We start from the raw sequence: 255,770 nt of genomic DNA on the forward strand, positions 1-255,770 counted from the left end.
AGTTTGGGCAAATCTCAATAAGTAGGGAATTAGGAATAACACTCCTTAATCGACCAATCAATCAATCAATCAATTAATCAAGCAAGCAAGCAAGCAAGCAAGCAAGCAATGAATCAACCAATCGACGAATTAATATAAATAATTAAATAAATCAATAAATGGATACGAAAACATTTGCGTTTGCAGGAAGTTCCTTGAAAAAACAAAGGGGATGAAAAAACGGAAGTGGTAAACATTTTAACTACCCTTGTATTGAAACACTTTGTTCATGTTTTTTTGAAAAGGTATACAGATGGGGTGTTGGAAAAGTTGCTATGTTGTGTGATTTGACGTTGCCACCGACATACCCATGCCATGAGTGGGTTACGTGTAGTTATGAACTGACATTTGAAAAGCAATCAATTACTTCATTTGTGCATCAGTTATACTATTTTTATATACAAAGTTCCATGCATTAGAGACACAAATGGGTTTTTCAGTATTCAAGATTATGGAGATTGTCAACTGCCTGAATATCGATCCGGAACTAAATAGAAAACCAATGCTACTGTTACAGTAAGCAATACTATGGGTGGCCAAATCCGCCAAAATGGTTTCAAATGCTAAAAAAGGTCTCAACATCCCTAAAAGGGTCTCAAATGTTGAATAAATCTTCATAAACACTTCAAATCCTCATAAATGTTTCAAAACTTTATAAAAGTTTTCAATTCGTTTCATCTTCTTCTTGGAAATAATAATAAATAAATAAATAAATAAATAAATAAATAAATAAATAAATAAATAAATAAATAAATAAATAAATAAATAAAATAAAATAAATAAATAAATAACGGATATCAACCATTAATTTTTTTGTTATTATTATCACATACAAACTGAAAATCATTTCATATTACATTACAATAGCTTTTTTTATTCATATGGCTAAACAAAAAACCACCCGAGGTATAAACTCTGCATTTATTTAAACCAATTAAAAACACAGTCCAGTTTGTTCATTTCAAAGGTCTTTGCACAAATGAAGGAAAATGCACTTAACAAAAATAGGACGTCCGGTTATTTAGACTCGCTAAGATTTGAGAGTAATTGAAGTGATAAAATATGATATCTTTAAAATGCCATATCTGACATGTCAATCAACTTATCTACTAAATAGCTTGTTGCATCCAATATCATATTTCGATTAAACGCTTGTATATCTCTACATGATGCACTTATCATGTAGTTTTAATGAATTATCGGAGTAAGCTGGAGTTGATGTATCTTCCCATTTATTAATTGGAAGGGTTACTGATTCGAATTTTGAATAATGTACTTCGTAAATATTAAAATTCCAAAGTACTTTACTATACAAGCGCGCATATAACGTGTACTGCAAAAGCTAGCAAACGAACAGAGAATATGGAATTTATTAAATCAGACACAAAAGGCAAGATTTATTAAATAGGGTACTAGGAGTAACAAAACAATAATATGAAGGAAAACTTGGTGAGTTCGAAGCGTATTAACGCCGATCAAATAATCTAAAATCAATGTAAACTGTCTTATTCCCAGCAAACAGAAAACGTTTTACAGAAAACGTTTTAATATCGGGTTATATAAAAGGTATAGAATTGTTTTGATAACATTCAGAAAATGTTTTTGAAAATGTGACGAAAACTGTTAACAACAAATTTTTACAATAATATTTTAAAAACGTTTCCATGACCTTTATATAAACCTGCATTTAAATATTATTAAACGTATTTTTAAAATAAACGTTTCAAGAACATTTTTGTGTTTGCTGGGTTACCACGGATTCTTTCCGCTGAGATTAAGTTGCTGATATTAGAATATGTGGATAAGGATACTTGGTTAACGATGTTGTGTCATCGTTGCTCGGGGCATCGTTGCATTGACATGTTTTACGCTTATTACCCACAACTTAACGCAACACCAGTCAGATAAATAACGTCATCAGACAGTGTTTCCTATTTAGGGTTCTAACTTCTATAGTGTTATCCTTAAATACTTTTTATGCTTCTTGTAATTATTCAAACACAAAACCCGCTATCTAGTACAGAATTATACCTGTTGCAAAATATGTGGCTATTATACTAACATTTGACTACCATATAAACTAGTCAAATTGTCTCCATTTATCAGGGCATTTTATACGATAATTACTTCCAGGATTCTAATTTCTCTCTGTACAAATATACCTTAGGGTCTCGTGAGAATTTCCGTGCGTAAATGTGAAATTTCAGAGCATAGCGTCATTTGTTATAAACAGGACGTTAGTATGGTCGAATGGACATGCGTGAGGTTTTAGAGAAAAATTGTTAGCTATTTCTAGCTTGATTTTGATATACTATCAAACAGTATCACTGTGTCTATACGTAAGTTATAATGGGTAACACAATTTAATTATAGTTAATGTTAATGTGTGAATCACGCTGGAATACTTTTAAAAATTTAAAATTTTCGTTTGGCCATTCAATGTGTGTAACCAGATCGACAGCATCATCCCCATTTATTCTCATCAGAATAGAGATGTTGTCATCAATAGAAAGCTGAAATTGTACTCTTATACAAGAAGGTTTTCTACCGTGACGGGCACGTTATCGGTTATCACAGGACCGGTATAGCCGGTCCCTGTGTGTGATGTAGAGCTGGTCAGATGCTTCATCATTGAACGCCCGGGACACGTTTCATTTAGATGGGGTACACATTTTTGCTTTTATATCAAAACTGCTGGAGCAATAACACTTTTTAAACAGATTGTTTAAATTTAGACTTTTAATAATGTAAGACAGGAAACAAAATATGAAAAATTCCGACCACTACGTTCATATTCTTTATTATTACTCGTGAGTAACCTAGGTTCAATACCAGTAATTTCCTAGTACATTTCAGATGGAATTTTCTCATAAATCAGAACTCTCACGCCACCAAATAGCAGATAAAACCAGATGAATCAGATGCCAAATAATCAAAAACTTAACAAAGGTTGACCTGAGACTTTTCTTGTTTTAACGCACTGAACCTGTAACTACCTTTAAATGTCAGTGCGCCTTCGAAGTTACAATTAGGTAGGGTAAATATTCAATAGAAACCGATGCCGTGCGGATGAATTTTGGTAATATTTCAACAAAAATGTCACTTATGAGAGAAAATATATGATTTCGAATCATCAAAAGAATTTATTTTGTAAATATATTGCTTGGTAAATTTCAGTGGCTTTAAAATACCCTTTTCAGATGGGCCACAAACAAATAGTTCTTCGTCGTATTTCCATGCATCGCCCATGACTATAACCTCTAGACACTAACCCAGTGTGCTTAAACCTACTCTTTCGCAGGTTGAGGAGCATAACAATTTGGTCATACTTCAAGCAAATCTAGTTATTTCGGTCATTTAAAGTTATTTGTGACAGATCTTTTAGACGATTCAAACCACTTCAATTCCCTTTGGTTTTTTAAAGCTTTCATAAGGATATTTCATGTACACAAGTATTAAAAAAAGTTTGGAGTGTATAGCCATGATAACGAGGCCTGTCTTGTGTGGGGGTGTGTGGATAGGGGGGTGTTGTTTCGTTTGTGCGTGTGTGTATTAATGACTTGCTTTATTAAAAACATTCCAATAATATACACTGACAATGAATCTACGAATTAGATCACGTTCTAGGCATATTATATTTCTACGGTTTCAACAATTCCCTAATTAGATAAAGTAATGAGTGTACATATCCATGATGTCGAGGCCTCTCTTGTGTGGGGTGTGTGGACGGGGTGGTATTGTTTCGTTTGTTGCATGTGTGTATTAACGACTTGGTTTATAAAACGTTACTATGATATCACTGACAATGAATCTACGTATTAGGTCACGTTCTGAGGCCTACTATATTTCTACGGTTTCAATTACCGTACTCCTAAAACCAATGGACCAAACGCGTATGGTGTAACAACGGGGGAGGGAATACTCAACTATAGAATTGACAGTCATTTGTCTACCGGCTTCTTGAAGTAGGGACATATCGCTGTATGTTGTTTAAAAGGAGTCCATTGCGTATAAACAAATGAAAAACGGGAGTCATTTGGAATACATTTAGGAAAAAGCGGTCATTTGATATAAATATCAATAAAATGAGTCATCGGTTAGAAAAGTTACAATGGAAGTTTACTGAATAAAAGACAATTCAGATGCAACACGGGATATACGCCATTTTTAAACATTTAGAGGATAATGATCAGCATCAGTTGTTTTGAGGTATTGTGAAATATATAAACATTGTGCTTAGGAATCAAGGGATATTCCGAGGTCCAAAACATACTGTTAGATATTTCACAATGCACTCAAAACAACCGATGCGCAGTCATTAACCTCATTGATAACCGTCACTTTTCACTTTTTTGTTTTAATTTACGTCACACTTTCTTCTTTTAATTTGAAAACAAAACACATATTTTAATTGTGTCTTTCGCTTTTTCTGTAAACAATCAAATACCCGATTATACCGCTAGCGACCAATCACAATAGCGCGCAATCATGCGATGACAATCTGAACATTTCTTATGTTTTGACCGCTGCGAAGCATCAACATCCACATTTGACCTTTCTGTTTGTAACTAAACAACCATGCACCACAATAGGTCAATTTGAACACTGTTTTCTGACATTTTGACATTTGACTCCTATATACTTCAAAAGTACAGTGCCCATCATGTAATTTGGATTCGGTAATCATTGGGTATAATATCTTTGTTTGACCAATGACCGCGCCACGTGACGTGTTATGCATTCGAACACTTTGAGGGGACACTGGCTTTCGTATTGAGTTGAAAAAGATCAGCTATATTAAGCAACTAAACTAGAGTGGCAAGTTTTCCGTGATTTAAAACACCGAATTCCGCGATTTTCCGTGCGTGGTTTTAAATACTATATTCCATGATTTTCCGTGATGTAATTTCAAATACCGTGTTCACATTCGGGGTAAAAAGAAGTTACTTGTATTATCTTTTTAGTTGTTTTCGGGGTTGCTTTAAGCCGGATATCTTTGAAGACGGACTTCATTTTCATTATTTTAACCTCACATCTCATTATTTTCTTCATTTTTATTTTTCCGCGAATTTTTCCGTGTTTTCAGGTTTTTTTCTTAAATTCCGTGAATTTGTCCGTTTTTCCGTGACACGGAAAACTTGCCACTCTAAATTAAACAAAGTATATAGGAGCCAAATGTCGCAAAACAGTTATCAGATTGACCTATCTGTGATGCATGGTTGTTGAGTTTCAAACAGAAAGTCAAATGTCCACGTTGATGCTTCGCAGCGGTCAAAACGTAAGAAATGCTGAGATTTTCATCGCATGATTGCGCGCTAGTGTCATTGGCTGCTGGCGGTATAATCGGCTATTCGATTGTTTACAAGGGAAACGAAATATACAAATAATGTGTTTTGTTTTCAAATTTGATATTTGTTACTGCATGTAGAGAACTCAATAAGAACAACCTGGGAAAAGTGGGCATTTAGATGACATTTTGAGTAGTTTGTTTGGACCCTTCAGGTAGTCATAAGTCTGAAACATGGCCATAATTAATGTTCGCTACAGACAGGTATATATGTAGGTAAACATCTATGGTATTCGAGTTGCTAAAGTAAAGGATAGGAGTAGTATTATGGAGTATTTTACCAAATGGTCTATGATTTTACCCAGTTTTACTCAGTCAATTGCCGTAGTATTGGTATTTTTAGATAGATATTAACTGCAGAAGTACATAAATACAATGCTACGAGTATGTGATTTTAGAGCAGCTTCTTGCCATGGGGTTAAATGCTCACGTGAGAACTGGTTTGCAGTATTCATTAATTTAGAATTGGATTGTGTACTCATTTTCTCCCATTTCATATGATAGCCTTGATAAAGCTATTGCAGTCATGGTTGTTTGATGTATATAGAATTGGCTTTATTATTAAGTAAATGCAAACTTTAGGTGGCGCTATTTATCATAAATCATATTTCTTAATTTGCAAGGGGTAGGTAGCCAATACTGTCATAATGATAGGTGGAATAGGTGAAACAAGCAATAAAGAAATGTTATAAACATAGTTCATCAAAAAATAAAAGGAATTATTTGAATTAAAAGCCCGAAAGAGTAATTTCTAGTATCTAAATAGCGCCACCAATCTTGTCATAAATAGATACATTTTATATCCGAAAAAAGCTTTAAAGATTGCTGTGAAAGTGAATAATGTTGTAACTAAGGAAATTAAAATTGATCATGGCTTAAAAGCATCCGTATACAGTATCATAATACCACTGCTACCTGTTAAATTATAAAATTGGGTTGTACATGATGTTTTGTTTGAAAAATAATAATGATCACATCAAACAACCGTGGAGGACGTCCCTGGTTTGTTAAAGTTACTGTATTTGCTACTAATATGTTTTATCTTCTGGTAATATTTATATCAGGGTCTATAAAATTCGTATGAGGTTTTTCTAAGGTTCCCAATATCAACTTGCTTTCTCAAAAATATCTTACATTGTTACTGAATACAATAAGCCAAATTGGCATTGGAAGTTTGCAATGCATTGTGCGACCATTTTTGCAGTTTTGGGACACTTTGCTCTCTGACCTATTGGAAAAATTCAGTAAAATAGGTTTTTGTGCGTATAAAAGAATGAAAACAAACCTCAAAAAACATTATTTTTGAATAAGTTATTTATTCAAATATATTTAATGATAACATTATGACAAAAATAAATAAATTAATATTAATTACAGTAATTCCCCGGATATGTCAGAGGTCAAAGTGTCCCAAACTGCTCTCAAAAACCGGAAGTAACAATGGCTTATTCGTATGACTCGTATGTCTGGCAGTCCATTGCTCTTATATTTTAATGGATTTGTTAAATTCAATAAGCACTACGTCCCATTGAAATAAACGTCCTTCACCATTAGAACACGATGAACATAAATGGTATTATATTGTGTATAATAAAATGCTTAAAATCCGCGATTGCTGCAATTTTTACATTACCAAGGGATTAAACTTCTATTTAATTTTTATCTATTTTCAGCTTAAGTCTATATGCTTTATCCCAAGAGTATACTAAATAAGCCATGGGCTGGGTCAAATGCATTCATGATAAATCTGTAGCTGAATGTAGCAACAACAGTGGTAATAACTAGCCAGGTCACACTTAACGATATAAATACCTTCTGTAAAATAGATTAGTATTTATTTTCCAGCTTTTACTGTTAGATATGTCCCCTTCTGATTTTAAGTCGAACAAGTGAGGTAAAGCAAAGAAAATTTACTACTAGCGCCAATTCAGTGTTACTCAGCGGTTGTAATACTTTGACCCATTGGTGTGTGTGTGTGTGTGGGGTGTGCATGTGTCTAGACTATGCCATAGTCGAATTTTAATTAAAAAAAATATGTTATTAATATTCATGATGAACGCATTGCGTTGAACTCAAAAGTATACTGATGTTTATTAGAATTAAATTGTTCAATAGTAAAATGGTCATAGAGAGTTTATATAATTAGATGATAAGTGACAATAAAGTTATATTGAATGCAATATATCTTGCATAGTTATAATTGCTCACTTAATATTGAACAATTCTGATTTTGTAATTTTCCAGCTTATTGATCGCGAAAGCCCGAGTAAAAAATCCGACTATGTACTTTGACTTTTAAGCAGAAATTTACCCCGGGACTTTGATCTCTAAAACACACTGTCAATCATACTTGTTTATCAATCCTATTTAACCGCAAGTACCAAGCATGGTAGTGAGACGCGCTTAATGTACGTCCATACACACCACTGAGAGTTTAACTGTCGCGCCAGATCAGACGTGCCGCAAATTCCATAAATTACTGTGTACGATATGTAGTTAATGGTAATGGCACGTGCCGGAGGATTTAAACTTATAGCGAGATCTGGGCGACCAATTACAAGCAAGATCTTTTTAAAGATGCATTACATCATGGCAAATTTTAGCTAGGCCAGAAATTGGCCTAACTCTCCATAGAGTCCCGTGTTAAAAATATTAACCGCAAGTCAAAGTAAGTAGTCCACTTGGGAAACTAACAAACAGAGGGAGTACGGTGACTGAAAATATTAGATGTGAAAATCTATCAATTGTACACAAATTAATACAAATCAGCGTTTTATGCTTTTAAGCATAAATGTAATAGCCAGAGTATGTAAAATAGGCAATTGGACTACGGAGAAGTCTAGCATGTGTCCCGCCCGCACGCCGTATATACGTACTGTGTAAATGTGTTACGTGGTGTTTTTTTCAGAGTATCTTTGTTTACTAAAGTACATTACAATCGTGTAAAAACCGGAATTTAAAACTAGTTGGGGGCGTTCTCCTCAGCAAATGTTTTATGGCTTTAATTAAACCTGGTTAAAAATTATATTAAAACCTAACTAATTTTAACAATTCCCAAAAAAATTAATTAATATTTCTCGTTTTAATTTGACCTGAATAAGTGAGCTATAACAAAGAAAATTAGAATTTACTACCAGCGCCGATGCCGCTAATGCGTGTCACCCGTGATGTGTTCATGCCTTTTATTCAAAATCTCGAATTTTGACAAAACAACAACACTACAGTTTTGTTTCTTGCTGGGTATATTAGTTTAATATAAAGTACAATACATCCGTGTAAATAACATAATGTTGATAAATATTGCAATGCGTCCTTCAAAGCAAATGTTACAATACGGCTTTAATTGAACTTCCTCAAAAATGCATGTTTACCAGGAGTAACATTTAAACAGTATACAAAGATAATTACAATTACAATTGAATGACGCTTTTTTAAATTAAAATTATTTCAGTTTCCATATTTTCAACATGAATTATATTCCTACACTCAAGCGCAAGTATTGCAAAACACATCATATTAAACACAACAAATGTTCTTCAATCTAAGCGTTGTCTTTTCAAAGACACTTCTGGTTTAAGACTACACGGAAGGGCGATTGCTTGCAGGGATGAATTGAGCAAAAGAAATACTGAAGATCATATAAATTGCTTCCCAATAATTTTATTGTCCCTGGTTTTGTAGCAGCAGGTCACAAGTTTGCTTCCTATAATCACACGTATATAATATTAACCGTTTCTTACCATTAATAATAAAAAACATTTGTGTTGCTAATACTAGCATTGATTAATCCTCCATTGGCAATGCAATGTTTTACGTACATAGAAAAGGCTCAACATATTTTACAGCATATTCTGGGATGTGCATGTGACTTTATTTTAAATTTCGACTACAAAGCGAACCTTCCAGGTAAACATGCATTTTCTTCTGAAGTACAACAAAAGCCATAGTATAAAATTTGCTGAGAAGGAGGCCTCAATATTTGACAAAATTCTGCTTTTACGCGGATGTAATGTACTTTTATTAAACTAACATTGTTTGTAGTGGCATTCCCCCGCATTATGGTAGTTGGAAAGTACATTTTGTTTCATCCGATTCGGTTATTTAACCCTTGGGGTCTGAAGATCCAAGTTTTCTGCATGCTTCGGCATATGACTATGTATTATTTTCATTATTTTTATTTTGTTATTTTTGTAACATCACTTATCATTAAAGGCTGTAAAGAGAGCGAACCGTGGTTTCAGATCGCGCGCCAAATCAACTTCTAAAGCAGTATTTTTCCAAACTTAAAAAGTAAGCAGAGCTGGGAATCGAAGAGGGAACCTGACATGAATCAGAAAAGAATAGTTTTGCTTATGTATTGTATTCATTTACTGTCTGAGATAGAGGCAAAGAAGGTCAAAGACCATTGGGTTAGATAAGAGGGCAAGTTCTAAACCATTTATTGATTATTATGTCAAGACGAGCAATTTGACACCACTTTTCCTAAAATCTGAGTGAGTTGAAAATTTTACCTTGTGCAACCAAAATGTGACCCTATTTTAAACCTAAAACAGGTTTTCGTAGGATAACTCCATAACGATAGGTTGTAGATAGTAAACTATACATTTTTGTAATCATTGTGATATATTTGGTATATCTGTCAACAAGATCGGAGCATTGTTAATTTTTACCACTGCATGCCCTTTTGTGACCTCTAGTTGTCACTAGAAGTCAAATCCAAAAAACTACACTGAACTAACACTTCATTCGTGTAATATGTCATGCTTCTACTAAAGAGTGCACAATGCTTTCCTTAGCAGTTGTCTATCAAGATGTGTCTAGTTTCAGAGAAAAAAAACCGATAAGGTTGTTTATTCTGCTTGGAGAATTAAGTCAGATATGAATTGTGGTGGACATATGTTTTGTTTATGGATGGAATTTGCTGTTGTGAAGGAAATTTGACAAATGACTCCATTGCAGTCCAAATTGACATTACCTGCCACATTCAAATTGGTTACATTTGGACGAAAATAAGAAAATTATTTTGCGTTCACATGGCTAAAATGTCTTGCAATCAACAAAATAGCAATGAAATGACGACTTCGAGAGGTCAAAGTTCTTACGTGCATACATGTCAAAGATTTACATGCAGGTGAAGGATACCGGTGCTGGAGAGCGGCACAGCATGAGTGATAATTGGTTTTGAGTATATGTAAATTGAGGACGACTTGTAATAAGGATTTCATGTTTTACGTCTTATAAAACATTGATTCATGTTATAGCATGAACGTTGATAATGGAATAATGAATCATGAATGTACTTCAGCGGCCTATAGAGTAAAACACAACAGGACAAAGATCTGACCAGTTCCTAGTATCAAGAGTGTATTTTCAAAGTAATTGTATTACATAACAATGTGGACTCAGAAGTCCTATACGACTTTCTAAAGTTTGCTCACTTATATTGCAAAATAACGGAAACATTCAAATTGAAAATAATTCCATTACATTACAACACTTTTTTTTATACACATGACAACACAAACCTCTCGAGGAATAAAACCGCTATGCAAGTCTGTACATTTATTTAAACCAATTAAAACGGCAGTCCTATTTGTTTATTTCAAAGGCCTCTGCACAAATTAAGGAAAATGCACTTAACAAAATTAGGACGTCCGGTTATTTAGACTTGCTAAGATTTGAGAGTAATTCAAGTGATAAATTATGATATTTTTAAAATGCTATATCTGACATGCCAATCAACTTATCTACTATAATCACTTAATAGCTTGTTGCATCCAATATCGTATTTCGATTAAACGCTCGTATATCTCTACATAATGCACTCATCATGGAGATTTATAGAATTAATCGGAGTATGCTAGAGTTGACATGTCTCTTTTTTTATTATTTGGAGGGTCATTGCGTCTAATTCTGAAAAATGTACATCGTGAACATTGAAATATAAATTCCAACTACATCACTATAAGCGAGCGCAATAAAAACTACTAAACGAAAAGAGCGTAACTGGTTTGCTGTTTATTTTAAATAAACTCTAACATGAGTAAGATAGAACTGAAATCAAAGCAAAAAAGGGCAAGTTTTATTAAAAGGGTAGTTGAATAACAAAGTACATGGAATATCACGGAAACCTCAGCTATATATAGCTTGCTTTGCCTGTGAAACCCGCCTCGTTAATTCGAAGCCTGTAAACTGAAAGTTGAGTAGCTTTACTAAGTATTCCCTCCTCTGATATTAATGATATTAATTATATTTGAGTTCTGGGTCATTTTGGTGCTCCAGAATTAGCTACTCTTGACTTAAAGGGTCTTTTATGGTTTCCCTAACCTTTGCATATTTAACTGCAATTCCATCAACCAAAACATCAATCAAGTAATTTTTTATTACTTATTTTCTGTTGGATTGCTTTACATATATTTCGTTAATTCGTTTGCATTATTAAAAAGAAGAAAAGAACCAGCATGGGCAGCGTTTCTGGAAACGTTTCTGGAACGCCTCTGGAGAATCGAAACAAAAACCAAGCTGTTTGAGACAACTTGTGTTACTGTCTTTCTGTACGGGTGCAAGTCATGGGTAATCACCAAGGATATGGAAAACGAGATCAAAGCCTTTGAAACATCTTGCTACAGAATCATGTTAAACATCAAGCGGTGGATCGGATTCCTTAATGAAACCATCTACAATCTGACCAACACCACTCCAATGGTTGCCAGAGTCAAGCTTCATCAACTCAAATTTCTCGGCCATATACTGGGTCTTGTGACTATCACTCAATTGTAGACCGCTCTCTTCCGAAGGGCATTAAAGCTAAACCACTTGACGGATATTTTTGTACTTGCTGTCAATCAAGAATAATGTATACATTACATGTAGGCTAAAACTGAGTAGGTGGGGCATCTGTAAATGTTCGTACATCCCTGATATGTAAACGACAGATAACAGCAAAATCAGCTCCCCATAACGTTGGTCAATGCAGCGATTGATTGGCAAGTACCATATTTGGGCATAAGTACAGTCCACCATTCAATGTAGAGGGTTGACTAGACTTTATCGATTGATTTTGCTGGAGTAATTTCCTGTTAACCAGGCTTAAGTACTGCAAAGGTCGAATCATGTTTGCTGTGCAACATAACTGCACTATGTCCAATGATATGGACTATTATTATACACGCTTTTGTTTTTCATAGTAAAACCGCTGGAGTTATACAACTCCAAATTTTGAAACAGATTTTTTAATGGTAGGCATCAATGTAAGATAGAAAAACTAATGTGAAACATTCTGACATTTTAAACATTTTATCAGTTCTTTATTATTACTTGTGATTAGTCTAGAGACTAATCCAAGCTATTTTAACTTACCCTTTTATAAATCAAGGAGCATGCATATTTTGCAATACTTCTAGCCAATCTAACTATTTCTACCATTTAAAGTTATTCGTGGAGGATTGTTTTAACAACTTAGAACATCTTTAAATTGACATTAATTATTTTTTATCTACCACATGGTCTTTACTAGCTGTACACAGATCGTCATTGCAACCATATAGCTTCGAAAAAGAACACTAATACTTTAATATAGAAACGTCTGCTTGTAAGTGGAATTTTATTGGACTAGTCGATACTATTCTCATTCAATTTTGAAACAAGATAATCTGTGGAATAATGTGTGGAATTACCAATATTTGCTAGGGTAAGGATTTATTTCTTGTTCACCCTGCATATTAACATAATATAATCAACTTAGAAGGGCATTGAAAAATTGAGACGCGGCGAAAGCAATTGTAATCACCGGTGACAGCAACACGTGGAACGTCACATCTTCAACGCGCTCATCTACTAGTAATTGGCATTTTTGCCAATAAAATACCTTTCCAAGTTACGCACAATGAACAAAATCGGAAATAGATTTACAAAAGAGACAGTTTGGAGTACAATCTTTTCAACTGGAAGAAAGTCACCCAGGACAAAAATAGACGATGTCTGCCTACACTATTCTACGGATAGGGCCTACTTTATTTTAAAATAAAGGATGTGGTTGCAGAATACGTCGCAAACATAATAGATGATGCATCTTGATATGAATTAACACGCCGTTGTTGGTCCAAAAGCATTAATATGTTAAAGATACGTTGAATATTCACATTTGCGGATTATCAATCACAACTTCTTTGCGTCATTGTGCGAATAGGGCATACATGTATAGAGATGAACCAATAAAGGCCCACGCCCAACTCACATTTCATGTGATCCTTTTCGTAGAGTTGGATGGTATTGATAAAACTATAAATAATACCCCTGATTTCTTCAAGGGTAAACGAGGTATTGTTGGTCGAAGCTGCCAAAAATATTATCTGAATCAATATAATTATTGAAAAATAACACTTTGGTGTTTTGCAAAAGTTCATTCTACAAATCATATACTTTGAAAACTTGCTTAATTTAATGTTGTTAATGAGTTATTTACGTTTTACAAAAGTGTTGTTGTTTCGGCCCTCTTTACAACATTACTTAAGAACCACAGGACCTACAAAAGTATATTTGTGATATTTGAATTCTTCTACTCGCTCGCTATGATTTTTTCTCTGCTTCGACCAACAATACATCGCATACCCTTAAATTACTGTATGAGCTACTAATGTCATGTTTGAGCATGTATGTTCTGGTATCATTTCTATAAAGGGACCATAGTCTTGTTTAAGATCGCTTTGAGTTTGTTCTCCGGCTCCCAGTATCAAGTTGCTTTCTCAAAAATGATCAATCCGTATACATGGTATATATTATTTTGTTTCACAATAAACTTTATGTTAACTACAAATCTTGCAGTTCATTGCTCTTACTTTTGAAGGATGTGTTAAATTCAATACGTCTGAAGTGTCAATTGAAATAAACCTCTTTTTTCCACAATTAAGATACATGGTCAGCAGCATACATTGGCATGATAAAATGCTTCAAATCCCCGATTGTTAAAACTTTTGCATTTGTACTAAACTAATCCTGTTCCATTTTTATCTGTTTGCAGCTGATGTCTATATTATGTGTTATTCAAGAGTATAAAACCAAGCTATGAGCAATACATTGCCGCTGATTCTGGAACATTAATCCGGCACTTAGGCATTAGAAATACCTACTCATTGGCTTAGGACGATTTTTTGTTCTGTTCAAGTTCTGTTATTGGATATCGTATATACTGGCAACATTCATAGCTTGGTGTCATATCATATAACTGTTTTACTCCTAGTACTGTTTTTAAAAGTGGGGAGGGGTACTAGAATACAACAGTATAAAGGTAAACACACATTGAAGTATAAAACATTTCAGCTTCACATTTTCATTCATTCATTAATTATAATTATTACAAAGAATCCATTGCAGTTAATAGAAACCTCTAAAATTAGCCTTTCTGGACGTTTCAGACCTTATGGGGTCCTATAAGCTTTTTTTTTTTCTATGTGGTATCCATGATTTATAACCCATAAAGACGTCGTACCCACAAGCTATTGCTGCAACTTACACATGAGCAGTACCCCATAATAATGTTGGCACAAGTGAACCCCTTCACACAAATGTCCACACCCCACACCCCCACACACACACCATGCACCCCACATCCACATTATAAACTATCATTCCCACAAGATCACCCCACTGACCTTACCTCACAAAAACTCCACAGCCCAACACACCCCCACACACACACACCCACCACACATCTCGCCCAATCTCTTTCACTACCCACACACCAGTGACCACATTCCAGGCAAATACACCTCTACTTTCTCATACATTTAGATCATATTCAATTAGACACACAGAGTATATGTTACATTTAATGTTTATACAATTTGGGGGAATAAATATTATTGTTACTGTTTTCGTAGCAGCGGGTTACAATTTGGATTATTTAGTTACATGCTAATAATATTAATCTTACCATTAATAATAATAATAATAATAATGACTAACATTATGTTGCTGATACTAGCATAAATCCTCAGCTCAGTGGGTAATATACGGTGTACGGATATAGAAAAGGATGATAGTGTTATAAAAAGTTTTAGCGAACATTCTGAGATGCACATGTGTTTAAATTCCGCCTACGACGCCAACCTAGAGAGTAAATTCTGTCGGCTAATATAAATAGCGTCAAATTTATCCACTGATGCGGATAAGTTTCGTGTCAAGCGTCCTTAGAATGTACAGCACCTGTAGCGTGGTGAGATCATCTATCAAGTGAAGAGAGCCGTTGTGTAACTCCCACATTGGAAGGATGCTGTTCAGAAATGAAGTTGCCTATGTCCTTATACATTGTAGTAATGCAAACAGGCTCATAGAACAACGCACCCACCCCACATAACTACACCCACATACCTAATACCACACCGGTTTATGCCGATATAATACAAATGGCATCCATGGTAATCTCAAAAACAGATATAATGTTAACAATTATGTTCAATTGCCCAATATCACTATTACATGCAATAAAAATAAAAATAGTAAAATGTCTGCATATGTATTTATGGAAATTGGGTCCTTGATTAGATTTTGCCCTAGAACTACTGAGCATATTTTGTAATACAAACTACGAAGGGTGACGGGTGTTGCAACCCCCTAATTTACCTAAAGTGCCAACATTCGCCACATAATGTCGCTATGACGTCAAATTCTGGCTATATATACAAAAGTATAGGCAAAATCGACTTTTGGCTATAAATTCTTTAAAAAATGCGATCTTCACCGAATGTTTTACTAAATATTAAAGGAAATGACTAAAAAGTAAAAAGTCAGGAGCTCTTGGAATAATTTGACTAGAGCGAAGTGAAACCAAGGCTGGGCCTCACCCCTGGTCAACTTTGATGGCCGGTCCTACACCCTGGTAAGGTGCTAATGTAACAAAAAATATCATTAAAATGAGCGTAAAGGGTGGATTTTTTACGATTAGCTAAGGTTGTTTGGGCGTATACGCGTGCTCTTTTGTTTATGGCGCACCCCTTGGTAGTTCTAGGGTTAATAACATGTGGACGTGGAACTGTTTCTAACGTAACATCGAGACGAAATGCTCAATAATAACTTGCGTTTTGATCGAGATGTAAGCCCTATGTACATGTATGTTTGTAGGGCTTGTATTTATGTATGTGGGAGCATAACCTCTAATAATTTCATGTGTTCTATTTTAGCACCAAACATCACCAACCTGCATTCAATCTAATCATCAACATATTTAGTGATTTTAAAAGTAAACAAAAGATAATTCTAACAAGTGCCCATCCATTTCTTACTGTCTGTTCTTCTAAGTAACACTCGTGTTATTAATGTTACCGGTAGCGAGCACGGTGGCCGAGCGGAACGGGCTCTGATTCATAATCGGAAGGTTGCGAGTTCGAGTCCCGGCGGCGCCATCGTGTTGTGCCCTTGAGTAAGGCACTTTATCTCGATTACTCCTCTCCATCCAGGTGTATAAATTGGTACCGACATTCTTAAATGCTGGAAAGGTAACAGACTCGCTGTAGCGGAGATGTAGCGATCCCCCATAGACCTTTTTCCTCTATCCCACAATGCACTATTTCAGGGGTATGACGTAGTTCATCAACCTCATAGATCGTGTGCATCCGATGGTCTTTGCCAGGCCTTTGCAATTATTTTGTCTTAATATGGGCATACTGATTCCATATATGCGGATTATCGTAAAGGCCATCGATGTTACTAATTATGCAATTATTGAATACACGAGTGATGCAGTTACGGAGCGATGCAGAACATCTGTGTAAGAGATTTTGTTTTCGTTTTATTTTCAACTCCGAAAAAAGTGAAACGGACGCCGGTAAAATATCACTGCGTGTCCCGTCATCAGTTTTGCACCATTAGGTCTATAAAATGTATACAAAGTTAGGTTTCAATAACAGGAAACTTTTTTTGGCGACGAGACCATGTCCATAAGGCATAGAAATGTTGTTTTTGCCCCGAAAGGTATTAGGATCGTGGCGCCATTATCATCATTATCGGGGATTCCTTTTTGTGATGAAGGCACCAGTCGAAATGTTCGTATTCCAGAATGTAATGAACATAACTCTGTACTCCCCCGGGGAGATGATGTATTTTGCGACACGCATACCCCCCCTGGAATAGTGCATGATGGGAAAGAGGGAAAAGGTCTATAGCAACATTATAATGGAGGAGTCTGGCCAATGAAAGGGAGATGGGCACTCCGATCACTGTTTATCACGATCGTCTCCTTTACCTTTACCTTCACTTACTAATAAGTCTTCTTTATGGTTTTCCCCTATTTAGCTGGAAAAAGATCTAATGATGACTTGAAAAACTTTATGGGATTCCTCTCGGACACGACGGAAGACAAACAAGTAAGCATACCGTATATCATTTTGTTATTATAACATTAAACATCATCCTCATATATCGCATGGGTTGAATATTTAACTTACTTTGGATTATATTTAGTATTTCTTTAACTCTTCAAAATGATTAAGTTTTGATAAAGGAGGTGAATTTATGTTATTATTTGCTATATTTACCATCTTGATTCAAATTGATATGATATAAGACGAATTAGGTTAAGCAACGTCCATTTTCCGCTAATGCAAGTATATTATATGAAAGCCGCTATCGCTAATAAGCTAAACAACATCAAGAATCCCTATATACATCCCAGCAAAAACGTTTTAAATAAGTTATATCTTGGCTTTTGGTTTAGGTAAAAACGTTTTAATAACATTAAAATGTCAGGTTATATAAAGGTCATGAAAACGTTTTGTATAAAAACGCACTACAACAACATTTCTAAAATGTGTTCAACATGTTATTGTAAAGTATTTTTGCAAACATTTTGCCAAATATTTTGTCAACACTTAAATAACATTATGTTAAAATGTTTACCCAGCAAACACAGAAATATTTTGAAAACGTTTTTACAAAACGTTTTAATAACATTTAAATGTCGGGTTATATAAAGGTCATGAAAACCTTTTTAAAACGTTATTGCAAATATTTTGGGCAAACATTTTTAGCAAAAATATTTTTCAACCCCAAAATAACATTATGTTTGTATCAAGTTTTCAAAGTGTTTTTGGAATGTTATTAAAACGTTGTTATACCCTTTATATAACCCGACATTTAAACGTTTTCTGTAAAATATTTTATGTGTCCTGGGCAGTAGATTATTAGATTTTTTTTAATGTTATGAAAACGTTTTATACTCTTAATATATCCTTCATATAACCCGACATTTAAACGTTTTCTGACAACCTTTTTATAACCTTTTGCGAATGATGTCGAAAACGTTTTGTGTTTGCTGGGATAATATAACAAGGATTTTATTAAATGTGGAATACTATGTTGATAGGACATATATCCATACGTATCAATGCATTTGACTCTAACTTGTATGCCATTTACTATGAAGGGTGAAATAATATAGCAATGATAATTACTAGAGCTAATAGAGGTATATCTTTCTACTGTTGTTGTGCATCACTTTTTATTAAACAGAAGAAGGTTAAGTTAAATTTTACAGTTCGATAACTACCGCAACTAACGTTATTCTACGTTGGTGCAGTGATTTAATATGATATAAGAGCAACATTAATGCTATTTAACTGCGTTATGAACTCAAAGGAAGCCTTTAAGAACTACCGACGACTGTCTAATTGAATTTCCTCTTCTGCAATAAATATCTAAATTATATTACCAAATCGACCCACAACCCTAAAATTTCAACGGAATTTTAGATACTGTGAAGATTTGCTCCGTGTTGAGTGATTTTACTTTTTTCACATTATTACTTCGAGTTTTAATGGATGAAAAAGGTAAATAGCTACATCTTAAGTCGTGTGGACAAGTAAGGTTTATTTGATGCTCAGCACTACCCCTTTGTTAATGTGTATAACGAAGCCGTACTGTCACATATATCAGCACTAGCCCTGTATCATCACCAGCATTCTAATTGTGAGACATACATTGCATTCAAAGTGATGATTGATTTTCCATTTTTATTTATTCAAAACCGTCGTCTGGTATGCAAAGAAAATTGTGTGCGTGAAAATACTATTAAAATAATATCATTAAGTGACACTTATTTCAATCATTTAAAGAATATAAAACCTTTATTGTATGGTTATAGATGTCTTAAAAATTAAAATATACTCTACCAAAATATCAATTAAACACAATTATCCTTCTAAGGTCTGAAAAGGTGTCTAATGTTATGAATAAAAAGTTCCGATGTTTGAAGTCAGTTTCATACACTCTTAGAAAGACAAATTTTCTAAGAGCTGTATTATAAATAACAGCAAAGGCTTCTAGGACATTGAAAGAACACCAACATGATTTTTCCTTGCATTTACTGAACCTTTTTCATGTCTAAAATTGCAAAACCTGTTTCACATACACAGGGCAGCTTAGCTTACGAACGTTTTTAGGTTCTATATAAGTTTTAACTTAAGATACTTTATATCAAGTGTAATTGAAGACCTGAGCACAAGAAGACCGTAAGTCCACTTGCACCCTCAACATGTATACACTAAAGTTACGTATAGTTTCTTAGAGTTTTATAATGTTAAATGCATGTTCCAGGGTGAAAATATCATTAAAGGTTGTGACAGATCTGTGTTGGCCCTGAACATGTATAAAACATTACCAAACTATACGAAACTATACGTAACTTGAGTGTATACATGTTGAAGGGTCAAATGGACTTACGTCTTCTTGCGCTCAGGTCTTCAATTATAACAGTAGCTTAGGAGCCCATTGTTTATAACAATAAAAATAAATAAAATGAAAGAACAATAAAAACGGCAAACAAACAGGTGAGAAGAAGTTAAAAGAACATTTTATTTCAAGCGTGGAAACTGTAACTGCTAACCATTTTTTTCTTCTGTCGTCTTTATTTCCTCTCTATATAAAAGGACACAAGACCAGCAGATTATCAAAATCAAAAAGATTTCCTACAAACAGACAAAACATGTTGGCTCGATACAGCTTACTCAAGACTTTCACCAGAGTGGCAAGAGGTTGTATACAAGGTAAGGATATATTACGTTGAGGAGTTAATTGTTTGAAACATAAACAAAAGAGACAGGGCTAGCACCTGTCATGCAAGTGCTTTGTATGCTTTGAATTCACGCATATTCATTATTTTTCACTAAAAAATGGCGTATATAAAATTAAAATAAATGCTGCTTAACAATCCAGAGCAAATAACGGTTAAAAAGTACCGCTTTCACCACCAGACCTAGGTATCTATAACAATATCCAAAGAGATGTGTACACAATTAGCGTTAAAAGTATACCAACTTCCCTTAACTGTAGCTTAGGCTTATATATACAATCAATACCAGACACAAATAGATGAAAATGGATTTTTGAAATCAATAAAAATTACTAAAATATAGCATAATGTGGTATTGCTTACCAAATAAACAACCCATTGTTGTGCGAACTGGAGAGAAACTAAGATTACGCACGTACTGAATAAAAAGAGGGTACGTTTAAGGGATCTAGAATGAGCGTTTATTGCGTTTCGACAGTATTTTTTTAGGGACATGAGAGCACCTCAGACCTATCGAATTGCATTCTGAATACGAAGCATGTCTTTCTGATATCAAATAATTTTCATTTTTGAAAATCACAATATAATACAAATTTTATGACAAATTATAAAAATTTAATATTTTTCAAATTTTTGATATATAACAGTCCTCGAAGTAAACTATATAAATCTAATGATATATTCTTAAAGTGTATGTAGCTGGGAGGAAAAGCCGACGGTCAATTGAAAATTTTGACCTTTCATATTGAAGATATGGATTTTTTTCCCCAAAAGACCTTTTTTTTTGTGGTGTTTGGGGAAAAAATCCATATCTCCAATACGAAAGGTCAAAATGTTCAATTGATCGTCGGCTTTTCATCCCATCTACATACACTTTAGGTATAAATCATCAGATTTGTAAAGTTTACTTCGAGTACTGTTAAATATCAAAAATATCAATTTCTAATGATTTGCCATAAAATGTGTATTAAATTGCGAATTTCAAAAAATCAAAATTATTGGATATCAGAAGGACATTCTTTGTATTCAGAATGCAATTCGATATGTCTGATGTGCTCTAATGTCCCAAAATAAATACTGTCCAAACGTTCATACCCCATCCCTTAACGGTTAAATAACCCATGGATGTTTTGTTCCGACATAAACTAGTTGTAGATACATTTTTGTGCTTACTTTTGGAATAGCCATTCTAACACATCCACTTACCCAGGGATAACCGTCAAAAGATCGGGATGAGTGGGATGATATTTTGAGTAAAATCCATAATTCTAATTTAAAGTCAAAGATTGAGTGACGATTCCAGGTTTAAACAGCAACAGTTAAAGAGTACGTTGCCATTGAGGTAGTTCAATTGTATCTGTTCACTTTCTAATAATGGCGAAGGGTAGTAATTTGTTTACGCCAGGTGACTAAGAGTATGATTATAAATTGAGATTGGAGTGTACTGTGGCTAAAACAGTGCTTATCTGATTTAAACAGTCAAACATAAATACATATAACATAGCTAGTTTTCTTGCACTCTCATTTTGCGATAACACAAACATGCACAAGATATTAAAAGATAGTAATGTTATTATACGTGTCCTTGTTAGTGTCCGTGGTCAGCTTGTAAACACACAATATTTTGTAGAAACCATTGTCACATGAATCTTACTGCCGAAACGTGGCCTGAATTCAAAGAAGCCGGAAGCTCAACTCCTTTACTTTTCACAACTTGATAGCCAATCTTAAGTTAAAAGGACGTATTTAATGAAACAAAAAGAGACCTATATTCTTGCAGACAGATTCCAAAAGAAGCCTGTTATCGAAGGTGTCGCAAGAGACTTAGATCTGTGCGTGTCACAAAGTTGTGCTATTTGTCAACCGTTAAGCATAATCATGCCAATGGTCATGATGGTACAAGCATAGTTTTTATGTTCAAACTGCTCTAATACCATAACAAGCAACACACACAGTTCAATTTCGATCATATCCCAATGTTTATTTATTAACAGCAACATCAGCAACAAAGAAAAAAAAAAAGACTGTGAAACATAAGCCTCGCGTGTGGGAGAAATACATTTCGTGTTGAATGTCAGATTTTGCTCGTTTTCCAAAATTTAGACTACATTGGGTGAACAAATCGCGACCATTTAACATAAGAAAAGTTAAATACTATTATTAGCTGATTAAAGGTCAAAACCTTTGATTCAAGCACAAGAAAATTATTCCTAAGCTGAACATTTCTAGCTGGTTTTTAGCATTTTGGTTTATTCCGGGGTAGGAATAATTTTCTTGTCTTTTTGAAGTTTTAAAATGTATTCATTTAATCAATATACCCAAACAGATGAATAAAATCAATATTAGCGACAAATGACTCCTTTAAGGGATCTAAAATGAGCGTTTATTGCGTTTCGACAGTATTTATTGTGGCACATGAGAGCATCTCAGACCTATCGAATTGTATTCTGAATACGAAGCATGTCTTTCTGATATCAAATAATTTTCATTTTTTAAAATCACAATATAATACAAATTTTATGACAAATTATAAAAATTTGATATTTTCAAATTTTGATATATAACAGTCCTCGAAGTAAATTATATAAATCTAATGATATATTCTTAAAGTGTATGTAGCAGGGAGGAAAAGCCGACGGTCAATTGAAAATTTTGACCTTTCATATTGAAGATATGGATTTTTCCCAAAAAGACCTATTTTTTTTTTTTTTGGTGTTTTGGGGAAAAAATCCATATCTTCAATACGAAAGGTCAAAATTTTCAATTGATCGTCGGCTTTTCATCCCACCTACATACACTTTAAGTATAAATCATCAGATTTATAAAGTTTACTTCAAGTACTGTTAAATATCAAAAATATCAATTTTAATGATTTGCCATAAAATGTGTATTAAATTGCGAATTTCAAAAAATCAAAATGATTTGATATCAGAATGACATTCTTCGTATTCAGAATGCAATTCGATATGTCTGATGTGCTCTAATGTCCCAAAATAAATACTGTCCAAACGTTCATACCCCAGCCCTTAACTTGACCACATTAAAAGCGTACTTGTAAAGAAAACACGTGAAATCCAATGTCACATAATTATGATATGCACGGTTCCACACCGAATGTATGCGCGGTACAATGATGTGTGAACGCGAAGTCATCTATGTAGCTGATTTGTCGGAAATCAAATAACTGAAGTCAATTATTTAAACGGTAATGGTTGAAAGCAAAATAAAACGGAAAGAAAACATACAAAATATTTACGTCAGACCGATGCGCAATAATTATAGTCATATGCGTCATTTTTGGTGAATTCTGTGGTTTGTTTTATATATTTTTTAAAACCTTGACAAACAGGTAAATACATAGATTTTAAGCTAACTGATCTGAACAATTAATTAGCTAAAATAATAATTAAGATGTTGAACCTCTATTGAATTTTTACGGTTAATACAAGAAATTGATATCAACCAAAGTGTGCTGTCCCAAAGGTAGATGCAACTTTCGTTTATTTTAGATTAATTTTATTCTCCACGAAAAAAAAACCATCCGACCGACCAACCCTACTTGAAAGGTCCGTACGCCAGTAGAACAGTGTTTTTGTCGATTAAGCATCAAATACCAAAATATGGCCATTTCAAAGACACATCCAGATACATTTTTTGTTCAGTTTTAAAGTCATATCAACAACATTTATTGATGGTAAAAACATGTGTTTACACTCGTCGTACAAATAAAATGTTTAACATTAAAAGGTTAAGGATTATCTAACAATCTTGAGTAAAGATAAGTGTTCAAATACACAAATGCATCATGATAAAATAAGGACTATATATAAACGTGCAGCCATAAATTTGAATAACTTTTAACCGAAACAGGAAAAAATTGTATAGATTTTCGCGATTGTTAGCTGTTACTATTCTTTTTATATGAAATTGTCACGTTCACAGGATATTGCCATTTATGTGCCCACCAACCCATCCTCAATTTAAGCTCATTCACTTAAGATTCACTCAATTGAAATAATTACAAATTACATATCATCCTTTTAGTATTATTATAATTATAATTATTATTATTATTATCATTATTTATTATTATTATTATTATTATTATTATTATTATTATTATTATTATTATTATTATTATTATTACTACTACTACTACTACTACTACTACTACTACTACTACTACTACTACTACTACTACTACTACTACTACTACTACTACTACTACTACTACTACTACTACTACTACTACTACTACTACTACTACTACTACTACTACTTATTACTTGCGCTAATATTTCACTCAATCTCATATAAACTGATTTCACTTAAGATTTCAATATGTTTTTTCTTACCATTCTATTAATAGTATCAATGTTTCTATTATTTTCCTTTTATAGATTCTAACAATGGCGGAAAGCAAGCGGAGTTAGTTTTGCCATTAGGTTGATTCTTCATGTTGTCTACGGATGACTAACCACACTGTTTATTACTGTTTTTGTTTCAAACCAAATAAAGTACACTAATTACGTCACATTACGTCATCATTCACGAACCAAACACTTCTTCATGTTGGGAATCCATTTTGTACATTGGCGGTGTTTGTAAAGACATTGATATACGTTAATATAAAATATAAGTGTGCATTATTATTAATGAGAAATGTAATTAATTAAACAATACAAATGTTTCATTAAACAAAGATTAAAGATTAAACAATCCTTTCAAGATTTTAACATGCCAGTGTCTTTAAATAATCAAACTTACTTAGTTGAAATGTTTTGTGTCGAAAACAATTTTGTTTAAAAATGACATAACCTTAATAAGTAACATGAATGAATAGCATTAGAAGAAATATATATTTATATATATACACTGCAAAATAGTGTCAAAAAAGGTCCTTAGGTGGCTACTTAAAGGTGTCAAATTTATTCTATTATGGGTGTAAGATGATGACATATTTGGGTGTTATGTTCATTTTGACGCCTAGGTGGCCACATTGGGACACGTTTTCAAAGAAGACCATTACGCCCAAAGTACCAAACTGCTACATTTCCAGACATTTTTCATAATAATCATGATAACATTCCTTTCGTTTGGCGCAATATTTAATCAAAGTTTACACTACGCTACTGCTATCATGATTATTATTAAAATATTTGGAAATGTAGCAGTTTGGTACTTACTGGGCTCGATACCATGGACAAAATGGCGACGAGAATGTAGAGAAACTCTTGCGTGTACCACGGCGCATGCCTAGTATCTTGTCAGACGCTCGGTATTAGTTAATTAGATCAATAGATACAAACAAAATAAAAAGGTATTACTAATTGAATTCTATTCATTAGAAATTTATTGGCACAATTTCCTAATAATGCTTTAAATGGAGAAAATGCTCGCAACCTTGAATTTAATTTGCTATCTCAAATCATTTCATTAGAGATCCAAGCAGATATTTGTGCTATAATTGTGTTACATAAAATATCATTACATATTGATATTTATTGTTGTTTATTTTACATAAGGATTATTAAGGAAAATATCTTTTTTGGTTTCAAATAGTTTATAATAATAAGTTTCCGCAACGGTAAATGTCCAGCTGTATGTATACGGATTTTAAGGTTTTAGTTATTAAGAGAGATTTTCTGAGAAATACTGATGCTATGGGAAAAAGGTGGAAGATGGGGGTCAGCAAATTTCAACCATATTTTGGCAATTTAATAAGTTTGGATAAGTGTTCAGAATAATCAGTATAAAAAAATCTGCTATGCCCCCTCCTGGGAAATATGGGCCCCTAAAATATGCCCCTAACACGTATTTCCCTGACTTGTAAAATGCCGTTTTATGCCATTTTTGAACAAATTTTGGCACCTAAGACAAGCATCTATGAAAGTAAATTTTTCTACACATCTTCTTTCATCCTTTGTCTTTATCAAAAAATATAAAACAACAAATGTTCATATTGGGATGTTCCATTTATGAACAGGGGTGGGGGCCCATATTTCACATTTACAACTTTTGAAAAAAGTGAAATCTCCCTCTACTTTGTGACGTCATTGTAGGAGTTCCTCAATCTTTCTCAAATTGTTCATTACAGGAGAGAACCTCTGTACATAGGTCATTTATATAATGCAATAAAAATCATGGAGACTTTTTTACTTTTCATAGAACACAAACATGGATTTTCCCAATATGTGACATTGGTATAATGATGCTCTATATAACGCCAAATCAAATATAAGATTTTTTCACTGTAGCAGTTCCTTTTCTTGAGCCAATAGTCAGTTATTCCATTGAGGAGTTAAGAACCACAATTAAGAATGCAAATCAAGTGCAGGGGTAGGTGTTTCTCTTTTACAGCATATTGGTAAAATCGCCAGTAGATAATGCTCCTTGAATATGAGCCCCTCTCATGTCACAAGCTCGTATTCATACATGTTAGTGGTATTATGATTATTATGAAAATCACAAGCTCCTATTCTGATTCTTAATCATTTCACATGCATCAGTAGGCCTACTTAAGCTATAGGAACTAGGCCTAGTAGGGCCCCATACCCCAAAGTACTAAATCCTAATAACCTGGGGGTGGAACTTAATGCTAGGAGTGGGCTATAAATGGGACTTGTTTTGTTTTGCTTCAGGATAAGGTTTTTGTATGTTCTATTTAACCTAGGCCTATCTCAACATGAAATTACAAAATGTTAAGCCTGGGTTTCAAAAAAGAATGTGCACAGCAAAAATCCAAAATGGCCACATTTTCCCCTGAAAATCAAATTTTTAGCCATAACTTTGTCATTTTTGGGTCTTTTTACCAGGTTCTGGTGTCTTGTCTATGTTTTTTGGTCAATCAATCTATTTATGCAGTTAGAAGTAGTCTCAAATCTTCATGTGTTGAGTTACGACCATTTCTGACCCAATGCACCTTTTTTACCCAAATTTTGAACCAGGCCCATAGACCTCATATTTAAATTACAGAAAAAGCTAGACAACCGGTAAAAATTTACATAACACTATAAATTGGAAAAACGAAATAGACACACAACATACGTTACATCAAGTAAAAAATGTAGATTTTTGCACTGCAGACTTTTATACAATTTTGATAGTTTAATGGATTTTATTGTATTTACATTTTTAGCAATTTCTTGCATTACAAAAGTTTGTATTACACTTTATATTACTGATTATATGAGGCTTCTTTAAATGTGAGCTAGGATAATTCAAAGAGAAGGCAGTTTCCATGGCAACGGCCATATATTCTAATTTTAAAGCAAATTTCCCCAGTAACATTTGACAAATTCCCTCATCATGTGAACATGACCTAAACATTTTACCCGGAATAGCCAGTATCAGGGATAATAAATTCTCTTTTCCTGATCTCTTTTTTGTACACTGTCAGTATGGGAGAGCTCCAACTAAGCCATGTGTATTGACCCTTGACCTTCTACGGTGACAGTGGTATGTTAAAATAAGATGAGGGAAAGAAAATTTGTTATCCCCAATACTGGCTATTTGGGATTAAAATTTTTAAGGACATCTCCACAATATGAGGTAAAATTTACAAAAAAAACATAATATAAATGGCTACTTGTTATGTTGCTACGGAAACTGATAAGTGTCACAGGCACAATCTCAAACTGCTGCATGATAGTGTCCTAGATATCATCATCAGTGTCATGTGGTCGCTGCTAACTTTCATCTCCGGTATCAGTACCAACGCGCATCAGGTGATCCACTCGAAGGTTTTGTCCCCGCGTTTCATCCCCATTATCATCAAGGTAAAACCAATATACCAACTTTTGTTGCCTCCCTCATCCCAGATGACAGCAACAACATTTTTCTGTGACCGATGACCTTTGAATTTTGGGCAGTTTGACCCCAAATTTTGAGCAATATATAAAAAAAAAAAAGTTTGTATTACACTTAATGAGTATATTATTGATATATGGATTCTTTAATTTTAAGTTACATGTATTAGGAGATTTCAAAGGAAGGCAATTGCCATGGCAATGGCCATTTATACTAATATTTAAGCGAATTTCCCCAGTAATCTATGATCTTTGAATTTTGGGCAGTTTGACCCCAAATTGACCCATTTTCTTCATTTTGAGGAATTTGTTGCATTAAAAAAGTTTGTATTACACTTTAAATAAGTATACTATTGATATACATGGATTCTTTAATTTTAAGGTACATGTATTGGAGATTTCAAAGAGAAGGCAGTTTTCATGGCAATGGCCATTTATACTAATATTTAAGCGAATTTCCCCAGTAACATTAAGCAAATTCGATTTCACAAGAAAAGTATAGGCCCTCTCCGAATAACTGCTAACAGAGCCCGTTTTAGTACTAATTTCGATGTTGGAATAGCAGCATCACTTTCTAACATTTGTTAATAAAAACTGAACCTTACCTGTAAAGATAGACAAAATTGGAGTTTAAGTGAAAATTTAGGCTTTATTTAATACAGCTAAAAATAAAGAAAACTATTGTCATGCGTGGTAGAATTGCCGCTTAAAAATGTTGATTTTTACATGCTTTTCACTATGATGGAGAGGTTATTTGGTGGTCTGCGCCCCCTTAATAAACAGACGTCACTTAGATGAAAGAGAGCAGTTTACTAGTATATTGACCATCAAAGGATCCTCAATACAAACCCCAAAATCCATATAATGTGTCAGCATTTTTAGAATTTAAAAAAATCGAGAATCATAGATACATAAGCGTTTTTATGTTTAACACAATAACACCCCTACTTGATCAATGTAGTGTTCCAATATATTATTGTCTTTGTTGTTAACTACATAGTGATAGAAAATAATTATTGTAGGCCCTACCTGCGTTCCTTGGAAGAAAAGGTAATATTCATTTGAGGGTGCATAAAGCATGATGCAAAAAGGTTATTTTTAAATCAGCACAGACAGAATTTTAGTACTGACCCGGGGTACTGAACCCCTTTATAGAATAGTCCTGTTCTATAAGCATTTATCCAACACAATTTAGGCCCCAATTTATTATGTAATAGTTTTGTTGATGTTGTTTACTTCTGATAGGCTCCGTTTTCATCAAATTTCATTTTAAACTTAGAAAAATCACCGTACCTGAGTTTAGCATGAAAATATCGCAATTTTGCACTTTTCTGAAAAAGAGCATAAAGTAAGATGTGCTCATTTTAAAACGGAAAAAGTCTCCACGATTTTTATTTGCTCAATTGTTCAACCTATATCTACTTTATCCAACAAGTAAATAACTTTGACAAAAATATTGAGGAACTCTCACAATCATCTTGCAAACTTTGCTTCAAAATTAGTATTTTGCACTTTTCTGAAAAAGAGCATAAAGTAAGATGTGCTCATTTTAAAACGGAAAAAGTCTCCACGATTTTTATTTGCTCAATTGATCAACCTATATCTACTTTATCCAACAAGTAAATAACAAAAAAAAAAATTTTGAGGAACTCTCACAATCATCTTGCAAACTTTGCTTCAAAATTAGGATTTTTCACATTTACACAATTGCTGAAAAGGCCATTACACCCCTCTCTGAAAATGGAACAACCCAAATGTTGTACAAATAATTTTAATTGTAATTGTTATGTCGAGACAAAATGTGTATTATTACTGTGAAGTATAAATAAAATGTCTGCAGATGCGCGTTATTACGTGGCTCTAATCAAAAGTTAGTGCACATTTAAAAGTTGTTGTGTCTGAGAAGACAATCATGGGGGTCAATTTGAGGGGGGTCCAGTATCTCCCAGTGGGGGGTCCTCAAATTTTTTTAATACCTCCACTGTAAATACTCATGGACACATGTTTGATTGACAAAATATGAACAAAATTTGCTGACCCCCATCTTCCACCTACCATCAGAGTCTATCGGATAAACCCTCTTAAGTGTAAAATCATTTAACAGTGAAAAGATATATTTTTATTTTTATCAATTTGTTCTTACTGGATCATGTATGCGTGTTTATTATTAACGTTATTAATATATATGTAAGTGACTGGGTGTTACAATTGTAATTTGATGCGACTGTGTTATCATTTCTTATAACAGCATTAACCGGGGGATTCCAAGTGCTTAACTCTTGTAACAGAAAGATGTAAATAATGACACATTTGTCGCTATTGATTTATTTTAAAAAGAGCTTCAAGGTTTCCATGGAGCAAAATTAAATTGTGTAATGTTGTAGACTAACTGTCCACAATTTCTACTACTCTCAATAGAAACTATAATCGTAGTTTTTATGAAAAATAAAATAGCTGAATGTGAAGATTGCCTTTTCTGCATATAAAATATGCATTTACGTAGGCAATAAACTTACCGCTTTATGCGGTTGAACAGAAATAGTTGCCCATTTAGTTTTATTGAGAATTGCAAACATCATTTTACATCGTTAGACTTAGAACCGGAAGTTATGCTTTTAAATCATCTTAGTAATGGTTTAATAGTTTTAATGAAATAGCCATTTTCATATCACGGAACCCCTGGCACGCAATCATGCTGATGATAATAGAATTAAAGTAATGATTGTTCACTGTAGGATTATAGAAGACCATTGACAGACTGTGGGAGGTGCATTTTAGCAACCACGCGTCCCGTATCTTCAAAGGTTCGTGATCAAGTATCGAAATACTCACAGGCTGCGCAAGTTGCAAAGCCTAAAGTCTAAATTAAAAAAATATTTCTAATTTAGAATTAACTTTTTAACTATGACGAGCCACGTGAAGACATCGCTGTAATTATGAGCCTTTGGAAATGTGCATTTTTGGAATTACAGCACAGAACCTATTGTTGATACTGATATCGGTTAAATTTAGGTAAATGAAATGATATGCGTGGAGTGTGTGCCTAAACTCATCCAATTCTAAGTTTACGTTTAATTTTGAATATTCACAATACTCGAATGTTTGTTTTAAGATTAGTGTGTTTAGTGTTGCTATTGTAAATAGAGCGATTGTAATGCTTAAACTTCTTAAAAGTCATGCTGATGATAATAATAATAATAATAATAATAATAATAATAATAATAATAATAATAATAATAATAATAATAATAATAATAATAATAATAATAATAATAATAATAATAATCATAATAATATAATAAATAATAATAATAGTATAATAATAATAATATTAATAATAATAATAATAATAATAATAATAATAATAATTATAATAATAATAATAATAATAATAATAATAATAATAATAATTGAGATAATTAAGTATTGTTATAATCAACCATTCGGTATTACCTAAAATTCTTAGATTGCTCTCTGTAAAATAACCTTTGAAAGTACTCTGGATCACATTAAATCGTTTAGGTTCTGGTTGCATGTAAATCTCACTTCTTTATAGTACATTTTTTTCATTAGATATCATAAGTTTGGCAACCATTTGGGTACTCGTTTTTGACATCTTGTAGATCTGCGGCAACAAGTTTCAAAAGTAATTTAAATAGCCCTCTCGTAAATATCATAAATAAAAGCACTAATTTTATGGGGGAAAAGTGTCAATGTTATATGTATCATGTATACGAATGATGTCCCACTTTACACCTGTCACAAAATAACTCTTCAGTTCTATAATTTGGCTCATCATTTGCAACAATTTATCGCGAAGCAAACGATATTTAGGACCAGAAAGTCTGTAAACGTCCAAATCCAAAGTTGCATTTACTTGTAACAAGGTTGTCAATAGAATAAACGGCACATGGAAGAACGCGCACTTTCTTGGCTGTATTATAACCGTTAACCCATCACTACAAGTTCAATTTTTGATTTGGAAGAAAACGGACTTCGTAACCTTAAATACCCCGTCGTTTCTCGTTCAATTTGCACAAAAGGTACAAAAGGTGTCATTAAAGAGGACATCATTTTGTCACAGCATGTATATTACTGATTTTTGTTTTATTGAATGACTTATCAAACTGAGTATACCGTTTTCCACTCAGATCTGGCAGTGACGTGAGTGCGCATTTGCTTGGTCGCAGCTTCAAATTGCAGGCGTTCGATCAAATACAAACTGCCACATGGTCAGGGTTTTATCTATCCTTGATGTGATGAATTACTAATTATTATCAAGCCATAGCTATTCAAAAACATGTTTCTTTCCGTTTCTTTCCACGAATAAGTTAACGTATCTTGTCAATTGAAGACTTTTAACTGTTACTTGATCTTGAACAAGTAAACAGCCACACCTTCACGTAGCAATTAATTACCCACGTCCATGTCTCACATAAACCACTCAGATGTTTCAAAATGGTTTCAATATAATTACTTTCCATTGTGACTTATTTGTAAATATGTACATTAATAAGAGAGACTGCTTTAAGGTGTTTGTGCGATCTACAGTTTATAATGTTTCAAAATATGAATGTGTGATTAAGATAAAGAAAAATAATGTGAACAGATGTAAAGATATTTTTTTTTCATATCTTTTTATTTGATGGTAATTTAATTTCCAGTTTATAAGTGAGTATTTTGACCTTCTATTTAAACTACATGCATTAGTGTATTGAATAAAATTCATAAGTACTAAAAGATGCTGTCAAGTAGTAAACATTATTATTATTACATGTTCTTTAAATTTAAACTGAATGAAGTAGTGTGAGTAGTAATGTCAGCGATGGTTGGGTTTTGTTTTATAACTGTATTGGTATACACGTGCATGTTTTCAAACCAAACAGGCGTGCCATCATAGATTATATAATTGTCGAGACTATACTCGCCATAGTGCCTAATATTAAATGCAACTTGCAGTTCTGGATTAAGTAACGAGCAAACCCGTTTGTGTTCAAATCAGTTAACTCGGCAGTCCTTTGTAACATTGCATCATTCGTCAGGCGGTATAGGATCTCATACGCAATTGAAGCTGGTTTTGAATTACTTCTGACAATGAGAAAAGCGCTTCAATTGTAATCAGCCCACACCGCCATCGACACTACTGCTTGATTTGTTCATTTATGCTCTTTAGTTTCTTTAAAACAATCATGTTATTAACATACCCAATGTATGTGTTTTGGAGAGCGATGTGATATATACAAACAATACCCTGTTGTATCCAACGTATTATAATCTACGCTTTCTTTAAGGTTGGTACATGTATGAAGCCCGGAATTAAGGAAACGTTTGGGCCTCATTACTACTAAATAGTTAGTCTAAAGTATATAAATGTATACATATTTAGAATAAAAGAATGTTAAGGAATGCAACTGTGAAGTCAGATTGTCAAAATATTCAGTTTTTGACAAAAACAAACATAATAAAGCAAAGCATTTGGGACAAAATAAATGTGTGATTTTTATGATTTTCACCAAAATGAGCATTTTAAAACAATGGTAACCATTCAAAAAGCTGGTCAAAGCTAAAAAAAAAACACTGAGCATATTTACATAAATCTGACGTTACAGTTGGATTCGTCAATGTTTCTTCAATTATAAAATATGTATACTTTTAGTCGACTAATTTAGCCGTAATGTAACCCTAAAGTCTCCATAAATTCAGGTTTATACTAACAAATTATTTTACCAACCCTGTAACAATGCCGACGATAACTTGCTGATTAACATTAATGTTACTTTTTCATTATAATATATGGTCTTATAACGTTATCATCAAAGCAAGGGATTTAAAGTAATTTACCATTTCTTTATTATACATAGTGACATAGTGAAGTGTGTGGGATAAATAAAAAGCAAAGAAAAATAAATTAAAAGCAAAACGAAGAACTTTGTGGTGTACTCGTATGTATTGTTTTAAATTATTGATCTATTATAATGAAATACAGAGATACAAAGACTATCGTGTCTGACATCAGGACAAGGGCGCGCCGTGACTGGTTGCCGATCTGCGCAGTACGGCATTTTCTGTCTAGTTGTCAGAATTTCCGACGCGAACTAATGTTTTTTATCTCTGTCTTTCATTATAGTGCTTGATTCAGTGTTTTTTATCTCTGTCTTTCATTATAGTTCTTGAAATTAGTGTTTTTATCTCTGTCTTTCATTACAGTGCTTGATTCAAAGTGATCTGTACCAATTACCAAACCTTTTAAAAATACTTAACAATACTTAAATCTATGAATAATTCAGACTGGGATGTCGATATGTCGTCTATTGTAGACTATGTGGAAGTTTTATAACTGTTAGATAAACAAACACCAAAACCATGCTGCACACTGATGTTAAATTTAATCTCACTGTCTTTCCACGACCTCTCTTGATCAAGAACCGTTTATTAAAGAGAAATTAATCTATTTCTTTTGGAACTAGTTTTGTTGTGTTATATCATAAATAATAATAACTTTTCAAAATTGTTATACAGTTTCAAGGTTTAAAAAAACCAAAAAAACAACATGCATATACATTTTTTTAATAAACACACGGAAATGTTAGGTGAAACCTCATCAAACGCCCATCATACTTTTAGGCCTAGACCAAAAGAACAAAATAAATGTAAGAAGCCGCAAATGCGCAAAATGGCAAAAGCAAGCATGATGTTGACGTGTACAGCTAAATAATAATTACAATTTATTTATCCATTTGACGGGTAGTTATATTGGTCTAGATACACACCCCCAACAGAGTTCGGATTTCCGGACTTTTTGTCCAGTGGTGACTGTTGGAAATCCATTCTTTTAAATTGTCCAAAGACGAAAAAAATCCAGCAGAGAAATAGTTCTTAATCAGAAACCTTCAGTTTGAGAGCTCATTTTGGACATTTCCGTAATTTTTCCTTCGTTGAATTGCATTTCCAAGCTTTTTCAAGAGGCATTGGCAACTGGAACTCCATTCGTTTTCAGAAAGCAGACTTGGGGATCCAGAGATTTCTTTTATTGAAAAGTTACCCCTCTATGGGGTGTGCCCTTATTTGTCTGAATAGCCCATTACAAGTTACTATATTTTGATTGAAGACACCAATCATATGCACAGTGTAATTTTTATTAAGATTTTTTTCCAGAAAAGATTTTAATGTTAACTTCGGATCATTATGGCTCGAACAGTATGTTAAGTATTGTCCCTCACCCTATAATGACGGCGCTGAGTCAAGACAAAAACGACAAGCTCTTTTTTACCAAAGTAAGGTCTAGTTAATATTCATTCCAGTACCTCGCTAGAAATAGAATAAAAAACAAGGGCTTAATAAGGCAAAGAGAAGTGTTTGTTTGCCCAGACACGACCAACCCAATGATATAAAAATAAAGAAAATGGTGTTTCATACTGCAGTTATTGTCCGTTTTCCTATACACAATACACAGTGCTCTCACCATTGACGCGTGACCTCTACAAATGATGTATGTTGGAAGAATGGACATTTGCCTAGTTAACATCACTGTGTGAAAAATAACCAGCCAATATTTAATTTATTCTCCAAACTTCTAGCAAATATGTTTCTCTAACATGACCTAAAATTACAGCTAGGTTAGATGTTCAGAGATGGTCGCACTTTTGTAAAATATGAGTGAGGGCAAAGCATAGCTAGCTCATAGCTAGCTATCTTGAGCTATATTGGTAACGGACCGCTCCGTTCTGAAGGATGCCACAAAGAAACGGCACAAGCTACATTTAAACTATTCTAAATAGGTTCTAGAAAATATAGTTTTGTAACATGTCCTAAATTTTTAGCTCATTTAGATGTTTGGAGAGGGTCGCACTTTTGTGTTTTAGGAAGGACATGTAAACGACAGATAACACCAAAAATATGAAGAAATTATTTCCAAACCGTGTTAAGTCAACAATCATTATGTTGCTCATTTTGAAGAATGCTGATTTAATCAGTTGAGCTGTTTCAATGAGTATTATCTTGGTTGAATAGCTTTTAATGGGGTTTAAGTCCTGCAACGGTCGAGATGAATTCTACTGTAGACATGACTGCATCATGTTTCCCCATAAAAATGCCAAATGACACTTGAAAGTTAATATTCCTGGCAATCACAGCTTTCATTTTTCCCATTTAGCCCTCCACAACCATGTCAACAATGTTTTACCATAAATCAACATCAATATAGAGAACCAAGCATGACAAGTATGGTCTGGGATTTTGTACTCCAGCCCCATTTTGTTACCAAAGAGGTTAAACTTCATATGGTAAAGTTGAATTTCATACACTCCTTTATCAAAGCAGCCAATCAGAAAAGCGGTTAGAACAGTATGCGGAGTGCTTTGATTGTGTAATACAATGTGCAATCTGCGTACTACGTGCAGTGCTTTCGCACGTTAAAGCATAGCATAGGATTTTTTTTCTTTCGGGCGGGTTGATACATTTATATTTGGTCCTATTTTGCAACAATTTTCGTGATAGTTTTGTTTTTCTCCCCAACAAGTTAATACATGTTAATTAACCTATAATTAAAGTTTGACACAAGTAAAAAATGTAAGTCTGAATGTCGTATATTTTCTCTTACCCCACTTGCTGCAATATGTGTACAGATGTAGGAAAAAAAAGAAAAGAAACAAAAGAGGAAATCGATCTACCGACCCACTCCTTTCTACACCATATCTGGGCAAACAAACACTTTTTTTGGCCTAAACATTATTATCCTTTTACCTTTACACTCATTTTATTTTGTGTACAGAAATGTATAATTCTAATTCTAATTGTGAATGTAAAAGTCAATTCAAATTTTGATTATCTCGAAATAATCAAAATGTTATTGTCATTTGTCAGGGAAGGGCAATTCGCCGTCGAAGTGACGTAATAATCAAATTAACTACCATAGAAACAATTTTTGAATAAATCACCCTGCACTACAACGTTCACGCGGTACCATATATGTCAAAAAACATCGATAAAGACCTGGATTGTAATTCTATAGAATATGCATATTATGCTGGTCACTCGCACCTTACGGTGCAGGGCGGTCTATTCAACATGTTCAACAATTGTATTAATCTATTGCTATGGTAGTCAATCCGATTATTAGGTCACTTCGACGGCGAATAGTACCATACGAGACTTCACACTAAAATGTTAGTCAATAGCCCTTTGTTGGACCTCTTTAGTTCCACCGATGTCAGGGAAGGGCAATAGTACCATACAACACTGTACACTAAAGTGTTTTAGTTAAAAGTCCTTCGTTGGACCTCTTTAGTTTCAACTGATTTCCTTTTGAAACATACATTTGTCTTTATATCTACAAGTATATAGATATTTAAAAGCCTTGAACTTTAAAAAAGTCATCAGAGACCATAATGCAATTAAAGGGACTTAAAACATCCGTCGAGGCCCAACACATCTGAAAATGTATCCATAGTTCAAGTGCGGGTGATAAATCGGGGCAATATCTACTTAAGGGCTCAGGTAGCGATGTTTTCAGGTATATTTTGTGTGACCTGAGAGCACATACGACATATCGAATTGCATTTTGAGTTCGGGGAATGCCCTTCTGATAATAATAGATTTCTTTCTTTATTTTTTTTAATTCGAGACATATTACTCATTTTATGGCAAATGATTAAACATTGGTATTTTTGAAATTTAACAGTCCTTATTTTATAAATCTAATGATATGTACTTAAAGTGTATGTAGATGGGATGATAAATTACATCATATGAAAATGTTGACCTTTCGTATTGAAGATGTTGATTTTTTCTCCAAAACACTAAAAAATAGGTATTTGGGGGGAAAATGTATATCATTGGATTTATAACGCTAACTTCAAGGACTGTTAAATATCAAAAATAAAAATAAAAATAATTTGCTACAAAATTTGTAATATATCGCGAATTTCCAAAAATCAAAATTAGTTGATATCAGAAGGCCATTGCTTGTATTCAAAATGCAATTCGATATGTTTGGTATGCTCTCAGGTTCCACAAAAATACTGTGCAAACCTTTGCTATCCGATTCCTTAATATAAATATCAACAAAATATAAAGCAAAGTGAACGGTTACGTTCGTCTTTGAGATCACTTCACCCAAACTCGATTTATAGTGAGCGATTTTCCACTCGCCATAGGCACTAAATATCACTCGCTACGAAACTCCCTAAATCAGTCATCGAACCAGCCAATTCAGCATTTAATTGATTCTGTGCCCCCTCCAAGCGGAGAAAGTCACAATTTTGCGCGCGAGCATAAATACTATTTAAAGGCCGGAACTCTACTTGACTATATCCAAATAAGTAGTATTTGTGAAAATTAGACCACTCGCCTAGCATCATGCTAGCGAGTGATTAACCACTCGCCTTTAAAATCTTGACGGCAAGGCCTGACCTCCCTGACCGGCAGGGGATTTCTTATGTCATGGTAGAATTCCTTATGCCCAGGTATAAAGAATTAAGATGTATATCTTTTGATATGTAAATGCTGGCGTCTAGTTTATTCATGGTAGTGGTTAGTTACTATAGACGAATTCAACAAGCCAAGTGATGGTAAGAATTTAGTCGGCCATCTGCACCAAACTGGTGTTGTTACTGCCCAATTGGGTGGATTACATCCGCTTTGAAATCAATGTTGAATTGTATTGTGTTGTAAACTGTCTTCAATAATTTGTCTACGTGTAACACGGGTGATGGAATGCAGTTTAATATCCCCGCCAAGGCCACATAATTTCACATTTTAGGTGGGATAGACCTAAGGGGGGGGGCAGCTATGGCTGTCATTGATGTGTAGGAATGCGTGAACTATAATCAAATTAAGTATTTCTTGTCCAAACTGGAACATGCGCGTTGCGTCCAAAGCGTGTACGCAGTGTAAGGCGCGTGTATAGTTTCTTCTGTACCGTGCTATATTCGCGTGTGTTTATCGCGGAGCCACTAGCGTCCACGGTGTTCCAGTTTGGCCAATAAATACTAAATTTGATAATAGCTACGAGTATGTATTGAGTTAAAATTGCGTAATACACCACGCAATACAAGCAACTGAATTTTAATTATGTTTCGTTCGTTTTAGAATAAGGAGAGTTTTAATGACGGTAACTTAGTTTTACTAAATAAAACGAGATCAAAATATGTGTAACATATAACTGAATAAGAATGAGAAAAACGATATTAACATTTTTATACTATTTCGTGTAAAATACAGATACAATATTTTATCGTGGTTCAAATTCTAAAAGTTAACATTATAAATGTGCAAGCAAATTACGTCATACGTAACCCCGAATGTCTCTTTAAAGTGTAGTCTAGCATGACTATGTTTACATAATATATCTTGGCATACGTAATAAGAAACCTAGAAGGAACATCATGGAACAGGGAGCAGAATGATTCATAAAGGTAACATCTGTTCTACCTGATTTATCCATGACTAAAAGAAAAGAAAAGTAACAAACACCAAAACAAACAAACAAATTCACACCTGTTGGATTTAAAACTATTCTACCAACCACGCAAAAAAAGGTAAAAACACGTTTATTGATGCAAAATGTTTATCAAAGCAATGTTTTTATATACGAGTGGATATTCATACGTAGTGATAGATAAAATGAATTTTAACTTCAACACTACACTATTTTTCGCTCACCTGGGATTGACAGAATGACGTCATAGGATGTTACGATGTTTAAAGAGTGATACCAGCTGGAAGAAAGGTGAGGCTGAAAATCTTGAGCCTGAGCAAGCGCTTGACTGTCTGAGCTTTTGTCTTGACACCTCGTATTGCTTGTTTCGTGAGACTTTTTATCTTCAGCGCTATGGATGTGCCATGGGAAGTTCTTGCAGTCCGCTTTCCGCTGACGCCTATATGTAATATTTTGAAAGCTAGGCACTAACATCGGCCGCGTGTTTGGAAGAGATATGTGGATGGTACCTTTGTGGTCATAAAAACTGTGCATATCGAGGAATTTACCGATCATATCAATAAAATTGATCCTAACATAAAATTTACGCGGGAGGAAGAGGAAGACGGTAAATTTCCTTTCCTTGACACTTTGGTTTGTCGCCAGCCGGACGGAACTCTTAAAGTAAAGGTTTATAGAAAACCTACTCACACAGAGCAATATTTGAACTTTTCCTCTCATCATCCACTGGAGCACAAGCTCATTGTTGTTAGAACGCTACTCCACCCTGCGGAAACCGTCGTCAAAGACCCGGTAGATAAAGCAGAGGAGATTGCTCATGTGAAGAACGCGCTAAAGAACTGCGGTTACCAAGACTGGACTTTCTTTCGTGGTCAGCCCAAAGAAAAAGAACCATGACACAGAAACAGCTAACAAAGGTTTTGTCACATTACCTTACATAGAAGGTCTTTCTGAGAAGCTACGCAGAGCGTTCAGGACTGCGGGAGTTTCAACCACCTTCAAACCTCAAAATACACTGAGGAGTGCACTTGTAGCCCCTAAAGACAAGACAGAACCTGTAAAACAATCTGGGATTTTGTATCAAATTGACTGTGCTGATTGTGATGCGAGTTATATCGGCGAGTCTGCCAGGAAACTTGAGAAAAGGCTTAGTGAACACAAGTCTACTGCCGGCAGCTCTAGATCAGCGGTCAGAGAACATGTTGTGAGATCCAAAGGATTGATTGGAAAAACGTTAAGGTGCTCGAACGGCAGCAAAAAAAGTTTTCCCGAAGAATTCTTGAAGCCATCCAAATAAGGACTCAAAAACCGAGACTAAATCGTGACCAAGGACTAGAAATAGATCCTATTTGGGATAACTTGCTGATGCCCGGGGGGCGGCGCTACATCGTAACATCCTATGACGTCATTCTGTCAATCATATGACGTCATCAGTGAGAGATATCCCGATTGTAGACAAGATATCAACACAGCATCACCATCTGCTGAAGACGCTAGTCGGACTAGTGAAGACGTTCCAGGTGAGCGAAAAATAGTGTAGTGTTGAAGCTAAAACTTTAATTCAATGTTTTTATGCATTCATTTATCTTAACCCTGAATTGCACATGATATTTCAACATATGTCTAATTGTATTCCTAACTAACTAGGATGGAAACGTTGTGAGAAATATTCCTTTTTCGCTTTTATGGATTGTAAGACATGTTGTTCCCTTTTCATAAAAAGTATGTTGAAAGATTAAATTCGACGTTTTCTCTAGCATCTTACATTCGGTAGATTAATACCTTTTTAATGCTATATCAAACCCTGCCAACGGTGCTCAAGAATAAGTTCAACCAAGAACTGATATTGCCATGGGCTAAACTTCTTATTCAACATCATCTCCCGAACTTTACACAGAAACGTATTGCAAATTGGATCAGGATTTTGGTTTTTAAACATAAACGTAATTTATTGTATAGGTGACGTCAAATGTAGCCAGGTATATTTGGGGTTACACTGCTACTTTCTTTGCATAATGCGAAGTGATAAAATCCACGTTTTAATTTTCTTTTCCTTTTAGTCCAAAACCTTCTTCACGAAAATAAAAAGCAAGAAAAACAAAAACAAAACAACAACAAAAAATAATGATAAATAATTGCTTACCTATTATAGATGCTGTATTTATTGAGTTATCATTGAAATCTGTGTGTACTTTCCATATAACAAATGGCATTGCAATTTCACATGTTGGACATCTACGTCGTATAAACGCACGGGTTACGTGGAAATATGCTGAGTTTACGACATGTCAAAGTTCATGCAACACGCCTAATTTTCAGCACTAAAAGGCTCATTTTGAAAGTAAAGTCATGATAAATGGATGTAGTGGTCCTCAATCTACTCAAATATACACATGTATGTTTTGGGGCAAATTTGGGCATTATAATATTTGGGGAGCACAACAAATAAAATTAAGCTTATGCAGCATGTTAACATTGGTTTTCAGTCAAAATCAAAAACATGCTGCATTGAAATAGGCAGAGACTCGGTAACCATTAAATTTTCAATCACATTGCACTCTATCGACCAGATCAGATAAGCTCAGATATTAGCCTTTGTTCCAGCAACCTTGTTCTCCTTCGTGACGAATGAGCACAATCAAGTTTGAAATCGATTCGAGCAATTTTTAAGCCTATTTAACACCGTTTTCAACGTCGTTTTAACGCACCCGCCAACGCACGTGCTACGAGCCACGTATATAACATCGCAAAAAATCTCTAATCACCTGGACTACACACACCTCTTGTTACATGTCGTACTTGACTGAAGGCCAAAATCAACTTTTACCCGAACTCACACGAATGCACAACACAAAATACACTGTTTTATTAAGCTAACAAAATCTAAGTCTTAAATTGAACGCAAAATATGATTGGTGCAATATATGACAACAAATGCATATACAAAAAACAATCACACAATCACAATAATTATTTTAACCATTCAGTACTTAGTCAGTATTCTTCTTCTTGAAGACAATAATATAGTTCTTGCAATGTTCTGGACGGCTGATGTAAATATCCTTAATCACTTGTCCTACGAAAATCAGTGAATTCCTTTGTACACTTGCACTTATAAATACCCTTGCGTATAAAAGGCCCACACAAAAATGGTGCTGCTTACTCCAAACAATGATCTCCATTCGCGGCTTTCTCCAAACGCTTATCTCCTTGCGCTGCTTTCTCCAAACATTTATCACCTTGCGCTGGTGTTTCTTTCACCATTCACTCTTTCTCCAGGGAACAGGCTTCTTTCGACACTGTTCCACTGTATTTGACAGATGTGTTGTTTTAAAATACCAAACTTCTTTAGCAAGTCGACAGAAGAACTACTCATAAATCCGCTTCGTTGCTGTATTAAAAATAGCTCAATTATTGGCTATGTAAACTGGTTAAAATGTACTTCTTTTTTGAAGCACGAAGACCAACACACACATGGGGAGTTTACAATCTCCCATGACATTCTGTCATAATAAAGGCTATTGCAGCCTGTCAGATCTGTATCCAGATGATAATAATTGTAACATTTTCCATAAAGTCCTTCACAATCCGCAGTGGACCGTATGTCTCACTTTGGTCCATTTTCGTAGCTTTGAAATAACCATACTTCCAGCTTGTCGGTTAAGACGAAATAATAACCCTGTGGGCTCACAACGGTATCCGCACTTGACGAGATCCAACGTAATATATCTTCATCGCTCAGAGGTTGTTTTAAATAGCACTGTAGGAAACTCATGATCTCCATGGCCACACTCAGTAATACTCTTTGAGTATCCTGATTTTAACTGGTTAACATTATTTACTCTCTTTTGAGAGCTATAGCTACATCCATTCACATTAAAATCACATATCGATACAGGTCTGCCAAGAATTGCTATACCAACATGATGTTTTGTAGCAAATATGGGATTTACCCCCAATGTGCTAATAATAGACATTAACATTTCACATTACATCACTTCCTGTGGATTTTCCCATCATGTCATATTCTCTTTACAGTCTCATGGATTTCCCCTTGATATAATAGTCTTGAAAATGATGTGTTATTTCAATCATAGGGGTTTTCCAGAAAAGGCATACTAAACAAACTATTGCATGATTAGAAAGGTAACTTCCCCTATTTATACAGGGTACATCACACCCTCCCCTTAAAAGAAGAAAGTTTGAATGTAACTACTTTGTAAAAGTAGGGTCCAATGCTGTTTAGGCCATTTTGTAGCTACCTTTTCAAAATGTTTGAAATACTCGTCAACGTCTTTTTCTTTGAATTTAGGCACACGCTTTACATACTTTGTTACATCAAACCCTGACTTTGACTTTGAGGAGAAACTTGATGAGTATTTGTCACCTAGCTTTGCCAACTTTTCTTGTTCAAACTTGTACTTTTCCTCAATTTCCTCAATTTCTTTCAAATGTGCTTCTCTTTGCAGCTTTGTTTGTTTTTCTTTTTCTCCCATTTCCAACTTTTGTTTTTCAAGTTTCAATTTAGCCACTTTTCCTTTTCTTCCGATTCTAATTTTTGTTGCTCAAGCGCCATCTTTTCTTGACGCAATTTTTCTTCAAGTGCCATTATTTTCTTGGCGAGCGTGTTCTTCCATATCCATTTTCTGTTTTCCAATATCTAGTCTTTCTTGTTTTTCTTTATTTTAATTCTCTAACTTGATCATTTACAGTTTTTCTTTTTGGTCCATTTCTATTTTCTTTTGGTCCATTTCTATTTTCTTTTGGTCCATTTCCATTTTTCTCAGTTCTAATTGAATTTCCAACTCTTTAAATGCTGTGTCCCCACCGATTTCAGTTTCTACCTCAAGTTTCTCTTGCCAACAAGGATTCATCAAAAATGTCCTCCCCGACCAAAACATCAATCAAGGCATTTTTGATTGCCTGTTTTTTTTTGTAGCTTGCTTTATTTAGTCATAATATTTGGCAAATGATAATAAATGAGGCTTCTTCAACTCATCAAACTTTTTCCAATCTATTTTCAAGAAACTCTTCTTCATTGAACTCTGCCATACCTTTTCGTATTCGATTTAACAGGTAGTAACCCAGCAAACACAAAAACGTTTTAAAAACGTTTTAAATAAGTCATATTTTGGCTTTTGGTTTAGGTAAAAACGTTTTAATAACATTAAAATGTCGGGTTATATAAAGGTCATGATAACGTTTTAAAACGTTTTGTATGAAAACACACTACAACAATATTTTTAAATGTTTTCAAAAAATGTTATTGTAAACTATTTTTGCAAACATTTTTGCCAAATATTGTGTCAATACTTAAATAACATTATGTTAAAATATTTGAACCCATGAAACACAGAAATATTCTTAAATTGTTTTTTTTTTTTTTTTTTAATAACATTTAAATGTCGGGTTATATAAAGGTCATGAAAACGTTTTTAAAACGTTACTTAAAATATTTTGGGCAAAATATTTTTCGAAGAATATTTTTTCAGCACCAAAATAACATTGTCGTTAGATTGTTGAGTATCAAGTTTTCAAGAATGTTTTTGGAATGTTATTAAAACGTTTTATACCCTTTATATAACCCGACATTTAAACATTTTCTGTAAAACATTTTTGTTTGCTGAGCAGTAGATTATCAAATAATGTTTTTTAAGGTTATGAAAACGTTTTATACTCTTAATATACCCTTTATATAACCCGACATTTAAACGTTTTCTGACAACCTTTTATAACCTTTTGCGAATGATGTCGAAAACGTTTTGTGTTTGCTGGGAAGTAGCAGGTGTGACCAATCTTTGTATCCTACCCTTTTGCCACTTAATAAGTTGAAGCGAGTGAATATGTTAATTTCTGACATGAATATTTGCAATGAGAGGGTTGGTTCTAGTTTACGGTTTTAAATTCACGATAAGTTGTACCGGTACGGCTTCAATTGACTTGCGTTTGGTGTATAGATACTTACGCCCGAGTGGCTCGTAAAATAAGTTTAACATCAACATAATATACTAACCATGTTGTCTAGTACTAAGCAAAATTAATATCCTTCCGATCGGCGATTAAACGAGACACTGCCTCATTTCAAATATGAGTTTTAGTTTTGGTCACGTGATTTCCTATTATCCCGCCTAACCTCTTGACTCACAAGATATTGATATCTTTGTTTCTAGCTTTTGTTAAAAACTTAGAATTTGTATCAAGAACATTCGGTTTTCATATCAGTTTCTTAAATAATGGTATGAAGAAGAAATCATTTGGTTTGAAGTTACCTGGTCTAAGTATACAAAAGAAATGCTTACATTTCGCAGTGCATTATTTACGAGGAGAGAAATCGAGCACGTCGATTTACATTTAAAAAGGTGGTTTAGAAAACCTAAAAGCTATGGTTATTTTAGCTATGAAAAAATATAGACCATCGAAATATTTGCATTCGACATTACAAAAGGGACGACTCAGGTGTTATAAACAAAATCGATTCATGTCCTTCGTCCCATGTACCAGAATCGATTGAAGGCCATTATATGACTTCCAATATAAGCTAATGACTTTTACTGAAGCAATATTTACTGGGAAAACAAGATATTCCTGAAAAAAATTGGTGTCAGTTCCAATTTACAATGTAATTATTATTTGAAAGTAATGTTAAAGAGAAGTTTTGCGCTGCAGCACTGACAAGAATATTTAGTGGTAGTTCATTTATCATTAAATAGGCCTAATTATACACTTACATATGCCTACGCCTACGTATTTTGGCGCAACGTCAGCCTTCTATTCTTCTTTTTTTTCACAAGGACGAAGATGGCGAATTCTATAATTCGATATTTTCAAGACAGAGATAGCGTTTGTTTGTTTACAGTGTCGTGATGATGACTTGCTGAACGCGGCTAGTACAAAATAACTTCATTTATATAGGTTGTCCTCATTCACAAACTGGTACTATCTGTCCAACGTATAAGGCTAAGACCGTACTGCAGAGTGTCACTTCGCCGGCAGTTTGAGTGACAGTTACTATGCCGGTTGCTATGCATTTCAGTGCGAAGCCTAAATCTTAAGTACTTGTGAACGGCTATGATGCGAGTTACTGCTTTATAGGTCAAAGGGACTTATCCTGTATTTGATTGGCAGTTGCTAGGGCATTTCAGTGCGCAAATTAGTCTTCTAGCTCCAGACCGGCAAATACAGGTACGATTGTAACGCAATTTGAATGTATGTTTATTTGTTTAAAAAAAAGAAATACCCTTTTCATCAAATTTATTGTTAGGAGAGAGAACATTAGGTCCATATTTTACTTGTTTTATTGAATTTCGAGAATTTGAAATGAGGCACTGAAATGGCCAAATATCCAATGAGCGTACAGGTGGCGATTTAGTAATCCCGTTATATTGATATACAATAGTTCAATACACAAGAATAATTGCAGTCGAGCGAAGGTAATTTATTTCATTCATTCTTCACAATAGCAATAATGCTAATTTGATAATAGGTTGGGCCTATATGCGAGACCCGAGTTTATTTTAAATGTTTATTTTTGTGGAGCCGATTTTAGTCAGTCATTAATCATACTGATAAATTTCGCACAGAGGGGAGGGGTGAGGGATAAAGAGAGGAGAGGGGAGACTGGTTCGGAGGGGGGGAGGGGAGGAAGTGAAATAGGGAGATATACATTGACACAAGGGAGGGAGACGTGATTGGTACTTCAAACGAATTCATGTTACAGAACAACTCGCCCAATCCCTTGCGTTTTCGTTTCTGAACAACAGACTTACGAAAACAGAAAAGATAGAAAGACCCTATGTAAACATTAAAATCAAAAAGGATGAAGTGATAAAAAAGAAAGAAAGAAGAGATATATAAAGAAATGTGGATAAATAGAGAAAACAAACGTCGCTTAGCATTCGACTTCATAGGCGGCACATTTAGGCTTACAATTGTGCGGCTTATACACCAGCATAAAAAGGAGAGATAAAAAAAGGCCAGCAAAATTGCTTATGGCAGCCGTATCACACTCACCCCCCCCACCATACACACACACACGCCCCCCCCCACACACACACAGTGGCGTATCGTGGCCGCTCTTACCCTGGGGGCTAAATAAAATGTAAATTTTGTCGCCCCTTGAAGCAAAAGCCTACTGGTCTATCTCGATACGCTTCGAGATAAACCAGTATGTGATGCGTCTAAAGTCACGTCACCGCTCGCGAACTCGAGATAGCCCACAAGATAGACCAGTACGTGCTGCACTTTAAATACGATATAGGGAAATTAACTATTTCACATACAAAAATTGCATACGTAAATATAATTCAAGATTCCACTTAAATAAATCTTTTAAGTATATGATTTAATTTAAAACCACTTTCATGAAAATCCATAGTCTTATTAAATAATAGAAAAGTAAACTTAATACGAAGATTTTCAATTGCGATTTTCTCGAAATGCGTGTTTTCGAGATAGACCAGTATGTGATGCGTCCGACGACATGTACCATGCTAACACTTCAAAATAACAATGAGATCTGTAACCGAAAATGAAAACAGGAACGGAAACCAAAAAGATGAAAAGATTATGTACTTTCTGTAAATCCATTGGTTCCATGTGTTTTGAACTTTGCGGTGCCATCCTCTTTGATCTTTACAAGTTTTTTAAACATTTATTGTCTTTTTCTACCCAGGACTGCCTAGTTGGAACCGGGATTTAGTACTGGGCATGCTAAACATACTCTAAGAACGCCACTGAAATAAGTCTATTGACACTTTGGCCTGTGGTCATTTAACCTTATGCGTATTTACCAGGACAAAAGCGTTAACACTTTGCATCTTGTGTTTTCCTTAATACAAACATTCATTATAGTATTGTTGGTATCCTCGTGACCTAGCATGGGTATCTATTTGTAAACAACAAAAGAAAAATATTTATCATTGGACGTCCAACTAAGGAAGGAATCTGTGTCATGTAATATTTTTTCGGCTGATTCGAACCATGCAGCATAAATTTGAAGAGTGCGATTTCTTGAAAATAAATATGTTTCGTGTCGACATTGTGAACCATAGCCAATCAATAATCGTGGCAATAAGTTTGCTTCCAAATTATACTTGTCGTGGACAGGTCACAAAAAGCCCACTTTTTCGCCATGCTTATGTCGTCCAATGAGCACAGATATTTTGATTACGTGCCGAAATCGTGTTCTGATTTTAATAATCATTCAAGCATTCTTTTGCATGACTTATTTGATAACTTTTCCAGTTACATGGTACATGGCACACAATTTTGTAAACATCTACGGGGCCATTCAAACATCAGAACATTAATAAATAAAGTGGTTGGCGGTTTAAACGGATTACTCACGTCACCACGTCATAAAATGTAGCTTGGCTGCTATTATTTACCCTTAATTAATTGTGAAATCACCATCAACGTTGCCCACACTGATATATTAATAAAAATAAATATATAGAATTATCTCGTAGCACATTGTTCGTAACACTATTCATTGGTACCATTGTTTGTTTCTAACCCGACATTTAAACGTTTTCTGGCAACCTTTTCTAACCTTTGGCGAATGATGTTGAAAACTAATTATACACTTACATATGCCTACGCCTACGTATTTTGGCGCAACGTCAGCCTTCTATTCTTCTTTTTTTTCACAAGGACGAAGATGGCGAATTCTATAATTCGATATTTTCAAGACAGAGATAGCGTTTGTTTGTTTACAGTGTCGTGATGATGACTTGCTGAACGCGGCTAGTACAAATAACTTCATTTATATAGGTTGTCCTCATTCACAAACTGGTACTATCTGTCCAACGTATAAGGCTAAGACCGTACTGCAGAGTGTCACTTCGCCGGCAGTTTGAGTGACAGTTACTATGCCGGTTGCTATGCATTTCAGTGCGAAGCCTAAATCTTAAGTACTTGTGAACGGCTATGATGCGAGTTACTGCTTTATAGGTCAAAGGGACTTATCCTGTATTTGATTGGCAGTTGCTAGGGCATTTCAGTGCGCAAATTAGTCTTCTAGCTCCAGACCGGCAAATACAGGTACGATTGTAACGCAATTTGAATGTATGTTTATTTGTTTAAAAAAAAGAAATACCCTTTTCATCAAATTTATTGTTAGGAGAGAGAACATTAGGTCCATATTTTACTTGTTTTATTGAATTTCGAGAATTTGAAATGAGGCACTGAAATGGCCAAATATCCAATGAGCGTACAGGTGGCGATTTAGTAATCCCGTTATATTGATATACAATAGTTCAATACACAACAATAATTGCAGTCGAGCGAAGGTAATTTATTTCATTCATTCTTCACAATAGCAATAATGCTAATTTGATAATAGGTTGGGCCTATATGCGAGACCCGAGTTTATTTTAAATGTTTATTTTTGTGGAGCCGATTTTAGTCAGTCATTAATCATACTGATAAATTTCACAGAGAGGGAGGGTGAGGGATAAAGAGAGGAGAGGGAGACTGGTTCGGAGGGGTGGAGGGGAGGAAGTGAAATAGGGAGATATACATTGACACAAGGGAGGGAGACGTGATTGGTACTTCAAACGAATTCATGTTACAGAACAACTCGCTCAATCCCTTGCGTTTTCGTTTCTGAACAACAGACTTACGAAAACAGAAAAGATAGAAAGACCCTATGTAAACATTAAAATCAAAAGGATGAAGTGATAAAAAGAAAGAAAGAAGAGATATATAAAGAAATGTGGATAAATATAGAAAACAAACGTCGCTTAGCATTCGACTTCATAGGCGGCACATTTAGGCTTACAATTGTGCGGCTTATACACCAGCATAAAAGGAGAGAGAAAAAAGGCCAGCAAAATTGCTTATGGCAGCCGTATCACACTCACCCCCCCCATACACACACACACACACGCCCCCCCCCACACACACACAGTGGCGTATCGTGGCCGCTCTTACCCTGGGGGCTAAATAAAATGTAAATTTTGTCGCCCCTTGAAGCAAAAGCCTACTGGTCTATCTCGATACGCTTCGAGATAAACCAGTATGTGATGCGTCTAAAGTCACGTCACCGCTCGCGAACTCGAGATAGCCCACAAGATAGACCAGTACGTGCTGCACTTTAAATACGATATAGGAAATTAACTATTTCACATACAAAAATTGCATACGTAAATATAATTCAAGATTCCACTTAAATAAATCTTTTAAGTATATGATTTAATTTAAAACCACTTTCATGAAAATCCATAGTCTTATTAAATAATAGAAAAGTAAACTTAATACGAAGATTTTCAATTGCGATTTTCTCGAAATGCGTGTTTTTCGAGATAGACCAGTATGTGATGCGTCCGACGACATGTACCATGCTAACACTTCAAAATAACAATGAGATCTGTAACCGAAAATGAAAACAGGAACGGAAACCAAAAGATGAAAAGATTATGTACTTTCTGTAAATCCATTGGTTCCATGTGTTTTGAACTTTGCGGTGCCATCCTCTTTTGATCTTTACAAGTTTTTTTAAACATTTATTGTCTTTTTCTACCCAGGACTGCCTAGTTGGAACCGGGATTTAGTACTGGGCATGCTAAACATACTCTAAGAACGCCACTGAAATAAGTCTATTGACACTTTGGCCTGTGATCATTTAACCTTATGCGTATTTACCAGGACAAAAGCGTTAACACTTTGCATCTTGTGTGTTCCTTAATACAAACATTCATTATAGTATTGTTGGTATCCTCGTGACCTAGCATGGGTATCTATTTGTAAACAACAAAAGAAAAATATTTATCATTGGACGTCCAACTAAGGAAGGAATCTGTGTCATGTAATATTTTTTCGGCTGATTCGAACCATGCAGCATAAATTTGAAGAGTGCGATTTCTTGAAAATAAATATGTTTCGTGTCGACATTGTGAACCATAGCCAATCAATAATCGTGGCAATAAGTTTGCTTCCAAATTATACTTGTCGTGGACAGGTCACAAAAAGCCCACTTTTTCGCCATGCTTATGTCGTCCAATGAGCACAGATATTTTGATTACGTGCCGAAATCGTGTTCTGATTTTAATAATCATTCAAGCATTCTTTTGCATGACTTATTTGATAACTTTTCCAGTTACATGGTACATGGCACACAATTTTGTAAACATCTACGGGGCCATTCTAACATCAGAACATTAATAAATAAAGTGGTTGGCGGTTTAAACGGATTACTCACGTCACCACGTCATAAAATGTAGCTTGGCTGCTATTATTTACCCTTAATTAATTGTGAAATCACCATCAACGTTGCCCACACTGATATATTAATAAAAATAAATATATAGAATTATCTCGTAGCACATTGTTCGTAACACTATTCATTGGTACCATTGTTTGTTTCTAACCCGACATTTAAACGTTTTCTGGCAACCTTTTCTAACCTTTGGCGAATGATGTTGAAAACTAATTATACACTTACATATGCCTACGCCTACGTATTTTGGCGCAACGTCAGCCTTCTATTCTTCTTTTTTTTCACAAGGACGAAGATGGCGAATTCTATAATTCGATATTTTCAAGACAGAGATAGCGTTTGTTTGTTTACAGTGTCGTGATGATGACTTGCTGAACGCGGCTAGTACAAATAACTTCATTTATATAGGTTGTCCTCATTCACAAACTGGTACTATCTGTCCAACGTATAAGGCTAAGACCGTACTGCAGAGTGTCACTTCGCCGGCAGTTTGAGTGACAGTTACTATGCCGGTTGCTATGCATTTCAGTGCGAAGCCTAAATCTTAAGTACTTGTGAACGGCTATGATGCGAGTTACTGCTTTATAGGTAAAAAGAGACTTATCCTGTATTTGATTGGCAGTTGCTAGGGCATTTCAGTGCGCAAATTAGTCTTCTAGCTCCAGACCGGCAAATACAGGTACGATTGTAACGCAATTTGAATGTATGTTTATTTGTTTAAAAAAAAGAAATACCCTTTTCATCAAATTTATTGTTAGGAGAGAGAACATTAGGTCCATATTTTACTTGTTTTATTGAATTTCGAGAATTTGAAATGAGGCACTGAAATGGCCAAATATCCAATGAGCGTACAGGTGGCGATTTAGTAATCCCGTTATATTGATATACAATAGTTCAATACACAAGAATAATTGCAGTCGAGCGAAGGTAATTTATTTCATTCATTCTTCACAATAGCAATAATGCTAATTTGATAATAGGTTGGGCCTATATGCGAGACCCGAGTTTATTTTAAATGTTTATTTTTGTGGAGCCGATTTTAGTCAGTCATTAATCATACTGATAAATTTCGCACAGAGGGGAGGGAGAGGGATAAAGAGAGGAGAGGGGAGACTGGTTCGGAGGGGGGGAGGGGAGGAAGTGAAATAGGGAGATATACATTGACACAAGGGAGGGAGACGTGATTGGTACTTCAAACGAATTCATGTTACAGAACAACTCGCTCAATCCCTTGCGTTTTCGTTTCTGAACAACAGACTTACGAAAACAGAAAAGATAGAAAGACCCTATGTAAACATTAAAATCAAAAAGGATGAAGTGATAAAAAGAAAGAAAGAAGAGATATATAAAGAAATGTGGATAAATAGAGAAAACAAACGTCGCTTAGCATTCGACTTCATAGGCGGCACATTTAGGCTTACAATTGTGCGGCTTATACACCAGCATAAAAAGGAGAGATAAAAAAAGGCCAGCAAAATTGCTTATGGCAGCCGTATCACACTCACCCCCTCCCCCACACACACACACACACACACGCCCCCCCCACACACACAGTGGCGTATCGTGGCCGCTCTTACCATGGGGGCTAAATAAAATGTAAATTTTGTCGCCCCTTGAAGCAAAAGCCTACTGGTCTATCTCGATACGCTTCGAGATAAACCAGTATGTGATGCGTCTAAAGTCACGTCACCGCTCGCGAACTCGAGATAGCCCACAAGATAGACCAGTACGTGCTGCACTTTAAATACGATATAGGGAAACTAACTATTTCACATACAAAAATTGCATACGTAAATATAATTCAAGATTCCACTTAAATAAATCTTTTAAGTATATGATTTAATTTAAAACCACTTTCATGAAAATCCATAGTCTTATTAAATAATAGAAAAGTAAACTTAATACGAAGATTTTCAATTGCGATTTTCTCGAAATGCGTGTTTTTCGAGATAGACCAGTATGTGATGCGTCCGACGACATGTACCATGCTAACACTTCAAAATAACAATGAGATCTGTAACCGAAAATGAAAACAGGAACGGAAACCAAAAAGATGAAAAGATTATGTACTTTCTGTAAATCCATTGGTTCCATGTGTTTTGAACTTTGCGGTGCCATCCTCTTTTGATCTTTACAAGTTTTTTTAAACATTTATTGTCTTTTTCTACCCAGGACTGCCTAGTTGGAACCGGGATTTAGTACTGGGCATGCTAAACATACTCTAAGAACGCCACTGAAATAAGTCTATTGACACTTTGGCCTGTGATCATTTAACCTTATGCGTATTTACCAGGACAAAAGCGTTAACACTTTGCATCTTGTGTTTTCCTTAATACAAACATTCATTATAGTATTGTTGGTATCCTCGTGACCTAGCATGGGTATCTATTTGTAAACAACAAAAGAAAAATATTTATCATTGGACGTCCAACTAAGGAAGGAATCTGTGTCATGTAATATTTTTTCGGCTGATTCGAACCATGCAGCATAAATTTGAAGAGTGCGATTTCTTGAAAATAAATATGTTTCGTGTCGACATTGTGAACCATAGCCAATCAATAATCGTGGCAATAAGTTTGCTTCCAAATTATACTTGTCGTGGACAGGTCACAAAAAGCCCACTTTTTTCGCCATGCTTATGTCGTCCAATGAGCACAGATATTTTGATTACGTGCCGAAATCGTGTTCTGATTTTAATAATCATTCAAGCATTCTTTTGCATGACTTATTTGATAACTTTTCCAGTTACATGGTACATGGCACACAATTTTGTAAACATCTACGGGGCCATTCTAACATCAGAACATTAATAAATAAAGTGGTTGGCGGTTTAAACGGATTACTCACGTCACCACGTCATAAAATGTAGCTTGGCTGCTATTATTTACCCTTAATTAATTGTGAAATCACCATCAACGTTGCCCACACTGATATATTAATAAAATAAATATATAGAATTATCTCGTAGCACATTGTTCGTAACACTATTCATTGGTACCATTGTTTGTTTCTAACCCGACATTTAAACGTTTTCTGGCAACCTTTTCTAACCTTTGGCGAATGATGTTGAAAACTAATTATACACTTACATATGCCTACGCCTACGTATTTTGGCGCAACGTCAGCCTTCTATTCTTCTTTTTTTCTTTTGGACGAAGATGGCGAATTCTATAATTCGATATTTTCAAGACAGAGATAGCGTTTGTTTGTTTACAGTGTCGTGATGATGACTTGCTGAACGCGGCTAGTACAAATAACTTCATTTATATAGGTTGTCCTCATTCACAAACTGGTACTATCTGTCCAACGTATAAGGCTAAGACCGTACTGCAGAGTGTCACTTCGCCGGCAGTTTGAGTGACAGTTACTATGCCGGTTGCTATGCATTTCAGTGCGAAGCCTAAATCTTAAGTACTTGTGAACGGCTATGATGCGAGTTACTGCTTTATAGGTCAAAGGGACTTATCCTGTATTTGATTGGCAGTTGCTAGGGCATTTCAGTGCGCAAATTAGTCTTCTAGCTCCAGACCGGCAAATACAGGTACGATTGTAACGCAATTTGAATGTATGTTTATTTGTTTAAAAAAAAGAAATACCCTTTTCATCAAATTTATTGTTAGGAGAGAGAACATTAGGTCCATATTTTACTTGTTTTATTGAATTTCGAGAATTTGAAATGAGGCACTGAAATGGCCAAATATCCAATGAGCGTACAGGTGGCGATTTAGTAATCCCGTTATATTGATATACAATAGTTCAATACACAAGAATAATTGCAGTCGAGCGAAGGTAATTTATTTCATTCATTCTTCACAATAGCAATAATGCTAATTTGATAATAGGTTGGGCCTATATACGAGACCCGAGTTTATTTTAAATGTTTATTTTTGTGGAGCCGATTTTAGTCAGTCATTAATCATACTGATAAATTTCGCACAGAGGGGAGGGGTGAGGGATAAAGAGAGGAGAGGGGAGACTGGTTCGGAGGGGGGGAGGGGAGGAAGTGAAATAGGGAGATATACATTGACACAAGGGAGGGAGACGTGATTGGTACTTCAAACGAATTCATGTTACAGAACAACTCGCTCAATCCCTTGCGTTTTCGTTTCTGAACAACAGACTTACGAAAACAGAAAAGATAGAAAGACCCTATGTAAACATTAAAATCAAAAAGGATGAAGTGATAAAAAAAGAAAGAAAGAAGAGATATATAAAGAAATGTGGATAAATAGAGAAAACAAACGTCGCTTAGCATTCGACTTCATAGGCGGCACATTTAGGCTTACAATTGTGCGGCTTATACACCAGCATAAAAAGGAGAGATAAAAAAAGGCCAGCAAAATTGCTTATGGCAGCCGTATCACACTCACCCCCCATACACACACACACACACACGCCCCCCCCCCACACACACACACACACAGTGGCGTATCGTGGCCGCTCTTACCCTGGGGGCTAAATAAAATGTAAATTTTGTCGCCCCTTGAAGCAAAAGCCTACTGGTCTATCTCGATACGCTTCGAGATAAACCAGTATGTGATGCGTCTAAAGTCACGTCACCGCTCGCGAACTCGAGATAGCCCACAAGATAGACCAGTACGTGCTGCACTTTAAATACGATATAGGGAAATTAACTATTTCACATACAAAAATTGCATACGTAAATATAATTCAAGATTCCACTTAAGTAAATCTTTTAAGTATATGATTTAATTTAAAACCACTTTCATGAAAATCCATAGTCTTATTAAATAATAGAAAAGTAAACTTAATACGAAGATTTTCAATTGCGATTTTCTCGAAATGCGTGTTTTTCGAGATAGACCAGTATGTGATGCGTCCGACGACATGTACCATGCTAACACTTCAAAATAACAATGAGATCTGTAACCGAAAATGAAAACAGGAACGGAAACCAAAAAGATGAAAAGATTATGTACTTTCTGTAAATCCATTGGTTCCATGTGTTTTGAACTTTGCGGTGCCATCCTCTTTGATCTTTACAAGTTTTTTAAACATTTATTGTCTTTTTCTACCCAGGACTGCCTAGTTGGAACCGGGATTTAGTACTGGGCATGCTAAACATACTCTAAGAACGCCACTGAAATAAGTCTATTGACACTTTGGCCTGTGATCATTTAACCTTATGCGTATTTACCAGGACAAAAGCGTTAACACTTTGCATCTTGTGTGTTCCTTAATACAAACATTCATTATAGTATTGTTGGTATCCTCGTGACCTAGCATGGGTATCTATTTGTAAACAACAAAAGAAAAATATTTATCATTGGACGTCCAACTAAGGAAGGAATCTGTGTCATGTAATATTTTTTCGGCTGATTCGAACCATGCAGCATAAATTTGAAGAGTGCGATTTCTTGAAAATAAATATGTTTCGTGTCGACATTGTGAACCATAGCCAATCAATAATCGTGGCAATAAGTTTGCTTCCAAATTATACTTGTCGTGGACAGGTCACAAAAAGCCCACTTTTTCGCCATGCTTATGTCGTCCAATGAGCACAGATATTTTGATTACGTGCCGAAATCGTGTTCTGATTTTAATAATCATTCAAGCATTCTTTTGCATGACTTATTTGATAACTTTTCCAGTTACATGGTACATGGCACACAATTTTGTAAACATCTACGGGGCCATTCTAACATCAGAACATTAATAAATAAAGTGGTTGGCGGTTTAAACGGATTACTCACGTCACCACGTCATAAAATGTAGCTTGGCTGCTATTATTTACCCTTAATTAATTGTGAAATCACCATCAACGTTGCCCACACTGATATATTAATAAAATAAATATATAGAATTATCTCGTAGCACATTGTTCGTAACACTATTCATTGGTACCATTGTTTGTTTCTAACCCGACATTTAAACGTTTTCTGGCAACCTTTTCTAACCTTTGGCGAATGATGTTGAAAACTAATTATACACTTACATATGCCTACGCCTACGTATTTTGGCGCAACGTCAGCCTTCTATTCTTCTTTTTTTTCACAAGGACGAAGATGGCGAATTCTATAATTCGATATTTTCAAGACAGAGATAGCGTTTGTTTGTTTACAGTGTCGTGATGATGACTTGCTGAACGCGGCTAGTACAAATAACTTCATTTATATAGGTTGTCCTCATTCACAAACTGGTACTATCTGTCCAACGTATAAGGCTAAGACCGTACTGCAGAGTGTCACTTCGCCGGCAGTTTGAGTGACAGTTACTATGCCGGTTGCTATGCATTTCAGTGCGAAGCCTAAATCTTAAGTACTTGTGAACGGCTATGATGCGAGTTACTGCTTTATAGGTCAAAGGGACTTATCCTGTATTTGATTGGCAGTTGCTAGGGCATTTCAGTGCGCAAATTAGTCTTCTAGCTCCAGACCGGCAAATACAGGTACGATTGTAACGCAATTTGAATGTATGTTTATTTGTTTAAAAAAGAAATACCCTTTTCATCAAATTTATTGTTAGGAGAGAGAACATTAGGTCCATATTTTACTTGTTTTATTGAATTTCGAGAATTTGAAATGAGGCACTGAAATGGCCAAATATCCAATGAGCGTACAGGTGGCGATTTAGTAATCCCGTTATATTGATATACAATAGTTCAATACACAAGAATAATTGCAGTCGAACGAAGGTAATTTATTTCATTCATTCTTCACAATAGCAATAATGCTAATTTGATAATAGGTTGGGCCTATATGCGAGACCCGAGTTTATTTTAAATGTTTATTTTTGTGGAGCCGATTTTAGTCAGTCATTAATCATACTGATAAATTTCGCACAGAGGGGAGGGGTGAGGGATAAAGAGAGGAGAGGGGAGACTGGTTCGGAGGGGGGGGGGAGGGGAGGAAGTGAAATAGGGAGATATACATTGACACAAGGGAGGGAGACGTGATTGGTACTTCAAACGAATTCATGTTACAGAACAACTCGCTCAATCCCTTGCGTTTTCGTTTCTGAACAACAGACTTACGAAAACAGAAAAGATAGAAAGACCCTATGTAAACATTAAAATCAAAAAGGATGAAGTGATAAAAAAAGAAAGAAAGAAGAGATATATAAAGAAATGTGGATAAATAGAGAAAACAAACGTCGCTTAGCATTCGACTTCATAGGCGGCACATTTAGGCTTACAATTGTGCGGATTATACACCAGCATAAAAGGAGAGATAAAAAGGCCAGCAAAATTGCTTATGGCAGCCGTATCACACTCCCCCCCCCATACACACACACGCCCCCCCACACACACAGTGGCGTATCGTGGCCGCTCTTACCCTGGGGGCTAAATAAAATGTAAATTTTGTCGCCCCTTGAAGCAAAAGCCTACTGGTCTATCTCGATACGCTTCGAGATAAACCAGTATGTGATGCGTCTAAAGTCACGTCACCGCTCGCGAACTCGAGATAGCCCACAAGATAGACCAGTACGTGCTGCACTTTAAATACGATATAGGTAAATTAACTATTTCAAATACAAAAATTGCATACGTAAATTTAATTCAAGATTCCACTTAAATAAATCTTTTAAGTATATGATTTAATTTAAAACCACTTTCATGAAAATCCATAGTCTTATTAAATAATAGAAAAGTAAACTTAATACGAAGATTTTCAATTGCGATTTTCTCGAAATGCGTGTTTTTCGAGATAGACCAGTATGTGATGCGTCCGACGACATGTACCATGCTAACACTTCAAAATAACAATGAGATCTGTAACCGAAAATGAAAACAGGAACGGAAACCAAAAAGATGAAAAGATTATGTACTTTCTGTAAATCCATTGGTTCCATGTGTTTTGAACTTTGCGGTGCCATCCTCTTTTGATCTTTACAAGTTTTTTTAAACATTTATTGTCTTTTTCTACCCAGGACTGCCTAGTTGGAACCGGGATTTAGTACTGGGCATGCTAAACATACTCTAAGAACGCCACTGAAATAAGTCTATTGACACTTTGGCCTGTGATCATTTAACCTTATGCGTATTTACCAGGACAAAAGCGTTAACACTTTGCATCTTGTGTGTTCCTTAATACAAACATTCATTATAGTATTGTTGGTATCCTCGTGACCTAGCATGGGTATCTATTTGTAAACAACAAAAGAAAATATTTATCATTGGACGTCCAACTAAGGAAGGAATCTGTGTCATGTAATATTTTTTCGGCTGATTCGAACCATGCAGCATAAATTTGAAGAGTGCGATTTCTTGAAAATAAATATGTTTCGTGTCGACATTGTGAACCATAGCCAATCAATAATCGTGGCAATAAGTTTGCTTCCAAATTATACTTGTCGTGGACAGGTCACAAAAGCCCACTTTTTCGCCATGCTTATGTCGTCCAATGAGCACAGATATTTTGATTACGTGCCGAAATCGTGTTCTGATTTTAATAATCATTCAAGCATTCTTTTGCATGACTTATTTGATAACTTTTCCAGTTACATGGTACATGGCACACAATTTTGTAAACATCTACGGGGCCATTCTAACATCAGAACATTAATAAATAAAGTGGTTGGCGGTTTAAACGGATTACTCACGTCACCACGTCATAAAATGTAGCTTGGCTGCTATTATTTACCCTTAATTAATTGTGAAATCACCATCAACGTTGCCCACACTGATATATTAATAAAAATAAATATATAGAATTATCTCGTAGCACATGGTTCGTAACACTATTCATTGGTACCATTGTTTGTTTCTAACCCGACATTTAAACGTTTTCTGGCAACCTTTTCTAACCTTTGGCGAATGATGTTGAAAACGTTTTGTGTTTGCTGGGTAACTAACATTGCTTTCAGTCGATGTAGACATTCCCACCATAATTAAAATAGATGTCAAAACCAGATTCAGAAGACAAGACAAATGAACATTAAACAAAATCACAAAATCTAAAAAATGTATGAAATCGCAGAAGCATACTGGATTGCAAACATGAACAAACGAAGACTCAAATGAGTAGGTCAGCCACTTACCCCAGCACGCCAGCTGTACATCATGGAAGAAAGAGATAAGAAGGAACCACAACGAACGCATTCACTTTGTCCACTCCCTTTACCGACATTTAGTTGACATTGTTATTCATGAGGATTTACTTTGATCAATACCCCGCGTTAAATAGGTGATTGGTATTGTATTCCATGTATTTGCATGTCTTCTGGAGCGTGTGTGAAGGATGATTTGAACTAATGACCTTCCGTGCAAGCACCCTATAGGATTTTCTTTGGTGACGTGATCATCGGTCATTGATGGCCTACATCTTTTTTCTTCCATTTTGCCCAATTTTTCCGAACTTTGATGACTTTTTTCTCAGAGTTGGCAGTCTTTGGCACTGAAACGAGTTAGCTAGTTACGATTATACACATATAAACTATTAAATTAAACAGGTTTTATGTACCGGACTCAACCGGAACATTGTGCATTATTTAAGAACATTTTACATCTATTTTTCATCGAAAAAGTCACCAAAATCTTACCTTATTTGCTAAAGGTGAAATTCAGCAAAAAAACGGCCGATTTTGATTACCTTTTCGATGTTTTATAGGACATTTTCTACACAACACGATCAAGAAAACAGTTTGACTGTAGATCCCAAAACAAAGCTACTATACATGTTCAGAGCATCAGTGAAATTCCATAATCTTACTTCTGGGTAGCGTTTGTTTGTTCGTGGATGGGTTTGTTATAAATTTTTTCCAGTAATGATTTTGCCAAGCATCGATCGCGGTAAATGGATCATACATGAAAGTAAGTACCATTGATAGCTTTTCTTTTCATGCGTCAATAGATAAGCGGATTAAAACTTGGCCGATCGAAGTCGTTGTGGTTCCTTCTCATCTCTTTCTTCCATGTGTACATGAAGTACTTAAAATCAACAGCATGGATATGCATCATCAACAAAAATCTGAAATATCTGAACTCACAAACCGCAATGAATTAGTTGATGAAGCTAGTTGTGTATGTCGAACAACGATAACAAGTCATCAAAAATCATTAAGGGTCACTTCCGGTCGGAGACGAAATACTTTTAAATCACATGTAACAGAGTGAAGCCACTTGCACACATGTATGAACAGTCACAAGTGTGGGGTCAAATGTAATGAAGGGGTAACTACTGAGACCAAATACTTCTAATAGCCTTGTCTTTCACAAATAATATAATAGAGCGACACACCTATGCATTGGTAATTGCTTTTATTTCATTTTCCTTTATTTCTTTATGTTTTCTTGTGTGCTTGCTTTATGCTTCTTCCGGCTTTTTTTTTTTTTTTTGACTCATTTCCGTACATCGATCTGGAGCTAGAAATTTTAGGATGGTAATGAGAAAAATATGATCTATTCCAATACCAAAAGCTCATAAACAATGATAAGAATCGGGGAGGGGGAAGGCCATCGATCTGGTTACGAAAAAGGGTTTCTTTTGGCATGTTTGGGCTACGTATGAATAAAACGGTACCATTTCCACTTACACAAGACTTCCTTTTTATCACGTGTTGATACGTTTGAGATTGTTATTTTGTTGGTGCAATTTATCGTCATAACTCTTCTGTCTGAATAGGGTTCCACTTTATAAATATCTGGTAGGGAAATTAATTCCGCGCATGAATTATGTTGATTTCTTATTGTGTGACAATTTAAAAAAACCAAACTCGTATTAAAAAAGAATCGATACTTTTAATGCTCAGTACAATTGGCGCCTCACTAATCACAATGTTTATTTGAATTCATACTCTTCGTAATGGTCTCAAATAATGTCTCGAAAAACGGAAATAGGTTTGACGTCATAAAACATAAAATCATTAAAGGTGATTGGTCAGATTTTATTTTTACATTTATGACATCAAGACAGTATGTTATAGAAGCCTGACTTCGTGTTTCATCTTAAAGGTCCGTGACACTATCGGCGTCATCCACCCAATTTTTTTTTTCGTAATGTTGATGAGTTTTTGGTATCATAATACTATGATAGATCATATCTCATTACCATTCTCTGGTTACCAATTTTAGTGAAGTTTCATACGCCCGGGAATTGTGGGTAGGCAAGGACTTCGAGACCAGTTCGCCTGGGTAAAAATATCAAAATATAGAGGGCGCTCTGATGATATACACATAAAACAAAATAAAGAAATATATAAAATGCAAAATAAGTAAAAAAACATGCTCTATCTTGTCATACCATGATACGGGGAACATGAACAAAATTTAAAGAGAGTATGCCTCCTACTAAAGAATAAGTTAAAGAAAAACAAGAAAGAATCATAAAATCATGAAATATAAATAATACTGGTGGAGTCAAATATGGCAGTTGCATGCAATCAATAAACATTAATTTAGTCTTCTTGGCATTTAGAAGAAAGCCTTTCTAATCACTGGCTTCCTGGATGCATTTCAAAAGGGCCAGAAGTTCCTCTCTTATACTGCTGCATATTAGGGTGGTATCATCAGCATAGCGTAGATTTGTGATACTGCTACCGCCATATTTGACTCCACCAGTAAACCCAGTAAATCCAAATCCAAAGCTTCTCTCATGATGTCTTCTGAATAAATGTTTAACACGTTTGGTGACAATATGCTGCCCTGTCTCAGTCCTCTTCCAATCTTGAACCATTTGGTATCTCCATTACTTGTCCTGACTACAGATTCCTGGTCCTCATATATATAGATGACTAATGAGATCAACAATGTGCCAAGGAATCCTTCTCATTGTCAACCAAAATTAAGGATGGCTGACACAGTCAAAGGCCTTGCTGTAGTCAATGAAGCATGTAAAGTGGTAGTCCATGATCTTTACACTTCTCAATTCCTGATGTTTACGATCTGGTCTCAAGTCGTGTCCCTCTTCCTTCTCGAAAGTCAGCCTGCTCCTCAGAAACAGTAATAATAAAAAGAAAAATCGGCACGAATGAGATAAGGAGAGCTCGTCACCAAAATCGTAAACGAGGCATTTTCTTAATTTAGGAATTGGTCCGACTGTTGGTCCGTCATGGTCACATCCCGATTTATCTCACTTTTTGGCTACTTTTTTTAATTATCTGGAGTCAATTAATACTCATATCAATTAAGCTCAAGATAGATGTGATGGTAAAATAATCACGTTTGCGAAAACTACCGCGGTGCAGATCGATATCGAGGCTGAGATTTTTCGACACTCGTCGTACCAGTGAAATTGGAATACCGTCCATCCCTAATAAGCAATTCTTACGCGTATAAGAAATGCTATAGTGAGATTTTATTGGACGAAGATGAATACGCGTAAGATTGTAGGTTGTTTGGGGTTTAAGTATGGGTTCTTTATATATGATTCGTCAATTTAAGCATCCTGCTAGATTCTAAGACGTATAAGATGCGATCTTACACGCATAAGATGCAATCTTACACGTGTAAGGTTACACGTATAATCTTACAGGGTTTTTGGTCCACTTGGCCATTCATTGAGTATTGTCGCACGGGCTTAAGGTGCACAGTTTACCTATGCACGATTCTGGAACCTAGGATTGATTGCAGATATCTTTTCGAATAGCTGTGACACTTAATGTGCACAGGGTTTGACTCTTCCTCTATACGGGACCAACGGTTTTATGTAACTTCCCTCCCACGAGTCGTCACACATACACTACCTACAGCCTGTCTCAAAAACAATTGTGTATGTGAAAAGCGCCCTCTGAGGCAATTAGCATATTCCGTTGTGACATGATGCTTACATCAGCGTCAAGGGCACACACTCACAGAAAAAAAATACACAAATTGTGTAAAATTTTACACAACTTCGATGTACGTATAGAACTCCAAAACAAATAGGTATTTTTTACAAAACCATGAATTATGTAAAAAAGACATAGCAGATAAGTAAAACAAATACATACATATTAGGTAAAATATTTACATACCTTTTATGTAGATTTTTTACCTCAGCTATTAGGTATTTAACTACATAATTATAAATATTGTACAAAATACATAACATTTATGTAGCATATGAACCAACGTCAAGGGCACACACTCACAGAAAAAAAATACACAAATTGTGTAAAATTTTACACAACTTCGATGTACGTATAGAACTCCAAAACAAATAGGTATTTTTCACACAACCTTGAATTATATAAAAAAAATACATACGAGTTAAGCAAAAAAACAGGTCAGTAGGTCAATAAGTATTTTGGGCTGATATTTTGCTTCATTTAATGCAATGATTACACAAACTAGGTAAACTAGCTTCGTTACAGTTCAAATATGTATTTAAAGCATTTTCAAACTGGCATGGTAAACGTTTTTGACAAACTTTTACATATACTGTGTATAATTTAATTTACATCGTGTTTTTTACATAACGTGTGAATATTTCTCTGAGTGCAGTCTTAGCTCTCAAATACCGTTTGTTCTGTTCAATTTGCTTTTTTTAAATCTCGAGATATGTTTAGTTAACAAGGAAAGGGTAAAATCACAATTGTGCCACTTTTACTAGGGAATAGGGTTGTAAATGTAACAAATGATGGCTGATGTTGATGCGTCTAATGCAACACACTTCGGGGCTCGTGCATTAGACGCATCAACATCAGCGCGCATGCATTGTTTTGTCTAATTTCATTAATTTGTCCAATTTCACGAACTTGTCTAAGTTCATTAACCTGTAAGCGTGCAATATTTGTTTTTCTTTTAAGGGGGTACTACACCCCTGGTCAATTTTGTGCCTATTTTTGAATTTTTCTCAAAAATTATAGCGCATTGGTGACAAGTAAGATATGCATATTATAGGGGCAAGGACAACTTGTTATAATGTTTGAGAAAAATGCAAAAATATGCACAAAATTGGCCAGGGGTGTAGTACCCCTTTAACACGTCTTGAGTGACAAAGAGAACAGTATTTACCATAACAAAATCATTACATGCACATGTATTTAATTTTACAGCAGAATGTGAAATATTTATCTTTTAATTTGTCGTGGAAAAGTGGCAAAAGAGGATCATTGTACCTGTATCATGATAAAACAGTAAAAACAATTGTGTATTGTTGTGTAGTTGATGAATTCTTTTGATTTCACGAAGGAACTTTTGATAAACTTGATGCTATCATTGATTTAAATGTATAGCCCTCTTCCCTAGTAAAAGTGGCACAATTGTGATTTCACCCTTTCGTTGTTAAGTAAGCATATCTCAAGATTCAAACAAGCAAATTGAACAGAACAAACGGCATTTGAGAACTAATACTACGCCCTTGACAATTTCTAATTGCCAAAGAGGCAATGCATATTTTTTTGAGACAGGCTGTATATCTGACAAGTGCTAAATAGTGTAGGCCCTATGGGTTGAGAAGAAATTCTACAATTTTATTCTGTAAAGTAACTAAGCACAATTGTAGGATTTCCAACCTTATAGGAACATTTTGGGAGAGGAAAAGAATTCGCATCTAAAGCAAGCCCAAGGCTCGAACCCTCGCCGATCGTAATCTCCAGGCAGACATACAACGCCTTAACTGCTCGGCTCAGTTTAACTTATTTCGCCAAAATGTGCTGGATTCATTATACTTCAAGAAATGTTTTCAAACACCATCCCCCAATGTCAAAAAGAAATCTACGCCACTGGCCATGGAAAAACGTTTGCCAACATAATAGTGGCAAAACGAGGTAAATTTCTATACAGGGCTTCCTTAGATAAAAAAAAAAAGCGGTCATGTCGTGAATAACGCCATAAGCACAATTCGAATGAGGCGTCTTTGAATTAAGGCGAAAGAGGTGGCGGCAGCCATATTTTTGTTCCAGTTTCAGCCATTCAGCTAAGAACCTGCAATGTACTTCTTAATAATTATTATTTCATTGATCTTATGGAAAAAGGAGTTCATGAAATTGAATTGAAGTTATATTTCCATAGGTGTTGGGCCCTTGAGTGAAGGCTAATATAGAGGCGGAAATTACACCGCTTCTACCAGACATTGGGATTTCATACCATTCCTCTTGAGTGTAAGCTTTATTTGTCTCAATATTTGAATACAAACACCACTTGGACATGATCCCCTCCGTCACACCTTAACACCTTTCAGGACTTTACAAACGTAAACTAATTAAAAAAGGTATTCTGCTAAGCTGCCAGTGTTTGATTATAAGAATGTCTGCCTGAATTCGGGTAAAACTTAAAACTAGAGTGTCGGTAATACTTAGGTCATGCCTCCTAATTTCTTTTTATATCACAAGGAGGCCTGAGTCCTACATACATGTACATATATTTTCTTGGGTGTATGACCTATCCGGGATTATGTTAAAACGAAGGCCTTTGCGCAAGTAATGCCCAATAGCAACATTGGCGAAATTGAGTTATTGCTAGCTTCGAACACAGTGGCTGTGAATTACATGGCAAGCTATTGAACTAATTGTCACGTGAGGGGGTAAAAACGGGTCACATTTTCAAAATGGTCAAATAATGCTGAGGTGCACATTAATGTTACACGTGTACTTATAGCACTCTTAGAAAAAAGGTCCATGGCTGTCCTGTATTTAGAACCCTCAATAAAAAGGTTCTTTTAATAACCTTATTAATATTATTATTATTATTATTATTATTATTATTATTATTATTATTAGTAGTAGTAGTAGTAGTAGTAGTAGTAGTAGTAGTAGTAGTAGTAGTAGTAGTAGCAGTAGCAGCAGCAGCAGCAGCAGCAGCAGCAGCAGCAGCAGCAGCAGCAGCAGCAGCAGCAGCAGCAGCAGCAGCAGCAGCAGCAGCAGCAGCAGCAGCAGCAGCAGCAGCAGCAGCAGCAGCAGCAGCAGTAGTAGTAGCAGTAGTAGTAGTAGTATTGATATTATTAGTGCTATTATTATTATTATTAGTGCTATTATTATTATTATTCCAGTCCAGTGTCTGCTTGAGTACATCTACATCTACAGCCTGTCTCAAATAAAATTGTGCCAGTAAAAAGCGCCCTCTTTGGCAATTAGAAAATATCGTTGTGACATGATGATATTAACGTCAAGGGCGCAGTCTTAGCTCACAAATTCCGTTTGTTCTGTTCAATTTGCTTGTTTTAATCTCGAGATATGATTAATTAACAAAGAAAGGTTAATAGGGAAAATCAATGATAGCTGATGTTGATGCGTCTAATGTACTTCCCGGCTTCGGGGCTCGTGCATAAGACACATCAACATCAGCGCGTGTGCATTATTTTGTCTAATTTATCTCCCAATAAGCGTACATTAACCTATAAATGTGCAATATTTGTTTGTCTTTTAACTTGTCTTGAGTCACAAAGAGAACAGTATTTACTATGAAAAAATCATTGACGTGCACATGTAGTTAATTGTATAGCAGAATATGACAAATGTATTTATCTTTCAATCTGTTTTAAGTGGAAAAAGAGAATCATTATACCTGTATCATTATTTCACGCAGGAACTCTTGATAAACTTGATGCTATCATTGATTTACATGTACAGCCCTCTTCTCTAGTAAAAGTGGCACAATTGTGATTTTACCCTTTCGTTGTTAATTAATATCTACCAAAAAAACGTTGACAACGTAAAGAAATCAGCAAGTTTAAAAAAACCCACCTCGGCTGACTTTTTGAAACTTGGTCCCATTTGTAAAAGGTACTGATTTAAACATAATTATATAAATTTTAAACATATCCAGAAGTGTTATGTATCTTTAAAGTGCAGATGCGATATTAATTTGTAAGCTTTCTGGAACGACCTGAAAGGTTACTATCTTGTTCTTGCATGGTAAGCCAATATCCTATTATTTATAATAATCTTGATTAATGATTGAGTTAAACGAATAACAAATAGGCGTGTAATCTTGTTGGAAACGCTGTATTCTGTTGAAATAAAAGAAAAACACTGATTTGCTGTTGGTGTTCAAAATGGGACCAAGTTTCAAAAAGTGAGCCGAGGTGGGTTTTTTAAACTTGCTGATTTCTTTACGTTGTCAACGTTTTTTGGTAGATTTCTTTTCTTTTTATGAATGTAGCCAAGCAGCTCCAAGCTTAGAAAGTCATCAGGTTACGAAGTGCTCCATAAAACGAAAAATAGATGTTTGAAGCTGCTATTCTTGATTCATGACAATAAATAGGCCCTAATTAAACAAAACTTTATCAGTCGTTTATTTTTTAAACTTGCTCGTGACGCGTGACTGTAATGTTAAGAGGCGTATACAATGATCAATATACATTTTAATACTAGTATACTTTAATTATTCAAGGTAACGTAAATATGTAAAGAAAATATAAATATGAACAACACACACCCAATGTTGACAATGCCAGAGAGACACAGAGAGTAAGTCCGATTTAGGCGTACTTCAAGTCGGAACTGGTAAATGCGCATATATTTAAACCTATACTAAATGCCCCGACTAGGCAAGATAATCGTGTTTTAATGTTTGTGGTTCTTTGTAGCCCTGCGGGGCAATCTACTTGGCTATCCCAATTTCGCGGTTTGTGGTTCTTTGTAGCCCTTCGGGGCAACCTAGTTGGATATTCCTATTAAGTGGCGGTTGTCGGCGATCTTTCGTGGTTTGTGGTTTTCATCAAGCCCTGCCCTCTATCGGGAGCTAATTTATAGTTTAAGCTTGTTAGATAACCATATTTCGTGGTTTGTGGTTCTTTGTAGCCCTGTGGGGCAATCTAGTTGCATATCCAAATTTCGCGGTTTGTGGTTCTTTATAGCCCTGCGGGCAATCTAGTTGGATATCAATATTAAGCGGCAGTTGTTGGCGATCTTTCGCGGTTTGTGGTCTTAATTTGTTGGATATCCATATTTCGCGGTTTGTGGTTCTTTATAATCGATAGGCCTGCGGGCAATCTAGTTGGATATCCGAATTTCGCGGTTTGTGGTTCTTTATAGCCCTGTGGGGAAATCTAGTTGGATATCAATATTCAGCTGCAGTTGTTGGCGATCTTTCGCGGTTTGTGATTTTAATTTGTGAGAATTTATAATATTTATTCCAAATATAATTTCAGTCTGAGCTGTGAACAGAGCCAATGATAAATGTGTTTTAAATGTCGAAGATGTCATGATAGTCAGGCATGCTGAAAGCATTTGGATGGTGAAAGTAGGCCCTAGGCCTAGGACTAAATGTGTATAAAAAATCGAACATGTTTTATTTGATGAAAAAAAAATAATATCACAATAGCAATGGATGTTCAAAATGGTGTTATTCTTGATTTATGACAATAAATTGGTTAATAAAACATTTAAAAAAAACAGTGGTGGGAAGTTTCGAACTTGAGCAAAAATTCATAAATGGATTAGAAGTCCATGGTCTTAACCGCTTCGCCACGGAGACGTCCCGATATAACGACGTGTGAAAGTGGAGTATTTATTAATATGAATGTATGCTGTGGTCCGGAAAGAATAAAAGAATTGTGAAAAACTTTGGCGAATGTGATCCAGAATATGTATGTAGGGTATCTAGGAAAATGCTAGGGTATATTTGAAAGTGAATCTCAAAAAGTAGTGCGCCAGTGACAGCCATGTATGGCTGTAGCAGTGTCGAAAGATTCTGGATATCAGTATGATTAGCTATGATTTGCCACTAAATTTGGCTATGAAATACCGCGTGAAATAAAGCAAGAATGTTTGTTTATTATCAAACAATCGGATTGACTGTAAGATTTGTGTAACTTTTGAATTAATGAGTTATTAAAATATTACACTTTGGACAGTAAATAAGATTTAGCATGGTTTTAGATATATTTTGTACCCAGCGAAAAATATCATAGAACAATAGCGTTTTGTTTCGTGTAAATATAGTCCCGCGGTTCATCTGTTTATTCTTCTTTTTCAGTCGTTTTTTTTAAAACTTGCTGGTCAAGCTACCGCGTGACTCTAATATCTCGAGATTAAAACAACAAATTGAACAGAATAAACGGCATTTGAGAGCTAAGACTACGCCCTTGACGTTGATGTAAGCATCATGTCACAACGGTATTTTCTAATTGCCAAAGAGGGCGCTTTTCAACTTTTTTGGATTTTTGATTTAATACTATTTCTAGGGCGCTCTAGTACGGAGCACATGAAGCTATACAAAAAACAAAAAACAAAGAAACAAAACAAGAAGCATCAAAACACAGTACAGCGATACCCACCCAGCAAACACAAATGTTTTCAACAGTATTCGCAAAAGGTTAGAGAATGTTGCCTGACAACGTTTAAATGCGGGTTATATTAAGGGTATAAAACGTGTTCATAATATTTTTAAAAAAATTAAAATTTACTGCAAAATATTCTAATCGTATTTAAGTGATGACAAATTATTTGGCAAAAATGTTTGCAAAAACATTTTGACCCGTATCGTTATGAACACGGCAGAGCGCCGAATACGCAAGATGTTCTGAGTTAACGGCGTTTGAAAATCTTGGTACCATTCCATTAGTCCTTCTACAATTTTAAAACATTCGTGAGCAGTCATTTGAAATGTATATTATAGTAGTGAATGTACACGAAAGTTATAAATAGTCATCCCAGAAATATTTAGCAAAAACTCGAGGATTTTAAAGCAGAATTAACAATATTGGCCTATATTCTGTGTATCAGTATCAAATTCTAGGATTTTCCGATTTCACCGGGGCGCACTCACATTATTAAGCCATAGCTATACAATACTACTGATCACTCTGCTTTGTACACCTAAGTATTCGATTCGTCTCTTCGCCGAATTCATTTATCGCACTTAGGCCCGATTCGTCCAAATCAAAATTTCAATAACCACGTCGGGGTGTAAGATTTACCATTACTTTTTGTTGGCAACAACCTGAAACATAATCATAATCATACAAAAAACTCAATTTGTTCAAATTGTTCAAATTTTAATGTTTTACAAAACGTTATTACCAGAAACAAAACCCAACATATAACCCGTTTAAAACGAGTTAAAACGTTTAATGTTTGCTGGGCCAGGCGTACAAGAAAAAAAGGATATGCATGATTGAATGATAGAATACAGATATAGACGCCGATTTCCTGATGTCAACGAGAAGATTATGCCAAAGCTGAGGCAAAAAAAAGGAACTTTTCTCCGACTTTTCAGGTATGATTATTTCCAACCTTCCCAGCACCATTTCTGGGTTTTTTCAGAACCATTTAATGTTTCACTATACCCACCGCAATCCCGAATGTGTGGGTTTAAGTTTGCTCTGTAGTCAAAATGTTGGAACGTGAATTTGGTTTTGTATTGGCAATATTTTATTGATGCTTTTATTTTTATTAATCTGTTTTATACTTACTATAATATGCATGTTGCCTGTATTATGGCTGAGCTTTCAAGTAAGGATTTTCTACACTTCAGCTCAACTGCACCACTAGCTTCATGTACGTCAGAGTTATGGAATAGAGACATTGCGATTTCCAAACGTAGACATCGGACCTACGTTGATCTATTCAAAACCACTCTCCTAATATCGCCTGTTTGAATGGGCAGAGACTCAGCTTACTGTTATTTATTCAATCACTATGCCCTCTATATAGTCTTCATTCCAGCTGACTTGTTCTCCTTCGTGACGAATGAGCACAATCCAGTTTGGAATCGAGACTAGCAATATTTAACACCGTATTAACAGACGTAAAAACGTACGTAAAAACGTACGTGGAAACGTACGTTCTACGTACTGCGTTTGGAACATCGCAATATCTCTAATGTGTCTATGGTTGAACTGTTGAATATTTCTAGTTCACAGTCCCCACAGGCTTTACCTTTCTCATTATCACGTTTGGTGTGATTCTTATGTTTTTTATTTAATAAAAAAATATAATCTCTGACCTGTCAAGTAGGGATTTTTCTACACTAAAGTATAACTGCACCACTGGCTTCATGTACGTCGGAGTAATGTAATGTATCTGTGGTTGAACTGTTGAAGATTTCTAGTTCACATTCACCACATGCTTTACATTATCACGTTTGGTGTGATTCTTATGTTTTTATTTAACAAAAAAGGGTCATCTGCAGCCATTGTAATTAGTTTACCAACTGCTTGTTTAGCTTTACAGGGTGATTCAAAATGAAGTAAGCTTATGTTTCTGGCGCTTTTGCACAAAATCCGGAAGAAATCCACTGTAAATGAAAAACAAAACATCTTCCTCCTCCCTTTTGTCCCCTCCTCTACAATTCACCACCGAGTACACAATTATTCATTGCACCACCCCTAAAGGTAACTGACAATCAAACACACAAACAAACATTGAATTTTATGTATTATTATGTTTATTTTACTAGTTATTAAAACAAACCAAATGTTAGAATTGCAGATTCATACATGTACGTAGTGGTAATAAAACGAGAATAATTTAACACCACTTGTTTAGGGACCGTTCACAAACACTTGTTAGGGGGGCCTGATGCAAACAAAATCATCACGACAATTTTGCGCCCCTCCCCTTTTCAGATCTCAATAAATTCAGCCCCCCCATTTTTTTTTTGACATGAAAATTATGGGTCAACCCAATAGAAAAGCATATCTACCCAAATTTCCGGGGAAAATTTTTTCAGAGCCCCCCCTTAGGAGGGTGAAAACTTTAATGCCCCTTTTGCATTAGGCCCCTCTAACAAGTGTTTGTGAACGGTTCCTTATTTCGCTTACGGGTATGGGAGATAGTTCGCAACACAAACTAAAATAACGGGCAAAACAGACACATCATTTATTGGTATGACATTTTCGTATTGGTGCTGCCCTATCTAAGTTTGCACTGAAGTGCCATCTCAGTTTTGGTGCGCCGATGTGGATCATGTGTTAATGAATTTTTATTTATTCTGGATAAGTAAGAGTTTAGACAAGAAGTACAAGAAGCTGTGTAATTAATATTATGACAAACATGCAACTATTTAAGCTACAGGAGCCTTGTATTTTTTAGTGCAACGTTGCACTAGCTTTTTGTATACACTTCATCCCATACCGTTGTGCAGAGCTACTACGGTATGGGTTCCTCGTACTAGTATGGGAGCCCTTTCGATGCGATGTTGTTGTTTCATAAAAACGTTTTTAAAATGTTATATAAAAATACAACAACAATTTTAAAATGTTGTCAAAATGTCATTTTAAAATATATATTTTCAAAACGTTTACAACATGTTTTGTCAACGGGTTATATACAGGTCATAAAAACGTTTGTAAAATGTTATATGAAAACACAACAACAATTTTAAAATGTTGTCAAAACGTCATTGTAAAATATTTTTTGCAAACAGTTTACCAAATTTTCGTTAACACTTAAGTAACATTATGTTAGAATACGTTGCAGTAAGTTAGTAAACCAGAGTTCGTAGTATCTGATCCAAGAAAATGCACTTACTATGTACGTTTCAACAACCACTGTTGTCTTTGTCAACACTTGATGAGGAGTGACTGCAATCTACTGACAACCAACGCTAGAGGGATTTCCACTTCCAGCGTGATTTTTTGGGTTGCCAGTTGGTTTTCCTTTGGGGATTTTTAATCTTTTAAAGTAAGCTGGTACTGCCCCTCGTCTCTGTTCATAGTTGTACGCCCCCTCTTTCTAATTTCCACAGCTTCTTTGATCCAGCGCTTATATATATATATATCTTGCTCTGTGCCAATGACCTCAGCTTCCCCCCATCCAATTACATGGTTCTTATCAACAACATGGTCCGTTATGGCCGACTTGTGCGTAGTAGTTAAGGACTCTTTCCTCCCTGCTCTAGTGACCACGGTGCTGCTGACTTTTTCCACTTCACTTTTGTGCTCTTCTAACCGCGTGCCGAATTTTCTACCTGTTTCTCCAATGTACGATAAGTTACAGTTCATGCAGGGGATTTTTCTGGAAATCCCTCTAGCGTTGGTTGTCAGTAGATTGCAGTCACTCCTCATCAAGTGTTGACAAAGACAACAGTGGTTGTTGAAACGTACACGGTAAGTGCATTTTCTTGGATCAGATGCTACGAACTCTGGTTTACTAGTTTACTCTACCGATCCTGATGAATTTGTTCAATCACATTGCAGTAAGTGTTTTGCAAGTAACAAAAATTATCAATATTTATATAACCCGACATTTAAACGTTTTCTGACAACCTTCTCTACATTTGCCAATATTGTCGAAAACGTTTGTGCTTGATGAACATTGATTTTATAGAAAATGAATTAAGGAAGCTTCTGGTCATTTATATTTCCATATGAATTTCCCCTTCCAGAAAAAAAAAACCATGCACATTGGGGAAAACAAAACTCATTACAATAAGGCTAGATATTGAACCCATACATTACGTGAGTGAGGGCTTTATTTTTCTCAATATTCGAGCACAAACACCGCTAGCGCAGACACCGCTCCGACTCTCCTTAACAGACTGTGTTATACTTGGATTTGAAGGAATCCGACACATTTTGTGGTTCTTGAGGGCCTAGGGGGAAATCTTGATTTGTTTTTTTATTTATTTGTACCGATGTCAAATTTTTTAATGGAAAACCTTGGGCATCACATGTGGGGAAATCAAAAAAAGATGCCAGGGTTATCATTTTTTGGCAAAAGGTTAACATTTTTTGCACCTCCACCCACACCCCCTCACACACACACAGCTAAACTTCGTTTAACATCAGACCAGATCATATAAAATTGAATTGTGCTAAAATGCATGGGGAAAACCAAACAAATTAAAGCTTAAAAAATATACATTGAAACCTATTTAAAACAGCATCCAGTTGTTTTCATTAGTCCAAGTGATGCAGATACATCCAGGAATTGAGGCTTGCGTGATAATGGTTCCATTATTAGGCCCTCCATTGATCAATGAAAATACCGTAACACATGAAACAAGACCAATGCCATTGCCTTGAGGAACACCACCATAAAGTAAAGCCAGTCTGAATGTATATTTTAATTGACTATTTTCATTGGCACTTGTATTATCCCTGGAATGACCCCATACTGCCAAATTGTTTGTCTGAAGTACATTTATATTTCAAAAAAATGAAAATAATCTGATGAGCTGGCCTGGCCAAGTGGCCACTTACAATATAAAATGTTTAATGGTGGGTTCCTTATTGGAAGGGGGCACACCACTCGATTCAGTGTGGATTCTGCATGACTTGATCTTCAATGGCAACTATGTCGTAAGTCAGGTCCATTACAATGTACTATGATATGATATAGAACCGCCAGTAGGAGATTTCAAGTACCGTAGTGTGAGCTGAAATGGTGAAGGGGGGTGCAGAGTATATCCAGGCCATATCATCCATCTCTAGTGTTAACTTGTTGCTGTAAGCCATTTCAGGTACAGGTGCCATTTTTTATCTGTCAATAAATGAAAGAATGTAAGAAATATTGTGATACTTGCAATATTACAGCAGTAAACTAATATAAATGTCAGACACCCCTTATTATATTTGCCTTCACAGCTCTTGTAACACAGGGCTATTTTATGGGTTGTTAGGATGTTAAAACTAAATCAAAATTAAAACTGGATGTAAAAATTAAACAATGCTCTAGAACATTTTTTTCTCAACAGTGTTTGAGGAAAAGTATTCCAAAGTCTAAAATATTTTGAAAAAGCTAAAAATAAATCTGACAAATCCCGGAAATTGAGGAGGGGACGAGAACCAAAACATCATTTTTTTATACGGCCTTAAGGGAAGGGGTATGAACGCTTGGACAACATTTATTGTGGGACATTAGAGCACATCAGACATATCGAATTGCATTCTGAATCCGAAGAATTCTGATATCAATTAATTTAGATTTTTGAAATTCGCAATGTAATACACATTTTATGGCAAATCATTAAAATTGATATATTATCTGATGATTTATACTTAACGTGTATGTAGGTGGGATGAAAAGCAGACGATCAATTGAAAATTTTAACCTTTCGTATTGAAGATATGGATTTTTTTCCCAAAACACCAAAAAAGAATTAGGTCTTTTGGTCTCCCAGCTACATACACTTTAAGAATATATCATTAGATTTATAAAATTTACTTCGAGTAAAAATTGTATTATCGTGATTTTCAAAAAATGAAAATTATTTGATATCAGAAAGACATGCTTCGTATTCAAAGTGCAATTCGATACGTCTGAGGTGCTCTCATGTTCCATAAAAAATACTGTCGAAACTTTCAAAACGCTCATTCCAGATCCCTTAAAGACATGATATTCGGAAATTGTGAGTTTTTTAAAACTATTATATTTTATATTTGACTTACGCCTAAAAAATTGTTTGATTGGCATAGCCTTACCCCACCTACCCTAAAAGTTTTAAAAAAACTTTCAACCTACCCCGATGTTTTTATGTTACGCCAATCAAACAATTTTTAGGCCTTACAGTGACTCTACGTACAACATAGTACGAAAAATCGTTTTGGCATGCCATGTGGATTATAATGATGTTTTTACTCTTTAGTGGAATCTGTTATTCCATGTTATATTATGGTTGTACCACATCAATATGACATCATAAAATCAAAATATGAATCATTCGTCGGTCACAACACATAGTGGCGTATAGCTCTTGATCAGAGCCCTCGCAGTACCTTAAGATCCAGAGATCCCCAAGTAAAATAAACCCAAGCAAGTGACTAGTATTAGATTTAGTAAAGAAAATGTATATAGGCCAATCCATTCTGTAAAAAATTTATACCACTCCCATGCATCACCCAGCAGTACATGTATTTTGTACAGAGCTTGCCGAAGGCAAGCTTCACTATAGGCAAGTCACCAACAAGTAAAGTAGGACCACTTATAGATCACTGTCTACCTGAGATATTGGTCTACCCCACACACTAACCGCGAAAGTCCAGTGACCGACGCGCCAGCGGAGGCCGGTCTTTACTATAGTGTCAGAGGGCATATGGCATGGTTTTTTCATTTTTTCTTTCAATTGGATGGAAAATAGGTTGGCTTTGGAGCAAAGCTAAGTGGCGTAGAGTGATTTTCCAAATTTTCTGTTTCACATAGTGGCGTATAGGTTTAGAGCTACCTATTATCATATAATAGTTATTCCTTGTTAACTATTTAAGATACAGTTTTATAGTTTGAACCTTAAACTTCAATTTCAAATGAAATTGGGTCACTGAGAGATAACAGTGGAGGAGTATCGACTCAGTTACTAGTAGCAAGTCCTTCAAAAACGTTTTGCTCTGAAACGTATTTTGTCCTTCACGTACGCCACTATGTGTTGCGACCGACGAATTTATATGCCTTTAAATTATCAAATAAAGTTGTACATTTATTTACTACAAACCGTACCTTTCTCCTGTTGGTACAAAAAATGGTACTCTATATTTTGTTCTCTCAGTAGGCCCAAGATGTGGTCCCATTCCCTCCACATCTGAAGAACATGGTTAGGTTTCTACCAGTTCACTTCAAGTCACGTCAATAACCTAGTTGGCGAAAAAAAAAGAAACATGATTTGAATAATTATTTTTTTAACCAAGCCGCGCCGATAACATCTTTTCAAAATTACTGGTTACAATAATACCCGGTAGTCTTTAAAAATCTAAGGTGGCCTTTAAGCCTACACAGAATACTCTACTTAATATTCTGTTTTCCCTTCATTTTATAGAATGTCATTTGGCATTTAATATTAGTAAAATAGCAGGCCTAATTAAGCCTCCCTCTATTTTAATGTAAACTACCGTACTTGAAGTAGCCTAGGGTATAAAAGACAGAGCTCAACCTGTGCTAGCCTGGTCGGCCTTGGCCTAGGCTGCTACATAGCATTAATATTTAAATTTGGGCACGAAAATGTGTAGCCTGACCGCATAGACATAGCCTAGGCCTCCGCTGTCTCTGGTCCAGACTCCAGACTTGCATTTATTGTCACTGCCACTGTCATAACTGTGCCAGGCCTATTCACCGTGAAGCCAAAATATGTCATTGACATTGTAGCAGTAATTATTGTTATGGCTGTAGCCTGTCATGTGGCCTAGGTCCTATAAAATTTTCACGGTTGCATATCGTATTAATATTACCGGTAATTATTAAATCATGCCCGACACTAGACCCTATTCCATGATTCGACATGATAAAAATCCCGTGGATTTGAGGAAATGACGGGGCTTGTATTGTAACGTTCTCCGAACTGCGGTGGCCTTTGGCTTTAGGGCATGCATACATTGAATGCATGGATCGCACCAACCCTGCGAAGCGGTTAATTCATATTTTATGTTTTAAATGTCAGCATACAATCCTCACTGCACCAGTGTCCTACATATCGTTCTTAAACAGTCCTAGGCATAATCATGCATGGCATGCTAGGCCATGTAGGCTAGGGCCCTAGTCATGCAAGTGTTATAACTGTACTTACCGAACATTTGTGACATCAGAAGTTCAGGTTTTATACTGGAATGCACTCCTGAGGCAGAAAGGCGGGATTCCTTACTGAAGACAGTGCTACGGAGTATGTAATCCACATGGATATGAACATTTTCGTGTACACTTGGAGTCATGACATTGACAGCCCTTACCAGAAAAGCAGGCCTGCACTAAGCCTGCGCTTAGCCTGTGTGGACTGCAAAAACGCAGGGTAAATTTTTAACCTGCCTTTAACTTGCAATAAAGCCGAAATATGAAAATTAGACAGGCTAAGTTAGGTTGCAAAATTTGCGTAATGCAGGTTAATTTTAGCCTGTATATATTTAGCCTGCTTACTTTTAGCCTGTTACATTAACCTGTAAATCATTATTAACCTGCGCTTAGCCTGCAATAGAGCTGAAATATTTAAATTAGGCAGGCTAATTTTTAACCTGTCTATATAATTAGCATAACAGGCTATCTGGGACCTAAATTAACCTGTTTTTAAATACAAAACAGTTTTTCTGTACATATGTTATTTAGCAGTATTCGCCCACTGCATGTTTCCACCGTGTGAGAGCTAGTACACAAAATATAGACCAAAATCCACTTTTGCACCATATATCATGGCAAAATTATTCATATGCATTTGTATCAAAAACTTATTTGGTCGCCAAAAGGCGCTGGATTCACTATACTTCAATTATTTGTTCTATTCCCATCCCACATGTCAAAAAGAAATCTACGATACTGACTAATGACAATTTGAATTTCACCGTTCAAATATGACAAATTCAAGTTTCATAATATAGATAAATCTACAAGAAAACGATGTAAGATAAAACCCAACCTTTGTTATTAACTTGACCTCAGACGACGTAACATAAACTTTGATGACATTGTCATGACCTGCTGTTTCTTCTTTATATGATTTATGTGATATGAGGAACCCCAAAATAGAACACATCTACACACACTACACAAATAACAGCCGTATACACAAAAGAGATACGTCATCGCAAAATCCCACTTTATGGTATCATTATAAAAACATGTTTTGGCATCTTCACCTAAAATGTATCCAAAAATAACCATATCCGTCACATAAACATGTTTTTTTAGTGATGTTAACCTTCAAAGTACAAATGAAGCCATTTTGAATATTTCAAGGTCAAGTGATGAGACATTGACTGTAATTGTCAGATCAGAGTGTATATTTTGATTGATAACCCACCTCCTTTTAGAACTGTGTAAAAACATCGACTCCCACTCCAGTGACAACGCTCCAGGATAAGACGGAATTCCTCCTGAAAACTCACCCCTTCTCCATTACCTTCAGATCATGAGCTTCTCTGTCTTTACCGGGATGTTACCGCAGGATATTCCAGGCTTTTATAGTAACACTCTACAATAACAAAGGTGACCGCTCAGTATCAGCTCCACCATCGCAAGTTGTTTTCACTTGCAGCATGTGTATGAAGAGTTGCTCTCTAGAATTGGACTGCAAAGTCGCAGCAGGCGATGCAGCTAAACATCTTTCAGAGTGACTTTCGAGAAAGACGGATGCCATGATAATAATAATATTTTGCTTATAATTTTATTTTGCACAAATATGTCAAAACGTGTTTTTTAATGATGTTTAACCTGTATTGTGATGAGATATTGACTGTAATTAAGCAGTTTGTATATTTTACCTATACATTTTAGGCAAACATGGGGCCAGTTGTATCATACAAAGATGTCAAAAACATGTTTCTAATGAGTTTTAACCTGTACATTGTAGATGTAAGCCATTGTGAGTATACCAAGGTCAAGCGATAAGACACTGATTGACATTAAACATATTGTATATTTTGCTTATACATTTTATGGTAGCATTTGCGTAACATACAGATGTCAAAACATATCGTTTAATGATTTTTAACAGTGAAAATGGCAGCCATTTTAAATATTTCTAGGTTTTTGTAGGTTTTGCTTACACAATTTAGGCGACAATGGTGCCATTTGCATCACATAAAGATGTCAACATATATTTTTAATGAATTTTAACCTGTACAGTGCAAATTGTAGCCAGTTGAGGAGTCATTGACTGAAATTTATCACTTTGTGTATTTTTCTTACATTTAGATACATTGTATGCGAAAATTGAGGTATCTGCTCCTCATAAAGATGGCAAAACATGTTTTTATTTGGCACTGGTAGCAGAGTTTTTGGAAAAATATTGCATTTTGGCATTTTGACATCGTGTCTATATTTCTCTATTAATCCTTCCATCCTCAGAGAAGATACATCCCAAGTACTTGAACTCCTTTGTCTCCTTTAGCTTGCGGTTGTTAATGGTGATGTCAATTTGTTTTGGGTAATAATTGGCTAACCACTGTCTCTGTTTTGAATATGTTCACTTTCATGCCATATTTCTCACATACTGTATTCAATATGAAGCGTAAACGCCTGTTTGTAAAAATCATTAAAACCAAAATGACAAAGTATCTAAAATAAGAACTTTAAAAGGATTCTAAAATTGTTTTCGTATCACCAAACAAATGCGTATCGAATATTATTTGCAAAAATGCAATTATTTGTTGACATTTTATTTACTTTTAAAGGTCAAAACCACAATTGATTATTATATTTTTATTCTCAAATAAGTGGAATGAGTATGTAATTTGATCAAATTATTATCGTGTTAAAAACAATTTCGTTAACAACTGCATGCGATTGTATTGTCTTTATTATACTACCTTAAGATGGTACTACACTCCTAGATAAATGTATGGTTATTTTTGCATTTTTCTCATAAAATAATAACACATTGGTAACAAAAGTTATGTATATTATAGGGTAAGGAATCCAGTTACTACACTGGAATTTCAGTGACTCGCGACAAACGGTACGTTATTTATGATAAGAAAAGAGGTACTGCTAGAATGTACCTCATTTCTTAATATAATTTTATATAATGAACCACTTGTCTTTAATCACTGAAATTTCAGTAAAGTAATTGGATTCCTTGCCCCTATAATATATGTAACCTTTGTTACCAGTGTGTAGTACCACCTTAATAGTATGAAAATATTAGGATTCCTTAACCCTAGAGCTACGAGAGGGTTGTATCAACTCGCTCCCTCCTAAGATGTCTTATCCGTCATAACACTCGCGTGTTTACGCCCAAACTATCTCATCTAATCGTAGATCCACCTTATACGCTGGGGTAGGACCGGCCATCAAAAATGACCATGGGGTGGTGAGGCCCAACATTGGTTTCTACAGTAAAAAATGATTTTAATTTCGCTCTAGTCAAATGATTCCAATAGTCCGTGTTGTTCTAGGGTTAGTTAAATTACGATTTAAATCAATTATTGTTTTTAAATCATTGATTTAAATAAATTTTTGATAAATGTAAGTACATTCTTTTGGATACAATTACAATACCTCTATGATGACATTTTCTTTGCCTAATATGATTCTTTGCCTAATAGAAATAAACAGTTCTGGGAGTCATGGCCAATATTTTTTGCACCTCAAACATAGGTCAAACTTGTCACCCTTTTCAAGATGACAAAACCGTAAGTGTTGCCAGGTCACAGAAAATATAAACGGGTACCGCATGAATATGTTTCGTTGGAAGGTAGAAGGATAGTTCTTTATAGGGATCTAATCAAATTTCTTCTCTCTTCTCAAATAATGGAGCTATGGCCCGTTCTTTATCAGGCAAATTTCAACATTTTCAGCCTGAAACGACTAAAATAGTCTAAAATACATTTCAGGTCGTTATCAGTCGTTATCATGTCAACGGGTAACCCATCTACACCCAAAGCCCTTTCGACCTACACAATAAAACATTTTGACACACTATGATATATAACTTCCAGATGTGCATATTATGGAAAGGTTTATATAAACAAAAACGATTCTCTTATAGACCATCATGCGCACAGTTTCCACCCCGATACACCTGAGCACATATTTTCGTCCCAAGAGCTTCCAAGCAGAGAACACCAAGCAGCGATTGTCTCCACTAGAGTCTTTGATTACACTACACGGTTGAGCGCATAGCAATATAGGTAGGAGCTGTTAAGCTTCTAGCTGAAAATGGGCCTCTTTGATTGGTTTTTGTTGACACCTCACGTATTCCCTTCATCCAATCAGATTTTTTAAATATCAAACAAAAGCTTAAACTTCCCCTAACAACACATGTAGTCACCAGGTCAACAGATAACATAATTCAATGTTATAGCAAGGCAAATGTGGAAAATCTGTTGAAAACTATATACTGTACCAAGCACATTTTTGACCAAAATGTAGGTTTTAAAAGTCAAAACCTCAAGTGTTCCTTACAATATTTGTCAAATTTTATATCATTAAATAAAAAAAGCACACTTATATTGCCCATTATACTAAAGTCACTAGAATGAGCAATGGTCAATTATCTTCAAATTGCAAATCTTGTGCAAACAGTTACTATTTCGCCTGTTTTGTCAAACGGTTGTAAATTCAATCAACTATGACTTTTAAAAAAAGAGCGCTTACAAATTGATATGAAACAAAGGACAAATTTAATAGGTTTGTCGCTAGATACTTTAGCACTATATTTGTAAGGTTGATAATGCTTTATATTATTTTATATTTCAAGAATATCTTTTGGAACATCTAAAACACATGAAACAGACACAATAGGATTTGCAATAATACCATAATAGTTCCTAAATCTATTTACAACTCACAATGTAAGTGTCTTATGTAACTCAAAACTCGAAAGAACAGAAAGCCTGATCTCAGTGTTTGAACTCACACTTAAGGATTTCTCCTAAACTGCACTTTGCCCTAGCGAGATGTAGAATAAATATTGTGCTATTATCTGTAATAATCATAACAATTGATGGGTTTGAAGAATACGTGGGTGTTGGTGATTATTTTGGTATCAAAATTCCAAAATGGGCAAAAAGTGAGTAAAGGCTTCCTGGTTGTCAACCCGCGATTTAATATGTACAATATTATACATGAATGCAAACAAAAAAGCATGAATAATATTAACCGTTAAAATACCAACAACGAAAATTTTTATTGTGTATTTACGACACTTCCTGATAATATACAAATGAATATGGATATTTGAGTCTCACTACTCTTGATCAATAATAATACACGATTACTTTAAATTACAATGTTTATGTTTACTATATTTAATGCCTTACTTCTTGATCAATTAATAATAACAAAATGAACTCCAGAGTGTAGGGTAACAAGGGACATCTGGTTGGACAACGACGCAATTATTAACATGTCTAGCAAAAACATTTTGAACCCAATTTTACAACGATTTAATAAAATCAATTGTTGTTTGGTTACGGATATTATGTTGAGCTAATGTGACTTGTGACACAACCTCCGTTTCACATGTCAACAAACTATTGCCGGATATAGGAGTACGGAGGTGTGCACGTCACCCCTCCCCGAAAAGGATTTGAAAAATGCCCCTCCCCCCCCCCCCCTTCCATCCTGGTCGGTGACGCCTTAAATGATCCCTCACGCTACGAAACAGGGATGTGAAAATGTACCCCTCAAAAATAGGAATATGACTAGATTGTAATTTCATGATATGGTATATTTTTATGTGTGTTATAACTATTATCCCAGGTTGGCTAGACACCACCAGCAGTGCAATACACCTTCCACACTTAAAATTGTTAATCTGCTAAAGATCAGCTAAAACATACATTATTTATTATCTATATCATCAAAGTCTTTCATATCATGGAGCGAAAGGCGGTGGTCGATGACTTGATACTTCTGGATGATTATCTCCGTATCTTGATGACGATATTGTCGACGTCATCAATTCACCATTCGAATCAAGCACCACAAGTGACAAGTCAGGGGTCTCCCCCGCGTTTTCCATATAAGGAGGTGGAAGCTCAACAAATGATTGTGTACCATAATTAGTCATAGGTGAGTGTTGCGTTGCGGTATTTGAAGAACACCCTCCTCCGTCATGTAAAGATATTGGATGGAATTGATTTTATTACTTTCAGTAGATGGCGCAATTGGATGTAGCTCACCGCGGTCCGAGAGTATTCTCAATGTTCTGTCAAGTTCATGTTCACGCGAAATTGTACGAAATAGAATGGGTCTGGAATCATGGTTGACTAGTAAGTATTCGTCTTCATTTCTGGAGGAGGATGGCTCCGACGAGTCACAGCATAGGAATACTATAGCAAATAATAGTATTACTATAGTTACAGCAGTGAAGGCGTAGTGCACCGTAGGATTAACGTCACTGAAAGAATTAGTTCAAAACACACACACATATATAAATATTTTTATAATATATAGTCATAATTTAAGTTCACATTGTATCATTGTTATACATTTTTAAAGATATTTTATGACCCCTTTGATATTCTATAGCTGATATCTTCTGGATTGTATAAGATGACCAGAACAGAATTAAACTATGTACATACGTTAAGTAATAGCGTTCACACAAACCACCTTTGTTTCAGATGGGCATTTTAATGCGAAACCGAATGAAAAGTAATTAATTATCTTTGTAATTTTGTGAACAGTTTTATCTGAAATAAAATCTATTTAACTTGTACGGGCCTTTTTATTTTACATGTTTATAATGGGGGTGAGGATTTAAAATGGACAACAATATTGAAAAAAAAAAACCACTTCATTTTGGAACATTTTAGACGCCCATACAAACAGAATAGACTACGAACTTAATTAAATACATTTCATTCGGGGGGGGGGGCTAATGACAAAAAAAATGTCATGTATCTCATGGTTAGGAGCAAAGGTGAGAGATGTTTACATTACTGTAGTTATTATTATTAAATAATTATTAAATTATTTTCAGATTTGCATAATAAATCATTAATGCAATTCGAAATGTGTATAACAATGGACTACAACGAGCGTTTGTGCGAACATTAAACAGATAACATGGATCAGGTGATGCGGCATAAGCGTTTGCGTGACTGCATGCCGTAATTTTATACTAGCACGATTTCTTATTCACATCTGAATATAATTATTCAATTAAACTGCAGCAATATAAAGTGAAATATACAATGAGCAAATGAATTAGAGTACCAGTTAATATGATCACCCATGTTTATTCTAAACAGTGACAGTTATGTCATAATCAGAACCAGCAGCCAATAGCTGCATCTTTTAGCTCGGATTTAAGACCTCTTTCATTGAAATTCTTCAAGAAATAAAGACACGATCATCCAAACCCAAGGCAGAGAAGATGCCCAAGGACAGTGCAGATTCAGAAGTGGCAATTGATTTGTACACAAACACGTTCACCATCAAGAGAATACCATTAAAGCACATTAAAACTAGCGTCGTGCTTTCATTGATTAGAAAATAAAAGTGTAACTTTTGATTTTATTCCTTCCTTATGTTTTAGATCAACGTTTATTAATTCTCAACTAATTTGGTTGATGAAGCCTTGATGAGGTCTTAATATAGACCTAAATAGAACAGGTATTGGCTGCTTTGTTTTAATATTGACATAGTTATCTTTGTTTTTATACATAGGTGAAAACAACTAGTACCTGAATTCGTTTGTGCACTGCATATGTTGAACCAGTATTTACTTACTTGGAATTTGCCATGTATTTCATTAAGTGTTGATGACGAAATAAAATCAGATCAGAAAAAAAAAAAAGAAAAAAAAAAAAAAAAAAAAAAAAGGCAAAAGCAAAACATTTTGCAAAGAGGACAGCGATGATCACGAGCATGCAGATTACCTTTCAATGGCCAGAACGTTGGCAGCATCAGGATAGCAGCAACCTTCGAGGTCTGGACAACAAGAGGTTTGCGACGGATCATCAAAGGTACGAGGACACGTAAGGGTTTCAAACGGTAACGCTCCTTCACAGATCGTCATCACCAGTCTAGCGAGAAAAAAAACAGCAACAATAATTTTATTAAATTACTTGAAATAGTAAAGGCTCTAATGTTATTCAAATACTTGATAAAATGGCAATTTTGTTTAGCATTATTCAAACCAACTTAATGGTTAACACTAATACTCTCTTGTATTAAAAGGGCATTTCGTGATCCGCAGCCTCATACCCCCACTTTTCTCAAAAAAAGTTGAGATTTTTATATCACTGGAAACCTCTGGCTACATAATGTTTATGTACAAAATATTTCTTGCAGATTAATTCGTTTAGCAAAGATATCGTGAAATTTGATTACAACGCATTGTCTATGGAGCAGTGTAATACACATAATCATGCATAACTCGCGAAAGCAAAATCGGAATCAACTGAAATTTTGGGAATAGGATTTTTTCTAGGATATCTAATGAGAAATGACAGAGGATGCTAGGATTACGAAATACTCCTTTCATGGTATAGAGGCTGGAAGCACGCCAGAATGTTTTAATTAATTTCCAGGTGACCACTACTTATCATATTTATGCTTATAATGTAAGGTGTAAGTTAAGTCCCATATTCCTACGGAAAACGCAGGCCTGGCCCATTCGGCTAAAAACCCGGCATTAGGAAATTCTGGTCATAATGCGCACAGGTAGTAATACTGAATTACTCAAAAAGTGAAACTCTTAAATATTTAAAATATTTAAAATATTTAAAAAGTTACTGCCTGCTAATTACGACAATATATAGACATGAATTTATTACGCCAATAATATAATTTTAACTTACCTTTTATACCAACACCTTGGTTTATACAACTACAATATTATTCCTCGATCACTACGCATTGCAATGTTGTGATTTTTACATTGGAGCTGAAATATGGTGCTTACGTGTTGCAGTGACAGACGTACCAAATGCGTTATCGAATTTATAGATACTAAATGCGTAACACCTGTTGCATTTAATGCAAATAATTACCACAAGTGTACCACGTACAACGCACACTAAACTATTCGATATCACAATCAATGTACTAGCTCCGGCACTAGTGACCAATTTAATGCACGTTGTTCAGAATTATATCCCGATAAATATGGCTGTCAAAAATAACATGTTTTTACTGTTTGTTTAGGTAGCAAATGAACGTGTTGTTGTTGTTGTTTTTTTTTTGTTTTTTTTTAAGATATGGTCTTGTATAGAGGAAATCGACCATAAGAACACAGGGTGTTCTTCCGCTTGAGTATATTGTAATCTTATTAAATTATATGTTAACAAATACCTTTCACTTGTTTCAGTGAAATTGTACAACATAATGCACGATTATACTGAGATTTTGATGCTTCAATTACATGTACCCTGCAGGGGGTGCATTAGCCGAGAGTTGTAAGTTGAACATTGACGCAATATCCTATCGATTTCACATGACGTACTGGATGGAATTTATGTTCTTTGCATGAAATAAGTAGGATTAGGCTAATAAATCCAGTACAATAAGGGACAGGTAGAAATCAGTTAGAATGCAGAAACGAAGAAATTTAGTCTTAACAATGGCGTGTTAATGGTTTAATTGGTTCGCGCAAGATATCAGGGGAATGGCGGTGGGAGAAAGATTCATGGATGTGTCGGGTGGAAGAAATTACCAGTCTTAGAAGCCAAAGGTCCTTCAATGTCTGGGGGATTTAGAATAAAGAAAGAAACCTCATAAGGCACCAGATGACCTTCAATCGCACCACGTTTAAATGCCTGTATGCCCTTTATTGTGGAGTAAACATGTGATTGCCCACTGATATCTGCTATATTTGACTGTTATTTTTGTCCAATCATCACTTCCGTGCAATCTCATTCCATAACCAATCTACCTTGCAAAAACCAATTTAACCATTTGCCGATCATTCTAAAGGCATCGGAACATTTTGTGGACTTACATTTAACAGTTTCTGCATTCAAAGAGATTTCCGTCTTTACGCCATTGTAAGCATTAAAGTATACGCAAGATTCCACCACAAATAACACCTTCCATCCCATTAATACCTTTTCGTTTTATTATGTTTCTTACTTTTTTACTTTATTGTTTCTTGCTTTCTTTTTATTGACAGCATAAGTCATTTCTCTTTTTGGAATAAAAGGTAGCCCTGAAAAGGGCTGTTTAGTTTGTCTTTGGCTAGTTTGTAGTGAGGTTACTGTGCTGCTCTGCCCTCTACCTGTTGCCTCCTTGACGAATACAGGTTTCAGCCCTAGTCCTCATTGCATCAATTGCGTTGCGTACCAACCTTGTGCGCCGGATACTTGCGAATACTAGTATAGCAGTAATACGTTTGCAAAGATCTTGGATTTTGCCACAAATGAAGAAATCAATTCCTGGCAATTTTGCAACGTTTGTTCTGATTGGTTCGCGGTATCTAAGAGTGTATGAAATATTACTGGTACCTGAGTAACTGATCCCTACAATCATTGTTACAATTGCATTTATTTCTCGAATATTAATAGCTACGCGAGCGGTCTTCTAAGATATCCCCTGTTTGCCTATTATTATCATTAATCTATTATTAGTATTTATTATTATTATTATTATTATTATTATTATTATTATTATTAGTAGTAGTAGTAGTAGTAGTAGTAGTAGTAGTAGTAGTAGTAGTAGTAGTAGTAGTATTATTATTAGTAGTAGTAGTAGTAGTAGTAGCAGTAGTAGTAGTAGTAGTAGTAGTAGTAGTAGTAGTAGTAGTAGTAGTAGTAGTAGTAGTAGTAGTAGTAGTAGTAGTAGTAGTAGTAGTAGTAGTAGTAGTAGTAGTAGTAGTGGTAGCGTTATTATTATAATAATAATTATTATTATTATTATTATTATTATTATTATTATTATTATTATTATTATTATTATTATTATTATTATTATTATTATTATTATTATTATTATTATTATTATTATTAGTGTTATTATTATTATTATTATCATTATTATTATTTTTGAATGCTCACATATTCACATAACAAAATGGAAACCGTATAACTACTTATAGGTATTAATGAAAATCACAGGGACACGCCTTTTTAAAATTACATGGGATATTTTACAGTAAACATAATCGGACAACACTCTCTGGATTGCATTAATTGCAACTGCGAGGTAGTAGAGTATACATACAGATCAGTCCCATGTTATCGCGCCCTCTCCCTCTCAACGAAGCTACATACGTATTCAAAAGTATTTGAATTGAGTGAGGGCTTATTGTTCCTGGGTTACAAAAATTGAATGTGTTGACATATTTTCGTTTAATATCGTTTTTCGTTCTTTCTTTCATTTCACACATAAGATAAAAAATTAACTGATACTCAATACGGACAGATATATATTAATTCTTGTGTGCACCAAACCAGTAATTAAATTAGAAGCAATACTCATAAGTAAAAACTAAATGTTTCTTTGTCACTTAGTACATTACTAATGTGGAATAGTCTTTACCCTTGCCCTAACGAGAAAACGCAAAACGGCCCGTAAAAATACAAATTTCAAATTCTGTATATTGATTTGATAAATGCTGTGTTTTGCATAAACCCTGGAACTATGAAGACGGGATGAGGGTACAACCACCCCCCCCGAGATTGTTTTTATCCGTCAAAAAAAAAACCGCGCGTATTTGCGCCCTAACGACTTAAAGTCATAATGTACGATCTTATAATATGAATTTGGTTAATTTTTTCAAACCTGATTTTTGGCATATTTGTAATGTTTACACATGTCATAACTTGCACCTAAATGGAATCAGCTAAATTTGTTGTGTTTGTAGGTAAACAGAGCAATGTTCGACATAAAGTCATAATTCAAGAAATTATGACTTAATGTCCGCCCATAGAACTGCGTGTTAAACGGCCAAAATAACAAGCAGTGTTTCTTTCACGTTACCTCGTTATTTCAGCTCAAAATTCCCGATCATTATTACTAGTATTATTTCAGCATTTTGAGTATATGACAAATTTAAAATTTGAAGGAAATCGTACATTAAGCCTTTAAGATAATATCGTAGATCCATCTTTTTCGATCATTTTAGTGATTAAATTATTACCCCAGCACCTTATCCGTGGGGTAGGACCGACCATCAAAGATAACCATAGGGGTGAGGGGGTGAGGTTGGTGAGGCCCACCATTGCTTTTACAGTATAACCCATGATTTTTATGTCGCTCTTGTAAAATTATTAATAAAGCAGCTGACATTTTACAACACATGTTCATAGAATTTTTAGCCAAAAACACTGGATAGAGGAGATACATTGGTACCAAAAATAAAAGTATATTATATTTTTAATTGAAATTTAGTGGGGTTGCGCCCCTCCCCTTCGTAGTCCATGTTACACAATATGGATCAGTAGTTTCAATTTTTCTTAAGTTGATGTGGAAACAATTTAATTGAATTGTCCTGAACAACACGCCCATTGTATCTGGTAATGGTGTGTTTCTCACAATACATATTACTTACATAAAACATACTTTTATTTTCTGTCACCAAGACATTATTCATCGTGATGATGTAACAGGATTAGATACCATAGCAATAAATAAGTTCTATATCGCACTGCACTAGTACATTCACGCGGTATCTTTGCAGCGATAAAGACCTGGATCGTAATTCTATGGAATATTCATATCATGCTGATCACTCTCACCTGTAAGATTAATATCTTTGAAAAGAGTGGTATTGTACTGAATCTACGATTGCAGACATACACATGTAGGCCAATATGGTAGTTAATTCTGTTACATCATCATTTCTACGGTGAATTGAACGCCACAGATCGCAGTGTACTTCATAGTATTAATGCAGGATGATGGTCTAAAGTTTAAAATAATTTATTGTTTAAATTAGGGCCCCGTCTAAATCACGTTTTGAAAGTTTTTTTTTATTTTATTTATAGAAAGATTTGCATTCGGTGATTCGAACCGCCCTTGCTAACCTAATCACGCGGGGACGTATACAGACACCAGAAGGGCAATGTGTCCGTACTCTGGTGAAGCATCGCGTAAACGCACTGATTCGAATCTATCACTGTGTAATCCAAACAAATCCAGCATGGCATTTACTCTAAACTTGAGATAAGGCGGACAATAGCGTGATTAATTTTAAATGTAAAATGTAAAATAAGAAGTGACATGAGTTTACAGACGCACTATATGTAAAAGTTTATTTCTGCGTTATAATAATTTGTTTTCTGTAAATTGCTTTGAATCAGGCACGCATGATAAATTTTGCCCAACTGTACTCAAATGAAGTGTACTGTGACGACAGTGCTAAGCAATGTAGCATTAGAGAGGTTGCAAAACGCGGTTCAAAAGCGCAAGCTTCAACGTCTAGAGGATTATATAAGCTTATATATTCAAAACCACTCTAAAGCCTCTAGAAGTCGAAGTGAACGCGAAAATCTATAGTGAGCCGTAAACTATTAACGAAAATACGTCAATTTAAGAAAAATAGTTTCTATATTTCCTCATAGACAACAAAATCACCTCTTATGTATTATCTCGTTAAAAGACCAACTATTGGAAATCTAATTTGGTTTGGGTAAAAAATATGCCATATGTTGTTGCAAATTAATGACTGAATTATGGTCAAATAATTTTCTAGTTCCAAACGTCAATCTTGGAATATACCTTTTTGTGTGCTCATGGTGTATAAAGAATCAGTTTGCAAAATGAAGTTTTTACAACAAATTCAACGACAAGGGGATTAAGTTCCCGTAAAAATGGTATGTTTTTACTGCAGCGAGTAGTGTAGCATATTTCTGCTCTTCTGGAAGAATAGAGTAGGTACATACATGTATTTTAAACAGAACATGTCATTGGTTGTGTCTGGTAAGAAAGGGGATAGGGCGAAAATCATATTGAATAAGACATCAAAAATCCCCAGATAATTCAAGTAGTGGAACAATACTTAATTTGCATAAATAAAAAATGGCCGCTTACACAGGGCGTGAAATTTCAAAGTTGGTCAAATCTTTCATAAAAACATTCCAATTTATTGCTCTCATCATAAGAATTCAGAAAAAGTATAGTTTGAGTGTCTCCGGCATACATTTCTCGAGTTATTGTCCCTTTGATTAATTGATTAAAAGGAGAAAGATTGTATTGTTTTGGATGTTTTGTCACAAGATAGGTCAAGCTTAAGTCAAGAGGGTTCAATTGATATACCATTTTTATTAAAATGAGAGAATGTTTCAATTTTTGTCCTCTGATGTGGAATCCAAATTTTCACATTTGACCTTTTGATACTTTTTCTGAATCCGTATAAAGAGATAAATGCATTGGTATGGTTTTTATTAAGATTTTAAAAAACTTTGAAATTTCACCCCTGCATAAGCGGCCATTTGGAATTTATGCAAATTAGGCACTGTTTAACTAGTTGGATTTGACTGGACTTTTGAAATTATACGCTCTGAATAAGCGGCCAACTTGGTTTTATGCAAATTAGAAACTGTTGCACTACGTGGATTTTGCAAGACTTTTGAAAAGTGTTTGTGTGCGCTTTCTGGAGGTGCATACATGTGGAATGGATTCTTTTGAAATTAGTGGCGGCTGATTTCATACTTTGACTGGCCTATTCAGTTTTAATAGTCTAATAATGAGCTATTACAATTTTTCTACAAAGACCTGCACATTAATCCGTAGTTCATGAAGTTCAACAAATAATTGCTTTTATTGGAAAACAAATTAGGGTGTGGTTCCCGATTAGGCAAGGTGCAGTGATACACAATACCATGAGTACCCTTTTCTACTCCATCTACCCATAGCAAATGTAAATGACACTCCAATATTTGCTAAATAATTGTGACCACTCATTGTTATAACTTATAAGGCCCCTTGTATTCATCTATGGAATTGGAACAGAATAACCCTTCAGCTACATAGCCCCATGTGACCCCTTCTGTAAATTACTGAGTATTCAACTAAGATGTCAACCTATGCCATGTTAATGAAATGTTGCCGTTACTAGGAATGTAGACAGAACACATAATGAAGGTCAGCTGTCTTGTAATATGGTTATGCTAGTCACCGTAGGGCATTATTGTACATTCAAAAACAACAAGTGCATAACGGTAAATGTGGGAAAACAATTCGAATATTATGTTCGTAGATATAAATTTGGTATTATGTTACTAATTAATATCTGAAATGCATGGTACCCAATACTTACCTGTAATTAGCATTAAAATAAGTTATAATGATATTACCCTTGTCCGAAACACCATGGAACCTTCCTATTAATACTACGAGTTTGTAAACAAAGCTTTCACATTTATACCAAGAGCTCAATTAATTTTGAACTATATAATTATTATAAACGGTCCCCCTAAGACATTTTAATATAATCCAAAAACGGCTTGTTCAATTATCTTGTTTTAAAGTTTGAAACATAGGCGGATTAGTTATGCATCAAGTTAGCGGGTCTTTGTTGTTACTTTTTATCATCTTCATTGCAAAATGCAGTCATTTACGATATTCTCGGTCACAAAATAGTTGCATTTTTCTACATAGGCATTTTATGCTTGAATTTGTGTTCGACAATTTTTCCCTTTAAGTGAGTAATTTAATCAAAAAGAATCATAATTGAATTTAATTAAGTTTAAGCCTTTCCTGATTTAGGTATCACACATTCAAAAACAGTTTTTATGGTTCAGTGAATAAATTAAATTGAATGCTGCAGCTTATTAATGTCTTTCAATAATGAATAGGCCTTCCTTCATGTGAGATGGCTTCCAAGCATCGTTCTTCTCTGCTGTTGGTCAAGCTCACGTTGATGTGGTCCCTCACTTGTCCGCTTGTAACACGTTGAGTCTTGATAAAGGCCACCCGTATAAATGTTTTTGAACCATTCAAGTAATGACCAATACAACAAGTGTATAGGGCCAGCATAAAAGATATAACCAGGAATCTGTTGGTCCATTGGTTAAATTAATCAATGAACACAAGATTTATCATTGAAGTTACAGTTGTTCTTTATTCGAACGAATATATGAAACCAGTTACCTTCGCATGAATGCGTTGTGTTGCATGTGAGTATCATGTTTACCAAACCCGGTACATTATTGCTCGATTGGGTTCATTTTAGTCATTTCGGTCATCCGTATTAACACCTATGTTTAGAGTGAAATATTTCACCAATGCACTTTCCTCGAATTATATAGATGCAGCAGAGTCTAACTCGCAGTAACCTTGAACCTCGAATTGACCAAAAACACATCTATATGATCTATAAGGGCAAGTTGAAGACCTGAGCGCAAGAACACTGTAAGTCCACATTTCACGAAATTGAGTTGCAGGTGGTTTTGAAGTTATTGGATGAAGACAAAAATTGTTACAATTTTTTTTTGACATTTGGCCATCAACAATTAAAAAGTGTCCAATGACGTCAGGAGACATGTCAAATTACTCTTCTCATAATAACGCTTATGAAAATATATAATTTATCATACATTTTGAGCTCGGTTAATGAGTTAGAGGGTTACTTGCTGTTGAAGGTCAACTGAGGTCAAATTTTAAAACAACCTTCAAATTCAACAAAAAAAGGTATCAAATTGATCGTCTTTGCACATAGATTACCAATATGGTTAAATGTTTCCAACAGGTGCCTTCAGTTTGGAGTTATAAGCTTTTGTTTCAATCCGAGCGCAAGAAGATCATAAGTCCAAAAATGATAAATCGATCAATATTACGGATATTTACTTGGTTGATATACAAAATGATTCTTCTTACCTTTACCCATGTACCTGAGAAATATCAATATTATGGATTTTTGGTTTCCAAATTATCTTATTTAAAAAGTTTAAGGTTGGTCTGAACCCTGGAATTATGGAAACTTTCGGACCTCATAACTGCTAAATTATTAGTCTAAAGAATATAAAAGTATACATTTTTAGAATGGAAATGACTTGATAAATTCATCTGTGAGGTCCAATTTGGGCCAAAATGCTCATTTTTGGAGAAAATCCAAAAAACTGGTTTTTTTGGCCCAAATTTTTCGCGCAACGTAACAAAAAAAATTGATTGGCCAAAAAATTTGTTTTATTATTTTTAAAAACTAGATAAAATATCTAGGACCCGTATTTTTTATTTTTTTTTATTTTGACCAACTTAACCCTTAAAAAAATTGAAATTTGGGCGAAAATCGGGTTTTTTATGATTTTTTTGACAATTGTGCATTTTTTGAGCATTTTTGGTGCAAATTTCTCAAAGTTGGTCGAAATTCAAAAAAATTAAAATACGTGTCCTAGATATTTTTATCTAGTTTTTAAAAATAATTTAAAAAAATATTTTGGCCAAATAATTTTTTTGTTACGTCGCACGAAAAAATTTGGGCCAAAGAACCTGGTTTTTGGGATTTTCTCCAAAAATGAGCATTTTAGCCCAAATTGGACCTCACAGATGAATTTATCAAGTCATTTCCATTAAGAAAATGTATACTTTAATATTCTTTAGACTAATAATTTAGCAGTTATGAGGTCCGAAAGTTTCCATAATTCCAGGGTTCAGACCAACCTTAAAAGATCATATTTCAAAATGCCAAATATGGACTTACTGTCTTCTTGCGCTCAGATCTTCAGTTGCTAATAAACGTCATCTACGTCCTCTTAATACATGTGTATGTAATGTATAAGTTATGATTATGCAATGTGTAATACTCATTTGTGATATAATAGGTTACGCCATATCAATATCCAGAGTTCCAAAGCAGAATATTTGCTTGACCACAGGCCTCCGCCACCTATCCTGTACGTACCAATGAACATTAGAAGAGTACAAATAGTACACATAAATATTGTTTCCTTGACATTTGAGTCAAGGTCAAGTTGGTAAGGGGGTAGTTGGTAATGACAGAATATTAATGCAAAGATGAAAGTGCGGCAAGTTTTGCCTCAAATGAGGCAAGATAGGAAACAGATAGAAAATGGGCGAGGGGAAGTTTCCAACTTCAAGTATTAAACAACACAAAAATATGGTGAGAAATTTGAGACTTGTCTGAATGCATGTTGCTGACAGCATTTTTTTCGGCAGTATCATATAAGATAGACAACACTATAATATGACTGAGCCAAGCATTTTTGAATAATTCAATATTTCTGTTCATGAAGAATGTGTTTCCTAAGAATATGATTTAAAATGCACTTATCGACCATCTCTTCTTACCCCCCTGCTTTGATGTTTGATTATTCAATGTAATTTGTTTGAAGTTTAACACTTTGGATCCAAACAAAAATTAACACAAATCTCGGGGTTCTGCGAGGGTAGGCCTTCTCCATCATACATCAGCGACAGTGAGTCTGTAATCTGCAATTATACGTCATCAGGTCAAGATCTTCTTTACCTTCAACATAGTAGCAAGCCACTAGCAAGCAGACTTGACGCTCAGATCAATTATCAATCCTGATACACTATATCTTCTCCAATTAGCTTAAATTCGTATACAATTGGTATCCAGTTTATTTTAGAAGTACAAATATTTTTGCTAGAGCAAAAGATCCAACCACGACATTAACCCTAACCGTACCAAACATCAAAAAACATCAATTCAGAAAGCGCAGGCAAAACCAGGTTTCCCATATGATGCTATTTCGTCAAAAGAAATTGCTCAGTATCATAATATCTTTTCCTTTTCCAAACATTGTCTACAACATTTTCCTCTGCTCGATTTTTTGCTCCACTTGCTGGATGTACTTCATATTAAAAAAAAACGTTGGCTGTGTTTATAACCTTTTACCAATCCCTCGTTTCAAATGACATGTTTTGTTTTTGGTTTCTCTTATGTTCAGAAACAAACAAAAAATCAGCGGATTAAACAGAGGGGCAGAACTTGTCTGCAATCATAACGTCTAAAGCTAAATTATTACTACATTGCTGGGTGACAGTGAGGAAGAGCGCTATCGATATTTCCTCTCCCTTCTCGAGCTCTCCTCTCCCCCTCCTTCCTACCAAATAGACTGGGACAACGTAAATGTACTGGAGAAAGAAACAAAATAATTTCCCAGGAGGTTTCTGGAAGCTATCCAGATCAAGCAGCAGGGACCTTCATTGAACCGACACACAGGATTGGAACTAGATCATGTGTGGGACAACCTGATCAAACCCAGCGGCACCAGGGGCAGGAAACTTCCGACTTCGGTGACGTCATCACGCGTGATGGCACCTGATCAGGTTGGTTCTTAGCCGTTTCCAAGAAAACATCAGAGCTAACTACATCGGCTGATGACAAGGAAGTCTAAGTTAATAATTTTCATATTTTTAAAGTTAAGTGGTATCAGTATACTCATACCACCGTTTATGCCATAAAACCAAAATTGCCAAAGTTGCAAATAAAGGTCATTTTGGACCCCTACATATATTAGCTTACATTATACCCCTCCAATAAATTTAGTACGAAATCCAAAATTGATGAAGTATAAACAATATCGTTGATGTACAAGATAAATAACAAAGGCCCCAATATTGACGCTTGAGGAACATCGCACCTTATTTCAGAGCTATGACCGTTTCCTATTTGACAATTAGCTTCTAAACCAATAAAGTACATTTCCCCTAAAACCATAATGTTCCAGCTTATAAAGTAATATATGATGGTCTATCGTGTCAAATACTTTTGACAGATCTAGATAAATACCAACTTTACTTTTAGAGCTTTTTACTGCGCTGTTTATTTTGTCAACAAGTTCAGTAATAGCCATACCAGTTGAATGTTTTTTTTCCTAAAACCAAATTGTTTTTATTCAGTATATTGTTTTTATCCATATAATTGACACATCTATTAAAAATAACTCTTTCCAGTATTTTAGAAAAACACGGAACACATGTCGACAATTTGATAAAATTCTGGGTCTTCTATTTTTATAAATTGGTATTGCCTTTCCAATGTTTAGATGATCAGGGACTATACCAGGGATTATTGATTTCCAATCTCATCATAGCCATGACTTTTTGTTTGATTATATTGATTGATCAAGGTAACTTGTATTGCTAACAGATTCTTCGGTCGCATGATTATGCAACAAACTGAAATGAAGTAAACTTTATAAATATAATGATATATTCTTAAAGCGTATGTAGCTGGGATGAAAAGCCGACGATCAATTGAAAATGTTGACCTTTCGTATTGAAGATATCGACCCCCCCAAAAAAAAAAAAATAGGTCTTTTGGGAAAAAATGTAAATCTTAAATATGGAAGGTCAAATTGGTTCAATTGATCGTTGGCTTTTCATCCCAGCTTTTACATACATTTGAAGTATAATCATTAGATTTATACAGTTTACTTCAAGATCTATTATATATTAATTTTTTTTTAAATATCAAATTTTAATAATTGTCATAAAATTTGTATTATATTACGAATTTAAAAAAAATCAAAATTGTTTGATATATTATATGAAAATATAGGCTTGGTTTGATAAGACTGCTGATAAGATGGGATAGGATAAGATGGGATCTTGCAATATTGGCATCCTGGGCTCGGTTTACTTGGCAGGAGTTCTCAATATTATTTTGCTACCTCAGTAAAAATAAGTTAAACTTGATGAAATTAATACTAGCTAATTTTGTTTAGAATTGTTTCTTTAAAGGTATATTATTTAATGCATACAAATCGTCGTACTGTCTGTATGTCTACCATTAATAAAGTTTTTGAAGTAATAGTGTTTATACATCTAATAATAGTGTTGTTCTATCCCCTTAAGGGGCTTTTATATGGACGTTATTTGGAGTCGCTATTTTGCTTCAAAAGCTCTTATACTTTGCATGTTTCACTATTTTAAGATGAGCAAGATACATGTCTGTTATCGAGAAATAACCAAAGTTAACCGTAAGTACAGAATGTCTCAAAATTATACTACTAGTATTACAATATGTACAAGTCAAACCAATTACTAAGACGTCACAGTATTTTTTGCAATCCAAAGCCTGCAGCAACTAGACACGTTGCGGTTCTTAACGCAACGGCGCAATGCCGACATCCTTTCATTTTATCATAATGACAAATAAAATAAATATAAATAAAAAGGTGATTACAGATATGTGACTAAGAAGGAACTTTATGATGAGGAAGCGAAAAAAAAGAAAGAAATGTGTGATTTAGAGAGAGAGATGGTCACAAACAAAGGACCAATGGACAGGTTTTCCTTGGGTAGTGGCGCTTTTGAAAGTTTCCAGGTGGGGAGGAGGTTTTCCATCAGGTTTTGCTACTATACTTTACCATGTAGTTCCAACAAATCGTGCCCACACTATGAATGATCCACCTAATTAGCATATTTTTACGATGAGCATCTAATGGAATTTGAAGGTGGCCACCCCCTACACCAAGTCATACTATGCGAATTTACCAGTTACGATAAATCGTGCGATCGAGGGCAGGCGGACGAACGGACGGACGGACGGCCAGGAAACTATATCCCAGCAAACACAAAAACGTTTTAAAAACGTTTTAAATAAGTTATATTTTGACTTTTGGTTTAGGTAAAACGTTTTAATAACATTAAAATGTCGGGTTATATAAAGGTCATGATAACGTTTTAAAACGTTTTGTATGAAAACACACTACAACAATATTTTTAAATGTTTTCAAAAATGTTATTGTGAACTATTTTTGCAAACATTTTTGCCAAATATTTTATCAATACCTAAATAACATTATGTTAAAATACTTGAACCCAGCAAACACAGAAATGTTCTTAAAATGTTTTATTCAAAACGTTTTAATAACATTAAAATGTCGGGTTATATAAAGGTCATGATAACGTTTTAAAACGTTTTGTATGAAAACACACTACAACAATATATTTTTAAATGTTTTCAAAAAATGTTATTGTGAACTATTTTTGGAAACATTTTTGCCAAATATTGTATCAATACCTATATAACATTATGTTAAAATACTTGAACCCAGCAAACACAGAAATGTTCTTAAAATGTTTTTTTTTTTTCAAAACATTTTAATAACATTTAAATGTCGGGTTATATAAAGGTCATGAAAACGTATTTAAAACGTTATTGCAAATATTTTGGGCAAACATTTTTCGCAAAATATTTTATCAACCCCAACATATCATTCTGTTTAGAATGTTTTGTATCAAGTTTTCAAGAATGTTTTTGGAATGTTATCAAAACGTTTTTATACCCTTTATATAACCCATTTAAACGTTTTCTGTAAAACATTTTTGTTTGCTGAGCACAGTTAGCAGCCTGCACAACCGATTCTTTTGTTTGGCAAGGCTCACTCAGTCATTTAATGAGGCAATACAAACGATCGAATTTGGTGTTGAAATGAGCTTAATTTTAGTTACACCTTTTCGATGTAAAATTAATTTTCTCGGCCAAATGAAAAGCAATCATTTTCATTTTTTCAGTAAATGTCAGGAAAAATTGTAGTGCTTGATACTGTATTTTTTTCAAATTCTAGTGTTAAACTTAGGCGTGAAATTTAGTCATTTAGTGTAAGATTTTCGATTTTGATAGGCTTAAACTCTGTCCGCGAGCCTTTTTTGGATCAACCTTTTAGCTTTTCAAAGTAAGATAGTTCGCTAATGAAGGATTTTTCCCAACTTTCTAACGCACATCACCGTGAGCGATATATCATAGTTTTGTCAGAATTTGCGTTTTCATTTCACTATTTTAACTGCCGGCTGACCATTTTTCAAAATCAACGAGTGAAATCTAAGGCTAATACTAGCATTATGGATCGATATCCCTGGGTTTAATAGGAATACCGGCATGGCTACAGTGTTGCTAGAACTTCAATATAGCAAAGAAATTCCCAGGCCTATAGCGCTCCTACTGATCATGTTTAACCAGAACACTCAATTGGGGATTTGGGCTACCAAATCGCTGGTCGGGCAATTTGCTTTCAATGGAAAATTGACCTGGATAAACAACAAAGGAAATATCGACTATTTCTGTTGGTTGCTCTCGAGATAAAAGTACTGAGTTAGACATTTTCGGAGTAAGAAGGAAAAAGGGTAAAATAAAAACGGAAATTCTAACAAAACTATAATATATAGACCCACACGATGTGCTTTACAGAGGTGGGAAATATCTTTCTTTAGCAAACTATATTAGTTTGAGACGCTAAAAATGAATTCCGTAAAAAGCTCGCGTGCGAACTGAAGGCCTATAAAAATCAAAAATATCACACTAAAAGACACAATTTGATGCTTAATTTTAACACCAGGATTTGTAAAAAAAATGTATATCCAAACACCAAGTTTTTAACTGACATTACTGAAGAAAAAAAAATATTGCTTTATATTTGACCGAGAAAATTAATTTCATAGCAAAAAGGTGTATCTCTGAATTGTGCTGATTTTAACATGTATCGATCGACTTTCAGCGCGACTAAGCATTTCTAAAGAATCGGTTGTCCAGGCTGCTAACTGAGCAGTAGATTATCAAAAAATGTTTTTTAAGGTTATGAAACCATTTTATACTCTTATACCCTTTATATAACTCGACATTTAAACGTTTTCTGACAACCTTTTATAACCTTTTGGGAATGATGTCGAAAACGTTTTGTGTTTGCTGGGATATGGCATAGATGCATACAAAATGGCCTTGAATGCATCGTGATGGGACGAGTTAAGGATTATATTATCAGCATAATATTATGACATTAAATTTCTTAGTAGTCTTAGTAGTTAGATATTGTATACTATTTAAACCAATTCTGAAAACTAAATGGCGCCAAATTACTAAAACCAATAATCTTTAAGCTAATAAGCTAATACTAAGACTGATAAGTAAAATTAAGATCCATCATTTTTGATTATACCAAACCCTTTTCAATCACAATGTTAATAAACTCTCACTGATAATGGATACTTTCTAGTATTAAAACATACATTTCGTGATTAGCCGTAGTAAAAACTAAATAGAAAACAACATAGCCTTCAATTTACATGGTTGTATAATCATCGCCAACTTGTATGACGTTCTTATTGATAATTTGTGAAAGATAATTGCAACTATATGCTAGATTCTATACGATCTTAGAAGTTTGGGAAATGGTATAGAGCATTGGATTTCGACAATTAGTGGAAATTTCTCCTTATCTGCAAACCCAAATTGGAGCAGTCCGTTTTTCAGAAGGGTCTGGAATTAAAGTTCTGGAATTAAAAAACTATTATCTTGTTATCATGTTCTGCCAGATGAAATATAGCTCAATCCTAATTATTTATTTAGCACTATAATTAGAGAGAAAGAAAAAGTTCTAAAATCTTGAGCATATGCCAAATGTTGCTCTAATTTTCACTTTTTGTTTACTTTAATTAAATAATTGTTTATAAAGAATGAATCATGTCTTTTTCAAAAGTTATAATGCATAAATTAAATTTTTTTGTCTGAAGTCTTTAGGGTTGATTGTCACAGCATGTGAAAACACCCTAAAATGTACGTTGTGTGGCTCTTAATTCATAATGTGGCTTAGTAGTGAAATTTAACTTTTGGTAGTTAGCACTGAATGAATAATTAGGATTTAGTTGTGTTTTATTTGGCAAAAAAATTATAATATTGTTTTAATCTCTAAAAATTAGTGCTGTATTTTTTTTGGAATTCAATAATAACAATGACCGATAACCAACAGAACTACTGATAATAATTTAAAAAAAATAATTAATAGTATTACATGCTGTGCATTTTGAATAATATTTATTATTACATTCACTGTTGAAGTAGGTTGCATGGTTTTATCGATGAATGGCGGTTTGTACCTAAAACGAAATACGTTTTCATTCAATAAGCGTCAGCATGTCTGTAAATGAACTTTAATTAAAGGATTGCCAACACTTTCAATTATATTATCATACTTCAAGCACTACAACAATACGACAGTTAAAAATGTTGAACCCAATATACAAGATATCGTATTGTTTAGTACGACGAAAATAAATTGGGTTATTCCAGTTGAATTCCATATTCCCCCAATGGAAGGCACATGGGGGGGGGGGTATATTTCAAACGGAGTCACCTATTCAGGTAACCCTATTTGAAATTCACACTGTGTGTTATACGTGTTCATAGAGGGTATATAGATTTCAACTTGAAGAGCCCATTACCATAATCTAACAGAATTTCCGGCTAAGGTGCCATAGCGCTTCCTTCAAGTATTTCTTCATATGATAAAATATGTAATAAAATATGCAACATTTTATTGAAAATTGCACAATGCGAAATAAATCAGGGTGAATTCGGCGATCTAAATTTTTAAGAAAAGAAGCTTTTTGAAATCCTGCCTTTCAAGGCTCCATGGTTATGCCGGTAGTGTTTTATGATGTATTATAAAAGTATAAGTGTAAATCAAGCATAACAAACAGCACTCACGTGAGTGAACCTGCTACAAAAGAGTGTTTTCTGTATGATGACATTGTTCGAATTTTTTATTTTTGGCATATGATGCTTCACTCGTTATTGTTTTGTTAGCTTTTTCTTTCAAATTTGGAAATGAAGGCAGACATATTTTTGTAGGAGTAGGTGTCTTTAGATTTAAGAAGATGCAATATCTTAAACTAATGCAGGTAATATACTTTGCTAATATCTATCATAGGTTCACATTGTTTGCATTGCTAGCTTACTAAGTAGGCGAATCAAACAAGAATTGTTTAGAAATAATAGGCAAAAAATCATACAGACATGATTTATTTACCCGATACACGGCAAAACGTTAATTAAAAGCATACCACTTAGAATATGTTTGCAATAGTCATGATAGTAAACAAGTTTGTCTACACGTAAGAGTATTGGCGGCCCAGTCACATCACTTACATTAGGGAGACTCGTACATATATTCAGAATCACTCTCATGTGACGGGATTACAAGATACGATAGATAATTTATGTTTTCCATTATTCACAGCAAATCACACAAGTATAACATTTTAAAAACAAATATCAAACAAACGAATCGTGGTGGTGATAACGAGAAGGCCAATAAGGCAAGAGGAAGTCACCACCTTTAATATTACCCTAAAAGAAGTAATAACAAACCAAACAAAGAGAAATACAATGCTAAACAATTAGTTATAGGCTAATAAATACTTATCACTGTCGTGTTGGGAGTGATAATTTTTTTAAATGACGCATCTAATGTACCAGCCCCGAAAGAGAGGAGAGGGTTGCATTAGACGCATCGACATCTCAGTACAAGTTCAATATTTTGTACAATCCTCGAGCAACAAGTGGTACGCATTTATTTCCTATAAAGCAATAATATAAACGCATCCACTCGCAAGAAAAATGAACGCGTCCGAAAGCGATGCAATTATATACCATTATTATGCACAGTTAGTAAATTTATACTGACCTTTGCTACGATTGGGTCTCATTATCTGGGAGTGTATGAATCATATTTTGAAAGCAAGTCGCGAGCTCTCTTGCCCATCGGACGCGATGCTACGCAAGGAGAGTGGGAGTTTCACATGGAATTCAGGAACTTAAAATATGTTGAAATTAATGTGGCATGTTAAAACATAAACCAGTTAATAATTATCATATATTCTAAATGTCAAAAGAAACACATTTGTTCCGGTTTTCCTGTTAATAGCTATAATGCATGTATTCTAAATGTTACAGAAGAGAAAGACATTTGTTACGATATTGTTTTTTTTTTTTGGGGGGGGAGAAGCTATGTACACCCACACGCAATACCAAAAACGTTGTTTTCTCACATTGCATTTAAATTATTTACCTCCGGGTGAGATGTTTTTCAACTTGTCAAAATTGTCAAATTAGAGGTAGCTCACGTGTGTAAAAGTAACCCCCCCCCCCATATTTTATAACGGCCTGTTGCTTGTGCAGGCAACATGCTCCCTGGTCCGGCAGTGTTTCCTGGGAATGCAGTTTGACCGTACATTGGTTTATGAATTTCGTGTCGGAAGTGTGGTTTGTATCTACAATCCAGGAAAAAAAGAGTTGGCAAACTTGCACTAAACAATGGAAATGTGTGCCCTTTTAAAATTGGGGATGTGAGAGAAACATGCATGCAATATATGTAAAGTACAGACTCCCCCCTATAGCTCACCCTTCCCCACTTCCCATCTTTCAATGTAGGAGGGTCTCACGGACCTGTTGACAACATGGATTGGTCCAACATTGAATTGGGGAAGCGGGGGCAGAGATATACCAAAAGACAGGCAAAGTGTGCCAACCTTTTTTTCGTTGATTGTAGTATCATATTCATGAAAGCTTCATAATTCAGTAAATGATCAATACATCAGAACAATACTTCCAAACCCACAAAAACGTGCCACTGTAGGAAACCCAAAGAGTGCCCACTAATGTGAAAATGCCTTGTCAAATCTAGTATTTACAAAGCAACCGTCACCACAGATAATAATTCGAAATCATACATTGGATTATGTGAAGCCGACTTTAAAAGCCGCTGGAACAATCACAAGTCATCTTTCAAACATGAACACAAAAGGAAAGAAACTGCTCTAAGCAAATACATTTGTGACTTAAAGGACAAGAAAACAAAAAACAACATTAAGTGGTCGATCCAAAAGAAAACAAACCCATGCACCAATGTTTCCAAAAGGTGCCTTGCATCTCTGTCTATGTCTTTATCATTACCGCGGACAAATCTACTGCATTAAATTCTAAATCTGAACGCATGCATCAGCAAATGTAGACATGCCAACAAGTTTCTCATAGTGAACAATGTCTTCTAATTTTTATCCAATTGATCTGTCTCATTTTTTGTTTATAATGCCATTCATTGTGGACCAGTTCTTTAAGCGCATGTTCTATTGTACTTGTGGCTTTATGGTCCACTTGACTTATCTGCTATTATGTTTATTGGTAAGTAAATTATGTAATGATTCTTAAGTGCTTACTTTGATGGTATAACTTTTATATGTTTGTCCTATATTTCTCTCATTCACCTGAGGAGCCTTAGGGTGAAACAATCTGTTGTGAATCAACATGGATTAATTTGTTTCTTCTAATTGTATGTAAAAATAAAATATATTTAGTTGAAATTTACAAAATATGATGAATGTCTGCTTTACACAGCTCGATTTTAAATTGGCATGTCTTCAAACCCGAGTTTATTCGCGGTGCCCCACTATATGTCACTACGGAATATATCCGACGAATTATCATTATTATTACTGCCACTATGGAATATATCCGACGAATTATCAATCATTACGTGTAATTCGATTGATAATGTAGTGGCATTTCAGTGACCTTTATCCAGTAGCAATGCATGCTGTTACGAGTCATTAGGCCCAAACACCTTTTACTCAATTCACTTTAGAATGCACACCAAAATACTGTGTTGGATTAACAGTATCCAATTCCTTAATCAAAAGTAAAAGTATGATTAATAATACACTACTCCAAGAAATTAGAGGAACAAACCTATATTTCATGTTTTCATCAAAGATAAAACTTAAATACATTGAAAAATTGGTTCAACTTCATTGCAGACAAATTCCATTGTTTGCTAGACATAATGACTAATGAAAAAATGTGTTTCTCCAATCAGCTGGTCCTCAGAGTATCGGAGTGTCCAATTGTCAAATTTTGGCATTATTTTTGCTTACAAAAGGTTCTCCAAACTTAAACAGTTTTGAAATCAAAATCTCCACAAATCATTCTTAAGTGGTGCCTAGTAATGGGTATGACCTCCTCGGGCTGCTATACACTCTTCACAACGTTGAGGCATGCTCTGGATCAGGGTGCGGAGAGAGTCCTGAGGAATGTTCATCCACTCTTCAATCAGAGCATCTCTTAGTGACTGGACATTGTCTGGAACTTGTTGCCGTTGTCTTACCCGTCTAGCGTCTACCAAGTGAAACGGTATTGGTAAATCAAGCCAACACATATTATTTTTAGGTAATTCCCATTTCATTTTCCTACCCAAATCGCGTGTATCCCTTTTAATTGGATTTCTTGTAATTTTCAGTCAATCAATTATCTCCGTCAGCCAATTAGCGCGCCGTACGTATTCAATCAATTATCGCCTCAGCCAACCAGCGCGCCGTATGGCTGGGCGACCGCATGTCATTCTCATCCTTGCTGTCAGGTGAATATATACAGTTTTTCTTTGTCGTATTTTTAAAATTATTATTTTTAGAGTATTATTATGTTTTCGGAATTAAAGAGTTCCAAATTAAGTTAGAATATTGTGTATAGAACGCGTGGAGGTGGTTTTGAGATCGTGGAATCAGTTTTTAAATGTGTTTTGGACGATTTTCTTCATACGTAAGTTGGGTGATTTGGCTATGTTGTTTCGCACGTGTAAGCGGTGTGCATAGCGCTGCATCCAAATTTCTTGTCGTTCATGGTTTCAAATGCACCTCCAAATTCATGATTTCTCATTCTAGTATTTTATCATCATAGGTCCTAAACCAGACAGCATACCTTTGCCCTTACTATGGTGTGCAATTCAGCTTTCTAGGTAAAGTGGGAAGTGAGAAAGAGCTGAATTAGTTTGGTGTTGTGAATTATTTTATATTTGTAATTAAATATGGGTTCCATCATTGTGTGGGTGCTTACGTGCGAATGTGATGGATGACCTTTTCTCGAGGTCATAGGTGCGTGTACAGCACGGGTACATTACTGGGAGTGCATACAATGTACATGTGTTAATTGCGTCAATACGGGGTTTCCCCGTTTTATATTTTCGGATCTTTTGATTTAATTAATTATTTTAGACGTGGCATGTCGTGCATAATTAATAGGGGTCATTATATCTTCGCGTTGTATTATTTTCGTTTGGAAAATAATACTTACACTCTCTTTCTCACATTTCACAAAATATTATGTGTTTGCAATGTTGCCTGACCTTTGACATTATTTATGCTTATTATCTAATATACAAACATAGGCCTCAACCCAAAAGTAGTCTTGTAACGAAATTACAATTTGTTTCAAATCATAGAGGCTTTAACATTTAGATCATATGTACAGTCACACCCAAATGCTATTTCAAGATAATTAGGCCTATGATTTTATTTAGGCCTATGCATTGTGTGAAAAGGTATATCTAAATATTCATATATATTTATGTGAATATTAAGCGTTCACGGAAAGATGTGATGAGTTGATATGGTATATTGATTATTATTTATTTTTATTATTGATTTCAACCGGCATGTGTTATGGTCCCGTGCACGTGGTGTTTGCTTTTCAGTGCATCAGGAGGACTTCTATGTATATGCCTAAAAAAAGACATACCAGAGGATTGCGGAGTAAGGGGTAATATCGCGTGGGGCGATCTTATACCTTAAAGACATACCAGAGGATTGCAGAGTAAGGGGTAATATCGCGTGGGGCGATCTTATACCTTGGAGTCATACCAGAAGATTGCGGTAAGGGGTAATATCGCGTGGGGCGATCTTATACCTTAAAGACATACCAGAGGATTGCGGAGTAAGGGGTAATATCGCGTGGGGCGATCTTATACCTTAAAGACATACCAGAGGATTGCAGAGTAAGGGGTAATATCGCGTGGGGCGATCTTATACCTTAAAGTCATACCAGAAGATTGCGGAGTAAGGGGTAATATCGCGTGGGGCGATCTTATACCTTAAATTCATACCAGAGGATTGCGGAGTAAGGGGTAATATCGCGTGGGGCGATCTTATACCTTAAATTCATACCAGAGGATTGCGGAGTAAGGAGTAATATCGCGTGGGGCGATCTTATACCTTAAATTCATACCAGAGGATTGCGGAGTAAGGGGTAATATCGCGTGGGCGATCTTATACCTTAAAGACATACCAAAGGATTGCGGAGTAAGGGGTAATATCGCGTGGGACGATCTTATACCTTAAATTCATACCAGAGGATTGCGGAGTAAGGGGTAATATCGCGTGGGGCGATCTTATACCTTAAAGACATACCAAAGGATTGCAGAGTAAAGGGGTAATATCGCGTGGGGCGATCTTATGCCTAAAAAGACATACCAAAGGATTGCGGAGTAAGGGGGTAATATCGCATGAGGCGATCTTATGCCTTAAAAGACATACCAAAGGATTGCGGAGTAAAGGGGTAATATCGCGTGGGGCGATCTTATGCCTAAAAAGACATACCAAAGGATTGCGGAGTAAGGGGGTAATATCGCATGAGGCGATCTTATGCCTAAAAGACATACCAAAGGATTGCGGAGTAATGGGGTAACATCGCGTGGGGGCGATGTTATGCCTGAGTAGAGTACATTTTGGTGAGTTTTATATTGTATAAACAAGAGAGGATTTTATTGGGGGAGTCATGTTTATTTTTATTATGTACGTGATTAGTGCACATGCTGTTGGAATCATATTGTTTTATTATATGTATATAGATTTTATGATGATACTTTACCAATACATGCTTGCATGCGTTCGTAAGTGTCATTACTATTAGCATGCGCTGAGCGGGGCTACTATGCCCAATTTTTCATTTAGTACCAAAATAACTTAGATTTTTGTAGGCCTTTCATGTTAAATTGTATTAACACATTTTTCCTTGATTCTCATCCTTGCTGTCAGGGGGTGCTAGCTGTGTGGTACTGCAGGGGTAGTGTGGGAGTAGGAAGCTAAAGTATAGGATGGGTGTGACTAAGTCTTGTATGCTGTAGTTTGGTGTAATAAAATATTGTTGTGGATAACTAAGAGAACTACTACGTGATATTATTTGGATGCATTTCTGCTTGTAAGAGATACTCTAACAGTGGGGTTCTGTCCCCCACGACTTGCCTACGTCTCATTCAAAACTTTTCGTGTTCCTATTAAGGAACTGGTGTCAACCCGGCCACCTGACTTTCTCATTCAACATTACTGAGCTAATCAGGTTTACACTTAAAACACACATTGAGACATTTCACGTGCTTTTTCGCTCTCGGCAATCGGCCGTCCCGCCACACAAGCATGTCCCAAGCAAGTGGATTCAGGTCAGGTGACCTTGCAGGCCAGTTCAGAGTCTCAATTCCCTCATTGTCCAGGAAGTTCATCACAACACGAGCGATATGTGGACGGGCGTTATCCTGCATAAGAATGAAATTTTGACCAATTGCACGAGCAATGGGGACAACAACAGGTCTCAGTACGTCATCTCTGTATCTTACCCCCGTCAGTGAGCCTCTGTCTATCACAAAAAGGTCCGTACGTCCGTTCAAAAAGATCCCTGCCCAGACCATGACGGACCCACCTCCAAAATGATCAACTTCAACAATGTTACAGTTAGCATATCGTTCTCCTTGACGTCTCCATACCCTCACACGCCTATCATTGGTGGAAACAGTGAATCTGCTCTCATTTGTGAACAGTACAGGGGACCAATCATCATCTTGCCAATGTTGGTGATTTCTGGCAAAGTCCAATCTGGCTCTGCGGTGCCGTGGGATCAAAATGGGACCTGTTGCAGGTATTCTAGCGTTCATTCCGTCTTCATGCAAACGACTCCTTACTGTTTCATTGCTCATACGCACACCAGCCCCTCTGCGGAAGTCCATATTTATGGATCTTGCTGTACTCTGGCGGTTCCGACGAGCAAGCAACTGGAGATAACGGTCTTGCCGGGGGTTTGTGATACGTCTGCGGCCTTGGCCTGGTCTTCTGCCATACAGACCATCTTCCAGGTAGCGATGATATGCACGATTAATGACACTGGGGGATACCCCAAGCTGCTCAGCTGCATAACGCTGTGTGTGACCTTCTGCAAGCATCTGGACAACCCTAGCAACCTCAACCTCGGTTAATTCGCCATTAACAACATCCCACAAGCTCAGAAGACTGAGCGGTACCAGTAGAAATTGGATTAACATGTTGGAATGAAGAAATCTGAGAAAAAGCTTATAGAGTCTGCTTTACTCAAAATCAGTGCTTTGAGTGAACACATGGATGTCCAAGGCCGTAAGTCCTTAAAGACATGCATGATTTCACATTTGACTGTCCAGTATTGCTAAGATTACAATAGGCTACACCTGGTATACACATGACATGTCCTTGATGCTTTCTGTTGATGCAATACCCAGTTAAAGTTATTACATAACCTTGTTCCTCTAATTTCTTGGAGTAGTGTATGATTAAATACATACAATAAGTCAGAGTCAATCAAATACACTCGTTAGTAATACTTACCAAGTTCATGTTGTTGAAGGTCAAGTTCTATTTCTCAATGTTCTTGATGTATATCCTGATTCACGTGTCCTGCGAAGATCACTGTTAAGAGAAGTTCAATGAAGACTTTTATATCCTTTGCATATAAAATCCTCGCACAGATGGCAATCTACAAAATGGAGCTCTTTTCACCTTTCACACAATTTCTCCATTCTGTTGTCACTAACATTGACAGATGAGTTGTTTCATAAACCGGACTTCAGCAAGTCGACAGAAGAATATTCCTTTCTTGGTAGAGGTACGCACTTTGACGTATCCTAGATCTTCTCTAATGTTACTGGATAGTAACTATATTGACTATATTATATAAGATATTTCTGGTTGGAAATTCCATTCCTTTGAAGGCATATGGACTGTCAGCACGCTAACTAGCCCACAACAACACTGTAATTACTGTGAAGAATAATTGTTTTTACATAATTATACTAAACACCAGAAAAAAATCCATTATATTAATAGCCAATAATCTGAAAATTCACAAGCTTCAATTATAAACAGTAACGTTTCACATTAAACACTTTCTGGTTGAATTCCAATACTAGTCCCGACTTTGTTCCCTGTGATTGCATGGCGTATCTGTTACTCCCAAAATGTCATTACACACTAACTTTTGCAAGGGGGTTTCTCCATCTCTCATATCGCTGATAAAATAACTTTAAATTGTAAACAAAGGATAAATAATCAAATTACATTGCTCATGGCATATCATAATGCATAGGACAGTCGCTTAATGAATATGATTTCACGTTGTTCGCTATTCCGTATTCTATTCTAATTCTATTCTATTCTATTCTAGTCTAGTCTAGTCTAGTCTAGTCTAGTCTAGTATATTCTATACTGTTCTATTGTTCTATTCTATTTTATTCTATTTTATTCTATTTTATTCTATTCTATTCTATTCTATTCTATTCTATTATATTCTATTCTATTCGTCATTCCCCTATTTTGTTGGTATTATCTTATTCACTGACGCTACAATGTGTGCCAACAATCTCATCAAATGTACCTGACACCATTACCGTCGATGGTAATGTGCTTAAAATACCTTTGGTATTTCTTTAAAAAAAATCATCAATGACATATACAAAACATGGGAGTCTAAGCATGTTAGTTTCAAGGTTTATAGACTATTGCAACGGACACATTTTCTACTTTCCTGTTACTTGATCGTTATATTTAAGGCAAGTCAGATGACAGTGGCCATATTTTTTCCAATTTTAGGAAGTTCACTGACAAAATGCATCGTAGTTCTTAATACCAATACACTGATCTTATAGGAAATGAGTAAACAAAGCCAAAAATCGCCAGTGAGAGCAATGCTTTATCAAAGTTTGGTGTCTTTCCCTTCAATAGATAAACCATGCACTTGTGACAGAAATGACAAGCCATTGGATCTCCTATCTGGACCTTCATACTATTCATCATGTGTGTTAGTTTCATTTAACTCAATATTTCAAACACTGCTAGGTCATGCCCCCTCCGGTCAGCCTTAAGCTTTCACCATTGTCGATGGCAGACGCAGTGAAATTGATCGAAGCACATTTATTTGTTTATTTGTTTTAAGATGTGTGTTATCAAGAAGCCATGATAGTGGCTTCTAACTATAAGTCAGACAGAATTTATCTGTACAAAATGTACACCAAAACGAGCATGCATTAGGACGATTTCACGCCAATAAGGACATGACCTAAAATTCAAATTATTTTTGAACTTTTTCTTCACGCTCAAATTCACATGTGAGGATCAGGGTATAAACTTTTTTTAGATATTGAATTTCATTTGCATGAAAGGAATCACGTTCTTTTTTATGCTATTCTTATGCAGTAAAAAGTGACAATCCAAACATTTTATCGTGAATTTGGTAAACTTTCTCCACAGGAATCCTTACAAAAGTAAAATGTAGAGTTTGGGCATTTATGGCATTTCATATTATGCTTCTGCCCTCAATACCAAGTGCAAAACCATTTTAAAAGTAGGACCAATGTCAAATGTAGAGCTGCTGAGAACAGTAATGCAAATAACCGGTAATGTGAGTAACAAAAAAAAATATAAATAGCATCAATAAACGAAGAGACATAGTTGCTGACCAGGCAAGTACGCTCATACCCAGTATGCCCAGCAACAGTGGGAGTTTCCTTCATTTACTTCTTCTATTCTAAACGTAGCACAATTTTATTGTAAATGTGTATTACTATACCTCATAAATATTTATTAGGTAATCCAGACATCTTATTGGTTAATAACGCCAGCGTCCGAGTACGGTATTTTGACTACTTCCCCGAGAGCGCCTGTGCAAGTACGCGCACGCTGGGAAGTAGTGAAAACTTCCGCGCCCCTACTACCACACGGTGTCTCGACCCCGCGCGTCACCGCGTCAAACGTAGCATTATGCTACACGACGGCAATTCTGCAGACGCGTTTATCGTGGAAATGGCGTCTGCTGCAGTTATTTTGTCGAGATTACCGATGGATAATAACACGCGAATTTGACCTTTTATGAAATACAGTGTTATTTATGGAATGTTAATAAGAAACTTAGAATAATATAGGTCAAAATATAAATTGAAAGAACAGAAATCCTCCATTAAAATCAGGTAAGCAACATATTAAGCTTATTTCCCATGCCGGCCGGCACATTGACTGGTGTGTGATTTGATTTTTGTTTACGCTTTTACCATACCGTGATAGTAAAACAAATACAACATGTTCCATTTCGGGGAAGTCAATACGGTCCCGAGGTGTTGGATGATTTGACTACTTCCCTCCGCTGCCCCATTGTCCAAAAACGAGTCTATTGGTAGTTACTTATCTCGGTGGCGTGTGAACGGATTTTGGAGATTTTGCACCATTTGTTTAGAAGACACTTCATGGTTTTTGAATATTAAGGAAGTTTTAATTTTACTGCCGATATTTTAAGTTATGTCCCCAATCCACATGGTCTATTTTTATTAAGACACCCTTTATATGAATCATTTATACACTTGTAGATTGTTGGAGCTATATAGGATAAATGTATCAAAAATGAGGATTAGGAGAGAAATATATTAATTCCAAACAATTTGCACACAAATGCTTCAATAGTTTAGGGTGGGTACAGTGCATTTTAAATGTTTCATAATTGTACTGTTTATGAACATTTTTGCCACACAATTAATGGGCCCTAAGTAGTCCTATATCTTGCTGTATGAACGTGTTGGCAGCTAATTCAATATTATTATTATTATTATTATTATTATTATTATTATTATTATTATTATTAATGTTACAATAAGAAGCACAATTTCAGCAAACAAAATGTACATGTAAAACAAGCTTTAACTGTACACCCCTGTCTACAAAAATGTGTTTCTAGACCAGTAATGATACAGCGTGTCCCAAAAGTAACTTAACATTGTGAATTCGCCATATCTCAAATATTTCCAACTTCATACCAAAATTGATAACATATTCATATTGATTGATCTTTTAGAATTATTTTGATACCAAAAACAGCATTATTGACGACCCCTTGACCTCACTGTGCGACTGTACATATGTTTGTATCAAACCCACAAAAGCAAGCTTAATATGTTCTTTGTTCAAGCACATGAATGATGTGCTTCCCTGAACGATTGAGTTGGTTCACTCACTGCACACGCTACATTTAGGTATGAACATTCATGGATTACATGGCCTAGCGTAAGCGTGACTGCTGTTTTAGATTATAATTAGGATATATTGACAATATTAAACTTTACTTTAAAACAGTTGAAGTGAAGATGAATTTCCTATAGATCAACGGATTCAGATCGAATGGTTCTTTGCCGAGACAAAGTCGGACAAACTCACCCAATCAAAGTTTAAGGAACATTTGAATGTAAATTATGCACCCAGCCGAAATACAATCCAGTAACTAGTGCAGAAATTCCTTTCAAATGGATCTGTTCATAATCTACCTCAGGCAGGACGTGGAAGAACATGAAGATCGGCTACAAACATCGATGTCATACGAAGAGCGGTATGTCGACTTTCAATAGAGAATATTCCACGTACCGTGTACAACTGTTCATCAGAAAAGATCTTAAGCAGTTTCCATATAAAATCCGGATAAAACACGGAATGAAGATTACGTATTGAAAACAAATAAACAAACAATCAAACAAACATAGCAAAATTAACCAAAACAGATTTTAAAACGATAACACGTTATGTTGTGTTATCACGTCTCAAATGACGAGACTTATTTTGCGTTTATAAAAGTGGGTTTTACGGTACACGGTAGATGTCCGTTAATTTCATGCCAAAGGGTTGTGACCACATAGAAATGTTTGGTATCAGTACAAAAGAATTATCTACATACTGTGCAAATTTGTAACATCACTATTAACCCAACACAAAGTTTACAATGTTAAGTTACTTTTGGGACACCCTGTATATTAATATTTCTGTTATATTATTATTTTGCTCTATTTCACGCATACATTTTTAGCAAAGCTAAAAGAGCTTAGATTCATTCAGAATTCACAACATAAAATGGTAATTTCTTCAAAGCTCATTGGGCGGACAAACTAAAATGCTAGTAACCATATACGATGGACCAGATTTTACTCTCTATCTGCTACATTTGAAGCTGTTCCATATTTTTATCTTCAGTATGAAGATATATAGTACACAAACTCAATTGGTTATAACACCTTTTGTTTGAGGAAACCTTTGACTTGAAATTATGTCTATTTTGGGCATGTCTTTTTTGCGTAATGCAATTTACCAATTTTCGCATCGGCCAAAAAAAGTGGATTGATTCGTAGACTTAAAGGTCATTCCTGGTCTTTTTAAATAAAATTTGGCACAAATGATTTTAATGGTGGTAACTATTTATTCAACTCTAAAACTATGATGGGGGGAGCAACCTTGCCATAATGTTTTTTCATCCATGATTGTCTTCATGGGTTAAGTGAAGACGCGATGTAAGTATACCAGCTTAAAAAAGCAATCAGTGGGTATAGAGATGGTTGGACCCGGGACCACAGAATGCACTTGGAAGTGTTTATATTCAACTTTTAAGCAGAACGTATGGGAGAAATTGTATTTGTACTTTTAAATTAAATGAAATATTACATCTGTATTTTAATTAACATTGGGTTCGCAGCAAACACAAACATGTTTTTAAAAGGTTTATCACAGTTTGGGTTTGGGTTCAGATAAAAACGTTTTAATAACATTAAATGTCGGATTATATAAAGGTCAGGGAAACGTTTTAAAACGTTTTATTTAGTTTCTTAAATAATATTATGTTATAATACTTGCAGTAAGTTATCAACAAATGTTTTTGAATGTTATGAAAACATTTTATAATCTCTATATTGCCTTTATATAACCCGACAATTAAACGTTTTCTGGCAACCTTTAACAAATGATGTCGAAAACATTTTGTGTTTGCTGGGTTAGATCGTACAGTACTTTATTGTTTTGAAAATGAGGTTTAACAAATCACGGCACCCAGAAAGAACCCCTTTCTCCCAGTTTAATTAATAATTAAGATAAAAAACACTCATTCATGTCAATTCTATATTTGTATTTATTTATTTATTTATTTATTTATTTATTTATTTATTTATTTATTTATTTATTTATGTATTTATTTATTTATTTATTTATTTATTTATTTATTTATTTATGTATTTATTTATTTATTTATTTATTTAATTAATTATTTATGTATTTATTTATTTATTTATTTATTTGATTATTTCATTCGGTTAAACCCATAGGCGTAGATACCGGGGGATCACTTTTTTACCAGGGGGATGGTCCATACAATCATCCCCCCTTGTTTACGCCTGTCATGTGGATTCCTGGTGAAATCAACCTCATATTTGGCCTTTTTTGCCCCCAAAAGTGCAATTTTTTCCGCGGTTGGCCCGAATTTATTCTACTTTTGCACCATATTTCGTCATTTTAGCTTCACAATGGCAATTTTTTTCGCGCGCGCATTTGTACCGTAAACTAAAATCTCTCGCCAAAAGGTGCTGGATTCCCTATACTTCAAGAATTTTTTTCCAACCCCATCCCCCATGTCAAAAAGAAATCTACGCCACTGGTTAATTCAGGCAAATACCATTAGTGCTCAAAGGCTACTAACTTAAAGTCATACTCCCACCAAATAAGACGTGACTGGGATATGGGAAGACTTCCGATTTTAGAAGAAAACCGGACCAGCCGGAGAAAATTCTTCGAGGTCAAGCATAGATCGGAAACCAAACTCACATGTACAACGCGGGGAATTAAAATCCACAGTGGTAAGAAGAAGCGGTGTGAAGACCACTACACTAACATATCTTTCCATAATCAACAATGTATTTCATAAAGTAGGTAATCTGCATTGAACGATATCTGTCTATTTTTGAATTTAAATAATTCATTCATCATTGATACCATTTATCACCGACAGCCGCAAATCATTTAAACAAATATAATATGGATTTTATACCAGCAGATGATGTGACTACAATCGAATTCTGATTTTGTGTAAAACGTCAATGACGCGACGGATATCACTAAGTAGAATGACGTCGCTTTATTAAGGGAAGCGCAAACCACGTGATTTAAAGTGAATGTTGGACACCGTGGCAGTAGCACTTCCACTCTAATCATAGACTTTGAAAGACGGTCGTAGTAATATTGCTGCACTGCGCGATCTTCTATGGACCAAATATATTATATGCGAATTTAAGTTAGCCCCTCCAACCGCAAAACTTATTGGAGCAAGGTAAGGTGTATTCATAATTATCTTTTGTTGTTTTATTTATTTAAAAATGTTGTTCTTATGTTCGGTTTGTATAGTTTTGATCAGTTAATGGTTGCATATTTTTTAATGTAAATTAAGTTTGCTAAAAGTAAGTTAACTTTGGCAGGATGCGATTAGAATTCATTTTCGACTTTAAATAAGTATATGTTTATACGGGTCATTAAGGGACCTTTGGATGTACTGAACGTTTATGACGATGGCTAAACTTAGGTTTTACACCCACGTGCATAACAATCTTTACTTCAGATGGAAAAAAAAACATTGTATCTAAAGTAACATACTAGATGCGCTCCGTATGCTATTAAAAAACATTATATTGGAAATTTGGAGAAACCTGTCGATAACATGTGCCGTTCTCAATCAGTTAAGCGCGACTTAAGACAAAGCGAATGTGTGTAAATTTGATTAATAATGATTTTTGAACTGCCTGGATATTTATTTGAACCCATTGTAAAAAAAAAAAATTGCCTAAAACAAGTTTTGTAAAAATAGCACAATGAACAGGAACTGATTACAGAAGGTGTCGGTAGAAATTTTGTTTGCACATCATTCTGAATATACGATGTAAACAGTGGACACGTTGAAGTATTGGCAAAAGTCATGTTTTGGTAAAAGAAAGCAGAACATATTACAACTAAAATGTTACTTTGTAATAATATTATGTGGTTTGAAACCAAATATTTTCCTTATACTTTTTTCGTTGCCATTTTGCAAACCTAGTCAGCCGATAATTGTTTACCACCTACAAATGTACCACGTAACATATAAGCAATAGTATTTCAAGAACAATATCGATGCAATTGATGTCCTTTTTATATTAACTGTCACAACTTACTTTGAATCTGATTATGATTGACAGAAATGACCACAAACAGATAACGGAATAAATAGTATAGTACTCAATGTCAAACAAGACTACAACGCAAAACTAATTGACGATTATATATACAGTTTGCAACTTTCCAAAAAATATTAAATAAACAAAACAAAGAAAATACTCGTTGCAAAATTCCGGCCACTAAAATACACAGTAAAAAATATAGATTGTTACCACCTTGCGCCTGTTTGGAAGTCAGGGATAACCTCTTAGCCACGTTAAGTGGCAATACAATACATTTCGGTGACTTTACCTATTGACGATCTCCGAAGCAACAATATGAACTTGTATTTACTTAATCTGATTGGAAGGTTTTTCTATGTGTATACGTCTTTACTTCCAAAAACGACGATAGAAAATATACGTTAAAGTTAAGCCGTACATCATACATAAATATAGGCAACAACCTCATTCAATGCCTTTTATAAGACTCCAGTGATCATAATTATCTTCACTCCCTCCTAACAACGTTGTTTCTAAACAGTAAAAACAAAAGAATAATAAATCGGTGATGCAGATGTGGGAGAAAAATTAACTTGAAATCCAGTTTTTGGTGATCATTGAGTGTTCAAAAAATCATAGTGGTAGTAGTAGTAGTAGTAGCAGTAGTAGTATTAGTATTAGTAGTAGTAGTAGTAGCAGTAGTAGTAGTAGTAGTAGTAGTAGTAGTAGTAGTAGTAGTAGTAGTAGTAGTAGTAGTAGTAGTAGTAGTAGTAGTAGTAGTAGTAGTAGTAATTGTAGTAGTAGTAGTGGTGGTTATTATTATTATTATTATTATTATTATTATTATTATTATTATTATTATTATTATTATTATTATTATTATATTATTATTATTATTATTATTATTATTATTATTAGTGTTATTATTATTATTATTATTATTATTATTATTATTATTATTATTATTATTATTATTATTATTATTATTATTATTATTATTATTATCATCATCATCATTATTATTATTACTTTGTCTTTTATTGGTGCATTTTGTGCGTCTTCTTTAAGCAGTTCAGTCAAAGTTCCGGAACTGTGAAAATAATTTCACTCTTAAAAGTTACCAATTATAAGTAACTACAGAATAATGAATTGTGAGCTTTAAATTCTGGAATTGAAACAATAGTCGCACTGCCAAAAATAGGATTTAAAAAATTCCAGAATTTACACAATATTCTCAATGTCAAAATTTACAAATTTTGGCATTGGGAACATTCTAATAAATAAAGAAAGGAAAAAAAAAGAAATTATTAAATAAATAATAATACCTTAATAAAATGAGTGAATATATAAATAAATATAATGGAAGAAAAAGGTAAAACTCCCGTGTCAGAAAGTAGGAATATATTGACATTAGTGGCGCGCTCCCACTGGGTGTGTCTGGGAAGTAAGATACATTCAACTGCATGTGTGAAGGATTTTTAATACACTTATAGGCTATGGACACTGAGTTAAAGGGGAGTTATGCATTGTAACATTGAGGTTTTCAAATGACTTGTTACTTATTGTTTCATATCCGTCATTTCAGTCAATTAAAGCTGTGCAATAATGTTGAGGAGTAAAATTTCCAAACTGCATGCCAAAAATGGCTTGCATCCCTTAATTGCTGATCCCCTCTTTCAACCTACCAAGCAATATTTACCCCTCCCCTTTGCTCATGAAAAATGTTTGGGATCCTAATATGTGAACCTTAAAATGGTCTAGTTATATAAGATGGGCATTTTGCAAATTTGAATGTTTGTGTGTACAATTTTCAAAGCCAGGGTTACAAAGACACAAAATTGCTCCAAAAACGATAGCAATTAGAGGACAGGGTTTGAAAAATGAGGGAAATTAAGGGGTCAAAATACGGGCTGTCCCAAATGACAGATAGTGAAAAATTCACTGACTTACTAGAATTTGAGTATCATGATTATTTCGTTGAGCACATTTGTTGCCAAGATAGCAAATCATTATTATTAGTAAACAGTAGTAATTGAGTCAGCATCATTTAACGTTTATAATATACATTATCCAGGTTGCCGTGTTCCTTCCTTTCTAAATTTCACCCGATGTATGTCCTTTCATGAACAAGACACTTCCACTTGATGTATTGAATTTATTAAACAAATAATAATGATCCGTCAGTTTGGACTTTATATTTGCGAGCATCATCATGGTTATAGAACGAAATTAAGCGTGAAACCGTTCGATTATTTTGTGTTAATTGTTAAACACACGGGTAATAATGAATAACGAGCGTCCGTTACGTAGAAGCGACACCTGTGCGCAGTATCTCCATAGTGAAGAAAGTATAACGATTATTAATTGACTTGAATGTAAAATAATTAGCACATGCATTGAAAGCTCTGCTTTAGAGCTCGGATATCAATGTTCTTTTTGCTCATAGTAAAAGTAAGTATTAAATCACAAATTGATTAGATGACATTCAACTGAAAATCATAAAATCTTCTCGATTTTGTAAAAAATATCGAAACATTTTCCCTATACTAGAGTCATTGCAGATCAATTCCATCTCAAACTGTAATATATTGATCCTGATAAATGAAACAATATTTTTTCAAACACCAAAAAACTAATTTTACTCAATTCCAACACCTTTAAGGATATAGTCTCAAGTGTTGTAACTTCATATATATTAATACCATCTCCACTTTAAATTACATGTCATCAGATATGAATTTCGTATGAAGTGTAAGAAGTGCATGGACATGAGACATTCTCATTGTCCAATTTTAGGTTAATAAATGCGTATCACTTGTTGAGAGGGAAATTGTACAAACTTATGCACGCGTACTGAGATGTTGATGCGTCTAATTTACGAGCCCAAGCATCAACCTGCAAGAAAAAATAACGCGTCCTAAAACACTACGCGAACTACGTGGAGTGCCGCCCATGTAATTATACAATATCTATGCACGGCTAGTAATTTACTGACGTTTGCTCTGATTGGTTCTCACTATCTAGGAATGTATGAAGGTTTGTTAAGGGCTGGGGTATGAACGTTTGGACAGTATTTATTTTGGGACATTAGAGCACATCAGACATATCGAATTGCATTCTGAATATGAAGAATGTCATTCTGATATCAAATAATTTTGATTTTTGAAATTCGCAATTTAATACACATTTTATGGCAAATCATTAAAATTGATATTTTGATATTTAACAGTACTTGAAGTAAACTTTATAAATCTGATGATTTATACTTAAAGTGTATGTAGGTGGGATGAAAAGCCGACGATCAATTGAAAATTTTGACCTTTCGTATTGAAGATATGGATTTTTTTTCCCAAAACACCAAAAAAAATTAGGTCTTTTTGGGAAAAAATTCCATATCTTCAATATGAAAGGTCAAAATTTTCAATTGACCGTCGGCTTTTCCTCCTGCTACATACACTTTAAGAATATATCATTAGATTTATATAATTTACTTCGAGGACTGTTATATATCAAAAATTTGAAAAATATCAAATTTTTATAATTTGTCATAAAATTTGTATTATATTGTGATTTTTAAAAATGAAAATTATTTGATATCAGAAAGACATGCTTCGTATTCAGAATGCAATTCGATAGGTCTGAGGTGCTCTCATGTCCCACAAAATACACTGTCGAAACGCAATAAACGCTCATTTTGGATCCCTTAAATAATCTGCACAAACAATTGTAGCTGGACACTTTTCTTCAAAAATTAATTGTGCACTACGAATTAACTAACAAAGTAAGACATTTCATTACAGATAGCTTGTGTGTAAGACATGTAGATTGAAGTACTGTGGCGAAATTGTTATGAAAGTACATATATTTATTTAGTTTGATATTTCCACTAGATTTGATTTGTAACAGACGCATTTTCTACAAATGTGTGTACGAGGATGTCATGCAGACACTCACATAATTATTTGCGCACAAGCTATTGTTCAAATAAAGACTTCTCAAAATATATATTGTTCAAAATAAAGTCTTCACAAAAAGTAACAAAACGTGCGTCTTTAGCTTCAGAACTAAACCCCCTTAAATAATGACCATTATTCAAAAATAGGTAATTGTATTACAAATCCGTAAAATGCGATGGAAGCAGAATTTATTTCTGCTCATTTTGACACCTCATTTGCAGCAATTGACTAAATATTGACGTCACAGCGTACATTAAATCAATGTAACTCAAGATTTCAAAGTTGCAGTGAATTGTATTGATTTTGTATTCAGTGTAATGGAAGAAAATCTGTGTATCGATAGCTGAGTGTTTTTGTATTGTAAAAATTAATATGTAAGTGCAACTTTCAAATCTGGACCTCACTACATAAAATTGACCGGTGTCTTATTGTTTTCTGGGCTATCGTATCAAAACACGCATAAATAAATTCTGCTTCCAACGCATTTTACAGATTTGTAATACAATAGCCCCTTTTTGAATAATGACAATTATTTAAGGGGGTTAGTTACTTTTTTGAGATGTTTATTAATCGTATTCACAATGTTTTAACATAGAATGAAAGGTGCTTTATGTTCGTGGCCAATTTCGTTCCATTTTAAAAACACATCAGTATTTTTTAAAGAAAGAAAAAACGAACAAAAACGCTGGACTTACAGCGATCTATTATGGTTATTAAGGGGGTACTACACCCCTCGATAAATTTGTGTCTATTTTTTTTCATTTTTCTCAAAAACAAAAAGTTATGTATATTATAGGGGCAAGGAATCCAATTACTACACTGGAATTTAAGTGACCCAAGACAAGCGGTTTGTTATTTATGATCAGAAATAAGGTACCGCTAGGATGTACCTCGTTTCCTATCACATATACTGAACCGCTTGTCTTGGGTCACTGACATTTCAGTGTAGTAATTGGATATCTTGCCCCAATAATATACATAACTTTTTTACCAGTGTATAATTATTTTGTGAGAAAAATGCAAACATAGTCACAAATTTACCATATGGGTGTAGTACCCCCTTAAACAGACGCATTATGACATGTAACATCCGTCATTATCTTCGTGCTGGATTCACATTTACTGCAGGTTAATAGTTCTGAAGCTCTAGACATTTACTGTAACGGCTATGTTACTTTTTGTTAAGTTTTTAGATTCATTCCCTTCCTACCCATATTTTCCTCTTTCTGCTTCTTCTTATTTTAACGTTTGGTAATCACAGAACTAATTTGATTATACGTAACAACAAAATCAAGAACATAGAAAGAAAAACAAAGTCATGTCTTTCTCTTCCGCACCACAATACTCTTACTTTTTGCCCATTTTTGCGAATTATGGCAAGACAGTGATAAAAACTTTCATTGCCAGCATACCCTAATTCACCATTTAAGCCGACAAGTAGCAATAGAAACGAAGAAGAACAAACAGGGAACACCAAATCTATCCTTTTCTACTCCTCTCTAACCTCTTCCTCCTCCCACTGCCACCATTACTCTATTCCTCTTTATCCTCCTCCTCCCACCACACTTCAACTTAGTCTTCTTTGTGGCAAACATACGAGATACCTTACGACATCCTTGCCCTGGATGTCATCATTTTGAAAAACAATTCAAACCTTGTCACGGTAAACAATAACAAGCACTTTTTACGGACAAGGCCAAACGAACGACAGCTTTCTTCACCATTTTTTGTATTTTCCGGTTAGTGGTCAGTGAGTTATTGTTATATATTATGTATAATGTTATACGCTGGCGAAGTGATGTATTAATCGGATTAACTACCATAGGAGTAGTTGAAAACAATTTGTTTTAATATACCGCACTGCACTGGTACGTTCACGAGGCATTGAACCATATCATGCTAATCACTCGCACCTGTAAGATAAGTATCTTTGAAAAGAGCGGTTCAATCTATAATTGCAGACATACACTGGCAATATTAGTGCAACCTGCTTGTAGAGCAGCGCGATGAATTAAAATTGTTTCACCTATTTCTATGGTAGTTAATCCGACTATTACATCACTTTGCCAGCATATATAATCTTCTTCACGTACATGACGTCATACAGTTAAAACCTGTAAACAGTGATAAGAACAAGGACACGAACAGCAGCTTCGTTTATTTCATTTTATTTTCTTTTTTTTTTTATGGCCTATGGTCAATGGCTTTTTACATGATCAAACTGTAATTACGCTATATAAATCCACGACTTATTTCTCTGCTTTTATTTTATTTATTTTTTTGATTTGTTTTGTTTTTTCTTTGTTTTCATTACTTGTTCTTTTAACTTCATATGCAATGCATTTTCCTTTTTCTCTACCTTTCAATTCTTTGTTTTCTTCTATTATTTGTTATTCCTTTTGTGTTTCCTATTATCTTAAACATAATGAAATACGAGGCACTGTAAAGTAGCAAACCCAAACATTAATATCACACCTTTTAGCTTTATTAAATTGCCTGTGGTCGGATTTACATTGTTCTCAAGTTAGTTATGTGGATTCCTTGAAAGCAGTCACTTAATTGAAATGCATGGGTAATAGAGAAAGTAATGCACAATCACGTTTTTGTTACGAAAATAGTTAATAAAGTTTCTATCACCGGCGTATGGAAATTGCAGAAGTACTTTATGGTGATCTTATATATCGTTATGAACACGGCAGAGTGCCGAATACGCAAAATTGCTGTTCTGCGAAAACGGCGTTTGAAATTCTTGGTACCATTCCATTCGTCCTTCTAAAAATTTAGAACATTCGTGAGCACTTATTTAAAATGTATATTATAGAAGTGAGTTTACACGAATTATTTGCAATATTTGCATATTCTGAAACAATCGATATATCCCTCAAATGTGTTTTAACAGCTATTCGGCTTTATGGAGTATCCAACTGTCTACCGCTGCGTAGAGAGTCGTATTCGGGGTCGAATACGCATTCAACTACGTGTAAACCATAGCACGCATTCTTGATTTGGGGCTTTTGTGTAGAAATTACTTGTTGTCCTAAGGTTATGTAGACTTAACTTGGTATATACGTTTTAAATAGTCACCCAAGTACTATTTAACAAAAACTCGAGGACTTTAAAGCAGAAATAACAATGTTGGACTATATTCTGCATATGATTTTCTAGGCTTCCCCTTTTCGAATTCACGGGGGCGCACTCACATTATTAAGCCATAGCGATATCATGTGGGGAATGTTTGTACCTAATTTGGTATCACTGGATAGAAGATATCTTCAGCTATACTTTGGTATCACATATATCAGTATAGGACATTTAATATAGAAAATTCGGGGTTTCCAGCTATACAATACTATTGATCACCCTGATTTCTACAGCTAAGAATACGATTCGTCTCTTTGCCAAATTCATTTATCGCACTTAGGCGCGATTCGTCCAAATCTAAATTTCAATAACTACGTCGGGGTGTAAGAGTTACCATTAATTTTTGTTGGAAATAAAAAGATAACCTAAAACATAATCATAAGCATACAAAAACTCAATTTGCACAAAGTTCTTGATTCCTCTCTCTAACGATATAATATAAAATCATATAGAAGTAATGTAATTTTATTTTTTAAACGAATAATGCAAATGATCTTATTCTATAGGGCCTGTCATACATTCTCATACTAAAGAATTGTAATTCATTGTGGATTTACTTTGAACATGATTGATAAATAAACGTTAATATCATGTAGTGTTGGCCTCCACACGTTGATGTAGTGCTTTTAATGTGCTCAAAGATCCGTTTTACTCCCCGTGATTGATTGGGTGTTTGCTTGGGAGCATCTGATCTTCGAACAGAAGTAAACCTTCATATTGAAATGCATGTGGACATAAAGCAGATTATATTGTCCGATTCCATAATAGAGTTTATCTTATCACAGTAACTCAACGCTGATTTTAGCTGATAAAATATATAGTTGTATTAACACGCAAAATTATATGTAAGGGTTATATATCATAATTAGAACTGTGCAATGGTTGAAAATAAATTAAACAAACAGGGACTATTTCTTGCATGGCATCTAAAAAGGGTGATTAAAATTACTGAAAAAAATAGCAAGATATATAGTCAAAATAGCGCACATATCAGAGTTACATGCAGAAATAACATGTTTTCTATCATTATTATATATGTAATGAAAATCCATCATCTGGATATTGATTTGCCCAACTTGCAGACGTATTCTTCTCAGTTCCCAAAAAGTGAGGGTACACTATAAGTTTATGTAACAATAAAGCCTCAGGTCATCATATATACTTTATTGAAATGTTGATCACTTGTGGATTGAAACTTCTACTATTATACGAAAATGATGTCTTTTCACTGTGAGAAACCCGTGCTTGAGATTACACATTTTTCCATTCAAAGTAAAAAAGAATTAGTGGTATTTAGCTAGTACTTATTTGTTTTATAATAATAATCAAAAATTCCAATAGAACTATTGACGGTTTCAGAAGCTCAAATGCTCTTAAAAAGCAGAGCCTTTACGCCGAGCCTTTACGCCTAGTTAACCTTGTATCAGCTTAAAATTGACATAATATGAATCACTGTTCATATATGTTTACTCGCATTAACTTGCTGTCAGATCTAACACCTGTCGTAGATAATACGTAATTGGATGACATGCACTATAAGCGCTAACATTCCATAAAGACTACAATGCTACGGGCAGGTGATTTCAAAACTAAATACAGCTCTGCTTGGACTTCGGTCAGTGCGTCGCAAAGAAGCTAAAGGAGATACCTCGTGCCTTGCATAGCAGTAGTGTACATACTCTTACTGGGTATTGTCAAGATATTTTCGCAATTGTATTTTACCATGTGTCAGTTCACTTTATTTTAAATTTGTTTATGTATTTTGTTTCATTTGTTAGTTGACCAAAATAATGAAAGCTTTGGGTTATCTTTTAAAAACACATTTAAGAAATGTCTGAATAAATCAGTAGTAGACAAATTTGCTACGTCGGCACACCAGGTAAAAGTTATAAGTCAGATCCTATGTAAAGTGTTGGATCTTCACGGCGAGTTTTCGACACTTTATTTGGAACTTTAGTTGTACTGAATAAATTGACATTCGCCGATCGTTTGATGCAGAGGAGAACATTGCTAAAATACTGTGATATTATATTTTTTTCATCTTCAACACTTGCTAATGGCGGTAATCGAAATTTTAAGGTGAAATAAAATGAGCAACGACCATTCCGTTAATCAATGTATCAAATGTGAAATAAGTCTGACCTATAACTAAATTATCTTGATATTCAATCTGAAGACGCTAGTTTACTAAGTTCACAGGTATCACCACAACTTAAGTATGACACACGTAACAAACTAGATCAATTCAATCAATGCATTACAGTAAATAAAATTAAAACGGTTACCATACCGGAAGAGAGTTCATGACTTTTGACAATTAATTACGATAGCTCATATAAGTGATGAAACGTTTGGGAAATCAAGGTAAAGATGACGTCATCAGCTAGTCACAATACAAGCAACGACAATTTCGCATTTCGAATCCTTATGACTACATTTGTACGGTTTTGAAACAATTTGAGCAGGTTAAAATTTGGCAAAGTATCAAGTTCGATGAATGTCACACGTGTGGAACATTCAGACTTTTGTATCGTTGGGTAATAATGGACTTCTCCAAAGGCTTAGTTTTCAAAAAGTTGTCCATGCTTGAGCCTTTCGTCTGGTAGGTCGCGGATACCAGACGCATCTGCCATCATTGTTCCTAGTACAAGTATAATTCTATATAATAAAACACATTTTACATAGTCTAATATCAGCAAAAGAAAACATTTGGGTATGTTGGTTTTATTCAAGTCAAGTATATAGTTTTCCCAAAAGTTTGGCGATAAAGCCGAATGTGATGGTTAATGTCTCTTTCAAGGAATACGAGCATAAGCAAGCGAGATAGATCAATCAGATTTTAACTTGCTATTATTAATTGTTTGCATCAACGTAGACCACGATAGCTGCTACAAGCGTATAAGTTGGTTTCATTTTATGCAAGTTAATTTAAAATTATGCTTACATGCATCACAAATTAATGGAAAGAAAGACAAAGTAAGTGTGTGTCAATTGTAGTTCATGTTAAAATCAATAGAGATAATTGTATAAGTTGCAATATAATGAATTGATGAATAAGGAAACAAGAGCAGGTTCTTAATTAAAACAAGGAATTTTTTTTCTAGACGTTGCTAATGTTTCACATTTTGTAGTTATTTTTAAAAAATCAATCTTGGAATTTGATTATCTGAATACAATTCGATACAGCCAAATATGCAAATAAAAATAATGTTATTCCATCTTTTCAGACTTGGTTTTTTTAACAGTTGCCAGTATATTATAATTTACTTACGGAATAGAATCGAACTCGAAAGATTTTTTTTTTTAATTTGTAAAATTTGTAATGCGATGTGCTTTTACGATGTCGTTCCTTCAAGGCATGTTAGTTGAAGAAGTGATTTCTTTATAGCATAGCTAAAACTAACATCTGAAGTAAACTATAAACAGATGAAATAATATTGATCCGGTTAGTCTTAACAAAATAGAATCAAATGTTGTAAATTTACAAATGATAGATTTTGATGAAATAGCATGAAATGAAATCAATTTATCTGAGTTAGTTATAAATTGTATTTAGCGTCATACTTGAGATCCAGTGTGAATTATCAAAGGTAAAATATGTTCGAATTTATTTTAGTCATTACTTCGATAAATGGTCTAAAATTGTCTTTAGATTTATATTATTGCTTATATTCATGTTCTTATTGTAAAAAGAAAATGGCAATAAATAGAAAAACATTTGAAAATGAATCATGTCATCATGATATGTGACGTGTCATGTCAAAAGGAGACACTTTTGGGCAGGATCATAAATGGAGAAATAGCCAAAAATCTGCCGGTGGGTGATTTTTTCACAATTTAGGTTTGTTGCGAATTTGTGATGTTATTAATGCTAAAAATATTGTCTGATAGTTTCAGACCGGAATATAACTGGCATCTTGTAGTTTTTAAGACATTTTTCAAGTTAATTCCTACTCTCAACATTGTCAATAATATTTTTAAAGGCCGATATCTCAATTTCCAATTTTATAATACCAGAACTTTCGAACTCAATATCTTCGCTTAGGAATGTCCGATTACGTTGGGGAAAACGGCGTTGTGGAGCAAAATATCTCTTTATTTAAGATATGTAAAAAACTCAAAATTCATAACCTGCCCAAAAGTGTCTTCTTTTGACATGACACGTCACATATGATTATGTATTACTTACATGTTCTCCATTATTTAGAGTGTGATGGTCAAAATGTATTCCTTTAATCACTTGACTGACAGTATGATATGGATATCATAATAAAACGATTCACGATCTAGATTTTGTTTTTATTTATTCTTTTCTTGTTCTTTACGCAATACATTCAAAACCTGTTAACAATGGTACAGAAGAGAAGAACACGAACCACAACTTCATTTTCCTTTGTTATTTTGGTCAGTGGTCACTGGAGCTGTGCTTGATCATATGTAATTGGGCTGCATTATACTCCGTGCATTTTCTTTCTCAATTTTTTACTCCTCGACAATATCGTGTTAATTTTCTTCTTCAAATACTTACTAATTTCACTTTCATCTTCTACTTTTTTGTTCACCACCTCTTTTTCTTCTTCGCTGTTTAAATATATATCGGGATTTTTTTTTGTAAACAACACGAGGATTTCTCCTTCTCCAAAATTGGTATCTTCTGTATTTTTAACCTGGTCTATTAGGCGGATTAACATCTTGTATAAATATTTAGTATTTACAATATTCAAATTAATTTTGAAAATATTTGCTAATATTTGGATTTTGGATTATTTTCAAGTTATTTGTGTGAATTCCTTGTAAGCTTCCTATCAGAGTCAAGAACGGGTACACCCTTACAATGCCACTTAATTGAAACATTTGGATAATAGAAAGGGTATTGCACAATCACGCATACAGTTTCAAACAAAAGTAATTACATAATTCTATCACCGTAGTATGGAAACGTACTTTTGGGTGATATTAGAAATATGTAAAATCATATTGAACTTAAATGAACAATAAGGACATGTTTCATGGCCCGTGTTAGTCGCCATTTATAGTAGTTGAATAGTTTTAGTTAAGCAAATTGTCGACGCGGTTTTTCTCAAACGTAAATTCCCCTCAAACTACAGTATCTCTTAACAATGGAAAATAACACAATCGTTTTGAAGCGTTTTGACATGGGAGGTACGTGGTTTGAATGCTGCCTGCTTCCCAGGTAAAATTGTAGTAATTACAAGTTTTGCAATCAATATGAACAATCCGTTAATGAAATCAAGAAAGTGTAATGATGTCAGTTTAAGAAGCAAATAGAGCGTTTTTACTTTTTTGATGGATTACATGAAGTCTTCACTACATCGAGCGCTTTTTCCTGATCACCTCACACATTTTGACACTGGTGCTTTCAAGAATTGAAACCAGACATTTTGTAAGTAATTAAATTGTAGCTTTTAACACGAATAATACAAAACATTGAATTCTCAAACAAATGAACCAAATTCCATACGATTCTAATTTAACACTGATTTACCTTGAATATGATAGATAAAAAAACTAAATAGCATGAGGTGTTAGCCTCCACACATTGATTTAATGCTTTTAAATCAACGTAAGCGAGAGGTCTGGGGTTAAAATCCCAGTACAGGTAGGGGTTTTTCGCTGGTTTATCTGCCTTATGTTTCCATTGTAATTTCGTGTTTAATATTGCCAGTGTGCGATGGGTGATTCTTCTTTCCCCTGTATATTTAATGTGCTCAAACATTCATTATACTCACCGTGATTGATTTGGTGTTTGACGGGGAACATTTGATCTGGAACAGAAGTAAACCTTTAAACTGAATTATATTACACTTACGACCCATTATTCAAAATCGCGCACTGTGATTTGTTAAAACACGTCACGTGAGAGGCCACTATTCTGCAATAATGGGTCAAGCGCCTTAACACATTCTACGCACAGCATTACGCTTGGTTACGCGTGCAATATTTCCGCGATACACGCGTCAGTTACGCGTACGCGCTCCACCTTGAAGTAAACAACTTAAAACATTTGTGTCAAAAAAATGATATTTTCTCTTTACATCGGCATTATCCTTTACACGCAAAATAATGTGTCCGAGCAGTAAAAACGTTTAAATAATGGGTTCGGTTGCGCCTCACCCATTATTTACGTTTTACTGCTCGGACACATTATTTTGGTGTAAAGGATAATGCATTACCCTTTATTTCTTAATTCTATGTGGACACGAAGCAAGTTATTCATATTCGGTAAAAACTCGATAGTTAGCATATGTGCTTACTATTGCGCGCTTCTAAAAATGCAAAACATGAAGAGCCCCATCCACAAAAGTGTAAAGGGTTTTGAGCAAATCCTCGATACATATAGTTATATGAAGTAAACCTGCATAGTTATACTACGAAGTAAACCTGCAAATGTGTGTCTCAACCCCATTAGCTCAGTTGGTAAAGCGTTTTTTGGACTCAATTAAAAATGTTTTCAAAAGCGCTCGTTAGTAATCACATATGCTAACTATCTTATCACATATCACAGTAACCCAGCACTCATTTTAGATGCAGTTTTTATAATATAGATATACACACAGAAGATATCTAAAGCAGTTGCTTATTCTACGTAAATAATAAAACTATTCTATAATTCTATATAATAATAATAAGAGCTCTTCGTCAGTGTAAGAAACGCACGTGTTCTTGACAAGCAGAGCCTTACGCCTAGTTCACTTTGTATCAACTTTAAATTGAAATTGTTCATATGTGTTTACTTGCATCAACTTGCTGTCAGATCTAGCACCTGTCTTATATATTGCGTAAGTTAATGACATGCCTATAAACGCTAGCATTGCATAAAAACTAAAATGCTACGTGCAGGTGATTACAAATCTAAATACAACTCTGCTTGGACTTCGGTCAGTGCGTCGCAAATAAACAAATTGAAATACCTTGGAACGTTTTTTTTTTAATTCATAAATACACATAAAGAAATCTTATGTACGACGTGTACCCAACGTCGCCTGATACGCCAAGATGATTCAACAAAATTATTAACGCTAAAGTACCAATCTTATATGTATCTATTCACCTTGGCTACTTGCAGATTAGATTATGCCTGTTTTGAAGACAAAAAATGATCCAAAAATAGTGAAATTGGTGTATCTTTCAATCTGACTGCTCTACTGGTTAAAGAACTAGATCGCGCGTCGTTACGCACCTTAATCGGTGAATGAGGTGCTGTTGTGATGATGACGAGATTCAATTTACCAATCAGTACCCACTTCCGTATTTACGCTACAAACAGCACCTATTCGGCAGACCGCTGAAGACTGCATTGACAGTACCAACTGCTCTTAGTCCAAAGATTATGGTAGCCACGTGCACGCCCACGGATGTATATGAACGCGTAATGGCAATGTGTTGCCATTCAAAAGGGCTGATTGGTTACAGCAGCATAACTATATATCACACGTTTACGTTATCGTTCACGTTGTGCAAATTAATGAAAATTCTAGTCAGGGTAGAAAGATACGCGTAATAACGACGTTGTCCTCTATACTGATGGTCAAAAAAAGAAATATTACATTTTTAAGTAACACGTACTCCTGACATTGTTGTAAATTAAATTTTCATGACCGATGAATATTTGAAAAAGTAATTACATGGAGTATGTACATTGTGCTGATTGTGATGTACTCCATCAATTACATGACTGACAATATTGTGAGGTGCTCGTAAAGTCGCAGAAATATTCACGAAATAATCTGACAGCAATAAAAACCAATTTTCAAGATTGACAACAGATTGAAAACACGAAAAGCTTCCTTTCCGTGACATCACAGATAACAAGATAACGTTGACCCAACGTTGGCAATGGTCGGGATGGTCGCGATTGGTAAGCCGTCGACGACCCAGCGTTGGACCTATGTTGTTGTACCAACCTTAAATGTTGGTTGCTATGGGATCGTTATACCAACTCTGCTATGCCCACCTTATATTACATTCGCTATGCCAACGTAGCAAGCTAATCTTCAAACAACGCTCGTCATGCCATAGGTGGGCCAACGTGTTTGCGCCAACCTTTAATGATAATCGGTATACCTACGTCGTACCAACGTAGCTTTTAAACCTTATAATGACATTTGGTATTTTTTTACTTTTTTATTTTTAAAAGAAATATATCAACATTTATGTAAATGGTATCAATATTTATAATAAAATTATTTATCAATATCCCTAAAAAGATGGTCAAATGATTTTCCCTCGTAGCTCAATCAGTAGACTATCAAACTTCCGTACTGAAGGACCCTGGTTTAAACCATGGTAAATTAAGGTAAGTGATTTGTAAAATGCTAAACTAGGCAATTTTGATTTTCGTTGTAAAAATAGATAGCAGGGAGTATAAAACTTACGGTAACCACAATGTATTCCTAATTACTGTTTTGGATGTGTTTTTGTTTTGTTTTTTTGTTTGTTTGTTTGTTTGTTTGTTTGTTTTTTGTCATGGTTCTGGATTTTTGTCTCGTTGGGCTTATTTGCCAATGCTTGGATCAACGTTGTGCCAAATATCAAAGAGATGTTGTTGGCTCATTGTTGTGCCAACAAACAAGCGATATCTGCAATACGGTTGGGTCAATGTTGGACTAACGTTGGGCTTGCATTAACAATTTGACATTGGGCCAACATTGTACCACCGGCAAGAATGATGTTGGGCAAGCGGCAAAAAACAACGTTGGACCAATGTATGAAGTAAGTTGGCTCAACGTTGTGTGAATGTAGTGTTGCTATAAGGAAAATGAACACGTTAGCCTTTGTATAAACGTTATACTAGTGTTGTAAATAACGTGCCTATTCGTGCCCTTGCATTTGTTTGCGAGTTGATAAATTATGTGATTTGCACCGCAGCGATGCCCTAAATATTCTTTTACAGTAAAATTTATATCAAATCCGCAGATCTCCGGTTTTATTCCAAGTTCACCGATCGAACGATGGCTAACACATCTCGTGCATGTGAGGTAATGTGTACATGTATCATTGAATCAGTGACGTATAAATTGTGTGCATATCGCTATTCGTCTTACGTTTTATCTATACGTCCCAGCTGCGTGAAGCTCCGCTCAATGAAAATACATGTATACATAGTTCGTAGCTGCGTTTGGAAAAGCTGTATCAGAATCTCAAATAGGGCACGACTTGTATTCATATTTCCCGCATGAAAGCTTGCGTCTACACCTATATACTATACTAATATGGATACGTTGGTTGGCTATCAAACACGTGCTGTGATTGGCACCGGCTTGAGATATCTCTTTGTATAATGCGGCTACCTATCAGCAAGCCGGTAAATGACTTACATTGTTATAGACTTGATTGGACACTCTTAATCAATCTGTTATAAAGTATACAGATAAAAGACTGATTATTTGATATCAGAATGACATTCTTCGTATTCAGAATGCAATTCGATATGTCTGATGTGCTCTAATGTCCCAAAATAAATACTGTCCAAACGTTCATACCCCACCCCGTTTGGATTCCAGAGGGAGTGTGCCTGCAAGAGACACAGCCATCAGAAAAGGAGTACATCAGATCGCGTGCCAAATAAAAAAATGCGATTTTTCCAGCCTTGAAAAAAAGTAGGCAGAGCTGGAAATCGTAGCCCGGGACCTCTCGGTTTTGAAACTCAATGTATTACTTGATACACGGAACCGCCTTCGAAGAATCACAAATTACCCACTGCATTTTTAACATTCTTCATATTTATTGAATTTGCAGAAGAGTGTTCTTATATATATATATTGGTATTAGTATTTTGAAGACCGATTAAAGGAACAATACTATTTTTAGAGCGAGATCATGAAGAACTTTAATATCGGGACAAAATTCTGTATCACTGGCCTTTTTAACCCCCTCCCCCACCCTACTACCTAAAACCATTAAGTCACGTCGTTTTCCCAGTTGTGGATAATGAATATGAATGATTAATGACCAACTTGAGTAACTAACAACCATGCTATTTTAATATCAAAAGACGACATCCATGGCGTTTTAAACATTTGTGACCGTCCACGGCGAATGAGCCGTAAATTCCTCCCCGGTCAATTTTGTTTTATTTCGTGTTTAAAAATAAACATCATAAACTTAAAAATGGTATATCATTTGACTTCAAACGATATCCAGAAGCGGAGTTATGGTTAGTTAAACTTTGCTCCTTCAACAAAATTATAGCTTTTTCGTTTCTATGTGTGTCTTTTTTTCCACATTGCTGGCAATAAATATCAAACAGTCATAATTGGCGGTCATTTCAAATCATCCCCAAGTCAACGAGGTTTAAGAAGGTTCTCTCATTGTTATAATTGTTGGTTATGCATACCTATACAAATAACCCACCACTTGAAAAGGATTTAGCAAAAGCAAACAAAGACCAGAGCTATTAAAAGTTCTATAGCCATCTAAGGTAGAAGCTTATTATCCACTTCAATAATAGGATTATTGATTGGTGTTCTGACTATCAAAATAAGACAGATGTCGCGCCAGCTTAAGGTTATACAGGATTTTGAACTTTTGTGTAGGCAAATTGGCTGCACGTAGCCACCTAAAATATTTTGTTTTTCAAAAAATAAACATGGCAGGCCTAAAATCATACTTCATCTTAAAGTTGACACTCTAATGATTATTATTGTAATACTTTTTAACGTCATAGCTCATACACAAATGTACTTTGTAAGTGTTTCAATTTGTGTTCAATTTCATGAGCATGAGGTTTTTTGGGAAAGAGGCCAGGAAAATATGGGGAGAGGGTCCGATTTCATTGCGATTTCGCATATGTGTTACAAACAAACCAATGAAATAATGTACCTATTTATTCTTTCGATAGGTCCTCCTGATTTAAAACAGTAAGCTTACATGTTCACAGAATGTCAATGAAAATGATGGGGTAAATGTCGTCTTTTTTGCAACAACAATATTAATTTAGTGTGCCAATATATTGACACAATTATTCCCTACATTATTTCTTTGAAGTATCAGCTAACACATGCATATCAAAATTTTATGAATCAGCTACAGGAAACATTAAAAATAATTTATTTCATCTCAGCATATCAGGCCAAATGGTCCAAAATGGAGTTCTGAGATATCCACACATTTAGTTTCAAGTACTCACATTTTCTGCTATTTCACAGTATCAATTCACAATCCCATAATATTCCAGGTGCAGTGCTCCTGTATTACTACTGATAATCCTTACTGCATGGGAAGTATCAATTGATTTTCACAAAACTTGCAGAAACTGACAAATTTCTGCCAAAACTTCCACACTATCTATTATCATGTTCAAACCATGTGCTAACTTGTTTACAATGCTAGTTAGTGTTGCCAGGGCCAAGGTGATAGTACTTATTTTATTGATTTTGTCTAGTATAGTGCTGGTTGAATACTCATGCTCCACTGTGCATATGCTTCAGTGATTTTAGCAATCAAATGAAAATGATAGGGTTGCCAGTTCATGCACTGGAATAATAATCACTATAAGGGGCACATCACTAAATAAATGTCCCATTGAAATACATGTGAAAATACAATAAAGTAACTAGGTGCATAATAATTATGAGTCCTGGGGAGGGTAGAATGGGGAGGGAGAGCAGTTTTGGCAAACATTTACAGTGCATCTTTATAAGGCTTAGGAAACACTACAGAAACATTCAAATCTGCATCATAATATCTAGGCCATTTAAAGTTTCCACATTGGCAAAGTTAGGCTGGCCGAGAGCAGGGCCAGGGGAGGATGACAGGAAATGTTGGCATACCTTTTAAAATCTAACCAACGGCCCCCATGTATATTTGGGATTCCCCCTTCTAAAGAAAATGATAGCCCCTCACACCTTCTCTTTCTTCCATGAGTTACACCAAATGCGGAAGGATTTAGTGTAGTGTCCCCTTAAAACAAGAACTGTCTTTAAAAAAGAATTAGTGCTGTGGGATATCTAGAGCAAATATTGATACACAAAAATAATTTAAAAAATACTTTGTTGATACAATTTTTTCAATCTACATCTCTGAGATGTTTAATATATACATATACTTCATAAATAAAAATTAAAAAACAAAAGATAAGTTGAGTGGAATTTTCACCCTCCGTAACCTTAAGTGACCGATGAATACGACCTTCGTACACATTTTACACCATAACTCAGAATACAATTTAGGGAATTTACGGCTCGTTTGTGCTGCCGGGTCACATTTGTTTGAATCTCATCATCATCGCATTAACAAAATTTACTGTTATTCATAGCTGCTTCTGTTTTGCTATATGAATCAATAAAACGTTTATAAAATGAAGCCTCTAATTGCTAATATTTACTACTGAGTTCTCGCATTTACATTCGCATCATAGATGTAAAACCTATACATTCGTAATGTGTTCTTCCTGTAATGATTTTGTTTGTCTTTACTCCTTTACCAAATGTCAATTTGGCTAGTTTCGGATGTACCGCCCATTACAAAATCACCCTTGTGGTCGACATCATTCCAAATCACGGCGAATGTTAAATTCAGAATGAGCTTGTTGCACATTAATGTTCCAAATATAAAGTGTTCCAAACAATACACTTGACTAATGCATTCTGAGTTTGTATTTTGTCACGGTTAATGACCATATCACAAACGTTATGTCCGTTGTGATTTTATTGTCATTTAGTAAATGCTACTTTATATGTACGCTTGAAGATATCAGTGTCTAAATTTAGAAAGAGGAAACAATACACCGTTCTCAAGTCAATCATGACTTATACGGATGGTTGGCCATTTCACTTCCTACTATCCCATGTCACCCAGTTTTCAATACTTAATGGATCATATTCATTTGCCCATTGCACTTATATACCTTAGCATTTAGCGCTATGTACGCATCTATCCCCAGCGACCAAGAATATTTAACCATTTGTTATCTCATGATTTAAAGCTGCTTCTGACTGATTCGTTGATTTAATATTAATACGCACTCATATTGCTATCATACTAACTGAGTTGGTGAAATTATTAAACACAGTTCTATGGATAAATAGGATGAACACATTTAAGTTAGGAGTGGGGTTGGTGCCCAGCTGAAGTCTTTACTAAAAAGCCTGTGTTTATAATTTCCCTAATCGTTGATCTGTTCGTTAGGTTAATTTTAGTGATACAACTTAGCCTCATCACATTACACAGGGTAGATCCGACCATCTAAGCCGACCAATGAGGTGGTGTTGGGGCACACTTTAAGTTTCCATAGGTGTCTACAGTAAACATATTTCTAATGATCTAAAAGACACGTGTACAAATAAACTGTTAATTTCACGACGATTATTCAATACAATAAACAACACAGCTTCCACAAAATCAAGATCTATATCTGATCTAGATATTTTATTTAAAAAAAAGAGAGATTTATATTGCGCTGTTTCATCTAGTTTCGCGTCTACCAAAAAGAGCAGTATGATGGTATTTACTAGTGCTTTTTACATAACACGTATAATGCACGCACAACTTGAGTTCAAGTGCTCTTCACTACATCGAATTGGTTTGATAAGCACAATCAATACTCTGACACATCTGAATCACAAGCTCAGCTGAATCGTTCTCACTTTTTCTAATGTTTTTTATCTCCTTTATTTTGTTTCAATCTTAACAGAGACTAAGGAGACACGCTTATCTAGCTGGTTTTACATTGAAGAACATAACTTTTTTCACATTGGGAAGAGGTGTCGCTGTGGCAACGAAGCTGCGTCATATTTTCTAACTTCGAGCCGCTATTTGCTATCCAAATATTTCTATTGTATTGTATTCAATTTGATTCGCAACCGACTGGGGCAGAAAATATAATATCTGAAGGCTGATCAAATTAGGGAGGAGTGGGTCTTTCTTGGCGAGTGAGGCAGGATTAGATGGATACCATGCATAATAATTCAAGACAAACGGGTAAGTAGGCTTTTTGTTTTGTATATCAGTTCTATTTCATTCAAATAAGTTAATGCATCTAGATGCTGTCAATAATTTGCGTCTCAGCTTACCCATGAAACGCAAGGTACGATGTCGTAAGTTTGCAAAGATAGCGTTTATTGTTCAAACTTAGCGTGTGTTTCTGCGAAAGAAAGTTCTGAAACATCATAAGATTTGGTCATGTGCTAGTTAAGTTAGTACCAGTTGGTTATTTAAGCCAATGCTACATGTAGTAGTTAAAGGGTAAATGAAATTAGTTGGCCTTTTATGAACGATCGATAAAGTGTCGATCAACTCGTTATTTTAATATCATAAGCACTATATTGGATGTCAAAACTATAATGACGTATAAAAACATTCATTTTCCATGATTATCACAAGTTACTTTTAAGTATTAGAATGCAATGTTGTAAATATTTATTAGGATACTATAGATTGGTACATCAGCGACTTACATGTCCGGTATGCGTGTCATTCGTCATCGTCGGGGGCCGCATATACACTGTACAAAATGACCGGATGAACTCAAATGCAAAGTGACTGACCACTTTTGATGTCATGTCTTTGACCACTTTATTTAAAGTACCTGAAGAAAATGGTCGTAATTACGAACCGCGTAATTCTAGTTATAACAGTTAATAAATTTATCCTACAGGTACAAAAATTTTTGTTAGCAAAATTATACTTCTGTGTACCCAATTAAAAAATGTGTGTTTTATGTGGAGCTGAAGATTCCAAAACTTCGGTACAGAATGCATACACTGTGAAAGTATCTTGTTGACGACGTCTACATGTTCTGACTGAATCAGTTACAGTATATGCGATTATATGCATTATTTACCGCCATAAGAATGGGTGCTACTTTCAAAATAGCATTAAGAAATGTTTTCTACCGTCACCTTTAAAAATACATGAGGGTATTATTTGAGTACTATTGCAAATACATCTATTTGACTATATGTTTGTGACCTAAAAAACAGACAGCCTGATAATGAAAAATGTTACCCCGCATGACCTTGAAAGACGATATTGTTTTTTCAATTCTTTATTAATTTCGACCCAAAATAAGTTGAACAATTTATTAATTTATACTATACGATTTCATAATAATAATAATAATACCCCCATGGCATGGTTTGTTCCTATTTTCACAACGATAGAAAATATTTCGGACTGCTTGTAGACTATTTCATTAAAATGCCGCTCATGAATATAGGGGGGTAAGACCTATTTCGGTCGTTGTTCCTGGAGCTTAGAGCTTAAAATAATGATGGATATACGATTAACTGCCACACTGATATTCAGAACACATAAATGCAACTCTTCCTACTTGGACAAAACGAAGTAGATTACGTCAATCTATCTTGTGGTAACATATTCCAAATCCAGCCATACCCGTTGTTTTCATTCAAGCGAACTATACGTAGATTACCGATCTATGCCGATCTTAAATCCAAAGCACTTGCAGTAGGTATATAGCCAGATGTCGTACGAGCGTTTTTGCGCAATAAATAGGTAACCCTATTGGGATTGCTACGACTGTTACCATACTAGCAGTCTATCAAACGATGGTTCATTTTGTCCAATTGATCATTATCAAATAGGTAGATGAATAGCTTAAAGTTTGGAACGTGCAAAACACCTGGTAGGAAGAGTTTATCAATAGTCATGTAAATGCGAATCGAAAGACATGCTAATATAAAAGGCTCAAAACTATATAGTAAGAAAGTATCTCCTATTCTAACTGACCTTATTCTTTTGGCAGAAAAAAATCAAACAGAGCAATAGTAGAGCTTACATACTGCTTGACGTTACCATGGTTACTGTATTTTGTGTCGAGTCTCTACATAACTTGTTGACATTGGAATCAATAATTGGGGGTTCATAATTCAAATACCAAAAATATCAGTTTTCAGAAAATCCATTTAAATATTTCGAGTTCAGAAAGTGTTCAAATATTAACAGCGTAGAATATGGAAGAGAGGCGCAGTTGCATATTCCAATAATTTTCTAATAGCTTAACAAAAAATATAGAACACATGAAGATGAAAAGGGTGTATTTGTCATCTGATGAAACACTCTGTAAAGGTTGAATCAGGTATACCGTCAATTGTATTTTAACCAGTTTCTATTTTCTGTGTCTGAGAAACATACGATATGAACAAAACAAGTTGTGTATGTGCGTGAACGTATTGTTACGTGGGTTATGCGGATGAGGGGGCGAATCGACTTGGCTGTGAATGTGATGAGGGTGATAGGTGTGTTTGTGGTTGGGAAGTGGGACGAAACTTTTTAGCGCTTAAAAGCAGCTACCTTCGACTATATTTATAAATACGTATTTATAAATTCGCACGTGACCCATGGGCTCGACATACCAAGATCAACAAGCGTTACTAAATTCTCATACCATTGAAAAGGATATGAACTTTTTTAGATACATATCATCAAAGTATTAATTGAATTAATTAATTAATAGCAAAATTCTTACACACGGGGAGATTCCAAATTTGTAATATGATATCCAAAACAACATATAAACATATAAACAAAGTATTTGCAGACGGAAAATATATTTACGACCGAAACGTATACAATATAATCACAAAGTTGAACAAAATAGACAATTTATATGCACAGTCTCTGGTTGTTTACCGTATTTGAATTCAAATGTACAGGAAGACCACCCGTATGTAGAAGGTCACTTCGAGGCTTACTGTCTACAAGCTATTATGACAGCGTGGTAGTTGTCTCGTGCGTATTCATAAATATAGTCGAAGTATACTGCTAAAGAACACCTTTATGAAACAAGCATTCTTTAATTGTAAGAACCAACAAAGGATCCTAAGTAATAGCAACTTTAAAGATTACCCCTAGACAGGTGAAGAATCCACTTAGAACCATTTTCCCTAAGATTGTATGGGTACTGGTTTAAAGTTTGTATGTAGGGTTGATATGATATAATAATAATAATAATAAAACACTTTTATAAAGTGCATTACATACAAGAACATATACCAATGCGTTGAACAGTAAAATATCTAAACTACAACAAATTTAATATACAAAATGAATTCATGTTTAAAAAGATATAAAAGGTCTTACAATAGGTGATATGTAAAAATAAGTAGTTTTTGTTTCAATAAATGGAATATTGAAACAAACCATTTGTTGAATCAAACTAGAATTTCCAAATACGATACGAGAATATTTAAAAGTGAAATATCCATATATGATTCGGCAAAATGGTAGTAGTATTAATTTAAAAACACTCATCATCGACTTAATCGAGTTATAATTCAAAGAATCAAGGAGAACAGAAAATCAATAAACAGTCAACATTGAGTTAACAAAAGTAGTTAGCACCGATCAGTAAAGGTTACAATCTGGTTTGAAAGGCGAAATATTAACGTACAGGTAATTTTGAATCTACCGCATAAATCTTAGTCATATGTTGGCTGATGCATCACCTTCAGACCGTGTGCTTTCAAGTAACAATAAATGCTAACACTTATATGTCTGGGGGCTTTGTTAATCACATTTCAAGGCCATGGAATCGATGACATAAATCATGAGCTTTACACGAAAAAGCACAGTTAACTTGACTTGCAGTAAACACGACGAAAGGAATTCATGACCGGAACATGAACGTATGATTAGCATGATTAGTAGTATAATGAACCCCGCCGTTAATATGCATACCCAATCCACACAAACCACACATTTGTGTTGATTATGTTTTTCTTGGCAATGAAACTGCATTTATTCAGCAAGCTTTGTTCAAGCCGATTGCATTCTTCTGAATCTTAATGTTCAACAGTGATATCGATAAATAGAGCCTTAACGCTTGTCTTAACTAAGGAAAGTTGTAAAAATTAGCTCCACCTTCCCTGCAGATTTATCCCGGTGTACTTGACTATAGAAAACGATCAAATGACTAGGGTTAATCTTAAGCGAGTACGTCCATTGGGCTTAATTCTCCGAAAAAATACAACTTACCCGGGGTAGGGTCATGGAACAAATTTAAATATGAGGGAACTGTTAAAATTCAGTATTTATTAATAGTAATATTAAATTCCTTTCATATTTAACGAATATTTTGGCAAGTTTTGTACATAGAAATATCTTTTTTCGAGGGCGCAATTCCTTAATGACGTCATAGTGACATCATTTGGAAAATGATAGACAAAACGAATATCTACCCTTTTGTGTCAAAGATAATAGTATAAAGGGCCTGGGTATAGAAATCCAGAGGGACTTGGTATTGCTCCTCTCCATAAGTTAAGCGTATAAGCACAAAATACGTCATCAGGACCAACGTTTTGAAAGTTATCACATCTTGTTTATATCGTTACGAACACGGCAGAATGCCGAATACGCAAAATTGCTGTTCTAAATAAACGGTCCTGGTACCATTCCATTGGTCCTTCTAAAAATTTAGAATATTCTTGAGCAATCATTTGAAATGTATATTATAGAAGTGAATGTGCACGAATCATTTGCAATAATTGTATGTTCTGAAACAATCGATATCATCTCTGCAAACGGGTATTTACAGCTATTCGGCTTTATGCTATTAAAATCCAAAATGTCTCTACCGCTGCACAGATAGTTGTATACGATGTCGAATACGCATTCAACTACGTGTAAACCATATCAGGCGTTCTTGATTTTGTGCTTTTGTGTAGAAATTACTGGTTGTGCTAAGGTTGTAGACTTTAAATTTGATATATCAGCTATAGTCATCTCTGTAATATTTAGTAAAAACTCGATAACAATATTGGCCTATATTTTGAGTATATTTTTTTTTAATTTCACGAGGGCGTACTCACATTATCAAGCCATAACGATATCATGTAGGAAATGTTTGTACTTATATATCGGTATCACTGGATAGATAATACATATCCATTGGTATCTAATATAATAGTATGGGACATTTGATATAGAAAATTCGGGGGTTTCAACTATGCAATGCTATAGATCAACCTGGTTTGTACAGCTTAGTATAAGATTCGTCTTTTGGTCAAATTTATTAATCGCACTCAGGCGCGATTCGTCAAAATCAAAATTTCGTTATCTACGTCAAGGAGTAAGATTCACCAGTAATGTTTGGTGAAAATAAAAGATCACCTGAATCATAATAATAAGAATATAATAACCCAATTTACCCAAAATTGTGGATTCGTCACTCTGCCGAATTCATAACGAATTGTATTGCATACCAATTCAGAATATAAAACCCTCATACTCAAATAGGGTGTTATTTCTTTGGATAACTGCGGTCAGCAGTTGTTTTATTTTTCCGGTACACTTCTGAGTCTGCAGGAGTTTCCTAAGGTATAGAAATCATTCAAAGTTTTGATTTACGTTCAGGAAGGAAACACTGCTTATTCATGCACTTAAGATAATTTACCGGATCCCACAAGACATATATTTGAACAGATGGTGCAATATTAAATTTCAGACCTTTAAACTGAAATTCCTGTTAAGGTAGCTCAAAGGGGTGTAAATGGTGATATGGGTTCAGATATAAATATTATGCTACGAAGGTGTTGTGTTACTTCAAAAACCCTAAAGGGTATTTTTCGAAGTCGACTGAATTCCTTTGATTTTCAGATAAATGAAAATAATACATTTGTTTGTAAATTCCAGCACCTTGTTTGTCGTATTTTGTATCAACTATATAATTGTTTTGGTGCAATTGTTCAACATATCCTTATTAACACAAATTATTAAAGAATGAAACCTCTTATAATAGAAAATAACAATAATAAAATTCGTATTTAGTTAAACATAGGAGTCGTACTTTGTATCTGTATTGCACCTTCAGATAGAAAAGAATATTTTGGCCGACGATAAAATTTAACTTTCTTATTTTACGTGGTTCAGTTCAGAACAGTTGTTATTGATTAATGCTAGATGCAGAATGTCATCTCAAGTCATATAAATATAATTATATTTTTAGGTTCAATAATATCTTTGTCAGTAATAAAGGCATTAAGTTAACCTTGACATTTTCTCATCTCACATCTGAAAATTATCTGTACAATATAATCAATACCGGAAGAACTTATCATTAGTGGAATATGATTTTGTCTTCCTACCGTGAAGTAATGCCATCGATATGCGAGCATTTAACGAATGAATGAAAATACTAACCAAACTGAAAAGAGGGACAAATGTGTATCCGCAGTTCATCAAGTTATGTGGACGGACTTGTGAAAAACTTTGATTTCAGTTGAACCCAAAAGAGGAAATACAGAGGTGAATATTTTAGGGATAATTCCACCTTGTGCTGCAAAGACTATTAACTTGATTCTGATACGCCCCGTAGAACTGGTATTATAATGAACATATCGTTATGAATTCGACATAGTGACGAGTCGAGAATTTTGAGCAAATTGAGTTTTTGTCAGAGAATCAAGAAGCTGGGTTAATTTAATGGTAACCGTGTTATACCTAAAGGTGGATATACTAATAATGCCAATTGCCGTAATGCATAACATTGAAAATATCGTTAGTCGAGATGATTTGCGTCTTTTGGTTTGCCTAAACCGACATGTTAGCTAATCAGGTCATTATGAACCAAAAGTCTCATTAAATGTTATGCTCTAAGATCGTCATTAGTCAGTTTTCATACTGAAAATGTTCTTTGATTAAAATCACTAAACATGTCACATGTTCTTTCACACGACGCTGATGATTGTATAAAAACAACCAATAAACATAGATCAATAAGTTTCTGAGGCCGCATGAAGGTGTGGGTCCAAGATCATGTCGTAATATCGTATGTGTCAATCCAATTTTGGACTTATATTTTATGCACGTAATATATGCAGGTTAACCTGGAAACAATAGGGCAAATCTTGAATAGTGTTTGACGTCTAAAATAACATCGATTACTCACAAAATAATTATGTAAAGACGGAAATGGCATTTGCTATAATACGAGGTTCATTCAACAAGTGCAGGTGCCGTTAAACTCTGCGTGGTCTAAGGAGATTTGAATATATGAATACAAAAGCCACCCAAGTCCATACTTTGGCCAAATTGAGTTAAGCATGGGAAAGTGTCGCTATACTTAGGCCTGTCATATGTATGAAAGAACAACTAAAATTCATCCTCTGTGTCTATTGAGCATGTGAAAAATAGCATGTATGAAAGAATCAACCAAAGTCCATGATTTGAGTCTTGTAACACATTGATTGAAATCCAGTATGTATAAAAGTCCACTTGTAACACATTCATTGCTGGAGAGTGACTTTTGAACAAAAATGGGTTTAATGAAGGAAAGTGTGTGGTTTATATTACATGGCAGAATGCTTATCAACATTATACATAACTGTGTGCTTTATTGTGTATCATCTTACTAGTGGTAATCTCATTCCAACATTATTGTCTTTGTATGTGATTCAAAAAACCAGAATTTAAAATGAACCCCACTAAGTCCCTGAAATGCTAATCGTCATACCTAATGCAGTTTAACTCACCCATTTGCACGTACAACTTACCATATTGACCAGGTAAATCTAACTGAAGGAATTAGAATGATACACAGGTTTTTTCTCAAAATCACTTCCCATGGACTTGGGTGGGTTTTGGATTCATGTATTCATCTGTTAATGATTCGTGTGCAATAATTAGACAAACAAACTATTTTACAAATATCTTTAAGCAACACATAAAAAACAAGTTCTATTTGCTAGATGATGTTTTCTATTTCTCTGCACCTGCCAACTTTAATTTATTTTAATAAAATAAAAATACATGTACGTTTATTTGCGCATTTTACATCTCTGCAATAAATGTTTAATTTTATAATATCTGGATTGTATTTTTAATGTATACTTGATGTAAATCTTGTGTAATTTAAATTTTTTATACTGTAACATCCATGTAATTCAGCATTTTGCTACGAAATGGTATGAATGAATTCGAGTATGAGTATTATGTCAATACACTTCTTCAAATGAATTTTCGTTAATAATCGTATCTATCTCTTAGTAGTCAACATTTAAATATTTTTTATTGTTCATCATAAATAAATTTCAGACTTAAATAATCAGTCCGCAATAAAGATTTTATAACATGTTAAAATACTATACATAATAAAATCACACGGTATTTTTATACTTCCAACCTTTGATTCGTGAAATTATTTAATTGGTTATTGCGTGCAGAAATCAAATTAACATAGGACAGCACTATTAAAATGATTAGATGAATCAAACATAGCTTTCTTGAGTCCAGGTTTGCGTAAAGGCATTGGTGTTACATTAGTGTCTTAATCCAATTTCTCGCTAGTACACAATTAGTATAAATTCATGATACTGTCATGGCATAATGCTCATTCCATTGAATATATTTATTATTATATACCTCATATATAGATTCCTGTCACCTGATTGGTTGAATGAGCAGTCATTGAATTAACTATGCCCTCAAAATGAACTATGGACCGGTCCATGGAAATGAACTATGGACCGGTCATGTGCGTCCCGATCAAACTGCGCAATCGCAGCATCCACGTATCCATTCGGTACATAAAACAAATATTGACTGCTTTATTCGGGACATAGTTATAAGATTATACGCCCGCAGTGATCTCAAAACCATGCCCCTCATAGCAGTCAATATTTGTATACTATGTTACTATAAAGACAAATAAAAATGTAACCCGTGCGAGGCTTTTCAATGTTTTTGGTAAGTGATAAGCCTGTCTTGGTAAATGTTCTATCCTTTTCAAACATTGGAACTAGCAGTGTATCGTATTGTACAGTCACAGGCAAGAAGTCAATGTATCTGTTCTCCAAATGACCATTGAAATAGTTCGGATTTGTCGTTTGCGCATAACTATTTGAATAGTTAGACGGACAAAACTAACTACAAGTCATGTATGTGACAGTGGGGCACTGGTACACATTTCCATAACTTTCTGATAGCACAAATTGGTTATGGTACGTTTAAAATGAAATGATGTTGAATAATCCTTTTTATATAATTTTATTCTTAATCCGATATAAAGTACGACGTGCTCAAGAAATCAGTGACCTGGTATTTTTTTAAGATTTGTCATCTGAAGAAACTCGCCCGTAACTGATCCACAAAAAAGCAGCACGTTTCAAAAGCTCCCAGCTCTGTTCCATTTTTTAAACTTGCTTCCGTTCTGGACATGGGAGGAAATAAATTGTTTTTAAATATTGAGATAAATAAAGCTGACATACAAGAGGAAAAGTATGGCTTCTTTAAAGGAGATCCTAAGGGCTAACTATAAAATGTGTCATTTCCTTCCCATGTGTATGATTTTTCTACGCGGTAAAAACCCAAAACTTCATTTTTGCAAGAACCGCAAGACCTATGGAAATATAATATAGCTAGATATGTTGCGGCTTTATAAGACCACGAAGTCCAGCCGTGACCTTGAAATTACTATAGACAAAATGGTCAACATCGTGAAAAAAAAAAAACGTTGGCACTAAGTTTGATAACAATCTAATAAAATAATTTGACCGTTTGACCGTTCAAATTGGACAAACTATGAAAAGCTTTAGACCTTTGGTGAACCAATTTCAGCTACCATCACTGTTTGACCCCTATGACCTTGGACTTCAAATAATTATGTGTTTACCCCATAGACACCAGCCAATGTCAATGCATATGTGTGTGTCGTATCTCTGTACCATATTATCTGCAGGAAAAGAAACATTTTAAGGTATTTGGTTATGTGCCAGAAACACCACCTTACCCAGCCAAAAAAAACCGTTTTCGACATAATTCGTTAAAGGTTAAAAAGGTTGCCAGAGAACGTTTAAATGTCGGTTTATATAAAGGGCATAAAACGTTTTCTTAACATTCAAAAACATTTTATGATAACTTACTGCAAATATTCTAGAATATTGTTATTTAAGTGTTGACCAAAAAATTTGGCAAACAAAAGTTTGCAAACAATATTTTACAATAACAATTTTAAAGCAGTTTACAAATATTTGTGTGTATTTTTGTATTGTGTTTTCATACAAAACGTTTTAAAACGTTTTCACGACCTTTATATAACCCGATATTTAATGTTATTAAAATCTTTTTACCAAAATCAAAAACCAAAAATTATAACCTGTATAAAACGTTTCGAAAAACGTTTTTGTGTTTGGTGGGCAATGACCTTTCACCCAAAATATGTGTTTACACCATAGACCCCAACTATAGCCAATCCCGATGACCAAGTCTTATTACCATGTAATCTGTTGGAAAAGGAAAGAAAGCAAAAGAAAAATCAGACTAAAAAATCAGAAGAAGAAGACACCTGACACCCCGTAATATGTTTAATGCTAAAAGGGTTATCAGTATACCAACACAGGGCTTTGTAACTGATTTATTTAATGAGTAACGCCACCGGCCCTATGTTTTAGCGTTTTGGGCCCTGGGTCCATACTATGTGACATATGGGGCTCGTATATTTCAATAACAATATAATGCTAAAGACCTATTAGTGCACCAGATCTGAGTGTTGTAGCTATTTTATTTGCTCAGAAATGACCGGCCATTTGTTTTAGCATTTGGCCCTTTAGGGCCAATAGCACAAATGTTTTAGTTTTCGTTTTAGTCTAGATGTTTTAGTAAAACATCTAGGCCCGAAATGGGCAATGGTCACATCTACAAATAATGGCCCATACGTGAGCCACATATGCGCCCTTGTAGTTTTAAAGCTAGCCTTCTTAATCCGTTCCCATTTTGGGACCTTGGGGGCCTATATTAGACATATGGGGCTCATGTATACCTATAAATATAGAGTACCCCTAGGGCTATCAATGTGCCAACTCAGTGTACCTCTGATATGGCGAAAATAGTAGTATTTGCAGAGCCACATAATTCGTGATTTCATAAAGTAAGAGTGTATATTATTTTCAATTCGTTTATGCATGACATTCAGTTATATTTTAATTAATGTCTCACTTCCACACCATGTGCTTTGGTCATGAATACTTACCCTCATCCCATACTTTCTGACTTGGGCTTTGTCAATCTGGTTTCAAGGCTAAAGAATCAATGACACACTTCATGAGTTTAACACTAAGTTTAACTTGCAGTAAAGAGGACGAAGTTAATCTAAGCTCGGATCATGACGGTATTTTTAATAGAGCAATGTATTCCTATGATAATACACAGTGCTCTGCATACACAAACAACAGATTGGTGTTGATTTTGTTTTTTCTTGATAAAAAACTGGGTTTATTCAGCAGCATTTGTTCATGACGTTCATTATCATGCCAACAGAAATATATCGCCTCTTGTTTCTTTTAGAATTCCATTCCACGTCAGAAAATGAAAATCTAATTTTCAAATAGAGTATACTGCGGTCAGTATTTAATGCATTTTAATGTTAAGATTTGCGTTCGTGAAGGAAACACTACTTATTCATGCTCTAAAGAAAAATCTTCAGGATCCCGAAAGACAAAAACATATTTTTGAACAGATGCCGCAATATCAAATTTCGGACCTTTAAACTTAAATTCATGTTACGGTAGCTCAAAGAGGTTTATAATGTTGACATTGGTTAAGATGTAAATGTACTACGAAGGTGTTGTGTTACTTCATAAACCCCTGAAGGATATTTTCCGAAGCCGGTTGTATTCCTTTGATATTCAAGTAGAGGAACATAATGCAATTATATTCATTTTTTTATTTTAAATTATACATATATGTAACAACAACTCTTATTATCCGTCCAAAACAAGGTATGCTTCTCTCACTCTATCTTGTATAGCTGATATGCCGTAGGGAACGGTTTATACTACTCCTGGTCTTCTGTGGTTTTCAGTATCCTTGTCTACTCCTTGATTTTGACTAGCAATAACTTGTATATCCCCCGTCCGTCTTCCTTTTGCACTTTCTTGAAGAATTCTTCCATCTCACTACTTGTCTGAGGCTTCTCAATTGGCCAGGCGAAGTAAATTTTACCATTTTCGCCTTAAATATATAACCAAAATATGCAAAAGAATAACTTCAGTCAATTTCTCATCACTTGACCTTGAAATGTTCAAAGTTTCGGCCATTTGCATTGTACAGGTTCAAAAAATATTGTTTTGACATCTTTATGTTAAATGCCACCATTTCCGCAAAAAAATTTATAAGCAAAATAAACAAACAGATTAACTGCAGTCAATGTCTCATTACTTGACATTGAAATTTTCAAAATGGCTGCCATTTTCGCCGGTTCGAATAATCTAGTTGAATGTAAGTTCATGAGTGATAATAAACACATCCTTGCCATAGTTGGCAATTCAGCTAACCTTGAAACTCCGACACGTCTTCCCATTATCAAACGGATTCCGCATTTTGCCCGACATTTATAGTTTTTGGCAAAAGTTTATAAGCGCTAAATATGGCTGCAAAGAAATGGAACTTTTAAGTAAGTTTTAATTAAGTCATAATATAATTATAGAACAGTATCCGCATGCATATGTTTCAGGTCTCACGCGTGAATGTTTTTATAAACTTGCCAGCAGGCGTTGGTGGGCAATTTGTTGTGATTTGCAGCATGTGCACCAGCATATCAGCTTGCCTTGATATTTGATTATATTTTGAATAGCTACTGTGTAACCGTACAAGTAACAATAATTTTAAACAACATTTTGACGCAGTAGAACTCTAATTTGCCAAAGAGGATCGGCATTCGAAAATATGTATATGGTCAATTCCAGCGAAAGCGGGACAAAATTCTCTCTATGTTAACTTTCCACTTTAAAATGTCATTAATAAAGGAAATCACGTTATTGATGGAGCATATCATGTCACGTCCAATCTGCTCTCTTTGTGCATATAGGCCTTTACTAGCAAGTCATACCAGGGGACAAGTTATGATAGCTTAAATGTATTGGCGTTACCCACGAATTCAAAGATAAAGCACCATATATGTCATTGAATGTCCTTCAATCAAAATGAAATTATTACCGTTAGAAAGACGTTTGCATGATCTCTCATCATGTGTAAAACGATTGAATTCCACCAAAGTTTGTGGACTCTAGAGGCCATTAAGTAAATTTGGCTAATAATTTTGTTACCCGCGTATCAAAAATAAAATGATCGTTCTGAAAAATGTTAAGTGAATATGCCATAAATGACTATATCATGAAACGAAGTTTCGTTCTATAATTCTGAGGTCCAAGTGATTATTTTATGCAAATACGTTTTACCCATAAAATTCCATAAAATCAAATTTGACGTTACCCACGTATCAACTGTTACCCACGAGTCCAGCAAATATAATTGCCATAACTTAAATTGACATTTAATGACTTTGGACACTGAATTTAGTTTGACAAGCTCTTAAAATTGTAAATCGTAAAAATACGTTCGCCGCTTTAAAAAAGAATCTACGACGGTTTAAACTTTTGTTACCCACGAATCCCGAATAGATGCTACCCTTGAAAAATAAGGATATTGTTTATTTTAAGTTTAAATTAGCACATATTCAAGCCATGGGTATGCTATAATTTTGACAGTACTTACAGTTTATACACCTAAGAAACGCAAACCCCAAACGGTACTAGAGTACTTATAGCTTTACCCACGAATTCGGCGTTACCCACGAATCCAAGGATTTACTCGTAAATTATATGTTTCTTATGCATCTTAACATTTTGAAAACATGCGAAATAGGTTCCAAAACAGTCCTGTTTAATAGCGTCCTCTTGAAGGTATACTGAAGCTGCATCATGAAGTTCATGATTGATTATCCTAAATTACCATTTTTTGGGTAAATGCAATTGGTTAGAGAAACAGGAATCATTGAAACACAATGGAGGAATAACCGCATGGTGGTTTCCAACCTTCTGTAATATTTTCTATTTTGCCGCTTACCAATACATACCTTCAAATATGTGTTACCAACGAACATTTTGGTTACCCACGAATCCCTACTTAAATTATAGTTAACAATGTATTGATAGTGTTTTAGTTCATAGGAACTGTCAAACACGAGTTAATAGAATAATGCTGCATGAAAATATGGAATGATTTTACTAAAATAATAATAAAACTGTTTGCTCTGTCTATTTAAATTTGGCAACTTCATTATTCTCAAAATTTTTATACCCAAAATGCCATAATGATCCATTCTAAATATTCCATGTAGTCTGTATTTTGATTAAAATTCATTTTAGTGCCATTGCAGCCTGAATTATTGACATACGGAAAAGTATTTTTTATTTTTATTAAAAAAATTAATAGGAATTGCTATTTTCCAGACGCTGTTACCCACGAATCCATCCGAAATCCTCATCCTGCGACGAGATACAAAATCTAACTTTATATTTATATGAAGCATTTATTCTAATCTTTCGAAATAATACAGTAATGTTAAATGACAGCCACTTTGGAAAGAGTTCGAAGAATTGACACAATCTTAACTGTACACCTGGTTCTTTCTTAAAATGTGTAATAACCAAAATATTTCTTTGTAGATATATGTAATAAAATTCTATTTTACGTTTAAAGTCTTCACCGATTTCTAGTGTATATGAGTCACACATAACATATGAAAGATATTAAAGAAAGTGAAATTTTATGGCGTACAACAGGTGAAAAATGCTTGAATTCGTGGGTAACATGCATATGCGCATTTAACACTTTATTTGGTCTAGCAAGAAAAGTTATTTTTCAATCCGATGGCACTTCCACCTGATGATTCACTAGACATGATCGTCTCATTTGATAAGTCTAGAATTGAAAAGGAAAACATTTTTAAAATGGCCCCCAGAGAGAATTTTGGCCCGCTTTGGCTGGAATTGACCATATACAGCCTGCTTCAAAAAAATTGTTCAAGTGAAAAGCGCCCTCTTTGGCAATTAGAAAATACCGTTGTGACATGATGCTTACATCAACGTCAAGGACGTAGTCTTAGCTCTCAAATGCCGTTTGTTCTGTTCAATTTGCTTGTTTTAATCTCGAGATATGTTTGGTTAACGACGAAAGGGTAAAATAACAATTGTGCCACTTTTACTAGGTTTACATGTAAATCAGTGATAGCATCAAGTTTATGAAGAGTTCCTTCGTGAAATCAAAAGAATGCATCAATTACACAATACAATTTTTTTTACTGTTTCTACTGTTTTATCATGATGCAGGAATATTGATTCTCTTTTTCCACTTAAAAAAGATTAAATGATAAATAGATATTTCACATTATTCTGTAAAATTAAATACATGTCAATGATTTTATCATGGTAAATACTGTTCTATTAGTCACTTAAGACATGTTAAAAGACAAACAAATATTGCACACTTATTATAGCTTAATGAACACGTATTACTTGTTGGGAGAGAAATTAGACAACATGATGTTGATGCGTCTAAATGCACGAGCCCCGAAGGGGGTAGTGCATTGGACGCATCAACATCAGCTATCATTGATTTACATGTACAGCTCTATTCCCTAGTAAAAGTGGCACAATTGTGATTTTACCCTTTCGTTGTTAAATAAACATATCTCAAATTGAAACAAGCAAATTGAACAGAACAAACGGCATTTGAGAGCTAAGACTGCGCCCTTGATGTAAGCATCATGTCACAACGGTACTTTCTAATTGCCACAGAGGGCGCTTTTCACTTGCACATTTTTTTTGAGACAGGCTGTATAATGTATTGTATTTAGTACAACGGATATGTTTTTGGTACAAATTCGAAATAAACAGTCATATTTTGTAAAACGGATTACGAAGGGTGGGGGGGGTTATTCCCAATTATTTTATTAGGTACCACTGTATAGCTATCTCTTCTATCAAGTGATACCAAAAGAAGTGAAAATATTTCCCCCATAAAATCGCTATAACGTCACAATGTATAATCGCCATCGCAAATTCTTCGAAATCCTAGCTTTGTACAAAAGTATAGGCAAATTGAGTTTGAGCAAAAAATCTATGAATATGTGTTGGACACTACGAATGAGCCGTAAACTCGACAAATTGTATTCTGAGTTACAGTGTAAAAGTTTTCCTAAATATAAAAAAGACATGATGTTAAAATCACTAAAATGAGCAAGATTTATGGATCTACTAATAGTTTAAGTCGTTTTGGCTTAAATCCAAAAAATCTTACGGAGGCTGGAACAACCATTCGAGGATGAGAGGTTTAAGTCTGACAAATCAAAAGTCAGATCTTATAAATCCACACCACCCAACGCCATACATAAATTCACCCAGTCCCATTTCCCTAAAAATTTAAAAAAAAAGAAAAACCTGGGAGAGGAGGGCCTTGAACAAATGCGCTAGACCCTGCACTCGTCCATCGATTCTAAAATAACCATCTTGATATAGATTTAATAATATTATGACTACTAGTATATTGTTGATATTTGTGTGTTTCTGCTGCTCATTTTTCTTGTATAGACGTTCTGGGGTTTTACATTTATATATAAAAAGTCTGCGCAATTAAAGATGAGATCACCATAAAAACGAAACAGTAATCTTTGGCGGGGTTCTATGTAAGTTTTCACCATCTGTCACTAAATTCAAATATATAAAATTAAAATTAAATACTCTTCTAACCAAATCAACTGTAATACGATTGGGTATCACTAATCGTTATTATATGATGTACAGTTAATATTTATTATATTCCGCACTTTTTACACAACACAAAAACATCAGGTTTCCTTTAGCATGTGCAATAAATTAGCATTAAAATGAATCTATTAAAAAAAATAGAAACACTTTGATTTGGCGTATACTGATCTAGATAATAGCTGTTATCATTTAATAATTCAATTCTATTAATAGCATAACTGTTACAGGTGGGTGTAATTATAATGCAAATTGCCATAAATGATTTGCATAAAATCTATAATGTCGTCCCCCAAGCTGCTTTGCGCCTCTTTCTCTGAAGTAAGCCGACGGATTAGTTCGTGAAGTGCAAATGAACAAAAGCGTCATTTAATTACATGCTCTAAGTTCATCAGTTGTCAATTTACCTGTTTTTACTAGGCAAGAAGGTTCTTCGATTAAAACACTAACCATGCCACATGTTCCGTCACACCGCGCTGATGATTGTATAAAACGAATCAATAAAGTAAAATCGATAAGTTAGTCATTTCGGGGCTGCGTGAAGCGGTGAGTTGAAGCTGATGTCACATACTATATGTCTCAAGAGAATGTGTGGAAGTCCTAGATTTTTCAAGCACGTAATAGATACAGGTTTACTGGAAACTATAATGGCAACAAAATAATACAGAATGTTTAATCTTCTAACATTGCATCGATTACTTGTATGTAAATTGAAATAGCAAATATTATCTGCTATATACAAGGTTTATTCAACAAGTTCAGGTTCAACCCTCATAACATCCACAGTTAAATATTGAGGTATCATATAGCACCTTAAATTACGGTTATGAACATCAACATCTACGCATGAAAAACATTTTTATTGGAAATAAACTACATCAACATCCGGATATGAACTTGAAGATCTGGGATGTCTATAGAGTCAAAAATGTAGTACGTCAACTTATTAAACGGTATCACAGTATATATAGTGAACGGTAATAGTTATTCAATTTATTCGCTGATGTGAAAATAAGAACAAACATTCACCACATAATATCGTAATGACGTTATTAATGTGAGCGAACAAGTGCAAAATTGGATAATCCCAGCTATACACACGATTTTCTACTATAAATCCTACTAAAGCCTGGGCATAAAAACCAGATGAATAACTTTGGGGGTTGGAACAACCACGTTCCATTCGTAAGAGGATAATAACAAAATAACGACGTAGGGTAAATACAAGCAAAATTTGTATTAGTGATAAGCAGAGCCATAAAGATTGGGGTAGGGGTTTTAATGGTCCGTGTGCAAAACAAAGACATTCAAACTATTTACAAATATTAAAGAATACATAGAAACAGCATTTTTTTTAGATCAATTTTAGTATATATTTCTGCGCTTCCAGACGTTTTCTAAACTTTACACGTTCGATAACATTAAAAAATACTCTATATCTTTACTTCTACTGTTTAAAATATAATTTATAGATTCAAATCTGCCTTTGAATTTGAATTGTCGTTTAATGTGAGTATACGTTTATATGAATCCGATATTCAATTTGGGCATTAAATCTCCAATATAATGTTATCATTACAGTGTTACAGTGGTTTATTTTAATTCCACTCCCAGCAATTTGGCTCAAATTAATTTTGTTGGCAAATATTGCCTAACATGGCTGAAAAGCAGCGATTTTGGTAGATTAGGCGTCATTCTAGAGATGTTTATCCGTGTTTGCCGTGTTTGGTATCAATATTATGGAAAGAAGATACACACTTTAGATATTTGACGTTTTATAGCAACACAGTTCTGCATTGCGGTATCGACATAAAGTTAAATACATTTAAACTTTGAAATGCAACGAGTTGCAGCGAGTTGCGGCAAGAAGTAATCGATATATCGGCAACGCACCGCACAGCAAAGCAATTGCGGCGTAGTATGAACGGACCTTTAAGGTTATACGCTTTGTTATTTTGCAAAAGTTCATTCTACATATCATATACTTTGAAAACTTGCTTAATTTATTGTTGTTAATGAGTTATGTACGTTTTACAAAAGTGTTGTTGTTTCAGCCCTCTTTACAGCATAACTCAAGAACCACAGGAAATACAAAAGTATATCTGTGATATTTAAATTTAACGCTCGCTATGGATTGAGGAATGCAATTTTTGCTAAATCTCACTACCATTCGCAAGATGCTGTGAACTACATTTTTTTGCTGCTTCGACCAACAATACATCGCTTAAGGGCGGAATAAGGGGATGGACATTATAGTTGTGTACTCTATACATTGTTTCTTTCGCAAAATTGAGTTTTTTTGATATGTTTGTACTTTGTTATGTTTTTTATAAATACAAGGAAGGAAAATCCAGATTTGTAAACTGCAACTGCAATATTTTATGGATTTTATTTCACTATTCCACTCGTGTTTGAAATTGAAAAGGAAATCTTTGTTGTACCAGCAGGGTACACGCGCGCAACAACGCATCGCGTTGCGTATCGCGCAATTTGTTAACGCACAAATACGCTACGCATACGCGACGCTTATCTGCATGCGCGGCGCATCTTATGGAAACACCACGGAAGCACAAAAACCTAGTGGTCAAATGGCCCCGTTTTAGCTGATAAAATGTGGGGTTTTTCAAGTTCTTTCCCCGATTTAAATATCAAGTTATGAATGGATTTCGCTCAGACTTCTCAAGGGGCCGTGGATTTACCCGATGTTTATGTAATGTAAGGTAGAAAAATAAAAACTGCCGAATTCTCCTGCGAGATTCGATGAAAGTGCAAAATGTGACCACTTTAAACTTCAACGGCCATTATTTCAATGTTCATTTTCTCGGTAAAATGACGATTTAGGTACACGATAACTCAATAAATACAGCATCTATAGGTAAGCAAATATGATCATCGTAAAAAGCATGATCGACTCAAGAAACAGTTTTCTCATTTTTTTATATTTTGGTCTATTTCCGATTTTAGGCATCATTTTGTGCAAATAGGCGTTTGTGAATTTTAAAAGGTTCAATTTGATGCCTTATATGGTCAATATCTCAAAAAATAAGGCCAATATCAAAAAAATTAAAAAACCGTTTTTGGAATGGAGCCTCAAGATTGAGCTAAAAACAAAATACAATATTTTGGAAAGAGTGTTTATTTGTTATGATGTACCTACCAAATATTGCCAAAAACTCACCTTTTTGTGATTTTCTTCATAATTGTTGTTTTTACCCCAAATCTGTTTTATATTAAGATTTATTGATGTCTTGCCTTCATAAAAATGTATACTTTTATATGTCTTGCGCGAATAATTACAAAGTTATTGCACTTTTACTACATACATGTCTGAGAGTACACAACCTCCTTAAATGTTAATATGCCCTCCCATTTCTTCTTGTTTTAAAGATCATTATTTCACTGCTTTTAACTCTATAAAGTCACATGGCTCAAGACAGCTTAGTATATTGACGGGAAATAATGACCCAGGAATATAGACCTTTTCCAAGACGTCACAAATCAATTGATATTGGTTCTAGCATTCGAGTTGTCCGCACTCAAACGCAAATATTGTTTTTTGCGTGACGGTAGGCGTCCTGCACGAGATTGCCAGCTCGCAGTTCGTGTTTAGTTTTTCATGCCATAAAAAGAAAACATAATTGTAAACCAAAACAAAAAATGACTTACACTATAGCATCGCGGTGTTCCGTATCTTTGTAGTATCAAAACAAGCTGATACAAAGGTTACCAGTACGGCTATATATTTCCCGTTTAAACAATTATATTTGGTGTTTTCACATCGCGTGCACGTGGGGCAACGCACGTGTTGTTTGATTACATCTAAGACAAAAATATCGATTAAGTGACGTCACGGGAAAAGGTATATTGTGATTACGCGCGCGATTTGAGTCGCGTTACGAGGCGCAAACATGCGTGTATGTCCAACCAACCAAGTCGTATTCGGTACGGTATGTTGTTATAATGCCAGCAAACGTGTGTAAGCAAAACAAAGATTTTTGCAGACAAAATGCCACTCAGAAGTTTAAATTATTTTGAATTTTGGCGCACTAAAGATGCAACTTTAGACCATGCACCAGATACAGCCTTTACAAGCGTTAGAGCCATCCATTTAAAATGTAAGGAAGTTGCGAGCATAATTGTGACATTTTCTTACTAACACGTTGATTTCTCAGAGTTCACTTTTGACAACATTGCACGATTTTTGTGACAAGATAACACGAACTTTTTGCACTATCGTTTAGAGCATATCAACGTCTAGGGAAGGTGTTCTATTTTTTTCAACGAAACATAATTTGAGTTTAATTGTTTTCATTCTGATTTCCGCTTTCAAAAGTACAATGTTTGGTTTGCAATAATTAGCGAGCATCTTGGTGAACCTATTACCTCTGAGAATGTTTGCTGTCTAGGGAGGAGTTAAAATTTAGTTACAATCCTGACAATGCTCATTCCGTCGAATAGATCCGTATTAATTGTAGAATTTGGCCATTTAAACCTTAGGGGAATCTGCAGGAAATGTGAGAGCAGCTTGGTTTATCCTGTGTCACATATCTTTGGTTGTACGTAAACGTACTTAATCTTCTTGTATCTGAAATGTTTTTGATACACATTTCACAAAAAGATTACTCAGTCACAAAAACGCCAAATATGGTAAGGAAGCCCCACGACCTTGACTGCGCCGCAGCAAGTGGTGATCAATGGAAAATGGTAAACATTCTTTTCGCATTTTCGATTCAATGTTTCGAGTATTGGCCATTGCTTGTTTAGAACTACACCACATTTCGCCATAATATATTCTAGAAACGCTTGCTGTTAGAATAAGAAAAATTTTAATTGTAATTATTGCACAGGTCACGGCGACCCTGTGACCTTTCCGGAAAAAGCCGAGTGGCAGGTTTTTCAAATAAATATTTTCTAAGTAAAAACTGTACCATCAGATAGGTAATGGATAATATGAATATTAACTGTACATCTATCACAACAATTTTTGATAACAACTTGCGTCACAATTGATCTAGTATAGAAGGTAGAGAATTTATTTCAATCTTACATACGCCATTTTTTTTTTTTGGAATTAAGTGAAAATTAATTCTGTAAAAACTGCATTTTTTTTAATGTAATTTTCACATTAGACCCGACAAAAGATTACCGTTTTGTTGTTATGATAATCTAATCTTTTGATTTTGTAAATAAAATTAGGGGTCTAATGTGGATTTAGGATGCAAACTGGAACAATCCAATGCCTTGTCAAAATCATTTGCTTCAAAATGGAGTTCGGATGCACTTCGTAATACAACTTCCGCCACTGCGGGAAACCATTTGCACAGCAGAGCACATGGCCGATATCAAAATCGATTTTATGTATTGTGTATGTAGGCCTATTCATAGGACCCTCGTATTAATTGTCTCTATGCGCTTGAGAATTCAACAATATAAATAATGGTAGCTTTATTATAATACACATTAATGTTTTAAGCAGATACAATTCCAAAATATGATGCAGTAATGAAGTTGCGATTTATTAATATTATAGGTATAAATTTTCACGATGACACTATCAAGTTCTTCGTGGTCGAGCGGTCTAAGGCGCTGGACGTATGGTATACGTGATACTAGCCAAAGCGGTGAGCCGTGAGTTCGAACCCCGCCTCTGCCAAACTTTAAAAGAATTAAAATTGAAATTTTACTTTTTAACAATTTCATATTGGGGAAATGTGACTGGGAGAATTTATGTATGGCGTGGAGTGGTGTGGTTTAGAACATTATTGTTTAAATGGCCAAATTCTACAATTGATTACGAACATGTACCCCTCTCACTCTCACATTATTCCATCAAACGACACTGATGATTGTATAAAAAATAATCAATAAAGGTAAATAAAGGGCTGCATGAAGCGGTGAGTTGAAGCTGATGGTACATATTGTATGTAGTGGAAGGCCTAGAAATAATATACTGTATACAGGTTAACCAGGAAACAAGATAGCAACATCTTTTGTAGCCTTTTTAATGTTCTAAAGTGGAAATTTAAAGATATGTAATTTAAATTGATATAATATAAATTCATCCGACAAGTTAAGGTTCAAACCTTAAACACCAGTTGCATATATACTGTAAACTTGGTATTGTAATAAGAATGAAGACATTATTATACTGGTTTTGGGCAACATATTTGTAATGACTTTATAAATCAAAAACATATTTGATGCCCTCTAAGCGGTATAGAATATATACATCATATCCTCATGAACAACATATATTTGTCGCAAATAAGCTACATTATGACCTTAGGCGATTTAATCAATCAATTTAATAAACAACATGTAAAAACTTGAATTGAATAACTGTTCTTTCAATGATCATCCATTAAAATGCTTCGAACACAAGGACATAAACAGTTTTTAATAAATTTGTTACAACATGTTATAACTTTCGCTAAGTGTTATTATTAAATAATGAAATTATTTGAATGTGCCTTCTGAATACAAAAAAGGAATCTCCTCTTAGGATCTTCTGTGTCTTCTTAGAAATTGCGTATTCCCCAAGATTTTTTTTAAAGTATTTAAAATCAATTTCTCGATACTTAGAATTCCGAAGAAAAATTATAAAACCATCGATAAGTTGGAGAATAAATTAAGACCTATCGGTGCATATATAATATAAACCTATTGCAAAGCACCCGTTATTAATTACCTGTTTAACCTGCATAGGGTTCATTTGAACGTGTACATTTAATGACGTTGTAAATGAGCTGCTCAGGAAAATACAATCAATAACAACAATCTAAAGGTTATTCATATGTAAATTGAGAAGGTTTAGAAATACATTGTAATTTAAATGCATTCCTTCTTTTTTCCGCATTGACAAATACAATGTTTGGTTTTCAATAATCAGCAAAAGTCGTGGTAAACCTAATAACCCGTTACCTTAGAGATTGCATGTGATCAGCTTATTATACATTGAAGATGGGAAGGGGTTGATATTTGGTTTCAATCCTGAAAATGTTCATTTTACTGAATTATTGCAACTAATTGTGTAATTAGGGCAGTCAAACCTTAAGGGAACATGTAGGAAGTGCGGTGTATCCGTTGTCAACGATCTTTCCTTTAGCCTGCATATATTTGATTAATGTTCATGTATCTGAAATGATTTTGTAGCACGTATGTAGGTATGTTAAGAGCCCCCCCCCGACCCCCCCAGACCCCCCCCCCCCCAACACACACACCCATATTCAGCAGCCCTGTTATCGAAAGATCCCATATTTTTCTATTCGATATGTTAACTAAATTACCTTATATCTTTCCCATTTGAACATTATGTTTCATATTGGAGGCTTCTGTAGGACTTATTTGGCTCGTAACCCACCATGTTCTGACCTCCCTGGTTGAGGCATACAGGGATATGTCACTGTTTTGGGGAACCTTTTCAGCGATTTTGGTCAATTGATGGGTGCTTTTTCAGTGGAGACCAATGCGCCCAATTGGGTCCATTTTTGACAAAAGTGCCATGAAAAGCACCCAATTAGGGCAACTTTGGGTGATTTGTGGGTGCCTTTTTTTTAATTGGTATACACATGGGTAGCAAAAACAGCAGAGCAAGTCTGCATCCAAAGGTATTCGAAGACCCTCACCCACTGGGTTCTTACCCAATGCAACCTTAATTTAGGTCCACGCAGTCTGTCTCCTCTCTCCCAATGACCCCATATTGTGTATATTTAACTTTCTTTAAATGCCAAAAACTATGTTCTTACCCAATGACCTCATATTTTTAAATATTTTTTGCTCCCACCGAAAAAAAATCAGCCCTACGTCTATATCCATTTTCATATTGAAGTGCCGTATGATTGAATTAAAGGAGTATTTCGTGATCCTAGCATCCTCTTTTTATGGCATTTTTCAGTACATATCCACGAAAAAAGCTTATTTCCAAAATTTCAGTTGATTCCGATATTGCGTTTCCGAGTTATGCATGAGTATGTGTATTACACTGCTCCATAGACAATGCGTTGTAATTTCGTTCTGGTGCACCAGAACGAAATTCAAATTTCACGATATCTTTGCTAAACGAACTAATCTGCAAGAAATATTTGGTACATAAACATTATGTAGCCAGAGGTATCCAGTGGTGTAAAAATCTCAACTTTTTTGGGAAAAGTGGGGGATGAGGCTGTGGATCACGAAATGCCCCTTTAAGGCTATACATTATTAATTAATTAATCTCCTGTAATTTGGCGATACCTCTACCAACATTACAATATTATCATGATATCACCTTGTGACTGCACCTTCTTGAATGTATGGGTTAACATATTGGCGCCAAAATATTTTGTCAAACTTAAAATACCATCCATTTCTTGTATCCGACGATGTGTGACAGGCGTATCAAGTTGTTTCCATGCACACAACTTGCCAACGGACTTAACGAACATCACCTAACACGAAACGCATTTTAGCGGATGATAGCATTAGCAGGATATAAAACGAACATTGACGAATAACAACGGATTTACTAAAATACCATCCGTTTCTTGTACGCAGGGCTGATTCGGTGAAATGTGACGCATTAGCAGTATAGAATGGGACGGCCACACGTACCGGTCGTAACTTGACACATTCAAAAATGTGTGTATACAGGAGCAACTTTCAGAAAACATTCGAGCACGAGATTATTTCCATTAAGTTGATAATGTTTGAAATATAAATAAAGAGGCGCTTATCGCTTAGTTTTGTTTTGTATATGCAGTGCAAAGGTGTATCATTATAATGTTCGTAATGTTGATACTGCAAGAAGGGCAAAATAATATTAGGCATGTTACCACAGCTGATAAGCCATTGTCTACAATACAGGGTGGAGGACATTGTACTTTCTAATACTTCCTGACACACCTGCTAAATGCGATGCTCACTTAAACATTATTCGTCAACGTCATTGTTGATGAAAACACATAAGACTTCGGGGCATAAGGATGGGTTGTCTTAAGGTATTAGGTAATTTATCCGTTTCAGAGTTACACAGTGTGAACTTAATGCCTTGTTATATGCTTTAAGATATAAACAACATGCAAAAAGGTACTTCAAGGAACCTCCAATGGGTATCCAAGTAACCTTTGTGAGGAACCCTGTCACAAAAGTTCTTTATTGAACATCTAAGGTTCTTCCATTTGTCTCGTATATGCCCGGCGTATATGGAACCCTGCAGTTCTTCAAAGAACCTTCATGATAAGGGTTCTTTGAAGAACCCTATCAAAAGGTTCCTGGTTTGTTCCAATATATGGCATGCTATGGTTCTTCAAAGATCCTTCGCAATAAGGTTCTTTGAGGCATGGTGACACGTACTCTAGAAATTATCCTTAACAGTACGGTCTTAGGTGTGAACGGGAAGAATATTCTATGTATTCGCTTGAAAATATAAAATCCGTTTGCCCTGCTCTGTCTTAATCGAGTTTGTGTCCAACTCGCCAGCCATGATTTTGTGTTATAGGCCTTTAAAGATGACATTCCCATAAAACCATAAAAAATGAAATTTTGGAATTCTTAATTTCATGATGTTGTGAACTTACAAATCTTTGAAAGTACTTATTAAAAAGAGGTTTATTTAATCAGTAATTGACAGTTGAACTATAATAATCCCTAGTCAATCCTGTGTAAAGCGGAAAATTAATTAGCCCATTATTTAGAATAGCAATTGACCAAAAATAACAAGGTATCATTAATTTACAAATTATCCATATCTTGAAAAGTATTGATGCTATGTAAATAATTTTGATATCATTTTCAAGTTTATTGACACTGCCATATCGAAGTTACGTATATTAAAGATATCAATTTGCAGTAACTTGAGAAAGAAAACATGAATTGCTTTATTTGCTTTAGGTTTATAATGATAATTACAAAAGCGACTCAGTAATTGTTGCTTGTTTGCAAAAATAAGGTTGAGGGCACCTTTGGTTTTGTTTTTTTGGCCAATAACCAACAAAGATATTCAATGACAGATATATAAATAGGCTCAATAACATCGTCATCGAAATTCATGAATCTAACTTGGGATTTTGTAACAACAATAATATCAAAAAAATGTATCACTGCCCGAAAGATATTCACTAACATTCTTGACATAATTGATAATTCAACTAGCCTTGGACGTTAAACGGATCCTGAAATTTCTAAAAGAAGCTCGCATATATTGTCCGACAGGTATAGTTGTGACAAAATTTGGTCGCCTGTGGCTGTAGCCTAAAAAAATGTCTACAAAAAGAGACGTACGCTTATAGTATTAAGATGATCATGGCAACGGAACATTATCCATATGTCCCCTGGGCTCACGCGTGAAGTTTTTTCTGTCAACCTGTCCGTCGGCGTTGGTTAGACCAGTTGTTATGATTTGCAACATGTGGGCCAGTATTTCAACTTGCCTCAATATTTGATAATATTGTGAAACAAATACCCGGGAAAAACTAGTGTACGCCCGTATGAATAGTTTTGTTTTATTTACTGTCGTTTAGGTTCTGTTTAATGAGTGCCTTTAGGGAAGACTTCACAATAAGGTTTGCATTAAATGACAGAAAAGACAACCATATTGTGAATTCTCCGACGCGTTAACGATTCTTATTTCACAACGAAGGTATATCTTTAGCACTAGTATGTACATTTGAATAAGCTAAAGTGCATCATCTAATCACATGATCTCGCACAATAATGGCTCCTTGTAATCTAAACAATTATAATTGAAGTGTCGAAAATTGCAAATAAACGATATGATAAATAATAGAAAAAACTTACAAAACATGCATTCATACATTATGATCAAATGTGTTTAGGCACTCATTTTCTTTGAAGCAGGAATACATATTAAATACTTATGAACATCTATATAGGCCCATTCTGTATTAAAAAAGCTGATCGAAAATCCCAATTTCTACCAACAAATATTGTCAGTGTAGCTTTATTTCTACTTTTCATTTCTACTAAATTCATTTTTTTTGGTGTGTGTTTCGCAAAATTAAATATAACTACCTCAACTAATCACCTTAACTCCCGGTTTAGATGAGCACAAGTGATATAGTTACGATTAGTCTGAGCCATTTGACCGTTTATTTATGCACCGATAAAACACCTGTTGGGGTCGGTACAACCACCCACTTTTAGGAAGACGAGGGTTACTAACAAAAGTGTTATACCTACAGGTGGGTGTACTACTAACGCAAATTGCCGCAATTCATTTGCATAACATCGATAATGTCGTCACCCGAGCTGCTTCGCTACTCAGTCTCTGAACTAAACTGGATCAGCAGATGCAAATTAACAAAAGTTTGTTCAAATTACATGCTCGAAGTTCATAAGTTGTCATTTTACCTACCTTTACTGGGGAAGAAGGTTATTGGATTAAAAACACTAACCGTCCAACATGTTACGTCACACAACACTGATGATTGTATAAAAATCACGTAAAATCAAATAAGTCATTTCTGGGGTTACGTGTAGCGGTGAGTCGAAGCAGATATTATGATGTCACATATTGTCAGATTTTGTGGAAGTCTAAAACGTTACCGATGAACCTATTTTCCCTGTTAAAAGTAGTTGCAACAACTATGTAAATGTCCGTTATGTTTGACATTCTAAAATGTTGCTTTTGTTTGGTTTGAAATACTACCACCGTCCCCGTTCCACACCAATTTATGTGTGTAATGGCAATGGGGATATAGTTGAAGTTCCTATGTAAAAGTCTTTCAACAATTTTGTTCTGGATTGTAGAAACAATTGAGCATTTCTTTAGGTATTTGGTGCAGATAGCACCGACGAAGGTGTTTGGGAATTTGTAGATGGTGAACTCCATGAAAAATCCATCTAACACAGATTTTTCACAGATTTTTCAACTGGTCACGGATTTTTCACAGAAAAATATCTCCTAGTGGTATCGGTTGCTTTGTGATTACCTACCAAGTTCCTGATGTTGTTGTCCTTCACCGTGTGCAAAGCACTAGTCCATTCACAGAGGCGGATTTAAGGAAAAGGGCCCTGTCAGCAAAGTTTGACCATGACATTTAAAGTTACATAAAGGGCATAAAATGCTGTGATAATGTTCAAAGGCATTTTTGAAAACTTAAAGCAAATCATTATACCATAATTTTATTTAGTTAAAAGGTTACATCCAAGATTTTTTTTTATCTTATTCTAGGGGACATGGAGTTTAAACCTCGTAATTTCATTGGTTTTAAAATCGACATTTACTTTCATTTTTAGAAGAAAACTCTGATACACATTATATGTCCATGGAATTCACAGGAAATCACTATTGAACATAGCCACAATTTTCGAATACCAGAGGACCTGCTCACATCATAGAGACATAATGTTGATGCAAATTTAATTTAATATTGAAAATATAGGGGTTATTAATAGTTTAAAAAATTATATAAAAGTAATTATATTATAGTTACATTTCAAGTAAGGCGTGGCCTATTGTTTTATTTTAGTTTACCTAAAACAGATAGGTATTAATGGTATTTAAATAAAATGACGACGCGAGCTAGCTATAAAGATACACAGTTTACGATGGTAGCAAGCTGAGACATAAAGGTTGAGGCATGTTTTAAGTGGTCCCTGTGCAATACATAGACATACAAACTAGTTTACCAATTATCAATCAAAACATAGAAACACGATCTCTTTTATTTTACTAGATGCATTCAAAATTGCTCTGCGCCTCAGACGTTCTCTTCACTTTACACTTTTGAAGAGATAAATCTATATTGTTTGCACAGACTCTTTAAGATACATTTTTCTAATAGTGAATATTGAACACAAGCAATGGCTTCACGTCTGGTTTTGGATTTAAATAATTCCTCTTTAGGTAATTATTCGTTAAAAATATGCTGTGAATATTCAACATTTATTTGGAATTATAATCATCGCTCACTACTTGCCATGATAAATAAAATCACCTTGGAATAATGTTGCTATAGAATAGCAAATGGTATTTCGACTTCCAAAAGTCGACGAAGTGAGATTATTTTATTTGGTCATTGCTCTCAGACATGTCAAAGATAATCATTAAACGATTATAGGAATCATGCAATAACCTTCTTGAGACAAGCTTTTTGTAAAGACATCGGTGTTATATTCCACACTATAGATTACTGTCGTCTTAATTCTACTTTTCATCGAGGCAAGATTTAATGTCAATTCATCATATTAAAAAGGCTGAATATGTACCTTATAATGATAATTCCATTGTCCGTTAGTGCATGCACATGTGTGAATTGTTTTAATATTGAAAGAAAAAATAGGCGAGGAGAGAAAACAGTCCGGTTTATATAAAGACTGCACAAAAAGTAACGCAGCTGTTATAAATACGCCTATAGCGTTAGAACTAATGATTGTGTTCACAATATTTCAACATAGAAAGAAGGATGAATTATTTACGCGCATTTCGATATCCCATTTGTCCAATTTCGTTCAATATTTACAACACAGCAGTGTTTTAACGAAAAATACCCGAATTTTAAAGTTGCAGCTATTTGTATTGATTTCAAGTCAGCGCGAAGATAAATGGAGGGTTTTACGTGCCATAGAGCTCCATAGTGCTTGCGTAATAACCATTGATCGCTGTAAACTGCAACTTTTAAATTCGGATATTTCTTCAAAAGCACTACTGTGTTGTTAATATTGAACAAATGGGGTATCAAAATGCGCGTAAATAAATCGTCCTTCTTTATATGTAGAAATGTTGTGTATACAATAATTAGTTCTGAAGCTATAGGCCTATTTATAACAGCTGCGTTACTCTTTGTGCAGACTTTAGTTCAAGTTTTCTGTAATTCGACCACCTACCTATACATTCTGTCGCAGGAGCATACATGTACATGTACATACAAAAAAAAAGAATATACCTTTCCTAATACAAGACAATTGACGAACAAATAACTTACCATATAAAAACAAAGACAAAGTTTACAACAAGACGTAACGTCACTTAGATTGAGGTCAATTACTATACTATACTATACTATACTATGCAAGCATTTATATAGCGCTCTTACAAAGAAAACCATGTATCACAGCGCTTTACAAGAGAAAATAAAAAAAAAAAAAACATACAAGAACAAACAACAAATCAAATATCAAATAAATGAGTCTTTAGATTAGACCGGAAGCTTGCCAGCGTTGGAGAGTGGCGGATATGGCGAGGGAGTTTGTTCCAAAGAAAAGGTCCTGCAACAAAGAAGGCTTTATCGCCAGTTAGAGTGCGTGTATGTGGAACAATGAGAAGCCTGGTGTCCTGCGCAGAGCGTAAACCACTTCTACTGGGAATGTAAAGCTGAATTAGTTCAGTGATGTATGATGGAGATGTTGTTGAGTCCATGAAACATTTGTAGACAATGGTTAACAGTTTGAAATGGATGCGACTAGGTATTGGTAACCAGTGGAGTTCGCGAAGGAGAGGTGTGGCATGATCATACTTTTTTGCCTTGAAGATGAGCTTGGCAGCACGGTTCTGTAGACGTTGGAGTCTGTTTGAGTCTTTCGATGTAATACCATAAAGCAGGGAGTTGGCATAATCAAGCCTAGATGTTATAATGGCTCGAACTGCATCTTGACAGGCAGCTTGGTCTAGAAACATTCGGATACGCGCTAAGTTGCGAAGGTGGAAGCTTATTGAACTGCATATCGAAGAGACCTGGTTTGACATTGATAACGTTTAAGGTCTACCGCCAGTGCTGATTCCGTAAAATATTTATTATTGACTGACATTTTCATGACATATTTATTGACATAGGTTTCGTAGTTATTGATGTGAATCGAGAAGGATTGTAAGTTAGAATGGATTTTTTTCTGCTTTGATTTGGTTTGCGACAAGAAGTCTTTGTAAACGTGCATTTTACTGTCTGCATTCTACCAAAATCATCAAATTTGCTCGATCCTTGGATCGACCGACAATGCTGTTTCGATGCTTGTTATTAATCGAACTAACTAACCACCGTTAATTAAAATTATATTACTCTTACGACCCATTATTCAAAATCGCGCACTGTGATTTGTTAAACCACATCACGTGAGAGCCCATTATTCTGCAATAATGGGTCATGCGCCACAACACATTCTACCCACAGCATTACGCTTGGTTACGCGTGCAATATTTCCGCAATACCCGCTGTCACTTACGTGTACGGTACTCGCTCCACCCTGAAGTAAACAACTTAAAATATTTGTGCCAAAAAATGACATTTTCTCTTTAAATCGCACTATTTTCTGGTAATATAATAGAAATAAAGGGTGAAGCATTTACGTTTTTACTGCCTCGGACACATTATTTGGGTGTAAAGGATAATGCTGCACCCTTTATTTCTTAATTAATGCTCAATTTAAAGGGCTGTATTGACCTCAATATCAATACAGGCTATGCAGATATTCATAAAGTTATAAAATTAACAATGTTTAATTAACTGATTTCATAAATAATAAGGATTAACTGATTTCATAAATACTAAGGATTGACCAAGCATTGATGTTCGATTGAAAGATCAAACTAATTTGATTCCCTTGCCTTATAGGGCTTCTACGGTAATACATTGAGGAAAGAAAAGACTTCCAAGTTTGTTTGCAACCTTTAAAATGGTCAATCCGAAACTGTATCCTGTACCATATATATTTGTATATATATAAACTTGAGACTGAATTATTTTGTAACGCGTCAAACAAAAGGCATATCACTGAAGCTCCTTGAATTAGTTTAAATATATGATTTATTTCTGTGACATAATATTATTACATTACAATTTAGCTGCACCTTCTTGAATGTCTTCTGTACTGGTTGTCACTGGATAATTTTGGTTAAAAACATAAAGTAAATTTGATATATTTTGTATACCAAGTTTGTATTCCATATCATTTATAGCACAATTAGTCACCAACCCGCAGACCTAGGTCTGATATTCGAGCCAAAAGAAAAATGTCAACCTTTCCCACATAATTAGCCAAATTGTTTATATCATACCAGTATCAAAGGTTTGTTCGAACCTCACCTTCAAAATGATAAGAAGATAACAGACAACACAGAATCATAGATTTTGAGTATATCTATGAGAATGCCAAGAAAGTACTCCTATTTTTGGTTTTAGGTTTGTACTAATAATAAAGAAGCGCTTAGCCTTGTTTTGTATATGCAGGGCAAGTGTGTATCATCATGATGCTCGTAAGGTGATTCAGTAAATTAGGAGAAAATTGGGCGTTTTAACACAGCTGATAAATCATTGTCTAAGATGCGGGGTGGAAAACATTTTTCTTTCTCCTCGTCTTCCTTACACACCTGCTAATTCAATGCAGACTTATACATTATTCGTCAACGTCACTGTATTTGAAAACACATAAGGCTTCGGGGCACAAAGATGAGCTGTCTAACGGTATTAGGTAATTTCCCGTTTCTGAGCTACATAGCGTTAACTTAATGTCTTGTAGAATCTACACCGGTACATTTTCTAAATTCTGGGAATTATATTCACAGGATACGTATTACATCTGATAAAGCAAGACAATTAATACACTTTTCGTGAAATTGAAAAACCAACATAATATGAAGTTTCCTAAAAGTGTCTAATCCGCGTGCATTGAATCTCTGTCCGTAAATAATGTTTGTTTCTCTGTATTGAAATAGTTGTTAATATGACATATTTGGCGCAGGAATGCTATTATGAAGTTCCGTTACATAAATTACATCGTTCCTATAACTTGTTTTACTCGATTCAGGAAGCGCGAGTAGCGACATACAAAAATGATTTTTCACTTGTACTTGGATTATATTTTCCAATATGCCGTGAACATACAAAGATTGCACATTATTACATATTAGTGTAGGAATATGCTTACTTATAATATGATACTTTTTTTGGTTAACACGAACCATTAAATAAGCGATAAAATTAGATTTGAAAATGTTGCTACTTCCCAAGGCTATTAATGTATTACAAACTACCTGCACTTTGTATCAATGCGATTGTGAAAAGGTCTGAAGGTTTAAAGAAGCTTCATCACAATTATATGAATTTTTGAACAAAATATAACTTGTTTGGGCTTATTTCTTTGATAAAAAATGTGGTCCCCAGTTTTGCTGGCATGTGAATGTTTTAGACCACGGCACAAAGTGACTCAGTAATATTGCGCACAAAGTTTTGGTATCAGTGTGCTTCCCATTGTAAGTGTTAATGGGCGAGGAATAAATGACAGTCGGTTCGTGTAAGACAATGTGGGCAAAAATTGCGTGTGAGTTATGAGCTGAATATCCATTTAATTTGTATTGTAAGTTTGATAATACCCAATGTTTCTTCTTCATTAGGAAGATAAGAGCTGAAATCGAGTTTGCACAACATTGGCGTCATGCCTCGATACATAAATTCATAATTCTATATTTATTACCTAGTTTTTTTGGATATTTTAGATGTTGACTAACATTGTTTTAAAAGAATGTCTCGGCATTACGACGTGAAGTGATCAATAAAACCGCAGATGATAACGCAATATTACCATTTCCTTTATTTCCATATTAGCGATTCAGAAACAGTCACATGTTTGTTTATTTGATATTTGTATCATTATTATTATTTTATTGTGTAACATATCTCTAATAATGCAGTTACTGCGGTAAGTGTTTTTTTTTTAACTCGTCCTGTTTTAACTTACTTATTAGCTGGCATGTTCGGTGCGTAAGTCTTTTTCTGGAGACAAGCCCCTTTAACATGTTTAATATCGCAAAGCTTTCAATATGTTCCGTACTTGGTATATTTCTTCAATTATCTATCTTATAAAAAGTCGATTCTCTTAAAAATACTCAAATTTCTTCTTTCATTATTAGATTTATACGTTTTTCCTCCTAAAACTGTATTTCTTTTTCTTTTCAAAAATAAAGCAATACAAATGAAATGAATGACTACAGTACACGCCTGCTTGCATTATCTTCTGCGTCCAGTAATAACTCCAAGTAAATTATTGAATTTTTTTTATCTTAATATATTCTTTTATCCAAAAGAATAATTATATTTGGCCTGAACTTGAAAAAATGCTCTTCCAATTGTCAAGAAGCTTTCAAAAGGATGATAAGTTGAAGGTGACTCCCTTCAACCCGTCATTGCAGAATGATTCTCTTGAAACCTTGAGAAAGAACCATGAAAAGAAACGGGTAAAGGTGAATCACATCACATGAAACTAAATTCCAATTAGACCTGTACTAAGTTAGTTCCGTTCAGCGAATATCGACTATGATCTTATAAAGCTAACCATGACGGCAAAATACGTTCCTCGTGGAAATACAAGTCTAACCTTATTAGCCTACTAAAAGCACGTTAGTGCGCAACAGACTTCATTAGAGTGATCACAGGGGACAGGGTTTAGATTCAATCCATGTGGACCAAACGACTTTGCCTCAGGGCAGAGTTGAGAAAAATTCAAATTTGGTCATTTTGTTTCGTACATTGCTTCTCATATATCTTAAATACTTTTAAGTTTGACAGTAACTGCAGAGGTCATTACTTGTACCTACCATCAACATTGCTAGGTAAATGATTTTCCTATTAGTATAATAATTATGTCATTAAAATATGGATTTGCTATCATGTATTCTCATCATTATCAATTATGGAATTTGTTTGCTTGACAAAATCAATTTGATTCGCATTTTTTCCACAAACTATATAATTTAATTATATTAAGTGACCCGATCAAGCAGCATAAAAACCGCTACGTGAAAAGTCAAAATGCGACATTGGTACTTTGGTTTTTACATTATTTATAATATAATTATATATATTTAAAATAATTTGGTCTTGGGTAATGACAATATTTTATCAAGTTCATGTTACCTGGTATTTGTGCGGTATTTATAATGCAAATTTTGCTGTATTTACATAATTATACATCTACTTCATTTACAGAAATAATTGATTAGTTTTTTAGAAATTTAGAGCGATCATATTTTGTTATTATTGTTCACCTTTGGTAAATGCACAGTTTACTAGTCTTTATGTCCTGAAAAATTTTACCCCCGAATAGATAAATTTTCTTTCCCTGATCTTATTTTCACATACCACTGTCAGCAAGGGAGACATAGCAAATGTTATCACACATGGCTTGGTTGGAGCTCTCCTAGACTCATGATGCAGTCATGTCTACAGTAGAATTCATCTCGACCTTTGCAGGACTTAAACCCCATTAAAAGCTATTAAACCAAGATAACACTCATTGAAACAGCTCAACTGATTAAATCGGATCTTCTCTGGTTTTGCACATGTGTCTGTTTTATATGTGCGGTAACGCTATGAGGTGCTATAATACAGCTTCAGTTGGGTAACTGATTATAAAGGAAACGCAAGGAAACAATGGTATGTGGACCTTTGTTCACGAAATGAGACAATGGCCTGCTTTTTGTTAACCAGCATTCTTGAAAATGAGCAACATAATGATTGTTGACTTAACACGGTTTGGAAATAATTTCTTCATATTTTTGGTGTTATCTGTCGTTTACATATCCTTCCTAAAACACAAAAGTGCGACTATTTCCAAACACCTAAATTAGCTAAAAATTTAGGACATGTTGCAAAACTATATTTTCTAGAATTTCCTGGAATAGTTTCAATGTAGCTTGTACCGTTTTTTTGTGGCATCCTTCAGAACGGAGCGGTCCGTTACCAATATAGCTCAATATTTTCGGTCAAATCTCCATTCAATTAACACGGGGACTTAGCTAGCTATAAGCTAGCTATGCTTTGCCCTCACTCATATTCTACGAAAGTGCGACTATTTCTGAACATCTAACCTAGCTGTAATTTTAGGTCATGTTAGAGAAATATATTTGCTAGAAGTTTGGAGAATAGTTTAAATATTGGCCGGTTATTTTTCACACAGTGATGTTAACTAGGCAAATGCAATATACTTCTAACATACACTATTTGTAAAGGTCGCGCGTCAATGGTGAGAGCACTGTATATTGTGTATAGGAAAACGGACAGTAACTGCAGTATGTATGCCATAGTCGAATTTTATTAAAAATATGTTATTATTAGTCATGATGAACCCATTTCGTTGAACTCAAAATTATACTGATGTTTATTAAAATTAAAGTATTCAATGGTAAAATGGTCATAAAGAGTTAAAAATATCAGATAATTAGTGACAATAAAAGTAACTGATTGCAACATTATCTTGCATTATTATATATAATGGCTCACTTTAATACTGAACAATTCTGATTTTGGAATCTACCAGTTTATTGATAGCGAACCCCGAAAATCCGACTATGGACTTTGAATTTTAAACAGAACTTTACCCCGGGACTTTGCTCTCTAAAAACACACAGTCAAGCATACTTGTTTATCAGTCCATTAACCACAAGTACTAAGCATGGTATAGTACAAGACGCGCTAGATGTTTGATGAGAGATTAACTTTCGCGTCAACACAAAAGCGCCGCAAATACCACAGATAGTTGTGTACGGGGTAGTTAATGGTAATGGTACGGGCCCGGAAGATTTAAACAATAGCGAGATATGGGCGACCAATCACAAGGCAGATCCATTTAAAGATGCATTACACAATGGCCAATTTTAGTTAGGCCAAAAATTGGCCTAACTCTCCATAGAGTCCCGTGTTAAAAATCTTAACCGCAAGGCAAAGTCAGTAGTCCACTTGGGAAGCTAACAAACAGAGGGAGTGCGGTGACTGAAAAGATCAGATACAGATGTGAAAATCTATCAGTTGCACACAAATCAATATAAATCAGAGTTTTATGCTTAAATGTAATGGCCAGAGTATGCAAAATGGGCAAGTGGACTATGGAGAAGTCTAGAGCTCTCCCTGCTAAGGCCGTGTAAAATTAATATTTTGGTTCTCGTCCCCTCCCTCCTCAATTTCTGGGATTTGTCAGATTTTTTTATTTTTTTTAGATTTTTCAATTTTTTTAGACTTTGGAATGATTTATGAAATCTTCATACATATAAATAAGTTTATTAGAGAACAAGCATCACTTCCAAGTCTTTTTGTGGTACTCTAGGGGGTTTATCCCTCAGAATCTCACATTTGAAAAAAAAAAAAAAGGCCTCATCGTTTCCTCGAGCACTGTTGGAGAAGACCGAAAACTACTGACAATGCTAATTTTACATTGGAAAAAAAAACCAAAAAAAACAAACACCTCCCTCCCTCATCAATTCATAAAAATCCTCTGGACGAGAACCAAAACATTAATTTTATACGGCCTAACAGCGGTAAGTGCAAATAAGATCAGGGAAAGGAAATTGATTATCCCTGATACTGGTTATTCGGGGGGGGGGGTAAACTTTTTAAGGACATGTCCACGTGATGTTAAGAAAGGGAGACTTTGTTGCAGAGCAATGTCGAAGCAGAGAATGACCTTGTTTGTGGAGATGCAGTGTTAATCGTGCTGTATATCTTGTGCTGGTTTCCCCATAGGGTGCTTCTTTACAATATCATTTAAGAGCGGACATCCCTATTTCTGCAGAGTTTGTCGCTAAATGTATAATAATAAGCCTCGAAACGGAACAGATTCAGCGACGACGAATTCCGAAAACGTCCAACGACAACGATTAAGGAATGTGAATTCATGACTGACCAACCATGTACTAAATTGGGATGAATCAAAGATCCTTGGGCGGGAGCATGATAGAAGGTCTAGAGAGGTTCGAGAAGCCATGGAGATAAGAAGAAGGGGGAGTAAGACCTTGAACAGAGAGGAGGGCACATACTTCCTAAACCACGTTTACGACCCACTTTTAAAGACTGGAAAGCAACACCGGAAACCAGTCTCAAGTGGATCAGATGACCTCCGATGCGTAGGACGAAATATTGTAGTGAGTTACAATTTCACTTGGTTTTGTCAAGCATAATGTCAGTTCTTTTATTTAACCAACAAACCTGATGAACTTATTCAACGAAAACATAGATGTCAACAAAAATACTATTTAAATTAAATAATTAAAGAACTAAACTAATCTACAGAGAAAATAAATATTTATAAAAAAAAAACAATAAATGGACGTCATAGTAAGTACATAGGTGTACTACATGAATATATGGAACGTATTATTTTGATCAAACGAAATCACCCTCATGCTTGCAAGAGATGAGAGATTGCAGTTTTGGTCAAAGAACATAAAATGATAGTAACTTATGCAACCAGAACGATCTAAATTGTTGGTCAATTTGCAGGTGGTCATCGCTAGTGACTGTCTTGATTATGAAGCAGTGTTAAAAAAATACCCTCTCAGAGATTGTGTAATCCTCGAATGATGTCATTGGACGTTTCGCTCTGGCATGAATACGATTTTATGGTTAACTGTTTTGGTTAAGTATCTTACTATTAGTTCAACTCGTCTGCTTATGTGTGCAAAGTTCTTTTCATCACTTGTTCCATTGTGTGTTTGCACAGATCACTTTATTGTTGTTAGTCCCTGTCGGTTTAGCAGGTGGCTCTTGAATTTATTGGTAATATTTATCCATCGAACTTTATATACTTCTGTGCTTACATTTGTGTTGCTTGTTTGGTTTAGTTCTTTTGTTATGTGCACAGTGATTTTCATAACCTCACTGTGCGCAGCTTATTCCATTACATTTCTGTATTGTTTACTTAAAAGTGATTCTTATTGGTCCCTGTTGTTATTGCCAGTTGTAAATTTATTTTGGTTATCGAAGTTTACATTCTATGACTACACTTGTTGTTACTCTCATGCCTCTACATACTGTGTGTGTTGTATTTGCTTTCCCACATCGAGTTGATATATCTTGCTCGATCTTTTTAGTTTACCTTACTATGTTAAGGGTTATAGTATGTTATGTGAAATAAGGGCATCCAGGTTATGGACAACCTGCCTTAGTTTGTGTTTGCATTAGTTGGCAACCGGGTATTGGTGGTGTTATAAAGCGTAGACACTTGGTAAATTGGACTGGAAAATGTGTACAAAAATTTAGATAATGCATTTATTGATTTATTTACTTATGTTATTATCTGCATATTCTTCATCCTAGGTATCTTATAAAGACTTAATTACACCAAAATAATGAATAATATTATTGCTTCTGAACCAATCTACCACATCTATAGAGGAAATCGTAAAGCTATATACTACATGGTTTAGACGCCGTCAAAGTTGGAAAGGGCAATGGCCGGATCGTCTTTACAGTGTGTACAATCACGTATTTAAATGATACTTAAACATAAAGGCCTGTCAGAACACATTACAACTGTAAATTCTCCTTACTCTGGCGATACCAAAAGTGTTTAGAAATACCAAACATATCTATTAATAGTTACACATGACAACACTCTACGTACATTTCATAATCTTGATGGCCTTTACAAGAAGATTTTTATATGCTTATTGACGAGATTTGGTTAAGGCTGGTTTGACAGTCAAGTTTAATAAAATGAATAGACGTGGATAGCGCTTTGTTCAATTTCATTGGAATGTAAGTGATGTGAAGCATAATGTTCCACTATGAGCTATATCAATGATTGTTTAGTTGAGTGGAAGATCGCCTTTATCTTACGGTTTATGTATATTGGCTTGTTTTATGAAGCAAAAGTAATTGATAACATTTTGTACATAGATAATTGACTAGGGTTAGCTTCAGTAGACAGGATGAAACATTTACAAGTAAATAATCCATCCTAATAACAGGCGCGAGAGAAAAAAAAAAACGACATTGATAATTCATATATAACCCGCCTCCTACTGAACCATTTTATGTAACAAGAACTGTGAGGGGATTGTTTCAACCACCTTTTATTCTACATTATATTCATGATTTTATATAACTAATTGTTGGTGCCAAAAGCGCGCCCCCTATAGCTATGGCTATCTATTATCGAGTGATATCAAAATAAGAACAAACACTCCCCACGTAACGTCGATATTGTGTCATGATATGTACGCTTCGTCGCATTTGAACAATGTCACAAAAATCAAACTAAAAACACTTTATTTTCCTGTAGATTTCTATCAGATAATTGAGCGCAATGGCTCTATGATTAGTTAAAGTGGTTTGGGTAAATAAAAGCGTGCATATAAAAACTCGTGGGGGCTATTCTCAGGACGACGGTTGCAAAATACCATTGAAAAGGGAAGAGACATGCAGTTATATAACTTCGGGTGTTTGCATCGCATGTGATACTTTTAAATGCTTTTTTAAAAAAATTGAAAAAAATTTGAATAATTTATAGTGTTTTCATCCTGATTTGTAGGAGGCAGATGATTTGGAATTGCCTCATAAATCTAGCTTGAGATTTAAGAAGTTGTTCTCAGCACCCTATTGCCATATTCAATGCCATATTCATTTTTAAGTGGCTTATAAACTACAAACAAAACTGAGAAGTAAAATGAATAAACATCTTAAATCGGACTCAACTCACAAATCTTACGAAGATACCCATCAATATGGTGCTTTCAAGTTGTTGATATAAATAATTCTCATATAAAAGTAACAAAACACATACATTGTAGCACGTTTGTTTTAAACAATTTATTTGGTATTCATTACATCACGCATTGGTAAAGATGATAAAAAACTAATCTACTGGGTCATTTCTGAAAGCAAATTGGTATCTGTGCATTAGAAAATAAAAGCAAATTATCGGTAAGGGACCCTTTGTCATATCTAAACAAATAACGATACAAGAATGTAACCTATTTTGTCTGAGATAACAAGCATACGCCTTGAAGCATAGGCTGGAAGACAATGGCGTGCGCAGGCGAATGACAAATGTCGCATTTATTTTAGTTACAAATCAGAGCGGTGTTCCAAATTGATTGTTGATGCCATCCGACTGTGAGCGTCAGTTGACAGTAATCTAGATGAATGATGTAACTGGTCACTGTAAACCGGTCGATTTGACAATATCAGCGCCCCTTTTTCATCTCAACTACGACTTTTTGCGTCCTTTAAAAGGTTACGCGGCAAAATAATTAGGTCACGCCACGTGGTACGATATCGAGCTCTTTCGCCACTTGGTTAACATGATTGAATTATAACATCATCTGCTGATAAGCTGTAACCTAAAAGGAGAATTGAATATTATTTAACAAAAGTCCTGGAATGATGAAAAATATAGGACACTAATTCTGCGTATACCATGTATTTCTATGTTAAATCTGATATTAAAGTTACTAAATACCACAATATTTGAGGTTTGTGAAATAAAAAATATATATGAAATTTGTTAAGCCCACATCATTTTAAAATAAACTGAACATGCTAAAATATCAATGCGCTAACAAATATATTTCATATTGAAATAGCAATGTAAGGCAACCTTTGTAAAACACGTAGTTTCAAATGGTAACAAGCATGTGTGATAGATAATACTAATCAATCAATATGTTCAAAATAGTCAGTTAAAATATAGGCCAAACCTCCTACGGTAATAGCCACTTTTGAAGGTTATACACTAAATTGAATTGTGTGACGATCGTGTGACTACATCTTACAGAAAAGTAAACATAGAAACACATGGGACTTTGCTTTTTAAAGTGTTTGGGTATAGCCTAGCTTGCAAAATGTGCAATGTTGACAAGTTTTGCCGATACTTGATCAAAACCTTGTTTTCCTTACATCGTCTAATGATGCTTATTACATAATACCAGATGACCGATTTCAAAGTGACAGCAGTATCAGGTTGCCATGGTAATATCTTGCCACATAACACATCAAAATTATAGTTTTTCATAATATGATTATGTTCACATTATTTATTGACCACTGACGAAAATTTATTTATAGATCATTATTGAAAGTGCAAATGTGGTTCAATTTGCTAATTTCAACAACAGTCAAGTTATTAGCTATGTGCAAACAAGGTAAACGAATGCGTACAATAAGTAACAACCATTATTTTGAGGACACATATAAATCTTGACTTTGGTGGTGATGCACTTTACACATCTGCGACTCTGGATATTTTCATTGTTATTACTGTCCCCTAGTAAGGCAATCAATATCGAACATGGACTTCGTTGTCGTCATTTATGACATAAATGGGTCATTTCAATCAGAATGGCGTGTTGTAATATATTTAATTAAACCAATCAACATGTATAAAGCAATGACCTTCTTCGGTAACAATAAATGTCAGGAAGTTAAGATAGCACAATGTCTTACAACATAAACGGGTATTTAATGTGATGTACGTTGTACACATTGGGTAATGGTGTCTCCAACGGATAAGAAACAAACCCCATAGGATGATACAAGAGTTGACACGCCGTCCAAGCCAGATGCCTCTCGTTTTTCTGGATGCTTTGGCTGCAAACGGACTTCATCAGTATATTGACATGCCCACCCATAAAAGGGCATACACTTGACTTGATCATATCGCGGCCTGAACACAGTTTAGTCAGCAAGTGGTAAACGCATGAATAGTGTTGCTGTCAAAGATGATCTTAAATCAAAGCTTAATGATCTTGACCTCCGCGATGGCTGTGTTGATGAGGTGCTTGAGCGATTGACACTTGCTTGAAAACTGTATTAGATACTCACGCACCTTCTCAGCAGCGTTCCCGTAGTGTTTGATCTCGTTCACCTTGGTCTAGTGAGGAAATTAATGATGCCAGGCGAGACCGTAGACGTTATGAGCGTAAACGGCGTAAAACAAGATCTAATGAAGATCATGATGCTTATGTTGAGGAATGTAGTGTTCTGAATAAACTAATTCATACTGCTAAAGAATTATACTACAAAGAAATAACTTGAGTCAGCAAATAGTAGGAACATGTATGTCATTTTAAACAAATTGTTGAACACAAATAATGTACATTTACCAGACTGTGATTCGTTAAATGACTTGAGTAATTCCTTTGCCAAGTTTTTCACTGAGAATGTTGCTAAAATTAGACGTGATCTGGAGATGAATGGTAATGATAATGGTAATTTAAGTAGTAATGTATGTATGTCCAACTCCGTTCCTCCGATGAGTAAGTTTTCCTTAGTCACTGCAACTGAAGTTCAAAAAATGGTAGCATCTGCTGCTAATAAGTTATGTCCTCTGGGCACGAGCGGATTCCAATGGGTGTTTTAAAAGACAACCTTGATATCTTGGTTAATTCACTTACAGCTGTCATTAACAAGTCACTTGACAGTGAAGTTGTTCTCTCTAAACTCAAGGAGACGATGGTTAGCCCCATTATTAAGAAACCAACTCTGGACAAAAAACGTCCTCAAGAACTTTCGTCCGGTATCTAACATCAACTACTGATCCAAGTTCATTGAAAAAATGTTTGCGCTCAAATTAAAGATCACCTTGAGTCAAATCGTCTGGTCGAATGTTTCCAGTCCGCTTACAGAGAATTACACAGCACGGAAACGGCTTTGCTCTGTGTTAAGTCTGACATCTTGAAAGCACTTGATAAAAACCGTGCTGTCGCGTTTATCATACTCGATCTCTCAGCCGCATTCGACACCGTTGACCACGAAATTTTGTCGAATCGGCTGTTGACAACCTTCGGAATAACTGGTTCTGCCTTGAAGTGGATTAACTCATACCTCAGCTCTTTTCCGGTGTGTATTGGAGATGGTTAATCTGCGGTACAAAGCCTCAGCTACGGTCTTCCACAGGGTTCGGTCATCGGCCCGTTGTTCTTTGTTCTGTATACTTATGAAATTGGTGCTATTATTCGTAAACATGACATTAGTTACCACATGTATGCTGACGACATACAACTCTGTTTAGCATTTGACCCGAAGGATGATGGTGATAGAATGAGAGTTGTGGCCAATTTAGCATCGTGTATCAAAGAAATAAGTGACTGGATGTCTCGAAACAAGTTGAAACTAAATGATGATAAATCGGAATTTTTTATCGCGTCGTCGCCATATAACATGCAGTTAGTTGAGGACATCTATTTGGAAATTGGTGATACCCGTATATTACGTTCTGACAAAATCAAAAACCTAGGTGTCACGTTTGACGCCACCATGTCTATGACGGACCATGTAAAAGCCACCATTAAATCTGTTAATTTACATCTCAGGAATGTGTACCGTATTCGCCGCTTCATCACCATTGACAGTTGTCACCATCTTGTACGCACACTTATTTTGTCTAGACTCGATTACGCAAATTCTCTTATGTTCGGTATTTCTTCGAAGGACAGGAAAAAGCTTCAGCAACTTCAAAATCGTGCTGCAAGAATTGTCTTCAGGACTGATAGATATCATCCTTCAGCGCCTCTTTTAGACAGACTCTATTGGCTTCCCGGTGAGAAACGAGTTGTTTACAAGGTGTTGTTGCTTACTTTTAAGTGCCTCAATGGACTCGGCCCTTCATACCTCACTAACACTCTCGCTTATTACTCACCTGTCAGAACTAATCTTCGATCTGAAAATAAACATCTCCTCCAAATTCCACGCACTCATCGCACCTATGGCGACAATGCATTTCGGGCAGCTGCACCAAGACTCTGGAACTCCATCCCGACATCATTGCGTAAATGCAACTATGTTCGTGCTTTTAAAAAAACAGGTCAAAACTTATTTATATCCATTAAGGTAATTCACCGCCTCCTTGCTGATTTTCCTGGTTTTTAAAGTGTTCTTGTGTATTTGCCTAATGTTTAGAAATGGTTTTTAGCGTTTATCAGCTGTGTTTCATAATAGTTTTTTACCTCTGTACATTATATAAGGTTTCTGTTTTCATTTTGGTATTAATTTTAGGATGGTAATCATTGCTTTGTACATGTATCATGTTTTTAACTATTTTTCTAATTATGCTATGTGTGTATTTTTTAAGATTTTGATTGTTTAAATGTTTTTGTATTAATTTTCTTAAGGTTACTTTATTTTGTACAGTGCTTTGTCCTTTAGTAAAGGCGCTTTATAAATGCCGTTAATAATAATAATAATAATAATAATAATAATAATAATAATAATAATAATAATAATAATAATAATAATAATAATAATAAGCATAATAATAATAATAATAATAATAATAATAATAATAATAATAATAATAATAATAATAATAATAATAATATTCAGAGGATACCTAGAATATGTAAAAATAGGAAGATTCAAGCCAGGTATATCGACTTGATGTGTAACAAGACAAAGACAAGATACAAACGAATGCAGTATGTAAACCATGGTGGTGTACACTGACACTACACTGCTAAAAATCCAAAACCACACGGATACAGAAGAAAACAAAAATACAACTGACGTTTCGAGCAGATGAACTGGCCTTCAAACAACAAATACGTATTGCAGCAAATAATTGAACATATAATTACAAAATTCAATCAGTTGTAAGTAGATTCGATAATTTGTTGTTTATATATTCTTGTTGTCTGTAGATTGTCCCTGCGTGCTGCTCGAAACGTCGGCTAAAAACATTTTTTATTCTCATTCTTTAACACTTTCGTTCAAATAAAAATATTGATAATAAGTATACAAAATTGTAATCAAATTAAATCTTACATTTTACAACGAATTACCCAGGGTTAGAATCGATCAGTCCGGATGTTTCTATGCGCCTCCTATTGGTCCAAACAGCGCGTACGAGTATCTCGTCTACTCGCAAGCGCTGAACCGTGTTATATTGTGTCACACCACACAGCTAAGAACCAATAAGATTGCAGGAACGTTCTTACATGTTTAAGAATTCACATTGTTAATATCGTTGGAGGTGGTCAGTCTCCATTTGATTTTTATGTGCATGTAAATGCCTTACATTGTTGTAGTTAGCAAATTTGTTAAAAGGACCGATGCTTACGATTAAGGAAAATGTTTAAAAGGTTCTTAAATTAATTAATTAATTAATTAATTAATTAATTAATTAATTAATTAATTAATTAATTAATTAATTAATTAATTAATTAAGGAAAATGTTTAAAAGGTTCTTAAATAAATAAATAAATAAATAAATAAATACATTAATTAATTAATTAATTAATTAATTAATTAATTAATTAATTAATTAATTAATTAATTAATTAATTAATTAATTAATAAACGTTTTTTAATAATTAATTAATTAAATTGATTTTGTTGTCGATAAGTATAGTAGTACATGATCAGTTACCTTGTTTGACGGTTTTGGAACACGCACTGAAATGTTCTGCACGAAGTGAATGGAATGTTTCTGTTCCCAAATGAAAACTGGCCAAAAGGAATTTTGGCGCCCTTTTGAAAACAAAAAACACACGAGAATTTATCCTTCTCCACAATTGGTAGCCTTCTGTATTTTAACCTTGTCCATTAGGGGATTAACATATTGTATAATTAGTTAGTATTTACAATATTAAAATTAGTTTTGCTGGGCATTTAAAATTCCATAACGGTATACTTTTAAATACGACTACATCTACATCTGGAAAAAATAGATTCCTCCCATGTCCTGAAAAACTTAATCCTGTTATTCTTGTGATCCTGGAGGTTATCAATAGTACAGTAAAATTTCATCATGTGTGTTTTCAGACTGACGACCTACAAATAGTCCATCGATTGCAACAATGGAACAAATCTTTGGAGAAAATGTAAATAACGTGTCAAATCAAACCGCCCTCAAGCGTAACCTTAATTCAGTTATATAGACATTGTTTTCCTTAAATTTGGCAAAAACTGGAAACCACAACATAGAACATGAATAAAGTATATCTCTTACGGCTCACAAGAATATTAAACTAACTAGAAGAAAACTGGCGAAAAGAAGAAGAGTGACTTTAGTTTGACTGCCAGGTGTGAGTTACTGATGTTCACCATGCACCCGCCACTGGATATGGCGTACTGCTTTTTTTTATTATTATGCATTGAGGATTTATTCATGCAAGTTTGCCAGTCAATTTTCCTGACAGCATACTTGACTAAAAAAAGGGAACATCACCAGGAAAACCCAGTGCTCTTATAAACTAGGACATACATGGAGTTGAATTCAGACAGTGTTTAGCAGCATCTCCGGCAACATGCCAACCCCGCCCCACAAATTTGATTGTGCTGAATTAGGTTGAGTATTATTAACAGTACAAACTATTCCTCGGTGTCCGGTGCAAGTGGGCCCAATGGACCCATATTAACCCCATTACAGGAGATCTTATCTTAATCTAAGTGTATGAGTATATATCGCATGTTATATCCAGATAACAAATTGATCAATTTAAAAGATTTGTTTTGTATAGGAAAGCGTTTAAAAGATAAATCCAATTGTAATATATATTGTTACCATCGTAAACGGTTGGAGACATCATTGTAATTGTTAATGTCATTGCCAGTGGTGACTAAATGTGAACACTGAAGGTGCTGGTTATCTTTTAGGGTAGACAATGACATTAATACATCAAAACAAAAAGAATAAAAAATATCAAGGACATTTTCAAAGAAATATTTTATCATGAAATTATTAAATTTAAAATGTATGTAAATAGCGCCTCAATTTGCAAAAAGAAATTATACAATTTATAGAATGAATTTACTACAGAAAGAGACAAAATAGAAAAAATCAAAAAAATATGAATAGTTGGGAAAAGAATAGATTACTGTTAAACATAGTTTTAAAAAAAATTTATCCAGGTCTGGACTAAAATTATATACTAATATATTTTTGTTTCAGAAATTAGTAAATAATTGCGTCAAACAACCGTGCCATTTGGTTAAAATGTAAATGTCGTTTTAGCAAAGGTCAGCGCGGATGAACAGGGAAGATTGGTAGCTGAGTTTACGTGGGACGAGGTAGCAAATGTGTCCTTAAATAAAAGAAGGAAAGAAAGAAAGAAAGAAAGAAAGAAAGAAAGAAAGAAAGAAAGAAAGAAAGAAAGAAAGAAAGAAAGAAAGAAAGAAAGAAAGAAAGAAAGAAAGAAAGAAAGAAAGAAAGAAAGAAAGAAAGAAAGAAAGAAAGAAAGAAAGAAAAAAAAAAAAAAAAAAGAAAGAAAGAAAGATGCCCATCGCGAAATCTTTATTTCAATAAAGTAATCAAATAACCTTAAACAAAAATAAATTATGAATAAATAAAGAAATAAACAACTTTAACTCATATAACAGATGAATATATTATTAAAATAACTAACTAATTAATTAACTAGCTAGTTAGGTAACTAATACATGCATGTACACATACATAAATAAATTCGCTTTCCTCTTTACGATTGGAATGGCATATTGAATAAAAAATCTACTCACCGAAAAACTAGTTATGACAATTCATAATTCTTCCACCATGTATTGAATACATTAAGAAGATTACACTGTTCAATATATTTAACTAATCAATTATATATTTACTTTTTAGTTATCGAATGACTTGTTTCATCCACTTTGGAATAACCTTTTTTTAGTTTTCATCACCGCGATTCTACTTGGAAAATAAAAATAAACTCTTGCTCGTCATGAATTACTACTGGGAATTTCAAAGGAGTCACGTAAGTCTGTGAACAAAAATACAGCACGATTATGTGCAGTTGGTGAATGTTTACCCCACTTCGACTTAACCATTAATAATATAACAATATCGGCATTGATATTGTTACTAATATGGGCAACGTGTGTAAATGTTGTTGTTTTTTAAATTAAAGTTAATATTGAACTATGAACGTTCACTTAGAGTTTTAATGTGCGGAAATTGTGTAATATGTATGTGTCCCATTTCAGTGATGCCTCATGCATATTGCCCTGTGTAGGATTAGGCCAAGTTCACTTGAGGGCATGAAAACTAGCCTGCCCTCTAAAGTATGATTGGGTTTTTTGCTAAACTGCTAATACTTATTAGAATACATCTAAAGGTCCGTGGAATTTCAAAAGGTATCACTACTGGCGCTAAATTATAATCATCACGAGGAACACTGTTCAGAATACACGGTTAAGTGTATAATCAATTTTAAAAAGTCGTCGATTTAAAGAATGTAAATAAATATTTATTTTTAACAGTGTATATCGATATAGCAATACATCAAGTGTCAACACCTTTATTAAGTAATATGAGCTATCCAAGTTACCCAGTATTCGAGTATGGTATTTCATACTCTGTTATTGATTCGTCAAATTAATGTCACACCCACGCTACAAATGACGAGCTATCGCTTTAATTGTTTCAAATATACACATTTATTAATCGCTCCATCTATAGGAAACTGATATACCTACTTCGATGACGGTCGCATATTATTTGTGGTGTCTCTTGGACATGTCAAATGTTCTTTTTTATTAACTTAGCTATGGTTTTGAAAAATAGCTTGGTATTTGTAACTGTTAGTTTATTCCTATTTTTATTAAACAACACAATAAATGGCCCTTTCAGTAGTATAACTCTGGAGACCCTTAGGTCCGATTTCTCGAAGATTGGCTAGTGGTCAGACTTCCTAAGCCAGAAGGCTAGCCCTGCCAGTGTGGATCCATTTTATTGATTTATCTTTCTAGGTGACATACAATGTGAAATTTTCAGCACGGGTATAGGATTAGTTGGGCTTAAGCCGGATGGCTTAGAAAGCCTGACAACTAGCAATGCTTCGAGAAACCGACCCTTTTCACCGTATATAGTATACAAATATATACTGCCATGAGAGGTTCTGGTTAAAACTATGGGCCCGAGGTGAGATCAATAGTACTATTTTCCTGAGGGGCGCAGCCCCTCAGGAAAATAGTACTAATTGATCTCAACGAGGGCCCATAGTTCTAACCAGAACTTCGAATAAAGGCAGTATATATTTGTTTTATATACTTCATTAATATGTTCTTTGTTCATTGATTGGTTAAAAGAAAATTATTTGACGTTTTGACTCTCCGGCTTCTATCCTGTGTGAACAGCACGACCAATTTAAGCACACAACCTATATTTTACCCTTCAAAAAATCGAATAGGCTAAAATCGGGCTAACCAATTACAGCAGCGCGAAAGCACGCTATGGCAGTTTCGCGTGCGTGAACTGTTCCGTCGCATCGAATGCGCGCACGCGGAAGGCATGGTCAAAAGTACTATTTACGGCTTGGAGGTACTATTTACAGCTCATCCGGGAAGTTGAAAATACTATTTACGGCTTAGAGGTACTATTTACGGATAGGAGCACTGATGGTAGAACTATTTTTGGTCATGTGATCCACTTTTAACCAATCAATGAACAAGAATATATTAATGAAGTATATAATATCTTTTTAAGTACCTTGCTTGTTTTCCATGACCTATATTCAATATTCAATCGATAGAGGCCAAACAATAGACAACACGTTAGAAAAATGCAAATAACATCAAACCCAATTATCATTCAAGCGTAACCTTAATGCACAACATATATACGTTCTCTCGTATTCAACTTGGACATAAACTGGCAACCACAACATGGCCCTAGAACATGAAGTATATTTTTTGCATCCGAAGAATGCGAAATTGGTAAAAGCCCGGCGATGAGAGTGATTTTAATTTTGCCGCCAGTAATGAATAACTATATAAGATATTGCATACATTTTATACCATATGCCTACACTGAGGATTTTTTTCGTGTAATTTTGCCCACAGATTTTACTGATAACATTCTCGATTAAACCAGGGAACATTCGCAGGAAACGTCCAGTGCACTTACAAACTAGGACATACACGGGGTTGAATTCCGACATTGTTTAAACAGCTCTCCGGCAACATGGCAACCCGCCCCACAAATTTGATTATGGTGAATTAGACCGAAATCGTTAACATTCCAAAATATCCCAGGGGTACAGGACAAGTGGGCATAGTGGACGCATATTAGCCTCCTTACAAATGACCGTATGTGGATTATATGAGTCAATATTACATTATTATATCCTGACACATTGCATAATTGAAAATATTCTGAAAGAGTTCAGTTATTTAATAGTTTAACTGGCAAGTCATTCACAAAGTGGCAATTAAACTACAATTATGATATAGAAAATAAACTATCGCGCAGCAACAGAACCTTTTGACCGAGTGGTGTTTACTTATCTTCTGTTAATATGACAGAAAGATAAATATTTAACCGCGATTGACAGAAAGGCATTACTGAAGCCTGTAGCAATTCTTTGTATTGCCTGAAACACTCTCGCATTAGTTTTTTATAAGCAAAATTTGGTCACATTGTCCGTGCTACATAATGACATGGTAAAATTATTGGCCATCGACGTCCAATAAAGGAGTTGTGCAAATAAAATGTGCGGGAAATATTTGATATGTTGCTATACTTTGAAAATGTGACAGAATTTGTCAAGCTATACTATGATTTAGGCGCAACTGGTGTTACTTTTCTCCAAAATTCATATTTACTCTGGTTGGTACTTCATGTACTTAATATTTTAGAAATAAATATGTTTTTAATTTGCATGCATATATAAATGATAGAAAATTGCAAATAACGTGTCAACCCCACTTAAACTTCAAGAGTATACGGACGTTTTTTGTGTGTTTTTTTTATTTTACTTGGGCAAAAAGTGGCAACCACAACGATGGCCCTAGAAAATGAATGAATCATATTCTTGCAACCCGTGAATGTGAAGCTGTAAGAAGATTGGCGAAAACAATAAGAGTGATTTTAATTTGGCTACAAGGTGTGAATAACTCCTTGATACTGCACAAATGTTTTTATCCTACACATTTAAGTTCATTTTGCCAGTCGATATTCCTGATAGTATACTCGAGTAAACAAGAAAACAGGAACAACACAGTGCACTTATAAACCAGGACATACTCAGGGTTGAACTCCGACATTGTTTGAACAGCTCTCCGGCAACATGACAACCCCGCCCCACAAATATGATTATGGTAATTTAGGTTGACTATCGTTAACAGTCTTATCCCTGGGGTCCAGGAGAAGTGGGTACAGTGGACACATTAACCGGAACATTAACCCCATTACATATGTGAAATATATGAGTTAATATGACATGCTATATCCTAACACGTTGCTAGATATTGACAGAGTTCGATTCTTAGATTGACTTGCAAGTCATTCAGAAAGTGACAAATAAACTACAATTAGTCCTACAGAAGTGTTCCCGGTCCCCCTTTTTTTACGATAAGCAACATAAATAAACATTTTCTATTCGGACATTGACTATAGGCAACATGAAGATTGCTCCATTGTATTTCAATATTAGGTACTAGTAGAATCAAAAATGGATGCTATTGTTAAACAAATCCATGAGCTTCTAATGTGAAGGCTTATTTTTCTACTGTCTGCAACCAGTTCCTGTATTGTATATTATATGGAACGCCTCAGCAAAATAAATCCGGTAAGTGTAAAATAATACTCCTTTTGTTTCCGTTAGAATGCAAATTTCGGAAATGGAAGCGACGTTTTCAACATTTTACACATTGTGAATGTGACGTGCCTCTGTGCCTGCTTCTCAGCGTAAAATAAAACCCATCCGACATTATTTACTAAACGGATTTTCGTATAATTTCGTAACAGCACTTGTGTATAAAACTGATACCAGGTACATCTAAGAATACAATTGCGTCATAACGAAACAGTTCGACCGATGACAATCATTTTAATTTGACAGCTTGTTTTAATTTGATTATATTGTTTTTTAAGTTTTTACTGTAGTTGTAAGTCCTTTTTGCTCGTCTCTATAATCAAATTGTATTAACGGATGATCACATGGCTCGTTAAGATAATACCTAGCAAACACACACCGTTTCACAGAAAAGGTTTAAATGTCGGGTTAAATAAAGAGTATTAAAACGTTTTAACAACTTTTCATTAATATTTTTGTAAACTTGGTGCAAAACATGCTTTTGGAATGTTATTTAACTGCTGGCAAAATATTTTGCAAAATACGTTTGCCAAGAATATTTTACAATAACGTTTAAAAATGCATTATTGATCTTGATACAGACTTGACATTAAGTATGGAACATTTCGTCACGAAGTACCAAGGCTAATCTGAAAGGGGTCAGCATAAACGGCACGGGTGAAATATTTGTTCGGGTATGTCGGGAGATGGTGTCAAATAATTTTTGATAGAAAATGTGCTTTCCAAGTCTGTCAAGTCTGTATAACCCGACATTTAAATATTATTAAAACGTTTTGAATAAACGTTTTAAGAACATTTGTGCGTTTGCTGTGATAGTACAGGGTTCACACGATGTAAGTTCCTCCTAAGACAGTTTGATATAATCCAAACACTAAATCGATTAATTCTTAAAGTTTGGAACACAGACTGATTAGTCATGCATCAGGTGAATTGAATATGTTACTACCTTGTTGCTACCCTGTAATATTTCCTGAGAATTACAGTCATATTGGATAATATTTTATGACCAAAAGTTTGTTCATTAATTTGTGTTTGACACCCTTTCCATAAGTAAACGGATTAAAAATGATACATTGATATCGTACGTTATGATATACGTCAATTTTAGGTTCTACACATTTATTACACTCTTATTGCGGTATAAAAATCCTTATCCAGTCTCAAACAATCTTAAACGGGCGCTGGTTACGTGGCCCTCTCTTCTAATAATTGGGTAAAAGCCTTAAATTTTGCACTGTTTTCAACCTTTTAACCAATAAATGCTTAAATGATTTAACCACTTCATGTTTAAGACTTTAAACCATTAGTTGTTTGAAAGGTTTTCAAACGTTTAAAAACGTTTATTGTTTAACATACGATCGATCTGAACAATAAACAGAGCTCTTAATTAAAAGTTGACATTATTTTCAAGTTTTGTGTGGAATGGGAGATAACTTGATACATAATTCTTTTTTATTTTATTTACATAATAGCGAAAAAAATCAAATCCAAAGTAATTCACCAAAAAAATTAAATCCTATAAAAAGATCCATTTTGGGCCTGTAATATCATAAATGGTTAATGCGTACAACTAGCTCGTAACTAAATGAAGTAGTTATACTTCGAAAGGCATAGAACAAACACATTGTGGGTGTTATTTCCTTTCGGTAAAATAAATAGAGGGACATATTTAATATAACTAATATATTGCTTTAATCACAAATGAAACAATAGTGTCACGGAACACATTACATATTGTTGTGAAGCGCAGTTTATTGTTTCAGCTGGTGTATAAGCTACTCATTGCGTGTGACCCGTAAACTTGTCTTTTCTTATAAAGCAACATCGTGTTTGCTCAGCGCTTCAATGATCAAATTGTTTCAGGCATTATGGGAAGAAAGATACTTCGTTTGCTCGGGATATGATATTGAGAGTACAGTTTTGATGCACTGGATTGTTTCGTGATATTTTTAATGAACAGCACAGTATATTGGTCACAAACTAATCGCTTCTTTCAGGCGAGCATATTACAAACTTACTTTAATGGCGCTAAAACACTGAATTTAATCAATCTATTTCTCTTCTAGCGAAGGGACATTATGTAAGGTGTATTATTTGTAAACACACCTTGTGGTTGCCACGTTATGTAATTCCAGCAAAGAATCGTTCCACACTCATAGGCGTAGACCCCGGGGGTGGAGGGATACCCCCCCCCCATATTTTGCTGGGGTGGTCCATAAATTAACCCTTCCCCACTATGTTGACGCATGTATGTGGGTTTCTGACCAAATTAATCACATATTTGGCCATTTTAGCCCTTTCGCGCGAATTATTCCACTTTTGAACACTATGTTTCATCAGCTTATCTTCAATATGGCTTCTCGCGCATTTGTATCATGAACCTATTTTGTCTCCCAAAAGGTGCTGGATTTATTACACTTGAAGAATTTTATTCCAATCCCCATCCCCCATCTCAATAAGAAATTTACGCCACTGACCATGCTTCATGAATGTGAATTACGTGAAAAACGTAAATGCTTCTAAGAGACAAAAACATGAAAGATTTATGAAATCAAATACCTGACACATTAAAAACAATGATCTGATGATTTTCTAATCTTTAATAGTGATTTGCTTAACCAATGGGGAAGCGAAAGTTTAAGACTGTTAAATGTGTACTCCGTAACTTATATACATATTCAATTTCAATTGTAAAGTCGTTTTCTTTGAAGAAAGGATACAGAAAATGAAAATCATTAAATATGAAAATATGTATTGAGTTTGGATTCTTTTTGGAGCTACTTTGGGCGGAAAAGCCATCGTAAAATCAACTAACTAATGAGTGGGGGGGGGGGGGGAGATGAAGATCAACTTATTAAATCAACTTGATAAAAATATTAACACAAAAGAACAAGACAAAATATCAATAGATAGAAGAAACTACATATTGCTATAATCAAACAAAGAAGGATCCCGGGAGAAGGATTCGACATTTTAGAATTGTAAAAATGACTTGGTAAAATGTATAACTGGACAAAACCTGTGATTGATTGAATGTCCTAATGCAGACCGGACGTCAGGATGTAGACCTGCTGGGCGCAATTGCAGCAACACAATTGAGCTATTTGAAATTTATTGAAAAAGCACTAATCCTTTCTTGGTTGCATTTTCAAACAGAAACGTCAAAATAAGATATTGTTTGAAAGATCCATTCCAACGATTTTTGTGTTTAAGGAAATCCTAAAAGCTTCCTGTACTTGGATGTATCATAGAATTTCAATTAACTATAGAAATCTCCTAAGCCAGTAACATAAATCCTTTTGTACTGAGGGAATTCGTGGTGTGATACGATCAAATCGTTTTTAGATTAAGCCACCTAAAGTCGTACTTTCGTAAGTCAATTATTCATCTGATATAGGATTTTTAGGCCATCCTCACTTCCCTTTCCAGAAAAAAAATGTGTTTGCATTTGTAGCCCTAGGGCAATCGATTTATAGTTTACACACAGCAATGGATTGTGCTAAAAACGAATTTAGATTCTGGTGCTGAAATATTACACTTACAGTATTCATGTTGGTTACAAAATAAATTGGCCAAATAGTATACGCTGATGAGTAAAATTCGCAGTCTTTTCGTTCGTCTGAACGTAAAATGTTTACTTGCTGGTTTTAGATGGTTGATCACTTAGCTGGGACTTGGCATGTTGCCATGGTTACGCATATAATGCATCGCGGGTAAGTGTATTATTGGGAACAATGTGGGTTTTTTTACGAATGTAAGTCATATTTTTCAATTTCTCACCATGATCATGAAAGCTAATTGAAGATAACAATTAAAAGATAATAATAATAATAATAATAATAATAATAATAATAATAATAATAATAATAATAATAATAATAATAATAATAATAATAATAATGATAATAATAATAATAATAATAATAACAATAATAATAATAATAATACTAATAATAATAATAATGATAATAATAATAATAATAATAATAATAATAACACCATTATTATTATTAATAATGGTGTTAATTAATAACACTTTGAGCTTTCAGACTTTATGTAACATGGTTCTGTTTTTATCAAATTTATTTTGGGTTTGCGGCGATTTCCTAAACTTCTTCAGCAAGTTCGTCAAAGCTGAAATACACGTGTAATGTACCAGTTCTGAAAATGGGAGGAGCTTGAAAATATAGCTTTTAAAAGTGGGTTCATAAAGTTTGAAACCAAATGTTATAAATTTACAGTACACACATAACTTGCTGGATTTCTGGTTGTCAAATAATCTCACGCTGTTTCATTATGTCCACTGCGCGTATATAGCATCTGAACCCAGAAATCCAAGGGCCATTCAAACGTTCTGAGTACGTACCACTTTAAAGAGCCATAGTTTAAAAGCATCCCACTTTCAAAACTAGTGCATTTACATTCCAGTTCGGACAAACGCTTGTTGGTGTATAAACCCCAATAAATTTGGTCCTACAATACCTCCGAGTAAGTGCTGGGCTAAAAATGGTATTTCTAAAAAGAGCGCGAAGGATGGATCTACGATTAGATTAAGTCGTGGACGTAAACACGCGTGTACGTTTTTATAACGGATAATTATTATAGAATAGAATTGATGCAATGTGAGTTTGAACAGTTCAATAGAGTGAAAGACGAAGAAATAAATAGGTGAAATGTAGAGAGATCGAAGGAAAATATGTTAACACTTGAATCACATACCTATAAGGATAGTATTTGCTTTCACCTGAAATAAAAATGATCACAAGGTCACCTTATCTCAAAAAGATATATAATAAGTTCATTACATCTTTAGGGAATTATTTGTAGATGTCACAATCTTTATTGAGTGCTAGAGAAATAATAGTCTAGCACCTGAAATATGTGAAGGCCCAACCCTGCAGGTCCTTGTTGTAATGACTTCCGTAAACATGCAAAAGGTAGTATCACCATGAGCTATATTGCTGTCAGCTCTTCATTTTCTGTGTAATTGAAATAATTAGTATCCTGCTCGATTTGTGGATTGCCACAGTTGACGTCAATATACGCGCACCAGTGTTGTGAGAATAATGTTGTTATAATTATTTTAATCGAGATCACATTGGCGTTGTCGTCGAGGCGTTGCTTTCATTATCATCATCATCATCATCATCATCATCATCATCATCACCATCTTCATCGTCGTCATCGCCATATCGCATTCGCCATAGTCATCGCATATAACAAATAAGACAAGTTACAAATAATAGTCTACATTTTACATCATCTGAACAGGCTTTGATGAGAACCAGCGTAGAATTAGAAGTAGAAGTATGCACTCGTCAAGCACAACGTTGGTCATTATCATCATGACCATCAATATGTTCATCATCATTGCGTCATCAGTATCATCAGCATCATCATCATCATCATTCAACATAGTCCAATTCTTTGAAACCATTTGAACGGTAACAACATCAACAGCAGCAAAATCTTATAGGGCCATCATCATCATCATCATCATCATCATCATCATCATCATCATCACCATCATCATCATCATCATCATCATCGTCATCACCATCGTCATCATTTTCATCATTCTTAGTGGCAAAATTAGTAGAGTTGCCATCAATTGGATGCCCGCAGAAAGCACAATATAGTCAAATATCTTCGACAAAGTTGACTCGGCGTGGGATTTTTTCATTTTCATGAAATAATAAATGCGTATCACTTGCTGCTAGTTATTGTGCACACTAAAGCACAATAGTCTTTGAGACCATTTGAACAACATAAACAGTAACAACCCTGTTCTATTTGCCGTATTGACATCGTTATCATATTACAGCATCCCTTATCATTTTATAGATTATATTACATTATGTGAACTCAACTCAGCAACAAAAAAGGACATAATTTCCAATCAAAATGAGAAATTACGACTTCACCTACTTCGTTACTTATAATCAAAAATAATAATGATTAATAATAAAGTACCAAATAAAATTATAATACATATTGTACTTGATCAATGAATAATAAAACGATTCCTCCTAACAAGTTTTTACCATACAATGATACACGTTTTAACATGTCTTGGGAAACCAATATCTTCTTATTTTGTTCTTTAAAACAATGTGATAAATATAGGTCATACTTAGTGGGCGTATGACTAGAAATGCCGTAAGAGTCCCTAAAATAACTTATCCGCCAAAAATGATACAAGTCTTTAATATTTTCCACATTAGTGATTCACAATAAGAAGGAGGGTTTGTCCTCCATTTGCATTATCTATGTCGCCACTGTGGTCCCAGCGGGTAGCGCTAATTCGCATAACTAATTACTATTCAAAATATTCAAACTCGTCAAAAGTCTGAATATTATTATAGCGCTGAGCGTGGTAATGCAAATGGCGCTTTGACAGTTGAATTTTTTCATTTCAAAAACAGTTATCGGAAATATAGAACTAAAATGATCATTTGAATAACCCAATTAAACATTTCAAAGTACCTATTTGTTTACGTTGGAGTGATTAAGTGCTTGTAAAATACTGAGATTTTAATCTAGAATATGTACCGATTTGAATACAGACAATTAAGACGAATTAATACTGACAATGGCATACATATAATAATGATAATAGCAACACGTAGTTCTTATTGTGAGTGTTCTAAGACATTATAAGTATGCACTTTCATTTCAACAGGGTGTTGTGGCCTGCGAATGTATGTATTAGTATTTCGTACAACTAATTTCAACACCTTCATTATAATTCTAAAGGGCAAGGTCTCTGAATTGCGAGTGCACCATTTTAAAAAATTAAAAAAAGTCATGGTAGTAGTATTAAGCTCTGTTTTAAAATTTTCCTTTGGCATTTTTAATAAACTGTTGGACAAAATGTCAAGGGCGACATATAGGTATAAGGATATAATTGGGACGCTGTTCGCACATCTTATTTGATTATTTGATTATATCACAAATATTGAATATCAGCAGTTTCAAGATTTGTAGCTTACGATATTTGCACTAATGATGATTAGGATATGCTGACAATATTTTTTTATTGTTATCTTGTTTTAAAGTGTGAAACACAGACTGCGTATTAGGGTAGTGCGTTTTTTCTGACGTAGTTAATTATTTCTACTAAAGAATTTAGTACATTTGTAAAAAGTTCTCAAGTTGATTTGCATGGAATTGAATCCATGTAAATTACTTTTTCAATTTGTGTTCAATATCACCGCATCTAAAGAAATCACTTCTATCATTTCTAATGAAGTATATAAAATCAGCCGAGCCATTTGAACAATGATATGTTATATGTTAATAAAGACAGACAAAAATGGGACAATGAAGACATAACCAAACAAAGAAGACATATTGTTGTAGACAAAAGGGCGAAGGTGAGTTGTCGTTGGAGGCAGTGGCAACTATAGATTATTCTATATGAAGGGTAAAAATATTAAAGCAACAAAGCTATGAAGAATGGTTTACATTGTATTTTGAGTTGTATATAAAGTATCAGGTGTAAGGATAACACGTGGTTAGATCGGGGTAACTTTGATGTATTACATGTTGTTTTCATTGTGATGAAAAAAGTTCCCACTTTTGATATCTTAGTATGCTCTCTATATCAGAAAGAGAATGAAACTTGAAGATCAAAATATTTATTGATTAGTTATTGGAAGGTGGGGATTGTTACAGCATCACATGCCTATGGTGGGTCTCACCAACATCCTCCCTCCCCACTATGGCTATTTAGATGAACGGTCCTACCCCCAAGTAATGTGCTTGGGTAGAACACTAAAATAAGCGCAAAGGATTAATCTATGATTAGTTAAAGTTGTTTGGGCGTTAACAGGAAAAATTGTGGGTGTGGTACATGTCCGCTATGTAATACTAGGGTTAAAGCGCATAATTTTATTTATTTATATTCAATTGTATACAATGGGTGAATATAATACCATGTCATAAAGTATCGCACTGAAAAAGACACTAAAAAGAACACGCAACTTCAATACAACATGAACTTTAAACGACTCATTTACCCCACAGTTATTAAGCTGCAAGAGATTATAAACATAAGAATTTTTCAAACAACAGAATAAGACATCATCCCTAAAGGGGCGTTTATAGCCATAGCGAGCCATATAGACTGTCACTTCAGAAACAATCACGTCATACATATTCACCTGCAGAACGTGTTTTCCTCGCTGACGAAATTGAATCAGTTTTGAACCTGAAGCATTTCAAACTCAGTTACCAAACTTGGGACGCAAACAAAGATCGTGGCTATTGTAGAGACACATAAGTTCTTGTGATTCGATAACGTTTAAACATGGATATGTTTTCTTCTTCCATTACAGGACTTGTGCGGCTTTTGCTACTTATATGCCTTTTGATAGCGCTTGTACATCCAGTATATAGTGATCGACATTGTCAAAATATGTTACCAAAGTTTTGCTTTGTTCATCCTGGAAAGAGAAATTCACAAGGTACAAAGGCAATAGACAGAAACCAAATAGGAGAAGCCGGGTTAGAACAGGGAACCATGCAACTTTCAAATAGTGATTCCTCGCCGTCACTCAGTAAAATGGAAGCTATTATTGCACTTCTTATGGGGCCTCTAAACAATGATGGTAAGTACAACTCTTAAATTTGCATATTTCGTAATTATGTGATGCGATCAAGCAAAATTAGTCGGAACTCGGATATATAAGCTTTTGCAAATCTAAATTTTGCAGAAAACTTCATCGAAATTGAACGACCAGTTCCAAAGATATGAGCAATTAAAGAGTTTCCAAAACAACAGGAAACAAAAGGAAATATTTCCTTTGTATGGTTATATCTCAAAATCAATATTTCCGAGTTCCGACTGATTTTGCTTGATCGCATCACATATTATAATTCATTGCATTTGACTTAACTTAAGGTACACATAGGATCGCGTTGAACGTAAAAATGTTTGTCTCTATTTTCGCTTTCTTTTAAAGTAACAAAGATAAGTATACAAAAGTATATAGTTTAGAACTCAACTGAATATTTGAAATTTTGAAGCAATTAGCCGTTTTTGGAGTTTGTCCAAAAACGCAATTTTTTCTATCCATTATGCTTTGTATCACATCTACCTTGACGCTTACATTTCCAATGATTATATTAATTTGGTGACAACATTCTACTTACTATTCTCTAATTTTAATAATATTTGATTCTCAATCTAGTTTTATTGTAAAAAATGCAAAATTGCTATATTTTGTCATTATTCTGTCATTACTTTGAAAAATAAGCTCCTTTATAATAACTGAAAAAGTAGTAAAATAGTTTTTCATAATGAACAATAATATTCAATTTGTATTATGTAGAAAATTATATAAGAATTGCTAGTTTGCGGAAAAATCTGGTTTTTGGAGATTCTTTTCTTCAAACTTGATACGTACATGTATTTTTTCTCAAATATTTTGAATCATTTCTGTATCATTTTCTTTCAACAACATGTTTAAAAAAATCCCACTACTCGTGATCCTGCGAAACTATACAATGAAATACTTGTGGGGGGTTTGTAATCTTCACAATCAATTCATAGAAACGGATGTTATGGAGTTATGGTGTAACATTTAGCTGATGTCGTCATTATATCTAAACGTCCCATGGGAAAATAAGGATCATAAATAAACAGTATGATCTTTTTGATATGCAGGGAATAATATATTATATAACGGTAACAAAAATTGGGAGAAGAATAACCACCCATAATCGCCATATTCCCAAATTAGAACAAGAAGTAGCAAGTTTTTCCTGCAACGTAGTCTTAAATATTTCCAATGTTTTAGCCCTTTTAAAATACGGCTAACGTATTTCTAATTACGCTTCTTTGTCATTTGAACAATAATAAGCTGTCAAAATATTGCCTAAAATTAATTGTTAATCCTAGTATCAAATCGAAATTCCATTTTGAAGATAATGCCTATCAGAGTGTACTATATAAACAGTTAAGCATTGACATTGTACAATGCTTACTCGTTAAACATTTATTCTTATTGTCACTTTAATAGCCGTTAGCTTAATGGTATTATAATTATTGTATTTTGTTTACCACTGATTAGGTATAAGAGTCGTTGTTTCTTTAAAAAAATATATTATAAATAAAGCAACAAAATCTCACTAATCGTGATCCTGCGAAACTAATAACAATGAATTACTACTCAGCAAACACAAAAATGTTTTTAAAACGTTTAAACATGTTATATTTTGGGTTTTGGTTTAGATAAAAACGTTTTAATAACATTAAAAATGCCGGGGTTATATTTAGGTCATTGAAACGTTTTGAAACGTTTTGTATAAAAACACACCACAACAATATTTTTCAATTGATTTCAAAATGTTACTGTCAAATATTTTGTTGCATACTTTTTTTACCAAATATTTTGTTAACACTTAAATAAGATTATGTTAGAATATTTGTATCAGGTTATCTGCAAATGTTTTAAAAATGTTATGAAAACGTTTTATACCCTTTATATGTTCTTTATATTACCGACATTTAAACGTTTTCTGGCAACCTTTTCTAACCTTTTGCGAATGATGTTGAAAACTTTTTGTGTTTGCTGGGTAGTGGGGGTCATATTCGACACATGTCGTGTTATTTTCGGCATGAAGTAAATCATAATAGACGTTTCCGCTCTGTATCTCTCCACGGTATCTTAGAGCGCTTTTGTTTTATTCTATGAATGAGATGATGGAAAGCAATGTTAAGGACAATGTCAATAAGATTATCTGATGAACACCAATATAAATCCCTAGACTTTTCCACAAGCGGATATGAGAACAAACATGACAAAAGGTCATGGATATTTATGAAACCCCTCTTAATGCATTATACTTTTACTTTAAGATTACTTAGTTCTGTCCTACGTATCAGTTCCAGTAAAATAAAATATGCAAAGCGTTAGCGTAATACGGACATTGCCACAATGTAAGTCAACATGGCAAGATAAATTATCCATTTTTTACTAAGTCGACTTGGCTCGATAAATTGTCATGCCATGCTGACTTAGTTTTGGTGAGTCGACTTCTTTTCGTAATAATTTCCACGTCGACATCTTTTTTACTGGTAAGTCGACTTCGTCCTTATAAATTATCCTGCCATGTCGACATCATGACTAAGTTGACTCGGCGTGGGATTTGTTCATTTTCATGAAATAATAAATGCGTATCACTTGCTGCTAGAGAAATTGTGCAAACTAATGCACTCATATTGAGATGTTGATGCGTCTAATGCACTTTCCTTGCGGGGCTTGTAAGTAGGCGCATCAACTTCTCAGTAAGCGCGCAGTATTTTGTACCATTTTACTTGCAACAATTGATTTATTAACCTATAATTTATACGCCTTTATGCAACAACTAAAATCATCTGAAAACAAAAGCTACTGGTTTTCTCCAACAATAAAACATACACTTGAGCTAAATTACCGGTATTTATTAATGTGACTCCTTTTTAGTACATTTTCATAAAATGCGAGTACTCCAAGATACGCCACAGCAATATTTTGTCAGAAACATTTTCAGTCAGAGTCAACTTTTGCAAGTTTCAAATTGAGTCACCAACGTCATACCAGCTTTAGCTGATGTGTTTTGTTTTGTATAACACTTCCAAGAAATTCTTAATACCCTAAAACTTATTGTATACTTATTTTTAAGACGCGCAAATTCTTCTGCTAGATTTATAACAAAGTATAGGAATGTCGTGTATTTTATAACATGTTGTATGTTACCGGCGTTTACACTTCCGTTACCATATATTATAATTATGCCTACTTCGAACGAAAAATATAAAGCTACTTTTATATATAATACAGTATTTTGACAATGCTGTGTAAGTAAACGAAAATTGTTATTAACGCTCATGTATTCAACGGGAGTGAGGGTTGTTTGGGACCTACCACTTGGTTTCGCGAAAATACTCGATGGTACTATTTCTTTACTCTTCTTTTCATACACCAATAGGATATGTTATCCAGAAGAAGTGACATAGCTACTGGCAGAAATCGTACACATTTGTACACACAGGTGACCCCGGAATGAGGTCACACCCGTTGACCTCCGTTGACAACAAATCCGATTCATAAGTCCAATTTGTAGTTTTCTGTGGTTTGTCCCTTTTCAAATCGGCCAAAATACTACCATTTCTATAACTTCTCGACATGGGGCCCCCAGCCAACAATAAAAATAAAGACTTTCCTCTACATGTTCATGTGTTCAGCTTCTCATAAAATGCAATTTTCGCCATGTATTATTTTACTGAAATCGGCCCAGCAATTTGCTCGATTCGAGGTCAAAATAGAATGTAAACAAACTGAGTCAGCTCTGCTACAAGTCGTCAACTAGTCGCTCTGCTCCACGATCTATTGTGGGTTGAAAAGCGTAAGTGTAGCGTCATGAAAAATAAGTACCCGGATGTCGTTGTAGTTGTCGTTATGAACACGGCAGAGTGCCGAATACACAAAATTGCTGTTCTGAGTAAACGGTGTTTGGAAATCTTGGTACCATTCCATTGGTCATTTGAAATGTATATTATAGAAGTGAACGTGAACAAATTATTTGCAATACTTGTATGTTCTGAGACAATTGTTATCATTCCTCCATACGGGTATTTACAGCTATTCGGCTTTGTGCTAAATCCAAAATGTCTGTACCCTTGCGTAAAGATTTGTATACGAGGTCGAATAACATTCAACTACGTGTAAAATATATCACGCATTCTTGATTTGGGGCTTTTGTGTAGAAATTACTGGGTTTCCTAAGGCTGTAGACTTTAAATTTGACCATATACGCTCGTAAGTTATAAAAGTTAGGGCGCACTCACCTTATTAAGCCATAGCGATACCATGTGGGAATTGTGTGTACTTATATTGGTATCAATAGATAAAAGATACCTATAGCTATAAATTGGTATCCAATATAATAGCATAGGACATTTAGTATTGAAAATTCGGGGTTTCCAGCTATACAATACTATATATCAACCTGATGTGTACAGCTATAGTATTGATGAGTTGACATGTGTTTATACGCCCTCTGTTGGTCTGAGATCAAAACTGCCAGGCAAAAAACACTATAGTTTACATGGAAGAAGTTGCTTTTTATTCATTAACTTGGGTTTCAAAGCAAATAATGCTAAAACTGTTATTAAACTTGTTTACAAATGCATTGATATATACATAATATCACACAAAGCTTCAAAAGTTTTTAAAAGTTGAATTTTGAAGGAATTTATGTGGTCTGCCATAGACACTCCTGGCTTGAAACAACAGAGGGTGTTCTGAATGTAAACATGTGACATCATAGGTCAAATCATCTATACGATTCGTCGTTTGGTCAAATTCATTAATCGCACTCAGGCGCGATTCGTCCAAATCAAAATTTTGGTATCTACGTCAGGGAGTAAGATTTACCATGAATTGTTGGTGGAAATAGAAGATCACCTGAAACGTAATTATTAGGGGCTGTGCAATAATTATGAGCCCTTGGGGAGGGTAAAATGGGGGCGGGGGTGGGGGGGGGCAAGCAATTTTGGGCGTGCCGAGAGGGGGAGGCAAGCGATTTTTGGCACATATTCATGGGGCGCCTTTTAAATAAAACGCTCTAAAAAGGCTTTGGAAAACAGTACGGAAACGCTTAAATATGCAAATTTCCCTGCTTGCTACGCTCGCAACATGTATCAAGACCATTTAAGATTTGAAAATTGGGATCCCAAAATTAACATGCACAAAGGGGGGGCAAAGATTTTTAGCGGGCTGAGAGGGGGGGCAATTGATTTTGGCGGGCCGAAGGGGGGGGGGGGGCAAGCGATTTTTGGCGAGCCATTCGGAAATTTTATCCCCCCCCCCGGCTCATAATTATTGCACATCCCCTAAGCATACAATAACTCAATTTACGCAAAATGCTCGATTCGTCACTCTGCCGAATTCATAACGAATTATTATGACGCAATAGCGCTATAATGTGGAACACCAAGGGTTAATGTTTTGTTTTTTGAGGTCGGTATATAAGTCGGTATAGACGCAGCATGAAACAGTTAGTACCTTTTATTTCAACATGCAATAGTAAATAGCTGAATGAGTTAATAAGCAACTTCATCGACAAGACTATGTCATTCGCTTTTTATTCAAAATTGCTTTTACTTGTGTAATCAACATAAGTATTTCCATCATGTGTCTTTTACTTGCTTCGGCAAATCTATAACATCACAGACGGATTCGTACATAAGCCACTAACTATTATAATGTTGTTTCATTATTACAACCTCCGTCATTCAGCAAGTGGGTTTCTCCATAATGCAGTTTGAAACATCCTGAGAGATGCATCACGGAACGCGTTGGTAGGATTTATATTGTTCTCGATTAAGTTTTCACCACTGTCACAAAAGAAACCACGACACCTTTGATACATACATTAGGGGATGCCATTTTGTTCGGAGGGGCGGACCATGAACATTTCGGTGACGGGCAAAAATGTTTTCATGACCTAAACCCCCTTCCGCCCACACATATTCAGCATGGATGCAAATTGTGTGGGAGCGGGGAGCACCGCTCCTAGGAAATGACAGTTAAAATTGAGGTAATAATGCCTTGAGAAGAAAAAAAGAAAGATGAAAAAAGAGGGAGGGAAAAGAAAAAGAAAAGAGGAGAGGAAGAGGGGAAAAGGAAAAAGAAGAAAGAAAAAAAAGAGGAGGAGTGAGGTAGAGGAAACAGATCTCAGCAAAAGATAACAAGTTAACAGGTGGGATTGTGAGGCAGTGAATCTATTGGATGGAAGAGAGGAAATCTTAAGACAATGATTTTGAGGAATTCACATGAGGAGAGGACGAACTGGAATATCTTGAGGAAATTTAAAAAGAACCATAAAGCACTGAACAAATTGTAAAGGATATTTTGAGGAAATGGACCTATCAACATTGAGAGGTAAACATAACAATGGCAGTACCAACCATCATGCGCGTATTTTTTTTGGGGGGCTTTGGGGCGCCAGCCCCGGAGATCAAAGTAGGGGGCGGCAAAAACGAAGGGGCGGCGGGAGAAGAAGGGCGGAAAAAAGAAGGGCGGCAAAAAGAAGAAGGGACGGCAAAAAGAATTCGTAAAGAAAAAAAGGGCGAAAAAATTTGAAGAACTGTGAAAAAATGGTACTATACATTGCTTTTAGCTAGCGCCTAAAATCCTGTTTTTTTTGCTCTTCACTTTTTCAAACCACCGAAAAAAATTGGGTCAACCTTTTCGGGCTGTTGAGGAAGGGGTGGCAAAATGTGATATTCTTCAGCCCCCCGGGATAGGAGCGGCCACGGTACGCCACTGACCATGGTAACAGAAATGGTGATATAACACTCAACACTCTAAGAAATAAAGGTTCTAAAGTTGTCCTCTGAGGAGAACCCTTAGAGGTTCTCTAAAGAACCAAAAAAAGGTTCCAAAACTGAAAAATGGCTACGACAATGGCCACAAACATGTGATACAGAACCGTTTTCGGTTTTTTAGAGACCTTTCAGGGTTCTCCAAAATTAAAGAACCCTTTTTAGAGGTTCAAGAGGGAGGGTTCTTCCGAGAAGACAAAAAAGGTTCTATTTAGAACCATTATTTCTTAGAGCGAAGGGTCAGTGAGTGGCACTGACCACCACGATTTGAGGAAATTAAAAGGAAACAAATGGAGAGGGCCAAATCAATAAAAAATAATTGAACATGATATCCAAATTTGATGAACTATGAAAAAATTGGGACATGCAACTAAGGGCATGCTGCATGCAGTTGGGATAATTATACAGATGCTAAGCAAATAATTCAATATTCGTACCTTTCAAATAAAGAACACTCAGAAAAAAAAAGAGCAAATGCCAAAAAAAAAAAAAAAAAAACCTTTTTTGACAAGGAAAATTACCAGACGAGCTAGTTGCAGAGGCTTTGATGGACAGTATTTTCATACAAATGTTCAGAAGCAACTCCCTGCTTCACTTAATCTACACAAAGCTCACTTTACACATGATTTTGCTCACCGTTTATGCCACTGGCTGAAAAAGAATTCTGAGATACTGGTGTCAAAACAGAATGCTACTATACCATGACTTTGTCAACATGTCTATCAAACTTCAAAGTTTGAAAGAGTGCTTGAGGCAATGGAGCAATGCCCTGCAAGGTGGGCATAGTGCTCCCCTGACAAAAACAAAACAAAAGATGGGCAAAAGAAACGAAAAGTGGGAAGGAGCCTGTGCCCCACCAAAATGCGCCCAAATTAGTGTAATTTTTTTGCGCGCGTCCCAAAAGAGCCTTTTTGAGAACTCAAAGACTTTACATGTAGAGTCTCTCTAAAAAGATATGCTAGGTTACCATTCTCAACTTTCTAAGTACAGAATAAAGCTATTTTATATCTGGTATGATTGAGGAAATCTTGAGCCTAAAACCCTTGCTCCTGAGGAAGAAATTTGCACCCCTGCATATTCAGTACATTGTTGGAACTAAGGCGCGAAGCGCGCAAAACTTTGTAAGTGTGAAGAGTGTGAAGCGTTCAAAAATTTTGCATTACATTATTATTATAACTAAAGATTGTGCACACATTTTGATTGTATTAAAGTAAAAAGAATGCGCATTTTGATTCACCTTAATAGTTTTATAACCCTTCCTATTTTTGATTTAAAAACATTTTTGCTACAAAATTATATGATACCACCCCATCCCCCATTCCAAAGAAAATAAAACATCCTCCTTACCGGATACCACAATTATTTTCCAGGTGAGAGTTGAATCAAAATGCTTCCAAAGTTCACTTTAATGTTGACCTTAATGAGCATTAATGATCTGATAAAACCCTTCACCGATATATCTACGAATATTCGCCGTAGAAGTGACGTTGTTAATCGGATTAACTACCATAGTAATAGAGAATACAATTTTGACTATATCGCCCTGCACTTCAACGTTCACGCGGTACCGATGCATTGAACCATAGATGTAAAAGAAAATGCTTATTACTCGCACCCGTAGGGTGGTGAGTGCAACCGGCCTGTAGTGCAGGGTGATCTATTCAAAAACTGTATTCTATTGCTATGGTAGTTAATCCGATTATGAGTTCATTTATACTATGCGAGTTGGTGCACCAAAATTTGGAAAGGCTGCATTGCATTTTTATTAGTTGATTGATTGATTGATTTCTACAAATTTCATGTTTATGTAATATTTCTTTTGAAATAAAATCCCTTGAGATGTATGCTGATAATCGAAAGTGGTGTTTGAACTCTTAAAAGTTTTTGCAGGGCGGTTCTTAAAAACGAAAACCCCCAGCAATTTGTATTAATTTATTATATTTTAAAGTAACCACAATCACATGTTTAATTTATATGCTTTTAAAAGTAAGTATAATTACCGGTGTCCATTAAATATGACAATATATATTTTAATGTTTGGTTAACAATGTTTGTGAATAGGAGAGTAGCAAATTCGTGGTAACTGGAATTAATTGTTTTCGTAACTACCACGCTAGAATTTATTGTTTTCGTAACTACCACGCTAAACTGATCAAATGTCATCAACTTATCCGGTTTTAATAGCTGTGGAATACACGTCACAGCAATATAATTTGCCACATTATACCATAAGTAGCTATAAAGACAGAGTGGTTACAGCTTACTATAGGTTTCAAATTGAGTCACCAACGTCACACCAGCTTTTGGCGACGTGTCTGTTTTGTATCACTTTTCCACGAAATTCTCAATGTGCTAAAAGTTATTGAATATTTCAAGGCTCACGAATTCTTCCTCTAGATCTTCGACAAAGTATTACACTAGTAATGCTTGGTATTTTTGTTTGTTATCGGCGTTAAAGAGGAATTGAATACACACTTCATTTAGCAAATATTATTGTTACCGTATTGTTTGTAATAACGCCCTGGGGGCGTTGTACAAACAATATGGTATATGCATACCATCGATGGAAAATATGAAGTTTAATAAATGTGTACTGCGCACACAAAGTAGGCTTACGTTTAAACCCAGGGCATTTCCTTAAGGAATGGGAGCATTAATGTAGCGGCCCCTGAAGTTGTTCGATAAATTTAAAATTTATCAAAAAATCTCTCAAAAATTGCAGTTTAACAAATAACGGTTATTGGGGGATAAGTATTGAATCTTTATAATAAGTCTGCCACCAATTTAAGCATGTGTTGTGATTTCCCAAGTTGCCAGTTATAGCCATTTAGGCTCACAAACTTTTGTACAGATGGTCTCGAATTCTATAATTAGTTTTTTTCCGATTGCCTGAAATTAATGATATATTTCTGAAAAGCGTTTCCTCATGGAATGTAAATACCCATTGTTGATCTTATTTATGAGCTCTTTTGTCCGACAAGTTTCGTTGTCTTACACAAATCATAAAAGTCATAAAGTGGGGGTGTCCTATTTTCAATCTTCTATAGTGAATACCGATCTTGAGTCCTACAGGCGATATCACAAGAGTAAACGGAAAATTGGAAGAAAATTCAAATCTAATCGCCGATGAAAATTCGACCGCACGTAAAAAACCGAGCTCATAGCGATATTGCGGCCGCGACGTGGAGTCTGAATCGGTCTTTAAACATACTACTACAATATGAAACTTTTGCAGTATTCACTATCTGCATGTGGATGCATTCGGGGAGATAAAAAATATAAAATACAATATTTAGGACTTTCCACAGCTCAAAATTGTCTTTTGTGCACTTTTTCTTAACAGCTCTACATACGCATGACCTTCATAATTATTGAGCTACAGTTACTTCCGGGACAAAAACGAGTACTACTTTCACACGAATGAGAGTGTTCTATATTGTATAGTATGATCTATATAGGGCTATATATTGTGTATAGAGTGATTTTTAATTCGTTTTCTAAAATTATAGAACCGATTTTTAGCGGGAATGTATGTAAGTTATGCAGCTGAAATTGTGATAGTATTAAGATAATACAATATCATAGTATAAGAATTTTAAAATAATATGTTCACGTGATAATTATTTCTATATCTTTATCCCTTAAAAACCGAATTACCAAATAAAGTAACTGATAGATGATAAAATTTTGTTTTATACTTCATTCGGTGCGATTTGACCTTATGTCCCAACGTATAGTAATTTGAATAAAAGAGCGAGCTTTTAAAGAAGATTGGATATAGATAATAATATAGATGCACACCCCTATAGAGGAGTCCGGATTTCCGGACTTGTTGTCCAGTCGTGGTCGCTAGATATCTAGTTTTTAAGGTGTCCGGCAAATAAAATAAGGCAAATAAATCCAGCAGAAAATATTTCAAAATCCAAAATCCAGAATACTCAATTTGAGAGCTCATTTTGGACATTTGGACATTTGCGTGATTTTTTATTCATTTAATTACATTTCCAAGCTTTGTTCAGCAACATTGGCAATTGGAATTCCAGTCGTTTTCAGGAAGTAAATTTGGAAATCTAGACATTTCTTTTATTGAAAACTTATTCCTTTATAGGGATGTAACTTATTATCTGGAATAGCCCATTATGAACTCAGCTGTAAGTGACGAGCTCTGAAGCAGGAAATATCAAAATGTGTCCCTTTGAAACGCTACCTTTTGTTTTAAATAGCTTTGGATAAAGAATCGCATCACACCAAATCAGGTCTAAATAATTAGAACATTTGGATTTCGCGAGATATTTTGCTACGCACTAACATTATAACGCAATAGCCTCATAATCTAGAGCATGTTACAAGTGCGGACGTTAATAGCACCCAGGTTTATAAGTTTGTTTTTCTCCTGCTACTTTAAGGATATAATTGTATCATTCTAATTCGGTAAACTCGGTGTATAGAAGAAACATCCATTTTCAAGATCATGAAATATGTAAGTATGTAAACAGAACTGAGTGAACACGAATATAAGACAGAATATAATGACTGCAAACTGTAACGCCCAACCAGCACTTGAAGTCTATGTTAGTACCATCAACCATGTGACAGACTTCAAGTATTTGGGTTCCAAGATGGGCTCTAGTGTTGGAGACCTAAAAAGAAGAAAAGCACTAGCCTGGGCAGCTTTCTGGAAACTGGAACGCCTTTGGAGAAGCCCGTCCCTGCCAATCGAAACAAAAATCAAGCTTCAGACAACGTGTTTTACTGTCTTTCTGTACGGGTTCGAGTCATGGGTAATTACCAAGGACATGGAAAACAAGATCAATGCATTTGCAACACCTTGCTACAGAGTCATGTTAAACATCAAGCGTTTGGATCGGATTCCAAATGAAACCATCTACAACCTGACCAACACCACTCCACTGGTTGCCAGAGTCAAGATTCATCAATTTCTCGGCCATATACTGCGTCTTGAAGATGGCGAGCCTGTGAAAGAATATGCGCTTTATATTCCACCACATGGGAAGAGGAAACCGGGACGGCCGCGCACACTGTACTTACAGTATGTCCAGCACCTCCTGGGAGATACTGAAGGGATGCTGCAGCCAAACAAAATTGTTTCGCTTGCCCAAGATCGCATTGGTTGGAGAAAGCTCCACAGCCGACTGATGATGATGATGATGAACACGTAGGCTAATTGACAATGTTAACTTTATTTAATCTTTAAAAAAAAGTGGGTGTGTTTGTTAGCATCAGTATGATCATCAAATCTTCTTTAAACTACATCAATACCATATAAAAGCATAGTGTTATCTATTAATCAACAGATATCCATTTGATTATATTTTTCCATTCATTAACGATTTCAAAGACCTCTGACATATCGAGAAAATTGCTGTAATTATTATCAACTAATTTATTATAAATGCTTTCATTAAAAGTATTTGAATAATTAATTTTACAATAACAATGTTTTTTTTTATGTTTGTTTTAATTCTTGTAAAACATTTTAGATTATATTGTGTACGGCCAAAAAGCAATTCTTCTAAATTTTCCCAATAGGTCAGAGGGCAAAGTGTCACAAAACTGCAAAAACTATCCCAAAATACATTGCAAACTTAATTCCAATGCCGATTTGGCTAATTCAGCTAATTTAAAATGGCACAATTTGTCTTTTCTAAAAGTTTAATAAAACAATGGATTTTTTTTTCAAGATTCACTTAGACATCGATAATCAACCTTGAGTACATTAATTTGCTCATAAAACACTTCACGGATTTATATCTCTAGTTCTATTGCAGAGCCAACGTGGAGCAACATTGTCCGTAATGGCCTTCGTTAGTTTTTATGTTGTCACGATTTAGTTATTGAATTTCAAACCTCGAATATTGTTTGCTTAATTATATTTTGCATATAATGCATTGTCTTTTCTTTCAAATAGAAGGAAATTTGATTAAAAGTGTTAGGGAGTAGATGCAAAATGTTCTGACCCCAAGGGTGAGGGTTTCTAAGCTTTTCTATTTCATGACGAACTTCAAGAGTTCAAACCTTCCTAAATCATACAACTCACTCAGCAACGACCAGGAAATCTTGAGAATACACGCTTCTTGTTCCATAAACACATTTAATGTCACCATAACTTGCTCTATATGAAGCTATTTGAAGTGTTTTTGAAGGTTAAAAACTCGTATGACTTCCCGGCATCTTGGCTGAAATCTAGGCAATCACCGAAGGAACGATGCATCGATCAGCAATCGATCACTAATCAAGGCGCAATGCCATCGATGCACCAAGCAAGGCTCATTGCACTAGGGCGACCAAACTACCAAACAAAAGGGGGGGATCTGACACTAACATCCCGGCCCCTTAATTGACATCTTTGACTAAAAATGACAATTACACCACCTTAATACAGTGTAACAGCTAAAGTGTAATCATACACAAAATGTGCACCTGAAACAAATTTCACCAATATGCCAGTAAGTCACAACATAACACATTTACATGCTATCAATCACTAATCTTCGAACATAATTTCTGACAACATCAGTTAAATCAAAAGGATTCTACATGAATTTACTTTAGTTCAGTAGACATTGGCCTTAAGGCTGGCATCTTTAAAATGCCACACCACAAAATGATCAATTAAAACAAAATATTGTCTAAACAATGCCCATGGTGAGTTGGTAGGGCAATATGAAACAATTTGGTCACTTCAGTTTTGATGTAAAACACACATAATTGCTCACTGATGTCTAAAATCACACTATCCAGAAATATTATCTGAATCAAATGAATGTTGTAGTTTCACTGAGATGATAAATAGTACTCCACATCTTTTAACATTGGAGTAAATCAACTTACTGCAAATCACATCATGCAAATGGTTGTGACTTCTGATTCCTAGCTGCAAAACACTGCCCACATGAACAAATTGAGCAAAACAACCAAGAATAAATACTTGGACAACTTGACTTACATTATCCCATTTTGGACTAAGCCCACACTATATCAGAAGTCACTTTCATGTGCATGTAGTTGATTGCAGCATTTAGACACAATTTGTCTTTAAAAGCAGTCCTTATTCTGCAACTTCCATCCGGCTGGATTTACTAGTCCTTTTAAAGTTCTGAGGTGCATTGCTAGTCCTTATAAGGTTCTGATGCATGTGCATTTTACACATGGGTTGTGAACACTTTAAAATCAACCAATGGATGACTAAGAGGTGCTCACACTTAAGTTTTTGTTCCTGAAAGAGAAAGGGTTGTACACACTTTAAAATCGACCAACGGTTAACTAAGAGGTGCATACATCTTAATTGTGCAAGACGAAACCATGAGAAATTGTCATTACTATGACATCATAATTTTGTAAACAAAGGCAGTCAGCTCTGGTTGCTTGACTACTCTATATTTGCTTTACCTGCATTTTGAATTAAAATGTTATTTTAATAAAGCAAAATTGACAAAACTGAATGTTTTTGTTTTGTTTTTCATCAATTAAAATGAGTGAGTATAGACCCACAGCAAAATGCAGTTACTTTCCTGCCACAATTTACTTGTTTCACAAATAAAGTCTTCTTGTTGACATTAAACAGATATTCAAACAAATCATAAATGTGCCCATTTAAATTCAAAAGGCAAATTTCAAATCTTGACCAGATTTGTTGGTCATGAAATTTAAATGGAAAATGTTGTTTGAAAACAAATAAGATGACAGTTTTGTGCCACCTGTGGATCTAAATTAAGATCCTTTCATTTGAATCATTTGACTCCATAAATAATGCTAATCATAGCATTAGGCCTTTATCAAAATTATAAAACAAATCACCCAAATATTATTAAGGTGATACATGGAGAATTTTACACCATGTTTTTGATAATACAAATAATGAAATTCTTGGCTGTGCGACATCAGTTCCTTGCTTCAAGGGTCACATCAACTGGAATTGGTTGCTCCAAGAGTCACCTCAACTGGAATTATTGTCATCTTCTTGACACCAGAGTTACTATACCAGCTGTCTGCAGTCTTCTACTTGACTTTCTCATCAGCTGTCTAATTATCTATGGTAACTTCAGTTTATTTGTCTTCAGTCTTGATTTAACTTGTCTTGAGTTGACTTGTCTTGAGTTTTCCAGTTGACTTTTCTTGAGTTGACTTGTGAGTTTTCCAGTTGACTTGTCTTGAGTTGACTTGTCTTGAGTTGAACTGTGGCAGACTGAAATAGGTCCGAGTTATCGTCGCAACAACCAGCAGCCCAAATCCGTAGATTCGCCTGACCGATCCTTGATTATACCCCAGTGCTATTTCAGTTTGCTGGCTTTCATTGTGTAGTTTCAATTGTTACTGGTCTTTGCCAGTCTCATAATACATGTATATTTATATAGTTTCATGTTACATGTATTTAACTTGATTGATTTGAATTGAATGATTCCTGCTCCAAGAGTAGACATAATTTGGTCACTGGTCTTGTCAGCAGAGATGTTTTAGTCCGGATCTTTGCACTGCGTACAAGCCCCTGATCTCCTGTGTGGACCTCCTCAACCTTGCCCATTAACCAAAGGTTCCTTGGGGAAGAACTGTCTAATATTAGGACTATGTCTCCCACATGCAAGTTTCTTTGTGGTTTTAACCACTTTTGTCTCATCTGAAGGGTGGGTAGGTACTCCAAGATCCAGCGCTTCCAAAAGATACTGGCCAAGTATTGAACTTGTCTCCAACGTCTTCTAGCGTAGAGATCCTTCTGATCAAATACTCCTGGCGGCATAGAAGCAGTTGGTTGCAACAGCAACAAATCATTTGGAGTGATAACGCTTAAGTCCTTGGGGTCATCTGAAGTCTTGATAAGCGGTCGACTGTTGATAGTCGCTTCAACCTCACACATAAGAGTGTGAAGTTGCTCTTCACTCTGGCAAGTTTTGAGATGTTGTTCTGTGAGAATGCTTTGCAGAATCTTTCTAATGGTTCGTATCTGTCTTTCCCACAGGCCACCAAAGTGTGAAGCTCCTGGGGGATTAAACTTCCAGTGTATACCCTGGTTTGCTGTAAATGCTTCAATTTCTTCAGTCTTCCACTCTTCCATGGCCTGCTTGAGCTCCTTATTCGCACCCACAAAATTTGTACCATTGTCTGAGTACATAACTTTCACATGTCCTCGTCTACTAATGAAGCGTCTTATTGCGTTGATACATGAAGCTGTATCCAGAGATGCCGCGACTTCAATATGGACAGCACGACTGGCGAAACAGGTGAATATTGCGCCGTATCGTTTACGTGTAGTTCTGCCAACCTTAATTTCAAAGGGTCCAAAGTAATCAACTCCTGTCTTTGTAAAGGGAGGATCATCAGCCTGAACACGGTCTGCTGGCAAGTCTGCCATCTTCTGGTTGCCAACCTTAGCTTGAACCTTCTTACAGGTTACGCACTTCTTCAGTAAGCCTTTCACCTTCACTCCTACTTTTACAATCCAATACCGTCTTCTAAGCTCAGCAATTGTGTGGTTTCTACCCTGGTGATTTAGCTTCTTGTGAGTGTACATTATCAGCAAAGTTGACACATGATGATGCATTGGTAAGATCACTTGATGCTTAGCTTCAGTTGGGATCCTTGCATTGCGAAGTCTTCCACCAACTGTCAAGAGACCTTGATTGTCTAATTCTGGATCTAGATTCAGTAAGTTACTGTTACTAGGAACTTGTTTCTTCATGTTGTCATTTCTCAGGTGCTCTTGTTCACCAACAGCTTTCTTGTTATTCTTATCTGTAGTCGCTGGTCCCTGAAGAGCCGACATTTCACTTTCATACTCTTGCCGTTGCACGAAGCTCAAAATGGCTACTTCTGCTTCTTGTAGGTCAGCTGCTGTTAAACTTCTTGATTCTTCAGCTTGCTGGTTAGAAGGACCTCTAACTCCTTGCAGCAGAATTTTCTTCAAACGGAGCCACCATGCCACTCCTCTCTTCAGACTTGTCCAATCTGAGTAGTGTTCTATTAGTTTATTGACTGTCACTTTTTCTGTTGGTGTTAACTTCAGGGTGTTGACGACCACTGTTGAATCTGGTGCAGATTCTTCTTCTGCAGTCTCTTCACTTGTAACTATCACTGGCCAGTCCCTTTCTGATTGATACAGGAAGTCCGGCCCCTGTAGCCATTCATGTTTACTTAAGAGCTGCTGTACAGAGAGCCCTCTAGAGGCGTGGTCCGCTGGATTCAGTTCTGTAGGCACATATCGCCACTGCGTTGGATCCGAACCATCTCTAGTGACACTCACTCTGTTGGCTACAAATACTGGGTACCGTGCACAGTCGTTCACTATATACTTCAATACAGTTTGGCTGTCAGTCCAAAACAAAGTACTGCTTACTGGTACCTCGAGTTCTCTCTTAAGCATATTGTCTACCTTCACAGCCACGGTAGCTGCGGTTAGCTCCATCCTAGGTATGGATATCTACTTGATTGGCGCAACTCGTGCCTTGCTCATCACCAAATTACACACCACTACTTCATCATGATTGGTTAGTCTCAAATAACTTGCTACACCATAGCCAGACTCACTGGCGTCACTAAAATGATGAAGTTGAACTGATGATGGCTCTTCAAACCCCACAGGCTTCCAACACCGCGGGACACAGAACTCTTCTAACCCTGGTAGACTTGACTGCCACTTAATCCACTGGCTTCTAATCTCCTCTGGGATTTTGTCATCCCATCCTATTTTCTTCTTACATAGTTCTTGCAGCATTTGTTTGGCAGGCAAGATGGCAGGACTCACAAATCCCAAGGGGTCATACACGGAGGAAGTAACAGCGAGCATTCCTCTTCTTGTGGCTGGTCTGTCTTTGATGTCTAGTTTGTATCCAAACATGTCAGGTTCCATGAGCCACAGCATTCCTAAGGCCTTCTGACTTGGGAGAGATTCATCAAAATCCAACACTTTGGTTTCTGCTGATCTTTCACTGGGTGGAATTGACTCCAGCACAGTCTTGCTGTTGCTGACCCATTTGGTCAGACGAAATTCACCACGTCCACAAATATCAATCAGGGCCTGTGCAAGACTTGTGGCCTTCTCTTCTGTTGATGTTGACCTGAGACAGTCGTCTACATAAAAATTGTTCAGAAGAGTATCAATAACTTCCACATCAAACTGGTCTTTGTTGTCATGGGCGGTCTTTCTGAGTGCATAATTGGCACATGCCGGTGAGGATGAGGCACCAAAAATATGCACATTCATTCTATAATCTTCTAATTGTCTTGATATGTCGCCACCTGGCCACCACAGGAACCTCAATAGATCCCGATCTTCCTTCCTAACTCCAACCTGGTAAAACATACTCTCTATGTCTGAAGCCAAGGCTACCTTTTCTTATCCGAACCGCAACAATACACCCACCAGGCTACTTGTGAGGTCAGGTCCCGGTATCAGTTCTTGGTTGAGACCTGTACCTCCATATGTAGCCGCACAATCGTAAACTATTCGCAATTTGGCTTTCTGTGGATGGTACACCGGGTGGTGTGGAATATACCAGACCTTTCCATCTTCTCTTGCTATTTCATCCTTTGGTATCTTCTCGGCATATCCAGCCTTCACTACCTTTTCCATAGCATTCGTATATGCTTCATGAAGTGATGTGTCCTTAAATCTCCTCCTCAAGTTGTCAGCTCTTTGCTGAACTAATTGTCTATTGTTTGGTAATTTGACGTCTTCATTCTTGAAGGGTAGCTTCATTTCATAGTGTCCATTATTAAATTGTACACTGTCATCTGCCATACAAAGGAATATTTCATCTTCCTTTGATCTCCCCATGCGATCATCAGATAAGATTTCATTGAAATCATGATTGTACATTTTTCTTATCTGCTCTTCTACAGTTTCTGTAGCCTGGATTCTATTTACAGACATTCTGGGGGCTTGCAACTTCCCTTTCACTCCATACACTGACCATCCTAACAAGGACTTCACCGCATAGGGTCCGTCACCCTGACTATTGATGACTTCAAAAGGTTCCATTGCCTTATGGATATTGTTACCAATCAGAATGTCTATGTGTCTCTCTTCTAATTCTGGCAGATTAACATCTTCCAGGTATGGCCAATCTTCAAGATCTTCCTCTGTAATGATGTCTTCTGCATTAGCAGGGATCTCGTCTTGGGTAAACATTTCTGGAATATTAATAACATTCTCTTCATCAAGATCTAAAACCTCTAAATTCTTGAGCAGGTGAGTCTCTGTGTTTTCCTCTCCTGTGATTGTTTGGATCTGCACATGGGTTCTTTTTCCTTTGAGGCACAAAAGGTTCCTCAGCCTTTCAGTGCAGAACACTGCATTGCTTCCTTTGTCCAGGTATGCATAAGTGCGTGTTGAGGCGTTGTTTTCTGGTGATCTTACCACCACCGGTATGATGGAGGGATTTGATGAGCTGAAATTCTCACTTGTGAGTCCACAATTCACATGATTACTGGGTTCTTGTGATTTCTTGTCTTCCTGTGATTTACCTTGTTGACTTACAGTTTGTTGTTCACTCCTTTCTCTATCAAAGTGCAACACAGTTGGGTGGGTTTTACTGCATTTCTTGCACACCTCCTTCTTATCACAAGATGCTTTGCCATGCCCAGTTCTTAAACATCCAAATCAAAGTTTCTTTTCAAAGCAAAATGAGGACTTCTCCTTTGGACTGAGTTTTTCCAATTTCCTACACTCCACGGTGGCATGCTTCTTATTATCACCACAGTATGCGCAGTGTTGGGCTGCACCTGTTGTAAATGCTCTTCTCCTTTGTATTTTGTTGTCAATCTGCTTACCTTTGGCTTTGTTTTCATCTCTTATGTTACCAAAGGCAGGGTTGGAAGCTATCTGTGACAGCCTGTCAATAAACTCCACCAGGTCACGGAAAATTACCGTCTTCTGTTTCTGTTCAATGTCAAAAACCTTAGTCCTCCACAAACCTTTCAATCTAATTGTCAGTTTTCCTACCAGGGTCTGCAAGGTGTGTGTGTGATCAAGTTCACCAAGTCCCGTCACAGCTCCCATCATATTTAAGCACTCTGTCAAGAATAAGGAAAACTCATTCAGACTTTTACCTTCGTCTTTAACGTCCGGCCATTCTCTAGCCTTCTTCAAAGCTGCCTGTGAAATTTTATGTCCATTGCCAAATCTTTTTTGCAACAGTTCTTTGGCTTTCTTGTAACCTTCTTCAGGATTTACATAGTGCAGACAACTATTCACCAGTGTCTTTGCTTCACCACTTGTATACAAGCATAGGTACATCAATCTATCTCTTGCTTCCTCCGTCTTTTCCTCAACACCGTATTCAAATGATTTTATGAATGTCGTGTATTTCAGAGGGTCCCCATCAAAGGTTGCAATTTTTTGATGTGGTAGTGATGCCCTTACTTGTTGCTTAATCAACAATTGCGTGAGCTGGGTTAAATCATATTGTTGCTGCTGCTGTTGATTAACAGGTTGAGGTAGCTCTGATTGTGATAGGCCTACATGTACTTGTGATATTTCAGCTGGGTCTCTTTGTTTTTTCATTTGTGTTTCACCGTTTTCACTGGTACCACCACACACTGGCTTGCTGTCTAATATAGATGCTATTAAAGGCTCTCCTACATTGTGTGTCTTGTGTCCACTCAGGCCTGAAGCTCCACCTAGATGTAGATGAAAACTTTGCTCCGGCTGGACCGGCCCCTGTTTCATGTGATTTGAAGACACCGCTATTTTTGGTGATTCTACTGTTTCACATTTCATACCTCTTTCTCTGGTTGACATGAAATTTTGCTGCTTATCTATTTGGTCTACATGTACATTGGTCGAGGCTGACAGCTCCACCGGAGACTGCTTATCATTTGCAGCGTCACTATACACACTATACATATCTGTTTCTCTTGGACTTGGTTGCAGCTTCATTTTTGACTGCAATTTACAAGAAAGGTCTATTGGTGGTGTGTTGTTTGAGGGATTTTTGTTACCTGCAGCTTGATGTAACATTTCTGACTCAAATACGCCATGTTCACTGTTGCTTTGAGACAACCAACTTCTTACCGCTGACAACCTCTGTGCCGGTGATGGCTGTCCAGTGTCTATTCCTAATCTTGCGGATGCCCCCGACTGCGATGATTCTACATGTATTTCTTCCAGTGCTGCTAACTTTGCATCTTCTACCTTCATTTCAGTTCTCATTTCAAACAAGTCCTTTTTGTGTTTGATTTGCATCTCCCTTCTCATTAAATCTAATTCCTCCTCTTCTATGCGTACCCTTTCTTGCAATGCCTCTGCACGACATATCATCTCCGCCTTTCGTGTCACTGCCCTGCTCTTCTCTAATTCATAATATGACTTGACACTCTCATGTCTACTCCCTGATCTACATGATCTACTACTTCTTTTACTTCTGCTGGTAGAACTCATATTCATATGCCCTCGTATTGTTCGCTTGATGCTATTTACGTGACGTTCATTTACAGAGTTTTTAACTCGATGTAGTTTCTAATACCACATTGGTGAAGGTTTCTAAGCTTTTCTATTTCATGACGAACTTCAAGAGTTCAAACCTTCCTAAATCATACAACTCACTCAGCAACGACCAGGAAATCTTGAGACTACACGCTTCTTGTTCCATAAACACATTTAGTGTCACCATAACTTGCTCTATATGAAGCTATTTGAAGTGTTTTTGAAGGTTAAAAACTCGTATGACTTCCCGGCATCTTGGCTGAAATCTAGGCAATCACCGAAGGAACGATGCATCGATCAGCAATCGAACACTAATCAAGGCGCAATGCCATCGATGCACCAAGCAAGGCTCATTGCACTAGGGCGACCAAACTACCAAACAAAAGGGGGGGATCTGACACTAACAGGGATATTTTCAGTGGACAAGGGCAGTCCACTTAAACGGATGTTTGCAGAGTCACTGAATCTTCGAGAATAAAGGGATACGTCCTATATTGTTATGAATTCGGCAGAGTGGCGAATGATGAGTAAATTGAGTTATTGTATGCTTATGATTATGTTTCAGGTGATATTTTATTTTCACCAAAAAGTAATGGTAAATCTTACTAAATTTTGATTTTGACCAAAAGACGAATCGTATTCTTAGCTGTACAAATCAGGTTGATGTATAGCACTGTATAGCTGGAAACCTCGAATTTTCTATATTTAAATGTCCTATACTATTATATTTGATACCAATGGATAGCTTTAGGTATCTTCTATCCAGTGATACCAATATAAATACAAACATTCCCCACACGATATCGCTATGAATTTATGATGTGAGTGCAATCCAAAAATTATAAGCAAAATATAGGCTAATATTGTTATTTCTGCTTTAAATCCTCGAGTTTTTACTAAATATTACAAAGATATTACAAGTCTACGCCTTAGAATAACCAGTAATTTCTACACAAAAGCACCAAATCAAGAATGCGTGCTATGGTTTACACGACCTCGTATACTATTACAGTAAGCCAAAGAATTATGGTACCAGTTATGTTCACCCCTGTATATCCTAAACAAAGACACACTAGCCATTAGCCAATAGCTGCATCTTGCAGCTCGAATTTATATAAGACCTCATTCATTGAAATTATTCAAGAAAATAATAAAGACACGAGAGGCTCGAGAGCCAAAATCCCATGAAAGATGCCAATTTAAAAGTTGCAGTTTGCTTCTTTGCATGCCCTTTTGATTAATACACAAAGCGTTCGTGAAACACGAAAACTAGCGCAGTTTTTCCATTGATTGGCGTTAAAACTAGCGTCGTGCTTCATTGATTAGGACACAAAAGTGCAACTTTTGATTTCGATTCTTCATTAGGTTTTTGATCACTGTTTCTTTAATTCTCTACCAATTTCAATAATGTCTTAAAACTGCTTGTTTTAATTTTGTTTGACATATTTGTCTTTATTTTAGATATAAAGGGGTGAACAAAACTGGTACCTTAATTCTTTGGCGTACTGTATTTGATGTATAGCATTGTATAGCTGGAAACCTCGAATTTTCTATATTTAATATCCTATACTATTATATTTGATACCAATGGATATCTATAGGTATCTTCTATCTAGTGATATCAACATAAATACAAAAATTCCAAACATGATATCGCTATGGCTTTATAATGTGAGTGCGCCCTCGTGAAATCCAAAAATTACAAGCAAAATATAGGATGATATTGTAATTTCTGCTTTAAATCCTCGAGTTCTTACTAAATATTACAAGGATATTAAATTTAAAGTCTACGCCTTAGAATAACCAGTAAATTATACACAAAAGCACCAAATCAAGAATGCGTGCTATGGTATACAACTAGAGTAAGTCAAAGAATTAGTACCAGTTATGTTCACCCCTGTATATCCTAAACAAAGACACATTAGCCATTAGCCAATAGCTGCATCTTGCAGCTCGAATTTAAGAACTTAATTCTTTGGCGTACTGTATTTGCGCAGCGGTAGAGACATTTTGGATTTAGCATAGAGCCGAATAACGGTAAATACCCGTTTGGAAAGATGATATCGATAGTTTCAGAACATACAATTATTGCAAATAATTCGTGCACATTCACTTCTATAATATACATTTCAAATGAGTGCTCAAGGACCAATGGAATGGTACCAAGATTTTCAAACGCCGTTTTGCAATTTTGCGTATTCGGCACTCTGCAAATTATCTACAACTGCTTCAAGTATGTATTATACTGTATACTGCTGCTTTCTGCCAGTAGCTAACATGTCACTTGTTCTGTATAACATATCCGACTCACTAGTGCTGTATGAAAAGGAGAATAAAGCGTGTGAAAAAGAAACAGTACCATCGAGTATTGCTGAATAATAATGAAAACTTATATGATGTGCTTTGATTTAAACTAAGAATATATAAAAAAAAAATGTTGGGTTGAGTGACCAATCTGCATAATCATGGTATGATGTTTCCCAGCGTAGCTATGGAAAGGCCCGGGTCTGGCTTCATCCTGTTTACTCTCTAGTTTGAATTGACCCAAATGACTTCGGGCAATCGTAGATACATCCTTAGCGCTCATTTTAATGATATAAATCCGGTTATAATTCTGAGTTATAATTCTCGGGCGAGATCACTTTTCCTGTTTCACCTTTAACACTCGTCCTGTCTTTTATCACTCATACTAAAACTGTTTACATCATACGACTTTTTAATCGTAGATCAAATCTTGAAAATCGCAATAGTTTTGTAAGTTTTTTGAGTATATCTGAGATTTTCCAATTTTACGAGGGCGCCTTCACACTATGGCGTCATAGCATCACTACGTGGGGAATGTTTGTACTTATGGATAGAAAATTAAAAGATGGCTCACAGGTGTTGGCCCTGATCATTTGTTCGTATATCCGCCATTTTGGATTTTTGCCATTTTGTGCATTTTGAAACCAAAGACCAATTATTTTTTCTTCATTTTTTAAAGTCCCCAATTAATCTGTATGCAATTACCTATCATGTGAGACATGTTAATGGCTTGGCTTCGATTTGGTTTTCTTCTTCTGACAATTTTCACTTTACGGCCGCCATCTTGGATTTTGAGCTGAATTTTCATACATTTTCAAGTTTTTCCGGATTTTTAAGCCGAAGGCGTATTTTTTCTTCAAATTTTGAAGTCGCTAAGTAATCCTTGTACAATTATCGTTCATATAGTACATGCAAATTGGTTGGCTTCGACTTAGTTATCTTTTTTTGAACTTTTTTGAACAAGTGATCGAGCGGTCTATGTACATCAACCCCTGTGGGCTATACATCGGCATTGGTTTATAAAGGGTTACAAAAATAACTAAAACTACTAAACATTTCCTTGCATAAATTTTTGTTGTGGTCAAAGATTTTCCAAAAATGATGCTTACAGAAAAGGTTACACTTTTCAACATCTTTTCAACTTTTCATGTAATGTACTAAACATCTCAAAAAAAGTATCTAACCCCCTTAATTAATGGCCATTATTCAAAAGTGGGCTATTGTATTACAAATCCGTAAGATACGTTGTAAGCAGAATTTATTTCTGCGCATTTTGACACCTCATTTGATACGATAGCCCAGAAAACAATAAAACACTGGTCAATTGAATGTAGTGAGGTCCAGATTTGAAAGTTGCACTTACATACAAATCTTTACAATACAAAAACACTCAGATATCATTACACAGATTTCCTTCCATTACACTGAATACAAAATCAATACAATTTACTGCAACTTTCAAATCTTGGGTTACATTGATTTAAATGTACGCTGTGACGTCAATATTTAGTCATTGCTACAAATGAGGTGTCAAAATGTGCAGAAATACATTCTGCTTCCAACGCATTTTACAAATTTGTAATACAATCACCCATTTTTTAATAATGGTCATTATTTAAGGGCGGTTAGTTACTTTTTTGAGATGTTTACAATGTTCACGATATCAATGATATCGATGATGCTACCAATGTTTAAAAAAGAAGCACAATATGTTCAGAAATGCCACCAAATTCAACGTGAGATCGTCAAAGACGATGTCCGCATCAATACCGTACCAAATTGGCTTCAAAGTACTAGCGTATTTAACAATTTTACCAACATTTTCACATTTCATTCAGTAATTATGTTTTCTGCAAACCACATTATCAAACCAATGAAAAATGTAGGACGGAAATGAACGTGATTTTAAATCTGCGACTGACTTTATTATTCACTTCACTATTACCTTACTCGACATTATTGATGATCAAACATCATATTGAATTCTCACTGCTACGTGTATTGTGTTGCATTTTTTTGCTTATTGTAAGAAGACGTGTAAAATGTTAAAAGCAAAACCCCCTCGGGGCAGTGGCTTCAATCAAATGACAATATACTTGATTGCTAAAAAATTGTAGCTCTGTAATCAGTTTGAAGGACAGTGCGGATATAATAGTAAAATATGGTATAAGAATATATGCAGTTTAAATTAAATAAGTACAAATACTCGTATTTCATAGTACCGCGACACGGTACTTTGTTACTGATTGCTTAGTTATACACATCACGAGTTTTCTTCTGAGGACGGGGACATCAATGCACTGGGGCATTTTTGGTTTAACATGATCAGATTTTAAGTGAAACAAAGCGTGGATGACCGTGGATGATAAGGTCAAGAATTCTGGGTTAAATTAACTAAGTCAAACGGCTGCATTGTTTATTATAAACCGTAACAATCTCTTAAAATGTTATAAATGAAACATATTCTAACATATTCTGCCACCTTTTAAAGCAACAATTTCATGTATGTCCAAAGTCTTCCTTACAATTAAGGTTTAGCGTCGAGCGACCAAAAAGAAAATTTTCAAATTTAGAGTTTGACTGAAAATTTTTAAAGCAAATTTTACTATTACTTAGCTACAAATACTGTTAGTTTGTGTGGTATGAAAATACGTTTCTTTATACATTCAAAAAGTTTTACCTCCGTCACCACATCTCTGTTATCTTACGTGTCATGAAATTGAAATTACCCATGAATATACTCTTAAATTAGGTTACAAAGTTATTTGATGAAAATTGTTGGTTGTTTAGATATGTTGGTTAAAGCAACGAATTTGCTACGTAGGAAATGGTTAAAACCTGAAGCGAACAGTTTAGTAAGCATTATAGCTTTGGACAATATTTAAGATACGATTGTCCAACAGCTTACTCAGGATAAATGTTTGGTTCCTATTTTAGCTCCCTGACATGCATTGGGACATCAACACAAAATAAAACACGTTTTATATGAGAAGAAAACATCGAAGAGTTTAACAGACACACAATTGTCAGTGAAACTTGTCAGATTGTGACTAGGCAACGTTGAAGGGTAACTCGTAATTACGTCCTTATTGTAAGCAATGAAAGTTTGTTAACCTTGCAAAATACAACAAATGTGCATACGACTTATCACCCAAATAATACGACTTGAACCAACAAGTGCCCATCCGATCGAAGTCAACAACCTATAGAAAAGGATCAATGAAGGCTATTCTGAAGATACATCATCGGTTGTGTTGTGCAAAAGACAAGATACCCAGTGAAACTGTACTATCTGCAAGCGAAAGATATTGATTAAATTATTTTAACAACAATAAAGCAATTTAATCATTTTCAGAAAGAAATCTGTAATGATTTCCATGTGAGCAACACGTATAATCAAACATTCTTTTCAAACCGTTTTCGACGCACCACTATTCACTTTAACCATCACATCTTAACAATCAAAACTTTTAATCAAATAGCTTGAAATTTGAGTATAATCATGGGTAATTTCAAGTTCCTGGCTGGCACGTAAGATAACAGAGATGTGAATGTGATGGATGTAGAACTTTTTGAATGACCCTCGTAATATCTTAAATATACAGTTGTCAGATTTTCAATCTCAAAATAATTAAGGCCTTAAGCCTAATATAATTGAACACATTAGTACCGCCATCTTCAAGTAAAAAAAAGCCTTTAGATGAGTGTATCTCAATGATTTTAATGGAGATAATGGGGGGATATTCCGTAATTGCCAGAAAGATAAAGCTATAATCTGCTATCTAGCAGCAAACGATCATCGACCAACAATTAATAAATTGCTTCATGTGATTTTACGGTACTGTATTCGGTATGTGCTCTTGTATAGAGCATATTCACAATTGATTTGCAAGGCTGCTACATTATTGCTAGATATGTTGCAACCTTATAAGAGCACGAAGACTAGCCGTGATCTTGAAATTACCTCTGATGACCTTGAAATATATGACTTTGGAAAAAGTGTCTTTTCGTGAAAAATGTAGGCACTAAATTTAATAGCAATGGTCTGATACGAACATTTGACCTTTGATTGACCTCTGATGACCTTGAAATGACCTTCATCATATTTTGCATCATGTCGTTATGAATTCGGCAGAGTGACAAATGGAGAATTTTGAGCATATTGTGATATTGTATGGTTATGATTGCGTTTCAGGTTATCTTTTATTTCCACCAAAAATTCATGGTAAATCTTACTCCCTGACGTAGATACTAAAATTTTGATTTGGACGAATCGCGCCTGAGTGCGATTAATGAATTTGACCAAAAAACGATTTATATACTATAGCTGTACAAATCAGGTTGATTTATAGTATTGTATAGCTGGAAACCACGAATGTTCTATATTAAATGTCCTATACTATTATATGTGATACCATTGGATACCTATAGGTAATCTTTTATCTAATGAACATATGTAAGTACAAACATTTCCCACATGATATCGCTATGGCTTAATAAGGTGAGTGCGCCCTCGTGAAATCCCAAAAATTGTACGCAAAATATAGGCCAATATTGTTATTTCTGCTTTAAATATTACAGGGATGACTATTTATATGTCATATTTTAAGTGTACAGCCTTTGGACAACCAGTAATTTCTACATTAAAGCCCCAAATCAAAAATGCGTAATATATTTTACACGTAGTTGAATGCTATTTGACATCGTATACAATTCTTTGCGCAGCGGTAGAGACATTTTGGATTTAGAATAAAACCAAATAGCTGTAAATACCCGTTTAGAGGGATGATATCAATTGTTTCAGAACATACAAGTATTGTAAATATTGTTTGCACATTCACTTCTATAATATGCATTTCAAATGAGTGCTCAACAATGTTCTCAATTTTTAGAAGAACCAATGGTACCAAGATTTCCAAACGCCGTTTACCCAGAGCAGCAATTTTGCGTATTCGGCAATCTGCCGTGTTCATAACGAAATCAACATCACATATATGATGATCACAGCACCTAATATGCAGCATGTATTGAATTTTAAAGTGATTTTCAGTAATCAACCCTGTTTGATTTGACCCCAAATCTGTGAGGACCCCATAGGCCCATGCTATAGCCAAGGTCAATGTACAGATCTCATTACTTTACAGTGTAATATGTAGGAGAAGAAGCGTTTGGGGCAAGTGGGTTATGTCAAATGTAAAAGCTAGGGTAGTGGAGATTTTAAGTCATAATCGACCAAATAATGATGGAGCTAGAGCAAATTATATCAAATGTTGACAGAAAGAAAGAAGAACTAGATAGGTTGCGGCCTTATAAGACCACAAAGTTTGACCGTGATTTCTCATGACCTCTCGTGACCTTGAAATGACTTTTGACTTTTGGGTTTTGACTTTTAAAATCTACATTTTGGTCAAAAAGTGTGCTTGAATAGGTCGTTTTCAACCGATTTACCACATTCGCTTTGCTATAACCATTAAATTACGTTATCTATTGACGTAATGAAAAAAGTGTTTTAATGGGGGGGGGGGTAGCTTTGTTCGATATGAAAAAATATCTAATTATGTATTTTTTTATTTTGTTTTTGTTTTTGATGTAATGGGCATCCGTTTAATTTAGCGATTTCACTATTGGGGTTGTCCAGGCTTTCTAGCCTATTGTTATAAATAAATAAAAAAATATATAATTTGGATGAAGGGAACATTCGGGGTTTTGACAGATGCCGTTTTTCCACTAGCCGCCAGCTAGAAGCTCACACAGCTCTTATGATGCTATGCACTCAACCGTGTAGTGTAAACACAGATTGTGTAGAGACAAGGCATTGCTTGCTTGGAAGCTCTTGGATTATTGTGTGCTCAGGTGTATCGAGGTGGAAACTGTGTATAGATGCGTTTATAAGAGAATCGTTTTGTAGCTAAACCTTTCCATCGAAAGCAGAATCACATATAGTAGCCTGTTTTTTTAGGACATTCTGTAACGGAGAAGGTCAACGTAATACGCACCAGAGACTAGTAATAATCTTAATAATAGCTTCGATTTACTTCAAGAGTCAATCGAGCCGTTAGTAAAAAAAATTATCTCGTATTTTAAATTTTGAAGATGTTATATGACAGAATTTGTCACTGCAACCTCCATGCTTAGTTAAATTATCAAGGCGAACACGCTACAACTGTTTCACAATTCATTCTCGACACCACGGAGAGAAGGTTTTAATGGTGCTAAATTATAATATATATTGTTTTTTCTTACGTAAAATGGCTTTTAAGTGTGCAAGATGATTTATTACAAGTATCTCGTTAACAAAGGATAACCTACATCATTGGAGGTTGCTCCCAAAGCTAAAGCGACTTTTGTTTGTCAATGACGTGACATGATTGTACACCGTATCACAGAATAAACATATATTTGAATTGCCTACTCGAAATGCGATATTTTTGATGTCCAATTTACGTTAAGTATTGCTAGACGACTATGAAAAATTCAAGGCTTTCTCTTGTCAACGTAGACTTAACAAATGAAGTATATTGTGGACTTTGGAAGGCGATATGTTTAAAGAGATATATTTTATTAGGGTCTGCTACCAATTGACATTACATCAATATAATTGGGTTGATGCAACATTGTAATGCATCTCATACTAATTCGTTATACTAACAAAAAATGCACTGACCTATCACAATCATACGCGTTGGATGGTATGATGTGTGGTCGTGGAGCTGAAATTATGAAGTACTACATGTAGTTCAGATACAATCTATATTTATTACGTTTGAAATAGTAAAATAAATCAAATCAAATGGACATATAATTCATAAATGATTTATTTACTGAACGGACACAGTCTAATCATAGCTTCTTTTTTTTTTTTATGTTAGAGGATGGATGATAAAACGATACAGAATGTTTAATAACAAAGATTAACACAATGGTATAATTAAATTAACGAAACAGACTTTGACATAGAAATACTACAAGTATTTACTCATAATTTAAAAAAGGTAACCTTTGTAATTAATATTTTTACCAAAACACATGCTTTACCATTATGATCTTTGAGCGTTTACGTCGATGTTCTTTGACAAACCCCTTTTACGGGTTAGGGGTATACAATAAAACCTCTATTTACTTGTAGAGGAGGAAATTCATATTTGCTCCTGCAGTAATATTCTAAGCGATATTCGAAGTGATATTTAATTAAATTATAGTGCCAACAATCTTTTATTTTGCCAAAAGAAAATTTTGGGCTATGTTTTTCCTTGTTGTGTGCAGTTAGTTAAGAATTAAGAGCAATTAAAACTACAGACATAACTAAACATCTAACACTTCAATAATGGCAATAATTCCTAAACGGTTAGTCATGTCAAGTTTGGGATATGCAGTCGGAGCCAAATTTATTTCTGCGCAGTTCTATTACCTTGTCTTTAGTATCCACAAAAGAAAAAGTTTTCGGTCCTAACTTGATGATTCTTCTTATTTCGTGACGTTCGAGGAGGTCGAAACATGTAATAATCAATAACATAATTTCATTATTTACATCAGTGGTCATATTTGGGATATGTTTACGTAATCTCATATTAAAACACTTCAATTATTTTTGTGACCAAGAAGGTTGCAAGAAGTGGAAGACCAAGGGTTACATCTGCTGTTAACACCTTCCAATCCGGTTATTTTGAATCTAACTTTACCTCTGAAAGTACAAATTGCGATTGTAGGCTATTTAGGACCTTGTTAGTCAGAAAAATATTGAAATTGCATGTTCAATTTGACATTACGTGAATAATGATCACTAATGTGAATAATGACAATTGTTATTGATCATCACATGTTTTGATCCATCCAAATGCATAAAACAAAAGGATTTTTCAATGAATGAGAACTAAACAGTCTTCCTTCAAAATATACTGAATACAAAGCAATAGGATTTTGCTGCAACTTTCAAATCTTTGGTTACTTAGATTAAACTGTACGATGCGACATCAATATTGAGATCATTGCAACAAATGAGGTGCCATAATGTGCAGAAGTAAGTTTGGCTTCGACTGCATATCCCAGATTTGGCATGCTATCAACCGCTTAGGAATAATGTCAGTTATTTAAGGGGGTAATTACTTTTACTCGGTTTATAATAAGGTAATGGAGTTAGTGATTCAAAAGTGTATGCATTGATATGACAAGTATCGAATGTTCATAATAAGTTTCGTGGAATGTGGAGAATTTAGTTGCTGATACATGGTATTACCTGTATACGGATAGATATGATAACCCTGGGCAGTAAGTGCCTCCTTTATGCATATTTGACTTATGAAACCTCTTGCGTGAACAGTGAGCCCCAGTTTCAAAACCTTGGCTATAATTCTCTAACTCCGAATCCAAAGTGAATATAGTTTTTTAATCCACAGATATTGGGTATACTGGTAGCATAGAAGGTTTTGTTTCCTGTCGTCATGTGCATATAGAGGGTCATCTTGTCTAGCGACGATAAGCTGTTTATCCTTTCAGTTATATAACTAAAAGAATCAGAAACAGTATTTAATTCAATTGAATTGGATTTCTTCGTATTTTTTCTATTTGCAGAAGAAACACAGACGGAAGACTATCAAGAAGAGGATACAAACAGTTTAACGAGAACACAACAGGACAAAATACTCACCAGATTGTTGCTTCTCTCAAGAAAGGACACGTCCTAGATCAAACATGTTTACATTCAAAACAGATTGCATAGATATGTTTTCTTATAATTTGCTACAAAAATACTTTCACTTATTATCTTATTTCTTCATTTTTGACATTGTAAGGGAACTACAGATGACAGGTGAACTGAAAAAACGCTGATAAAAACGAGCAACACCTCTGTTATTGATGATTATTGATGTTACAAATAATTTTGGAAGCATTTATAAGCCAATATTCTGGGATAAATATAGTGATATATTTAGTAATATCATCATATTTCCTTTATCCTAGAGTATCATGGGAAATATAGGAGAAGTTGGAAATGCTCTTACAATCGTTCAAAAGGTCAGTAAAATATGTATGTATGATCGGTTAGTCAGATCGGATTAGTATTCTTGTTGGGATGTGTGAAGGTTAGTTTGATATGAGAATAATAGGGAATGCACTTCAGTGGGAGCCGTACAATAGGATTATAACAAACCTACCCATGGATTTAAAACGTTACTTTTGAAGTCCATTCAAAATTTGAGTCACCTTTATATTTAGTGATACATTAAATATATGGCTTTATACATTTTTCAAAAACTGTTGCGGAATGTGAGGTAAACCTGTGGTGAGAGTGTATTAGAATTATTCATTTTAACCTGATATATTTTATTTATTCACACTGAACGAAAATCTGATGTAAATCTGCTATAGAGATTATACAAATTTTATTTTTACGTTAAAAATACTTTCTGAACATGTCGAATTTACTTATTTTAATATGAAAAAATATTAAATGTCAATATTGTAAATAGCTATTTCATGAAAAAAGTGTAATAAGTTGTAAATTTTGAAACCTAGAGAACATTATATAGAGACTGTCATGTACTAGTTTTATGAATATTTATTTTGAGTTCTACATGATATCAGTACTCGCATAGAAAGGTAGTATTTATAACTTAAATGCACACACCTATCGCTCAATTCAGCCCTTTATAGTAACCCAGGTGTTAATAAGTATTCACATTTAAATGCTAGAAGTAAGCAGTTAATCCTATGAAAGCCTGATTTAAGTTTAACTATTGTAAAATTAACCCTCCCTACCCAGGCGTCAACTTTACGGATGCGAAAGCTAATGTGCTATTTTGCCCACTGCAATATACCTAAGCATCAGTAAGAGAATGTTCTGGTGTGTTTGTAAATGTTGCACCTCACTGACCTCAGTCTTGATTTTGAAGCTGATTTTAGTGCAGTAGGCATACAATAGAGACAGTGTGAACTATTGGGTGTATTTTGTGAAGACTCTCATGGAGTTTTTACTTGACTTTGTTTAGAAAAAGTCCCGCATTTCGTTATAATTATGAAAATAGTTCTTTTAATGAATAATTGATGTTTCTAATCTCAAATACTACGCCTTTTCAAACTGTAATATAAGGGAGTAGTATAAGAGAGATACGTACGCTTTATCTTCATATTGTGTTCCTAAATCGTATATATTTCACTCATTGATTATTATTTGATATGATTATGATTATGATAATATCATCTGATATGATATGATATGATATGATATGATATGATATGATATGATATGATATGATATGATATGATATGATATTAAGATATGATATGATTATGATATGATTATGGTGCGGTACTATATGATGTGTAATTGATATATTTTGATTGCCATTTCAAAACGCTACATGTAGCTATGGGCTTTTTTACGATGATAGTATTAATGTGCTTATTATTAGCGTTTGTTATTGGAGTAAACAATATTGATAAAATAGTAAAATAGTATTGATAAAATAGTAAATAGTTATTAACACGTGATTGTGCTTATACAGCATTAAGATTGAAATTGAAAATTAATAATAATAATAATAATAATAATAATAATAATAATAATAATAATAATAATAATAATAATAATAATAATAATAATAATAATAATAATAATAATAATAATAATAATAATAAAAACAATAACACTTTGAAAATTAAATGCATATATTAATGAACAGGCATGGTGGGATTGTGTAGCTCTGAAGTGTTACTGTGTATTCCAACGTATGACAGTTACAAATGGACCAAATAGAATCCACAGCATCCTATTGCCCATAGTCCCCCTAACTATTGATAAATCCAATAAGGCCAGCTGTTGTATATTATACTGCGCACAAAAATCCTTACATTAAAAACAAAACAAATGTTTAAAGTGAATTTTGGGCATTTTGGTATCTTATTTGGCACGACTTTATCACCACAAGTAATACGCAATGGAGTTAAGAAAGTGATACTTTCTTTTTCAGCCTTTTGTAACGTGCTTATTTCAGTGTGACAGAGTAGCGTGACGCCCTGTGTTCATAATCTGCTTGCTCAAAGTAAAAGGTCAATGTATATTTATTAATTTTTGAAAAGCCAGCTTATTTCATTCAAGTATGGTAGCATTGTGCCAACTCAGGTATCAAAATACGCAGAACAAAAGTGTGTCTATATTTTTTGCGCAGTACTCTATATGCATAACACTAGGTGAAGCCAAATGACATTTCATTACCAATTTTACTTCCGATGATTAATATACTGGCCAAGCCAATTGTAGGCAGATAAAAACTTTTTGATGTCCCGAATAATCAGTTTTCTCATTGTCTTGCCATTCATGGACATTGTATGGAGAACACGTGAATCTTGGCTGTTCCTAGTCTTATTGGCCCATGACCTTGAATCTAAATAAAAGCATAGGTGTAATCTTTGAAATTCTCCTTAGCGTGTAACATTCATTGAAGTGTGCGTTTAAAGATATTATTTTGAGCGATAAGCAAGAGATGAAAATGAGACTTATGGTGATATGTGATAATTAGGAGTGCTGCTTAATAAAATTGCAGCGTAAAGGGACGTAACTTTGGTATGAATTAGGTAACTGTAGCAGCTTTTGCAGGGCACTTTTTACAGGTTAAACTGTATCTTTATATCTATACTGACAGCAAAATAATTAAGGTACTACTTCTGTTCAACACTGTATAATCTAACCAAAGACAAACATATCAACATTAAAACCAGCAGTGGATTATAACTGTACCTTTTGGCTTTGATTTAAGACCTCATTTGTTGAAATCGATTCAGAATTAAAGAAACGACGATCGAAAATCCAAGCAAGCAACAATATCAAAAGTTGCACTTTAATGTTCTAATCAATGGAAAGCATGGCGCTATTTATCTTGTTCGAGATCACTTACAAATCAATAGGGCATCCAATGGAGCAATCTCTAACTTTTGAATGTGCATCTTCCATGTATTATCTCTTGACCGATTTCAACAAAAGTCTTAAATCCGAGCTAAACGATGCAGCTATTTGCAGTTGGCTTTATGACACATCTGCCTTTATTTTGGATGCAGCTGTGAAAATAATTGGTACCTTAATTCTTTTCCAAGAAATGCAAATTGTAATGGAACAAAATTGAACTGGTAAAACATGCAAAGATATTAAAAGTAATACCCCTGCATGCCATCGTTACAACCTTCTTCGGTACGCTTAGTTTTTTATTTTGGTGTTAGAGATGTGACAAAATTTAATTTAATGTATGCAATCACTAAGCAAATTGTATGGTCCGTTTGTTACTTTCATATATTGTCAAGTAAGACAAGTTTCAAAATAAATATTGATTATGTACTCAAGTCATATAATTAAAATAACATGCATGAACACGTTACCATTCTGTAAAATAGCGTCAACTAATTTTGCCATTTTACGCTTATGCGATACATGTAAACAGAAAATTATTATATAAATTATTTTGCCATAAACTCATCAGACTCTGATTAAATGGGAATGGAGCTAGTGGCGACTTTTTAATTTGGCTGTGTTTTATAACTTACATCAACTCGTACGTTACATGCAAATTGATATATGAAATTAAGATATTATATTAATTATTAAAACCTTTAATGCCGGTTGTTTATAAACAAAATATCGTGTGTCCTAAACCAGTGCACCATTTTACCCTTCTCTCATCTCAAGACTAAAGACATACCCAAGAACAAACATGCTTACATTCAAAGGTGAATGCACATACTGTTTTCTTATGATTTGTCAAATAAAATACATTGACTATGAATTATTAAATTGATAGGAGACAAACAAAAAAGGAGGAAAGTCATGTATCTCCCCAAATCACTGTAGTGTTTATAACAATGTCGAACAGTCTTTTTATTATTACAGCAATGTATGGTAATGTAAACCTACTAGTGGTTTGAAAGCATTAAATCTCTTTATCTACATCTGAACAAGTTTAGTAACAGTAAATGGTGTATGAAGCAATGTTTTTACTCAGCAAAAACGAAAATAACCAAGTTATTTTTGTATGTGAGCATTGTAAAATCCATTGGTGATGACAAAAGGTAAATGTATGAATATTTAAAAGGTATGATATTCAAACAAGTTTACACATTTTAGTATGGGTAACTAAGGTAACAATTAATGAACCAAATTGGTACTAATTACTAGTATATAAAATGATATCTTAAATCTAAATCCATTGATATACCCTACAATATCTAGGGGTTCATTCATATATTTTCATGACTAAACGATTGTTTATAGATGTAGATCGATTGAATACGAAATTATTCAAATACTTTCTTCCTCGTGGTAGTGACGTCATAGCCTGTCACACGTGTTACACTCTACAAAACAACCACGCACGGCCACTTAAGCACTTTGTTTAGCACTATTATAGACCATTCCTACAATTGGCAATTTCCTGCTTTTGATGTATTCAATACATCGACATCACATATAGAAAGTGAGGACAAGAAGAGTATTACGTGATTATAAAATAATGAAAGTGACACAGAGAAGGGCGTGATATCGATGTGCACCCCGTCAACGGCAGGGAAGTGGTAATTTTAGGAATGGTATAATATGTCTAGTTATTTGTTCTCAAGAGGACCGCTACACGTTAGGTGTTATCTCTGAATATAATGTAATCGTAATAAGCTCTGATTCAAGAGCACAATTATTATAGTCTGTATTAGCTCCGCTTCACACATGACACATGGTATATCATAGAAAATAATTATTGTCAATTCATTCCAATTGGAATCTTAATCCAAGTAAGAATATTTATTGTAATCCTGTTCAGATGAATATCGCATACCATTTTATGTCGCTATAAATAAATAAAATGTGGGGCCTTTACTGCACTACCATGAAAACAGGAAGTAATGGACATTTTTTTTCTTCAAAATGCTTTTTATGAGTTAAAATAGGTCCAAATACAAGTATCTTCCTGCTAAATAAAAATATGGCTGAGTTATGTCCCTGAAAAGTTAAAATATCTCATGACGAATACTTGCTTCTTGAATTCTATGCACACAAAGAATAGATGATTTTATTCAAAATAGTCACCATTGTTCAAAGTCAATTGTTACTATCTTACTAATTACAATTAATACCAATACCTAAACATCTAAACATCAAATTAACTGAGTATTTATTTGAATATCGAATTAATTGCTCTAAATTATGTTTTCTCCCATATCTCAATAACATAAAATTGTCCATTACTTCATTTTGCTGTGGTGGGGCAGTATAGCCTACAAATTTAAAAGCAAAAGCAATGTACGAGTGTGTGTAACTGAAAAATCTTATTGCAATTGGAACATTACTTGGGGAAAAGGTGTTTGAATTTGATGCTTGAGCTGATGATAATAATGCATTTTGTATATAGTCCATTTAGATTTTTCATAGTAAATGTCAATCGAGGTGGATGATGTTTAATTTAGAAAAAAAACATGTGCATGTCTGGATCCTACCCATATGTATGTGGAGACTTTATTTCCGTTTAGATTATAATAAAACAGGAATTATGTAAACCGTTTCAAAATTGTACGTGCGTGCTTTTCTCGTTTCATGCCTGATAATTCTTGAAAATTTGACATATATTCCTATATTTTGCGCGCATTATTTTGACTCACACCAATCCTGCTGAGGCTGATTTCCACACAACGTACCAAACCCTAGACCTACAAAATACCACAAACACCACAACACAAGAGGGCTGCAAGCCCAAGCTTCACCCACAAAGATGCAAAAGCACACTGTACACACAATGTGCTTTTGGATCTTTGTGGTGAAACTTGCGCTTGCAGCCCTCGTGTGTTGTGGTGTTTGTGGTATTTTGTAGTTCTAGGGTTTGGTGCTTGGTTCTCCCAGGTTTTGTCGTCCGTGGTCGGTTGTTTAAAGCCGGGATGTGCAGAAAACAACCTTCCTCTTCATCTTTCTTCTAAAATAACGATAAATGCTACTCAAATGTACGTAAAATTTTGCCACTCTGAATTTCTATAATAACACTGGATAAGAATATTATTCTAGAAATATTTTGTTATCTTTAGCGCACCTACAAATCACACATGCGCATATGCACCCCTAATAAATTCCGTTTACTATACATTTATACAGTTAATTTTAATGCACCACTTTGAGTTACAGCGCTTTTTTTGGAAATCAGCTTCAGCAGGATTGATGCGAGTCAAAATTAAAAAATGATATAGCAATTAGTTTAATTTTATGATCCTAGTGTAAGTTACAATAATGGATTTCAGCTAAAACAGGTGTTTGGGTTATGAGATAAGTCCTAAAATATAAAACAAGTTCATTGGCGTAGTAACAATGCAAACTTTTGTTCGCTTTGCGCGCACTGGCCTTTAGGTAGTAAAATTCACCTCACCTTTAATTTGGGCTATAATTGTCTGAAACGTTTTTTAGTGCGCTCACGCACACTTTATAGATGAAATGAAGCCGAATTATAGCCAAAATTAATATCTATTAAGACCAAATTAGTAATAAAAAAGTCACTGTATTGCAAAATCTTAACTTATATAAGAAAGTACCCGTTTTTGATGGGGTTGCGTCGCACCACCCCGTCCCATACAGGCTTGCCCCCACCCCGGCAAAATTCCAACTACGCCATTGAACAAGTTTAATGGCGTGACAACTCATATTGGCAACTGCACTGGACGTTAGAAAGGCCAGATATAGAACTGCGAATACGTTAAGTGAATTCCTTGACACATCTCCTCTAACACGTACGGAAGAATTTTATCTCGAAAAATCTTTAATTTCTCTTTGAATATGTCACAATGCTGTCAAACTGGCTTCAAGGTCAAGCGTTGCCCTAGGTATATACTTCGATTTGTAGGAAGATGATGTATTGCTACTAACCTTTAATCCCATGTGTTGGATGCAAGTTGTAACCATGCAGCAACAAATGAGAAGGAGCTTTTTGTGATCCTAATTTGATCAACTTCTGACCTGATCTGGTTAGAAAATAAGAAAACAAAAATAGTCTTCAGGTCCAACAATTTATTAGTTATCCCCGGGTAGCTGACATACACCATCGTAGTATAATATTTAGGAATCAAAACCATCCCAGGCTTGAAATATATATATTTTAAATTTATTGGTCTCAGATAAGACTAAGCTTATAGTTGTGAAAAAACAACAACATTGTAACCAACAAATAAACACCGTGGGACTTACCGACCACCTCACTATATTCGAAGGTACCACTGGACTATGTGTTCATTAAATAAGCACAAATGATGTTCTAACAAATGTGTATAGCGGTATGCAAATTGCAATGGTTGTGCAATAATGAGACGCGTTTTTGTCCAAATATCACTTTTGATCAAAAACACGAGAGGATTGTAGCACATCATCTGTGTTTCTCCACCTGATTTTATTCAACTCCACTACGTCAAGTGCCAACAGGATGCAGACAAAAAGGTGCGTAAAGCTGGTTATTCAATTGTTCAATTTTAGAAAGTAATACCGTACGATGTAGTTGCCATTATTAGCATAATTCATTGCCAATGATTTATTGCCAATATTTGTAGACCTTTGCAAACTATGATTTACAGAGAGTCCTGGAGCATTTATTTAAGCAGTTTATGATTTTTGACCTCTGTTCAAACTGTGATTATCAATTTCTCAAAATACCCAATGCTGACAGGTGAAATATTTTCCCATACTTGTATTGAAAAGCAGAATCTATCAAAAACATTAAAAATTCTAAAACAACGTCAACCCTCCTGGCAACTGGACTATATGCCGTCAAACAGTGCGACAGGTCACCATCTAACATAATTAAGTGTTTGGAGCTTTGCTGTACCTTTCTTTTGATTAATGAAAATTAAACTGGACAAGAACACCCCTACACCGGAGGGATGTAACATTACCCATTACCATTGTTTTTAAACGTCAGTGTTCAAAGCATTTCGAATCGATATCACATATCACCTACAGGGCAAGCATATTTAAAGCACTACTTAGTATTTAAAGCGTTTGCATGCTTGTGTCGCGATTCTATTTTTACACAGGTTCTTTCTTCTTCTTTCTTCTGTCGACATTTACATTTTGCTCTAGCACTCACATGATTTTGACCAAACCTAGTCACATTAAGTATTAACAATGAACATACATGTCACATAAAATCGTGGGGTTAAAGGTCACGCATAGGTCATGGGGCTTAAAAACGTAATTTCAAAACAAACAGTCATCTTCTCCCACAAAAGGACAGTAGTGACATTTGCCACGTGCATTATTATCACCCAGTCGGTCGTTTCAAATATTGAGTTTCAGTATTGGTTTTGGTGTTGGTCACTGATGTCCTATTATCCTGGCTAAGCTCTTGACGACGTCATTATCGATATCTTTGTTTGTCCCCTTTGTTAGAAACTTGAAGTTTGTTTGTTACATAATCGTGTGAATGCATAATCGCTTTGTTTAAAGATACCTGATCTAAGTATACAAAAGAAATGTTTACATTTCGCAGTGCAATATTCACGAGCAGAGAAACCGAACATGACGATCTACACTTAAAAGCGTGGTTTCGAAAATTCAAAAAGCTTAAGCTAATTTATCTGAAATATTTGCTCTCGAGATTACAAAAGAATAGACACTAAAGTGATATAAACAACATCTATTCATGTGCTTATCACATGTAGGAGGATAGATAGAAAGCAATGTGATTTCCTATATTGGCTATTTGGCTTTAATTTATTCAAGTTATTTATTACTCGAAAGAAATGAGAGTAGAGGGAGAAGAGAAAGGGGGAAAGAGTGTATGGAGAGGGGGAAGGGGAGGGAGAAAGGGAATCAGATGGGAGAGAGCATTTGGCAGTGGAAACGGAAGGAAGGGGAGAGGAGAGCTCGAGACTGGAGTGGAATTGTGTCTAAGGTAGAGAAGATATCGATTGTAGGGGGGGGGGGGGTATAAAACAGGTGGGGAAAGTGGAGCCTAGGTAAGAAGTATGGGCTGTGCTTACCGGGGACGACTAATTCATTATCAAATCATCATGCATCGTTTATGTTTCATACAAACAAACAAACAAACAAACAAACAAACAAAAGCTTTTATGACGTTTGCAGCACCCATGTCACGCCAGTCCTGTTACCATCCACGTATGATTGATATCCGATTCATTATAATTGTCTACCGGATATGTGTCCGATATTTTCTTAGCACAAGCATAACAATAGTAAGAATAAGCTAATTATATACTTATGGTTCTCTCTACACTAAAGTTTAATTTATTACTCTATCACCGAGTAAAAAGCGGTTGGTATTTGACCAATGAGGTAGTAGCGCTTTTTCCAACGCAATACAAAGCACTATACCTCATTGGGTAAAAGCCAATCGCCGTTGCTCAGCTATTCGCCACTTGCACGGTTCCGCCATTATGCACTATGTGCGGGAGAGCCTCGAACTGGCAGCATACATGAATGGGAATTGAACCAGTCATATAACATTCTGTGTAAGGTTACGTAATTCTTCCTTTCATGTATGCTGCCAGTTCGAGGCTCTCCCCGCATATAGTGCATAATGGCGGAACCGTGCAAGTGGCGAATGTAGTATAAATTTAACTTTAGATGTTATGATTGCATACCAGTTCTACCCGTCTTTTTAATATTTGGTTTGATTTTTGGTTTCTGAACAAAAGAGAAACTAAAACTTTTAATTTGAAACGAGGGAGTGTCTATAGAAGGTGTCTATAGAAAGTACACGGATTTGGGGTCAAAGGACATTGATGGGTCATTTCCGTTGTAAAACCAAATATTTTCAAAATTTATTATATGCCAAGAAAAATATAGTACAGTAACGGTATGTTCACACATGAATTGATGTTATCCAGTGTATACGTGGTATTTTTTATTTTTGGTCAAAGGTCATTAAGGGGCCACTTATATTACGAAATACCTTTAAAATGCTTCTTATCCAACAAATTACGTGGGATGATGAGGAGACTTTCACACTTGCATTGTTATTTATTACCAAATGTTTATAGATAGTACACGGGTTTGGAGTCATTACGGTCATTAAGGGCTGGGGTATGAACGTTTGGACAGTATTTATTTTGGGATATTAGAGCACATCAGACATATCGAATTGCATTCTGAATACGAAGAATGTCATTCTGATATCAAATAATTTTGAATTTTTGAAATTCGCAATTTAATACACATTTTATGGCAAATCATTAAAAATTGATATTTTTGATATTTAACAGTACTTGAAGTAAACTTTATAAATCTGATGATTTATACTTAAAGTGTATGTAGGTGGGTTGAAAAGCCGACGATCAATTGAAAATTTTGACCTTTCGTATTGAAGATATGGATTTTTTTCCCAAAAGACCAAAAAAATTAGGTCTTTTGGGAAAAAATCCATATCTTCAATATGAAAGGTCAAAATTTTCAATTGACCGTCGGCTTTTCCTCCTGCTACATACACTTTAAGAATATATCATTAGATTTATATAATTTACTTCGAGGACTGTTATATATCAACAATTCGAAAAATATCAAATTTGTATAATTTGTCATAAAATTTGTATTATATTGTGATTTTCAAAAAATGAAAATTATTTGATATCAGAAAGACATGCTTCGTATTTAGAATACAATTCGATAGGTCTGAGGTGCTCTCATGTGCCACAAAAATACTATCGAAACGCAATAAACGCTCATTTTAGATCCCTTAAGGGGTCACTTCCGGTCTACAACGAAATACCCTAAGAAAATTTATTACCCAGGAAAAATATAGCACAGTGACGGTATGTTACCACGGAAATTGTTGTTACCCAATGTATAAGTGGTATATTTCTTCTTTTTTTGGGGGGGGGGGGGGTCTAAATTTATTAAGGGGTCATTTCCGGTGTTAAACGAAATACCTTCAAAATGCTTATTCTGTCACATGCATTGTTATTTATTACCACATGTTTATAGAAAGACAAGTGGTTGGGGTTATTAAAGTCATTAAGGGGCCACTTCCGGTCTAAAACGAAATACCGTCAAAAATTATTATTAGCCAGGAAAAATATAACACAGTGACGGTATGTTACCATGGGAATTGATGTTACTCAATATATAAGTGGTATTGTATGGTTTTATTTGGGTTCAAAGGTCATTAAGGGGTCATTTCCGGTGTTAAACGAAATACCTTCAAAATGCTTATTCTGCCACAAATACGTAGCAGAAAAACGCCATTTGCACACCCGGGTTGCACACATCTAGTGTAATCATCCAAAGTCTATAACTTGTAAACAGATTAGGGGTCAAAGATTGCATTAACCAAGAAAAACATAGCACAGTGCGGGACACAGTGACGGTATGTTCACCCAAAATTTGTTGTTACCCAGTGTATACTTGATATTTTTATTTGGGGTCAAAGGTCATTAAGGAGTCACCGTCAACATTTTATTAGCCAGGAAAAACACAGTAACGGTATGTTAAAACAGGAATTGTTATTACCCATTGTTTATGTAATATTTCTTATTTGGGGTCAAATGTCATTAAGGGGTCACTTCCTGTCAGAAACGAAATATCTTTAAAAATCCTCTTCTGGCACAATAGCATAGCAGAGCGATGCCTCGAACACACGTGCATTGACATTAGCAAATGTCTGTGGTGTGTTCTGAGATTTTGGTGTCAAAGATCATTAAGGGGTCGCGCCACGACTTTGTTCATGTTGGGTTTTTTTTTCACTTTATGTCTTAGCCATGTGTATTTGTTTAGCGTTTGTTTTTTCGTATGGATCTCAAATATTTACAGTGTCTCGCCTCCGTATATCATACATTTTGAGTACTTAAATGTTCTAAACGTTGGCTGACTGATACCATCTGCGCATGCAGAGATGTTCATAATAAACATGTGATGATTCAAAACTACCAGTACGTTCATATCAATAGAAACAAATATATTGCATGTTAGATGTCTACGGTCGATAAACAATTTGGTGTGTAAATGAAAACTTAAATGAAGCAGGAATGGCCATAAATTGGTATCTGCTACACGGGCAGGTGGCTACCTTGTACGTTCAGGCGTATGGTAATCAGTTTGACATCGCCTACACGGCTAGCTTAGTTTGTGAGTAACACGACGAGTGTTATCATTTAGCGGTAATGATTTAAACTCGCTCTATTAAACACGTATTATGTTTCCTAATACGGGTGTTTTGTTTTGAAAGAGCGCCAACCTTAAATTGTGTATGTTTATTTTATACAGGGTGCAGACTCAAGATGTTTATAATGAATATGCACGTATAATACGATAACAGTAAGTATAATGGATAACTGTCTCGAAATAAATAAATAAATAATTACGATTTAAACCTTTTATTGTTACTGCAATATTGAATGATTTTGGATCCATATACTAGGGTCTCTTATGACGTTCAGCGATGAAGCATAAGTTCGATGAATGTACTGTAGTGCAGTGGGATAATCAAACTTAAATTATCATGTCTTTTGTGCAAGTTGAATTTGGCTTGGAAACATCAAATTTGCATAAATTAATGCAAACATGTTGAGAAGCTTATGGCTCCACGCCTACTAGCCTACCACCGTCTTAATGCATACAGCGTCTACAGTCATACATCTTTCGTTTAATTAACCTCTACGTTTTTGTGGTCTTTTTGTGTCGATGTAGTACTTAACTGCCATTGCAGTATATGTTTAACATTTATGTTGTAGACAAGAATTTGCCAACTATGTTTTATTGACATTCCTGGTGAATTTATTTAGCCGTGTGATTTTGGATATTCTGTTTGGAATTTGACAATCCATATCTCGAAAACCCCATGCTGACAGAGAGCCAGTAAAGGTTTTTTTTTTTCATTTTAGTTGAACTGCGAAGCCATCAAAATATAAAAAGATACCAAAACAATGCCAAACGTCTTGTTAACCGGACTATTATAAAGTGGTGTTATATGGAACCGTTCAAAATCTATTTTGTTCCATTTTCTAAATGTTTAAATAGTCAAATATTTCATCCGTTTCTTCTATTTGTCATTTCTGACAATAATCTTTCATTCTCGTTGACAACATGTGAATGCATTACTAATGCAATGTAACCCTTTGACCTACTGACCCGTATTTTGTAACACCTATTCTAATCCTAACCCTAATCCTAATCCTAACAATAACCATAATCCTACCCTACCCACAGAGTAGGAAGAAAACAGAGCGCGTACCACCAGTCAAAGTCCCCGTGTATTGTATGCGGTGAGTTCTCGCATATTCATGACGGCCGATTGTTCCCGTTCGCGTTGCGTGCTTTCGCGATTACGCGATAGACCGTGGAAATACGCGGTAATTGCGTAGCAGTCTCGCCTGTCGCATTTCATGGAACAATCGACCCTCATTATCGGGTGATGCGGAGACTTTGACTGGTGGTACGCTCTCTGTTTTCTTTCTCAATAGGGCATGCAACAAAACTTCAACTTTTGAATTTGAATATTCCTTGGGTTTTTGGATCGTCGTGTCTTTATTTCTTGCACAATTTCAACAAATGAGATCTTAAATTCGAGCTAAAAGATGCCGCTATTTGCTGCTGGTTCCAATTATGACATATCTGTCTTCGTTAAGAACATACAGCGGGTAAACATAACTGGTACCTTAATTCTTTGGCTTACTGTATAACGTCGAAATTTGGGCGTGCCTTTCAAAAGATTGGGAATGTCTATCTATGTATATACAAAATACAAGCAAAATTTATTTTCACCGGATTTTCTCATAAAGACAGGAAATTACTATTTTAACCTAACTACCAAGTAATCTCTCTGCAATCATTTTACAAGAGCAATATGAAAATCATGGATTTTACTGTAGAAATCTCTGGCGAGCCTCACCAGACAAAATCATCTCCACACTGTCGTTTTGATGGTCGGTACTATCCCAGTGCAGCGCAAAGGGTGGATCTACGATTAGCCTAAGTCAATTTGACGTAAACACGTGGGTTTCTTTAAGCCGGATGAAAACCTTAGGGGAGCTTGATACACCCCTTTATAGGGTTAAAGTAGCTCACTAGATTTTAATATGGTTTTAAATGCTAACATGCTAACTTTTCCCTGGGCTTCAAGGAAGAACAGATGATTAATTGTGTTTTCAACTGATTGAGTGTCCCAGGTTAAAGAAGAAATAAAACAAAAATGGTTAACACGTAGTAATGTGGGCATGCCCTCTCAAAAGATATGTTAAGTCTGGCTATGTATATACAAAGTACAGGCAAAATTTATTTTCACCGGATTTTCTCATAAAGACAGGAAATGATTGAGCTTATATAAGTCACAACTCAACAAATGAGTAAAAATTGCAATCTTGCAATCATTTTACAAGAGCAATATGAAAATCAGGGATTTACTGTAGAAATCTATAGTGAGCCTCACCAAACACAATCATCGTTTTGATGGTCAGTTCTACCCCCGTGTAGCGCAAAGGGTGGATCTACGATTAGCTTAAGTCAATTTGACGTAAACACGTGGGTTTCTTTAAGCCGGATGAATACCTTAGGGGAGCTTGATACACCCCTTTATAGGGTTAAAGTAGCTCACTAGATTTTGATATTGGTTTTTTAACATGCTAACTGCAATTCAGTTCTTAAATTCGGAACATGATCACATCTTTGTATGATATTTGTAACAAAATGATAATTTTTGAGTGTCCTTTAAAACAAATCAATAACGAACGACTTTATGCACTAACTTCCCAGCAGCTGTTCATCGTATCGTCTTCTTGTTTTCGGCATTATTGTGCATTGTCTTAAAAAACTGCATGAAATCGATTTTGGACTATTTCTAATAAAACAAAATCTCACCAACGCACCAACTAATTGCAAACAACAACACGGCTTAGGAAGTTGAGTATATCAGCTATTCGCCATAGAAATAGTTTTATGATAAGGTTAATCACCTCTATTAATAGGTGAACACAATTTTGAAAGTATTGCCTTCCACTGTAAGTAGGTTACACTCATCACTTTTACAATCATATATTGAATACAATACCGCTCTTTTCGAAGACACTAACCGTAAAGGTGTGAGTGAACCGTACATTGGGGTGAAATTTCCATTACGATTTTACGATCCAGGTCTTTATGTCTATTCTTTGATAATCAGTGGTACGATGTAGAATTAAAACTCATGTCAAATGCATTCAAAAACATTTCACCAATCTTGTTACATTAATATTCTATAGCGAATACCGTGGTTTATAAATTACCTACAATTAAGTTTTAGGACAAAATAGCCGTCTCAGCTGCACCATTTTTGTACAGGGTGTACTTTGCTCACTTAATGTACAACTTTGAAGCAATGAACATTAACAAGAGAAAAAATCTTATAATTATCATATCCACAAAACAGTTCTTTAAGATAATTATCTGCCCCATTGAGGGTGTTTTCACATGACGAGTTATGAATCCCTTTACCCCTACTACCAAAGTGCATTTATGCCATTTTTACCAGAGTGTAGCAGCCTAAACACTGATCGAATCATTCGCATGTACAAATTAGATCTCCAAACATGAGCAGTGTAGTCTGGTATTTTCAATTGGTTTTATTACTGTGGTTTATGCATTAACGCTCATGGACTATAAATATCACTAAGAAAATGGTTAAATGTTGTTTCTGACATGGCATACCTATATTAACTTTGCATTAACAATGACAGTTTGTGCATAACAAATAAACCCTGTGACCTGCACACTATTTTGATAATTCAAGATACAATTTTCTTTAAATTGAAGATTAGGCTTATTTTACTGTGTAATGTTTAATGAACGCATGACGCATGTGGTGAACACTCCTACTCAGCTGCCTATAAATTAATTCTTCAACATAACGTTACATTTCCATACAGGAAAGCATTATTTATTCATAAAATATTGTATTAAATAGGTCACTCGATAATGCGCTTATCAGCAACTACACCCTTAAAATTGCGAGGAGTTTTAGTATCGTGGAATTATTATTATCAGAAAATGTCAAAATTGCGACAATGGCCAACAATGCCCCAAGTACCTGTTACCCTCATTGGCTCATTTTGTTTTATTGTAAACACGTTACTTGGGGACAATTGAAATTAAAAATCAATTTTTAATAATTTGCCATAAAATTTGTATCATATCGCGAATTTCACAAAAGGACATTTCTCGTATTCAGAATGCAATTGGATGTGTCTGATGTGCTCTAATGCCCCCAAAATACAGAGCAAACGTTGCTATCCATTCCCTTTAACAAATAAACCTATGCTATAAACTCAGAAGGCTAGTTACTCGATGGCTACTGTTAAACAAGGCTCACTCAGATCGAAATCGGTTTAATGAAATGAGCCAAATTGTGCGCTACACATTTTCACGTTAAAATAAATTTTCTCGGCCATATGAAAAGCAATAATTTTTTAATATTTTTTTTTCAGCAAATATAAGAAGAAAACCATACTATATTTTTGTTTTAAATGATGGTTTTAAACTCAGCTAAGGCGCGAACTTTACTCGTCTAGTGTTAGTTGTTCGATTTTGACAGGCTTCGACTTTGCCTATGAGCTTTGGGGGTCAACTTTGCAAAGTAATGTAGTTCGCTAATGAAAGATTTTCCCCCAACTTTTTAAAGCACGTCATACGGGGCTATATATCATGTTTTTGTCGTTGTTGTTGTTGTTGTTGTTGTTGTTGTTGTTTGTTTGTTTGTTTGTTTGTTTGTTTTTTGTATTGTGAGCCCTCTATAAGAAACAACACGCCGAGTGATTGCAAAAAAAAATATGGATCAAAGAAATAATGTCGCCATTTATCAGAATCAAGTGCAGTACCAAATAAATTTTAGAAACCCGTTTTGGGGGAACAATTTGGATAATCTTGCATGACAAAAAACTGTTTGTTATATTATCGATATCTTGATTGTGGAACGTTAATTTAGACATATGACTATATAACTGCATTATGTCACAACTTTCTGCCACTCGCTATCCCATTTAAAATTCACTCCAAATTGAAGCTAGTATTGCAAAAAACGAGGATTTTTGCCCTCGATACGTCAATTCTAGAGACGACAACATTGTTTATTCTAAGATCGCATTATGCGTATGCAATTCTCGCTATTCACAATAAGGGCGCCGCCAGCGGTTTGCGATGTAATCGTGATATATCATGGGAAAATCGTGATGTATCATGGGAAAAGGTCGACATCAAGTCCGCGCAATACGAATATTACCATGCTATTACATAGGAACACGTGACAATATTTTTTAGTTTGTCAATATAACGGTATTACAAGCAAATCGATAGAGAAAAAATTAATTGTGCACATTTCAAATCACATTATTAAGTATTATTGAGTATCGATTCGCGTGTAACACCTTTATTTTGACAAACTAAAAAATATTGTCACGTGTTCCTATGTAATAGCATGGTAATATTCGTATTGCGCGGACTTGATGTCGACCTTTTCCCATGATACATCACGAATACATCGCAAACCGCTGGCGGCGCCCTTATTGTGAATAGCGAGAATTGTAATCACCTTCAAATTTCATCAAATAGCCGCTTTGAGATTTAAGTTGGTGCTTTCTTTCTTCCCTTTCTTTCTTTCTTTCTTTCTTTCTTTCTTTCTTTCTTTCTTTCTTTCTTTCTTTCTTTCTTTCTTTCTTTCTTTCTTTCTTTCTTTCTTTCTTTCTTTCTTTCTTTCTTTCTTTCTTTCTTTCTTTATTTCTTTCTTTCTTTCTTTCTTTTTTTCTTTCTTTCTTTCTTTCCTTTGGTGCTTTTGACACATTTCTATGTTTAAGACGTTTATTTACCTTTGCGACTTTGATGTGGTTTTTTGACCCGTATGTGGTTTAAAACCTGTCAGTGCTTTTGTCAGTTAGACCTTTCAGACCTTTTGAGACTTTATGTGGTTTTGATATCTTTTTGACTTTTGAGACCTTTACATGCATTTCAGACCTTTATATGGTTTTGAAACCTTTCGGTACTTTTGACGCCTTTCTGTGTTTTTCAGACCTTTCTGTACCTTTGAGACCTTTGGTTGCTTTTGAGACCTCGATATGCTTTGAAGACCTTTATTTACTTTTAGATCTTTCTGTACTGTTCAGATTTTTATGTGATTTTGACACTTTCCCTCTTTTAAAACCTTTCATGTGTTTGAGATATAATTTTATATGTAGTCCTGTTTATCAATTCTTTAGACCTTTTCTGTTTGTTTGCTTGCTTGTTTTGGAGACCTTTCTCTTTATTGAGACCATTTTGATGCAAAAATGCCTGTGGACTTGCTTGTCAAATTATGTTAAGGATCAATTTATCTTGTATATCGGCACAATACAATAAGGTTTCACACCTAAACATTTCAACAAGACACTTACAAGAAAAGCCGAAGGAATACTTAACTAGAATAATGCATTTAAACAATTTAAGTTAAAAATACCCTTGCATTTTCGCCAGGCAAATGCACAATTCGTTTTCCGTTGTGTTGTCATTTAAACCGTATCATACTAACGAGTAGTTAACTGTGTTGAATCCCACTGAAGAAACACGCTTACGGCATTTGCACGTGAAAAAACAAAGCAAACTGTCCTAAGCCCGACATAATGGCATATAGATAGTGGCACGCTATTGCCTTACAAAAGCAGGCTCAATTGGGTAATATTAAATTTAACAAGAGAACTTTCCCCCAAGACGTTTACATAAAATAAAGGGTTGGCAAAATTAGTAATTTGTTATGTTTCAGCTGAAATAAAAGGACCGGAGATTTGTTTTGATCATGTGGCTAAAAGCTTCATAATAACAAGAGGAAGGGGCAATGTTTCTACTGGTATGTGTTTAAAAATGTAATTGAGACTTTATTAACTAACTAGCATGCCCAGTGCAGTTTTCCACGAATAGCAGTAATGAAATGTTAAATCCACGTCATCAGTTCTAGATTCTGAAGATTTATTAACTTAGATGACCTACAGCTGGTAAATGCAGTTTATTTCGCAATATAATGACTGCTTTAGATCTTTTTCTCTGGCCAAAATTTTGTTGACTCTTTATTCATGTTAAGGCAAACACCGCATACGGGGTTAAAATGATTACGACAACTTTTTACTGTTTGCGTATACTTTCATACTAATACATATGCCGAAATCTAATTTTAGTGGTGTTGATCGGAAGTTTAAATGTGTCCGCAGCAGTGTACGCCAAAATCCAAGTGTTTCTAGAATGCCTTTAGAATAAGATTAACTTTAATGCTGATTTATATTACATGTTAAGGAAGCCTGATCACTAGTTTTAAATAGCCGAGTGGGACGGTTTCAATGAAATATTTTTGTGTAAACACTGAAGCATCATAATGATTAAAAGAATTAAAAGAGGATTAAAAATGAATTAAAGGAGGATTTCGTGATCCTATCATCCTCTTTATGACATTTTTCAGTAGATATCCACGAAAAAAGCTAACTCCCAAAATGTCAGTTGATTCCGATTTTGCGTATACCAGAACGAAATTCAAATTTGACGATATTTTGCTAAACCAATTTAAAAAGTCTTACTGTGACATGTTCAGATATGTCTCTTTCTTGAGAAAACACATCTCAATATATGGTGTGTCCACCCCTTCCCAGCTAAAGGTCAGGTACGCGACGTGACATTCCCTCGACCAGGTTTGCCGAAGTACCTTGTGGAATATATCGCCAGCAAGCAATAAGGGCGTGTCTAAGTTCCTGCAGGGTGGTTGGTTGGTTGTCCATGTTACCTATCCTGCGGGATACTTCTCACCATAAGTTCTCTATAGGGTTCATATCCGGGCTCAAAGCCCAGGTGTTCTACTTTCTCATTTTCATTGTTATCTTGGATCACGAAATTGTTCCCGAAGTCTCGTTTTGCAAATGGAAGCACAACTGTATCAAGAACATGCAGGTATTGGTCCTGGTTCATGTGTCCTTCAGGTGTGATTTCGAACTACTGTGAAATGCTTCCCATACTGTGATTCCACCAACATCTCCCTGGTCTCTAAGCAGGATACAATCCTCAAGCAGGGCTTGACCAACCTGTCTTCGGACCTTGAATCGATCGTCTTGTCTGTAGAGGAGGAACCGTTACTGAAGATCACATTACGCCAGTGGCCTACTGTTAGATTCCCATGTCTCTGTGACCAAAGCAAGCGCGCATGCCGATGCCTTCGCAGAAGTATCGGCTTTCTTATTGGTCATCTTGCGAGAAAACCTGCACTAACCAGTCTATTATTCACACGTTTCCTGGTAACAGACGCGTTTAGGGACCTCGGCCATTCTGTTCGTAGCCGAAATGCAGATTTCGTGCGGCCATTGCGGCAAAGTCTCAGGAGAGGACGGTATTCCCTGGCGGTTGTCTTTCGGGGATGACCCGACCTTGGTCTAGATGTAGTAGTTCCGGTCTCTCGACGTCTCTTCAAAATTTTAGAAACGGCACCTTATGTAATTCCTAAAGCGGCACCAATATCCTTCTGTTTGTAGCCGCGATTACGTAAGTCAATGACGCGGGCGTATAAATCTGCGCTCAACTCATACCCCATGATCAGAGATATCGTATACAACAGACAGATGCAACAATGGAAAGCTTTGTAATGTAATGTAACCTTAATGATATCGCTAAAATAACTGCGAAAAGGATGCCCGATGGTTCATTGGTGAGGCATAAGAAGCCATTGTCCTACATTAGCCCTAAGAGTTCTAGCTTCTTTTTTATGTTTGAACTATGCAAGGCATTAACAGCTGCTATCGGTGTGATAGCGCTGGTGGGTTGGCGCCAAGATATTTGTTAACCTCCCGCTTGAAGCTCAGCAAATTCTGGTTAGAGGTAATTGGACCAGGTAGAGTATTCCAAAGGTCAGCTGAGGATGGACGGAATGACCTCTGGTGGCTGACCAGGTTTGATCTTGAGATTTTGGCAGCTTGGTCGTGGGATCTTTTAATTGCCTTTTATTGACGAAATAGGTCTAGACTGAATTTAGCATTAGGCAGAGGCGCCCTTTTTAGCGTTAGCTTTGGATGTTTAATTATTTTCTTTATTTTACACGCGACTT

At 35.0% G+C, this 255,770-nt stretch overlaps 3 protein-coding genes and 1 long non-coding RNA gene across 6 annotated transcripts in view; 2 read left to right on the forward strand and 2 right to left on the reverse strand.

Annotated features, from left to right (window-relative positions):
* The window catches only part of LOC140141950 (uncharacterized), a 175,417-nt gene extending 149,340 nt beyond the window's left edge, over positions 1-26,077 (forward strand). For all 3 annotated transcript variants that reach the window (XM_072163843.1, XM_072163844.1, XM_072163845.1), the window contains 3 exons: positions 17,675-17,745; positions 20,305-20,421; positions 24,848-26,077. In XM_072163843.1, the coding sequence (XP_072019944.1) occupies positions 17,675-17,745; positions 20,305-20,421; positions 24,848-24,880 (221 nt within the window). In that variant the 3' untranslated portion in view covers positions 24,881-26,077. The remainder of the gene's footprint in view (positions 1-17,674; positions 17,746-20,304; positions 20,422-24,847) is intronic.
* A 58,364-nt stretch (positions 26,078-84,441) lies between these two features.
* Positions 84,442-87,976, reverse strand: LOC140141951 (uncharacterized). Its single transcript, XR_011857487.1, has 3 exons — positions 87,843-87,976; positions 86,919-87,065; positions 84,442-85,432 (listed from the first exon to the last, which is right to left on the reverse strand). It is a non-coding gene; the product is annotated as an uncharacterized lncRNA (long non-coding RNA).
* Positions 87,977-118,766: 30,790 nt separating this feature from the next.
* On the forward strand, positions 118,767-240,278 carry LOC140141952 (uncharacterized). Its single transcript, XM_072163846.1, has 4 exons — positions 118,767-118,924; positions 140,535-140,821; positions 201,970-202,242; positions 234,316-240,278. The coding sequence occupies exons 2-4, from the start codon at positions 140,788-140,790 to the stop codon at positions 234,426-234,428; spliced, it is 420 nt and encodes a 139-aa protein (XP_072019947.1). The 5' UTR covers positions 118,767-118,924; positions 140,535-140,787; the 3' UTR covers positions 234,429-240,278.
* On the reverse strand, positions 220,354-221,619 carry LOC140142973 (uncharacterized; the record flags this gene model as incomplete). Its single annotated transcript, XM_072165000.1, has 1 exon — positions 220,354-221,619. A coding segment is annotated over one exon (1,266 nt), but the record flags the coding sequence as incomplete, so codon positions are not given.
* Positions 240,279-255,770: the final 15,492 nt, after the last annotated feature.

Source organism: Amphiura filiformis, chromosome 20, assembly GCF_039555335.1.
Source record: "Amphiura filiformis chromosome 20, Afil_fr2py, whole genome shotgun sequence".
Lineage (NCBI taxonomy): Eukaryota > Metazoa > Echinodermata > Ophiuroidea > Amphilepidida > Amphiuridae > Amphiura > Amphiura filiformis.

What these genes read in the sequence shown, in the direction of transcription:
- LOC140141952 (XM_072163846.1), top strand. Translation starts at nt 140,788, where the DNA reads ATGGATACCATGCATAATAATTCAAGACAAACGG. An exon ending in TAATAATTCAAGACAAACGG is followed by an intron (nt 140,822 to 201,969) that starts GTAAGTAGGCTT and finishes CTTCCATTACAG; the next exon opens with GACTTGTGCGGCTTTTGCTA. An exon ending in GGGGCCTCTAAACAATGATG is followed by an intron (nt 202,243 to 234,315) that starts GTAAGTACAACT and finishes TTCTATTTGCAG; the next exon opens with AAGAAACACAGACGGAAGAC.